General features: G+C 37.1%; 6 protein-coding genes across 13 annotated transcripts; 1 reads left to right on the top strand and 5 right to left on the bottom strand.

Moving 5' to 3' along the window:
* Window positions 1–4,118: 4,118 nt before the first annotated feature.
* DACT2 (dishevelled binding antagonist of beta catenin 2) lies at window positions 4,119–15,605 on the bottom strand. Its single transcript, XM_053460935.1, has 4 exons — window positions 15,348–15,605; window positions 10,450–10,582; window positions 7,736–8,032; window positions 4,119–6,171 (listed from the first exon to the last, which is right to left on the bottom strand). Exons 1-4 carry the CDS (start codon window positions 15,582–15,584, stop codon window positions 4,403–4,405), a joined length of 2,436 nt encoding a protein of 811 aa, XP_053316910.1. The 5' UTR covers window positions 15,585–15,605; the 3' UTR covers window positions 4,119–4,402.
* A 53,255-nt stretch (window positions 15,606–68,860) lies between these two features.
* SMOC2 (SPARC related modular calcium binding 2) lies at window positions 68,861–156,184 on the top strand. Of its 3 annotated transcripts, none has more exons than XM_053459557.1 (13): window positions 68,861–69,525; window positions 97,337–97,508; window positions 101,778–101,884; window positions 104,013–104,112; window positions 107,663–107,710; window positions 112,287–112,337; window positions 115,231–115,305; window positions 120,933–121,119; window positions 126,626–126,708; window positions 136,897–136,999; window positions 140,190–140,437; window positions 148,004–148,044; window positions 155,049–156,184. In XM_053459557.1, exons 1-13 carry the CDS (start codon window positions 69,439–69,441, stop codon window positions 155,067–155,069), a joined length of 1,323 nt encoding a protein of 440 aa, XP_053315532.1. In that variant the 5' UTR covers window positions 68,861–69,438; the 3' UTR covers window positions 155,070–156,184. The 3 variants fall into 3 exon arrangements, with proteins under 3 accessions (XP_053315532.1, XP_053315531.1, XP_053315533.1); XM_053459556.1 differs by having other exon boundaries at window positions 155,046–156,184; XM_053459558.1 differs by lacking the exons at window positions 148,004–148,044; window positions 155,049–156,184 and having other exon boundaries at window positions 140,190–140,445.
* Window positions 156,185–188,591: 32,407 nt separating this feature from the next.
* LOC128483779 (protein unc-93 homolog A-like) lies at window positions 188,592–209,657 on the bottom strand. 6 transcript variants are annotated; one of them, XR_008351102.1, is made up of 11 exons: window positions 209,400–209,657; window positions 201,544–201,708; window positions 199,753–199,934; window positions 198,211–198,440; window positions 196,828–196,962; window positions 196,003–196,217; window positions 194,848–194,983; window positions 193,732–193,863; window positions 191,161–191,273; window positions 190,802–190,915; window positions 189,526–189,660 (listed from the first exon to the last, which is right to left on the bottom strand). XR_008351102.1 is itself a non-coding variant. In XM_053460071.1 (10 exons), the coding sequence occupies exons 2-9, from the start codon at window positions 201,628–201,630 to the stop codon at window positions 191,236–191,238; spliced, it is 1,155 nt and encodes a 384-aa protein (XP_053316046.1). In that variant the 5' UTR covers window positions 201,631–201,708; window positions 209,400–209,657; the 3' UTR covers window positions 190,445–190,915; window positions 191,225–191,235. The 6 variants fall into 6 exon arrangements, 4 of the variants coding, with proteins under 4 accessions (XP_053316044.1, XP_053316045.1, XP_053316046.1 ...); XR_008351101.1 differs by lacking the exon at window positions 189,526–189,660 and having other exon boundaries at window positions 190,445–190,915; XM_053460071.1 differs by lacking the exon at window positions 189,526–189,660 and having other exon boundaries at window positions 190,445–190,915; window positions 191,225–191,273.
* Window positions 209,658–210,656: 999 nt separating this feature from the next.
* LOC128483655 (protein unc-93 homolog A-like) lies at window positions 210,657–220,308 on the bottom strand. The gene is made up of 8 exons (XM_053459914.1): window positions 220,188–220,308; window positions 218,797–218,978; window positions 218,156–218,382; window positions 217,153–217,290; window positions 216,408–216,622; window positions 214,571–214,706; window positions 212,146–212,277; window positions 210,657–210,959 (listed from the first exon to the last, which is right to left on the bottom strand). The coding sequence occupies exons 1-8, from the start codon at window positions 220,275–220,277 to the stop codon at window positions 210,724–210,726; spliced, it is 1,356 nt and encodes a 451-aa protein (XP_053315889.1). The 5' UTR covers window positions 220,278–220,308; the 3' UTR covers window positions 210,657–210,723.
* A 12,776-nt stretch (window positions 220,309–233,084) lies between these two features.
* LOC128483959 (protein unc-93 homolog A-like) lies at window positions 233,085–241,509 on the bottom strand. Its single transcript, XM_053460280.1, has 8 exons — window positions 241,420–241,509; window positions 239,614–239,795; window positions 239,079–239,305; window positions 238,333–238,479; window positions 237,764–237,975; window positions 236,987–237,122; window positions 236,394–236,525; window positions 233,085–233,444 (listed from the first exon to the last, which is right to left on the bottom strand). Exons 1-8 carry the CDS (start codon window positions 241,507–241,509, stop codon window positions 233,191–233,193), a joined length of 1,380 nt encoding a protein of 459 aa, XP_053316255.1. The 3' UTR covers window positions 233,085–233,190.
* A 6,709-nt stretch (window positions 241,510–248,218) lies between these two features.
* On the bottom strand, window positions 248,219–287,918 carry IPCEF1 (interaction protein for cytohesin exchange factors 1). Its single transcript, XM_053460237.1, has 11 exons — window positions 287,829–287,918; window positions 280,316–280,366; window positions 266,825–266,861; window positions 265,667–265,836; window positions 255,319–255,392; window positions 254,050–254,121; window positions 252,568–252,629; window positions 251,498–251,586; window positions 250,887–251,163; window positions 249,212–249,390; window positions 248,219–248,419 (listed from the first exon to the last, which is right to left on the bottom strand). Exons 2-11 carry the CDS (start codon window positions 280,337–280,339, stop codon window positions 248,219–248,221), a joined length of 1,185 nt encoding a protein of 394 aa, XP_053316212.1. The 5' UTR covers window positions 280,340–280,366; window positions 287,829–287,918.
* Window positions 287,919–288,358: the final 440 nt, after the last annotated feature.

Genomic DNA, 288,358 nt, shown 5'->3' with positions numbered 1-288,358 from the left:
TGGTGATCACTTTAGAATAACATTTAATGCCAAAAACTTAATTCAACAAACTGGTAAATAAAATAAATGAATACACAAATTATAACATATTTATATCCACATATTTTTGATTCAATGGAAGTATTTAATGTAAAAAATGCTGAACACAATTTTCTGTGGACTAAACAAAATTAAAAAAATGATCTGGTTTCTACAATACTATCAACGCTTTCAGCTACTGGGAGGTGAATATGGCCCAATAACGAGATCGAACCATGCACCCCTGACCCTCTGCTCAGAAGGAAGAAAAACAATTTGGGTAGTTTCCAGTATTTATACACCCAAATTACCGTATAGGAATGGTCACACAACAAAACACAGACAAGAAAACTTCCTGGACCTTATCTCCTTCTGAAGTGAACTGTCCTCCATTTTAAACTCCCAAGCAGGCATTTACATAATGCTCAAATACCTGACTTGAGCCTTATGCAAACAAAGACAATAACACTTCTCCAAAATCCAGGACTGGTCTGGAAATCTTCGTAGACTCCCCACTGGCACCATGAACGAATTTGTTGCATACTATACACAACTTTATAATTTTACCCCAAAGAGGACATCGACTGTCCTAAACAGCAGGAACACTAGGATTTCAGAATACCTTGCCAAGTATTTACATCATAAATTGACCCCAGAAAAAGTGTGGAGGCTCCAATTACACTCATGGAACGTTCAGAAGCAGAAAAACTCTACAAGCTAGACGGTTCCTAGGGCCAGGAGGCCTCACGCTTCACTATTACAAAATATTCTTCCATATTTTCAGTCCCATATTTGCACTTTCTATAAACACCATCTTGGAGGGTAAACCATACATCCTCCTACGTTGATGGACAATATTTTGCTTATACCAAAAATAGGCAAGAATTGCCAAGGTCCTAACGACCAAAATATGTCCCTTTCTCACCCATCTGATCCATCGTGACCTAACAGGCTTTATCCCTGGCAGAGAGGCTAGAGATAATTTGATCTGTGCACTGAACCCGATTCACCATGCACAAAAACCAACAACGGAACCATCCTTCTGTCGAAAGATGCTGAAAAAAGCTTCAGGCTGGATTGGTCCTTCATGTCCCATTTGGTATTTGGCCCCAACATCATGACATGGGTGAACGCCCTCTACTCCTGCCCATCTGCCAGGCTGAAGATTATCAGACACCCTTCAAGATCACCAACAGAACCAGACAGGGGTCCTCTCCCAATTACTCTTTGTTCTCTCTGGAACCCTTTATGGAGACTGTAAATCCAAATGTAGACATCACCAGTATAAAAATCCGCAATTGCCACCATAAGGGGCTTGGCTATGCCTCTTCACTATAACCAACCCAAGATTATCTTTACCTTTCACACTACCTGAATTCCAAACCTACGGCTGTCTCTCAAATGTAAAAAAATAATTATGCCAGGTCAGAAATTGTCAACATAAATCTACCTACAACTTCAAATGATGTAAAGATAAATGAAAATACCTAGGCATGTGGCTCACTGATGTCCTTGTTTATACAAATATAACTTTTTCCCGCTTTTAACTAAGTTGCAATCAGATATACCTCTCTTGGTTTGGAAGAATCAATGCGTTAAAAATGAATGCCTTACCAAGACTCCTCTATCTATTCCAAACAATCCCTTTAAAAATTGTAATTTATATGGGCACAGTGGAAACCCAGAATTAAATTTGATACTCTGACTCTACTCAAGATGAGGGGAGGAGAGTTCCCTGCCCCCAAACATACTTCCAGGCTTGCCACCTGCTAAGAATTTTAGAAGGGACTATTCACGCACCCCATAAACTTTCGGTATAGCTAGAATCTCTTCTTACCAAGACACACTCAGGAAACCTATTCTGGTTACAACTCTGCCACACAGCTCCCTTGGTGAGTGATCAACCAGTGACCCTGCTGGTTCTGCACTCCACCAAAAACACCATCTTACTTCTTTCCCGTCCCCTCTCATGTCGATCAGGTGTTACCCCTGGGACAAGGAGAGGAATTTCTCCTCTGCTCAACTCCAGAGGGAGGTTCCCAGATGTCAAAATTTGTTGAATGGGTAATTGAAACGGCTGGGAGCACTCATAAATCAGACACAATCTTCTTATTTGGATTTCTTCCAATACCACCAACTTTGTGACTTAATTCGCTCAATACCACAAAAGCATGCTCTTGGTAGGACCTTTATTTTAAAAACTTTATGTATGCACCGAGTCTCCCTCTTATACAAATTATTACTTCAAAGGTCCCCAGACGTGTTGCCCCCAATTTACAAGCACATAGCAGCAGTCCAGACTTATGAACAAGAGCTCCCTCTTATTAGTTACCTACTCACGAGTTGAATAAATTTAAATCTTGAAGGAGCTAACAATAATGTCAGATGTCCAAAACATACATCAGAAAACCTGGTTTGGTTGGCAAAACTTCCTGAATGATCTGCAAACGTGACAACTAACGGGAAATCGAATTTGTAAAGTCTGTGTGGGGGGTGGTCCTCAGGAGATCTGAAATCAATAAACTTTGATATTATATAAAACAACCTCTCTGGTAGCATGAAGCACATACACCAACTACTTTGGTTGACCTGATGGATGCATTTTTGCTCAGGGGTTGTGGCTCGTCAACTTTGCTCTTGTTCTAGAGGAGCAGTGTTGGTAATGTGCAAATATACTGTGTGTGGTATATGTGCACACTGTATATGTGACAATAATGACTTTGACTAAGCAAGTGAGAACAGTCCCAGGAGCCAATGTATATGTTTATTCTACAAATGGGTCTAATCTAACCTCCTATAAATAACCTCCTGTGTAACCAACTCACCCTAACCATAAAGAAAGTATAACAGCCTCCAAGATCTCTACAGTGGAACAGCCTTTATTGGTTTCAAACAAAATAACCACCAAACCCCATGCTGGTTCCCAATTAAAGGGTGTTTCACTGTGAAGATCTACATCCTGTTGATGGTTGGATCCATGCATTGGTGTCCTGTAAGTGCTTTCTATTAGCACTGCCCTTGTGTGAGAGCGTATCTGCGAGTGCTGTGCCTTGTTATATGAGTCTCCATCTCCAGCTGTGTGTGTATGACTGTGAATATTGTTGTGTGACTGAGGGATATGAGTTGTGTCAGTGTTTGTTTGTGAGTTGTGTAAATGGTGTTAGATTACCTGTCAGGCTGAAATTGTATTTTTATGTAGTTATGCCTCAAATAAATGAACATGGCTGTGAATTATTTTATAGAGTACCAAGTGCATTTACATATGTGTGGCCCTTTAAGCACAGAAAGGTAGCTAACCAGTACCACATGTACCACAGACAAAACAAATCCATACCTGGGAACTTACTAAATGAGCCTACCCTGAGACTCTAGAAATCTTAACCATTTACTAGCCCATCATGAAGATTATATATATATAGTGACTAATGAAATGTGTTAACCAAATGGCTTTAATACCGGTCCTCGTAGAGACCCTGACTTTACATAAACACACTGATAATTGAGTCATCCTCATTTAAACTGGAATAACATTCACAACATACTGGTAGCCAATTGGGAGTCTTATATACAATATAGTGTAGATTTAGAAAAGGTAATTTGGTATTATTTTAATAAATTAATTTGAATACCTTTGGATTGCTATGATCTACATAAACAAGCTTCTATTAAAAAAGTAGCACAGCATAGAGATTATTGCATTGTCAGTCCTAACAACATATTTGTTTTCTTCTTACTGTCTAAAAAGACAGCTACTTGAATTTTCAATAAGAAGTAACATGAAAACAGCGGCAGGGGGGCAAACATTGATAAAACACTGGTTTGGGGCCTTTATTGCTGCATTATATAGGAAATGGCATGGTAACTCGCTTTGTTGGTATATTTGACTGTTAAGACTATTAACCTCTTCTGCTTTTACATAGTGACATTTACTGGGTTTATATTTGTAAAGACATTCTAGGTTTCCTGCAGCTGACCTTTTACTATGTGTGTATGTGTGTACATACTGGACAGAGCTTTAACTTGTAATTAATACGAAAAAAAATTGTTTTTTTATATTGAATAATAATTTGAATAACATGTAATACTACATTGACATAATCTGGACAATATTAAATAACTTTTATTTACATTTAATTAAAACAGTGCAGAGTTTGCTGCATAATGAAGTCATAATAAGAAAAGAAATATATAATTACATAAGACAATATCTGAATGAAATAGCAAAAGGAAATTAGGTACAGTGCCATTTGAAAGTTGTTAGCAAATGAAAGGGCTCTTTGGAAAGCGCAAGGGTCGTTCATAGTTCAATTGAAAACGTCATTTCAGGAAGCAGCAATTCTATTGTTTTGTTAAAGAGAGACTCAGTATGACGTCTTGCCCTTCCTTATACCATGGTTATAACCTTTAAGGATGCCGGCTGGAATCTCCTAATCTTTTTTTTTAGTGCTTTGGACGCTTTGATGCGACAAACTTTTGGCTCTGCTTTCATTGGCCTGTTCATGGACTCAGCTACTGGAAGTCTGGTGGTAGCCTCAGTCCAAACGATCTCACTTTCGTCAGTATAATCACAGTCCAAAGTAAGGCTGCTGGAGCTTGTGATACCCTCTGAGTCACTGTCACTGGATTCACTGTCTCCAAACCGGTTAGTAGTGTAGTCGCTGACTTCCTCTTCACTTGTCTCAATTATGGTGGAATGAAAAAGAGAGGCACACTCTGCTGAATATTCAGAATAATCTGACTCACTTTTTGCATAGGTATCTACTTGTCGGTGGTGCCTTGATGTGTTCCTTAGACTTATAGTCCTTATAACACCTGCTTTTTTCACTGGTTGTCTGTTTTGCACTAAGCCTGGTCTCGGGCAACCAGGGTAACCAGGCAACTGACTCTTCACAGAAATCTCTACTGAAGACTGCCACTTACGTTGCTTTTTATTTACAGATCGTTCAGCTGTAACAGTATCGAGGGAATGCAAGGCATTAGATGAACGTCTATAAACATGAGACCTGGGTGGAACCTGCGGCATTCGGAGCTGAACAGGATACAAACTAGTTTCTGAACAAGACCTTCCAGAAGCCTCCCCTATAAAAGTAGGCCTTCTCATAAGCATTTTTCCTCCACTTATATTAGGTCTATTCATTTGGATCCACTCATCTGGCACCCTAGATGGTTCACTTAATCTTTGTTTGTCCATAGCAAACACAGGTCGCCCAGATCTTAAAGGCTTTTCACTGTTTCTTCTCTTTATTAATTTGTTTTTGGAGGTAGACATTCTTAGTTTAACTTGGTGGCTCTCTGCAGAGACAAAACTGGCTTGGACAAATTCATGCTGAGTGGGAATACCCTTAGAGCTTTTATCCCTGGGGTTGAGAAGTTTTTTGTTTTTTTGGACCGGGACAACTTTTCTTGGCAAGTGTGTGTTATTCTTGTTTGATTCTTCTGATGTGAAACTTGAATATGATGGTAGTTCTAAAGACTCTGCTGAGGTATCCTCTATTGCGCTCAAGCAACATTTAGTTGTGGCTTTACTCTCTGTAACTGGAATCTTGATTATCTGTTTTTCTTGAAGACCATGAATAGCATGTCGCTTTGCTGCTTCACTAGACTGTACATCCTTTTGTAGATTTACTTCCTTAGCAACTTCCAATGTACAACACTGTTTTTCCACTGGACTATAACTGCTATTAATTTTCACTCCACCGGTGCTAGACCTTAGAACAAGTCTCTGTAGTTTTATGGTTGGTTGAGTCTTTTCTGAGGCTTTTTCATTATACCCAATTGGCTTGTTTGCTTTGCATTTATTTAATTGAAGCAGTTTGTTGATATAACCTCCAAGTCTGAGTTCAGCATCAAACTCATTTCTTTCCAGTAACACACCCTTAACAGCATGGTCAGTATTTTTATTTTCCATAGGAGGACAGTCCCCTTCTTTTGTATCATCCGATAATGCAAAAAGTGGACTCTGCAATGCTACAGCATGTAGAGGGCTTGGGTAGGTATATATATCGCTGCCTTTTTTAGAAACCAAATCATGCTGGTATCTTGGATCCACACTGTGGGACTGCAGGTCATTGCCATGGCAAAATGTTGAGACACGCTGAAGTTTTGCCGCAGATAGAAATCCATGGTCTGATGGAATCATCCTTTCAAGGTCCCCTACAACAATACAATATACATATTACAATCTGTCATTGCAAATTAATAAAACTGTACAATGCAAAATAAACAGTATACATGGAAGATGCATTCTGAAGAGAACCTGCTTACTAGTATATACAAGCTTATTGAATGGAGCTGGCTAATGGAGGTATGTTCCATGAATTAAATAAAAAGTTGATTGTTTAAATGAACTCCTGGGGACTAGGTTTAAGAAGTGGTCTTATCACTTTCTTTATCACCAGATGGTATCACTATCTTTTTTTGAACAGAGCATACCATTGATTGCTCCTGTGATTTCTAAAACTTGAGATCAATTTAGTTTCATTCATAAATGTCCACTTAACTGCAACACAAAAGCAGACTACTGCAATACAAACTGAGTAAAGCGTCTTAAAAGTTTGTCATTTTGTGTCACAAAATTTTTAGAGGAAAGAATAAAACGACAGATCTGCTAAAGTTTATTTGCTTAACATACTACAGAGTGCAATTAACGTTTTGTCTAACTGTAATAGCACCTTCAAAGTACCAGCTAGTCAAACAAATATGGCTTTACATAAAAGAGCATTCTCTCTGCTTCCTAAGTATGTTCTACATGTAAAAGGAATCTCTTTAGTTTCATCCTAATCACACAACACTTAAGTCCTGTTGACTTGCTTCTAACCCTGGGGATTTTGCTAGGATTTAGCAGGTGGCAACCCTCTATGAATTGGGGACACTAACCTTCTATGCCCTGGGAAAAACACAACCCCCACCAGAAAAGGGGCTGTAAAAAGCCACATAAAGCCCATAGACTCAAAGCCTGCACACTTGTTCATGACATCTTCTTTAAAAAAAAAAGAAGAAGAAGAAGAAGAAAACACTCTTGAAACACTTAAACCTGCTGTTTCACCCACTGCCCCCAAATATAATTGCACTTTAAAAAAAAAAAACTGGTGGTAAAGTCATCATGCATCAACAAGTGGACACCATATGCAATATATGCATGTCTTTTCTAAATGTGAAATGGGTTTATGTTGCCTAATTGTAACAGTTTTGGAAACCACAACACTACATTTGTATAAAAAAATTGTATTTCATATTCTAAGAAACATATCTAGTATACAAAGTTATAAAACCTTTGGCATGTTATTGTATGGAAGACCTAGCTATAGATACAACAGCCCAACGAAATTGAAAACTAACTAGTATGTTACATTTATATATGTATTTATTGTTCACTTGTTTACTATCTTTAAACATTTATATGCACACACACATATATATATATATGTTTATCACAAACTATTTTTTGCACATGTTAAATGTGATTTAATATTTTCCAGTAGTTTCAATTTAAGAAATTCCCAAGGCAATTCTTTTATTGTGTTCAGAAGATATTCTGGCATTAAACCTGAAGAACGCATTCTTAAATGTGGTAACAAAGTATAAAAAATTATAATTATATCATATTAATGTTGCTACATAAATGTTGCCAGACACGCACGCTGTAAATTAATATTATTGCCTTTGCTGGCACATTATATGTAGTTTTCATTAGCAAAAAACTACGCCATATTCTCACCTGTTGAGACTGGTCTTGGTCGTTGTCTTGTTGGATTCCCTGTGAGGTCAGAGGTTTGCTTCTGAGCGCCATCCTTGATGTAAACACCCCTCTGCTGGAGATTTGTAAAGGCTGAGGACACATGCACAGTGGTCTCATCTGCCGATTTCGGTCGGTAGTGAAAGACACTCAGACGGTTCCTGAGCTCCTGTGAGCAGGGCTTCAAACTGCTGTGAGATGAAGACATGCATTCGCTATACACCGATGTACAAGAGTTGGACAAAGAGCAAGACCCGCCATCGCTCAGATCATAAAAACCTGTAAATAAAGAAACAAAAGTATAAATACATGTTGAATAGTACAGGTTTAGTGCTGCTGAAGAAACCAAATACTTAATTCTTTTGCATCAATAGCGTTTCATTTTACCTTGAGATACAACACAACGGGCGATATTTATTAAGAACAATTCAGGACAATCAGCAAGATTTCCCTGTTAATCCCTTTTTTACAAAGTGGTAAAATGTGTCTATGGGCTCACAAGCTAACCGATGAGGTTAAGACCATGGTTCTACATGGTTCCAGTATATTTCCTTGTCATGGCTGGGTTTTAGAACTATTTATGGCAATGAAATCTGTTAGTAAAACAGTTGTTGGTGTAAGATATAGGGTGGGGTTTGGCAACCCGGCTTCCTAAAGAAACATTATAAAGACTTCAAGTAAGGTAAGAGGGAGAATTACAATAAAGCAACAGACAAAGCAAACAGCTTTACCATAAACAATTCTGACTTCTATGTAAAGCGAACCAGATTAATTTATATTCTCTGCTTTCTTTAAAAATACATTAATATACACTTATTGGTTGTGAATGGAAAACTTCCACTTAATGCTAATGTTAACATGAATCCATTGATTTTTCCATTTCTAGATTACGTTGCTAAATTCTACTTATAACATATACATCTTGTCTTTGATGGCTAATAACGCATTAATACCAACTACGGGCACTGCTTTTGTGCTGAGTTTTGCAAACAAAACCACGTACTTTAAAAGCAGTTTAATCTGACATTTACGTGGAGAAGAAAGTAGTGTTTGTTGTGATTTGGTAAATGTCATACAGGAACAACGCCCCACACTGTTTTTGCATCTCACAAAAGGATGAAGCATAACCTAATAAAATATTAATTACCATTATTATGTACATAAGCCCCCAAGCCCTTAACCCTTCAACATTTTTCGTTAACAAATAGGTCTGAAGCCAATTGTGCATTAAGGCAAACAGAAAATCGTCAAGTTTCTCAGACCTTACAAATATATTTATGAAATATACAGCATCAAAGCGGAAAATCTGTAAATTCTACCACAAGTTTACCAATGACCAAAAAGTAAGCAAATAATTGTATAGTAGGTAACTGTTGACATTTTGAGCAGTCACATATTTAAGGCATTTAGAGACTAGTTATTCATATTATATCTGTTCATGCATTTAGATCATTAATTCCATATTGGACATTTTAGAAATTCTTGTGGATTGAAAAACTCACATTTTTGTTTTGATATTGCCAAGTAACATTTTTCACATCTGCAAAACCCCCACAAATGATGTCAATTAATAAAATAGGTAAGAGGGTGGATTGATGAGACAGTCATGAAGCGGAGTAAAAACACTGATACTACATTTCACTTTTATTGCTTTGTGTATTTTTATTTAACCCCTTAATGACAAAGCCCATACATGTACGGGCTCAAAATGCATTGTTTTCAATGGGTTTAGGGACCGCCCATTGTCCTTAAGGGGTTAAGGAGTCACATGAAGTGTGGCACATTAAGAATGATCTGACCTTTTTAAATGTGCTAGCTTGTCCCTTCTCATGGAAAACTTGCTGGAGTTGGCCAATCACAATGCAGGCTTATTAAGGGGACAGAATACTTTTTTGGGTGTCTGTAAGTCATCTACAGCTCCTTTCATATATTAAAGGAGAATTGTGTACATCTCAGCTTTTAGATTATCTATAGTAATTTACTAAAAAATACTTATGGCTTGTGCTTTTTGTCTGTCATTGTAATTGTTTTGTTAATGTTAAGTTTAACTCCACTAAGCTGAGTTTAATAGCAGGCTTTGGCACAACTACCATATTGAATAATGTCCTCTAAAGGCCTTCTGCTCACCCCACCCTTACAAAGGCATCCTGAAAATTATCAAGTAGTAGGAAAGAAAGGTATAAAGCTGGTCCGTTGTATAAATATATGACACGGTTCTAATAGATAAACTGTAACCTGTAAGAACTGTTACATATATAATCTGTAAACACTGTTACGTATGTTTAGTATATAGAATTATAACATGTAGGGTTTGGGGAAGTCACAAGTATGCTTTAAGGCATTAATCAATAAAAAAACAAGATATGTCACATGGCATGTGTGGATATATGTAGTATGTTTTAGCCAGAGCTGCTGCATTTTTACTGAAACCGGACGAGGTTGTGTTTTGAGACACTTTTACTGGGATTTTTTATTTAAATTACGCCAGACTGAAATGTGTCGGCCTGCCACAGCACAATATTATTCCATCACTACTACATAATTTTGCCCAAAAACAAAACTAAATGTTATCCTTAAAACAATGCTATAACTGCAGATGAGGTTGGATTGGGAGGCCCACTGATAGACGGTCACACCATCCGCATTTATTTGCAGGTTCAATAATTATATATATATAGATTGACAAAGTACATTACCTGAACTTGGCCTGCTATCGCTCTCCAAATGCTCATTGGATGATTTGCACACATCCAGCTTTAATTCACTGATTTGCTGATCAAGCTGATCCAAGTGACTTTTCAAACCAGCATCTTGTGTTCGCAAACGAGACTAAAGAACAAGAGTAAGCAATATAATTAGTCGCATTTAAGAAAAAAAAATCTAGACAATAATGATAGAAAGACACATTGAGTGATCAAATGGAAAAAGACATGTGATTACATATAATATGGAAACACACAGACTCAAATAGACTTGATGACCCTGCCATGTACACCTTATAATCTAACTAAAATACTGAGGGGATTATTTATATATATATATATATATATTTCATACAGCATTGAGATAGAGGAGCACTTTCTGCTAGCATGGTTCTCATTTGACTTTTTGTTCACTCTTTTTTTTTAATTTTAGACTATACTCATCATGATTTCTGTTAATGTCAAACAGTGCTTGTTGTACTAATAAACAATTTCACTAGTATCTACACAATGGATCACGGTATCTGATGCTATCAAATGCACGGCTGGAAAACAGGACTTACAATCCACAAACATATGCACTCCCCTTTGTGTACACAGTTGTTCAAATACAGTTGCAACTATTCTGTTATGACTTCCCGACCACTTGTGTTTGTGTACTGAGCCTTCATCATGTAAAATCCACATAGCAGGTAAAATTCCAGTTGCTGCTACAGATATCCAAGGATGTGTATACAGAATTCCATGTCTTGCCAAAATTAATTGTGATTACGAATGTATGGGTGCAGTCACAAAATATTTTTATAGTTGCTAAAAAAATGATTACCCATTTACTTGATGATTTACATATGAAATCTATAAAACTATGACGGCACACATGAATTCTTGAGCGATCTGTACAATTGTAACCAGCCATGTAGTATCAGCTAATTTTTATTTGTAGGCAGTTAAGTCTGGAAAATTACATATAGTATTCCAATTCCCTTTGTTCACTGTTTAAGAAGAAGAAAAATCCAATCTTCCGCACGTCACCTATTTTGATACATCTTTACATTTTCCAGTGACCGAACCACTCCCTTAAATAATGTATTTATAATGCATGATGCGCAGAGCACGAAGGTGTTGGATATCTTTTGTCCTCTGATATAAGAAGGCGCAGTACTGTGTGTGGGTAAGCTGGTGAAATAAGACCCTGCCTTTGTTCTGGAGCAACTCTATTGATCATATGAATCAGTCCCTTATATTGCTTCTGATTGACATGCTGTGAAAGCAAATAGACAAACTGCCTCGTTATCAATAACTGGCTCACGTGTTGCCTGAATTTCCCAATTATACGGCACAATTATTAACCTCAGCCTCCAACTGTTTGGCTGGTCTGCGTCAAAAGACACAAATGGTATATTAGGGTTAACATTAGGGTGGCCACATCTGCCATCTTTTACGGGACACATAGAATTTTCACATATTGCTAACCAGCACATGTAAAGTTCACTTCCGTAGTGTTTACTTTACACCTACCAAAGGGCAGGATATAAACGGTGCTGGTCAGCAATATGTGAAAATGATGTCATCAAATTCCATTGAGATCCCAGAGGAATAGATTACACATTTAACTACAGACACTAGCCTATTTAGTCACATAAGAAAAAAATATGTCATCTTTAAATAACACCAAAATATAAAAGTAGCTTAAAAATGTAACGTATGGCTCTTACTGAAAACAACATAGTTGCATATTTTACTACATGCGTATGTACAGTGCTTATGAAAAGCTGAAGGCACTGGACCTTAAGAATGGAAATAACATTCTGGTTTTTATAAAGGTCAGTTTTGAGTATAGAGCAGACTGGTTTTCATGCTGATTTTTACTCTTTTAGAACTCTTTGTCTTGAACCAGCCATTATAATTATGCCCCAATGAGAGCAGCAGGGGTCACATGCTGCAATATTATTTAGAAAGCATATAACAGAGTGCAGGTAACTACTTAGCATCTGGTAAAATAACACCCAATACCAATTCATCATACGGTGCTGATTATAAGAAAAAGAACACATTTTACTTGTTTATTGTAGCTGAAAAATATTTTATAGCCATATGTTTACTAAATGTAGAGAATTACTTAATAAAACATATAAAACAGTAAACATAGATGCACTCTTCTCCTTGCAAATGGCTTCACAACTAAACCATGCTATGACCCAACAGTTCCACAAGTACACGGTACACTAGTCTGATGGGGGAAGGGCTTGGGTGTTCTCTAGAGTATTTCATGAAGAATCATACTGTGGGGCAAGAAATGCTGGAGAGACCACAGCTTCACTGCTTAACTGGCATTGGTATGGGTAATCATTAAACGAATCTGTTTAGTATTTAAATTCCCATGAAAGATCTAAATATGTCTAGTGGGGACAAATGGCCAAGCTTGGAATTCCTTTTAATAGTTAAAATTAGAAAACATCAGTGATCAACTTAATATAATTTTTCTTCAATTAAAAGCAACAGAGACTATTAGAAACATCAGCTTTCATAGACACCAAGCATGGAAGATTGGATTTGAATTAACAGGAACTCACTGGTGTGTGTGGTGTGTGTGCTGTGTGTGCTGTGTGTGTGTGTGGGTATGTGTGTGTGTGTGATCAGCAGAGCTGAAGAAGACATTTGAACTCAGTCTCCCAGTCTTATCGCAGTGGACTGTTATTAATACAAAGGTAGCATTTTAAAATGTAAATGGCAATGGCTACTAAGGCTACTCAGTTTATCCTTTTGATCAAATAATTCCATCCAAGCTTTGTGTAATTAATACTCTAATTGCTGAAGGGGTTACCAACAAGCCTTAGCAAATCTGATCTCTAAGGTTCTTTAGTTAATCATCATCCTGATTTTACCCCCCTATGAATCAAGAATTCTGGTCTCCATGACCCTGCGACTCTTAGTCCACCTATGAAAACATGTCCGTTAATAGAAATCAACCCTATATGTGAATGCACAACTTTAATCACTATTCTAGATGACATACTCTGCAAACAGAAGGTCCATCTCAGCAAAGCTTGCAGCAATGTGGGACTGTTCATAGCCATAATAACACATGGTATGATGTATCTATCTATTTATCATCTTAGATGGATACTGCATATACAATTCTAAAGAATAGATGCTATATGCCTTAAAGAAGCATAGTTTAGATGCAGTTTTTCTACATGACATCATTAAAATAGTTGCCTAGGAATGTGAGCAAATACTGAACAAATAAATCAAAATGTATTACAATTTAAAAGTAAAATAGTAATAACAATAATAACAATAACAATAGTAATTATTATTACTTTAACGTTTCACACTTTGATAATTAAATCATTTAAATGAATTTTATAATGATGGGACCTTCTCCAAAAATATTCCCTATTAAAATAAATGCCATGGTGGCACAGAGGTTTTAAGCATATTTTGTCTGGCCCTACTAAGGTTATCAATCAGAATGATTAAAAGCGAAATCAGTGCTTTCGCCTCTATGTTTTTATCTTACAATGTTTCTCATTTTGTTGCATCTTTGTCACACATACACTTTTGTTTTAAAATAGCACTTAACAACAACAATAAAAAGACAACAGTCCTTTTAGTCTTTCAAAAATGTCTGTTTTTTTTTATATTCTGTTCTCGGGGACTGAAATCTTGCTGGACGTTTAGGATATCTCTACTTCGCATATAATCAAACAATGCATGCTGTGCGTTACAAAGCATAGTGTTACTGCTGGTCTCCAAGGCATACCGATCTAGTAGCCTATATGTGCTATATAGGACATAGGACTAGAAAAGGGGATTTTTAATTATTTATTCATTTACATAGCTCCTTCATATTCCTTTAGGACGGGTAAACAGCACATCATAACAAGTAGTGCGTAACATCACAATTTGGATTTTCAGAATATACAATTAATAATGCACAATAATAGGTAATTGAGCTCACAATATGGATATATATATATATATATATATATATATATATATATGTGTGTGTGTGTGAAATCTGCTAAAACCAGATTTAAGAAAGACTCAACAGAAAATAGCCAATTGTACAGCTCTACCCTATATAAATCAATAAATAATAATAATAATAATAACAATAGTCAGAACAGTGTGCTTTACTGTTTTGGGTTACTAATAGGCACTTTTTTTTAAATGCAGTAAATCTCAGTGGCTCCCAAAATCTGAGCTGATAGTGTCAAATTTGAAACCATGGTGTTACTCATCCTCTTGGCTTTGCAAAGCCTTGGGAGACAGACTTGTGAGGAGCAGGGAGGGGGGCTTTCTTGGAATTTCCAAATATTTGCAAACCCTTGAAGTACTCAGAGTTCCCCCAAAACGATACCCTAGAGGTCATCTGCCTGCTATGGAGGGCATGTCAATGAAACTGCAATCTTTCACAGCAGGCACCCAAAATGCTCCAATTCTGTAATCCTGGAATATACCTTCCACTTCCAAAACATATAATTGCTGCCTAATACCAGTAGTAAGACCCACGGAGCGCTTCATTTCGCAGCAATAAAGCTCCTTTCGTGTTACACATATTACACCTTATTGTTTATTGAGTTCTAGAGCGCTGCCTTATTCCGCAGCGCTGTACAATGTGGAAACAGCACATCACATAACGAATTGAATTTATGGAGGGTACGGCTCCAGCCTTCAATAACGCGCACTATATAAATGTTAAGTAAACAATATGCGTGCGAGGGGATCGGTAGCACAGCATTATCTAATGCTTAACCTTTTCTGCGCCAAAGGCTCGTTGTATGCCCCTTAATAAGTGTACAAAACACACACCGTTAATTCAACAAGACTATAATCCGTCGGAACTGCACATTCGTGACAAGAAATGAAAATAATAATAGTCTTACCAATTGGTCCTTGAGAACCGTGAGGGTGGCTTCCAGTCTCTGTTCCTCGAAGTGATATGCGCCCGACTGCGCCGGATTAGCGCCGGGCTGCTCCGTTCCTTGATCGGTTTTCATCGCCAACGCTGCGGCCACCAGTCTCTTCTGCTTCTCCCGTAAGAGATGAAGCTCATGGAGTCCGGCCAGGGCAGCCTGCAGCCTCTCCCCAAACCTGCAGCGGTCCCAACCAGCCTGGCCCATCGCAGCAGATGACCTACTCCCGGTGAGCATCATGGTGTCTACTAGCAACTTCTGGTCATCTCAGCCGAGAAAATCAAATGCCGGAATACTGCCACGTTTCTATATGACGATCGGTGTGTAAGTGAATGACGCTCTACTCTTAAGCGCAATATATGTGCGCGAATGAATGAATGAAAGAAACCCGGTGCTCCAGAAGGCACTGTTTATGATTGACCTTGCACGGCGGCGCTATGATGTCGGGTCTGCAGGCAGACGGTGTCCGGGAGATGCCTCCTCTGATTCCGGGGGAAATAACAAGATAATGACTGAGGCTCGTCTGGTCACTTTTGTCATCCGCAGTGTGACACCTACCTGTAGGAATCCCTCCTCCCCTTCCATGTGCCCTCCCACCGCTGGCCTTTTCTTCTGCTGAGTCCACCCTCTTCTCTTAACCACACAATAGAAATACCTCTCCTTTTCTTTGACTTTGTCTTTTTGTATTTAATTTGTCTTGTTTGTCAACAACGATAAATACTGAACTGGAGGTCACAGATTATGTTGTATATACAAGATGCATTCCCTAGACCTAGAATACACATGTTTAATTTTTGGTACTTTTGTACACAGCTAAATATTTATATCTATCTATCTATCTATCTATATATATATATATATATCTATATATATATATATATATATATATATATATATATATATATATATATAGATATATATATATATATAATGTAATAATAGCCTTTTTTATATTTGCCTTAAGTTAGTGTATCACTGCCTAGGCATACTGGGACTAGTTTAAAAAGATACCAAAAAAAACATGCGACATCATTAGTTCTTAATAAATTTACTAAGTTAATATACATTTTTGCAAATATTTATTTATTTAAAATAAATGGTATTATTGACCATGGCCAGGCTGGAGATGAAAAGCCGGGCCATGGCAGCAATTTTTTTGGTTAGATATGCTTTTCTGTAATTTTATGCGAACCCCAAAAGACCATTTTAGAGGGTTCAAGCCTATCCCACCATTTTTGGTGGCGTCGTGTATAGCCTTGCATCCCAAAAGCTAACAAAAATGTTCTGGTGTTGACCATCTTCCTTTTATTTGTAAATTTGTTAATCCAGGAACAAGATTTTCACATATTTTGGTTGCAGGCACTAAGGGGCAGTCATTAATACACTACTATACGCAATAAAAGACTTTGTTGATTTGCAGGGAAGGGAAAATTGTACTCACAATGTCTAAGCATGCAGGAGTAATTGAAATCATGACCAAGGTAGCAGTGGCACATTTACCTTTGCCGCTGCCCTTGGCCTAACCGTCCTGCCTCCCCCTCCACCGTCCTTTCTAGTGGGAGCAGTGTGGAAAGAAAATATGGAGGACTGTTAATAGGTTGGTTTTAACTGGTCCATTGACTGGTGGGGTTACAGGGTAGGACTGGCTAGGAAATAAGAGATCTCTTAATTGCTCTGATTTGAAGATAACCAAGTCTCCATTTCATTCTATTTATTTGTTGTTTCATAGAGCCTCAAAAGTAATAAGGACTATCTCTTTCCAGTTCTGCCTGCAGACATTATTCTCAACTTGCATCTTTTATGGGGTTTCTGCGCAGTCCCATTTGCTGAATGTGTGTGGGACAAAACTAGCTAGTGAACATCTGGTGTTTTGTCTGTCAAACATGTTTTGGGCTGCTTTATTACTTGGTAACATGGCTGGACTTTCTCCAAGGCTGAATTCCACATACCCCCCCCCCAACCAACCTTTACCACAGTTTCCATGTTGTCTACTATAAAACAAATACCCCTCATTTCTTAAGTGTGTAATGTTTTAAAAGAAGCAGACATCAGCGGCGCCTTGCGCGTGCCATGTGAATCGAGGCTAGTTTGATTATATGCGTTGTCACTTATCTTTTCCCATCTGTAGAGGAACACTCACTTATTTACTACTCCAAATTAGACTAGAACCCTCCCATGTTGTATTAGCCTACTCCACCTACCCATTACCTCCTGCTTGGTCTGAGCAATGTTAAGAAATTCTTTTTTTACTGGGCCAAACCCCTTATTATTTCAACCTCACCCTATGCTTGTATTTTTAGTGTAATGTCTCATTAATAATTTCGAGTGCAATGTATCAATCTTAAACATAAATTACATTAAAAAAATTGTAATATTAATAGCTATATTCTTATCAAAAGTGCTAATTTTCCAGGAGAAATTCCTACTCCCATCTCAGTACCCCCACCATCTGTAACATGTTATAAATACACTATATAGACAAAAGTATTGGGACACACCTCTTAACTATTGAATTCAGGAGGTTCAATCAGACCCATTGCTGCAGATGTATAAAATAAAGCACCCAGCCATGCAGTCTGCATTTACAAATATTTGTGAAAAAAATGGGTCTTTCTGAAGAGCTCAATGAATTCAAGTGTTACTGTGATAGGAGGCCACCTTTGATATTCCACAGTGAACTGTAAGTGATATTATTGGAAAGTGGAAGCATTTGGGAACAGAGCAGGATCACTGATGTGCATGGTGTGTAAATGTCGCCATTAATATTAATGTGGCATTAATATCAGCACAAAAAATGTGCGTCGGGAGCTTCATGAAATGGGTTTCCATGGCCGAGCAGCTGCATGCAAGCCTCACATCACCCAAGTACAATACCAAGCGTCGGATCCAGTGGTGTGAAGCACTCCACTGGAGCAGTGGATTCTGGAGCAGTGGAAATGTGTCTTGTGGAGTGACAAAGCACGCTTCACTGTTTGTCAGTCTGTTGGACTTCTAGCCTTTATATATCTAAAAATCTGTCTATATGAGACTGTAAGCTCATGAGCAGGGCACTCATAGGCCTATACCATTCTTGCCAGGAATTGTGTATGAAAGTACCATAAGGCTTGATGGCAAGTTCATAGACAGGGCCCTTAACTCCTGTTGTATCTGTATGTGTGTACATGTAAATTTGTTATGTATGTGTCAACCACCCCATTTAAATTTTACAGCTTCATAATATGTTGACACTTAATAAATAAAAACAATACAAAAGTGAAATAAGCACTTAAATTAAGTTTGAGCAAGATACTCATAGTAGAGTGACATGGTTTTAAAGAGGGAAGACATATATATATATATATATATATATATATATATATATATATATATACCGGTATATTTATATATGGAAAACACTATGAATTATTTTTTTGTCTATGTACACATTAATTCTAGTGGAATATAAGTATTTTTTTTATTTATTATTACTATAATTTTTATTTTTTTTCCCCTTCCTTACTTATTTAATTTTTTTATACAGTGTTGTTTGTTGTCGATATCAACACAATTATTAGTATATGCGCCACATGTGTATTGTTTCTTAATAAATAATCAAAATAATGAGAAACACCATGCTTTCTTGCTAATCCTCTCCTGTTTTCATGCATCAGCATCATAGTTTGTCTAGCAAGCTAGTATGTCTATGACATAGATGGGTTGCTGTTGAGTTCCTTGCTGAGCTAAGCTAATTTCTTTTAAAAAAAATGCATTTGGAACATGTGCTCCTAAGGCCCATGTGCAAATATCCAGTTACAAAGCGGGTTTTGGGACCATGTACATCCTGAATTTAGTGGCATGGTCTGTCAGTCACAAAATGCGAAGCTATTTGTTTTAGCTATGAAGTAACATGGCCAAAACGAACTGCACCAAGAGAGCCACTGAACAGCCTGGCAGCTCTTGTGACAAGCTATGCGAGTGTCATGGAAATCTAGTCTGTTGTGGAACTGTAGTTCTTATTTTGAGAAGTACGTGGGATGAGACACAGTGAGGAGTGTGTCTGAGTTGATGAAGGGCATAAGAACCATTCTTGGGCGACCAAGGTGTTGGTGGGATGTTGCTTGGGGCATCACATCACAGCATGGGTTTTGAGTGAGGGACAGGGGGCTAATTGCCATGGGAGATGGTGGAACAGTGTCTCCACAGGCTGCTCAGAAGTGACAGAGAAGCATAGGAAACACAATGGAAATATTGTTTATCATGTCCCTACAAAGTTCTTCAGAGAGATAAGGCTGATGCAGATTTTGGAAAAGCAAAAGGCTAAATCAATAAAAAGGGCATGTTGTGGAAATAAACAATTGAGACAAAAGTAAAGCGCTCACATGCATAATACACTGTAAAAATGTAACTATATTTGCTGTCATATCTGCATCTTAATGTGAGACGGGATTCAGTGTATTGGAAGGTGCCGAATGAGCCGTGTCAGTGTTTAAGAGGACAAGCACATAGTCTGAAGTGTACACAGCTGTGTATTTGTGTGGTCCTAAGAGTGAGATGAGTGGATGTCCTGAAACATTTGGTTGTCTTGCATGCTTGTCTGCTTTCCTGTTGACTTTATGTTTGTTTACATTTATTTTACTGGATTTCTCACTATTGTACTGGTGTGCCTATGGTCCTACAGTTTTCTTAATTTAATAATGATGTTTTTTACTTGCGAGCATACCTAAGTATTGCACTGTTTTCTTAGGAAGCCCATATATTTCAAGTCAAATATTTAAATATGTATTATATATTTCATATCTTGTTATGGTGCTATACATTTAGATTAAAAAGTTATGTTTTTATGCAAATACATCGCAAAGAAAAGAGTTGTTTATTTTCCAAATATTTCATAATGTATTTCTCCTGCGAAAGTCTGATTTCTAGTCGGCCCTTCTTAACTATCACTACTGATGTCTGCCACTAATGACTTTTGAAATTGTTTATTAGTAGACATGTGCAAGGCAACTGATTTCTTTTTGGGCAAATAGAAATTTAGCGTTTATGAGCTCGATAATACAGAAAATACAAACATTGGCTCAGGGGCCCCTCAACACAACTAGTGAAGTATCCATGCATTAAATAAATATCTATAAAACCATCCTTGGATGTATATATATAAATATGCTTTTTTTTTTAAAAAAAAAATATATATATATATATATATATATATCTGATCACATGATCTGTTAAGTATACTGTTTAATGTGATATTTGTGACAAATTAGTTCTGTTTTTCTTCATGTTATCATCCTGTAAAGTGCTTTGCCTTTGTTGTTAATGTTCTTTCATCTTTTTTTTTTATCCAAGCATGCATTCATCTTCTATCCAGAAGGGTTATTAGTTTCTATCTTAATCCTAGACAGACACGGGATTATCTCTTTATATTAATAGATTACTCTCCGCCACGGGTCCTTTGTTAATAGCAAGTAATCTTCTTTTTGAAACATACACAGCAAATAGTTTGTGGTAACCGATTTGTTAGCCCAAGTAAACTGTCAAACGAATGCAGCAAAACTCAAAATTTATTTGATTGAGAAATGGATGGTTTTGGACAAGGAGGTAGGTACATAATGATCTATACCCCTGTAAAACTTTCACTCGGCTCAGCAAGATTCCAGAAATACAAAAGAATGGGCCCTTTCGAAGCATTTGCTTCCAGACATCTTGTATTGCACATTTTAAGACCTAAGTCTAGAGTTTGCCACTTCTTTTGATGCATAATGCAGATTTAAAGCATTAATAATAAACATTATGTACAATGAATGACACATTGTGTGAAATTTATATCAGTAAAAAACAATAAATTGTTCTTTGTAGTTTTTTTTGTATGTTTTGTGCATCAACCTCCGTAACCTCCTGATTTTGCTTTATAAATATCCACTTCATTTAGTTAGTGATTCCGGGTAATAAATCATTGCGTGTTTCAAAGCTTCCTCCCATTCATTTGAATGAGAACCGAATGCTTGAGGAGTTAATTCTTAGTTAACGATAAAGAAACCCTAAAGAGAATCAGTTTACTGATTTTGTTGTGAATGGGAAGCGAGAGACCTTAAACTGATCAAGAAATAAATACACACCGAAACCTTCCTTTACTTAGCTCAGATCAATATTTTTTTGCTGAGCAGAAAAAAATGCAACACAGTTGAATAAAAGGCTAGGATAATAAAGATATTTGAATTGTCAGCCTTATAATAGCAAACCATATATAAACTTGAGTCCACCCTGAAGCTAAATTAGGCGGGTCAACAGAGTAAGAATATGTTCACGGTACCTGAAAGTTTGTTATGATAAAAAAAAAGGTACAAAATTACCCTGGGGCTTTAGGAAAGGAAAAACGGGAAACAGAAAAGACAAGGTCTTGCTTTGATTTGGAGTTGTTTGGAGAAGATACTATCACAATCAGGCATGATGGAGGTTTAGAGATATCCATCTAGCTTTCTAATTAACTCAGCTCTTGAGTTTACTTTAAAAGTGCCATAGTTTTCAGCTCTACTGACCATACAGACACAAACAGGAGAGCTGGGATTCTCACACAACTAAGATGTAATCTGTCGGTGACCCAAAGTGCTCTTGTTCATTATAAACACCTAATAAGCCTAATTCCCTCTTTTTTGTCATTAAATGGCTTTTCCCCAATACCATGCAAATTAACGTGCTTAAAAATTACTAAAATTAGATTAGGTATCTTATATTAAAAAAACTATGGTTATATGCAGATACAACACAATTATTTTCCATATTTGTAAGATGTGCACATGGTTGAGCTGTAGGCAAAGCGTCCACACATGGTTTCTGGACGTTATCCATGCATATAGGGACATTTTCTCAAATACTCTTTTAAGAAGCCTGCTTGTGCAAATGAATGTTAACATCTCAGGATGAAGGCAGGAATGCTCGGTACTAGGTCTACAAACAGAAATCTACTGTACACAATGGTGTACAAACCTGCCGATGAGTAAAGGGGTAGACACCCCTAAGGGTTACTTAAAGCCAAGTGGAATATATTAGCTTAGGTGTCTTAATGTCTGCAGCAGTAGGGTGCACCTTAAATCTGTTTCCGGTACTCCCCGGTCCAACTCACCACAGACCCTCTTCTAGATTGCTCCGAGTTCAGTTTAAACCAAGGTAACCCCTTTGCCACATAGTTTACAAAAATCACGAGATCCTATCAATCCATTGTGATCAACTATGCTAAATACAAGATTCCGGCCAGGCAATGGTCTTTCCAAACGGGTCCTGGTATAATGTACATTTTAGAGAATTCCCAAATCAAGAGTTCTTTTACACAGCAATCACCCGGTAATTATCATATGCTGGGTTAATTTGTTCCATCTGGGTGTTTGCTCTAGTCCAAATTCTCCAAGCAGCACAGAAAGTGTCTAAAAAAATGTACATTCTTTTTGCTGATCTAATCCTCGCACAGCTCCACCTATTTCCTATCCTGCATTACCCATGACCCTTCCATTATTTGCAAAGAACATTCCTGTTTAAACACATCCCCTGTGACAAATCTAGATAATGTCTTCACAAACAGAAGGACAGCTCCTATTCCATGTGCACTTATCTTCCAGAATGTCAGATTTCTACTTTAAGTAAAGGCTTACACAATTAGCTAACATAGTATAAATATTAGCAGAATAATAAGGAATTTGATAAAATGAATGCTTTTCCAGATTTAAGATAGGGGAACTGCACTTTTTTTTTTAGATAGAGTTGTAAATCGATGCACAAAGCGATTTACATACTGTAGCTATCACCTTTTTAGGGTCACTTTCACAAACTACTGTACCATTATTTAATCCATAATACTGACAATATAAAACTTTAATATATACTGTGTATGAAACTCCTCCATCTTAAAGATATTGAAACACACCCAGCAGTAAGTCCAACACCATACCGAATAGCATGTGATCGCTTTGTTGTTTTAATCAATTAACCGGTTATTATTGCAGTTTAACTGTAGTTATAAGAGAATAGTACACATCGTGTATCATATTGTAGCCCTTGAAACGAGCACCACTTGGCGGAGTGGGCCCCCTGACAGAGCCAGGAGGTGGGCCTATTAGGGGATTTCGATTTCATTTAATTAGTCAATTATGGTAGGGGCAGGGTTGTATAAATAGGGGGTAGTCATTTTGTTAATGCACATTTAATCAGTTTTTCAGACCTGTTGTAAACCAGCCGTTCATATGTGAAGGTTGAGGGGGGTTCCCGGTTTTATCACAACAGCGGGGTTGGATAGGCAAGTTGGGGAGAAGAATGGGGTTTTGATAGACGTTACCTAAAGGTTAGTTGGTTTTGAGCTGCCCTCTTGATTGTAGGGATAACAGGGTAGACCTCTATTAAGGAGTTTGCAAGACAATGTTTGGCACTTTATTATTATATGGTTTGGATAATGTTAAGTTATTGTTGGTTGTCATTGTCATGTGTTTAATGGTGGGTGGTGCTGGGGAATTCATGTTAAATTTCTGTATGGCAGTGACAAAGGTTCTGCATTTTCCATCACAATTTGGTGTCTGTCTTATTGTGGGATTGATTGGAGGTTTTTTGGTAAGGCATTGATAGGCCCATGGATCGACTATGCGCCTGTCATATGCTTCCTCCTTGGTTAGAGGTGTTTTAAAAAATGTTTCTACATTAAGCAAAGGTATGAAACATTGGTTAACATTTTAAAGTAACACATTTGGCTTAGACCTTTAATCAGTGTCTATGGCCCTCTAAGTCAAACATCTTATTGTTGGCCATGCATCCAGATGTTTTCACCTCTGCTATAAAAAATAAATTCCGGCAGGAGATCATTATGTATCCAGTGTTTATGGTCATCTGAGAATAAACAACTTCATATTTAATAAAATATTTTTCTGGGAGCAATGCCCCAAATGATGCCTCATAGCTCTACATCGTGCATTTATCCTGCTGTTCCTCCCCTTAGCTGATGTCTTTGTGTCTTGATCCTGACTAACCTATCATCTACATACTGCACAGGAAGCTGTTACAAAGCTGTGCTTGTATTCATGGAGTTTAGAAAGGAGACAATAGGCTTCTGATATAAACATAGTGCCTGAGGCTAACAGCTGAAGGCATTGTGGTTATTGTTCTATCTATATGTAAGACACTTTTCTTACTGGTCAAACAAGAGGGTTCTTTGATTAGATAGTAGCATTTACAGCCATCTCACAAATAACAGAATAAAAGGCTCAAGTGGGATAACCATTGTCACGTCTGTGCATCCATGGTGTGAATATATTCCTCAATAAATCAGTCCTGCGCTTGTTAGCATCATATGTCTAGCTGTATTGAATTCTGCCCTCGTATTATTATCATATTATTTTACATCATAATAAAGCAACTGTCAAGAAGAGCTATATTTTTTTGCATAATGAGGAGGTATGCAGATTAGAAAACAGATTGAGATTTACCATGCATTTCAGCTTCTTGATTATGAGAACAAGGTGAGGGGGGTTCTGTTCACGAGGATTTTTGTTTTATAGTATCATGTTGTTGCTCCTGGCTAAACACTACAGGAGAAATCAGTGGCATTAAAAACTGCCAATCCCTTATGATTCACGGTCTAACTATAACTGCTCATGAAATGAATGTGACCTACCAATACAATAAAACAATGCACCGCCTTTATAGCCTGCCATGATATAGGCCAGTGGTTGCTTTAAAGCTGCGACACCAGCTGCTCTGGTATGCAAACTCTACAGTCGACTCAAATGATTAAAATTAGATGTTTTTAGAAAAAAATCTAAATGTTTGTCTCAAACACTAGACATATGTACAGATATGTACAGATAGACTAAAGAGTGAGGCTGGGAAAGGTCCAGCAGTGGTAAGTGAGAGGAGAGGGTTTAACCTGTAAATTTATAAACTTCTTGAAGAAGCGAGCCTTGATGTATAATCTGATGAAATGAAGACAAAGGGAAGGTATGATAAACTGGGTTATGGCATTCTAAAGGATAAGGACATCCTTTTAGAAGTCTTGTTTTCAAGCATGAGAGGTAGAGATTAGACTAATGGGGACTAAGGATGATCATCAGATGAGCTCAGGGACCAAGATGGTGTGTATTTAGAGATAAGTGAAGAGATGGATGTAGGGAAAGCACTGTGAACAGCTTTAATAGGCCAGAAGAGTCATGATTCTAGATTGAATCTTGGACATGTATAAGTAGCCAGTAAAGAGAATGATAGGTGTGAAAGGTGGAAGTAGAGTGATGGTGAGACAGATAAGCGTGGCTTTCAGAATGTATTGTAGGAGGGCAAGATGGGTACGAGGGAGACCAGCTAAGACTGAGTTGCTGTAGTCAAGATGGGAGATTTAGTTGTAGATTGTGAGAAACTGAGTTTTACAAATTGGCCAGATATCTAGTTAGAAACAGAGCAAGGCAATTAGTGACATCATTCAAGAGAGATGGAGAGATCAGTGGAGGAAAGGTAGATTTAAGTACCATTAGTATAGAGATGATAGTATAAGCCAAAGGACAAAATAGGTTTGCCAAGAAAAAGAGTGAAACTTGCGAACAAATAGGGTCCTAGAACTGAGCCTAGGGGAAGAGTTACTAGAAAAGTAACAGTAACATTACTGGCACTCTAAATGTGCCCACAAATTTTTTAAGGTGACAGCGGGAAACAAGGCCTTTCTCACCAGTTATATGCAATTCTTTTGTGGATGTTCATGTATTAAATTCTGAAATGTTTTATTTATACCACGTGATTTATGTACAAAAGTACAAACAAATACAGACAAATGGTCTCCTTTTTGGTTAAACATTGGATTTGGGTGCCGGTCATTTTTTTGGTCTTTGTTTATTAAATATTGCTAAATTGCGGGCCATTGCTTGTGCCCAATAAAGTGCGATTGAACGTAAGGTACCCCTAATTTTTCACCCACTTCTAATACATAACTACCAATTCTTTACATGAGAGGTAATGGGAGTAGGAGAGAAGGGTTCACTTCTTATTTATGGAATCAAGATGTTTTTAAATGGCACAAATATATTTTTTTTATTGTTCTATGTAAGTGATATCATTGCGTTAGCAAATGATATTAACATCTAGTAAACTTTGACTTATATTATCTTATATTGACTTATTTATCGTAAGCCAAAAACAATTTCTTCATACAACATACATCATTGATGTAATATATATGTCAATATTTTCTTGTGGAGGTTTGTAAAATGTGGCTTAAGCTATACTTAAAACTACATTGATGTATGCCTTCCAAATCTATTTTAACACAGTGCAGACTTAGCAGAAAAGCTATTAGAGACATAATAAATCACTAGATAAATGACTTATCGTCTGGGACAAAAGGTTCAGTGTGATAAGGTATTGACAAGTTACAAGTGGTAATGCAGCATCTTCAAGCTGTTTTTTAGATACCTTTTGTCTTTTTGACCTATTTAATATGTAACTACTTTTAGTGATGCAATGCCAAATGGTTATATCTCTTGAACTCACCTAGAAGTTTTAACAAGATTCTTATTTGAATATATTCTTCTGGAGAAAAGGAAAGATACGAGACACGTAATGTAATTTAGAAAGCTCATTTATAATAAAAAGTAGCTCGGTAAGCAGGAGCGTTCAATTGTTTTCTTGGTGGTGATGGCATTATGTTTCCTAATGTGGCAATATTCCACCTGTGTGGAGACAAATCTGCAGGCCTCTCTTGTGTACGTATTGCTAAAGAAAGAGTGAATATAATTCACTATTTACAAGTGTCATCTTTGTTTGTTTCTTCAGTGACATGCACGTATGTGTATAGTGTGGGAAGCGATGGGTCTGTGACGAATATGGGGTTGGCACGCCTGGGAAATCCAGAACCTGGAAGGGCCAGTTTATTAAAGCCCATCAACCTTCATTTTGATTTTCCATGTGTCTTAACCATTTCTGTTTTACTTGGTGGCTTTAGTACAGTATATGCATTCCATATTCCCCCGGGTCATCCAGGTTTTGTACTTTCTGTCGCATACATTGGTCCGGATGAAAATCGGGGGGGGGGGGCATTTTGCCAACATTCACTCTCATTCCCTCTAACTCACTCTCTCTTCACAGCCGACCACTTCCTCTTCTGCCGACGACTTCCGAAGAGAAGAGAGAAGAGTATGCGGAAGTGGAACTGGTCGGCAGAGAACATGGGGAAACAGATAGTGTGAGACAGAATGAGAGAATTAGTGAGAGTGTGAGTGAAAGGGCCCCTCAAATTTCAGACAAAAATTCAGAGCTTTTTTGTCCTCTTCATAGGGGGTCTGGTGTCCTTTTTGTTGCTACATTGCACCGAATTTGCCAACATTTGGTAAATTTGCAATTCGTATGAATTTGAATGTACAAGTCTATTGGTCATTATTATTCTAGCAGCAACCCTGGAATCTGAATATGTATGCCCTTTATGCTTTTTAGGATGTGTGCTGGCCTAGTACGTATTTGAAATGACTGCAGATGACATGCAGTAGTATTTTATATCAAATAAGCTTCAAATCTTTGTTCTTTTACTCTAAATAACAAAACACGGCGAATACAATTATAAAATAGCAGGAGCACAGAACTATTTTTTTCACTTATCTACCTGATTATCTTTAGTGGTAAAATGTCCGCATAGCTGTGTAGGACTTGGAAACTTTTAGTTTCTAATTAGTGTCCAGTAGTGGAGTCAGGGGAGTGGTATTTATTGCTGATAGTGAATGCGAGTTTGGTAAATTACCTGTGATATTAGGTTGACTGTGTTGGTTGTTTGAGTAAGTGCTTTATTGCTGGCTGATTTCTGTATTTTCTGCTAATTGGGTACAAGGATCAATGTCCAAAATGTAGTTGTCAAGGTAACACTTGAAAAAAAAAAAATTAGTGTTGAAAAAAGAAAGAAAAATGGAATATGTGTAAACTCTCCAGCTTTGCATAGAACTTGAAATAGCAAGACAGATGATGCTTATACGAAATAAATATTTCCATTGGGAGAAACTTTTACAAATGTCAACAGTGTGGCGACAAATCAAAATCAAGTAGACAGACATAAAGTCTTGTGTCTTAATAGCCTTAATTAGAGCCCAATGCATTTTAGGGATTGAAAGCAGCATAAACCAGCTCCATCCATAAATCAGCTCCATCCAAAAAAGTTATTTTTCTTATATTTCTTATATTGTTTACTTTATTGTTTACATCTGGCATGATACACACACACATATATTTATCTATCTATCTATCTATCTATCTATCTATATATATATATATATATATATATATATATATATATATATAATTAAAATGAACAGAAACAAAGGCATGATAGCAAGGTTCTAGCTAATGGCATAGTCAAAACGATAGCACGAAAACATGGCCCGCGGATGTGGCAACAATATATATTGACTAGTCCTGGGCCATGCTTACAAGCACCAAATTAAAGCTATAAAACAAACAATGTAAGATATCAGTGCGTTAAAAGCAGTCAGGTATAAGAGGTAAGATTATATTGTTGTTAAGAATATAGCGTAAGAAAGCCAGATTAACTCAGCATGCAGTACAGGACTTCATTCTGGGAAGAATCTGAAGAAGCCAAATATGAGCTTTGTTAACTTTTTTTTAATGTGCCCGCCACAAAATTAGCGGTTTATTTCAACATATAATTAGAATTCTTTATGTATGTCTCTGTTGTATATGTGATGCTGTGTTTAGAATATGATGGTAATACTTTTGTACTGTTTCATAATAAATTATAAACTCACACAACGAAGGTCCTCTTCTCCTGTACCAGTATCGCTTAACATGTGTTAATGTTATTGTCAGTTTTGTATATTGTCCATTTTAATGTTATTATTAATTTCCACTCTACCATATTGTAAAAATAAAATGTAATATATTTACGTTTCCTCTCCAACAGGCATTTATACATGAAATATACCACAATTAAGTGCCTTTTCATTCTCAGATGTACCTCTTGTCGTGAACTGAACATTTAGGGAATTCAAACACTGGTGTTAAATACAGATTTATAAATCTACTTGCACCTGTGACACCTACAGATCACCCTATAAAGAGTATGAATAAGACAATATAATATTTTAGACAGTAACAGGTACAGTATATTAATATCAGGTGTGTGAAATTCATTGCTAAAATTGAAAAGATCAATTTTCTCTATTCTTCTATAAATGTATAGCCCGAATAGAGAAAATGGATCTTTTCAATTTTAGCAACGAATTTCACACACCTGCTATCAATAACACACAAATTCAAAGAGAGGGGGGAAAAGTTCATCATTAAGTTAAAATAGAAGAAAAAAACTTATATTGTAATCTTAACCTTTACATTTTAGTATTATTGTTTAACTCTTATTTGAATGGTATGCATTCTATTGTATAATTATCATATAAATTCAGCAAAGGCACCATGCCTTTCCCAACCACCAACAAGGTAGCTAACGCGGTTCTTCCTCTGTACCATTATCCAAACATCAACAAAATGGATGAAAAGAAAAGGAAATGGATTGTACCACCTTTGTTGCTACTGTATGTTGTTTTGCACTACAAGCCACTGAAACTAGACTAGGAAACATAATATAATTAGCATACGAACAGGGATGGTGCAAGCTGATTGTATTATGACTGCAACTGCTGGATGGAGACCGCCACCTGTCTAGTATCAGTCAGCATGAGAAAAATAATACAACGTTCAAAGTGCAACATGCTTTGTGACATTGCTGTATCAGCACAATGTGTTTTGTGTTTCTTAAGAAATGCCAAATAGGCACATCACTGACCGCCTTCCCTATACTATGAAATTAAGCGCATACATTAAACAATAAAAACATTAATGTATATGTATGTGAGGGTTTGTACTGTGTTTGGGCAGGGAGTATACTCTATAGTGTTCATGCTTATGAACATTTGCAATTCTTAAGACCCCGGAGACATGGGTGTCAATGTGTTCTACCAATGGAACGTTACTTCACAAGGACATACTGTAGCTGTATCAGTACACTTGCTGGGATACTCAAAACTTGTGACATAAGCCTGTTAGGACTGCCCTGGCAAATTTGGGGCAGGTGACAAGCATGGCTTTTTACATGGTGGTGTTTGCTGGTACAAATTGTAATTCTAAGGAAATTTGCCAATATCGTCAATTCGTATGAATGTCCAAAAACAAGGAGGGACCCCCAAGGAACCAGGCTCCCCAGTGCAATTCTGCAAAAGGACGGGCCTCCAGGCACACTCTCTTCCCCAATCGGGAAATATCCCCTACGATTAAGGCCAATTCGGATGAAATGCGTCAGGTATGTGCTTGATACTAACATGGGTCACATTGTCTTCCATGATGTCTTTTCTTTTTTTTTTCTTTTTTTTACCAAAGTCTTAAATAAAAAAAGAAAAAAATATTTCATCATTTAGTTTCAGCTGTGGAGTGATTTGTTCAGTTTTGGATTGCAGGATTGATTTCGGCAACCGCTTAGTAAAAGCAGCGTTATTCTATTTGAATTAGCAGGGGCAGGATCCCTGCCTTTCCAGAGATCCTTCTAATTTAGAGTGAATGCAGATTTCAATTCAAATAAGTGTATCCATTGCTATGTTGCCTCCTACTCATCATAAGATCTTGATGAAATCTTCCCCACAAGATTGGAGGTTATAATAGTTGCAAAAGGGGGTCAACTCCATATTGAAGCCCATGGTTTTGGAATGGGGTGTCTAACAAGGTCATACAGGTGTGATGGTCACATACTTTTGGCCATATAGTGTGTGTAATCAGACACGATTTTGAAGTGTGTGTATCACATCCCAAATTTATGAAGAATGAATTCCTCTGTATTAATTAAACTAATAGACTTTTTAAATAAAAGTTATATTCATACATATACTTTAAACTTATAGCTTAAGTTGAATCTGGTGGCAAACAATATACTGTATATTGAATTATGTTCTCCTTAAGTATTATTGTACAAAATTCAATTTACTCTTTCACTGGCTGGAATAAACCCAGACTACTTTGCAATATAGACTTAATATTTGAGAACGAAAACTCTTAAGTTGGAGTTGAAATTTAGCAAGAGTAAAGTCAATTGAGTGTCAATTGGAATTAATGCCACAGGTACAAAGGTTCATGAGAACATTTGGAAAAAAGTTTACCAATTGTAAAGTATAGATATGCCATCAACCAAAACGTTACGCTTCTTGACCTTTCTTGTCACCTTAGGTTACCACAAACTGTTTTTCCAATCATCTTGATTCCGGAACATTATTCTTGAAAAGGTACATGACGGTTTAGAAATGTGACACCATGTTATCAAGGTTTCTAGTTTCCAGCTGGAATCCCTGGTGAGTATATTCATTGGAAGAACGTGCCAGCTAGAAGGGAAATGCAGCAACTGTTTAGAGGCTTACATAGCGCGTAAAATGTGGATTTGCATAAGAATTGTTACATATTCATGTAAAGTATCCCATTTCTGCAATTAAAACCTTTTAGTGCACATAATGATAACTACAAAAATGTTAAAAAATCCCTTTTTTACTAATATTAACTAATGTAATATAAGATATACAAGGATTGGTTATTTTTCTTCTTTACTTTGTTTGTAAATTCAGACATATTTTTCTCTCTTTAAAATCAGGTGGTGGATATTCATTAGAGGAGCTGTGGATTAGAACCAGACTTCTTGACCAAGAGTCTAAGCTGGCCCTACTGTGGGGAGTATGCATACAATTAATGTTGACATAAAGATGTATTATATCTAGTGAATAGTAGTGGCATCTGTAGGAACTGTATAGATAAGTTATCCTTAACTTCAGTTTTTCACTTGTTGCTGCTCAAGGGATGCATAAGCAAATTTTGTATATAGCAGTGGTTGTATGTGTTGTGGTTGTATGTGTTGTGGTTGTATGTGTTGTGGTTGTATGTGTTGAACTGTAGATCTAAACTGAATCTTTCTACTACAATACAAAACTATGCTGTGACTACTTGTAAAAATAGTCCAGGACATGAAAAAGAGAAATGCCAAAGACACATTATGGGGCATCCCATTATATGGTGTTAACAGCGTAATTTTTTGTGATTTTGATATTGTTTGCTGTATTTTTCCTCTGCTTTTATTAAATCTTTTCCAGTAATATAAGTGTTTTAACATCAGTTTGATACCAAAAATCACACACAAAAACATATCTATGATTTCAAGGGAATGTAAGCCCAACCCTAACAATTGTTCAAATATATTAATACAAAAGATTGGTAATGTAAATATTGAACCCTTTAAGGGACAAAGAGAAAGCCAACATTGGAATAATTTATTTTCTTCTGTGTACACAAATTAAGTGCCAGTGGTGGACTATGCACAGAAAAAAACTACACATAACCTCATTCCTATCCGATAAGTGGCTAACATAATGATAAGTCAAAGGGCAACTGGAAAAATGTCATTCGCCCAATGGTTTTATTAAAGCTTAGAGAGGTTACTGCAAAGCTTTTATTTAATATTTAGGCATTCAAGATTGGAAGGGCCACAGCATAAAAAAGGACAGTTTTCCCATTAAGGGCAGCAATGCACTACTTATAGAGGTGGTGAGAAGCGAGGAGGATAAAAGAAAAGGTTGGGGACAGAGAAAGAGAGGGTGAAAGGCGATAGAAAGGGGAAGAAATAAATGGAGAGACAAGAAACAGAGGGAGAAAAGAGCAAAGAAAGCGGGACAGACAGGGCCGGCCCTACCATGGAGCAGAGTGGGGCAATTGCTCCAGGAGGCACTTTTGAAGGGGCGGCACTTTGCCGCCCCAAGCCCTTTTTTTTTTTTTTTTTAAAGAGGAAGAGAGAGAGGGCACCGAGTGGTTTTCGCTTACCAAGTTGTCAGTACCCACTCGGCGCCCCTCTCTCTCCTCTGCGAGCCCTCTAGCTCGGTCTTGGTGCCGGCTTGTAATGCTGACGTCATTTCCAAGCAGGGAGATTCGCCGCAGGACTGCTGAACGGTAAGTACAAAGGGGGGGGGATAAAGTAGATAATAGGGAGGGAGGATGAGGAAGGGTAGATAATGGGGGGGCGGCGGCATTTTAAACTTCGCCCCAGTTGGCATAATGCCTTGGGCCGGCCCTGGGGACAGAGAGGAGAGACAGGGAGAAGAAAGGGAGAAAAGAGAGGAAAGTGAGAAGCAATTGAGAGGGAGATGAGAAGGGAAGAGAAGAAAGTGAGGTAGAAAGAGAAAGAATAGAAACAAAAACTAGAGAAGAAAGAGCATATATACACACCTGACCATTATACCATCAGGGACTTTTATGACATTGCATTCTAAATACATAGACATTAATAGGTAGTTGGTTCGCACTTTGCAGCTATGACACTCTTTCCACTCTTCTGGGAAGGCTTTCCACAAGATTTTCGAGAGATCCTATGGGAATCTTAATCTCTGTTCCAGTTCATCCCAATGGTGTTCGATGGGGTTGAGGTCAGGACACTGTGTGGACCAGTAAAGCTCCTTCACACTACACTCACCCAACCATGTCTTTATAGACTTTGCTTTGTTCACTGGGGTACAGTCATGCCGAAATAGAAAAGGGCCTTGCTCATATATATGTACTGTATATATATATATATATATATATATATATATATCCATCCCTCTTCTTTTTATTCTAATTGATCTTGCTTTTGTTGACAGCTAATTTGTTTTTACAGTCAAGATTACTAGACAAGTACCTCCCTATTAGACTGCCCTGTGGATAACACAATTAGAGTGTTTCACTCAGCGGCGTCATGAAAGTCTTTGGATAGAAAACACACTTCATAGATAAATAGAACTTTATTAGCATTGCAATAAAGAATACGCTAACTGTGGTGTTTGTCCCAAGAGAAGTTGGTTTCTTTAGTTGAAACGTTTGCACTTTATTGGGCAAACACAGAAAACAATTAAAAGTCATGTAAGTTTTCAGGACCTCAGAGGTCTCATTTCAACTTTTCTATTGTACAATAAAGTGTTTCTACTTCAACTAAATTTTGAGCAGAGAAAGTCACTCAGCAGACACTTGACATGACTGTTCAAAGGCGGCCCACAGTCCTGAAAACAAAGACTTGTACATTCTATTGTAATTCTTCTTTAATTTGATACTAGTAACTAAGAAAACTCATGTAAGTTCCATCAATTTTGATTATGGAGTTGTTCTGCACAGTCAGTGTGAAGAGCAGTAACCAAACCTGGGGACAGTCAGAGACCCTGAGTCTTGGGATATTTACATCAAATTCAGAGGGGCCCAGTACAAACACATGTTATCTAAAGCCCCACGTGCTTCCTGGCCACCATTATCTCTTTAGCCATTCATTATCACCCTTTGATTTTTAATTCCATATTAAAGTATGTTTATCCTGTTCCCCTTGTTTATCATACAACACATGTCAATTTCCTCGCCACATTCTTTATTCAATTTATGAGGGCACATTGATGGGTGTTCATCAGATAGAGTGCATCCAGCTCCTACTACATTCATCCTAGAGCACACAGTAGGTTTCTCACCTTTGGCAGAATTCATTGCAAGCCCTGCATTTGTGGCCTTATCCACCAAGATCTAACCAAAGGAACCTTAATAGAGAATCCTCAGAACAATGAACTTTCTGGTCCATGCAGTCTGGAAATTTCATTATAATCATTAAACATTATTCACATTATATTTGCAAAAAATATATACATACTTCAAGATGGTAACCATCTTTCCCATTGGCTCTTTTTAGTCTCATAGCTATTAGTAGACTGTATCCTGTCTTTCAAGTCTATGGCTACATATTTCATGTAGTACCCGCCTTCCTCTTACAAACATGAAAGCAGCTGCCCTTCCTGTTCCTCTACTTTGTTTTACTTCCTGGAGCACTGTGTCTCTTTATCATATGTATTGTTCCTTTCTTCCTAATTCTAATGTTTCTTGTTACAGAATTTCTACTTGGTGCTCTTTACTCCAGGCTTGTGATTAACTTCTCAAGTTTCTATAGAAGCCATTTTCCCAGGAGAAGACTGGCAACATTCAGCCTAGCCTGCAAGGCAGACTAGGTATCCAGTAAGTGAGGCCAGAAAAATTGTAATTGCGGACTAGCCAGTCTTGTCCAACATGTATTTATCAAAATACTACTGTACATAGAATGGATCTTGGCAAGGTGTCTAGCCATGTTGTAAATGCTGTCTAGACCTTGTTACACCAGACATCATGGTGGCTACTGAAATCTTAAAATTAACTGATTTACTGATTAACTCTAGATTGTAAACTCATAATGTAAAAAATATATGTAATCAATTGATCCATTTAACCAAAGTGTTGAACATTTGCTACTATATATATATCTACAAATCAAAAAAAACGTTATGCTCATTACATCAATAGACAAATTTCAAATATAAAAGACAAATGCTAATGTAAACAGTAAATGCTTGTGGATATTCCAATACCAAACAGAATTTTAGGATGGTTTTACTACAGTAAATGTCAGCTTTGTGTACATTAAGAACCATATTCAGGATGGAGGGGTTAAGGTAGCTCTTTATATAATCCATAGGATAGTAAACAATATAAAACTTTAAAAAAGTCCATAGATTTTATATGATAAAATGGTTTTACATGTACATTTTATCTAGATTTTGTCATTCCTCTCTGATAGATCAATGAAAAAATCTACTTCAGGTATGGCATAGAACATGGGTGTCCAAGTTTTTTCTGCAGAGGTCCAGTTCATCAGAAATGTATGTGTGCACGGGCCACATACCCAGACGCACACTTTCTCTAACATACCCAAAGACATGTTCACACACTAAAATCTACACATAAACACACACACATAAACATACCCAGACACACACTAACATAAGCAGCGACATACACTTTCACTAACATAAAAAGACACTAACATACCCAAAGACACACTAAAATACACACTTACAAACACACTCTTTTACTAACATACCCAGACCCACACACATACACTAACATACCCAGACAAAGATGCGTATTTATACACTAAAATACCCACACACACACTAACATCCAAAGACGCATATTTACACACTAAAATACCCACATAAACACAAACTTACCCCCACACACATACTAACATATCCTGACACACACTAACATACTCAAAGATACATGTTCACACACTAAAATCTACACATAAACACACACACATAAACATACCCAGACACACACTAACATAAGCAGCGACACACACTTTCACTAACATACCAAGACACTAACATACCCAAAGACACACTAAAATACAGAGAAATACACACTTACAAACACACTCTTTTCCTAACATACCCAGACCCACACACATACACTAACATACCCAGACAAAGATGCGTATTTATACACTAAAATACCCCCACACACACTAACATCCAAAGAGGCATATTTACACACTAAAATACCCACATAAACACAAACTTACCCTCACACACATACTAACATATCCAGACACACTAACATACTCAAAGACACATGTTCACACACTGACATACCTGCACATACTAACATACCCAGACACACACACATACATACATAGACACATATACGCAATTTACTTTGCAAAGCCTTAACCTGCCTTTGATACAGCTCGACTGGCAAGCTGCTTCGCTACTCCCGCAGGGTCATGCAATGCAATGTTGCATGACCCAGCTCAACTCTGCCTCCTCCTGGTAATTATGTTCATAACATTGGCAGCTATGTAAACAACAACATGTTAATGTCAGTTGTCAGTCTTTCCCTGTGCGCTATATCTGAGGCCTAACTTATGAAACCATGTACGGCATGGGATGGTCACACACATAGTTTCATGTTGTTGAAAATAATATAGGGAGATAGAGGCCTGCTTAAAAAGTAGCCCAGATAAGCAACTATTACTTTTTTCTTTAACCCCTTAAGGACCAGGCTGTTTTTTTATTTTTTACCCTTTGTGACCAAGGCTGTTTTAACAGTTTTAGAAGTAATTTTCTCCTATGCCATTTAGTATCCACACAAGTTATATATTGTTTTTTTCAGGACAAGAAGGGCTTTCTTCAAATACCACATTTGAGAAGTGTGCTTATTTTCCTCATTTTGGTCAGTCTGTGCCTATGCCCTATTTGCGACATCTTTAAACCCAGCCACTCCAATTAACCCATTTTTTAGCAATGTTTTTATGGGGTTTTTTTGCTTTTTTCTTTAAGTTATTAGGCTAAGTTCAAGTAGCATTTTGCTATTTCAAAACCGATTATTTCCAAATCTGGTCATTCTGCCCCCATGTGCTATTTCGGGTATCTTTGAAGCCGGCCAATGCAATTTACCCCATCAAACCAAATATTTTTGAGAACTAGACGCCTCTTGGGTATTTTAAATGCTAAATTTTGGGCACTTGCTCATAATAATAAAGTTTATATTTTTATTAATTTTATTATTTTTTGACTTTTTAAAAAAAAATTGTTGGAACTGGATGGTTCCCCTGATGGCACATCACTGTATAATTATTTGTAAATGGTACTACATTTTTATTTTAGCTATTTTTATTTTTTTCCATTTTTTAGATTATTTTTTAAATATTTAACTTATCACATTGTGATTAGGAAGCCAGGCTCTATTGACTTGCATGGTTGAATGCAGTACCTGTTGAAGAGACCCTCTTGGAAGACCCTCTTCGGAGTGTCCACGGATGGGTGTTTGATGTCGCTGAATGCCTCACTAAAGCTCTTTTAAAACGAGCAGTGTATGGCGGACATTGATGCCCCGGGGGCACTATTGCCAAACCTAGTGTTGCTGAATGCCTCAACATTGTTTCCCCTTCCACTCTGTCACTAAAATGAACTGTCACAGACCTTGTGTTTAAGTATATGGTGTTACAGTGAGTGTGTGTATGTATGTATATTGTACGGTGTTAGAGTGAGTGAGTGTTGTTAGCATGTGTGTGTAGGTGTTACTGTATAATGTTATCATGAGTGTGTGTATGTTAGTGTATGGTATTGGCATGATCGTGTGTGTTAGTGTATTGCGATGGCGTTTGTGTATGAGTGACAGCGTACTAACTAACCATACGGTTAGTGGTGCAAGTGATAGAAGGGAAAGAGATGTGTGTATATATGTGTAATTGTATGATAAAGTAAGTGGGTGCTAGAGTGAGCTTGCATGTTAGTATATGCATGACTTTTAGTTGGGGGCTAAAGAAAACTGCATCCAGATGCCATTAACCAAAAGCTCCACCCTGGTTGTAACACTACTGAAAATACACAGTTGCTATGAGCAAATTACATATATGTGTCAGTATATACAACAAGTTGAAGTAGGGTTTATTTATAATGTTCCTACAACATACCTCAAAATGGTAAAATCTAAAAAAGTTTTAGCCATCTAAAAAATATCCCTAACTGTTAATAACATTAGGCTATTTAAATATTTAATAATTATATATAGTACAGGACAATGAAAACTGTGCACATCAATATTACTCAACATATTGTTCTGAGTCTGTACTGCTTCATGTAACAAGAGAAAGCTTGCAGATGAGAGGACGGCATAAAACCTCTTAAAATTGCTTAATCATTTAAGTCCTTGGGCTACAGTATAGCTAAAGTAAATATAAAATGCCCATTGCTTTGTTAGAATCGATCACTATCATTTCCAACACAATACCTAATGCAAATATAACTGTATAATTTATGAGATTGACTATATTCTTGGTTCTAGCAGAACTAATCAGATCAATTCTTTCCTGTTGTTACGTTATGTCTGCTGGAGTTTGTTTGAAATGTCTCATGAGTTAAACTCTTTTCTGAATGCCATCAGGGTGATTTAGATACATAGGTCACGTGTATGGCCCCATCAGTAACTCTGCTTTCAGTTGGATGACAACTCTATCTACAAGGGCATCATTCTTTCAACTCTTAATTAGTTAAACGTATAACTTTAAGAAACTTTTCAGCTAGGTGAGTACTGTAATTATTCTGTCAATTTATGCATTTTAGCAAGTGTGATTATACACAGTTATGAAAATTAATACAAACACATTGGAGATCCAACAGCATATCTAACTGGGAATAACATCTTAAGGACAAAGGCTTTTTTTACATGAGAACTAAAGTGTTTTTGCTGTCTTTGTTCAACCCTAACTATTTTCTTTCTTATTTTAGTGTACCCACTCAAGTTGTTTTCAGGCATATATGAGAAGGTGCACATTATTTTTTCTATTGTTTCATATCGTAGGACTGTAGTCTTAAAGTGAAACACACGATTCCTTATCATACTGCCTGTGGAAAACAATAAAATGATTCAGTCTTTATTACCTAGCAAGACACTGACTAATTAAAGTCTGTGGACGAACTGACTTAATTAGCATTACCATAAAGAACTTGTTCAGCGTGGTGTTTGCTGGAAAAATGACCCAAAATATCACATGGCTGAGAATAGTGGTAGCCTTCAGGCCTGCAGATAAAGGCTACATTTCATTATATTTATTTATTGCTTTGTTTTCCCTCTTCTCCTTCCCATCTACTAGATTACTGATAAGGATGTAGTCCTGCTTTCCTGATAACACTATGTGTGATTTGGGATGGTCTCCAGAGACCCTGTAGAGTCTGTTTCACTAAAAGAATCTTCTTGTGGTGTCACCACACCCAAGCCAAAAGTTCCAGGATTCTAGCAAGTACAAGCTAAGTTATGCTGTCTGACAGCTCATACCGAGCAATGCTATCGCCTGCTGAAGGGAGGTGTCATAGAACTGTCTGATATAAGTGCATCGGCAGGGAGAGTTCCCTTCCAATGCAGAGCAGAGAAGGCCATAATGGGGTTCATTTTAGGTAACATACATAAGGGATAGTTGTTGAGGATGTAGTATTATGTCCATTGTTGTGAAGAGGATAAAAAACTAAAACAAATGTGTTGTGTAAATACTTAACATCTCTCCATCCCTAGTGAAGTCTAGTCACTAAACAATGATCCAACTCGCATATTCACTATTGCCAACTTGTATAAATTAACACTTGCACTGTAGGACAATTAATTGTACTTTAACCCTACCCCCATCATAATGGGAAGGGAATGGGTGGTTCATGATAAGCTCAATGCATTCCACAGTTTAATTTATATATACATATTTTAACAGGGGCGTAACTAAAAACCATAGGGCACTGGTGCGAAAATTCCCCTGGGCCCCCAACTTATGTTTGCCTTCTCTGGCACACATTTTACACAAATTAGATATACTTACTCATACTCACTAACACACATGCACACATTCATTCTAACACACACTCCATCTCACCCACTTCCATGCTCAGACACACATTTCACATCCATGCTCACACACACACGCACACAATTACACATCCAGGCTCACACACACAATTAAACATCCATGCTCACACACACAATTACATATGCATGCTCACACATACAATTACATATGCATACTCAAGCACACATATAATGACATATGCATGCTCGCACACAAGTACATATGCATGCTCACACACACAAGTGCATATGCATGCTCACACACATACACACAAGTACACATCCATGCTCACATATATACATATATACAAACCCATATACATACATCCCAGCTACCTCCTGGCCCCGCTTACCTCTCACCACTCCTGCAGCTTTCTGTCGGGCTGCCTCAGCAGCCTTGGGTTCGCCGCGGGGTCATGTGACATAACATGACCCCGATACGCTCCTGTCTCCCCCTGCCAAATCGAAAAAGTTAAACTATTTTGAACCGGCAGGAGGAGACAGGAACAAAGGGGTCGCAACCCCTGTATTTACGCCACTGTCTTTTAAGCCCCACTTCACAGAGAACTTCCTCCCCACAGATAGCACTGATCATTCCTGCTCCTGAGAGGGGTCTATGGAGAAACAGGTTTTGTCTTTACTTAAGGTTTTGTCTTTACTTAATCATTAACCATTACCAACCTTTGCCTAGTTATCTTACTATAAACTTTTTACCTGTTAATTACTAACACCGTGGATGAAATGCAGGAGCATTGATTTAAGGAGAAAGATGTGTGAGGCTCAGATGTAAGATGTAGGTATGGATGATTTTTTTATGATCATCCAAATGAGCATAAAAGCAACAATTCCATAATAAAGTCTCTTTAGACCTCCCCTTTACAAAGGCCATACTACTATATAGAAGAAAACAAAAAGGATATACCCCATGTGATCATTACATTTTCCTGGCATTCTCTGTAGCCCAAGGTAGCTAAACACATATGCGCATAATGCCAGTGACCTTGGCTTTGCATGTAGGTCCCATCACAGGATGCATGGCTAACATGACTCAATGTGCAGCATTGTGTGCTTGGGAGTCATACAGCCTTATTGCTGGAAGCAAAGGCCTATATAACACAATTTACTAATTGATAGACAATGCTGATATCTAATAACAGGTTTAGGCTGTGTTAAAGGAAACGCAATGAACATTAATATTCTCTGGTACTTTGTCTTTATGTGTCTGCAGTATCAAAAGACCATATATAAGAGGGAACTGTATATCACATGTTGAAATGTGCATACATATATTGATTTACAGTTATAACTAAAATTCCCAAATCAATATTGCATTAGTGCCTTTTGAAATGACTCTTCATTGTAATGGGTAAGTGCTGCTTGCTCTTCGTAGCTGAATCAATTTTCATTTCCTAACAAGGGCTTAGAATTTGAGTCATTAACTCTTCCTCCATGTCATATGGATAAATTGCTCACAGATACCTCCACCTTCTTTATTCCAGAAGCATAGAGCTGCATGTTTCAGCATCTAGTAGAGTAGGCACGATAACCTGATGCAGGTTGGTTGGGTCTTTCATCTTAAAATTCCATAAAAGGGCAAGTTAAAGGTGCCGTTCCATCGACTGTGCTGAATTAAATATTTTTGTAACTAAACGCAACCCTAAAAGCTTCATTGATTGCACTAATAATCAAAGCTTTTCCAGAAAATTATCTTTAATCATTTAAAGTATATAATTCGTATTTTTTTTGGTTAGAACATTTAATTGTCATGTGACACAAAGACGTAGAAACTGAGAGTGTCATTGTGTGTCCCTTTGTGAAAACACTCCAATAGATTACCGGGGAATAAGTAAATCCTGGGGGTGCCGAAAGGAAAGAGAAATGCTCAGAAAAAGCAGTTTACAAATGTATGCAATAAATGTTCTTGTAAACATTACATTTTTTTTACATTTGACGTTGGGGGGCAAATACTCTAGGTTCACACCTCATGCTCATACCCATTACTTGAGAATTTTCCTATGTACCATCTACGTACGCAAAGCAACCAGACCCAGTTTTAATAAAAACTCTTTTCAAAGCATGGTGCATCTAAAAAAATTCCACTAGCGATTGCTTGTAAGCAGGGTCCTTTTTATGTAATGTAGCATTTAGTCTTTAGTCTGTCAATTGTAGTTTGGTCTTCATACATTTAAATGTACTATATGTACTAAAGGAAGCACTGGGCAAATAAATAGTGCTATATAAATAAAGCATAATAATAATAGTATTAATGATTTTCCACATATACACGTTATTCTCACTGCTTGATAAAACTAGGTCTAGGTCTCATTCTCCTTTAGCCTCCAGCCGCTTAATCTAATTGCATACCACACTTCTCTGTTTCTTTCATCCTTAATATTCAACCTTTCATTTTCTTCTGTAAAAATGTTTTTCCATTTAGTGAATGCCATTGTACCAAATGCATATATCTTACCAGAATCTGGACCTATTGTCCAGGATCAACACATATTCCTATTTGCAATATGGGTAAATAGGTATCGGCATCATTATATTTATGATTGATCAAGATAATTTGTTTATATTTCCACCTATCCACAGGTAAGCTTATTTTTCTTACTTCTAACTCTAGTCGAAATACAAATTATTATTTTGTTTATTTTTGTTCCATGTTATTCACATTTGTGTTTGAGCACATGCTCACATGTTGTTCTCTCTGCATTTGTATTGCCATCTCCTGGTGGTATCTGGAATGGACTGAATTTACAATTGGACATTATGAATAACAAAACTACGTTAAAAACACCAATCAACCGAAATTGGGGCGCATGTACATATGGGAAAAAGATAAACAATAATTGAGTATTATGAATGTCACTCACAAACAACCGTAGTAAGTCAGACCCATCAAAGAATTTCAATAAGAATCCTTTTAATCGCTTCTTTAAAATCTATAAAACAAATGGAATCCGAATAGTGCAGTATCTTAATATAAATAATGGTATATAATTAGATTGCACTTACAGAGAACTGTGGCATAATGCAAATGTTATGCAAGTGCAATTGATAGTAAAAAAAAGTCCAGAGATAATATGGATAAGAATACAATTTCTCAATGCGTTTCGCCAATGCTGTTCTGGCCTCTTCAGGAGAATCGGTCAATAGTCCGTGCTGATCTGTGTGTGCTCTTATGGCATCCGATCGATTTATATATATTTATTTACGCTTATTACACGGACTATTGACCGATTCTCCTGAAGAAGAATCATTATTCAATGATACTTGAATCTACAATTATACAAAGATGCCAAATTAAAATGCAGTACATGAGGACAAGGGACATGGTAAAATATTGTCATGTGGTTGTAAAAATGCATTCATGCATGGTCTGTAGTAAAGCTTATCTGGGCCTCTAGGACAATCATGTTTATTATTTGTCTGATTACTCTGGTATACTTGACACTTGTGCATCTTTAACGGTCTTACTTACCGGCTGTCCTGAGTCTACAATTCTAATTCCTGGTGCATGACTCTCCATGTTTTATGTTTCCCGTAATATTCTTAATCTCTGATCCACAATTTCATTTATCAAAAACTCATTGGTAATCATTATTTCAATTGATTTCTAGATTTGACTTGTGGTTGTAACAAAAGAACACAATTACACACTTAGGTTGCAACCAAATAATTACATCCAGGTAGAAGGTCAAATGGTACTAGAACCTTTAGAGCAAAATACATTAATAAGAACCTGCTTACCTGGGTTAGCAAGTTGACCTTACCTTCCCTGTTGTAGGACTTTTGGTAATTTGATTTATTATTATATTTATTATTTATTATTATAAATTATTATTTATTGTTTTATATAGCGCCATCAAATTCCGTAGCGCTGTACAATGGGTAGACAGGACATAACAAGTAGTATGTAACATAACAAATTGACTTACAGAGACAACAGGTGAGGAGGGCCCTGCTCAAACAAGCTTACAATCTAGAGAGAGTTAGGATGTATTACACAAGAGGTGAAAGTGTTACTGTTAGGGATGGATCAGCAAAACTAGTATAAGAATTGCAGTAGAGGGACTAGGAAAGGTGAGGTAAGGAATATGGGAGGAAGGGTGTAAACATGTAAGATTGTAGGCATCCTTAAGGAAGTGGATCTTGAGGGATTTTTGAAGGACCATAGGCAGGGGAAAGATGGAAAGGCTGGGGAAGGGCATTTCAAAGGATAGGGACAGCCCCTGAAAAATCTTGCAAGCGTGCATGAAAGCTAGAGATCAGAAGATAGGACAGAAGGAGATGATTGGATGAGCGGAGAAACCAGTTAGGACTGTATTTAGAAATGAGTGAGCAGATGTAAGTATGGGAACTGCTATGAAGGGCTTTGAAAGTAAGAGAAGTGTTAAATGAGAGAATGGGAAAAGAAGATAAGTCTGGCAGCAATGTTCATGGTGGACTGTAGAGGGCGAGACGAGTAAAAAGGAGACAAGCTAAGTCAGAATTACAATAGTCAAGGCAGGAGATGATGGCATGGGCAAGAGTTTTGGTGGCATCTTGTGTTAGGAAGGGACAGAAGATGGAGACAGAAGTTTTTTGAGACATTGAATGTGGGGGTGACTGAATTCTCATGGAACAAATCTTAAAAAACAATTGTTAATTGCTCAAATGCATGTATACATATAGAGTGTGTGTATTCATTTAAGTTGTGCTAATAGTCTACATACCATTTAAATAATTTAGGATTGGTTGATTTAATTGCTTGGAATGTAGCTGTTTTAGCAATCAATAAATACAAAAGACATTTTGATTAGGCTACAACATGGAAATAGTTAAGAGTGTGAGCTAAGTGTAACTAAAGAACATGAAAATGAATAACGTTCTAATACATTTTCTAGGTATTATTTTGATCAGTTTTCAGCTATTGGAAAAAAGCCATTGATATTTGTTGAAATCTACTTGTTGGGAAAATCTAAAAAAAAAAAAATCCCACAGCCAAAAATAAATGTGCAGATGAATCAACAAGGTACTGACAGATCAGCATGTCAGAAAACAGGACACTGACATGCACAGAAACTGGATGGTGTGGAATCTCACACCTATGAATTTGTTGTGCAAAACAGAATGAAATGGAACTCCCAGAAGTACAAAGACTTCAACAAAGCAATAAACATACCTCCCAAAAATTCAAATGCGATAGGAGACAATTTTCTGAAACAAAAGGTACCATGTCACATGTTTTGGGCTTTCACTCTGTATTATATCGACTTCCAAGCTTATACACTGATATTTGGCTCATGGTGAGATATATGAAGCCCTAGCTGGGTTTCAGGAAAAGACGTTCTTCAACTGAATCCCTTGTGCTATTGTCCCAATAAAACAGTGCTGTCAACCTCAGACGACCCTTCTGAAAATCAGCACCAACCAAACTGTGGTAGTCTTTTAGAAGGAATGCACGGTGCTTAATTCTTAGTTGACATAACCTACTTTTATCTAGGGACATGGTCATCAAATAGGTATTTTCCATACAAAAGAGGGACATTTGTGATGTTATTTTAATATACAATATATATAATAAAATATATTGTATGTGTAATATAAACATTCTGCAGAATCCCTCCATGCATTTGCAAGGGGGGACAATGCAAAAATGCTTATCTATCCATTAAAGTTGAGTGTGTCCTCAATCATTATACTTATAGATTTGGATTATATTGGAGAGGGCCCAAGTGTGGAGTTACATAGCTAGATAAAAGACCTCGAACTACCAACAGTAATCAAATAATCTCTCCAGTGATGTTTAGGCATTTTGGGGCTCCACAGAGGGAACGTCATGGTAGGTGTGGAGGCCTGACTGGAACATACAAGCAAAAAAAATATCTGGTCAACTGATGTTGGGCAATAGCTACTGCCAATACTGGTTTAGGCTGATAATAAATTATATGTTTAATATTAATATTAAATATATTATTAATATTAATATTAAATATATTATTAATTATATATTATAAAAACAGGCATACGCAGAGTTGTATCAACAGTATAACCATGTTACCGTTAGACAGCCAGCAATTGAAAACTAAAGTAGTATTTATTCCTTGAACAAACCCAATAACTAGAACCAAATTTAGTTACATAGTTAGTAAGGTTGAAAAAAGGGCATTGTTCATCAAGTTCAACATATCCATCATATCCTTAATTGCATTAATACAAATGTAGCCCATTTCAGCCCATGCCCTATTTTCTCCAGAATGGGCAAAAATATTTGTGATTGAATAGACAGAATAATTTCTGGTTCAACAGATTACAACGCCAATAAGATTTCTTGCCAAAAAACAATCCTGGGAGAGTGACCACGACCATTTGTCAGACTTTTACAGTTGGCTGCCTATGCTTAAGTTATTGTTAGCTTATATAATAAGCATAATCATCTCTTTTTGTCTGTGCAAAATCATATATTGTTTGCGGATATCAAACAGCAAATGTTTCTCTTGGTTTCTGCTAGTCAGCTAAGATAGCGGAGGACTGGACACCGCAGGTCTGACATCACACCACTTTCATAGAGCAGAGCAGGATATGATGCTGTATCCCGGTGCTTGGTACTGTGGAGGCACATGAGGATTACACTTCTGTCTGTGTCACTCTAGATCTAGAAATATCAGTAAATGGAAGTGGATTATTTTTATTATTGTTATTAAAATTATTAGTTTACTTAAGTGTAAAAGTACTTGGTAACATGTTTTGCTTGTGTCCATTATATTCCTGAAATAAGGCATACCGTTGAAGCAATGATCACTAGATGTCACTGTTGTCTGTATACAGTACCTAGTTTTATGTGAGAATGCTTTTGAAACAGTTTCCACATATGTTTGAAATGAATTAATCCTGTGATCATTGGGACCCTATGCAAGTGATTGGGCTGCATATACAATAGCACCACTTTCTTTATTGGTACAATTAGTTTTTACATTGACTTCCATTTGATCAAATGCGTTCATATTTCTAGTTTCATCAGGATGCTGATAATGCTCTGCAAAATAAATTATATACTGGTTTCACTTTTACAATAGATGATGAAGTTATCAATAGCTTATCCTTGCAAAAACAAATGGTAATAGTAATAAAAAAAATATCCTCATAGAATTTATTTGCATTTACCGTATATTGTATTGTTTTATTTTATATTTTTGAAGTAAATTTATATATAAATATCTTATATATACTTACATATAAAAGTATATTTATGTTTACATATACAAGGCAATTTTAAATCTAATATCAAAAGGATCATATTTCCCAGGCAGCATATGAATGTTTTTAATTACTTTTATGGGAGCATTCCACATATCACAGTTCATTTTATTTTTAGTTTTCCATTGAAAAAATCATATAAACATATGTAAATAGTAAGTTAAACTTATGGCAGTGTACGGTATTACTGGACATCCCATCCTTTAAAGAAATGGTGTCACCGTCTATTAACTAAAGCTTGCAGTAGCACTCACTCGCATTTCACAGAAACTCGCCAGTAGGAGATTCAATTGAATGCAAGTTTCACAAATTCAGTTCCAATTTGTGAGCTATCATCATACATGCAAATTTGTATTTGAGGCGCAAAGAAATTGTCTTACACATGTCTTACACAAGTGGTATAATCATATAGATCGTAGAGATCCTTCTCCTGAAAACAGGTTGGTCTGCTTCTTCTGCTGGCACTGTAAGTCTATATGGAACAGGCAGTGGTGCGTCAGATTGGCACGTGTTTCGCTGACATCCTGGAGTTACGACATCCTGACTGTGATGTGGACCTATATTTAACCTTGACAAAAATAGATTTTTGTTTAAACCAATTTATAGAAAAAAGTAACTAGCATTTCATTAATTATTATTGACAAACCCATTGTTATAATAACATTATCCTAGATGGAAATGATGTTGAATTTAAATTCCCACATTATAAAAAAAATATTGCACACATTAAAGACATTCATTGAAGTACTGAAAGCTAATATATATATATATTATATATTATATATTACAAATATTGCAAAATGAATTATATAAAACATGTGTGCAAGAGCTACGAACAGCTGAACCAAAATGAAACGTTTTCATGTATATACCATATTAGGTGTGTAGATACCCTTAGGGGTGTATACATATTGAATGAAAAGCTGTTTCATAAAGTGGAGTTTTATGAATTCTGGGCACCTATTTACAACTAATCAAAGATTCCTTGTAAAATAAAAATAGCAACCAGATTCAGAGTATAAAATGATTTTCTTTAATAAATGCAAGTCAAAATAGTATGTCCTTGATTTATTTACTAGGCCAAACTAAAGGTGGAAGATTTTAAGTTAATCCACAAAGTATAATTAGCTCGGACACTTCACTTCAAAGAACAGAAAAAGAAAAGTTGTATGTGTTCTTGAGTAGTGATCGAGTAAATATTACTTATAGAGGTGCACCAGAGACCTGGACAAACAAACACATATAGGAACCAAGATTTTTTGCTGCCTGATGTTGGGACACACACCGCTGTTTAAGTGGGAAATGTGCGGGAAGCGGGGCATGTCACAACTACGCTCCAGCGACCCGGAGTTTAATGGTGACGACCCAGAGAAGCTGTACTTCTCCTGGAGTTCCCAGGTATGAGCATAACTGTAAGTTACAAAAGGGTTTTGAAGTCTCTAGAGCACTACCACTATTTTGTATTACTGTCTAAATCTTGTGTTACTTTAATATGTCAGACTGGTTCTGGCAAGGTGGGAATAAGTTATTAGTAGAAAAAAATAAATCTCTTTTTTGTTTACCCACTCACATTGCACTTTTTTGTTCAGCGTGTACATGTGTACAGAAACAAAAAAATAGGAATTACAGCTCACAAGTGTTATATCAATGAAAGGTAACATAAGTTTGCAATGAGAATTGTGATGCCAAGCCCACTGAGTGATTGGATACGAGAGTTGATCACTTGGGAAATAGATTACAAACAGATATTTTTATTCGGCCTACAGACGCCAATTTAGACTTTTCTGCCACAAAGACAGCAGGATTTGATTTTCCTAAGCCAGATGGAAGCTTTAGGAGAATGGTAAGCGATGAGGGAAGGGTTGCTAACTAGATGTCTTGAGAAATACATTTAAGCACAGATTTAAAAGAATAGCGCTAAAAGATTGGAGCCATTCACTTCTAAAATGGTTAAACATAAAAACTAGGCAGAAAAAAATTATTTTGATTCCACAGGAAAAATTATCCAAGGGGAACCTTCTTTTGGGTTATTTATTTATCATTAGGAACAATTTGGGGGATATTGGCAATTTCTACTCATTCCTCCAAAATTATGAACTATAGACGTCAAATCATGTAGCAAGACTGAAGCGAGAGCTTGTATTAAAACTATTTTTATATTTTAAACTACTTTTAAATTGGTATCACTGGTCCTATTGAAAATGTAGATGCTGTTTCACATGTATAAACTTTAGAAGGCACTTTGGTGAGTAAGTAAATCCTGTTGCCCTTTAATGTGGCTATTAACAATTATTGTTTTGTTTATGTTAGACATACAAATAATATACCTAATTGTTTTAGCATATCTATTGTGATGTTCAAGAGAGATTCATATGTTTTAAATGTTTTGTTGATGTCCTATTTGTGAACTTAAGATTTGATGTAAGCCAATATCTAGACACAAATGCAACAGCATATTTTTTGGATTATTTTATACATTTTAAGATTTCAGACTATTTCTTTCACCTGCAAAGTGTCATATAATGTCTCTTCAGTGCCTAAGCATTTAGAATCACAGAATCTTTTGGTTAACTTTAGACCAGATAGGGTGGGAATCATGCCCAGCAAATCTTTTCCAGAAGCGGCTAAGCACAAAGGCTAGGCCGGTGTTCTTCAAACTATACGTGCCTTACTCCAGTGCAAAATCACAATTACTTTCAATACTCTTTGCATGCTTACAAGCATGGGCATAAGAACCCCTAAAAATCTGGGGGGATAGCATTTTTCCCCATCAGATACCCCCTTCTTTCTCCCCATCAGATATCTCTTTCCTCACTATCCCCTACCCCACTTTCTCCCCATCTCTTTTTTTGCAAACAAGTACAATAATATTTAACCTGAAACACTGGTAAAAATAATGTTTGGTTAATACATTAAATATAGGAAAACAAAACCAGCTAATCTTTGTAACAGAAACATTTTTTTAAATATTGAAAAATTGGACTCCAGGAAAGCATTTCCTTGGGCCCCGCTCCACGCTCCTTAGCATGCAATCACTCCTTCTCCTCCCACACCCAAAAAATATTTGCCACACTGACTGCAGATTAGGGGTTGACTGCGAGTGTCTTTGAGAGATTTCTCCCCCATATTCATCCCCAGAGTCCCTTTGTCTCCTCATTCACTAAGCCACACCTCCCTTCCTTCCTTTCTGTAGTTCAGGTATAGATCAAATAAACAACACATGTTAACATCACTTGTATCTATAGATCAACTGAATAAGACATACAAGCCCTATATTTGCAGGTATACATAATGAATGGAAACATAGCATAGCAGGTATAGATCAACAGAATAACACACAAACCCAGCTTTGCATGTATAGATGAATTGAAATTCACATGTGAACTCAGGATTGAATGTATAGATCAAATATACAGAATCAGACATACAAATCCTGTATTTGCATACATAACAATGTATGGAAACATAGCATAGCAGGTATAGATCAACAGAATAACACACAAACCAAGCGTTGTAGGTATAGATCAACTGGAAGTCTCATGTAAACTCAGCCCTGAGGGTGTAGATCAAATAAACATCACATGGAAACAGCACTGCAAGTATAAATCAACTGAATAAGACAATCAGACCCTGTATTTGCAAGTGTACATGAATAATGTATGGAAACATAGCATATCAGATCAACAGAATAACACACAAACCCAGCTTTGCAGGTATAAATCAACTGGAAATCACATGTAAACTCAGCATTAAAGGTATAGATAAAACCCCCTAAATTACAGGCATAGGTCACAGGTTGCATACCCCAAAGTCCAGCCCTGGCATCCTAATTCCCCACATAGATCCTGACCAGCACTCAGATTACACAAACAGATTACAGTCCAGAGTGAGCCAACTTTGTCCGCAAACAGCCCAGCGTGAGCAAACTTTGTCCCTAAGCAGTCCAGCGTAAGCCATCTTTGTCCCCAAACACCCCGCTCTGTGCCATCCTTGTCACATAAACACCCTGTCTGTGCCATCTTGGTCCCCAAGGCTCAAACACACTGCTTGTGCCATCTTTGCCTAAATCACATCCATAATACACATTTCCATTAATTATTATTATTTGTTATTTTATATAGTGCCATCAAATTCCGTAGTGCTGTACAATGGGTATTATGCATTCTCACAAATCATTCAAGCAATTCATCCACACATTAATTCATTCTCTTACTTATACACTCAATTCATCCACATATTAATTCATCCATTCTCTCTCATTCACACTCTTTATTTCTATATTCTTACTTCCCACCCTTTCTTACCATCTATCCCCTCTTTCTCGCTATCTACCCCCTCTCTCCCCTTCTCACTATCTACTCCATCTCACTCCTCCTCACTATCCACCTTATCTACTCCCCCCCCTTTGTAGTTCACTTACCTTGTTGAAGTCCTGTGGTGGCAGTGGTGGGAGCGCGAGGTGTCTGTCTCGGTGCCGGCGCCTCACGCTCCCACCACCGCAGTCAAGGCAGGGCTGAGGCGGGTGGCGGCTGGAGCGGAGGAGACAGTGGCGCCGAGTGGTTGCTGAATACTCTTTCATGAGCGAACGCTCGGCACCCCTTTCTCTCCTCAGCCTGGGTGCCGTACAGCGTTTAGATGGGGGGGGCAGGCTGCAGGATTTCTTGGATTATAATCGGCCCCCCTCTCATGATTTCCTGGGGGGGTTTCGCCCCCCCCATTTCCTACACCCATGCTTACAAGGGAGGACAGGTGACTCTTGTCCCACAGGCCCAGTAATGTAGTAAAAGAAAAGGGCAGGTACAGAAAAATATAAAAAGAATGATCACAGAGTTGCCTTATTTTTTTCCTAATTGGGTAAATGTTTAATTATTTAATTTTGCATACCCAGATCTAAGATATAAACAACAAAATTAAATCCACATGCAAAAAATGCCTTTGATACATTAAGCCATAGAATCATGTCCTTTTATAGTGATGCAAATTGTCTGTTCAATTTTACACAGTTGAAGTTTATAAATACTATTTAATTTGAGCTAGTTAGTTTTAAAGCAAAAACATTTGTGAAACACATTTGTGAAACACTAATAAATATTTGAATGATCATGGGTTTAAGTCAATCACAATCAACAACCAGACAACTACAATATACATACATTTAATATAAGAAGCACTGATTAAGGTATGAGTCTTTACAGGTAGAATAGATGGGCTGAATGGTTCTTATGTGCTGTCAAATTCTGTTTATCTATACGTCCATGAAAAAAAGAATACAAATAATAAAGATTTTATGACATAGTTCCCTTTATGCAAAAAGATGAATGAATCTGTTTTAGTATACACTAAGTGGTAATGTGCATGATCTAGCTCAGTAGAGACAGGTATGACAGGTGAACAAAAAAAAAAGTCCCCAAAAATACAGCAAGGGAAGCACACCCTAAAAAGCATACACATTCAGATTTCTGGGTGCTGCTGAAATGACCAATATGTAAACACAACCTAAGAAGAGATAAGTAAACACTATTTAAAAGCACCTATCTGAGGCATAAATATTCAGGATTCCATCATACTATATGGCCATGCTGTTTATTGCTTAGTCAGCCACTACGTCAATTTTGTTGAGTCCTATCTAATTTTACATGGCTATATTGTGTACCAAGGAGATGAATTGGTGGGACTGCACTGGGAGATGCAATTGAAATAGCTTTGAAAGTAGACAGAGAAGAGCTGTTGAAATATCAAAATAAAAATTAGGAGACTTTAATTTACCAACAGTGTTGGATTTTAATAATAAAGACAAAGTACTAAAGGAAATCATAACCAATAATTGGCATATTTTAAAACAAGTTTTAAAATAAATTTTGCCTAATAAACCAAAGATTGTTTTTTTATAGGTGAACCTAATTTAAAAAGACATCTAACTAAAAAATTACACTAATGACTTTAATATACTTACTGGAATGTACATGTGGCCTACAGTATATAGGTAGAACAACTAGGAAATTAAAGAAAAGGGTAAATGAACACTGCAATAACATTAAAAATAAACCAGAGAAACATAGTGTGCCAATTTTTTTAGCACATGCTAGCAACCCCAAAGAAATGTTTTTTATTGACATAGTGAAGTGTAGAAAACACTGGAGAGGGGCAGATACAATAAAAGAACTGGGTAAATTAGAAATGGAATGGATCCATAAAATCAAAACACAATGCTGATTTTGAGCTCCATAATTTTCTTTAATTAAAACTAGTAATTTCCACCTTAATTAATTAAAATGCTGATGGTGCATTATAGTTTATAATGTTTTATCGGAATTGTATGATGATAAACATGCACAATATTATTATTTTCTTTTTTATTGATTGATTTTTTTCTTGATTCATATATTATGTTTGGGGATTCTTTAATGGAGTCAATGATACATGAACGCTAAGGTGAGGTCAACCAAATTGGGATAACAAGTTAATATCCAGGCTGGAAAACTGAGGCTAGAGCACACAGAGGAGGATCCTGTTACACATATAACTGCAGGGGGAAGATTATGCGATATTATGACATCAGTGAGATTGAAACCAGGAAGTGAGTGGTAAAATGACCATTGTTTGAACCAAGTAAGAACATGAACAGAGCACACCAGATGAAGCCTGCAAGAGGGGAAACACGTTGCAGGAGAACATTAAGAATATTCTATCCTAAATTGTAGAACTGTATGCTCTATAGAGAGACGGCTTAATCCCTTAACGACCAGGGATGTGCCAGGCATGTCACACAAAAAAGGTCAGTTATTGACTAATGACATGCCTAGAAAATAAAAAATGCTGTAATGCCTTGATTTCGAGGGAAATTCAGCAACACAGAGATCTGCAGCAGAGGCCCTCCCCAGGGCATCAACATCCATCATGCACTGTATGGCGGTGGACGCCCGTTTATCGCCTCCTAAGCTTCAATAGTGACACTGAAATGCCTTGATAGCAAAGGCTTGTGGTAGAATCTCATACATGGAAAAGGTTGAAATACCAGCATTTGGGGTGTCTAGTTTTAAAAAATATATGGTTTGATTGGGGTAAATTGCAGTGGTTGACTTCAAAGATGTCAGAAATAGCACATGGGGTAGAATTACCAGATTTGAAAAAAATGGTTTTGAAATAGCAAAATCACAGCAGAATCCTGAACACAAAAGCACTTTTAGCTAGGAAAAAACTTAAGATGCCTATTGGCAGACCAGAAATTTTATTTGATCTACGATGCAGTTTGGACTTGCCATTTGAGAAAAGGATGTTTGGGGATATTTTCAAAATGTGTGGACATGAGCAATGAAACTTTTCCTGGTGTACCGTAGCGGATATTCCATTGGAATTAAGTCCAACCAGATCTTTAAAAAGAGCAGCCACTAAATGGATAGAAAAAATATGCTCGCTATTTGCCTAGTCTAACCCAAAATGAAATTATAAATGTGTTTATTCTGGAAAGCTCTATCTGAAAGTGAAGATTCAATTTGTTTTTTAATAGCGATATCACACCAGCTGTTTGCAGATAGAGAATTTGTAGAAATTGCACAATTATTCTAGAATTGATGACTGAATAGCTGGAACTTTTAATAAAAACAGAAGGTAAATCTGTTTTCTCTTCCTTCATTTCTCACCATAGCAGCAAAGTATAAACATAGAAGCAAAGTGAACCAATCAAAATACAGGTAATAAACAATATAGCTGACAGTAGCTCCCTCCATCATCTTCTTTCTGCAGCTTGCGAACACAAACAGGAAATGAATAGGAAAGTTGCCGACGAAACAATAAATGTTCCGGCAGAACATGAATCCGGACCAGGAAACCCTTCTGGCGAAGAAGAGAGTTTATAACAGCAATGATATAAAATACACTTGTAAATACAAATAATACAAATTTTATGATGCAAAAGTACTATCACAAAATATGAATGAAAGAAAGCACCCCATGAAATAAAGAGCCTAAAAAGGAAGGGAGGGAAATATTTGCTGCCTAATCTCTTGATGTATCGAACTGCTGAGAAGTTGTCCATCCTCAACAAGAGGCAGTAATTTAAATGATTTTTGGCTAGACTGCGAATGGCAAAAGAACCTGCGATGACTTCCAGGCGATTGATGTTAAGAGTACGTCCTTCCAAGGACCAAACACCACTTGTGGCCTCTATGGGAGAAACTTCTCTCCATAATATCATGCTTGCATCTGATTCCAGGATGTAATCCGGATGTGAACCAAAAATGGCTCGGCCGTTCCACGCCTGCATGTGAATAAGCCACCATTGAAGCTCCTGACAAAACATTGGCAGTGAGATGAACAGGCTGCTTTCAGCCGTTGGAGAGCCTTGTATTAAAGAGGACCTGGAAAAATCATCTGAATGGAGGATGATAGAATACCTACGATAGAAAATTTCTGTGAGAATTCAGCCATTAGATAAAGCTGTAAAACAGCAAACCAGGGACAACCAAGATGGCCTAACACCAACGGGCGGAACCCGCAAGATGGCCACTGCAACGAAAGAAGTCACACACATGGTGCAACGCAGCAGTATAAACGGAAAACCTGAACCAATAGGAAATTAACATAAACTGACTAAACCAACTAAAAAAACATAGAAAATAAAATAAATGAAAGCATATATATATATATATATATATATATATATATATATATATATATATATATATATATATATATATATATAAAGGAAAAAACTAATATATAATATAAAAATATATATACATTTGAATAAACTAAAATAGGCATATAATCAGAAAATGTAAAATTAGATTAAGCAATGGCAATAAGCAAAATAGTAATAGTGAAATAATCAATAATTGAATTAATTAATTATAAAAATAAAATATAATAATAAGGAATGATAATAACCTGACTTGAATTGTTTGGTGAGCAGCAAAGAAAGAGGAAGATGGAGGGAGCTCTACTGTATATAGAAACAGACCACACTTATTACCCATAGCCAAAAAAAGAACTAGGAACTATAGGTTAGCAGTGAGTGAAAATGTGGCTGTTGGTTTCGTCTTCACTACATACTACTTTATTTTTTAATGATAATAGGTAATCAACAATTCAGAGTGATACATTAGATGATACAGTTATTTATGCCCCTTTAAACTGATACGGCTTCTGTTGTGGTCGTGGCCTGTTTTAGGCAAAATTATGCTAATATTTAATAATGAACCACAATTTCGACAAAACACATTTAACAATACAACAATAAATGTATTTGATTCAAGAATACAGTTAAATTATGTAAAGATGAATTCCAAGAGACGTTATGATATATAATAATAATATACTTTTTTAATGCCTGAAAATACCTGGCGGTAATAACAATATATCGAAAAGGTTACCATAACAAAATTACAGAATACAGATTATATTCTACATGTGTCCTAAGAGAGGATACCAAATGGCTCCTAGCTTCTTGTCACTTAACTAGCCCAAGATGGAAGAGCAGCTTTCTATTTCATACTTTTCCTCTGGCAAACTTCCACAGGTCCCTTAGCTTCTGCCTTAGCTTCTGCCATGCTGCTTCCTTCCCCTCCTTCCAGCCTGTTCTGCTCCTCCCCACTCTTCCTGGAGTTCCTGGTATAGCCCACATGGCTTTTCATGTAGGCAGCCATTATCCATGGTCTTAGATAAACAACAGATGTACACATCAACACTCACTCTCTAGTGCTGCCTGGTGGTGAAGGTAATGCACTTCTTAAGCAATAGAAATAATTGATAGTGTATGCCACAGTTAGGGGAGTGGTTTACCCAAAGGGAGATACAGATATTGTGAATCACTAATAATGGATGACGTAATCCATGTCCACCACAGCTTCCATCAGTTTTAACCCTGACTTTCTTGACATCTCCCTGCTGCTACACAGGAGAGCAGACTGTCTCTCCCCTGTCAGCAGAAGCAATTGTCCCCCCCCTGGGTTTTTCCTTGCCCCTGTTTCCTGTTGCCCCCCCCACCGAATTTGAAACCACCCATCCAGGCCGACTGGCCCACCGGTGGGCTGGTCAGTCCAAGGCAGTAGCGTACCACCCCGGGTGCCGCTCATCAGGGGGGTGCCGGCGTGGACGGACAGTAATGTCCGCCGCTAGAGGAGCAGGCTCGGTTGGGGAGATCAAGGATATCGCTCTAACCGGCTTAAAGACAATCAAGGGAGCGGGAGGTCTGTTAATGCAGACCTCCAATCCTGTTCCCTTGAGATGCCTTTGCTGTCATATCCTGGCACACAACACTGAAGCCACGCCCACCGCCTTCCGCACTCACTGCACAGGAAGGACAGGGCACAGAAGAAGAAGAGGTAGAATGAAGAGGAGGAGGAAAAGTGACAGTGACAGGTAGGAAAACATTCAGTAAGAGTGGATTAGTAAGTGTGTGAGAGAGATCGGTGTTATGCTGTAGTTTATGCTGAATGTTTGTGAAGGAGTGTGTGTGTGTGTGTGATAGCATAGATGTGTAAGTGAGGGGGAGAGCATGGCAATTAACCCATTGCTAGGAGATTTTCTGTTAAAACAATTCAATTTATTTTTTATCATAATCATTTTTTATTTACAGGTGAAGGAGACAGCCGTGGGTACCAGGTTTGCACTGAGTTATAAAAATGTATATATGTACGATTGGCAAAATAAGAATATTTGGAATAACAACCCTTTCAGCACAAATGTGGTACTATCAGGGGCATACCTAGAGTATTTGGCACCTGGGGTGGATCCTGTATGTGGCACCCCACACACACACACACACACACACACTTTAAAACTGCATAGCTTCTATCGTTATATACTGGCACAGACACTGAAGGTGGTACATCATTACTGTTATCATTATATATTGAGACAGATATTGATGGTGGTACAGCATAACACCTATCACTATATACTGAGGCATTAATAACAATATTAATATATATATATGATTGTTAACAGCAACAACACTCCTATCATGCTCAGGCATACCCAGGTTCTAGCATGTACTGGTTGCCTGGGCATGATAGGAGTGTGATTGCTGTCAGCAATCACATATGTATATATATATATATATATATATATATATATTAATATTGTTATTATTATTGTTCACATGTGAACTCAGCACTGGAGGCATAGAATCAGACATTCAAATCCCGTATTTGCAAGTATACAATAATATTGTATGGAAACATAGCATTGCAGGTATAGATCAACTGAAAATCACATAAAAACTCAACAATAAAGGTAGAGATAAAACTACAGGCATAGATGATAGGTTGCACAACCCAAAGCCAGCCCTGGTGTCCACACTGCCCACATAGAACCTGACCAGCACCCAGATTACACACATAGGACCTGCCATCTTTGTCCCCAAACAGCCTAGCATGAGTCAACTCTGTCCCCAAACAGCCCGGCTCACTCCCTTCTGCCCTATCTACCTCCTTCTCACTCTCTTCTGCCCTATCTATCCCCTTCTCACTCCCTTCTGCCCTATCTATCCCCTTCTCACTCCCTTCTGCCCTATCTACCCCCTTCTCACTCCCTTCTGCCCTGTCTACCCCTTCTCACTCCCTTCTGCCCTATCTACCCCTTCTCACTCCCTTCTCCCTATCTACCCCTATCCCCCGTCTCACTCCCTTCTCCCTATCTACCCCCTCGTAACTATCTACCCTCTCCCCCCTTTGAAGTCCACTTACCTTTCAGGAGTCCTGCAGTGGGAGTGTGAGGCCTCTGTCTCTCTGCTCTGCCACTGTGCATGCTGCTTCACTGCTGAGCGCTGGAGTATGACATAATATTCTGGCACTCAGCATGAAATGCTGGCACCGCGACCGAGCTAGAGGCCTTGCGGAGAAGAGTGAGGGGCACCTCCAAACATGGAAAAGGGGAATCTCACATATGGCAAAAATGGTGATATAGCTCCAGGACTTAAGGTATCAAAACCCCTTGGGACAGAAGGGGTAACCACTTACAAATTGTGTTTATCTATGTACTTATATTTAGTAAAGCCATTGTTTGTCCTTTTATCTCTTTTTTCCTGAGTTTCTCCATCCTCAGAGCAGCACTGGGTATATAAAGGATTCTGTCAAACCAATATTATTTTTCATTATTTAAAATATCAGATGTATATTGACCTTAATACACAAAATATGAACCAAATTATTAAAAGCTCCACTGACCCCCACCACTGTTTCTTATTCAGATTTAAAGAATAAGTCTTTCGGCTCTCAAGGCATCTCTGTATAAAAAAAAGAAAAGAAAGGAAAATTACCAGAATTTGTGAAATGTCTGTTTTGTCACTTTATTGGCAAGAGGCTTGACAAATATGTCTTTATGCATAAACTGAATTTGAATTAGAAACAGCAAGGAAAAAGAAGTTCACTAACACATTGGTAAGGTATTTTTAGCCTAATAAAAAGTAGATGAAAGGAAAAGGATGCGTTTTGAAAAATGTCTATTTAAATGTCAGACATGGTAGTCATCATTTGAACTTACAATCAAGAAAAATCTATCCATACCAAAAGGATACAATATGTCAGTTAGTCACTCAGTCTAAGAAAATAAGAAAACTAAAGTCATCGTAAAGGGCAAGTTGACCAGAAAATTATAAGGGCACCAGGTGGGAAAAGAGCTGTAAACAGAAATTGAGAACTTATGAGTCATATTGCAAGGCCACTGGGTTAATTGGAAAAAAGTGACCCCTTAAATTCACTCTTATTAGAGGTCAGATTTGGCTTTTCTAATTAAATCCTTCTGTGCAATCTGCTTGTTTGTTCATAGAAGAATTTGCAGCTAATTTTATATTTTTAACTATGTAAATTTAAATATGTAAATGCATATATCTATCTATCTATCTATATATATATATATATATACGATTAATACCAACTGGTGAAGATTAGTAGATGTTTTTTAAAAGTAAGCCTGTACATATGAAAATCATATAAATTTCAAATAAGGATCTAGCCAACATTAATTATATGCAAATATTTGCATGTGCTGTAAATAAAAAAAAAACTACAATTGTCAATACGCGCTTGTCTGAAAATTAAAATCAGACATGCAAAGTTTTAAAAGTTCTGGAAGCGTTCTAGGTGGATGCCACTAGGGACACAACTGTAGGTCATGATTTCATTCCTAACTTATTTCATAACAGCATAGACACACATAAAAAAATCTGTATTTTTAAAACTATGTGTTTTGGGATCCACATATGACTGTCCCTTTTGGCACTGTGCTTACTTTTGCCAGCCCTGCCTTTTCATACACCCCAGTATTTTGTGAAGTATGCACTCCACCGCACTGAGTTTGGGAAAGAAGTACAATATTCTATCATTAAATAGGAATATATATCTGACAATGCAAGGGCTAGACCCAGATAGTATTAAATGGGTTGGGAGGAGAATTGAGCAGGGAGCAGTGCATGGTTAAACACAGCTCCCCGGTCCCAGAGAAAGAGGATAGTGACACGGTATGATAATAGAAATTCCCACTTGGCTAATACTACTATAAATAAATACAGTTGAGACTTATGCCCACCAGGGTAAAGTAGTATGGAAGTTTGAAATGTGTGTCTTTTTCCTAGCAACTGAGACTACAGTCAAATTAGCAGGACCTACGTTAGAAGTCTCAACTGTAAAAGCCTTGACAAATAATATCTCTATAGGCAACATACCCAATTTCTACACTTTTTCTGAATGTGTTTGTTTATTTTCCTGTAGCGTTCAAAAAGCTAAAGGTGTAATTTTGACAAAAAATAAATATATTTTTTTGATGCAACTATACAAGCATTTTTACCAAAAGAAGACAAATGATGCAAGAAGTTGACTGCTGTAGACTATTCTTAGTTTTGCTAGATTGTGATTTTTCTCTGCAAATATTATGACATATTAAACCATCCAGAAATGATTGCAAAACTATGTGCATGTCCTACACATGGAAATGTTTATTACTTTCATCTATGTTGCCAAAATGGCTGGAGTCAATTACTCTATATATTTTCTGCTTGGCATTTACCATTATATTTATTCAAGTGTCAACACTTTCTTTTCTGCTTGCATCAGAAACCAATAGGTTATACAACATGTATTATGTATCGAGAAATACGATGACCTGACTATAAAATATGTTGAACATTGTCAGTCAAAAAGTTTATATTTTACTAAGAAGCCCGGATACTTTAGTAAGCAGAGATGGGACTGCTGGCCTGTAAACACGGTTTAAGTTGTTTGCGATGTTGGGTATACATTGTATCAATGTTGAGGTATTTTGGGGCACATGGGTGGGACTTTTCTTGCCAAACTTTGCCTGCTGCAGCTCTCCTCCAGCTCCTTGTGGTCCCCTCTTGTTGGGAGCCATGTCCTGGTATAGGCTGATGACACATGTGTACGGAGGCCAAAAACGATTCAGTCAATTCGCCTGCCTATTCGGATTGGATGGAAATTGGGGCCATTTTTAGTTCAGGAACAAAATGTGTTGCCTGGTGCCCACATTAACTTTCACTCACTTTCTCATACTCTCACTCTCTCACACTCTGATTCTTGTTCACTCTCTCATATTCTCTACATTTTCCCTACTGTCTCTGCCAACAACTTCAGCTTCTGCCGACCACTTCCACTTGTGTCAACCACTTCCACGTCCCCAACTTTTTGTTCTGCATCTTCTATAGCCTCTCTTTCATCCTCTCTCTTTTACCTTTATCTTCTGTCTTTGTTCTCATCTCTGCAGACCTAGCGCAAGCATCCGCCGAAGTTGAGGCCCTTCTGTGACATGCTCTTGTACGATCAAACAGTTATGAAAGTGATAGTAAAGCATTTGTTTGGAATCAAAGTACTGTTTTTCTTTTATGATATTAAGTTCAAACTGAGAGTCTTCATTCATGAACCTAAAAAGCATTATCATGTAATACTAGAAGATACTGTATCAGAGCAGGTAACAACATTTTTCAAATACAACTGTAATCTTCCCACTGACAAGTATGAACCCTTATGTACCGAGAATAAATATATTCCCTCCATGGCAGAATTGTGTGTAATTATTGAGGTATAATAACTTAAAACTAGTAAGGCTAATCAGGAATGCACATTCAATTACATTGGTTTTTTGTATCAGCACTACATTTGTTACCAATTCATATTTGTCATAGCTGGCATACTCATAGTGATATAAATGAATATGTTTTATATGTACCCCCCCCCCCGAATTCTTTCTCCATCCTCTAGTTCATACAGTACCTGAAGAAGAGGGCCTACTTCTTTAGCTTTTAGCTAAAATCAAGTGTAATAATTGTGATAAAGTTGGTGCTCTGGCTTTTGAAAGTTCTTTCATAATTATGTATTATGAGGTCTGTATGTCTGTGGAACAAACTAAAAAGACGACAGACACAAATCGTTCACAAAACATGGTAAAACCAAAAACATAACACTTCACAAACCAAACTTTTTTCCAGTAATTTACGCCATTTCCATGAACATTATTTAATGGTGTCCAATGACTGTACAAACTTTTACTTTTTTGTAGCTTGAATCATAAGGAAAACAAGTTGATAAACATTCTGCCCCGTTCCTTTGTTACACATTGTACACCCACTATTTCAACCACACAACTTTGTTTTTTCTTGATTTAAAAGTCTGAAGGCCAAATGTGAGCAGTGTATTCAAAGTACACACTTTCTGTGTCTCCAAAAGTAAACTGTAATGAAACTTGTCAATAGTATAAAACAATAGCTCGCCCCAAATTTAACATAATAGAAAGTAAAAGTACAACCAAAACAATGCGTCTCTGTACTAAAGCATTTTCTTCTTAAGATTTGGCTTATATTTTAAGTAGGTACGGCATTCTTCCACTAATCATGTCTGTTCCTAAAATAAAGAGCGTCTTCTATAGAGAAAGATTTGCGTGCATAAAGGTCCTCACTGTATTATCCTAATAAGGACATTTACATCAGTTCCATGGCATCGCCATCAATGTCTTCTGCCAGATGAAAAGAAAGAAGATACCACTTAATTACACGAAAGCCTGCCAAGGAAAACTATTTCCTTACCAATTTTCCAAATAATAAAATAGTCATTCATTTTCTATACAGCATATACAACACCAGATCCCTTGTCAGTTTAGCTTATGTGATTAGCATTGTAGTGTAGATTATCTAGACAAAGTACTTTTTTTTCACATTTTCTGTCAGTTTCGTACGTACATACTATGTTCCTGATATTTACTGATTTAAAAGTAAACATTTTAAGAATTCATACCTTTAAATCCCTGAACTCATATTTTAAACAATATATTCATAGAAGGCACCCTGTGCCAAGATCACTGTGCCAGCTAATAAACCTAAAAGGTTATTAAGAATCATTCATCAGAGAAGAATAACATACCTGCTTATTTTTATACTGCATTCTTTCTCCAAAATTCGTCTTATTTAATTCAATCACTTTCTATTCAGATCTGTTTTTTAAACTTAAAGATTTTTATATATATACATATTTAATATTAAGGACAAGGCAATTATGGACTCTCACCTATAGAGGGTGCTCTTCACCTTCTTTTGAGTTAAGACACACCGTTTGAATAGTAGCTTTTTCATGGGATATGACCACATGAAAATAATGTACCTTGCAGTAATTGGTTCTCCAGTTTCTTTTTTTTCCCCAATTAAACACAATTATTCACGAGGTAGTTAAAAAAACAGTCTCTGCCTGAAAGCCAAACATGTGTCATATTTGAAGGACACCAGGGAATTAATTAAGGAAATTGCTTAATGAATGACAATTTGATAGAGTTTACTAATATGCCAGATCACATCACTGGACCCACAAAGGATTTTGCATTCATTTTGAATGTCGTAGAACTACAGATGTGCCTTGAAAATAGCATCACATCATTTTCTATTGTGTTAATGTTTGTATGAATCATTCCTATTGTTAACTAACTGCCCTGTGAAGTGTCCTATAAACAGAAAATTCTTAATTTTAAATTAAAAAAATATGATTGTGAAGGAATCCTCTACACGTTATTACATTGTAACATTTATTATCGCTCCAATTTGGTAAATATTTTACAAAGTTTTTTTGTGGTAAAAAAAAAATGTTTGTGGTAAAAATACATTTCATCTGTATCTCTGTGGATGGCATGCTGAAAAAACAAAACTGTTTAGGTACTCGGCATCCATTTACCAATCCCATGAAAATGTCAAAACAGACAATATTGTCCAAGTAGTAAGGTGCTTGAAGGGAAAACAAACTGCAATAACCTTGTGACTCCTCACAGGAATGAAACCTCTACCACTTTTTGTCTCATATATATATACACATATACACATTTTTTGATACTGATGTTACACATACATACTATACACAATAGAGAATGGAATAGTTATACATTCTACACATTGCAGGGTAAAACTAGTCAGCAACAGGTGGCATACCCGGGCCTAGGCCAACTGGGCCTAAGACAGCAGGTCTATGGGTGTGGCAGTTCCTCTGCCGCATAAGAGGGAGACAGTTGCATTATTGCACGATTAGGATGCCTGTCCGGCCAATGCTCAATGGGCCAGTTAAAAGTTAGATCTCTTGTGATATTATGCTAATCAATATGTTCACTTCTATAAAGATCATGTGTTTGTGATCTTATCATATGTCAAATCTTTATGTGTACGATGTCCGATATTACAATCTGAATCACGTAGTTTGCAACAGAAGCCTTGAACTAGTCATGTTCATTTGAAAAACGTTTTCTGTTGATTGGACCTTTACATTGGTTGAAAAACACCACATTCAAAACTGTACACCAGAATATTTTTTGATACATAACCCCCAGTGACTGCATATTGTCTTTTTAACACCTTGTATATATATATATATATATATATATATATATATATATATATATATACACACACATTTGTCACCCAATGCATTGTATTAATAATTTATTATTTTTCAACCAGTAGTACATATGTTGCTAGTTGGTAGATACTGACAGAATAGATCCTCTGTAAATGCAGACAATTACTTTTGTTTTCAGGTATCTTTAATTGACATGTAATTAATCAATTAACTTCTCAGTGTATAACAATAAAACGTGTTCGCTTAATTACATACTAAATAAGGAAACCCTGTAGTTTTCAGAGGAGCAGAAACTTGTGCGACTGGTTGTACAGCCTAATATATTCCACGTAAATCCTTCACTGTCACTGGTTTGGCCCATTGATTGGTGCAGAAAAAGAACTTTCCAAAATAATTTGTCAATGCTATAAGTAATTATGAGTTTGAATAAAACCAGAGAGCTCTACAGGCAAATGGGAACAAGCATCCAAATATTTTGAGTCTTCCGCAAACCTATTTTTAAATCTCACGTGATCCACATCTTCAAAAAGATGTGTTATTTCAAACAATTGACTTACAGATCCCTAGATCCATAGACCTAGACAGAAAGGGAATTTCTTGATGTTACTGAGAACTTGTTATCTAGTAAAGTGAAATACTTTTGGATGGTTTAGAAGAATGATGTCTTAAGGTCTTACCAAGCCTTTTACCATGTGACTACAATTCGAAGATAATGATTTATATGTTGGTTCGTTCCTGATTGTGTTAAGGAACATTGTGTCAATTACATCACTGATGCCCCATGATCTCTGAGGCTGAAGACGGTGATGTCCATCAACTGCTACTATAGCAAAAGCTATTGGTCATCTACATGATGTGACCCTGATGAAAATCAGCACTGTGGGTATGGGTATGAGCCTGTAATCTTGTAGGGGGATTAAAGGATTAACCATAATGTTGATGAAAAGAAAAAGCATCTATATCCATAAAGGAAGGATTTGAGGGAAGTAGAGTTAAAAGGTTGATTGATGACATTTCCTTGCTTATGGTATGGGACTTAGATTTAGAATGACATATTAGGAAAAGACAAGCATTATATCAGGTATCAATTACTATCATCCAAGCAAACCTCTAAAATCATGTCCTGCTATCACTAATAACCCATCTTTATTATTATTAATAACATGAAGAAAAAAATATAGAAAAATAGGTATTGACTTACCTTTGCACTTATTATTTATCAACTTTTTTTGACTATGAATTGTTTAGTAGAGCTTTTTTAAACCACTAATAATTTTGTTGTCATCTTCAATTTCACAAATATCTAATCTCATCCTTTAAGCCATGTGTTATCCAAGTTTAGGGCTTAGCTTTCTGAAGGTACGTGTCTATGATAAGACCGGTGGAATTCATTTAAAGATAATTTTGCCTATGCCTGTCTATGTTATGACCATGGTATGATCCATGTTTCTTGAAGCTAAAAAAACTAGATTCAACAAAGCAATATGTGGCACATACAAGATTTTTGGGGGCAAAGATGGCATGAACAAGGAGCTTCAGGGGAAAAGATAGCACTTACAACTTTTTGGGAACAAAGGGGGCACTGTGGGACATGGTGCTTGTGAAGTCAGGGGCCCCTGGGGCAATATTACAGAGAAATAAAGGATGGGAATAGATGATGATAAGGATGATTCTAACACCACGCACATTTAAATGTACAGGCATTCACACACGCACACTCTAACACCATATACATATACGTGCATACATATACGTAAATATCTATAACTATATACTTACATACACACACACAGCCACTCTAACAATATACATTTATACATTTACACATTTATACATACACACATTCACTCTCTCTGATAATCCATGCAATTCACACACACCCCTCCCTCAGCTTACCTCTCACATTTTCAGCTCAATTTTTTTAAGAGAGCTAATTTCATACTCAAGATGTTTTTTGCATTATACGCACTATACTGGTGCTATTTCAGTTAGCCCCTGCCCATTACATGATGCCAGAACCCTACATATGCAGTGTGCCCAAACATGGCGCCATGATATATGTGGCTGGAATTCAATTATTTCCAGGGCTTTTTTTAATTCCCAGTCCGGCGCTGAACATGTGTTGCCTATAATTTACAGCCAGTTCTATTGTTTACCAGTGTTTATAACCTGTAGTAAGACAAGCCCTATGCAATATGATTATTAAGGGGGAAAATTAAGTACAAATAACAGCCATGTAAAATGACTTTATCAGGTCAACTTTTGTCATGTTATGGTGTAATTCTTGTATATCCTCCTTAGCAAGCTAACAAGGACTTAGTGAGGCTTATTAGAAATTAACTGGAGTTTACCAGATGCCCAGTGAGATACTGTAAAAATAAATAAACTGTGTATGTGGAAATTATTTTTATTAGTTGCTACTAATGTCCTCCTCCTTCACCTGTCACCAACTGTAAAATTAGGATCCTCAAACCTGTTCGTCACAATGGCACTGGTTTTCCAAAACCATGGAAGCAGCAATACTTAACTGTAAGGGAAATAAAATGACTGAATAAATACTGTGTGAATACTGAACAACAGGCACACCCTTTATTAGAGCACAAAATGCCTTTGTATTCATACACTGCCTGCAGGAGTGTGTATATCAGCTGCAGAAGTTTAATATATTAGCTGTGATACTGTGCAAAAAAGTTTAATTCTGCTTTTTGTAAAGTACAACTCTTCGATTATTTTGCCAAACAGGAATATAATGACCAACAAACATATATTAAGCTACAGAAATGCAAGTAAAAATTCACAACCAAAAGCTCTGTCTTGATATACACATTTTCTGCCAATAATATAATATCTCTTTGCAAGGCACTGGATTATGAAAGAAATATCATTGTACTCTATGCACTTCTTCAAACTTTCACACTTATACTCTTTCATTTGAATCATATCCACTCTATAGCCTTGTTTTAGGAAAAGGCAATCAAAATATTTCGCAAGGAAAAATTTCTATTTTTCCTGAAAATTTTAGACAATCTGGACAATTGTAATTCTTTTTCTTAGAATTAAGTGTGTCAGGGGGTTAATCAATCAACACAGATCAGCAGGTCTGGGAGGGGAAACTTTGGAGGCTGGACTCAAAAATCCAGGAGTTAAGGGAGAGAAGTTTTTTTTTTCTCATCATCTGGTCAGCTAAGTGACTTACAGCTACACCTTCCTTGTGAAGGGAAGGCATATTTAGCCTAATGCCTGCAGCCACAAAGGCTTGAAGCAGCTTTTCTCTTAATTCTCTCTGGGAAGAAGCAATCATCAGATGACAGATCTCTTAAAGGAAGGGGAAAAAAAAATCAACAACGTTAGTAAGAGATAGCCAGCATCAGATAAGAGAGCAGCCAGGGTAGAGGGGAGGGAGACAGAAACACTGAGATCTGAGTCCCAATTCCAACACTGCAGAGCACTACATCTGTCAGATCAGCAAGTGTGAAAGACTTGCAAAGAAAAAAAGGGGGGCAACCTGAATATATTAGGGAAGTAAACTGACACTGCTTTATTTCATGAAACTGAACAGACTCTTCTAAAAAAGTGACAGCAGGAAGAGGTTTGTTGGGAGACTAGCAATAGCCCCCACACGAATCCAGCATATGATTGAGGAAGAAGGATCTGAGCACACAACCAGCTAAAAGAGCAAAGGGGGCTAGGAGAAGTGGGAATAGGCGACCAGACACTGCATAGGGGGACTCACATATATAGCGCCTGCTTGGATTTTCAGGATGCTGTATAGCGCAAATCTACATCTTCTTCTGCCAATCCTCTTTTTGGGGCCAGCCATCCATGCACAGAAGTTTTCAGCTCTAACGGTAAGATGGAATTTTCCTTTTGTAACTTTGATTGATCTCTTTTTTTTTTGTTTTGTTTTCATTTAACTTTTTTTTTTATTTTGTTTCTACTTTACATTGTATCCAATGCTAAACTAGGGAGATACAAGGGGGTCAGTAGCCTTCAGCAGCAATCTGCCCTCCCCCCACATCTTTTGTGAAGCTGAACCATTCTGCGCTGCTCAGATTTCAGCAAAGATCTTCCAAGTCACACTAAATTTATAAGAACACTTGTTATGTGGGTTAAGTACAGGTCTAAACATACCTGTTAGACCAGACTCTTTTTTTTTTTGCCGTTCTAACTTGTAAAATCGAGACAATTCCAGTGAATTCAAAAATATATATATATGAAAAAAGTGGTTTTCATTTTTTGAGATTTTTTGAAAGAAGAAAGAAAATTATTTTGAGTTCATGAGAGTTTTTTAACTGTTACATTGTTTCCATCAATATTGTTGTGACAGCATTTCTGCACTGATACAATGTAGGTATTTTGTTGCATTTTAGTAATGGATAGGGTAACCCTCCTGGCTAGTTCCAGAAAAAAATGCACACATTAATTGTCAAAAATGAAACAAGACATGGAGAGTAGGGGGACAACTTCTATAACTCAAATGTTGGAGTAGGGAAAATAATTTTACATGCTGTCTTGTTGGTATTTGCCTCAGATGAGGCAAATTGAATTAGACCCTGAATTTTATATTTCCATTGTTTTTGTTTTTGGCAACTGATGTTTCATTTTGTTGGAAAAGACAAACTAGCTGAAAATCTGCATCACACACAAGAGTTGCTTTGGCAGTTTTTTTATTAGGTTGGGGAATGAATGGATCATTGGTTAATTCCACTGTTTTGTATATAGATAAGATTTTTAAAAAAATCATAATTTCTCCACACCATCACTCCTTGATTCTGGGATTCTGCCCTGTTATTTGCTTTTGGCATTTCTTTACTTTTTTATGTATTTAAAGCCTTAAACTAGGAGTAGAACTAAGCAACAGCAGCCCTCCAGATGTTTTTGGAATGTAACTCCCTTCACCCTCAGGCAATTAGAGACTAGTGGAGGGTGATTCAGAGGGTGGCTAAAGGTGATATCTAGGAACCAGCTATAGCCCAATACTGTCTTAAGATGTGCAATCAACTGATAGGCTGTGACAGTTAACCCATTCATCCTGAAGAATGCTCTCTGTATGTTGGACAGTCTTATATTTACCACAAAATTGTCAAATATTGCTCAGTTTCTGAAAATAGAATCGCATTTCTGTTTTCCAAGTGGTTGTACAGCAAGAGTGGTGAACTTTATGTTGGACAGTGGTTTATGCTGAAGAAGCAGCTACCCCCCCCCATGACCTAGGCTACCCTTTTAACGGTCATGTAAAGCACAAGAAAAAGGTTTTATTATGTTAATATGACAAAATATGGAAAATAATTTACTCACTGAACAGATTATTTTTTTCTTAATAATAATTACCACATTAATTCAGTAACTTGTATTAGTGGGTCCTTTATTCATAGCCAAGTACTTTATTGTTATTGATTTTTTTTACCAATATAGTAAAACAAATTATTAATTGTTTCAATGTCCAGAAGAAAAAATATATTTTGTTAGCTCTTTACTGCATATTTTTGCCATTCAACTCATTGTAGTTGGATGTAATAAGTATGGATGCCAATTTTACTGGTAGACCGGAGCTAGAATAATCTTTCGCAATCAATAAAATAGCCATTGTTTTTTAACCTTACATGGTGGTAACCCATTGCCTTTATATTATTATTCTAGGGCAAACAGGCTATGTGGCGCAATCAGCTATAAAACGGCATTGGCTGCTTTTGCTACTTCTTCATGTCTGAACTTTTATACAAAGTCCTTCTTAATGTATGAGCTATTGTGTTGATTTGTTGCAATGTTCTATTAGTTTTTAACAACTAATTACGACTTCTAGTTCTGTGTATATCATTTCAGGAAGGAAATATATCTTAAATGATGTACACAGTGTGCATTCCAAATCATTAGCTGCATATCCTTAACTGAAGACTGAAGCAATCCATGATGTATTTTGGATGCACTGTATGTTGGCAGACAGATAAAGCCTGGGAATTTATATAAACCTTAGATAAAATCGATGCATTTGCCAGAAATATGTCTAACACAACATGTAGGTTAAATGATGTTTTCCCTGCTTAACATTTTTTTTAAACTCTCTTTCACTCCTGCTTAGAATTTTGCAATTTGCCAATTTTATTGATGTCTCCAGAAGACGTATATAAGATATTTGTTCATAACTACTTTATAAATCACAATAGACTTTGTGATCAAAACTTAATTATATCAGAATTGGAACATTGAATGTAGCTTCTCTCTAAAAACAAATGGTGGAAATTAGCACTGTTTCCCTTATTGGCCCTTTGGGTTATCTTTAAGTAAGACCTTCAGCCCCTGGATTCCTGGTTTTATCCATACATTGCACTAGCTCGTGCACACATAAAAAAGGTTTACTTACCTTCATTTTTCTTACCATCCAAGCAGGCACATTGAATTCTGTCATGTGGTGACCATTTTGCCTATGAGGTGATGGAAAACAGATAGAAGGTCAACCTTTTGCAAATGATAACCTTTAACCTATACATTTGCTAGGAAATGAATTCAAAACAACATATGACTGAATTACCTATTGGTTTATAAAGATCCATTATGAGTATACAGCGCTTGAGAAAGTAATTAGTGATGCTATTACTTTGCGAATCATAACAAAAGGTAAGACACGACCCATTAAAACAGTTTAGGGTGAATAATTAGATAAAACTTTAATCTCTGACAGGATAATGGCACCTGGGGACTGTCTTGGGTGCTGTTTGCTTAATGTTGCGGTGAAAAAAAGCTTTTACTTTGAACTTCTTGTTTTATTGTGCACATTAGCACAAGAGATTTTACCAGTTGTTTGGGAAGGGATATTTATACCAATTCAAAACAAGTCATTTTGATCTTTAATCTGATATACAGATAAAGTGTGTTTTTAATATTATTATTTAAATCCGTGAAAGCCAAAGAATTTACTCAGTGTACCAATCCAGAATGTACTGTATTTAGGAAAGTGTACTTAATAAGCAACAATTATCAATTTCAGCTCCAACTACAGGTTATTTTGTCTTTCCAAGTGTTATTTATGGGCTTGATTATATACCTTTACTTATCTTGCCAACAGGACTTGTAGATAGCATTTCAATTGCCAAGTGATAGGCTTTTGTAGGTAGTGGGAATCATGGACTGTTTGGGACAATACTCTGATCTCCCCTGACCAGCCCAAGTTGCCTCCTCGAGACACCGTGGAGATAAGCACAAGGTGGTATTTTTACACTTGAAATGTTGAGGGACATGAAACTGAGCCTCTAGTTCAAGCCAAATTAAGAGGCCCTTTCATATAGTGGCCGAAAACCTGGTAGAAAAGCTGAGTGACCATTTTTCATTAATGCCTGATGTACAATCACCCACTGGGCCTGGAGTACTGAAAGAATCCAAAAATCTTCAAATCAGATCAGCCTGGCAGAGTTGTGGGCAACTTGTCCCCCTTTCAAAGATGTGAGCGATAAAGTAGCACAAATGCATAAGGGGAATTCTGGAGAATTCATTCCATGCATTTTCAGGAAATCAAAAAAGTCAATTTAAAGGGGGCACACATATATTATATGCATTAGTGTATATTTTGGCTGGAGTGTACCTTTAAAGGAACCATGATAAGACACTGCCAGAGAACATACATGTTACTGAATGACAGGTAATGGTAAAGCAAACCGTTTGCTGCACTGAACCTTGAAAAAATGGCATTGCTGCCTCTTTAAGAGAACTCATTATGTGAACTCAAATTCTTATCTGTTCAGCTGTTGCTCTGAAATGACGATTAGCATAAAAGGATAGCACAGTTATGGATGATATTGTATCTTTGCTTATGGTTTTCACAATAAAACTGTATGCCATTTACAATCTGCAGCTCTGTCCACCTCAGTTTGCATTTACAATGGTGCCGTTAACATAGAAAGATATAATTTGCCATCAGATAAGAACCATTTGGTCCATGTAGCATGCCTCTTTTTCTTGATGTAGACACTCAGACCTTGTATCTATCTACCATCTTCTCTTTAAATCTTCCTCACATTACAGCTAAACCTCTGACCCTCTAGTCTTAGATTATGACCTCTGGTTGTAACCTTTTCCTCCTTAGAAATAAACTTCCCTCCTGTATGTTGTTAAGTCCCTTTAAGTATTCAAATATGTACCAATTAATTCCACACCTGGCACTTAAAGACCCAGCGTTTTCCTTCACCTTATGATTTAATAAAAAACAGTATGCTGGAGTACGTTTGACAGAGGAGGGCTGGTGGTGTGGGCCGTGGGGCAAGTTACCCAATTTAAAGATCTTATAAGTATTTTGTATCTTCTTTACTTGCAATTTCACATATCGCCACCAGGGTATGTAAAAGAAAAAAAAGATTTTAGGTAACATTTACATCATGAATGGGTTTGCTTTTACAAAGTTTCCAGGCAGTCCTTTTTGGTAAAAAAAAATGGGGTTTGAACTGAAGTATAATTTGGGGCGTTTGGTTGAATTAGTATTTAACATTGTGGTTACAGTCTGTGAATAAAAGCAATATAATTAACACACACAGATATATGAAATTGCTGTGTTCAGAAAACCAGCATCTAGAGTGTTGGAAAAATGAATTACAATCAATAAAAAATATTCTAAAAGAGTTTTGTTAGTGCGTTGTATCTAAATTGCACACTGCTCACGCTCACAAATAGTTAATGTGGTAATGCTGAATTTAAAATAAAGGAGGAGCTAATAAAACTTGGTCCTCTGCCATTGCGCTGGGATGGGGATAATATTAAACCACATAATTGTTATTCTAGGCACATTGCCTATAAAAGATTTTAAAAAATGAAGCAAATATAGTTTAATTCGGAGTTTCAATAGTTGTAATTTTTTTTAATCTTTTTTAAAGTCTCTCATTTTGTGTTTAGTATTATTTCACATATATTAAAACCTTTGACTAATGTTATCCATAAAATAAAGTATTTTCTTTCTTCCCTTTGTTAGCTGTAAGGGACCCTTTTCAGTCTTTTGCTAAATGCTTCACAGTTTTAATATGCACGGCAGTAATATTTCTAAGTGCTTATATTATTGTAACAAAGAAAAAAAAACCCAGCGAAGGGATAGTGAATTTTGAAATCCAGCGGTCATATTTATTTCACTAGTCAACAACTAAACTTTATAGCTAATAACACCCTTAGTTTGGATTTAGTCTTGCAGTATATGCTAAACTATAATTGGTACAATGTGTGCGTATAAAAGCTTCGCAATATAATTTTAAAGGGGAACCATCACAGATTAACCCCTTAAGGACAATGGGTGGTCTTAAAACCCATTGAAAACAATGCATTTTGAGCCCGTACGGGCTTTGTCATTAAGGGGTTAAAAAAAAAAAATTCTGATGTAACATAGTTCAGATGTTGAGTTTTGTGGGATCCATCAATCATCCGTCCGCAGTATCTAACTATCATATTGTGGTAAATTTTGGAACTGCATTGTTACATTACACACATTTGATCTATCTTCTTGATAGATGCATTATACTGTAGGACTGCCTTTAAATTACCTTTATATGGTAGATTGCAAGACAGCTTAATGATACTATATTCCTTTTAGCACAATTCTGTCATTTGTGTAGAATAAATATCATCTCTTCTACTCAATAAATCTGTGCGTTTTTTTGTTTTTTTTTTTTTAACTTCAACTGTTAAAGAAGAAGCTTTTTTTGTTCATACCTGACATTCTTCTAAAGGGGTGCGGTGCTTCTGTTTTGCTTCTTCGGCAGCACATTTCTCGTGTCGGAAACATACTGCTAATTACAAAATCTCTTGCTTAGTGGAAACAATCAGTTCACCACAAATATCTCCCATTTGCTTTCTGGCCACATAAAAGTGAGCTGGAAAGTGAAATCAGCATGGCATACGCAAGCAGTAATCTGTTCTTTTTTTTCTAAGCGTCTTTAGGTTGTAAAGATTTGGAAAACGACATTTTAAAAGTAAATGTCGTCTACTGAGCGTAAAAGAAACAAAGTTAAATAGATACACAAAGAATTTTGTGTATGCAGATTAATAATCACATTTGTCGATGAACATTATTATTATTGTTATTACAATATTGTTGTTAAAACATAGTTAAATGGTGTCTATATAGATTTTAGTTTCAACACCAAATTGATTAAAAGTAAATGTGTACACTTTTAGCATTGTGTTATGATTAAAAATTAATTTAGAATGTCCTACATTGTGGTTCAAGTAATAATTGTATGTCTCTGTTTCACAGTTGTCTGGGTAGTAGTCTAGACCAAGGCAGGGTGGCAAACATGCCTAAAAATAAAAGTAAAAATAAAAATACTCAGCCTTTGCCCAAATGTTCCATGTAAAAGTTACTGTATAGTATATATATTCATTTTAATTCAGTTAATTTTGTATATTTTTATTGTATTTCTTTATTTTTGTAAGCTTTTAAGGATGTTTGTCTTTAAATGTCATAATAAAATCAATGTGTTTTGTAGTCACACACTCCTTATGTGAATTTGGGGCTTATCATTTATGTGGATAGTAGAATATGTGGGTCTGGATAGTGAGGACAGAATACTGCATCAGTTCTTCAAGACATTATTTAGTTCAATGAGTCAAAACCCTCCCCAGGCTGTTGCCAGTAAAATACAGTATCCAGGTATATGCGGCAATGGTAAAATGAATATCTATTTGTCAATGTAGTAATATGCAGTCCTAAAGTTAAGCAATATCACAAAGAAGAGCAAAATAAATTTGACCCAAACTGGAATAGAGCAGATTTGAAGAAAACCCTGATGTTTACATTATTGTAAATGTAAATTATTGTAATGTTTACATTGTTGTAACTTGATGGGAGATCACTGTGACCAACTCATACCCAACAAACGCAATGGATGCCTAGAAAAGAGGGTGGAGTAAAATCAGTGGAGTAAAGGGATTTGGCGGACTACTGATGTCACGCCTGGATACACAGCGCTTTAGCACAGTGGATTACCACTAAATGCAGCTATTTTTAACTCTGTTTAATTTGGTTGAGATTAAACTATATAGATATATGATGATCTTTCACTAACTGAATATTTCCTGTAAGTGAGCATTGTTCCAGTACCTGAGTTTTAGTGTACAATTACTCATCGATGTAACAGAACTCTTTAAGATTTCACCAGTTCCCTATCAAAATCTGAAATTACTATTCCATTAGCCCACCTCTGGTTTTCTAGTTTTTCTTGCCACCCGGACCCGATCAACTAATCCCCATCCAAGCAATCCTCTCCTGTTGTTTTGCTTCCCCCTCAACCACCAACTTGATTGTAGGCTTGCAAGAGCAGGGCCTTCTTCTCCTTCTGTACCAGTTGTTATTGTGTGTGAATTTAAATTATCCCACTGATTGTAACAGCGCTACCGAATCTGCTGGCGCTTTATAAATAAATATAATGTAATGTTTAACTGCTGAATTGGGAGCTTGTATTGTCGGTGAGTATACCAGGGTAATATAATATTTCTACAACTCACAGTCTTTCTATAGCAGTTCTATAGCCAATAGCTAATTAACCTTTTAATGCTTACATCTTATAGCATAGTTGTTGCATCTCCCTCCCTATTGCCTGGGCAGAATATTATAACTGCTGGTATCTTAGAACCCCATCCTCTTCCAATGTCAACTACGGAAAAAACATAGTTTTTAATTTTATTGCTAAAAATTCAGCTTGTCATAAACGTTTGGAAATTTCCAGAAGTACATTTTACTTATTATTCTCATTCACCCAAGACCTGTCCAGCTATGCATCCTTTCTTTGGAATGTCTTCTATAATTCAAGAAACACTTGTCGGGTTGTAAAGTCTTTAAGAACTCCATAAAAATAAACTTCTAACAGGAAACTTTCCAAAATCAACTCTAATATTCCTAGCCTCAAGAATTAGTACTAAACAGTAGCATTCTTTTATGAGCAACAACCTATTTTTACCTTAATAGTGAGCTGACTAATTATATATATATATATATATATATATATATATATATATATATATATCAGAAGTAACATGGTAGAGGAGATGTGTTAGCGAGAAGTACAATAAAAAATATAGCTAATACTGTTTTTTATGTAAATAGAGCACAAAAAAAGCAATACTTGGCACATCTGCTGTAACAATGACAGTTATCCACATTTTAATCAACAGGCAGGATCTCATCTTAAACCAAGGAATTTCCTTGAGGTCATTGGTGCTAATGGATTGTACTGCACCTACTATGTGTTGGCATCTTCTGTAGCTATTAAGTTTGAACAGCAAATAGCCTGGAGGTTTACAAGAAAAGACTACACCTAATTTCCTAAATGCATCTAGTAGTTAATTGCCAGATTGCCTAGCTAAGGTAATCTTTCTTTAGTTTGTCAGTTCTCGCATGCTAGTCTCACGTAATAAATAATCCTCTTTTTCACTATAGTATATGGTGAAAATGTGAAAACCACATTTCTAATTGAAAAGATGTATTTTAATTTGCTATTTACTTTTTAGCTTTTATTCCAAATGCTGCGTGAGTATCTTACTAAATCAATACAAAAAGGGAGAGCTGCCTTGACTTTTTGTTATTTGAGTAATTTGGAAGTACAACAAATTAATAATTAAAATAAATTTCATTTATTGAGACAAATTCACACACGCGGCAAATGAAAAATGTTAAAGAGCTATCGTCTTCTGCCTTACTTCTTGATTTTATTTTTCTAATAGACATACAGTACCGGGGAACTTCCTCAGTCAAGGGCGGATGCAGAGCCTGACCTCGGGAGGGGAACTCACACTAACACACACCCAGACACTTGCACTAATGCACACCACCACTAGAAACTCAGCACTAACGCACACATTGAGAAACCCGGCACTGACAAACACACCCAGATACTCAAAGTAACACAACCAGTTACACACATACTAATATACCCAAAGACACTTGTTCACACACTAACATACCCAGACACACTCACATACCAACATCACCAAAGACATATTTTCACATACTAAAATACCCCCTACACACATACTCACAAACATACCCAGACACACACATACTCACAAATATACCCAGACAAAGACACATGTTCACTCACAAACATAACCACACACACACATACTAACATACTCAGACCAAGATGTACACACACACTAACATACCTAGACACTCCCACTAACATACTATGACAAAGACACATGGTCACACACTAACATACCTAGACACTCCCACTAACATACTATGACAAAGACACATGGTCACACACTAACATTGTAAATTATACACTACGTGACCTCTCATGAGATCACAACACACATTTCTTAAAATCTAGCAATGATTTATTTGCTGGACAACAATTAATGACAAATTGAGGAGCAGAAATGTTATTGTGAACCAAACACTATTTGCAGGTGGCTCATTGAGGAAGCACTAGCACAGTCAGAGTACATGTAACAATAACAGAAAGCAATGATCAAGGAAAGCTGGAGCTCTGGTATCAAGGGTGACTCCAATTACTGAGCAGTCTCCCTGCGAATGCCAAGAGTTAATATAAGCCTGCATCATTCCTCAGTTGGAACTGGTTTCAGATGAGGTGAGAGGAATAGCCACATAAGTAACAGGCTGCCACGAAAAGCCCTAGAGTTCAAACCAACAGACAAGCGTACTAGTGGCTACAGCTGGAAGAACACTACCTCCCAGTCACGAGGTCACAAGCGATGAAAATGGTTAACTTTATATCTGGCTTTTGCAATCCAATCTATCCCACCTCCAGTGTTATTCTACATATCCAAAATACTAGTGTTATAAGAGCCAGGAACATTCATTTGAATAACTATCTTTAATATTTCATTCTAAGATGCATTTTTGGCCATATGTTGAAGCATTTGGCTCACTTTTGTCCTGTTTCCTTTTTGGTTATTTATCATAACTCTTATTCTATCTCAGAACGTTATCCTTGGATACATTTAGTTTTGTCTTTAGCTTATCTCACAATATATATGCGCAATATATCAATAGTGTATTATGATCAGGTGATAACAGAAGGGAACATGTAAGGAAATTACACCTTGACAGCTATTTCACATCACACTTTAAGCATTTTGTTTTACAGTCATGTATACATTTAAAACCTTATCTTGATGATGGATGTGTCTTGGTTTTTGACAAGTTAGATGTATTTAACCTAGTTGTCTCAGATTAGAAATTGATAGGTTTGAATTAGATATCTAGCTACACATGTAGAAGGTGTTGCTTTGCACCTGACCATGTGAAACGATTAATGGTAGCTTATAAAAAGCTGCATTGCATGAGTCAACAAAGATGTCACAATTATAAGAAAAAGAACAAATGCCTGATATTAATATTTACTCCAAAAATTTCATCTGATTATGACTAAAGCTGAAATCTTGGGTAGTCCCATTGATCTTGACAAATTCAGTTAAACACTCCTGTTCTGACTGTTTCCTCTTGATAGGGCAGTGGTTCCATACAAATGTAAAAGGCTGTAATTCTAACTGTAATAAAAATTTAGTTTTCTATATTGTTATTATGGGGCATTATATTCCAATGTATATTGCAGTCTACACTTAAAATACTTCCAAAGAGTAGTTGCAAAAATGATTGAATCTGAAATCACCTTGCAAGCATATCCAGGAGAAACAGAGTACAGTAGAGACAAAAATCAATTGGTATAATTTGTTCTATATCACATTTCCCTTCAATATGGTGTTCAGATTTGGTAAAAATACTAGATGTTCAGACAATAATGGCTTTATGATTTGGGGGGCATCCGGCAAAAGGGATCAGTTTATTACATCAAATCCGATACATTTGCCCACTGGGCCTGTCCCCCAAGGGTGAAATAGGTTACAGGGGCACTTTCCATGCAATGAGGAAAGAAAGAAGGGAAACCCTCTAAGCTCTCCATTCTCTTGAAACATATGTGACATCTCAGATTTTATCAACATCTCAGACATCATTCAAAAATTATTTACCTAAATCACATTTAAGGCATAAGGATTTTTATATCCCCAATCCTTAAACTACTAGCTATCTTGAATTTATTGGAATATGAAAAATGTGGAATAAAGGGCTTTGATGATAAATCTCGGTTCTTGCTAGATGACCAGATACATTTGTCTCTTGAACACCTAAGCACCCCATAGTGGGGGGTAATGAAGGAGAGAACATCATAATCTAGGGACCCATAATATGTTTAATATGTGACCGTTATTTACATATCTGACATTTTTTACAGCGTTAGATTTTTACATGTCCATGACATCTCAAAAGATACCTTATTTTCTTATTTAACATCTGTACGATCAACAATAGCGTATTATAACCTTACATGTTTTATGGATCTTGACATTAAATTGGTTGCATTGTGCTGTTTGAATGTACATTGATAATTATATCTAGAAATCCATAGTTAAACGTGTGATGGACAAGTTAAACAAACGTCTCCGCCAACTTAACAACTATGACTTGTTTGATTGGACAAGTTAAACAAATGTATCCTCAAGTGCAACAGCCACAAATAGTGGTGGCCCGTAACCATTTTTTGTTAATGATAAATTTAGTCATATAAACCACAGCCATCTGTGTTTCAAAAACTGGTGCATAGTTAAAAATGCAAATGCTTTAACCATATGAAAGAGGAAACAGGGAAACAAAGAATGCATTGTCACTAAAATGTGACAGCTATTAAAATGGTGTCAACCATAAACTATGGTTTATTCTCTAGGGCAAAAGGGGTAACTAGAGAACTATAGAAAACAAGAGACTGGAGTGCTGGCCGAAAAACCTTGCTTTGTTGACAAATCCTTGCAATTGGGGTTAGAATTCACTTTCACAGATACTTGATGACATGCAGGATGTATTCCTTGGAAAATACCCTTGAGCATATTCATTTAAAAGCCAAAGCAGGTGTGCTTTTTAGCGAGTTCCTGACAGTATTTCACATGTTTTTATAAATGATTTATATTTTTTATCAGCCTAAAATGTCTAACTTAAGGTAAAACAATTTGCAAAACAAATTTACTACATACCTACATACTAACAACCCCCAAGTCCCTCATTCTTTTACTTTCTTACTTTTATGTAGTGAAAGCTGTGAAGCCATTTTGGTTTAAGGTCCATTGTGTTTAAAATGGACTTGGATAACTGGACCCCTTTTTTTTAATTGAAACACAACACTTACTATAATATCTGAAAGAACTGGGAGTATGGCTTCATTCAGTTAGACTTAAGTGGACAAGGAATTGGAAGGAATTGGGTGGAACCTGGATGGGGTTTAGGCAAAACCAAAAGATGCTTCCCTTTCCAGAGATTGAAGAAACTGATCCAGAGTCCCATGGAAGCGGTGCTACACCCGGTGACTCAGGTCAAACCTGGCTAGTTCCCAGGCATATACATCAATGTGCACCAGCTGAAGTATTAGCATTAATTTCAAGCACTACTTTTTCTCCATGCTGCGCATCTCTGCTCCTTCTCTTGTTTTTCCATCTTCTGTTTTTTCCACTTCTCTGTGGACATGGCCTCCTTGTGGACTTTCTTCAAATAGACGGAGCCTCCAGGCACACTCTCTCCCCAATTGATGGAACGGGGAGAGGATGTTGCCATGCAAAAGAAAAGACAGCAACAGGGGCACGGAAGCAATTGGTGGAGAAGGTAGGGAGACATTCAGAGAGAGCATGAGAGAGAGAATGAGGTGTGAGAGAATGTGAGTGACATTGTAAAAGTTCATGAGAGAATGAATGAAGATGAGTGACAAATTTTGTTTCCAAATTTAAAAAGACCTCGAAGTTTAGTCCAAACTGAAAGGGCAGGTAACAAAGCATACTGCAAATCCATATTGATTGATTTGTGGGTCATGTTAACTCAATTTAATGTCATATTTCCAACTAAGCGCCAATACTGGTAGGTTTCCAGTGCAAGGCAGTCTCATGGTAACCAAAGGCGCTGTCCCAGTTCACAGGAACACTGCCTAAAACTCTTCCTCTCACTTCCTTCCTGAGTCAGGGAGAGAGTAAATTTGTTTGTTTGAGTGGTGGGTGAGACGGCGGTAAGGTTTATGGATTAAAAATATGTAAATATCTCCCAAGTTTTCAATCATTTTAAAATCACATAGCACGAATAAACTTTTTATATGAAGTTTGTCCAGCCTTGGACAGTAATGGGTTAACACGTGAAGGTAAAACTCAAAATGTACTGTTATTTAGTAGTAGAGCCTTGTTTTGCTATTAAAAAGGGCAGCTAAACACCCCACTGGGTTTACAACATTAATCAACTCTTTTTAACTATATGCACTATGTATTTCCATATATTACATATGTATGATTATTGATTACTAAAGTAAAATAAAACATGAATTGTGATGTTCAAATCTTATCTCTGTATTGTTTCTATAAAATGCATTTGGGAACTAAATAGATGTGTTTTTATACATAATTATATCATAACTACATAGTCTTAGTCAACTAAAGAAAACTTCATGTCTTGAAGAAAAGAATCCGACAAATTCATCTCGCATGATGTGATCATATCCAGGGGCTGTATTTATAAATCTATTCATAGTTCAATAGTCAGCACCGTGAGACATGCAAACCTTTTGTATTACACATTCCTCTCTCATTAGATTTAATATATGACGATATCACTATCCTTAGACCATAAAAGCTTGGAATTTTATAAGGAATGGGTGTTACAAAAAAGGTTGGTTTCATATTTATAGCCGTAAGCTAGCATATGGAATTGCTCCAGTAGGAAGCATTAGGTCTTCAAACAATGAATGCAAATATTAATACTGTAGCATTTGCTACTGGGTATTTATTTAAAAAGTCACTTTTATAGTTATTTTAAATTTCTTTGCCTGCTTTCAATGTACTTATACCTTCTGGTTTCCCTTTAAATGTATTATTGTGAAGTAAACAATTAAGCAGTAACTTATACATAAAATATCTCCCTTTTTCTTAAAAAAAAATATAACCCCTTAGTAATATGTACCGTATATATATATATATATATATATATTTTTAAAGATGCAATGTGTATTTTTAATTCGGTGAACAAATTCCAGAATTACTTACTTAATAAGAAGCACCAATACAGATAGAATATATATATTTGCTCGATTATAAGATGACCCCCCAAATCTGAATATTAATTTAGGGAAAAAAAAGAGAAAGCCTGAATATAAGAAATATAGGAAAAAAGTTTTACCAGTAACTGTTAATTCATGAAAACTATTTTTTTTAATAAAAGCTATGATTGAGAAAAATATTTTGGTTTTATTTCCTTCTATTTTCCAACCTGCCCCCCCAGTTATGCACATCTGCCCCAGAAATGCCTTATACCCCCTATATGCCACTGTGCCCCATGATATGCCTTTTGACCCCCTATGTGCCACTCTGCCTCCAGAAATGCCTTATACCCCTATATGTCACTCTGGCATTAAGGGGGTTAAAAGGCATATTATGGGGCAGAATGGCATATATGGAGGTTTAAGGCATTTCAGGAGGCAGAGTGGCATATAGAGAGTTAAAAAGGCATTTCTGGAGGCAGAGTGGCATTAAGGTGGTTAAAAGGCATTTCATAGAACACTCTGCCTCCAGAAATGCCTTATGCCCCCCATTTAACACTCCCCCGCCCCCCTCAGGTATGAGTATAATCCTGCTAAAATGTTGTTAAAAGATTTCTATAAAAATCTGCACAGGAGAGAATGCAGTTTTTTTTAAGGCTCTGATTGTCAATATTTTATGTGCAACAGCGTGACAGAAACACTCTTATACCAATCATTCAGCCTGGATGCGAAACAAATTCAGTGATTCATTCCGAAGAATGGCCTGCATATAGAAATCTAAATGCCATTGGTTACAGCCATTTTACAGTAAACTATCGAGAAAATTATGTGGATCCAGTGACAGGAGTAAACGCGCCAGCAACTGAATGGATGGATGCCAAAAGACGCATTTTGAAGAAAATGAGAGTGAGCTGTTTCAATCACACCTAAATCACATTTGCTGGAAAGTGCTAAGAAAGGATGCAGAAGATCATTTCTGGAGGACATACGGCATGCTTAACTATAATGGATTGAAAAGAAAATACATTTTATTCGTATGTTATAAAATTAAATATAAATTATAAAATTTTATCTAAAACAATATTGTTCATTGTTTTTTAATGATAACGTTAAGTCAGAAACGTTCAGATAAACTGCACGCTAAGGTAGAAAAGTTGAGGTGGACTGCACGCTAAAGTGGAAAAGGTTAGGTAGACTAGGGTGACCAGACGTCCTTGGTTTCCGCGGACAGTTCCTGGATTGAGGGCACCGTCCCCAGACAAATTATGTCCCCGGACATGTCCCCAGATGCAGGGTTGGACTGGCCCACCAGGAAACCGGGGCCCATAGAGGAAAGGGGACATCAAAGGAGGGGGAGGAGGAATTGCCTTGGGACATCATTAAAAATTAAATAATACAAAAGGGGGAGTGGCTGGGTTTTAGCATTACAAAATCAATGTAAACTGGGGTGGGTGGCTGGGGTAATACACATGGCAGTGAAGGGCATCAATAGATAAGAGGGTGGTTGGGCACCACATAAATCAATACTAAAGGGGAGGCTGGCTGGGGGCAATACACAAGGTTATGGGGGGGCATCACATTAACCAATACAAAAGGGGTGGGATCATCAATACACAAGAGAGGGGGGATGGTTAGTAGACATCACATAAATCAATACTAAGAGAGGTCTAGATGGGGGGACATCACATTAATCAATTGATCATTAATCAATTGATCATTAATCAATACACAAGGGTGTAAATGCACAAAGGGGAGGGCGTTACACAAGGTTGTGTGGGAAACACATTTATCAATACAAAAGGGAGGCCTGGCTGGGGCATTAATACACAAGAACAAAAATATAAAAGGGGGGTTCATGACAAAGCAGTTTAGAAAATAAAAATGTTTATGTTGTGTTTGGGTGTCAGTGTGACAGAGCCTGTCCTGGTGTGTTTGTGTGTCTGGCTGTCGATGTGGCAGAGCCTGTCCTGGTGTGTGTGCCTGGGTGTCCGTGTGGCAGAGCCTGTTCTGGTGTGTGTTTTTGGGTGTCGGTGTGGGAGAGCCTGTCCTGGTGTGTGTGTTTTTGGGTGCTGGTATGGCAGATCCTGTCCTGGTGTGTGCCTAGGTGTCGGTGTGGCAGAGCCTGTCCTGGTGTGTGTGCCTGGGTGTCGGTGTGGCAGAGCCTGTCCTGGTGTGTGCCTGTGTGTCGGCATGGCAGAGCCTGTCTTGTGTGTATGCCTGGGTGTTGGTGTGGCAGAGCCTTTACTGATGTGTGTGCCTGGGTCTCAGTTTGAGGTAGACTGCACGGTAAAGTAGCGCTGTATATTTAATATTTACTGAGAAGCGCCGTGTTGTCCATCTATTAAAACTCACCATTATGAGTGTATACATATTCCTGTCTAATACTTGTGCATTTTCAAAGGGGAAGTCAAACATTACATTCAAATACATCATATGACTCTTACCATGCATATATGGGCATAACACATGCAAAGCCAAGAGGTAGCTTTCAAGTTATTGTGGAACAGGATCAGCATCCAAAAGAAAATAAATTTGCCTTGTGGTTTGCTGAGACATCATGGGGCCCATAATTCCTCAACAACTCGGCAACTATCTCTCAACTATCTCTGGCAGGTAACAGCAAAGGCAAACAAATGGTGGGCTGGGCCTAATTGAAGCTGGGTTCATATATGAAGGAAGTGGGGACTGTGTTTCCGTCATAACAGTTACAATGACCAAACCCACACTCATGCCAAACCACCAGCCCTCTACCCACAAATTGGACACGAGGCAATTGGTATAAATAGGCCACAGCATGTTTATTAATACCAGAAAACAACCTAACCCAGCCATAAAATTAAAAAACTATACCTGAACAATACTATTACTTCTTCAAAACCATCAATGCCAACCACTAGCCGGCTCTCTTAGCTCAGTGGGCACGTCCAATATCTTAGTCTCTATCTTATGCACCTTATCACCAGGGTTCCTCATCTTTCCAAAAGCCAACCCAGACTGGCAAAAGGACCTACGCTCCCTGCCTGCTGTGACAGAAGAAAAACAAGTTAGACATACACATACACCACAGAATTAAAACTAAGGGGAGGGAGGACAGGTAGCTGCTACTGAGTGGCTCAGGAAAGGAAACAGCTGCCTAGGGAAGGGGCCCTATCCTTAAAAAACCTAGCTCCTAAAGAACCTCCTCCTGTAGCTACATACCACTCCCACAAGCCCCACACTTATACATGGCCCTACCAGGGGGCTAGACATATGGCTGGCTTGCCTATGTTAAATGGAGCAGTGTGAACCAGAAACCAGCTATAGTCATGAGGTCCCCTTCCAGCTTATGGCCCTTATGTATTATGTGGAAGTCTGCTGAGGGCGAAGTCAGCTAATATTTCTCACTGACTACATGACCCCCATGATATCAGGAGTTAAAGATTAATAATAGTAATTAATGGCTCTGATTAAAAAGACTTAAAATATAACATATAAAGACAACTCTTTTGTAGGAAATGATAACTTCCCTTGAGTTAAAACTGTGGTAAATAATACAATTACTTTGTACTCACTTTTTAATACTACTATTTCAGGCATTAAGTCTACATGTGTTTTTAATTCATATTTTGTGCAGCTGTCTCTATAAAACCTAGAGCAAGGTTTTACTCTTTTGGCTTCCTAAATATTGCAACCAGATCTTCCCACAAACTTTTGCTCTGGTGGTCTGCAGCTAGGTTTACGTGATGATGTAGTGGAACAATAGAGGATTAGTATATCCTTTCCAAATAATTTTGGAAAAACACTCTCTTCTCACATATCACATGAAGCAATGTAAAAAGAACATAATTGATGTGACAGATGTCACAATGCCAGATTTATGCAAATAAAAAACACAAACACATAAAAAACCCAGAAAACAGGAACACTGGCTCTAGTGCACATTAACAGGTGGCAGGGTAGCAGTGGCAACATTATGTCCTTGGGGTAAGACCAGTGATGAGGCTCGGTAATAAAGTGGGACAAAAGCAATGGGTAATCCACTCACTACACACTATCCAGACATGATAGGAACCACTTCCTCCCTTGCCTCTCTCAGTAGGCATAGTACAGATTTATTTTCCAATTCGTGTTAGACATAATTAACGTTTGTATGCATTTGCATGCAATAAAATACACTTTGGTAGCAGACAATTGCCAACAATATAAGCTAATAATGTAAATCACTTATAAGTTACTGATTTTAATTATCGGATTAATAAAATTATGTTTCAATGCGTCAAAGAGATTGTCGACAAAAATGTATTATGATCATAAAGTATGAAAAGAGGGCACCCCATCACCAAATTGATTTTTCTTAATGGCCATACTAAGTCTAAAGGATGGAAAACAACCAATTGCTGGGGTTCTATAGACTTTGTGATAAATAATATGGCTAATTCCTTTATATGCTCAGAAATGATGGATTTATGTGCAATTATTGTGTTGTAGTATGTAATTAATGTGTTGATATCAATAATATTGAATGTGATGAACAATTCCAAGAAGTGTAAAAAGAAAAAAAAATAATTGGCATATTTGTATGCTTCACTGTGAGAAGCCTAAAGTGGGTCATTAAGGAACGAGGGGGGATGTGGGATGAACAGTGTTTTAGAGCACTCATCCTAGAAACATTTTTCCATTTCTGAGAAACCCTTACAACACACTTGATCCAAATGAAGAAATGAAGAATTTTTTTTATAAAGAAGGATCATGTTTGAGGACAAATCCAATGTAATATTTGTTGCACCAAAGCGAAATTGATTTTTTTAAAAAATATCTAAATGGTGTGGAGCTTCATCCAATTTGAATATGGCTGAACATTTTGGAGTAGTTCTGAAAGATGCAGCTGAGACTCTTATGCTTCAAGAAAGAGATACTTCACTTGGATATTGCCAAGTATTAACATGGAATTTGGCACTAACTTGTTTGAGAATTTGTTAAGGTCCTATCCCAGCAGATTAAGGGCTATGAGGCATCCCGGGAGAGGACATACTAATTACTGACATCAGGGTCGGCCTTAGGGGTGTGCGACCTGTGCGGCCGCACAGGGCGCCATGGCAACAGGGGCGCCTGCCCGGGACATAAATTAAAACATCTGGGGGGTTTTTGTTTGTTTTTTTTTAAAACTTTATTTAACATCCTCCATGAAATAAAGTTAAAACAAAAAAAAAAAAACTGTGTTTTAATTTAAGTCCCGGGCCGGGTGCCGAGCAGTCGCTCGTGAAGTTTTCAGCAACCGCTCGGCGCCCCTCATTCTCCGTGACTCCGTCGTGGTGCCGATGTTCAGCTGTGAAGCGCGCACCGCGGCAGAGTAGGAAGACAGACGCCTCCCGCTCCCACCGCAGGGCTCCGGCAACAAGGTAAGTAAGGATAGGGAGAGGGGGTAGATAGGGTAGATAGTGGGAAGGGGCAGAGGAGGGAAGGCAGTGAGAAGGGGCAGAGGAGGTAGATAGTGAGAAGGGGCAGAGGGGGGAGATTTTTTTCCTTTCTTTTTTTTTGGGATGGGGGCGCCAGAGGAGTAGTCCGCACAGGGTGCCAGAACACTTAAGGCCGGCTCTGACTGACATATAAGCTTGCCCTAAGTAAAGTTTTGGACTGCCTACATCCATTGCATTGTCCACTGGCCTGTGGCAAATGGTTATTTTCCACCTAGAATTTAGTAAGATAATGTTTGGATAGAACACTTACTAGCATCAAAACTGTTTACTCTTGTATGTTATGTCTTTACTGTAAGTTGATGGAGTTTTCCAAGTAAAAAGATGCAGTTATTGATAATGAACATCACTTTTGTATTACTACTTTCTTGTAATCCGTTAAATGAAAAAGGCAATGTTGAGCACTCTCATGTCCGATTGCAATGTACAGTACAGTATGTATACTCGGCAACATTTTCAAGAAAAATAAAACTGGGTACAAGAGGGTCTTGGAGCAAAACTCTAAGCAGCTGTAAATTACACATAGAAATGTCTAATTATACAAGAGTGTGCCAGCACAAACACTTCAGTAAATTTAATGAATAACGCTCATTGTGTCAAGAACGATCTTACAAAATATACAACTCGGTTACATATTGCATTCTATCAGTTGTCAGTCATACAACTGAACTATGCCATTTGCTTGCATAAGGGCACGTATTACATTTAACTAACTGACTGAGCGTATTATGTTGATCCAGATGTTATATGTGACAATCTGCTAAGTGATTTACAATTTGAAAGTGCATTGATAACTGAATTTTAATTATAATAAGCTCTTTTTTGGAGAGGCTAATATGATATGCAGTTCATAAGAGAGGTATTTCTTATACAGTGTAAACCATATATGTCACTAGAATTGTAAATATTCATTTATTCACATAATGTTTTCTTTATCTACAGACATTTCTTTCACCCAAGCATTTCATTGGAAGCTTGTGAAAATAATCAGCAGACCCCAGGGCACATGATGCTTTGAAAAAATATGTAAAAATTGCCAGCATTTTTTATAACAGACTAGTCTTTCGGACTTGATGGCATATCTCGAATTGGCAGGTTTAAGGTTTATATTTCTATAGGATGTAAATACATTTGTCAAAGTAATCACTGGCATGACTGTTCGTGTCCTTAATGATTGCTTATTGTATATCTGTATGTTTCACTTGCTTACAACATTTGAAACAATACAAAATAAGTATTTTCTCACATTTAATTTCAAGGCTCAGATCTGTTTTATCATAGAAAACAATTGACTCCAACTAGAAAATCCTTAAGTAGGGCATCATACTTTTACAAGGTATAAAGTGTCTTGTGACACCAGCATTTTAATGTGTTCTGGATAATAACAAAATATGTTTTAATCACATACATGCTGTCCCACCTCCAAACATGGTTGACCCAGTCTCTTCACAAAGCCATTCACCCAGGATAGGGAGAGCCTATTCCTTAAACTTCCCAAGTATGGTAATTACCCCTATATGTTCTACCCAGAGGAGCAGTGAATACATATTCAAGATAATCTTTATTCCAGTTATCATTTTTAAGTTCACAATATGTTACAGATATGTTTTATATAGTACAAAAGGTATAAGGTTTGCTTAAAATCAGGTAATCATACATCAGAAATATGGGTGCGCCCCATATTTCTGATGTACTGATTTCTGAACATTTTGAGGAGTGTTGGTTGGGAGCTGCAGTGCTTGTTGGGGAGTATCTATATTATTACATATTTTCACTTTCCACATGATTGGTGATTGTTTATATTAATCAGGTAATCATAGTGAGAACATGAAAATGGGTTCTGAAGACTTATGCCATTCATTTTTAAATGACAGCTTATGGGATATATGAATCGCTCTAGTGGCATAACACAAACCCTGGGCTGGAGAGCAATTGCCATACTTGGAAACGCCCCAGAGTAGACTACCTGGAACTCTCCCTCTTCTGGGTGAGTGACCTATGAAAGGATGGGACTAGTCAAGTGTGGGGAAACACTAGCCATGTATAGAGGTTATCCCTAGATAATCTAAAGTGGGCAGGGAGTAAGAGACAAAGTAGACCGGATGGGCATGAACGATTGTCACTTGCTTGTCTAGAGAAAGAGAAAAGAATTGTTTGCTGGTATGACAGTGAGGCTTGTTGTGGCCTTTAACAAAATACTTATTGACATTATTGACTATTATTTTAAGTTTGGGACTAGAACAACTAACCAACTTTTAACTTGCATGCCATACTTTTTTTTTACTTCTTCTTTGAAGGCCTCCATTCAGATCCACTTGTTTGTTCAATCATCATCTTGAGTGTTTATAAGATGTAACGCTCTAAATGATTTTTCATAGAAAAACAAAAGATTAGATTTAAAAGCAACAGACAGCACACAAAGGGATTTAATTTTCAGCATGTTTATAAGTACAACATCACGGAAACACAAAATTACAAAATGTGTTTACCTCAATGTGGTTTGGATTAGGATAAAAAAGATGGTAATAGAAGCAAACACTTAAGGAGAATGATTTGTGGCAATAAACAGTTGGTGTTACAAAACAAGTTTATTTAGTCTATGTGGTAGGTCGTTAACCTTACAACTAGTTGTCAGATTGAGTATACTCTTTTTTTTATATACTGCTTGGAGTACTTGTGAAGGGCTCGGTGGTACCTCAGAACCTTTAAAATGTAATATATAAATTAATTCGAATATTGCTACCTCCCACCGACTCTGCTGAATTTAACTAAATGTAGCATTAAAACCACAAATCCCAGGACAACTAAATGCCCCAACACATCCCAAATTATTCTTAAGTAACATAAAACTTTGCCTTACTCCCAGTTTTCGGGGAATGCTTAACACCTTTTCATTTACCATAACATTCTATGCCATCATGCGTAACATCCATCATGACAGCATGAGCATGGAATGTTATGATCTCAAGAAAGCAGGGCGCTTGGGTGAACACCACACCTACAGTGAAGCAGTCCTACGCAAACCAATAACACTGACCGATCTTACATGATATTTATAATTAGCCAATGGCAAGCACTGTGAATGTTGTGATTCTCCAATCACACAAAACGAAACTTTTGTGTATGTGATATAGAGAGAAAGTTTTTTTTACTTAGAATTTAGAGGTGGACTGGGAGGTGGGTTAGATTTAGGGATAGAAAAACATAAAAAACCCATGTCATCCATCATATTTGAGCTCCTACAATAATTCAATCTGTTCTAATAGTATACAGTATATTATTATTATTATTTATTGTTTTATATAGCGTCATCAAATACTGTATACATATAACATATGTATTTTTTTTAATTTTTTGGGCGGGTGCATTGTTTTAGGTTAGTCGATTAAAGTTAAATGAGGGATATTATTATTAGCTACACTAATTGTATGCAATATATTGTAGAATATTTATATATATATATATATATATATATATATATATATAATGATGTTTTTCAGGCCTAAATGGGCTAGTGTTTCACATAATATTATTTTTTTTATATGGTGTCCACAGATTATGCAGCGCTGTACAGTGAGTAAAACAAACTATAAATATATACGCTGGAGATTCTTGGGTGACAAAATATGTTGCTGGTTCTAATCATAGGACGAGAAACACAGATACAGATGAACTAAATCTGTGTCCTGCAACTGTTTTGCTATATTTGTCTAAGAATATAGTTTACAAACTTTGTCTATGAAGTGAAGTTGTTTGTTTATTTGGGTCACAAAAACATTGGATTTCACACTTTTTTTTACCGTGTGTAGGACAGCTGAATAAACATTTTATGTTTAATCTTAAGCATTTGTCACCCAAACACTGGGAATTAGCGGCTGTGTTCAAACAAAAAAAAGAGCATTATTAGTGAATGGCTTAAATTTTGAAATTTGATATTTTCTCTTAGAATATGTTTGAAATATTGGAGCTGGAGACATATTTTTCAAATAAAAATCAATTGTATGTATACAGACCACTACTAGCGGTGAAGAAAACACCTATATTTTGACACCGATTGACAAAACAAAGACCTGCGTTGGCACAATACTTCTTTATGCCAGCTGAGTGCAAAAAATCTTACTTTGACACTTGATACACAGCAGGCGCCATGTCAAATTTACTTTGGATACTGAAAGATGTATACTTTTAAAGTTTGGTTTATTAATTTTTTTCGTACTTCTCTAAACAACACATATACCGTTTATTTTTTAAACCAGAGTATTCACCTTAATTTTTTGAGTTTATTCAAAATGTACTTTTACATAGCTAATCAAGAAAGAAGCATGCACAGAAGACATATATATATATATATATCCATCATATATGTTTTATGTATATATATATATATATATATATATATATGATAAATGTTATATATATATATATATATAACATTTATCATATATATATATATATATATATATATATATATACATAAAATATATATGATGCTAGCTTCAGAGTAGCGTGACTATAGTCGTGTGTAATAAATAAATTGCCTCGGGATATATGATGAGAATTCCATCTACGGTTTTACCACCTACTGTTCCTAGCTCATAAATCAAAAACATTTTAAAATGAAAAGTTGCTTTTTTACATTGGACTTAAAAGCTTACCAAACCCCAGTGGCTCATTTAGTGTCAAATAATAAAATTTGTGTTCTTCAAGGTGCAGTTTCGTTTATTGTACTCTCTAGTATGCTAAGTCAATTACTTGGCAGATCTGGCATTTTATTGTTTCTTCACATAAAAACAACACAGAACCTTTTTACGTGACAATACCATCAAAGCATTTTTGTGTCTCTTGAGACTTAAATGTTCCTGGCACAAACTTGAATAATGTAGTTTGGTATAATCATTCAAACTTACAGAATATATTGACAGGCTGCAGTTTGCCATAATGTGTCCTGCATCATGTAAAATGAATTTGACAATACGTGAACCACTGTGAAGCATAAAATTTTACTGCTAAATCACCTAACAGACTAATTGTTAACAATAGAACCAAAGTCAATGGTACACAGTGTAACATATATATATATATATATATATATATATATATATTACATCCCCTCGCTTTTCCCTGGAATCTTAGTCAGGAGGATTAACAGTAAGGGATAAGTAAGACCATGAGGGACGTCTTTATAAAAGCGGAGGATGATCCGTGATCTCTTTCATGATCCAGGGGCACCTGAATAAACAGTAATATGTACGAGGAAAGACAACTTCCCATGTGGGCTGCTGCAATTCAACAATGCCTCATCTAATCCACACACATTCAGACAATGTGAAAATGACTACAGGATTAAAACATTGGCTCATCAAATTTCCAGATGTATTTGTTAAAGACACTTGAGGCTTATAACCATACGAGAAACACCATTCCTTCTCTACTCTACAGGCATATGTTGTGCAAGATCCCACACAGAGCACATATCTCACCTACACCCAGATTCAAAATGGGTCATACAACATCGGACAATTGTCTCTGACAATGCACTAACATACAATCTTGTTGGAGACAAATCCAAGCCTATGCATCCTCTGCTCTTAATACATCTCAGCTCAAATCATGCAATATTTTAGCTTTTACACAATACTATATGAGCAAAACTAAAATGCTCTGCACTAAAAAGAATCCTCCACCATTGGATTGAACCAGCACCACCACAATATTCACGCAGAACTAAACTACCTCTTTTGCAAATCATCATAGACAGCAGGAACAAAAACAAAATAAATACACCTGAGCAGCTTTATCACTATGTATAGCGTTACAAACCACTTCATGGTATATGCATCAACTGCTGAAGCAGCATGATCGATGCCAAATAATTATGAACGAGATGGACACAGGACAGACACATACACACAACCTTAAATTACTAATGGATTGGACTGGCCCACAATACCCATTCCCATAAACTCTCACATCACACTCGACAATATTACAGTGACTGGAGGACAGAACGGTTACTAATTAAAATTGTATTGTGCAGGATGTTCTTCTATGTGACAAAGGCAGATCCATTTATTGTTACAGCTTTGCGTAGTTGATTGTTGTATCTGTGGAATTCTAATTAAATAGCATTTAATAAAAAAAAAGAAAGAAAAAAAAAGAAGAGTTACGGGAGAATGATCATATAGTTACTTGTAATTCACGTATCCTAATAACATTATTCCTGGTAATTCCACAAACTCATCACAGCATGTATGTACCTATTATACGCACATAGTTTTTGAATTTATTAACATCTTCAGTTTTTCCATTCATAAATCATCTGTATGTGCACATACACGTATGCAATATATTTAGTCTACATATTATACATCGTCTACATAATGTAATAGGCAGGCAGCGTTACAGGTGAGGTGTTAAGCTCTTGTGCTTCATGGAAATGAATCATATAGCGGATTAAATATTGCCAAACTAAGGATTAATGACACACTGTGGTGAGATATTATCCACTTAATGATTCATTTCCTTAATGAGTACCTACATGTGTCTAAAATCTTCACAGTCTTCAAAATGTATTTCAAATACAATTTTACAATAATCTTTTTAAAAGCCACCGGATATGGGTTTTAAAAACCTATGCATCTATGCAAACAATTCCCTTTTTTCTCAAATATTTCACCAAACATAGAACTGTTTGTTGGAAACCACCTTATTGATGAGATGCCTTTGCTGCTACTGTTTCTCTTTGCTTTAGCCCCACTTATTCTGACAGTTTGTGGATTTTTTCAGTATTATTTGAATTTTGTGTACACTGGATCCTATATGTCACATTTTTTTAGGTTCCCATGCTCTTCCACACCAATATCTACAATTAAGTTCTTGAGCTTTTTGAATTTCACTTTGTAATGTTATACCAGATATACATAGTTACATAGTACATAAGGTAGAAAAAAGACCTAAGTCCATCAAGTTCAACCCATCTACATAACCTTCCTACTCTTGATCCAAAAGAAGGCAAAACCCCCTAAGTAAGCTACTTTGAATTCTGCCATCAGGGGGAAAAAATCCTTCTTGACTCCAAAAGGCAATCAGACTTATCCTTGGATCTAAAATATTAATTCTATTTATAGCCTTGTAAAAAATGCCCAGACCCCTTTTGAAGGCATCTAATGTATTTGATAACACCAGCTCCCTTGGCAGTGAATGCCATACCTTTATTGTCCTCACTGTAAAGGATGCCTTCCTTTGTCATCTATGAAATCTCTGCTCTTCCAGTCTCAGAGGGTGACCTCTTGTTCTTTGTACATTTCTGTTAATGAACAGGTCACTGAAGAGCTCTTTATATTGGCCCTGCATATATTTATATAATGTTATCATATCCCTTCTTAGACGCCATTTTTCCAGTGTATATAATTGTAACTTTTTTAATGTCTCTTCATAACTAGTATCTTCCAATCCCCTTATTAATTTTGTAGCCCTCCTTTGCACTTTTTCTAGTTCCATAATGTCCTTTTTAAGGACCGGTGCCCAGAATTGTACCACGTATTCAAGGTGAGGTCTTACCATTGACCTGTAAAGAGGCAAGATGATATCCTCCTCCCGTGAATCAATACCTTTTTATGCATGCCAAAACCTTATTGGCTCTTGCAGCTGCTTGCTGGCATTGTGCACTGTTGTCAAGTCTGTTTCTACCATTATTCCTAAATCCTTCTCATTTATAGTTTTCCCCAAGGATATTCCATTCATATTATAGGTTGCATTTTTATTATTTTAGCATAATTCTTGCCCAGTCCCCAACGCTGTCTAAATCCTCCTGCAACCTCCACTGGTTTCTATTTTAAGAAGTGATTTGATGTTTAGGACAACTGGAATCTACTGGAATCTAGTAGAAGACTGTACCTCGCAAAGAAAATAAAGGCAAACAAATGTTCCTTTAAAGATTATTTTGTTAGGTGAATGCAGGAAAAGCAGCACACCAATACACAGCAGATTGGAATCTTGTATTAAAAAAGTTGGGGCAAAAAATGATTTGATTTTCGAATGTTTTGGAGATGGAAAGTAAGAATGATGTTTCAGCAGTCATCACTCATCATGCTACGTTACAATTAACTTTGATACTAATATAGTTCTCTTTCTTTTTATTGTATCTATTTCAGTTTCTGAGAGTGGATCAGGATAAAGATAGGGAGTGTAGTCTGGACTGTGCAGGCGCTCCATCTAAACCTCTTTGTGCCTCGGATGGAAGAACATTCCTTTCTCGGTGTGAATTTCAACGTGCAAAGTGCAAGGATTCTCAGCTGGAAATTGCATATAGAGGAAATTGTAAAGGTAATTCATTTATTTACTCATTTATTTTAAATGGGCAGGTTGATTTTTTTTTGGCTATTTTTAGAAGCAAAATTGGTCACCTTATTATAGCTTCTACAGCAAAAGATTCTCACTTCACTCCAAACTGATAATTTCATTGTTAATTATATCTTCTCCAAGATCTGAAGTTAAACCAAATTCTCACTGTAGACCTTGTTATTAACGTTGTATGCCCACTCACATCTCTACATAATCTGCTAGTGGTTTATAATTGAAATAAAGCAAAATAATGTAGTAACAATAATATGTTAATATATGTATGTTATATATGTAATATATATATGTTAATATGTTATGCACAATCTCTTGGATGATTACGGGGAGAAAATGCAGCACATCTTTTAAATAAGTGCTCTAAACATTTTAAAAATAATGCTTAGGTTTTTTTTTAATAATAAATAATAAAAAAAAAGTTGAATGGCTCTTTAAGTACAAATGGTTTCTTAAACTCATCAAAAAAATGTTTGAATGTGTTATAAAATCTCACTTGAACTATGAATTGTCATCCAGCTTTATCATATATTAGGCTAAAAAAATGAATGTGTAGTATTGTGTAGTTTATTTAGTGTAATGGAAAGACAATTGCTTTGCCTCCTAGGTATGATAGACGAACCCTTTCTCTGATCTTTTTTAAGACAGAAAGGTTAACAGACATCTACTTTAACACTAACCAGATGATTTTAGATAAAGTGGAGGATGAGGAAAAACATAGGAAGGCAATGGCAGAAGGCTAGTGGCAGACAGACGGTAAATTATCTATCATGATGGTATAGCTGTGGATGGGCTAGGAGAGGTGGACTTTTAGACATTTATATCTAGCATATTTAAAATAATATAGTTATAAAAAAAAGATGCACTGACTCTTTAGAAATTGCACCAATCTATTTTATATACAATCATTTTAAGGAAACATATTATTAAACAATAATTACTGAACTGAAAAGTACTGAATTAATTAATATAAAATTACATGGTTTAATTTCCATAATATTACATATTTCCATCCAGTAATTGTCTAGGAGCCAACAATTGATTGCTATCCTAAACACAGGGAACAAAATGCTAGATCGAAGGTGTCAATGAAGACAGATACAAATAGTTGTCCTGGAGCAAACGTTTCTAAATGGGGTTATTGTCCAGAAAACTAATAGAATGCTCCTTCTGACAGATATAAATTTAGCTATTTTCCCTCAAATTTCTCTTTCTGTATATAGCAGTTTGTATAAATACAGAAATATATATATATACTCAGAATGTCTGTGTAGTGGGGAGCCTGATGACTCATGGATTGCAGCAGAGGGGCTGACGCCTCCCTCCTAAACTTACTCCCAAGCCAGTATACGCCATTGAACACAACCCTTTTTCCTCTGTATTCATTTTATGTTTTCATCTTTGTGTCCACATTTTACTTTTCAAAATATACACAATTGTACTTCTTCTCACCAATACTTGTATCATTAAAAATGCAATCCTGGGATATTAATGTTTTTCTACGTTTAAACTCTATATAATATATAATATAGAAAATGATATATAATGAGAACAATACTGCTCCAGGGATAGGTAATCTTAGGTATCTGGGTAGAGAAGATGGAATTCCCTTACGAAAAATTACTGCAGATTTTTGGACATGAAAAAACTGAAATACTGCACTTTTACTGCACATTTACTGCAGTTTTACTGCATTTGTACTTCACTGTACAGCAGTTTTACTGCAGTTATTTTTGTAAGGAAGTACAAATGCAATAAAGCTGCAGTACATTGAAGTGCAACTGTAGGTTTGCATTATGAGGTAAAAGTACAGTAAATGTGCAGTAATACTGCACTAAAAGTGCATGTCCAAAAAACTGCAGTATTACTTCAGAAAAAACTGCAGTAATTTTTCGTAAGGGTTTTATTTCAGGACAATTTTCTTAATTTTGGATTCTATACAACTAAGACAGATACTGCTCAGACCATAAGTCACCTAATTACATAGAACTATAGTCCAGAGGAATGCTAAACACTTGACGTTTATTTGTTTTTCTAGAAAGCTTGATTAAAGCCTTCTGAAATTTCCACTGATTGATTTTAATGTATTAATTGGGAGGTATACCAGCTGCCCGAGTGCAGTTAGTTCGTGCAATATATTATTTAAGCTCAAGAAGAGTAATTACTTTTACATTAATTTGTTTATTTGAATGTTTATTTAATTTCCTTTTATTTCTATAAAGCAAACTGATTCTGTAGTTCTGTATAATGAGACAAAAAAATGACATATTTAAAAAAGATATATTTTTTGTGACCTACGTACTTAAAATGAATCTCTAATTTTTGTCACATTTACAATATCACTAATTTAAAATGTATGATATTTGAATAGTTAAACTGGCTGGTACAAAAATCAGAACAAATGCAAGATACCTTGTGATATATATATATATATATATATATATATGTGTGTGTGTGTAGTTGTATTTTGGCAATAGGCATTCATTTGATTTTAACCTTTTCATAATGCCTTTTAAGATTTCTAATTGCGTTTTAGGTCTTAGACCGTGACCTGCGGCCATATGTTTTTACTTTAGTTTGCATGTTTGAAACAAATCACTTCTACATGCGGTGCCCTTTTGCCCTTCTGATAAATGCCAGTGAATATTTGCCTTTAGGCTCTAATGAATGTTAACTGATCAACAACCAATATGATCCAATATGATAAAAAGTGATGTGTAGATCAAATTTAAAAAAAGCTTAATTTAAAGGTACTGCACCTGAGAGCGTGAATCTTCACTTTTTTGAATGCTGGTACTTACTTACTACTTTAGGCTATGCTGGGTGAGAAGACTGCACATGTACACCAAAATGAATAGATGTAGTAGGATACATGTACCAAACACTCGGTTTAGTGAGGCTACCAATGTTGTTTCTCTTCAAAAAACATTTCGGTAAAACTACATCAGACTTTCATAAAATCCATAAATAATGGTCCAGATCATTGTAGAGATATAATTTGGGTGGTTTTAGCACTTGGGTAGTTTAGAAATGCTGGGACAACTACCAAGGACGCAAACCGTAAAGCCATCTTTGCCTCCTTTTTCGTCAACGTCATGAGCAGTCTTTAGTAGAAATCAGAATAGGTGGTGCTACGCATAAGAGTTATTTTGAGACCTAATATGGTTGCCATGGTGATAATTACACTTTTCTAACTTTGTACCAGAGTTACCATAAGTCTTATATATGGTATTTGAATCCCACAAAACTTCTTGACAGTTACAGATGAAGTTATTTCAGCTAGAACTTACACAGTTGCAATGAGCTTAACCATTGCAGGCATGACCATAGTCATTCATTGTTAGCAATTGTATGCAATGTTTAAATATGACATTCTTTTTCAGCTAATGTAGACACAACAATAGTGATATCTTCATTCTCAGGTTCACGTAGCAAAGAGACAGACAACTATGCCAGAAATTTCACATGAAAGACATTCTATTTAGTGCTTTAGAGATTACGTCCATCCATAGATGCACTAGAGTTCAAGATGGAAATGTTAAAGGTTCTTCAGCGTCAGATCTCCTCTAGTTACCTTGGTCTACAAAGTGTGTGGTGTTAGCATTACCAGCAGCTGTCTTTTCTTAGAATTAGTTGTAATTTTGAAACAATTGTAGTTAATTAAATTGTGTATTTTCTTCATGAACATCCTTTTACTGGAACTTTTCCAACATATAATACAATTCTTAAAGTATGACCAACTGTGGAGTGAAACATTCACGTAGGGAACTTAGGACAGCAGAATACACACATTTACCTTACAATTATTTAAACATTGCCAGCAGATTGCGTAGCAGTGTTACAGCAGAGTCAGCGGAGTATTTTAAAATCACAAACAACAGTGAATAAGATTTTTCATACATTTTTTGTTGGTATAAGAAAGTCACAAAATGACAAAAAATTTTAATTATGGGTTTTATATATGTTGCAAGTCATTAAAGTGTTCTCAACACCACAGCAACCAATGGAATGATCCACTAAACAGGAAAAGTGTTGTCCATTGCATGTCCTAATTATCTGGCACTGTCCTACTGTCCCAGTGCATTAATCACCAAGAGCAGTTTGGGTATTTTGATCACCGGCTGCATCTTCATATACTCACAGCAATGTAAGAAGTTATTTTGAAATATAAAATTGATTATTTGAAAGTAATTGCATGATTGCTTAATCCATGTACATTTTCACATTATCTATATCTAGATGTTTCCAGATGTGTAGCCGAAAGGAAATACACTCAAGAACAAGCCCGCAAAGAATTTCAGCAAGTGTTTATTCCCGAGTGCAATGACGATGGCACATACAACCAGGTTAGCAATCTTGTTTTATTTTGGTTTTAAAAAAAACTATTGGCCTACAGCTGGATATCATCGGGGTTAATATAAACACATTATAAGATTTATCACGTGGTACTTTCAAATCCTTAATACATCTTGAATTTAACGCGCACCTAGGCATGCCCACTTTTAGTAGCTTCTAATAATCAGAAGATTGTCTGAAAAGATACATATTGGAGAGAGTTTAAGCATCTACATAGAACAGTTATCCAAATCCCATAAGCAATAGGAAGGAACACTTTAAAAAAAAATAAATAAGAAAGGTTCCTGCTTAAAGAGGCAGTTGGAGACCCTATTTGAAAAAACCTTTTGGGGGGGCAATTGAAGTGCGGTTGGGTTGCTTTATTTTGTTGCTATCTAGGTAGGGGGAAAAATTATATTTTTTTAAAAGTTCTATATAGCCGAGCAGACCTACACTTTGCTGGCAGAATCAGAATAATTAGAATAAGTCTGACCCTCAGACATTGAACCGATATATAAGACCTCCAGTGTACAGGGTACACTTTCTTATTTCAGGTTTATGAGGGGAAGGAATCACTTTTAGATCCTCCATACTGCCTTGATTCTACATGGACCACTGGTAAAGTTGTCTGGGGCCTCATGATACCCCTTTATCATGCATATGTGGACAACTATTACACAAGTGTCGCATTATTTGAGAACTTGTATTTTTTTTATACCATGGCTTATGGCACTGTACAGAAAAACCATAACGGTCTCCCACAGCAGCTGTTACAGACAAGGCGAAGGCATGGTTCTGTGATGGCTTTTCATCATCTAGACTTACTGGCACTAAAAAAACCAACAAAAATTAACATTACGGCTTCCTTTGCCAGGGATGGATGACCAACTGGTTTGCGTGATAAGTGTCTAAATGCTCCTAGTGACGTACTCTGGGTTGTCTTCTAAAGTATAGTAAAGTAGTATTTGTGTAGGTGCATGAAAAATTAAAAAGGATAATCATCATTATGGAAACAAAGTGTAAAAATGCAGACAAAGTGTCAGGTTTTTGGGCACAAAACACCAACAGTAAAGAAGGGGTTAAAATATTTTACTGACTCTGTTGTAACAGTGCTACTGAACTTGATGGCGCTATGTAAATAAATGTAATGATCTTACCTAATGATCTGCCTGACAGAACCCTTACTGTCCTCTTTGCTCTAAGGATAGTCAAACTGATTCTTTCCACTAATAGGCATGTATGTACAGAAATTGAGGACAGAGATAAATATTTGCACAAGAGCCTGTCTAATTCTAGCTATGATTATGGTTGGTAGCACATTTGAGAAGGAGAAGAACATGTGTATGAAGAAGCACAGCTGCTCCTAATTAGGAGTGCAAGACGCCACACCATTATTAAAACACATGTGTACAGGGGAGGGCTGGCTCCCTCTGACCCATGGGGTAGATAAAGCCAAGTGGCTGCATCGGCTCCTTGTTGATTAACTTACTTACACAATGGCACACATATTCCCACACACACTCCCACACATTCCTACTAACACATATACACACTCACGCTAACACAAACACACACTAACACACATACTTACAAATACTCACTCTAACACACAGTTACGCACTCATGCTAATACATGCTCCATCTCACACACACTTACACAAACACATTCATCCTAACATGCTTACACATTCATGCTAACACACACTTACTCATTTAACGCAACACACACATACACATTCATGCTAACACACACTTAGACATACACACTGATCCTAACACACACACTTACATACACGTACATACCCACACCTGCACTTTTACTCCTTGTACAGCATTCTTTCAGGCACAGTGTGTGTGATTAGCCTTGTGTTGGACCGGCCCTTTATAAATTTTGGACCAGCCCGGAGGGCTCCCATGGGTCTGCCCATTCCTGCTTGTGTATAACATGAATTGGGAGTCAAAGTTGAACATCAAAGTATCATAATTGACCAATTATCAGCATTCGCTATATGAAATATTTTTTGTGTTACATATAAAATTATTTTTAGCATACTGAAAATTTTGTTTTTAAAGTATAACAACTCTGGAGGCATCAATACTAAAACGTATTTTCTTGTGATTTTATTATGATGTCTGTAGGTCCAATGTCATAGCTACACAGGTTACTGCTGGTGTGTGTCTCCCAATGGACGTCCAATAAGTGGGACAGCCGTAGCTCACAAAACTCCTCGCTGCCCAGGTGAGATGTTATAATTTTTAGATTTATCACCAAAGATATTTATATATACACTCAAAGATTGCAGACTTTTAAAATTGTCTTAGTTAGCATATTGTTAAACAAATTACAAGATCGTTGCTGCTGGAAGTAAAGACTGTACTGGAATGGTTCTAAAATCAGGACAGGAAGCAGGCTCAGACTGACCATCTGTCAAATGAGGATACATGTAGCTGCACTCTGCTAGATTGGAAGAGTGTAGTTTGTGGTTGAATGTGTCTAGCCAATGGCCTGGGCCACTTTCCTTCTGTAGTCTGATCCTGGCAGAGGAAAATTGGGTCACAAGTGATTCTCAGCATAACTGTGACACTGTTCAAGCAAAGCTTAAACTTTGCATGGTTTATAGATGTTAAATGTTATCTTGCATTATTTATGCAGTTTAAAACATATATAGAAAAATGAAAAGAAACACTGTGATTTATACAGTGCAATTATTTTTCACAGATAAAGTAGTAAGTTTTGGCAATTTCGGTAAAAGGTTTCATTTATTTCAGAATCTCAATTTGTAACCCATTAGTTAATATTTTTTATTTATTTACACCAATACATACTGGTAACACGTTAATTGTTCGTTCTTATCTTGTTTCATGTCTTATTTGTTCTTACACTGTTCCAATCTATATTACGGTATTTCCTCCATTATTAGATGACCCCCCCCAAAAAAATGTCAATATTAATTTAGGAAAAAAAGAAAAAGCCTTAATATAACACTACCTTATAGGAAAAAAAGTTTTAATAGCAAATATTAATTCACATGTAAACTATTTTTTCATATTTAATAAAAACTATTATGTCCTTTTATTTGTTAACCTGCCTCCCGAGTTATGCACATCTGACCCCAGTTATGCACATCTGCCCACCTGGTATGCCACTCTGTCACCCAGATATGCCTTAAACCCCCCCATATTCCACTTTGTCCCCCAGATATGCCTTTTACCCCCTATATGCCACTCTGCCCCTTCTGATATGCCACTCTGCCCCCCCAGACTTACCAATGCATCCCCAGACTTGCCCCCGTGCTCCAGACCCCCTGGTACCTAGTGGGGGCAGCCGGTGGATGTCGGCATGATGTGCGTAGACAACCTCTGCTGCTGCCCGACACTTCCGCCGGGGCTTCTATGACGGAGCACCAGAAAGTCATGTCACGCTGGTGCTCTGTCACAGAGGCCCCGGCGGAAGTGCCAGGCAACCGAGGAGGTTGTCTGCGGGCATTGCGAACACGTTCACTGAGTGCCAGAGAGGAGTATCCAGGTCCCCTGCAGCGCTGCGGGGGATCTGGATCTTAGTCTTATAGTCAGACCTCTACTTGAGGTCAGATTTTAAAACGACCCTGAATGTAAAACGAGGGGAATTTTTCAGAGCATATTCAAGCAAATATGGTACATTAATTGTGATATTACAAATGCGTAATACCAACTAACCCTAAAAGTCACTGTAGTGAATATTAACTGTCACATGACAGAGTTTCCAGGCTATTACCATAATAACCACAAGATTTAACTAACTGCCTAAATTTAGGCTGACTATACACACATAATCTCTTGCATTGAGGTTGGAAAAAGGAGATATGCTTGCTTTTTCCACATTCTGGTTACTGCTTGACAGAGATCCACAAATTGCTTTCTGTTCTTAAATGCTGACTGTCACTAAGGTAGATTTACGCAGTGAAAGTATTCTAGTAAGTTTAAAATTTAAATTACATTTCCAGTTAATAGATTATATTTACAGCCATAGCAGAACCAAAACTTAATTTTCAATATACATAAGCAAGTATTGATTTCTCACACATGAAGTTGCATGTTTTGAGACAAAGCCATTTAGATAACATAGATACACACGTAGTATATGTATGGCACCTCACTGGGTGCTAATTTATTTTAGCATTAACTGGGTTTGGATCAGGGTTTTGTGCGTAGCAAAAATAGCTTCCACTATTTAGATATCCTCTTTCATTTTTGTCCACTGGCATGCCCACTGTAGGCAGTTACTATTAAACGTTCTTATGGCATATTTTTGGTCAAAAGAATATATTTTTATTTTAAAAATTTGGCCTCATTTTTTTATAGACTCTTACAGTAAAACATGGTTCATCTTGCTATAAAAATAAACATTATAATACAATATATACATTTATATTAACAAAACAGTTTACTAAGACACAGAAAATCCAAAACCATTTACTCTTTCCTAATTAAACCGTATGCCAATACTAATGAAGCAGTGAGACAAACCTAAGTCAGATGACTTGGTAATCTTAGATTTTCTTATAGGCGGTTATTTACCTAACGCTCAACAAAACACTATAATAATATAAACAAAATAAATTTAATCATGCAAAAAAAGCATTCAAGTGGAATTTAATTAGTGGTTTGTTTATTCGTTTTAGGAAAAAAATTACATATAAAGAGGTCCAAAGTTTAATTTTACTGCACAAAGAAGGCTTTTAATGTTGGGTAGAATGTTATAGACTATAGACTTTACTTGCTTGATCTTATGTCATGAAAAGGTGACAGCCAAAAAAATATTCCATTTATAGGGTGCAGTGGTAAACAAAACTCATATAACAGATGCCAAAGTACAAAATTAGACAAAAAATGAAATGATATATGATAGCATCATGTTTGCCCCACTTAAGAGTGCGATGAGACATTGTGATGTAATTGTCAAACAAAATGTCAAGATTTTTTATTTTTGGGTTTTGTTTGTTATGGTTAATTTTCTACAAAAAAAACAAATGTAACAAATATAACCACGTTTTAGTTAAATAAAGTGACAAACATATGACCATTTGTCTGGAAGCAGAAATGTAAAATAATCTTTAATAATGTTTTTTGAGAGTCGTGTCAGGCATGTCAGCTTTTAAGATTCATGCTTGTACTATAGCAAGTATATATGTGCTATCTTATTTGACCAACTCGCGTTGGTGTAGAAAATAAGTACCTTTTCCTGGCATTGCATACTGAATTATATTACTTGGTGCTTTATGCAGAACAACTTGTTCACATGACTATGTCATAAGACTATAAAACCTTAAATCTGTGGAAAAACCACTTTAGCAATTTGGAAAGCAAAGACTATAGACACTGATGTGTAATTACCTTATTCCCTAGCCTGTCTGTAAATCTCATTAAAAATGACTTTTGTTATTATGTCTACCTTCTGTCTATTTCCATTCATTTCAATCAGCAGTATTTCTGGAAAAGCAATTGTGTTATGTGGCTTCTATCTCATCGTAATGAGGTTTACCATCAGTGATGTTTACAAATTGAGCTAATTGATTTTTTGCATAGTTTTCAATATGCAGTAGGGGTTACATCAATATATATTTGTGATTAAGGTATCATTATAAAACATAGAAAAGCAAGATTCCTAATCCATTAAACTGAGGTAGGAACAATTTATAACAAAATATATTTGCCCCTATAATATATATGAATATAACGTTACAAAAGATATAGATTTTTTCAGATGTGCCTGACCGTATAGTAACTATTATTATCACTTTCATCTCTAGGATCAATGACAGACAAAGTTCCACAAAGAGAAGGTACTGGGAAAACAGGTAATTCCTTGAGCTCCCAAGTTTATTTTTATTTTATCTGTTTCATTTTATATAAATCTTAACTATATCATTACCACTCGTCTTCCTAGTTAAACCCCCTTTGTGGGTACATCCCCTCATTTCTATTTTTTAGTATTTGTACTAATAAACAAAGTTAATTTTTAAACAGTGGAAAAAAAATAATTATGAAATATATATTAAATAAAATTGGCAGCAATTGAAAATAAATTGTAATCATAAATATATAAATACAGCAACTCAATCTAAAAAAAATAAAATAAAAGTAAATATATTTACTATGACATAACTGCCATCACTATATACTAAGTCAGAAATTGACAGTGGTACAGAATAACTGCCATCACTATATACTGAGCCAGACACTGACAGTGTTACAGCATAACTTCTATCACGTTTATACTGAGCCAGGCATTGACAGTGGTACAGCATAACTGTTCTCACTATATATTGAGCCAGACATTGACAGTGGTACAGCATAACTTCCATCACTATATACTGAGCCAAACATTGGCGGTGGTACAGAATAACTGCCATCACTATATACTGAGTCAGACATTGACAGTGTTACAGCATAACGTCTATCACTTTTATACTGAGCCAGACATTGACAGTGGTACAGCATAACTTCTATCACTATATACTGAGCCAGACATTGACGGTAGTACAGCATAACTGCCATCACTATATACTGAGCCAGACCTTGACGGTAGTACAGCATAACTGCCATCACTATATACTGAGCCAGACATTGACGGTGGTACAGAATAACTACTATCACTGTATAATGCTTCATGCTTTCTAACACTCTCACAGTGTTACCTTTCATGTGTCTCTGTCTCCTCTCTTGCAACTCCACTTTATCTTCCTCCACCTTTTCTTCTTCTGTCAGTCTGTTTTCCCCCCTCCTCCTCTTCTTCTTCTTACTTTTCTATCTTCTTTAAGAAAAGGCAGTTGGCGTGGCTTCAGTGCTGAGCGCCGGGATATGACATCAAATCCCTGAGCACAGCATATGAAGCCAGGGCTCATCACAAGAAACCATTATACAGAGGCCTCCCACTCCCTTGATTTTGGACCCAGGGGCATAACTAGAAACCACAGGGCTCCAGTGAAAATTGCCATTTGACCCTCAACCTCAGCAAAGCTTATACATAGGCATTCATACTCACATACACTTATACACAGACATACATGCCCACATACAATTATAACTAGGCATTCATGCTCACATGCACTTACAGGGCCTTTCAACGGGGAGACAGGAACAGGTCATTGCAGGGGTCGCCCAGGGCCCCTAGAGAGACAAGCCCAGTCACAGTAACGACCCCGGCAATTACGTCACGGTTTGGGCTGGTTAGGAAGAAATCCAACATGTGACAAATTTGACTGAAATTCATACATAAATATATATTGTCAAATATTTTAAGTTTTTTAAAATATATCATTTATACTAAATGTTAGACGATCAACAGAAAGTCTTGAAAAAAATATTTATCAGGGTAAAAACATAAAAAGAAATGGAGGTTAAAAAAAAATATAATCAGCAAGGAAGGGGTTACATTTTGTAATATTTATGCATATCTTCAGAAAAGAAAGGAGTAAAGAAGGAACAAAAAAGCAAAATAGCAAACTAATCCCACCTTGCAGGGAAACAAATTTACCAATTTGTTGTATGCTACAATATGATCATTCATAGCTGAATCTTTTTACTGTTGTTTGTTTTTAAGGATTGTTTCCAAGGAAATTCATATATTTATGTTAGCTTTGTTTACATTTCCAAGCAGGCATTCAAGAGTAATTGCAGGTGATTACAAGAAGCTTAAGTAAAGTTATTGTCAAATCACAGCAAGTGAGTGTCTTAATATGACTCACTGGGAGCTTTTAATGGAAAATGAAGCAAGAATTTGCCCAGTTCAAATAAACAAGTAAATGATGACATTTAAAGATTTAATAAACATATATTTCAAACAACCACCACTTGATCAGCTTTGTAATGTAATACAGAATTGGTACTATTTTTATCGCCATTACCATGCACAATATAGGAAATGTATTATTATATTTATTTTTCACTTTGTGCATATTTTTATATAGTTGAGTCATTTTCAGTCCTTGGGATAACACATATGACATATATGCAAAAGTGCATAGTCCAGAAATCATAAATCGTGCTTTTTCCCAGAGCAGTGATGTCATACCCCTCTAATATTTCAGGTGCCTGAAGCAGGACACCTTTGTTGGGCTGTGGTTAGAGGAAGGGCAAGCAACATAGTTAGTGGAGGGGCAAGGGGCATAGTTAGAGGAGAGCCTGGGGTATGGCTAGACAGGGGACTGGAAGCATGGTTAGAAGAGGTGCAGGACTAATAACTTAACTTTCATTTAAGACAACATGCGATCTGTTGAAGCAGAAGGCTGTGATATGACATGATGTCCCGACTCCCCACCTCTGTGCTGCAAAACAAAAGAGCTCAAATGATTCTAGTAGTAAAAGCCCATATTATAAACATTGCTTAGTATAACAAGAATTGCTATTAACTAATATCTAACTTGCAACAATAACACCTGCTAATCTTTTTCTTAAAATCATGACGGCAGCTAACATATAATGAGCAAAAAACAGCAAGGTAGTGAGAGTGTGAGAAACAGATAATAGGACATCATGTACATAGATAATTGAGCTTTCACTATGATGCTTTGTTCTTTGAAACCTGTGATAAAAACACTGCACTAATTAAAGTGCACCTGTGGATAATAGTTGCTTTTAAAACCAGATGCCCCAGCACATTCTGTTTCTTCTTGTCTACTTTATTTTTTACATGCCATAATATATGCATTATGCCACTTGGGATATTTGTTGTGTAGAGTGTTCAGACAAATAGTTGAGTAGTACACTTTTCAAAATTTGGCTAGTTTTGCGTATCTTTGTTTATCAGCTAAAATAACTTGAATGGGAAAGCCAACATTTTACATGGAACAAGAATAATGTAAGATTTTTGGATAATGTTTCAGCCATTAGAAGATAATTGAAATGCAATGTGTACTATTTTTTTTCTTAAAGGTAACAATATATGTTTTGCCCCTTATGGGACTTTATTCTGCCACAGTTTATCCATTAATACCTCTTCTTTGCACCTACACTTGCATCATGAGGGGGTCCTTAGTTTCCTAGGTGAACTATGTTTTCATTTCTCTGCTTTCTTCACGCACTCAGTCTAGGACCTGCCATTAGTACTGTCCGCCAGCTCAGTGTCCTAGGGAACAGAGGGTCAGCACTCTTGCTATTCTTGGTGGGTAGAGCCAATACCAAGAAAATACTATACACCGATATCACAGAGCTACATTCTGCCCATACTTCTCCAGATTTTACAGGGAGACTCTTGAAATCACAGCTAATTACCAGCCCTCTGTGTTAATGTGTTCGGTCTTGGGACAAAGGAGTCTTGACCCTGTCCACAACCACCCTTTTCCAAAAATGAATGCTTCACAAGCTATAAACTATAAATAAGTGATAAACTTGTGGTAGCTACCATAGAGAGTAAGCTTTCAGCTGTGTGATATATGCAGTATAATGCAATTAAAACCATTCATTTTTATTCAAGACCTATGGATTTCCTAATTCTATAAACAGAAGCCTTAATCAGGGCTTGCCTTTCCCTGGCTTGAGGCCAACACAGCAATATCCATTTTTTGTACAAAATGTTAAATTTAGACACTAAGCATTATCTTAATTAATGAGCCAACAAGTCTATAAACAACACTAAGTCATGTCATTGCTTGTGTGGTTTGTCAAACATTGACTTCTACTATGCTGACTCGCTTCATAAATGTCTTGTTTGTCTTCTACCCCCTGGTTTATAGTCTTCATTGAGCAACATCAATTACGTTCAAAATAATTTGAGAGAAATGTTGTTACTGTAATAGACAGACCCATTTATCACCATTTGCTGAAGTCATGGAAGCAGGGAACACATCATTTCTGGTAGCTATAGATTACTAAACAGATGTGCAATTATAATTACAGTAAGAATTAGGAAACTGTCAGTAATCATTTACCACATTAAAATATTCTGGACAACATCAAAAAAGACAAAGGAGTGATGGATCCTTTAAACAACATAATTGAGCAGACTTTTAATGAAGATTTTAAATATTTTCTCTCCAATGAAGTGTAACTGAGGGAATCCCCCAATTTTACAGATCAGTCATATTATTTTTCATTATTTAGTATAAACATGCATTAACCAATCAAGTAGTTTAGAAATAAGTTGCAGAACTGCTTTCATAAACATCATCCCTTTACACCTGAATTCCTAGATTAATTGTGAGTGGTGGCTCCTGTATTATCTTTGCCACTAGTATTAAAGTGCGGTCCTCAGAGCTACTGCCCATTTTCAGAATATTTGTAGTGCATTATTTAAATGCATATCTTTTCTCGAAGGCAGGTTGTACAAATAGATGTGAGGGTGCTAATTTATATTTGTAAAACTTGATGTTCTTAAAGAAATAAGAAATTGTATCATTGTATCATTGTATTATGATAATCCATTCTAAAATTTAGATGATGTATCTGCACCAGCATTAGAAACACAGCATCAAGGTGATGAAGAGGGTAAGGATATTTTTTTTCTCCTTCTTGTCTTTCATTTTATACTTTGTGCTTTATTATATTTATTTGATTTTGAAGCAGCAAAGTATGCTGTTTGTTCATATATTTACCAGAAAGGGAACACATTGTATAATTTCATAGTAGAGACAGTGCTAAATACTGTAGATTAAACTTGGCCTGCTTATCATTTATTAATATGTTTTTTACATCAGACTTTTTGTTACTTCAAGCTATAGATTTATTAGTGGAGGAGTGGTATGCTTATTTCCCCATCTCTATAATAAAACATACTTTCATAACTATATGAGTATCGCAGTGTGTCATTGCATTGTTTTTAAATGGAAGTAAAATGCACTGTCAATATAACCAGCGTAGTGCTCTTTAGGCTAAGAAACTTTTGGTTGGAAGTACATATTGTGCATTGTTGCAAATGTCAAGTAATCTAAGTGATACAAAAATTGTGGCCGGCGACACTGTTGTTTACAGTAGCATGGTTACCACATCGATTTGCCACCCACAGACAATTTCCATTACGTTTAAGTTTTGGTTTAAGTAAGGTTGTAATATACTTTTCCCAACCCGTATTTGGTGATGGTCAAATTATTATTATTTATTGTTTTATTTAGCGCCATGAATGAGAGGTCAAAGTCAAGGGCACCAGGGCAGTCAGCGTGAGGGGACAGGAGATGATTGCACCATTGACATTAAGAGAAACTGTTGAGGAAATGTTAGCATGGGAATGGGTGCATAAGTTTTAGGAATTGTGCAGACATCCAGTTAGAGATAGAGGCAAGGCAGTCAGTTACATGATCTAAGATAGGATAGGTAGATCTGGTTGTCATCGGCATACAAGTGGTATTAAAAGCCAAAGTTTAAGAATAGTTTGCCAACTGAGATGGTGAAAAGTGAGAACCGAAGGGGTCCTAGAACTGAGCCTTGAGGTACACCAACTGAGAAGGGAAGGGGGAGTGTTATTGGAGAGATGGTGCAGGAATGTAGGTTGATGCAGAAAGGTAGGGGTTGAACCAGGAGCCCAAGATTGTGAAGAGTTTTAAGGAAAAGAGGGTGGTCCACAGTGTCAAAGGCAGCAGAAAGTTCCAGTAGGCATAAAGCATAAAGTAGTGGCCCTTGGATTTAGCAGTGAGTAAGTCATTAGTAACTTTAGTAAGGATGGTCTCAGTAGAATGTTAGAGTCAAGACTCATAGTTAGTTCATTGTATATGATTCATTTAAGAAGCTTAGAGGCTAGAGGAAGTAGAGTGATGCATATAACAATAATGGGAAGATGGCAACATTCAGCCAAGGGGGCAAGTCCAGACAAGTGGGATGTTTATACACAGACTACACCGAGGGTTGCCATATTGACAACCCTGCTCATCTAATTTTCATAGGCTGCTGAGGATCACTTATAGGGCCACCCTATTGTATCTCATAAAGTATGATTCTAACAGCAAATTCTCATTTATAAAATGTCAGTACCATGTTTTAGTTTGTTTATATAATGGCGGTCAATGAACTGGACATTAGCAGAGCTAATGCCTGCTATCTTTTATAAAGCATATCATTGAATGTACCGTATTTGCTCGATTATAAGACGAGGTTTTTTTCAGAGCAAATGCTCTGAAAAATACCCCTCGTCTTATAATCGGGGTCGTCTTCTAATCAGACCTCAAATAGAGGTCTGATTAGGAGACTAAGATCCAGATCCCCCGCACCGCTGCAGGGGACCTGGATCCTCCTATCGTCGCCCCCCCCCGCACGCACGCACGCACTTACCGGTGCTTCCGGAGGTGAAGTTGGCAGCGGGGGTTTGTATGCGTCCGTCGCAAATACCTTCCCCGACTGTCAGAGATCAGAGTTCCAGAGTTCCTGATCGCTGACAGCCGGGGAAGGTATTTGCGACGGACGCATACAAACCCCCGCTGCCAACTCCACCTCCTCCCGGCTGCCGCGGAATGAGACGTCAACCCGCTGCCCCGGCAATACAGCAGGAAATTGGAAGCACCGGTAAGTAAGTAAGTGTGTGTGTGTGTGTGTGTAGGGCATTTCTGGAATGCCTTACACCCCTATATGCCACTCTGGCACTTAGGGGGTTAAAAGGCATATTATGGGGCAGAGTGGCATATAGGGAGGTATAAGGCATTTCAGGAGGCAGAGTGGCGTTAAGGGGGCATTTAATAGAGCACTCTGCCTCCTGAAATGCCTTATACCTCCCTATATGCCACTCTGCCCCATAATATGCCTTTTAACCCCCTAAATGCCAGAGTGGCATATAGGGGTATAAGGCATTTCTGGAGGCAGAGTGCTCTATATAATGCCTTTTAACTCCCTTAATGCCACTCTGCCTCCTGGAATGCCTTATACCTCCCTATATGCCACTCTGCCCCATAATATGCATTTTAACCCCCTAAATGCCAGAATGGGATATAGGGGTATAAGGCATTTCTGGAGGCAGAGTGGCACATAGGGGGTCAAAAGGCATACCATGGGGCACAGTGGCATATAGAGGGTTAAAAGGCATATCATGGGCCACAGTGCCATATTGGTGTGGCAAGCCTGGGGGCAGATGTGCGTAACTGGGGGCAGGTTGGAAAATACAAGGAAATAAAAACAAAAAAAATATTTTTCTCAATCATAGCTTTTATTAAAAAAAATAGTTTACATGAATTAACATTTACTGGTAAAACTTTTTTCCTTTAGGGTCGTCTTATATTCAGGCTTTTTCTTTTTTTCCTAAGTTAATATTCAGATTTTGGGGGGTCGTCTTATAATCAGGGTCGTCTTATAATCGAGCAAATACGGTAATACAATATTTTAGGATACAAATTGACCTCCAGAATAAAGTTCATTTTTAGATGATCATTGTAGAAAAACTTTTATTGGTTATTTATTATAGATTTTGCCTCTCGGTATCCTACATTGTGGACGGAACAAGTGAAAAGTAGACAAAACAGAACCCACAGAAACTCAGGTAAGATAACTCAGATAACATGTTATTACATTATAAATAGTAATGATTTTTAGTATTTCTGGTATGAATTGGTTTATTCTGTATTCATGTATCTTGTTTTTTGACAACCATGTACAATTAATTTCCCCAAATCTCTCAAACATGACCCAAGGTTTATGCAGTATTAATTAACTCACATCTTATCATTTTGTTGAGTATGAAACAAGTTCATAAACCTTTTGAGGCATTTTTATATCATTAAAAAGGTAGCCATTTGTAAGGATTTTGGCCCTTCAGCATTGGGATAATGCTAATATGCTATCTATATTTTCTCTTGAGCGAGAACACTGAACTCTCATTTTTGTCTTCTATTAGTACTGTCCGCCAGCTCAGTATCCTAGGGAACAGAGGGTCAGCACTATTTATCATGGAAAGATAGAGCTCTTGCTATTCTTGGTGGGTAGAGCCAATGCCAAGAAAATACTATACACCGATATCACAGAGCTACATTCTGCCCATACTTCTCCAGATTTTACGGGGAGACTCTTGAAATCACAGCTAATTACCAGCTCTCTGTGTTAACGTGCAGTGGCCAGATATTTTATAGTGGTAAACTCCCTATATGCAACAGCAGTGTAGCCTAAGGTAGGGCCTGGTGGGGGGCAGTTGACGCAGGGCCAGGTCCAGTGCACCAAACCCCTTAAATACTCAATTGTTTGCACAACTCTTGTCATGAACATTGGTCTTGGGTTACAGTTTATTTATCCCTGCTTATATAGGCAGGACAATCCTATGCTTTATTTAAAGGTGTATATATCTTAATGAATGTGGTATAATGCAGCAAACCTCACACATAGCTTACTACGTTCACACTCACCAGGTTAGTAGTATAATTAAATAACACACTTGATTTTATAATTGATTCATGATTGTTATGAATTACATAAAACAAGATAATTAACTAGATAAATTGGTCTCCTGCTGAATAGTCTCAGCAATATCTCTTGGGAATTCACCGTTCATTAAATAAATTAGCTACTTGCATTGATCATGGTGAAAAAAAGAATATAATGGAGGAAACCTTTAATAGAAGAGGTCAGAAAGGCAACTGCTGATACTAGCCCAGTGTTCACAATTAGTAGGAAGTGTCTCTTCTGGTCCTGAAAATAATTTTTCTCTCAAAGGAAAGCTGATTAAGCTAATTGCACATTAGTGTGACAGTGTAATTAACTTCAGACTGGCAGAGATTAACAGGCTACTGATTCCTCTGGACCAGCACACAAAAACATAAATGTGGTTGGATGTAATGTGGGTTATTCTGGTTTGAGAAATGTTATCACCATAGCAACCAATGGATTGTTATTGCCATACCCATTGCACCTAGGTCCTGCACTCTCTACCCGTTTTAAGTCTATCTGAGGTCTCTGCCTGATGAGAATTAATGGACTCATTGCAAGAGAGAGACTACATAGACTACTTTAAAAGGCACTGTGTGCCTTTACATCATAGAGAACAGAGATATGTCTTATGAATAGATATGAATATCCTGGCCTTCCGCAGCTGTAAAGGCAGTAGGTCAAGATAAATACATCACTACTCCCAAGGCTTTTATATCCTCCACGCCTTTACTCCCATATTAGCCTCCTTTGGATCACCTAGTGTCTATTTGTCCTGCAGTACCTTCTCTGCAACCACATGTTGAAAACAAAAATAGGATTCCTGGTGGCACAGAGCTCTCACTACTAGTGATTTAGGCAACGAAACTAGACTTCTGTGTCTCTGAGTGTCTGCTTAAGAGAGCTTTCTAAGTCACAGATCCCGGCTTGCATGACATTCGCAGAGAGAGAAAAAAACTTTAAGTCTGCCCCTGACGCATTCATTGGGTGCAGCACCCTATGACATTACGGAAGAACAACAAAGAGGAGAAGGCTGTACTAAGTACATTTGAACTCACTGGAAAAATGGTTAATTAAATCATGTATTTGGCAACCAAGAGTAAGATTCACTGTTATTTGCCAATTTTGAGCATTGTTAATGAGTCAAATGAGCATAAAGTTATGTGGCCAAAAATCCTTTAAGGTTATTAGGAACATATCACGGTACGTTAAGCTGCATAATATTTATTTGTTATGTGTAAATTAAACAGAACAAACCAGCTGCCCTTTTAAGAAATATCTAACACACACATATTTTGTACATATTGTATCAGTGATACATTAGAATATAAAAACCTACATCGATAATAAAAAAGGCAAGTGACCACATTCATACATAAGTATGATTCCAAGCACCTCAAAGCTGAAATAAATATTACACTACCCTCCCAGTGTCCCCCCAGAAGAGGGAATATAGGTGACCCTGTGACACTATATGCAACATGTCTGATATGAAAAATACCGCACCTGACAGTAAGACATACTTACACTCTGTGCTGGTTGGGATTACTTTTAAGGAAAACAAGGATAATAGTTGAAACACATTATAATCTCTCCTCCAACCCAATTAGAGACCCCAGTAGCTCCTCGCCGTGAATCAGTGTGCATCTTTAAGCAACCTAAGCTGATGCAAGACTGAGCCAAATACTGAGTGGTGAGCCAAAAATCGGGTGATCTGATAAAAAGAATTTAAGAAAATTAGAAGGTGGCTATTATTGATCTGACATTGTGCCAGTCAAATGGCTAGTAAATGTACAAACAATATAGATTTTGCACCAGTGTACTAAAGTATATTAAAAACATTCTCTAAACAGAATCACTTTACATTTAGCACTGTGCAGCAGACTAGTACATTTTATACTTTAAAATCTTCCCGCTGCATTTTGTTTTGATCTGGTATACAGATATAAGTATTGGCTACAATATGTTGGTTTTTTTTTTTAGGAAAAACAAAACCGCTTTCTGTTATTACTTAAAAGGACAGGTGCTAATAGGTTACTATACCGAGTAGCTGCCGTGTAAACTGCAATAAACTAGCCTTATTAGGTGACTGGATGCCAGTAATTCTATTTCCTGTGATACTGGTTGTCTGGAAAAGTGAAATATTTAGAATCTGTTTTATTTGAGCAGTTCTGCCAAAAGAAACCCTTTGATATATATTGTTTTCGTCTTGTTACAGAAGCTATCAAAACTATGATATTGTAGTCTGGATGGAAGAAGGTGGGGCATAATTGTAAAGTTTGTGGGGGTGTAAATTTAAACCTATTTATGGGAAATAGGTAGAGAAGCACCATACACAAGACAGTCCCTTAACCATAATAAATAAGGAATGTGGAGAACCAAAATAATAAGAAAAAACAAATTGCACCCAAGCAATGTTTACAGGTTAAAAAAAGCAATGTATGTGTATAAATAGACATAGCAAAATATAAAGTTTTCAGGAAGCTGTCTATGAACTAAATGTATGTGTTCTAGCTCCTGTTATCTTAGCCTTTATATTATTCTCTTACAAAAACAAAAAGAAAATATTTCAACCTATTAAAAGTGGTTCATGCGTGAAAACTATGAACCAAATTGTACTGAATTAAAAAGTTGGTAATTTTGAAAAATGAATCATGTGTAATTCATGAACAATGAATTTAATAAGAAGCAATTTTTAAACCTAATTCTTGTGGCACCAGTTTATTCAACATATTTAAAATGTAGCTCTAAATAGAGTTTAAGGCGAAGTGATTTACATAAATAAAAAATACCCATAAAAAAAACTAGTATTAACGTAACACAATTTCACTGATTGCGTGCCAAATACTGTTCTTGCCATATCTGCAGAGCACACAGCATCAAAATGTATAACAGTAATTTGGTGAGAATTAATTCATGGAATATGGTATATATATATATATATATATATATATATATATATATATACTTTGTAATATTCTAGAGAATAAAGTGATGCCTTATTGCTTTTGGGAAAACAGCAATCAATTTCTTGTTTGTTTTCCTGCATTAATTACTTTTTTGTAATGTATTCATCACAACATTCAACATTCTGGAAAAAGCGTGAAAATACAAATAGTGCATAAAAATGCAAAAGATTAACAGCATTTACTGATATATAAATATTCCAAAAATAAAACATAATAAATAATATATATTTCTTAAGCTTAATATATTTTTAAAATATTTCTTAAACTGTATAGCAGAATTTTAAACCTTACAATGAAATCTCTCAATTATTGAGTTCCGAATGTAAATCTTCTGAGTTTAAAATTAATCAGAGCACCCCATCTGCAGAAGATGATGTAGCATAAGGAACATAAGGAGATTTTTACTACAAGACTGAAATAAACTTCACCACTACATGTAAGGACAAAGTCGACAAAGATTTCTTTTTTGATATATGTTCATTGGAAGCAAACCATGTGCCACATTTTTGGACTTCCACCAACTGAATTTTTGAAGAGTGGAAAAAAATTGACGAAGGAGCATTTTTTCTGTATTATATAGTTAGTCTAAATTCTCACACAATTCAGAATAACTTTTATTTACAAAAAAGCAGGGCCATCTTTAACATGGAGTAAAGGGACAGTTGCCCCGGACCCAGTCATTCCTGGGGGCCCATAGCAGCTGTCCCTTGAGCCTGCAACAACCACAGTGGACCACGACCACTTCCTCCACAGGAAGCAAGCAACCTCTCTTGTACCGCCCGGAGGGAACAGGAATGCAGCAGGGTCACATTATACATGTATCACATTACGTTATGTGACCCTGCTGTGTTCCTGCTTTTCCTGAGCAGTAAAAGAGAATTTGCTTGCACTGTGTGCCAGTGCCACAGAGAAATCTGCAGGTGGGATGTTGAGGTCAAAGATGGCACAGGGAGGCTGTTTGGGGTCACTGACAAGCTATTTGGCAACAAAGATTGCACAGACATGTTCTTAGGTGGAAAAAAAAGATAAAAGGTCCTTTGTGGGCAGGTCCTGTGAATGCAATCTGGTGGCTGGGAGAAGTCCTATCCGTGCAATCTGGGTTTCAGGGCTGGCTTTTGGGTATATGATCTGTGATCTATGTCTGCAGTTTAGGGTTTTCATGCATTATTAATTTGATCTGTACCTTCATTGCTGAGTTTACATGTGATTTTCAGTTGCTCAATACCCGCAAGGCTGTGTTTGTGTGTTATTCAGTTGCTCTATGCATGCAATGCTGAGTTTTCCTGTGTTATTTATTTAATCTACGTGGAGGAGGGAAAAAAAGTGTGGCAAAAGGGAGGTAACAAAGGGACTCTGGGAGTAATGCCATGGGAGACCCACACAGGGTACCTGAACACCTAAGGCCGGCCTTGACAACGACACATGTCCATTCTGGTCATTCGCCAGATCCACACCATTATTTGCTATGCGATTGTCCTGGTGTGAGGACATCTCATGCTGAGTATCGCTAGGGTGAGAAGGAGGGAAGATCGAACTGACTCTGACAGTCTCCTCCTAATCTGCAGAGTTAGTTAATTTAATATATGGAGAAAAACGTTAGTATTCTTCAGTGAAGATTGTGTCAATTTGCTGTGCCACTTTAGCTATGTCAGCTAAAAGAGTGGTTATCTAGCTGTGGTCTGTAGACACTCAGTAGTCCTCAGGTTCCTCAGCTCCCAATTATTTTAAAAATATGATTCCAAATTAGTTCTTATTGCATGGTTGCATGTTTCTGTCTTTACAGCATCATCTTGTGATCAGGAACATCAGACAGCATTAGAAGAAGCCAGACAGCCAAAGAATGATAATGTGTTCATTCCAGAGTGTGCCAGTGGTGGACTGTACAAACCTGTACAATGCCACCCATCCACAGGATATTGCTGGTGTGTTCTTGTGGATACAGGGAGACCAATACCGGGCACATCTACCAGGTAAGACATCTCAAACTAGTTATTGGGAGATTTGGTCAAAAGTATATTTACAATGTAAGAGACATTTGTGTATCTGAAAACTTTCACAAACCTTTAGGTAGGCTGTTGGAGATTGTTGTGACCGTGCAATTCTTACACAAATACTTCAAGTTATTTTTTCATTATAGCTATTATTGTTGGAACTATTTTCTAATAATGGAGAAAGACATACTTAAATATGTGGAAAATTAGCCCTGGTTTCACATTGTGTTATGGAAGATTCTCTACTAGTGAAGGTTTTGATGTATTGGAGGATAGAAGAAGTGGTAAATCAAAAATATCTAGAAAAGCAGCAACCAGCATTGTAGGTACTACTAAGTGATCTTCCATCACCACCAGAATTTTTTTTATTATTATTATCATGTTAACCTGCCACAGAATTTAGACATTTGGTTATATGCTTTGCATGAAGAGTATTTTTTATGAAGGGGCAAATATACAAATGTTACAGTTTTCCACCCTCCATGTGTTCTTCCTTAAATGTGTGGTAAAAGAAGGAGCCGTCTTTAATTTGTTTGTTACATTTGATTGCAAAGATTGGAGGCACTGTCAACCCCAGAAACCTCATTGCAATAGTCCCAGTTAAAACATTCCGAGACAGTGAGTCAGGAGATAGATTTTTTTCACAGTTTGAATTGTATGGTAAAAGTCGGATGTAATCAAAAGCCAAATCCCTCCTTAGGAATGTGTGATCTGTTCATGGTAAAATGTTAAAAAAAAAGTTAGTTAAGAATTTAGTCAATATAAAGGGAAAATAAGAATAACGGTAAAGTATACATTTTATATGTAGGGTATACCACCAAAGGTGTTTATAATTTTTATATAATTGTGAAATTTAGTCATTTAGATGATATACTGTACACTACAGCAGTTTTCTCAATCCTGACCTAGTGATATACCACATTTCTATGCCAAACTACCTCAGGGTCCACTTTTCACTTTTTTTAGAGACTATACGTTGGATAATTGTGTTCTGTCAAACATCATTAACTTAACAACTTTTAAAGTACCCCCTGAGCCAAACAGAAGGACCCACATGGCTACACATGCCACAGCACATGGCATATATTTAGCAAATCTTCCTAGGTGATACAAATTGTTTTAATAGATTACTAAAAATAAAAAGGAAAGTTTCTAAATATCATCAATCAACCAGTTTAGTTTCACATAATAGACCTGGAACACCTGGTTAAAGTGAATAGTCACTTATTCCCAGAGGCTGTGACTTCTTGTTCACATAATTGGTGTCTCATAGGTACGTTCTCAAAATAATCAAAAGATGTGACAATTATGTAGCTGTAGGGGAATGAATAGAATCTGCTAGTTGTTTTCCAGGCACAAACTGAGTACATTGTGAAAGGTCTCAAACCTCTTCATAGTGTTAAGGGGCAGTGGGTTAACACCAAGTATTTTGGATAGCTTAGTTCTCACAAGAGGGATCATCATAAGATCACCTGCATACCCAGTGTTACATTTCATTAGATATGTTTGTTGTGTGTAACTTAATCCTTATCCCTTCAAAGAAAGAGAAACAGGTGGCAGCCAGCATCCCTTTCCATGTGACTTTAGTCTCTCTTTAGACGGAAACAGGCAGCTGGTGTTAAACTAAAACCATTCCAGGTCATGAGACTGAGAGAAATGTTATTTACATGTAAATTAAGGAAATGATCATAAAGAAACGTACTTTCGGTGAATCAGTTACATGGATTTCCAACACACCTCACCACACGCTTTCCTTAGAAAGTTACATTCTACCCATGGAATAATACAATCAATTTATGTTGCTATGGTAATTCGAGAACTTAATTAGATACCTTAGCAGTGGACCACGCTGTTGCTAAGGGCAAACCTCTAAGAACTTAAATAAAGAATACATATTTCTGTCACACGTCACATGCTGCACTGATTAGTCGAGTCTCCTGATAACGAGGCCTATAGTTGCCTGAAACCAGCAACAATAGCATTAACAAATGTAAATACCTATACCACCTTGGTTTTATTTGTGTTCTGGAAATATTATTATATACCATAATTTCTGCAATCTTTACAACACACTTTTTTTCTGACATTATATATCGTATATATATATAAAAAAGAAATTGTATATAGCTGTGAACAAAACATATGACATTTACAACAGCATGATACATTGCCTGAATTTACCACTAGTGAATATTGATTGCAAACATATGTTCTAGTAATAAGCTTCCCTATAAGACACCTTACTTCACGGTGGGATTGTGAAAGGTTCATAAAATGTATCATTAATCTTTGAAAAGTTTGTGCCTGCATTTCTGTTAAATTCACTGCTACACTTCAATCTTATATAGCATATTAATCTCGTTACTACTCGCCAGGTATGCATTTTATTATATTATAACACACAGCAGGCCCTTTCATAGAACAATATGTTGGCAGAACAAATTAGACCACACTAAAATAATAGAGACTGTTAGCTTCTTTCTTATTTTGCTTTATAAGCGTACGTTTGTGTTTATATTTATTCTGTCTAATAAAAGCTATGTTGATCTGGCAACAAATATATATTATGGTTTTGACACTTTTCCATTTTTCTCATGGTATCCAGTTCCTGGCCACTGCCAGATGACTTATGAATGGTCTAGTTAGCCAGCACTGATATTTAACAAAGATTCCTCACAAAACTGTTTTTTTTAACATGCACTCTTAGTTTCTAGGAAGGTTATTTGTTGTTGTTCAATTTCATCAGGGATAATTTATTAGTGTAGCACAACAAGGAAGCAGAGAGGAAATGTATGTCATAGGCAGCATATGAAACCATAATGGAGCCAAATTGTGATGGCTAGACATCTGGGTCACAGCATCTCTAAAATGGCAGCTCTTGTGACACTGAAGCTTTTTCTGATAACATTGCTTACATTCTGATGATCATTGGTCAAATTAAAATCAGAGCATGGCCCAGAATGACCTGTGGATTTAGCAGTACTAGCGCATTATTGACATATATTGACATATATTTTTAATTTGTTGGGAAACATCAACTGAATGCATACCTAAAAAAACTTGTATTACAGTAAATGTGTTATGTGTATACAAAAATGGAAGCATTATATTCCTTGTCCTCTGCTAACTTAATTTAATATAATCAATAAAATGTATTGAATGCCTTTTAAAACAAGAAGCTTAAGCTTTAAAGGATTAAACACACAATGAGACTCCATGCTTTTGTCTTTTGTGAGTGCAGAGAGCACCTTTCAGGACAATGAGGATAGAAGCGGCCTCTATCATAGCGTTTAGGTGGTTAGTATTCCGATACCTGATGGATGACCTTTTTATTCAGCCAAGAAAACAGTGAAAGAGAACTCTCTAAGTGGTGTGCACTAATGTAGTTACTGGCAATTTGCCTGATACCTGATTAATCTGATACCTTCTTTCTTAGTCAATTGTTAATTTCCTTCACTTATACCTCATTTCTCAAATGTACTCCAATGCCTGCTGATATATAGCTTCAGGCTATATACACAATCAATAAACCAATGATTTGCATTATGTCTTTTAGAAACAGACATACATTATTTTTTAAATCATTTGCAAAAGCAGTTATAAACAGGAATCTGCAATCCAGTTTTCGACTGTTTAGAATTCAAATTAATTACACAATTTTAAGTAGTCTCTTTTGGCTGAGCACAGCCTTAGGCCTGACTCAGGGAAGCTCCACCACTTACGTTCCTGGGCGCCATCCTCTTTGTTGAGCATGGGGCATGATGCCATATCCTGTGAACTGGGCTTTAAAGATGCACAGCGCTCAGAAAGTGTGTTATGTAGGCAGTGCCAGCTATGAGCTAGTTTTAAGGGAGATCTCTGACCTTCTCAAACAGCCCACGTGTAAGTGGCGTGCCTGGGAGCCTGGTCACCCAATAGTAGATGTGCCTCAGTTATGCTTCAGAAGTCTGGCATTGCATGCATTTCACACCTTTTACTATTTTAATGCAGAATCACTGGTTAAGACTAATTTTAATGAAATGTCTTCAGTAATCACTTTTCCTAGTCGGTTCTCTTGAGGCACCTCCTGTGACCAATGAGGTAGTTCAGGACAAAAAAGCAGGTGGGCAGATTAGATTAGTCTTCCAATCTCTCAGTATTATGGGTGTGCGCTGTTTCATATAATACAATTTCTCAATGGCAGTCTTTAGGTGTCCTAAACACTGCGGTTTGTTAATGATTTGATCCTAGCCCACAGATGACTCAATTGATTTGTCAGTCTTTCTAGCTCTGCTATTAAAAATGAAAGAGCCACCTGTGTGAACTTCAAAAGGTCCTGAATAAATACACTTTTGCAAGTACTCAAGGACGTTAAGAAACTCTACTATATTATACTCTTAAGACATATGGGTGTATAAAGTAAACAGCACCAAGCTTCCATATACAGCTGAACTGTTTGGAGAACTGCAGGAGGTTCTCAACTAGCCAAAGTTTAGAGTGTGGTTAGGAAAAATATAGACTGCTCACAGCAAAAACCTAAAACTCTCAGCTATCACCTAGCATAAGCTACAATTGTTTAACCATTAGTGTTCTTTCAAATCACTAAACGGACAAAACAAAAAAGTCAATATTTTATATGTTGTAGATGACATTAAATATATATACAGTATACCAGTAATTTGTGTTTGGTAATTAATTTAAGCACTTTTCACTTGTGTATCCCATTAAAATACAGGACATCCTTAAGGGGGTTTAGATATCACTCATCAGTGACTATAACCATAACGGTATACCAATTTCCATGTGCTGTACTATAGGTTTGGCACTGGAAAATATTATTTATTTTACATTCTCAAACTAAAAGTCTTGAGACTTCAAGGGACATCCATACAAAGTATGTATATTAGGTTTTGCTTTATTTTAGGTTGCTCTGAAAAAGGAGTACTTACCAAAAAAAAAATTAAAAAGATTGTTAGTTCAAAAATTTATACTATTGTGGTTGATGCTCTTCTCAAATAGCAATGTTTTAAAATAGCATTTACTGAGGTTTTCTCACAGCATGTTTATTAAGTTATTAGTTAATAAACATGCTGTGAGAAAACCTCAGTTGATGCTATTTTAAAACACAAAACCTAAAGCAGCGGAATGCAAGCTGGCACAATGTTCCCTGATGGACAATAATGAAAGCCAGAAGTGTTAATTGTATAAGTATTATAGGCAATGCCTTGGAATGCATGTCTGAAAAGTAAGCCTAATGTAGATACCAGTGACTGAAGCAATGATCAGCACTTGGAAATAGATCAAATTATCATCGACTAAGAGAATGTCTTACGTTACATAAGATCAATAAATGAAATGTATATTTTAAGAGCTCTGAAATAGGCTTATTATGGTATTGTAGTTTTTTTGTCGATAACACATCAGTCTTTTATGTAACGTTTGATAACTAACTTGATAATTTATAGTATTGTACAAATCAAATAATGTCATTATTCTAAATTTCCAGATATGAACAACCAAAGTGTAACAATAGTGCACGAGCTCACCCTTCCAAAACAAAGGATTTGTTTAGAGGAAGACAATTACAAGGTAAGTCTCTGGCTCAGACTTTATTACATCATTTCACGTTCTAGCATTCCCATAATATTAACCTTGAAGTTGACTACTAAGTCTTCACTTCTCAGAGCTGCCCCACAAAGCGCTCCTTCTACAGCTTCTTTTAGTTTTCTACCTTAAAGAAGATGTCTAGCAATGCGTAGGGATTGGGTTAACTCCCAAGAGATTTTAAGAGGGGCAGAATCGGCAAGATCGGGGCAGGAATGTGTGGAAACTAGACAGGGATTAGCCAGGCCAGAAAGTTCCCTGGTAAAGCTTGCCCATTGGTTATGTGAATATATATTTTGTGCTAGTGAAATATAACTTTCAGCTCAGAGCATACACAACATTGGAGGTGTCCAAGTTGGAACATCTGAATTGTAGGGTACAGCTAGAAGGGGAAGTGGATGAGGCCTTAGGCACTAGTGAGCACAGCCATAGGCATGGCTACCTGCCCACCGTAGCTCAACCACCACCTTGCCTAGCTCAGCTTCCGAGCATTGTGCGAAGGCCACGTGGGAGCTACAATGGAGGCCTGTAGTGCTAATAAATTGTAGAAAAGATCAATTATCAAATTGAGAAATATTTGCTTTCTATGCTAAACAGCATAATATAGCCCATAAAAAAATACTTGCCATACTTTACAAAGAAGACACAAACCCAGAGCCCTGGGAAAGCAGAACTCCTCCCTGAGACTCTGGTTAAACCAAGGAACTTTCCACCAATAACAATATAGAGTATATTAATAAAACATGAACAAACTTTGTATTACTGGTACAGAAGCAGAAGATGTCCCGCTTGTGTGAGCACCTAGATATGCATGTATTTGCTCCAAATTTAAAATGTATCCTTGTGTTAATAGGCTTTTATCCTCCTAAAATAATCACCAGGATATGATGTGTGTTATTTTGCACAAGAGCTTGCTCTCTAACCCCTCCCAGTTAATAAAGCTTCCATAGAAACATGTTCTGCAAAAGGTTTTTGCTTAGCAGTGTTTCACAGACTTTTTCTTCATGGGGGTCAACATTCACCTTTATTAAGAAAGCTACTATTTGATGTAAATGAGTAACCCTATTGAGCTTAGTAAACTCCATTATATAGTGTTAGGATTTTTTTACTTTAACAAATATTTTAGGTATTAAACCAGGTGAATTTGTCAATGAGGGTTGATTTTAACAGCTCTACTTTAAATAGTAGGTAGTTGTCTAAACCTACCATGCCATATACTACAATAGCACATCACCCAATGTCTTATCAACTGTTATACCTAAATAGAGGAAACAATATACAGTGTTGATTCATGTTGTGTGGCTTCAAAAAAATCTTTAAACAGTTAAAGTTCACATAAGAAAGTGTGAATTACAATTCAAAATAAATTATTTATTGGAGTTTTTTTTCTAATTAAAGTTGTAATATTCTCCTTGACCAGCAAAGAGCTTACTATTGAGTTTAGATGGTAATGAAGTTGGTTATAATACTCATTATTTCTAACACCTTCGTAAAGGAGACAACTTGGCTGACATGTTAGCTGAGCAGGAGTCAGTCTTTCTTTCTGATGAACAGAACTGTTTGCCAGACACTTTGGGGGCTTACAAAGTTTTAAAGGGCAGTGTCCCAGCTGATTCATATTTGCTTCCAGTTCTGCAACTCATAGACTTTGGGACCCATGCCAGCACCTAATATATTTTAGTTTAGGAAAAATAAAAGCCCTGATGGAATTTAGTTTAGTTATTTTAAATATTCAGCCTACAATAATAAATTATGAGGGATTTATTGCTAAGCTGTATATGAATTATTTGTTCTATCCAAGAGAATACCAACTAATAGCTCACTAAAATGTATTTGCATAGATACGTTAATCAGCCTTGTATTATGTGAAATACTGTTTTAACAACCCTTGTGGGGCACAGTACAAATCTTTTGATATTATTACTGCAAAATATTACATTTGTGCAAAATAAAATAAAAATCAGTAGTACTATATTTTGAAAGACTGGCAAATAAAGTGTAATCCAGCATATAAAGATAAAAGGACACAAAAACCTGATAGAGAAGAAAACAGTTTAAACGTTCTGAAAGAGAATTCAGGTAGTGGAGTGGAGTATCTCTAAAGCAACTCAAAAAAGCACAGTTTTATATCAGTATAGCCATCATATGTTTATCATTAATCCAACGCTAAGATAAAGGTTAGCACCTTCAACACCAATAGTTAAATAATGCATTTTGCAAACCCAGTCAGTTTTACCGCTGCTGGCATGAGTATTTCGATTTATTTCCTTAAGTCGATTTTTTTTGTGCTGAGAAAGAAGATGAATGAACTTTGTAATGCTTTTCGGATGCCGTCTCTAGCTAACAGCTTACCAAACATTAACATTTTGAGTGTCATTCAAAGTAGTTCATTTATATTATTATTATTTATTGTTTTACATAGCACCATTATATTCCATAGTGCTGTATGTCACAACACTATTATCACTAGCTGGCATCATATTACTTTACCTTCTTATTTGTACTCTGGTACAGAAAACGAGACAGCAAAGTAAAATTGCATGATTTCCAAAATACTTGTGACAGAAAGAAGAGAGATATCTGCTACATTAATCAGCTTGAATATATTTTATTTTCAAGAGCTTGAAAATAATACATTTATCCTGCAACCCTAATCTGTAAAGTGTTGCTAATAAACAAACACATTTTCAATATAATTGCGAAGTTATAGTACATTGGTGTACAAACTATATTTAGAAAGACAAAAAAGTATTTGTCTTTATAAGTATCCCTATTAAAATTCCTCTGTATCACACAACTTAGAACTACCAAGTACCAAATATTTGTATAAAAATATCCTAAGGAATGTTACTGCTTTATAAAAATGTTTACTCTCTATGATGCTACACTTAATAATAATACATAAAGAAAATTGCAAAGAATTATTCTTGAAGCCCTCTCTTGAGTTGTCATATCATGCATATATGTAGACCTATAGAAAAGCTGTTTGTATATACTGTATAAATCATCAGGCAAGTTAAAAAGAAAGAAAGAAAGAAAGAAAGAAAGAAAGAAAGAAAGAAAGAAAGAAAGAAAGAAAGAAAGAAAGAAAAAGAAAATGTTTGTGAACGTGATACGTTTAGAGAGATGTGCCTCAGTTACATCATGTCTGTATTCCCAGGGCAGCCTGCCTAGAGCCTTCTTCTTGTGGAGGTCAGGGCTGGCCATACAGAAGGGAGGACTAACCCTAGACAACCTTTAGTAGACGGACTGGGCAGGGAGCAGGTAGAAGTAGGCAGTGAGTGGGCAGAATATGGATGGGAAATGGGCACACATTTTTGATTTTCTTTTTTTTTGCATCATTGTACAGTGCTGCAGATTATGATGTAAAACAATAAATAATATTAGTATTTTTAGCATGTGATGGATAGCTTGTTAACATTCATGAATAGCTTGCAATAAAAAGAAAAAAAAAAGTAAAGTTTTCACCTGTTAACAGATATCATATATCATTAGAGCAAAACTACAATTATTTGCCCAGCCTCTCACCTAAAACCCAAAGTATGAACGGATAAGCATTTTGTTAATCTGTTTATTAAGCATATCCAATAATACTTGGATATCTGTATTCCTTAGAGTAATATTGGACTATATTCATAAAATATCCATATGTTAACCAAGATTCGGTGGCATTAAGCCTTGAACTACATTTTTGTGAGAAATTAAAACCACTCTTGCATGGTAGCAAAAGAACTTTAGGCCAGGATTTTTTTTTTAATGAAAACCAATACTCTCAGCAGGAAAACTAACCGCTCAGTGGTGAATTTAAGCTTATTTCATTGCTTTTGGATTTTAAATGTTCTATTTATAAATATATTGTATGCCCTGCATAGTGAACACTGCAAATGAATCCGTTGCATTAGATTTCACCCCCTAATGTCATGCCCATTTGGACGAACAACTAACAATAATTTTGGCTATTAAAAAAAGTGTTGTGGCTCATTTTAATAACATGGTTGTTTGCCAGATAATTATATTTTAAACCCCCTCTATACAGATCTAAGCTTTTAAACTAAATAATTGAATACATTTCAGCAATAAAAGACATGGGTTTATTACATTAGCAATGTGTATTTTAATGTAATCATGTAAAACTGCCTTGGAGTACGTTTTTGTTTTGATTATCACATGGAGATTACAGTATAACTGGATAACAATTCCTAAAGTCGAGATTTTCCCAGCGATTCACATCCCTTAATATTATATAATCGATCATTTAATATAATAGATCCTATTGTGTGATGTATATATAGTGTTCCTTTAATTGTTGCTATTGCAGAATCTTGTGTTCCGGACCCTTAAGATATTGCCTAGCTACAATTTGAAATAGCTAGCACATGCCACAAATTAAATCATACTCAAAGATATTTCCATAGATATCATTATACTATGCTGTGACAGCAACATACAAACTCAAACTATTTACAGAGTTTTAAGATGTTTTTAACCACAAAGCTACTTAGTAATGAAATGACTTCTTTAAGTAGTTGACAGAATTATAGTAATAAAATACTTCCTTAATTAAAGGTAAATTTAAGTTTACACAAGGGATATGTCTAATTTCCTAATGCCATTGTATTTCTGCATGACATGATATAACAAAATAATTTTGGGCTATTAAAATTACTCTAGATATTAATTTGCCTATACAACTTAAATATGCTCTGTTTTGTAAGTGTTTGTATGCATTTCAGCCATGTGTTTAACAATTACTCCCATTATTATTATTATTATTATTATTATTATTATTATTATTATTAAATGCACTACTATACTATTTTATGGATGTCATATACTGATGTTAATTGTTTCCTATATAAAGATGGATTCCTACTATAGGCTCATTACCATCTAGGGGAGAAGAAACATGAATTGGTCTAATTTAATGTCTTTGACATACTAGATTATCATTATTATTTTTTTTTTCTTTTTTAACACTTATTCAACATACAGCCAAAAAAACCCAGATGCATATGACCATACCTGGAAACTCTCGGGGTTTAGCATCTCCAGGTCAATGTCCTCCAGGGCAGAGGAGCAGCCCACATGCCACCCAGTCCTCCAAGCCATTCCCAAACCTCCACCTTTATGCACATTTAGCCCTGCCCCCTTGCAAAGCCTACACTCCGAAGTTTAAGAAGATAAGAAGTTAAGCATCAAGGTCCTGGACTTAGCTTTTTCTATTCCTGATCCTAAAAAAAGTGCCACCTTAGGCAAGTGTCATTTCTACTGTTTTAGATTCAGGCCCTAGATGAATTTTTGGCTATAGAACATGCTAGGCAGTGGTGCATTGGACAAAAAACATCACAACCTGTAGTATAAGTCATATATTTTATGATACTTTGTAGAATGTGTAAGGCCTGGTTTATACCATAAACATACTTTACACAAACAGTACTCTACAGTTCTGGCAGCCAAACACATTGTTTAAATTCTACTCAACATGTTTTTGTCTAGTGTTTTCCCCCCTTGTATCCGATTATAAATTGCAGGTACAAGGAAACCCATGAAATATTGTACGACAACTATTTTTATTCTCAACATGTAACTCCAATGGAAGGGATACGCAAATGTTTTAAATACCACATTCAAATGATGAAAAAAGCTGCGAACATAAGGTGAAGTTAGCTTGGCAGCTAAATCAATTGTTTAAAGAAAGATTAATCCTTGGCTCTGTGCCTAGGCATGCATGGTACAAAAATATATACACATACATAGGTCTTATTCTAGCTTGGACAAATATTTCTTCCACGGTCCTGAAATGTAGATTGTTTATAGAGCAAGACTGGATATTCATTTAAGTTCACCTTCCACATTAATTTATTTGACAGGAGGCTAGTTGGCTGTTGCCCACATGGAGATGCATGTTTTTTTTGCTCCATAATTTTTTTTGGAGATGCATGTTTTTTTTGCTCCAAATGTAATCCATAAATTTACTATGGTGCAGTTGGTATATAAAAAGTAAATGTAAATTATAGGATAACCATGCTTCTAATGAACTAAAATGCAAAACTAATTTGGTGCAACTTTTGAGCTCTCCAGTGATAAACATACCTGGGAACTTCCTTGAGTAAGCTACCTGGAGCTCTTCCTCTTCTGAGGCAATGGCTTCATCAAGGGGCAGAAATAAATGCTTGTAGTGGGGAAAACTAGAAAAGTGAGTGGGGGTGGACAAGACCAAACCCATACAGTAAGATGGACATAATGTTAAATTTACCAGACAGTGTGTACACCCTTGCAGTATTGCAGATGACAAACGAAGAACAATTTTGTGTGGGGTGGTGTGGTCAGAGGTCAGAGAATTAGAAGCAGGGCCTTACCAAAACACTTTATGTCACTTTCTGACTAGTTATTAGCTATGTAGGTAAATAGCTTAATATCAATGTTTATATACACATTATTGATGTCCCTCTAGAAAAAAGAGGGGCATCGTAAGTGGAATGAAGGACATCTAGGTCCCAAAGAGAAACTGTTGCTCCTCAACAGGGAAACATGGGAGAAGGTTTATGGCCACAAACCTGAACCACATCCATTATAAAGTGAGACCATTGTCTTTTAAATCTTACTCATGGTAATCATGGTTATTTATACAGCCAGAAACAAATGATAAATACACAGGTAACTAGAGGCAGGGTGAAAGAGGAAAATATGAGGTGGAGGAAGATAATGGGATATAGGTAAATATGGTTAGGATGAAAAGTTTCAGGACAATGAAACCCCCCAAAATCAGAAAATTTTAATTATTGTTAAAATGACTAGGAAACTTAGCAAAGATGTACAGTATATTGAATAAGTGTTACTAATTATCAAAGCTTTCTAAATACATTTTAAAGCATACTACATTGACAGCATCTTTCTAGCTTTCTAGAGTTTCTAGAGTAAAGCTTTGTTTCCATATAGTGGTCAAGGCTTGTAGAGGTTTGTGTTTACTTTTTCCCAGCCTGTCTGTTATTGGTCTAGGATTTCAGCAACTTCTTTCTGTTTTTAAAATGTAGAACATATTTGCGGGTAAAACTATCCTTTAGGTAAACACTTAATTTTGTGTTAAATCTCTCAAAATGCAATGCAACCCTGTGCGGTTTCAACTTCAGCCCTTTAACAACACATTTATTTATGCTGTCAAAACCACACAATCTTCACAGCTGTATGAAATGAAATTTAACAAATCGTGCAAAGGGAGAACTACGAGCCTTTCATAAATTTTCAGGCATCATTAGTTTAGTATTCACAGACAAAATGAATCAGTGCGCTGACATTTAGCAAGTCTGAATCTGCAGTCCCTCATCATTGTGAAAATAATCTGATTCACTTTTGAGCTATTCTGTTGTTAAAGGTTAGTTAGTAACATAAGATGGGAATAATTTGAATATATTTTGAATATAATGGTCATGGCTGTGATTGGTTACTTTTTCCCTCTGGCCAATCAGCATTTACAAGGGGAAGGGACAAGAATTAGATATACTACTGCTGCTGCTTCTCTTTCACCGTCTATCCCTTAGGGAATCAATTCTTATTTTTCCTAAAATAGGGGATCAGTCTTGTGGCTGGATGTGTCATCCTACAAGTGCCTGGCCCTTTGCCTCAATGTCCTTCCTTGCTCCTTCTTTTTAATATGGGTGGGATTCAGTCTATCTCACAGTGCCTACCCTGTGCCCTGCTCTGCCTCTGCTGCTGCAAAAATGTGTTGCTTAAAAACAAATCTGGCAAAAACTAAACAAACATTTTTGTCTGAATCGTTTTTGCTTGCTGTGCATAGTCACCGCATCAACTACACAATATTTGGGTCATTGGGACTCTGGATTAGTGTCATTAGTGTCAGGGCAGGAGAACTATCTTGGTAATGTCCCCTGCCTTTTTCATGTTCTGCCTACTCTCTGACTACTTTTTAAGCTCTTTAGTGTTTAACTGCCGTGTCCACATCTCCTTCCTGTCATCTAAAAGGAGCAGGAAAGGGTAAGCTCAGGGTACCCAGCCATGGGAGGTTCCAAGATATCTCAATCAGTGTCTCAATCAGAGCTAATTACAACAAATAATAATAAACAACATCAATGATAATTATAAAACATGTTAACAATTGACTTTATCAAGTCTATATCATGTTTGTATGAAATTTTAGATATTTGTTTCGACTAAATATCTAAATGTCTTAGTGACCAAAGATCAGTCAAAATTACAGCTTCCATGTGTTCCCAACTAGGTTTATTTGTTAGACCAAAGTAGTATATATACAGTACTAATTGATGACACATGATAGAACTTGGGTGATATAGGCTCGTCTTCTTGTTCTTTAAAGATGGAGGAGAACGGATGGAGGATGGGTGGGGTGGAGGATATAGGTAGACATAGAGGTAGAGGTCCTAACCATGAGTCTTTATACCCTTTCAGTTAACATGGAGTGATTACCTTATATGGCAGTCTTAACAATGATATATCTATAGTTCTCATATATATTCATATGAGAAGCCTAGAAACTCATTTATTACTCATGCCTAATGTGAATATGTATTTAGAACAAAGAAAACACCTTTCTTACATGACAGCTTAACATCACATATTTGCTTTAGACATAAAACGTATTATTTCGTATGAATGGTGTATTTACTCTGGGTATACTTTTGTTTTCTAATAATACAAGTAGGGTAAAACTATTTTAATATGATAAGCTCTCGAGCCTATGGTGTATTATTTCATATTTTATATATAATGCAGTTTGGTTTTGGGTGCTGTCATCCTGTCATATAGCTTAACATGTAGGAATATCTCTGCATGAAATCAATGCATCCAAGTTCAGGAGACCACACAAGAGATCTACAAATATACGTTGTCAATTATGTCTTGGCGTACAACATAGGCATTCCATTGAAATATCTGGAATGTGGAAGAAAAGCTAAAATACTCTTGACTAAGCAAGACCAAACAAGATCTTTGTAAGATTTAAAATGTAGTTTTTTTGTAAATACCCCTTAATAGACCCAAAAACTTTTGATTTTCTGTAACAACTCAAGATAAAATAGATTTCAATTTTATTGTATATTCTGGTAAAGTAAACTATTTTCCAGAGATCTGTGCCTATCTGCATATGACACTATGGAATGTGTTTGTATACAAAAAGAACAGGTTCATTTTTGCCTGAAGTGCCCTTGAACTGGATTCTAAAACATTTGAGAAGTTTTTTTTAGAAACAAAAATGTATTTGTAGATAATGTAACTTAGCAAAAGAATGTACTATTTCTTTTATGAAACTTGCTCACCTAAAGCGTCTGTGTACACATTTGGCTTTGTTCTCCTGGACCAGTCACATTTGCTAAACTTTTGACATTAGCAGAGGGAAGGTGGTGGAAAGTAAAGCAACAATTCCATACAATTTTATTGTATTAGATGAAACGGTATATTTTTGTTAAACTTTTTTCTATTTATAAATAACTTTAACTATCAAAAAAAATTAAATTTTTATAGTAATCTAATAAAGTTAATAGACCAAAAACATTGGTCTGGATTCAATGTCAAATATGTATCGCAAGTAATTCAATAAAAACATCCAATATATAGTGATAAAAATAATTAGATAAACCTAGATTTATTGACAAAATGTATTATTTATTATATTGATACAAAAATATAAATTATAAAACATTAACATATGAAAAGGGGTGTGAAAAGGAAAGTACATGCTCTTTGAACACCATGTCATGATTTATTCAACAAAAATAAAGCAAAAATGGAGAAGCCATATGTGAAAATTCAATAGCTGGTAGAACCACCTTGATGTAATCTTTTCTGTATGACTTTATCAGTCCCTCACATCATTGTGGAGGAATTTTGGGCCACTCATCTCTACAACGTTGCTTCAGTTCATTGAGGTTTGTTTATGCACAGCTTTCTTAAGGTCCCACCACAGCATTGCAATCGGGTTGAGGTCTGCACTTTGATTGAGCCATTGCAACACCTTGATTTTCTTCTTTTTCAGACATGCTTAATTCACAGTTAGAAATTTCCCTGTTTTCCATGAAAAACAGCTATGCTACCACAACATTATATATATATATATATATATATATATATATATATATATATATATATATATAGTACATATATTATAACTAAACATACAATTATTTGATTTATCTAAAATAGGGTGCCCTGGAGCAAAAAAGCATGAATTTCTCACAAGTGTGCTGGATGCCTTGACTACAGATATGGTGCATGCAGTATCTGATATGTCTTCTTCTTCAAGCAGGTAAGCAATTCCATTAAAAAAGACATTTCCTCCCTTTTGGTTTAAATTGTGCATTCAAGACATACAATTTGCAGAAAATAACTATGTATCCATCTGTAATTATATATAATGAAGGGCGATAACAAAACCGTATGCTGTAGTAGTAGCATACCAAAATTAGCACTGGCAATACGTCTTGTTATTCTAAACTGTGTCTTCCTTAAAAAGGGACTCTGTCGAATGTTACCCATTTGGGAGAATAATCCCTTATTTGAAGTGTTGATCCTTAAACTAAATATTTTAACAATGCCTTACCATGTCTCACAGTATAATTGTAAGCCTGTCACACCACAGTGAAATGCAATAGATAAACACGACTAAGGCATTTTACTTAGAAAGTATCTTAGAAGTTAGCCTGACAGAATGGAAAGAAGCCATTCTCAGAGCCAGAAGTTCTTTTTTCTTCTTAGAAAAACACAGATTTATTCTATCAAGTCGCACAAGTGATGCTTATTTGTCAAGGTAGGATACATCTGCAAGCCAGCTGGATTAGTATGTTAAAATGGCAGCCAGCTTTGAGGTGAGGAAGAGCTCTTCTAAACATAAAGATGTCAAGCTGGAAACATGAGGGCAATTTAATAGCTCTGTTAAAGCGTTCTGTAAAATTTGAAAAAAGTTTCCCAACAATATTTTTATCATTTAGCTTCATTTAGCTTTTTTAGTAACCTACAGCCTGCAGTGGTATATGATACAGCAGTTGTATGTTAATCCGCCCTACAATCCTGTTAGATAACCCTACAGACTGTAGCTAGCTTGTTTTTCTACTTAAACCAATATGCTCATTAAAAGAGTATACTCATTGCAGGTATTGTGTGTGTCTCTTAAATGGATATTATTATTTTTTGAATAATATAAAAAATACTAATTATATTAATTTAACAAAAATACATTTTTCTAAATTCCTATTAAAAATTAAGATGATGTCACCAGGAAAAGATGTCTTACACCTGTATGTTTTCTAAATCTAAAATGGATGCTAACTATTTAATATTTAGAATATTTTCATATTGATAACTAAACTGTTTAATATAAAGTAGATAATGGGTTGTGTAATTATTTTTGTGAGTATACTAACAGAACTAAATCTGATCAACATATTCAATTAGTATTATCAACCATTGTCCCTTGACAGTAGACCAAAAATCTTCAAAGATTTTTCCATGTTTCTCCCTATAGTGAGCACAAATTGTTACAACTAAAATACTTCTCGTTTCTCAAGATATAATTAGCAAACATTAATCAGGAAGTTATAGGTATACCCAGCGGTGTATTCTGACCTAGGTTGACTAGGCCTTGGTCGACAGTCCCTCTGCTACATAACCAGAGGCAGGTCATCCTATTGGGTGGTCAGGCTCCCTGGCAAGCCACTTTTTTTTTAAAGCCATTGGGGAAGATCAGAGATCTCCCTTGTAACCGGCTCATATACACTATGGAAAACAGATCCTAACCAACTCAGCCTCTAGGGTGAACGTACTTGGTGGCACGTGTGCGAAAATGCAGCGCTGGGAAACTGTTCTATGTCAAGCAATCAAGATACATCACTGGGTATACCTAAATAATTAAAATCTCGGAGTACTTTTAGATTTACCATATGGTACCTATGTTGATCACAAATTGTTCCAGTATATATAGTGATAGTTTCCTCTTCTTCAACCTTGATTTTCCTATGACAACTGGCTACCATTGTGTATATTTTTTACTGTAACAAAAACACTGAAAAATAACCTAGCAGTTGGAAGGATTAAAAAGGACATTGTTTTAGATATTATTGATGCATCTAATCATCACATGACAGATGAAGCAACTAACACCAATTGCAGCAGATACTGACCATCCAGTGTTATAATTAGCCATGTACACATTTCCTATATTTTCCCATATTCATTCTGACTTGAGTAAGCAAGAATCTGTAACATGTGCTATAATAATAATGTAATAATGTGGCCATTTGATGGAAATTTAACATGGCCAGACATGCCCTTCCTCAAAGTCATTAGCACCTAATTAAATTGGAAGCTGGAAACCAAGAAAACTATTGCTTACATACAGTGATTCCTGCTATAACTTCTCTCCTACTAACAATCATCCACAAGTCATTCTTCATCCTCTTCCTTCTCCCTGTATAACATGCAGACAAGATATGCAAAGCAAAGGTCATCCCTGCCAGACAGAGGACAGCTCCCATTTTTTCTCACAACCACTCGTATACAATTTATTTTAAACATTGTCTCACAATTTATACAACAGACAATGGATGAAGAACACTTTATATGAGTCTTTTTCAAACTTTTTTTCTGTAACCAAGTGCAGAAATATCACATAAACTCATCACCCAATTGGTGCACTTACACTATAGGTGACAATGAGTAGCTTTTGGCATAAGGAAACAGGCACAGCAAAGGGTCCCAGTAATATAGCAGTACCATAAACACATTTAAAGGAGCATGATCAAATGAATCTGATTTGTACTTGTGTTTAATTATTTTAGTAGTTGTGACACAAATTATAGCATTAAATGCAATTCTGCAGGGGAGTTACCATCACTGTAGTAATTCCATATGACCACCAAGTATAAGATTGACACTTTGTGAATCAATGTCTGCAGACCATTACTATAGCAAAAGAGCACATTCTCTTAGTTCAGCTCTTTCACACATGATGTGCCCCGGGAAGTGAGAACCCTAGTGACGCAGTGACAGATTGTCACCGCAACTTGAAACGAACCAAGGAAACTTGTGTACACCATGACAAGTAAGACTTAGTTGGCCTAGCAGACTTTGTGTGACCTTCTCATCCATAGTCAAACTTGTACATCTTAACTGCCAGAGAAACATTTATAGATGCTAGCTGAAGAAAGCTCGGTACCGTGACTCTGTATTTGGTGTTTCTTTAAGCTTGTCATTCTAGGTTAATGACAAGTTGTTTTTACGGATCCAAAAGCCATGTTAATCAGGAAATCCATAAAAATGATGAATCTTTTATCAGCATCAGTAAGACATACAAAATGTATGGGACTTTTGTGAACTTGTCATAATTACAAATTATCTTTTTGAAGAATACTATTATTATTATGTACATTTTAAGATTGTTTATGTTATGTACACTTTTTCATCATCAATGGCATGTACTAAACTAAACGTTTTATTCTCAGAGTTTCAGAACCAGATCCAAACCACACTTTAGAAGAAAGAGTTGTCCACTGGTATTTTAAACAGCTTGATAAAAACTCAAATGGCGACATTGGCAAAAAAGAAATTAAGCCCTTCAAGAGACTGCTACGGAAGAAATCAAAACCAAAGAAGTGTGTGAAGAAGTTTGTAGAGTATTGTGATATAAACAATGATAAGTCTTTGTCAGTTCATGAGCTGATGGGATGTCTCGGAGTAACACAAGAGGATGGTAAGTAAAGTAAAATAAGTAACACATTCCACGAAAACTATTATAAATGTATCATTTGTCTTCATTTAATTGTGGAAATCCATACAAATTAGGCAAAATTTCTTAAAAATAAATTTTGTGTGACAAGTGTAATATATCTACTCTCTCTCTCTCTCTCTCTCTCTCTCTCTATATATATATATATATATATATATTATTTTTTTCTATTACTTCATCACCAAACATTACATGTAGCTATAAAAAAAAACCTGCATTTAAAGTTCGCCGTCATGCCAGCTTAATCTCCTTTGTAACACTTCATTAAAGCCATGTTTATATGAATATTTTCTAAATCTGAGTTCTGCAGCTTCCTCTGTCCTGAAGTATCTGGTGATGTAGATTTTCATAGTATCCTCAAATGGTTCTTCATTTGAAAGAAAGTAATAAAACATTGGTTCTACTTTTGGGGACTATTGCTGACATTCTAGGATTTGTTCCCTAATCTTGGAGTTTGGTATTCAATCAAGGATAAGTATAGTACACAAAATATTCTGCAACACAATAAGGAACCAGAGATGTCTAGTGCTTTCAAAATTAGATCATGGCTAGTTCTCTTTAAATAGTTTTTGTAGTGCATCTATAAAACCCCGGAATTATACTCAATCATTTGTTGTACTTGACTTGTTATGCTCTTCTTGTAGCTAAATCATTTTTTTTGAAAGCAGATACTTTCATCCTGTACATGTGGTTGTACCATAAGGGTAGATGTAGATCATAGAAATCAATTTAACCCATAGTAACTCTTAATAAGGTATTTAATTTTACATTTATATAAATACATTTGTAAGATGACAAACCTTTAAGAATTTCCTAAATGTAAAACCTTATGGTTATTGTTATAGTAAAGTTTATGTAAATATGATATTATAATATTTGAAAAGTAGTGGAGCTTAACAAATTTTCCCTCCATTTCTTTCTAAACCCTCTTGGTCTTTTTGAATTATCATAGGATAGATGTAACTGCACAGCTTTAATATTAATTAAGTAAAATGTTTGTCCTGATCAATTTAAAATGTATTCACTACCAATAATGCAGCTGCTGTGTTTATGCAATTCATATGGGATCTACAGCAAACATCTTTAGATAGATAGAAAATATTTATTTTTTTAATACATTTGTCCCTATATTTCACAGTATTTTTATTTATAAGCATTACATGTTATTGTAATCCTCCTCTGCCTTTATCATCATTTTGAATGGACTACTTTAATAGACAAGGTACTAAACCCTTGAGGAGACAAAAATGTGGATTATAGCTAGCAACTGTGGTATTGCATATTGAAACTGGGAGATACCATTTATCTTCTACGTTTAAGACCATACTAAGTTACTTCTTGTTAATGTCAGCAAAAAAGTCACCTTCTTTGCTATGAAAAGTCTTGGCTTGGCTCTGCATACAAATCATAGAGAGTATATTCCTAATTGAAATGTCCATCTCTACGACATATCCAAAAGGTCTTGTCAACACACTCCATGCGCAATACATTTAAAATGTAGACTAGAAAAGAACATAGCGTTCTCCATCGTTGCCCATTAAAATAGTTACAAGGGTTTTTTTTTTCTTTAAAAGTATTATTTTTATCTTCCTAAAACAAAGCAAACTTATCACACACTCATTAAATTTGTTTATTATGGAAGCTTTGAGTTCAGGAGCCTGGAGTTCCAGCAGGATTTAAAAATGAATTTTTACAAGTTTCTAGAGTGCAATTATTTAGTTATCAGGAATTATTAGTCATGTCATTACCCCCTCTTTGCAGTGTTCATAATTCATTACTTGAAGATGGTTTTGGCAGCAAAAGGATATTAAATATTTCTACCAGTTCCAAAAAATATTGATAATGAGATGTTGTATACATAGTTTCTGGCTAAAATCTATGAGGTGATTATTTAAAAACACTAAATTAGTCTGCAGGTTAAAAAAATAAAAAAAAGAAAGCACTGATTTTTTGCTTTCATATTCTTAATAATCTTCTTTTTAAGCACCATGGCTTGTTAGAATATCTGTGAACTTGTTATTCAACTGAATAAATAGGGAAAACACATTGTATGTTTTTTATTTAATTTTGTGACGTTAACATAAATATGTAAAAATAGCCATTGCAGAAGACAAAATATCTTTTGAGATTTAATATTCCATAGTTACCCACTGTCCCACTTTTCCCAGGAGTGTCCCCAAATTGGGCTTGTCCCGTACTTTTGGTGTCCTGCAACATGTCCCGGGTATCAGCAGTTCCAGATGTTGGGTCCAGGGCCAGTTGAGGATATCACAAATCTCCCTCTAACCAGGCCAATATTAAGGGAGCATGAGGTCCATTCCTTCAGACCTCTGCATCAGCACTCCCTAACACTGTGTGCCGGCAATTGACACTGAGCACCAGTATATGATGTCACATCCTGGTGCTCAGCACTGAAGTCACATGCACCACAAGGGAGCACTGAAACAGAGGTTTAAAGTACACATCCACCATAGGACTTAACTAAGAAATTGGGAGGGAGATAGGTAACACATGGGAGAAAGGGGGTAGATCCCAGTTCCCCGAGGTAAGTGCCTTACAGAAAATGTGGAGGAACAATAAAGTGAAAGGAGAGAGATGATGAGAAAAGACAAGAAGAAAGGGGATTCTAAAAAGGGAAGGGAGGAATTAGAGATATGGGGATAGGTAAAGAATAGGGGAGATAAGGAGAAAGAAGAGAGATAATGAAATAAGCAGGGGTATGCTATGCATGTTAGGACAAATGTCTGAAAGGGCAAGTAGGCATGTGGCTGCAAGCGCAAGTGTGTTTGTGTGTAAGTGAAAGCGTGAATGTGTATGTATATGTGTATGGGCAGGCATTTGTAAGCTTTGTACAATGTTAAACTATGTTGGGTGTCAGTGTATGGTGCATGTTAGTGTATTTGGATGTGCAAGTGTGGATGCCTGGGTGTCTGTTAGTGTCAATGTCTGTATGTGCCTTAGTTGTATAGGTGTACATGCTAGTAATTGGATATAGGTGTGTTTGGTATTGTGAGTCTTTATTGTGATGTGCTGTGATTTCATGCTATGGAAATGCCCTGATTAATTTCCAGGTTATTCTAGGTATTGTTGGTGGGTATTTGGTGTTATAATCTGCCCCATAATAATTTATGCTAATTAAGTGGGTTGGGCAGAGTAGGTAGAGCATTGGAGCAGTGGATGTGATAAATTTTAAGTAAATTATTGATTGCTGTGCTGCAAAATGATATCCTGCCATGTGGAATCCAGCTACACAATATGACTTCCATGGTTTTGGGGGCATTCACTTTGTGTATTGTTTAGGATAATAGCTAAACCCAGACAGTCATTTTATCCTAATGCTTTTTTATTCTTAAAAGGGATTAGAAATTTAACACAAGCTGCACATAGATGTGTTTCTACTAGTAACTGGGCAAATGAAAACATTCACCAGACAAAGCTAGATATTGACTTGGAAAACTTCCAACTATTCAGGGTTTTTGTGTCTAACATTTAAGGATAAGCTTCAGAATTGGAAAAAAAAAAAAAAAAAAGGTCATAAACCAAGATCATAAGTTTCTCGAAATTGAATGCTGAATCATTATTTCATGTATACAGTTCTGTGACAATCCCTCTGTAAGAAATGTATTTTATATAATATCCCAAACAGCTATGCATATATTTCTTCACATATACCTAAACAGCATTATTGTGCAAGTTCAAATCAACATCTGATCCCTGCTCAGCTATTAACTTTCTAAGGTAAAAAGTGGGGGATTATAACAAATAATTACAAAATCGTGATGTCCTAATCTTAAAGGATAAGAATGTCTACCTTGAAAAAATGTTCAGTATTCAGAATATGTGAAATTATCTGTTTCACAGAGCTGAAAGCATTAGCTTTGAACTGGTATTGCTCTCAGCTGCACAATCCCCTGAGACGATTTCTTTGTGTAACTGTTGGGAAAAAAATGAATAAACAGGTTCAGAAAAAGTACAAAGGAGGATAGTTACAGATTAATAGTTGTTAATAGTGACCCTGAGATATGCCAGCATATCTCTGAAATCAGAGTAACTAATGAAATATACATGAAGTTTGCTAATTAAGTTTTCTTTCTCTGATAAACACTTTGAAGGCAACTTCGTGGTAGACTTGTGCATTCGGATTTACATGGACGGTAATTTTAATGAAATTTGCCATGAATTACCTATGAATGTCTGAAAATGAGGAAGAAACCCCAACAAAAGCAAAAAATTAAGGACAAAGCTCCAAATTTATATTTTAATGTTGCTGTTTTCTCCATCTCACTCACGCTCTCTCTTTCACACACACTCTCTCAGTGTCTCTCTACCTTCTCCGACAACCACTTTAGTATCTCCACTTCTTGTTCTTCTCTGTTTCTTATTCTTCTCTATCTTCTTTCCGCACTCTGTTGGTCCCGGCAGTCCCCTGCATTATCCTGGCCTCTTTGGAGTGGTTCTGTTACAGGATGGAGCCTCCACTCACACCCTCTACCCCGATTAGAAGAAAGCAGGGCCGGACTGGGACTGAAAAGCAGCCCTGGAAAAATTTGGAGACCAGCCCCATATAGTTTATCTCACGGTGAAGCTCTTTAACCACACGCACCCCTTATACACACCCGAGTCACACTATTCGCCATTCTTTTTATCTCATTATTTGTATTAAAATGCCAGAAAGCAAAAGTGTTAAAAGGCCCTAATAAATTAAATACATTACACATAATGGGATCAAAACATTTACTACTGCGAACATTTTAGATGAAAAAGTGGAACAAAACACTGATCACATTATTCTTCACGATATTCTGGTAAGAAACTTTTGTTTCTTTATTAATTCATGTAGACTATTTTTTTCATATTTAATATAAGCTATGATTGAGACATGGTTTTTTTTTTTTTTCCTTTTATTTGCCAACCTACCCCCGAGTTATGCACATCTGCCCCCAAGGCTTGCCACTCTGCCCCCCTGATATGCCTTCTAACCCCCTATATGCCACTCTGCCTCCAGAAATGCCTTATACCCCCTATATGCCACTCTGTCCCATGATATGCCTTTTAACCCCCTGTATGCCACTCTGCCTCCCCGATATGCTTTATATCCTCCTATATGCCACTCTGCCCCGTGATATGCCTTTTAACCCCCCTTTTGCCACTATACCTCCGGATATGCCTTTTGACCTCCTCTATGTCACTCTGCATCCAGAAATGCCTTATACCCCTATATGCCACTCTGTCTCATGATATGCCTTCTAACCTCCTATATGCCACTCTGCCATATAGGGGTTAAAAGGCATATCATGGGACAGAGTGGCATATAGGGGGTATAAGGCATTTCTGGAGGCAGAGTGGCATAAAGAGGGTTAAAAGGCACTCTGCCTCCAGAAAAGCCTTATGCCCTCCTATATGCCACTCTGCCTCCCCGATATGCTTTATACCCTGCTATATGCCACTCTGCCCCGTGATATGCCTTTTAACCCCCCTTTTGCCACTATACCTCCAGATATGCCTTTTGACCTCCTCTATGTCACTCTGCATCCAGAAATGCCTTATACCCCTATATGCCACTCTGTCTCATGATATGCCTTCTAACCTCCTATATGCCACTCTGCCATATAGGGGGTTAAAAGGCATATCATGGGACAGAGTGGCATATAGGGGGTATAAGGCATTTCTGGAGGCAGAGTGGCATAAAGGGGGTTAAAAGGCATATCATGGGGCACTCTGCCTCCAGAAAATCCTTATGCCCCCCTATATGCCACTCTGTCCCATGATATGCCTTTTAACCCCCATATGCCACTCTGCCTCCCTGATATGCCTCAACCCTCCTATATGCCCCTCTGCCCCGTGATATGCCTTTAACCCCCTTTTTGCCACTATACCTCCAGATATGCCTTTTGACCTCCTATATGTCACTCTGCATCCAGAAATGCCTTATACCCCTTTATGCCACTCTGTCCCATGATATGCCTTTTAACCCCCTATTTGGCAGAGTTGCATATAGGGGGTTAGAAGGCATATCATGGGACAGAGTGGCATATATGGGTATAAGGCATTTCTGGAGGCAGAGTGGCATAAAGGGGGTTAAAAGGCATATCATGGGGCACTCTGACTCCAAAAAAGCCTTATGTTCCCCCTATATGCCACTCTGTCCCATCATATGCCTTTTAATCCCCTATATGTCACTCTGCCTCCAGAAATGCCTTATACCCATATATGCCACTCTGGCATATAGGGGGTTAAAAGGCATGTCATGGGACACAGTGGCATATAGGGGGGTAAAAGGCATTTCTGGAGGCAGAGTGGCATATAGGGGGACACACTTACATACACACACATGCCGATTTCATTCAAAAAAATATTATACATTTTGTACAAAAAATACATTACTTTACTCACCTTCTACTTCTCTTGACCTCCGTCCTCTGATAGCCGCACGCTGTTGTCTTCTTTCTCCTGACAGGATGTCACTGACCTGACATCCGGTGCTGCAGCAGTCTAACGCTGCTCCCATCATTATGCAGCCATCAGACTGCTGGGAATGTAGTCTAAACGGCCGGTGCGTGCTGATGCCCCCGGCCGGAGCTACTTTAACACTTTTTTTTTATTTATATGGTAAGCAGGATCGGCTCGCCATATAAAGTAAAAAAAAAAGTATTAAAGCAGAGCCGGCCGGCGGCATCAGCACGCATTGGCCGTTCAGATTACATTCCCAGCAATCTGATGGCTGCATAGTGATGGGAGCAGCGTGAGGGGTGAAAGGTCAGTGCGAGGGGGCGGAGCTTTCACCCCTCACGCTGCTCCCATCACTAAGCGGCCATCGCACACGGCTGCTGGGTGCCGATGCGGCCAGCTGGCGATACTGTAATACATTTTTAAAATTTAATATGGCAAGCCGGACCAGCTTGCCATATTAAATTAAGAAAAAAGTATTATAGTAGCGCCGGCCGGCCGCATCAGCACCCAGCGGCCGCTCAGGTCCCAGCCCGCCCCTGGTCCCAGCCCACGGACCTGCCGGCCCACCGGGAAATTTCCCGGTATCCCGGTGGGCCAGTCCGGCCCTGGAAGAAAGGACAATGCAGATGGATCCACAGAGAAAGAAAATTGCAGAAACACTTCAGTCCATGTGCACAAGTCTACTTATTAGCTCGCATGGGACTTTCCAACCATCATATGTAACTTAAAAATGTAGAAAGTGATCCCATTGATTTCAGTAGGAGACCTTTTATGACAATGACCTGACAGCAAAATGGGACCACATGGGCACCATTTGAGCTATGCATTGCTTGCTTGTGAGGATGTATGGAGCTATAAGAGTGTCCCTTTAGGGTATTAGTAAAAGTCTAATGTTACAATATGATTCTTGAACCTAGTTTGATAAATTAATACAGGTCAATTAGAGTTAATGTGGTATCCTGGAAACCAAATTGCTACAAAACCATAAACAATGTAATGATAAAATCATGTGTCTTCTTCGCTATTACAGGAACCCTTAACGTGCCTTTTGTAATGTGTTTAATTCTTATTTCACAACAGGTCCCAAAAATAATGGAGAGAGTACTTCTAGCAATAAGCAGGTGAGTAATACATTTCCTTGTAAGTAAGTGTCTTCTTCTTTTTAAACAAGTTGCAGTTTATGGCATTATATATACAAAAAAGTAGGCTAATGATATTCTCATTTACTGTAACCACAGAATATGATTTGAATGAAATAATTGTAATTATATTTAACATCTAAAATAAAGCACCAAGCATTTTAGAGGAAGAGCAAGTCAGATAATATGGGCATTTATTTTGGAAGCAAAAACAATAAAAATGTGTGGGGGGGTATCAAAAGACAGAAAATGACAGCTATTGATGCACAAGTGCACCAATGAATGATAGAACAGTTTCAAAAGTTTTTTTTAGTCATAATTTCTGGAAGTTATGACATCACTGTCTTAGTCGGCGAAACATAAATGAAATGTTGGCAGTTCCTCAATGTCTCCAAACATTTCTTTGATAGCTGTTGGCATAGGCACTCTGCAAACACAATTGCTGTACCCTTTCCCTGGATTTATAATACTTCTATTACCTTACTTCTGTTCAAAGGAAACCTTAAAGACCCTTTGATAAAACCTGTGCGGGTCATATTCCACCAAATGCATCAAAATTGTATTCATCATTGTGCATTAGGCTTTCACATGATAAATCTCGTCATTCAGGTGAAAGCATTTTCTTGGCTTCTCCCTATTCTTTATATTAGGTGTTTTCTCTTTGTTTTAAATCCATAACAGAGGCGCCACTCTCTTGTGAATGGAATGGCTGTGTAAAAGTTGGGCAGGTTAGGAAGAATAAACCTGTTCTAGTAACAGCTGAAATGCCTTAACTTAACAACCTCTTTTTGGGTAAATTAATTCTGATATTTAACAGACGCACATCTATTATCCTCAAGGGGCCCTGCTTCTTCTCTGTGCACATATATACGTAGTGTATAGGTGATATAATAAGTGATATTAACTAAAGAGAAATCTTGTGTGTGATCGGCCCACTAGAATGGACTAATGTACCAAAACTCTGGAAGCATTTCAGACGTAAAAAGGAGAAGGATATGTGTTAATGCATTTTTTGGTCTGTGAGGAGTGCTTTTAGTAATAAAATATTTTTTTTTATTTTATAGCTACAGATTATAGCATTATTTTCCACTGGAAAATAATTAGGAGAATCTCAAGAGTCTGATAAAACATTGAAGATGGCCAAAACCTTTCTAATTAACCAGTGAAACCGTTTTAGGGCCTCTTTTAAATGTTTACTTACTAGCTGCATTTACTGTAATAAAACAAATATTCAGTGTAAGGTTTACAGTTACCAAACGGCCTTGACAGTGCTCAGTTCTGATTTTTGCTAGGTGCGGCGGTACTTTTTATTGGGCCAACACATAAAAGATGTAAAGAGGTCTCTTCTTCAGAAGAAATCTCTTCTATCTGAGGAAGAAACCCCTGACGTTCTAAAAGCTTAACTGCTCCAAAATATAACACCGACTTGAAAACGTTAAAAAAAATCTGTACTTTTGATAAATAAACGCAATTATGCTAAAAGCTGAGAGAATTCCATCATGATTTCTTAAAGCCTGCATACAAATCACTGTAGAGATAAATCTCATTAACTTAAGAATATGCTGTAGGGTCTGTACAATTTGTATTATCACCATAGCAACGGTTAAGGTGCCAGAGCTTTTTTTTTTAATATATATAACACTGTGTAGTTGCCCACTTCTTTCTTCTTTAAAATACAGCTTTAAAATACATTATATGGAAATCGGAGCACAACACAAGTTTCTTTGCATTCTGTAATGTGTTTTTTCTAACACTTCTTAACTCTTTAAGTATACTCAGAACTGGTTTTATTGACAACATCTGTTCCTGAGTGGAAATATGCAGCGAATGCAGCTCTGTGTATTCATCCAATTAGCAACATATGTTAATGCAGTTTTCATTAAGAAAGTGTTTGACAGGTGTTTAAACCATGTTTTAAAAATGCCGTGGCTATTATCCTTTCCTTATCTTGTTTTAAGAAGTCAAGCAATTTGGACCAAAAATAAATGTATTACATTTATTAAGGATCTATTAAATAATGTGTTAAATAAAAGTTGTCTCATGCACATGATAGACACAATGTCTAAAATCATGTTAGCAGCATCATGGTAAGTGTAAATGGAACTACCTTTCTTTATCGCTGATAAACCTCAATGGATAAATAGACCTCCATTGCTGATGTGATACAGTTATTTTCATTGGGTTGCTGTAAACAACAAGTTTATATATAGCAGTGGTTCTCAACCCGTGTATCCTCAGGACCAACATTTGTCTTTGGTCATTAAGTCGCGACCCAAAAATAACCTCAGTAAAGATGAGGGAGTGGAAAGGCTGTCCGCGGGCTGCAGCAGGAGGAGGGGAGGAGCAATCAGAGAAAAACTTTATTCAGCTCTCACTAGGAGCAGACAGCGACAGCAAAGCAATCAAGCAACTTGCTTTGCCATCGGGAGTAATACTCGCAGATTGCCGCTAGAATGTGTAAGGCAGCCCCAGGAAAGTTAAATTTTCCTCCAGTCCGGCCCTGACCCTCCGCGACCCACTGAAGACAGGGTCGCGACCCACTTATGGGTCATGACCCATGAGTTGAGAACCACTGATATATAAGATGCACCACATTATATGGAGTGGTTTTGTGCTTTGTGATTTGCAGATCTACCTTTAGGCTTGCCTGTTGCAATCAAAAAATTGTTGGCGTATACAATATACATTGCCGTAATTATGGCCAATAGTCCCCCATGTTTGTACTTGCACCTTTTAATACATACTGTATTATTGGTTATCTCTGTTGTTCTTTACCACATTGTACCTGTAACTCAGGGGCTATCCACCAAGTTGATATTGTGTCATTTCATTCAAGTTGAATGAGTCTACATAAAGGAAAGGAAGAAGACAAGCGTCAAATCGTTTAGTAAATGAACTCTAAAGTTTTATCTTTAATCATGGAAGAATAACGCACTAATTTGGATGACTTTTGCATTCAAGTAGTTCCCAGACATACATTTACATTTCAGTTTTCAGGTTCACAACTAATGTGCCTGGCGGTTGCCTACTTTCTTTAATTAAACATCTGGGTTTTGGATGTTTAAAAAACACTGCCAATGAAGTACTAACACACAAGTTGTCTAAAATCATAACCAGGGTGCAAAATGACATATTATAGTTAGGAGTAAAAGAAACATTGTTCAGATGAATGTCTGTAAGGACACCAACAATTATAACTCAGAAAGAGCAGATAGAATAAACATTTAGATATTTGCTCAGTGACTTGAGAATTTTTTATGGCTCTTCCAGTACTGTCTTTTTGTTTTAAAAAAAAAAAAGGTAAATTGATGGTCTCTGGAAAGTATGTTTAATGTTAGCACCAAAAAAAAATATTGAATACTTATCACACAGGCTACTTGTTTTGTTGTTGTAATTCCGGCATCTCATGAGTTAACTGCGGACAAACCAAAGAAAGCAGATTTCATCTAAAAAAAATGTTTGTGTTACCTTTGCAGTCAAAAAAATGTGACACTGCTTAAGTATATATTAAAACTCCTGACATAGGCGTAGATCTCAATGTCTCATGTGTTCTGTGTTCATCATACTAACAGTGTGTGAAGAGTTTGCCAACAGTTACCTGTTGTTACAATGGTTCTTTTTGTGTGTGTAATAGAGCAGCATTCCCTTGCCAAAGATGGCATAGATAAATATAGCTATAGATAGATCTTTATTTTTCTTTTCACTTGCAACGGAAGCTTATGTCTGAGCTTTTGTCTTAAGCTTATACTTTATAGTCATGCCTTAACACAATACAGATGCAATCTGTTCTCTATGCATATTGATAGTGTTGTAACTTGTTTCCTAGCCTTACGAGATGACAAAAGATGGCATAATTTAAATTTATAATGTAAATGTGGAACCTTGAATGCCAAAATAATTTAATGAAATAAACTGTACATTTTGATAAGACATCAATCACCAAAGAGTTAAAAATGAAGAACAGTAACTAGTGGCTGATGGCAGATCCCAAGTGTCACAATAATGATACAACTCTGTTTTCAAAATAATTCATACTCTGTGACTATGGTAAATACATGGAGAATTGGGCTAAATTGCTAAAATCACAGCTTACTTCAATACTATAGCTTTGCCATAATACTACTTTACACAAACACATACGAAAATACATACAACTGATCTACTCTATGATGATTCATCAAGTTGGCATTTTTCAGTAAATATTTAAAATATGGAAACTCTCAACAGAGGCTTTGAGCTAGAGGGCCATCAATTCATTAGGTTTAAAGGATAATTGTCTTGTCATACTTTACTTTGTATTTTTTTCCTTTGGTTCTTTTGCGGGAAGCATTTTGGGCTTTTATGTTGTTTATGAAGTATGTGCCGTAAAACATAATTGTGAAAAAATGATCACGTGATATTTAAGTAATATTTTGATATTGAGCACATATCAATTGAAAGTAATAGAAAAAGTGATGTTTAGTGGAATTAAAATGTCAACCCATAGGTATTTGAAGCATTTGTCTAGTTTCTTTGTTTTTTTGTGTAGGTGACACTGATACTTGAAAAAAAAAAGTTAATCTTACGGTCTATGTCAAAGTTAAATACCTAAGTATGAAAACAATTATGTAGTAATACTTAAATAGTTCAAAGAGCTTTCGTTTTCTCTACAAGACATCAATTATTGCCACATGTGTTGTCCATATTTGACAGATCTTAATTTGGGAAGGTGTTTTGTGGAACATTGTAATTCAAATTAAGTGCAATTTAGGCATTGCAGAAATGTGTTAAAACATGTTATTTTGTGTCCTGTTATGTTAAAAAAAACATGCTATATAACAGGTTTAAATATATATCTTTTTTCAAAATTTGCCCTTAAAAGTTCCTTACATTGTTTGGCTATAAGATCAATAAATTAGACTGAGTCTAGGGACAGGTGCACAGATGGTTGCTAATTCAAACCATACACACCATTAATTTTTTGTTACTCAATCTGCTTTGTAGATATATTAGGTTTTTTTTGTATTTTCTCAAATAAATGTCTATTGAGTTTCCATTTACCTGTAATTCAAAGAGTTCTGTAACATATATATATATATATATATATATATAATAAACACTAAAAGATAACGCCTGCAGGTACAAACTGTTTTACTTTAGGGTACCGAGCAAGTGAGAGTTTGAAGAATTTTCACATTGACTGCCTTTTTAGCTGTAGCACTAGAAAAACTGACATACAATTGCCCCGCACTAAGTACAGGTTGGGACATATATATTGCAACATAAAGTCCCTGACCCTGACCCTGACTTTTGTTTATGCTCGTTGCAAAACTCAAACGTACTGGAAATTGCCTTTGCTTCAAAATAAAAGGATGTCTGGTCATGTGAGGTTCTCCAGTTGCTAGTGTTTGTACTGTCCAAGGATGTTAATAAAATAAAAAAATGACTTTATATGGACACTGAGTAGCTTTGGAAGTCATAGCAGGCATTTTCAGTTGAATTTGTACAAAATGAGGTTGCCAAATCAATGTGGTATCCATATTTTTGTAAATAACAGTGGCCAAAGGATCTGTATCATTTAGATTACCTGACATTTGCAACAATGCATGGTATTTACTTACTACGAAACATTTCTAAACATTAAAAGGCTAATCGCGGGATAATGCCAGTAAAATTGGCTCAAGGACGTAAGGGCAAAATGCCAGTACAATTGCCTCTAGAGCAAGACACTGGTTATCAATCAATGATAGTCAACATTGTATTTTACTTTAAAGGTAAATGAACATTTGACCATTAATTTAGCTTTAAAAAGCCATTAAAAGCCATTACTGAGGACTTCCGTTTGAAGACAATGCGATGACACACTGCGTTACTCACTTAGTTACACAAGTCTGTCTTATTATATACGGTATATATACAGTATAGATATGGAATAGAATAGATAGGCTAGTTTCAGATTTGTTGACAAATGTGATTAAATTGCATACCAATGCCCACTATGTTTGTTAGATTTTGGTATCCAGGCATCCAGGTGCCTCATACCTTCCCGCGCTCGAAGAACAATAATTTTTTATAAAAGTATTAATATAAAATAAACGTTTTATAGCAGCAGGCTAGATCACTGTGAACAACAGCAGTCTTTGAGAACCGTCATTCATGCTCCCTCACGTTGGAAGTCATGAAAATTAAATATACAGCTCCCTTTGCTAGGCATCGGTGACCAACTGGTTGCATGAATGTGTCCAAGCGCTCCTAGTGGAATGCCTTGGCCTGTTTTCTCCAAAGAAATACCGTATATACTTTGAGGAATTTTAGCTGATGAGCTGTCCCAAACAGTGCCAAATCCGACACTGGCCTCAAATTCTGTGCCCCCTAACTCCCAATTTTTTTTAAAAAAAATCTATGGATGTTGGGGTTTTCAAATTCAATACACTTACATTAATATATGTCATGCTATTCTGGTCAGCTGAACTGGTTTGGGATCCATTTTCAGAGTAAAATAGAAATAAAAAAAATTTTCAAATATTTTCATAATTTTAATGTATTATTGATACTAAATGTTAGACTATACATCTAAAAATCAAAAGAAAAGAATATATAATCTGTGTGGGTTTACTTGTTACGAGGCATCTTTCAATAAAAAAAATATTATGATGTCAACATTATTTTTAAATATAATTTCATTATTCCACCTGCTTCTAATAGAATGGAAATTGATTTGTTTAAAATAGCTAGTGAAAATACCCTACCTACAACTGTGGCCATTTCAGTGGTGATATTTTATTCTAAAACTACAAAACTGCACTGCCCATTGAGTTAAGACATGAGCAAAGATTCTAACCTGTATACAAGTAAGCATTTCATTTATAACCATGCAGTAAATTAATATTATTTTTTAAATTATTATAATATATATATTTAAATCTATAATTTGTGCTTTTTAGATGTTTCCTTAACATGTTGAATATCATATGTAACAGATAAATGTTTTTTGTTTTCTGCAGCAGAACTCAAAGAAACAAGGATAATTTCCGCGCGGAGTGACCAAGATACATTTTTCAGAAGCCGATGCCCGATTTGCTGTGTAGGCAGTGATAACAAATGATAGTATTTGCACTTTGTACTTTAAATGTAAATTCACTTTAGAATTGTGATATTTAAACAGACTTTTGAATCTGTGAAGCATAATGAAACTCATGTTAAAATTATCGCATACAATGTATGTGCCTTGTTCCTTGCTTTCTGTAACTTTTAAAGATGTAAAAGTTTGCATTTGAGCTTTTTTTTTAATTTTTTTTAATACATATTTTCTTACCAAAATGTAAATCTTTTATATGTGTGCTTTAATAACATATTTTCATGTAATACAATTTCCAATATTGCATACCATGTTCTTAGTTATTTTAGTGCCATTGTGGTATAAATCTCTGCTAATATCTGCTTTACTCACTCATTCAAATAATTAACAAAATATGCGTTTACACAGGATATTGTTTTGGCATCTGCATGGTAGTACAATGAAGCCTCTGGGCACAATCTTTTCGTACATTGGAAGGTTGTAATAAAGTTTTTTTTGTTCTATATTTTACATTTAATCGCCAGAAACAAAACGGCCCAGAGAAAGTTTGCGTGTTGTCTCCTTTTATTTTTACCTTGCTGAGATTTTATCCTCCCTTTCATTCCTCCTTAGTGTGCCCTAGGGTCAATTTGTAGCAAAAGCTATCACCTGAACAAATTATGAACATTTGCCTTGAGGAAGAGCAAGGACTTTGCAACCCTTGCCTTAAACATGCTCCTTGCCATCTGGGAGACGTTTGAACAGGCATTTATACCTTATTCCTTCATTCCTTTTGAGGTGCCTTAAGGGACAAGTATTTGCAGATGTGAACTTTATAGCTGGAGTGCATAAAAAAAGGTTTTCAAGACTCTGGACATCAATAAATTATATTCAGCTGCTGCAATGATCAATAACCCAAGGCACAGTTGATAGACAATGAAACACACCAGATTTTTCTTTTTTCATTAGCGTTTAGAGAAAAGGCTAAGTTAGATTTACTTACGGCATTTAACAGCTAATAAATAGTACTGGTGGCTCTCTCTTTACATATATATATATATATATATATATATATATATATATATATATATATATATATATATATATAGTATGTATACACACAATTTGAGCAACATTATAAATTAATACATTTTAACAGAATGTACATCAACAACTTTGAAAATATAACCCAATTTCATATTTGCAGCAACAGGTTTTCTATAAACACAGCACAATAATGTTTTATATAGCTATACCATGTGTATTTTTTCTGTATTTACTGTATATATCTTTTGTAGATGTCAATGTAAGTTTTATAGATTTTTGTGATTAGTGTGTTAAGGTCAGTTTTTAAGTATGATAAATCAGTATTCTAAACTGAAATGAATGTAACATAATTTGTTTATGCTACTGTTGTATGGAGGACATCTATAGCTCTTTTTTCATTTGTATTTTTTAATGTCATGTTCTTTAATGGCTTTTATATAAAGTAGATTTTTTTCAATCCTTTGCTGTGGAGTTCAATTTGACTTTATGGGAGATGTGTGTTTGTCTGAGTAAAAAGAATGATTTAGTGAATCATGAACAAAATGTGTTTTTACTTCACATTTTTGGTTCCAGCTTCTGATTGCGGTGCAAGATTCCTTGTCATGGGCAGTTCTCAACCTTACATGAACACAAACTACCAATGCATATATGTATGTATTGCAATGAGGAAAATTTTGTAAAATGTATATTTGTGTACAAAATTGTAACAAAACACTCAAGAGGTAGGCCCAATTAATGCAACTCCCATTAATAATTCTTTGGTATAAAACTCACATTTTATCAGCCTATAAATTTAATGAGAGTCAATGTGATTTGTCAAAAGTGATACACGTTCATAACATATGCACCCTGATCTACATGGGATAGAAACATCTAATTGTTTAGTCAGTTCAATAATGGACTCACTGACTTCACTCAATTTATTTTATTTAATGTATTTTATCTTATTGATTTAATTATGCACCATGCCCTTATAATATTATAATATTATAGCAACAATAATTTATGGATTCTGCATAATGCAAACTCAAATTGATAGATAGAGACATCCTAGGCCTTGCTCAAAAACTTACAGTACCTTCTTTCAGAAACAAAATATGATGGGATTGGTTTGATAAATAACCCAACAAGGTCTGAAAGTGTTAATCAGGGAGCTTGACACAACCAACAGCACTGAAATTTGTTCAGCCTGATTAACATACCCCTGAAGGAACGACCACTTGTTGAGCTGCCTGGTACAAGGTTGCCTGAGATGGGGGACAGCCCCCTTCATTTAGTGACTGTACAAGAAACATGGTCACCCTACTTGGAGTGTTGACTAGAAAGACATGTTCACATTGGTTTGCGTATTAACTAAAGTGGCAACACATGCACTTTGGATGTTATTGGTTAAGAGGGGAAGATCTTTTGTTTTACTTTTAGTTACTCTCAGTGTAAAAGAATGGGTGAAAAACTGAGAAACAGATAGGTGATGAGCTACAAGAAAAGGCAAAGAATATCTTAAAATAATAAGGGTCGAGGCAGGCAAAATCAGGCTTTGTGAACATTTATCTAAATTCCCTCTATACACGATGGATTTCCTCAAGCCTTCTTTTTTTCTAAGCCTGCTCCATCTATTGTGTAAGCCTCAGAGATTTACTCGGCAGGTCCCTTATCCAACCACTGTCAGGCCAAAGTTTTAATTCCACTATTGATTCATATTGAGAAAGAGCTGTATTGTTTTTTGTTTTTTTTTAGAGATCAATCAAATTAATGTATGCATGAAACTAAGAAAATACCGATTGCCCCATTGTCATATTACAAATCAGTACCAACCATAACGATCATAACAATCTAACACTCCTGCATTTACCTGTTTTCAAGTATTGGGAAGAACTTCATGGCCGCTCCCTCTAGAGAGAACAGGCTTCTAGGGAGCTTTGTATGGCATGGCCAACCGTACGTAACGCACAACAATGAACATTGTGAATGTTACTAAATGTTTTATTTTCAGATTTGTGAAATATAGTGCTACGTTTTCACTAGCAGGGGTTTTTTTTACAGCCACAATTTGTTTTGCTTCACATTTACAAGAAATATACAATTGCAATGGACAGTTAACTTAAATTTTAATTAAAATCACACATACTAACAATAAAAAATCTAATATTGTGTTTCAGCAAACACTGGTAGAAACCAAAGCTGGTAATGTCATTAACGTGGTTTTGCAAGAGGTATTCCAAAGAACAGTGAAAGTGTTAGTTGTAGGTCTGTTTATACACAGGTGTCCTACTCATTTATTGAGCCTTTCTAACTGCTAGACCTGCCCAGAGGCAAATGTATCCTTAAAACATGAACCGTCTTGGCTGTACTTAAATGCACACCTGTGCTATTGTGTGGATACGGGTGCAAAATTCCAAATCTACAATACGTCTACAGAATTTCTACAGCCATCTGCCATCCATGTCCCTCTCTTTTGCACAAAATACCACCCTGTCTACCTCTCTTGTTTTTGCTTCCATTGCATTATTATTTTAATTGAGTTTAGTTTTTATGTTTCACACCTGACACAGATACCTTATTATGTGTTAATTTGTCGAGCAAGGGTGCAGCTGTATACTAACATTTACAGACAGTGTCACATATCAACTTATCATGAATCCTAGTACGTTTAAAACAAACAATCTAAAGTAAAGTGACACATTGCAAACATGAGTCTCTATGAATGTCAATGCACATTCCGTCCTTACTATTAATGTAGGGATCTTACCTGTCCGTATTATGAATAATCTTATGGCATGTCATCATATTGGCATTATATAAAATGTAAAAATATATATATATATATATATCACTTTATTAATGTTTTAATTAAGATCCTCCTCTGCTTTGAAGTAATACTAATGTTCTTTTTTTGAGATGATTCTAGGAACTACTGCGTATTTGACCTTTATGAAACATGGAATCCAGTGGCACCATTAGAAAATACATGTAATAAGATGAAAAAGAAAGGGAAAGAAATAGCTTACATGATTCACATTTTTTTCAATGTCACTTTCTTCTTTGTTGCACAAATAATTCAACCATTAAAAACATGTAGGTGTGAAAAATTATTTAATCGGTCAAGAGAACAAAGAAAATAATTCTCACTTTAAGCTTAGTAGCAAAAAATAGCAAAATGTAGTGCCAAGCTTCACAATTATTCAAATTATATTAGGACGTAACATGGACCCTCACATTGCATGGGACTCCTGCCTAGTGGGGATCCCAGAGGTGGGCTGGCATGGGTGCAGGAGGGGGTATTTGAAAATTCGTCAAAAAGGGCTGGTCTAAACTCACGGAGGCGAGAACGCGGCAAAGTTACAAAATGCAATGTCTGTGTGAGCAGTTAGAGTTAAGGCTCCTGGCAAGGTAAAAGGATGTGTTGGTATGTATGGGTAAGTGTATTATGAGTGGTGTGTGTGCATGTATATGAAAGTAAATGGTGTAAGAGTGGTTGTTAGTGTGTGTGTGCAGTATGTGTATGCATGTATGTGTAAAGTGTTAGTGGGTATGTGTATATGTGTGCATGGTTATGGTGTTATAGTGCCTGTATGTATGTGTTAATGTAGAGCTGCCCCTTAACATCATCATACCCCCAACACAATCATTATCCCCCAACCACCATAATCATGCCCCCCATCATCATTTCCATCCCCTACCATTATCCCCTCCATCTTCATGCTTTCTATCATAACATTTCATAATCTCTATACCTAACCTTTACTTCCTCATCATCTTACGTTAGTATGCTCCCTTCATATTCATACAATATTCAACAAAAATAATTCATACAATTTAATTAGAAACCACAGGGCGAAAACCGCCCCCACCCGACTTTACAAGCACCATCACTCACAGTGCCACCCTTGTCCCCAGTGCCATCTTTGCCCTACACAGTTTGCTTGTGACATCTTTGCTGCAAAACAGCTTGTCTCTGCCATATTTTCACCTAACAGCCTACCAGTGCCATCTTTACAACCAAGCAGCCTGTCTATACCATCCTTGCACAGCTTCTCTGTGCCCTCAAACAACCTGCATGTGCTATCTTTTCCCCCCAAACAGCTTGCTGGTGCCCCATGACACAATTTATATGCTGAAATTGTCATTTGTGCTTAGATACTGTATGTATCCTCTATTTGTTTTTCCCATTGCTAGGCAATGTGTTTTTGGTCTGGAATGTACATATCACTACTTAATTCAATTGTTTCCCATAGTTACTATATAAATGCTAAAATTAATGCCATTTTTTTTTTTTTTACTCTAAAACTGCCAGGTGTTTCAAGTATTTTGCAGCATATTCACAGACGCAATAAGGCTCCCAGCATCCGTGGGAGCTAGCGTGTATGTGTATAAGTCTAAAGTTTTAGAGTGAGCAAGTTTGCATGTTAGTATAGGTGTGTCTTTTATGTGAGGGAGGCACCAAAGAAATACTGCACCTTGGCTCCTAGGCTCACCCCTGAGCATAATACTGTATATGAACTTCCCATGGTTGTTCCCCCAGACCTCTCCTTTTCTGCTCCATATGGGAGGTGGTAGGGTCAGGTCGTCCCAAATGTCTTAATAGGCCAAGGAGTGGGCAGACTCAGGACATGGAGTTGGCTCCTACACAAAGATCAAAGGCTGCCACAGAGGTCCTGTCATTTCTCCAAGAGGCCTTGGTTATATCACTCTAATCTGTGATTATAGATTTAGTTTATTTTATGTTTACAAAATATAAATTTAATCACTTGGATTACATATATGGCCCATTACATTTTTCTGTAGGTTCTCCAAAACCCTACTTGTGCCTTTGATTCCTTGAACCTATAGGCTAAACCTGGACAGTTCACAGATATGCGGTGTTACACCTACCTGTCCGGCCGGGGTCCCACGGCGTCCCTCGCGCACGTCCCTCTCGACACCTTTAAAGAATGTGTTATACTACTGTGTGTCATAAAATTATACTTCGTTATTTGCCTTTCTTTAGCACCTTGCTGTTACTTGATAATGTTTTCCCAATATTATATTTTTACACTAGTTTAATGTTCTTTTCTTGCTATGCAGAGTATAAAATTCTTCTTTCCAACTGAATGCATCTTCCTCTCGTGTTATTTATATTGGCACCATCACTAAGATTTAATATTGTAAAATAAAACAACATTGTTTAATATGGAAAAAAAAGATTCCACCTGGCTATCCAGAAGTCAGTGCTGTGGAATGTAATGGGTTAGAAGCCATTGCATAAATGCTTAAACGTCCTCCAATATTTCTGCTCAGGTTAAATGAAAAAGCCAGAGTTTTCATATTTTCAGGATAATACATCTACAAGTAAACGATGCTCACTTTTAGAAAATGTTACTAAAATGGTTATCAGACATATAATTAAATTGGCTTACATTAATGCACAAGAAATCAAACTTTATTTTAAGCATACACCATTGTCTCAACGAAAATCAAATGCATCCAAGGTAGTGACAAACAGTTGTTAATATTTTATCTCACTCATCTTGCACTTTTTATATTCCCAAAACATGCAAATTATCCAAACTGCTTGATAACAAATCCTTTTATATTCAGTTGTATGTGTAGTAACACTGTAGACCTCCAAGAACAACCAGCCTGGACACATGGTTATTGTACACTTCCAGTGTTTTCTCTCCAATTACATGCAAATGGGGGGTGTTTCGTGTGATGTCAGCGGGAACACCCACTGACATCAGTGAGGACGCCCCTGCCGTCATTGGGAATGCCCCCGCTGTCAGCAGGACCACCCATCGACGTCAGCTGGACCGCCCACCAACATCAGCGGTACCACCCACTGATGTCAGTGGGCAGTCCTGGCTGCATCCCGCAAGGGAAGGTTCCAGGTAGCCGGCGCTCAGAAGTTCCCAGGTTTGCTAATTGCTATAACTGGTTAACGCGCACCTCCGCACTTTTATACTACTCTTTTGACCTTTTTCTAGTAGTCAGACTGCACTTTTTCAAGCTCCATGATGTCCTTTTTTAGAACAGGTGCCCAAGACATGTACTGCATATTCAAGGTGGGGTCTTACCATTGACTTATACAGAGGCAAAATTATATTTATTTTAAACATGCCATGTTTTATATAGAAGCACCATTATATTTTTATTCTCTTTGGTTAATGTGTATTAGGAAAAAATAGTTAATGGGCATGTAGCTCTTGACTGTTTTGGGGCCCTATTACTACTAGGCCATTAGTATGCCTTACAGGCAGTCCACCCTACTGTTATCCCTATGGAAAATGCAAGACATATTTTTTAGAGCATGTTTTATATGAAAATGAAATAAAAAATTATATCCAAACTTTGAGAATTGTTATTTACAATGATCTCATCACTGCCAAACCTGCCATGTGCTTTCCAGTATTCTCTTGTTTAACCTTAGGCCTATGCCAAACATCAAATCATACAACATCTGTCTCACATCTCACTGCTAACCATTACCTGACCAGTGAACATATAATGAAAAAGCCAACGTTCTCCTCATTATTTGCTTTGTGATGTGAAAATAATGTTTTTCAGTGTCCATGTGAGTAAAACCACCATACCTGATGCAAAATACCATAAAAATAGGTATAAGAAATAATCAGTTAAGTTGTGACTGACCAGCAGAAAATAGTAGAAAGGTGGTAATTCTAGGTTATATTATGTACAAGGAGGAGATCGTGAGTCAGTTGAGGACATTAAGGTGTACCAGAAGTCTCCACATGATCCAGCTGAGGAAGAAAATGGTGTCCATTTTACAAGAAGGGCTCTCTAATGGCTATATTGACATGCCTACATTTGATTTTTAGTATGAAAAACACCCTATACACCTGGCATTATACACTATACCTAAGATGTATACGAATGCAGTGAGACCTTCAGGATGGCCAGCTGTGTCAGCTAGGGGCACTCTTTTGGAACCTATTGCCAAACAGCTAGACTTTCATCCAGCACAGCACTGAAGCGCATGGATTCGTGACACACTAGATGTTTTAACACGGGTCAAAGAGGTGATTTTATCATACACTGATATTTGGCTGGTTACCATGAATGTCACTAGCCTATACACTATCATTCCTCACCAGGCATGTATACAAGCTGTATGTACTATAATTATGGAAATGAAATAGTACAGTGGCTCCCCCACTGAATTTTTATTACAAATGTTACAACATCAATTTTCTTTTTAAAGTGTGAACATAGTTAGTTTTTTATTTTTATCATCATTATGTGCATGTACATGAACCTATTCTGCAGAAATTTGGTCAACACATTGTTCTTTTCTGTAGGTTTGTCGATGATGTGTATCTGATTTGAACCGCAAGCAACATAATACATGTTGAACATGGTAACGGAGCTAAAGCAACTTGACTCATACGGTTCACCATGAATATAGATCGATACAGTTTTTAGACAATTAATTATTTGGTTTTCAACTGAAGAGTACTTTTTATTGCACCCTACGACTATGAAGAAATCATCCCGTACTCACAATTTATGAGGGTCAGTCGTTGCAACCCAGATAACTCATTATGTCAGAAGCAACTTAAAGAAATGTATGTACAATTTCATGCATAGGGGCTATAATGATTATTTTTTCTGAATAATCTGTATTTATTGGTTTACTTTGTAGCTACTTGTCCTTTGGTTAGTTTGCCTTTGTTCCCCCCTTTAATCTGACTTAATTTTGAAAAGGGTTTCTAACATACCCTAACTATGATGGCAGTACTCAAAGAGCACAAACTGATTGTAAAGAGAAGTAGTTTCTGATACAATTGGAGTGAAATAAGCATACATTTTAAAAATGATGTCACCAAACAAAACACTTCCGGCAATGCTGTAACTCCAGTAATTTTCACTTTTCCTCTACCACATTGTAATAGGTGCCAGTTACTCAAAATGTTACAGTAAAAAGTATGGGGGATGCAGCTATCATGATCAGACACCGTCCACAGTAAATTTAGTGTAAGAATATGAAAATGTAAATATCACATTTCTAAAATGTTTATCAATCCACTTCTGTTTGTCATGCTGATCACCATAATAATATATAATTCCTTATGTTGTTTTCTTTTTTAATTTGCGTATCACAGCAGGTGATCCAAATGCACACGCACCCGGCCATTAGCGTTATGTAAGATAAAACGTTATTCATCAGACCAGGCCACCTTCTTCCATTGGTCCGTGGTCCAGTTCTTATGCTCACATGCCCATTGTAGGTGCTTTTGGCAGTGGACAGAGTTCAGCATGGGCACTCTAACTGGCCTGCGGATACACAACCCTATACACAAACTCTGATGCAATGTGTGTTCTGACCCCATTCTATCAGAACAAGCATTAACTTTTTCATCAATTTGAGCAATTGTCTGTTGGATTTGACCACACGGGCCAGCCTTCGCCCGCACGTACATCAATGAGCTTTGGCTGCCCATGACCCTGTTGCCGGTTCATTGCTTTTCCTTCCTTGCACCACTTTTGATAGGTACTGACCACTGCAGATCGGAAACACCCCAAAAGAGTTGTAGCTTTGGAGATGCACTGACCCAGTCATCTAGCCCTCACATTTTGGATCTTGTCAAAGTTTTTTCTTGCTTCTAACATATCAACTTTGAGGATGAAATGTTCTCTTGTTGCCTAATATTTCCCACCTACTGACAGGCGCAATGAGAAAAAGATTATCAGTATTATCCACTTCACCTGTCAGTGGTCATAACGTTATGGCTGATCTAGTTGACCTGTGAGCCTCTCTACTGAAACAACCATACTGATTTATTCCTTAGGGCGGAATTACACAGATGTTATATATTTCTGAAAAGACTAAATTATCTTTTACGCTGACACTACAACTGGAATCTATACCATATATCCAATACTTTATATAGAATTTTAAAATTACATTTCTGTACACTGCATTCTCAGCACCAACTGTTGAAATTGCGATTTCGTAAAGAAGCAATGAGTGGGCAACTCTAAACAAAATAAACTTTTATATGGTTTATAAATCAAAATTATAACAATAGGAGGATAAAAAGGAAACTACAAAGGAGGAATCCCTTTAAAGGAATGAGTGTATAAGCATGTGTATATAAACCTGTCAGGTCAAATGAATGGAAAAATAAGCAGTCTGAAATAAAAATATAATGGTCATTTGATTTTAGTTGAAGTGTTATATAACTAAAAAAATGGCCTATAACCACAGGATAACCTTTGTACTGTTTTTTGGTCAAAGTTATGAAAAGAAAAAAAACAAGAACATTTCAGACACAAGAGAGGTAATGACATCAGTAATTTAAGCCAGATATAAAGAAGATAAGCATGGAACCAGTTGAGGCATTCATCCCCGGGGGCCCTAATCTATATACTTGCCTGTATTGCAGTGCAAAAACACAGTAGTTGGGGGGATGCAGATGGTGGCCCACTTGGTACATTGTTTGTCTCCTTCAGCAGGGGTATTTACAGTCAGACTTCATATCTGGTGTATGATCAGTGATGGCAGAGGGAGCTTCTTTATGTCATATGACAGGATCAGCCACTAAGAATGTGCTGTAGTGAGTAAAAGTGGAAGCCACGTGGCTCTCTACTTGTAAGGAAAATACAGTGCTCAATGGTTAATTAGGATATGTGCCTTGTCCATGTTTTCCAGAACTCATATAATTTATACATATTTCTGACTGGCTTAGGTAAAGTGCTACCCTGCAGTATGTAAGATGTAATGAATTTCCACCCATGTGTTTATACATGCCGCATACTGCAAGGCAGCACTTCATGGTCATTCCCAGGTCCTCATTTCCGTGGCTTCTGGCAGTGAATTGTAAGATGGTTGTGCAGGAGCGTGTATATATATTCCCATAGACCATCAGCCCCTAGTGTATGGAGTATGTACTGCAGCTTCCATTGACTTGATTGGGCCTCTTTCAAATCTACAGGCCCATTGCATCCCATTCCATTAGCCAAACACTTGGCCAACCAAATTCATCCTTTTCCTTCTAGTTTAATACAGCATATTACAATGATTTCATCCACATACTGATAACGTCAGCTCAGCATGACATAACATGAAAAAGCTTTTTAGATAATAACCCTATTACAATGATTACAGTGAACTCTTTCTTTGACGGATACTGTTAAAAAAGGGAATTCAAATATGCAGCAATTTATCATTCATGTCAGCCTAGTCTTACATTCTTAAGCTGAACTACTATTATAATGTTATGAATAGGGTCAGATCACCAGTGACATAATCAGCTTTATGACCGATGCTTATAAAAAGACTTATGGGGTGGTTCGGATATGAAAAATCAAAGGGCAACTGACAGAAAATGTGATAATGGGCCAGAGGCGTTCATGAAAGTGACAAAGATAATTTATTTGCACAATACAATATGCCTCTATGTGTGCAGCTTAACTTATTCACTGCCAGAGGCAGTGTACAACAAAGCTTGGTTAGCCATTTGATGGACTTTTAAAATTTGTGTCGGCCTATATAAACAGTGGCGTAATACAAAATCCTGGACCCCTCGGCAAGATGTGTTAAGGGGTCCCTCCCCATGTATTTATCCTGTTTTGGATCTAAATGGCTATGTTTTGAAACTCTACATCTGAAATTAGTTTTCACTTATGTGCACTTATTTTATCAAGCAAAAAAATGCAATTTTGCTTCAAACATGAGCCAGTGGCACACAGGGGTGAAACTAGGCAACAGTACGCGAATAGTGCACTGCCAGGGCCCAACTTCACCAAGCAACATATGCTCATAATATTTAGCCTGACTTAATCAATCCATAATTTCAGGACCCTAAAACATGTCATCCAGCACTTTGAAAAATACCCAGTCAATACAGAAAAATATATCATCATTTATACAGAAGCTTTGTTATGGTTTGGCTAAGGAAGCTGAACCCCAGAATCATGAGATCAATGATTAGCAGTGTGTGCATATTGTTGATATTGGTTTTCTTGGAGGTCCCCTGTATCATTGTTTTATAATTCTAAAACAATAATGTTGTCCCACCATTAGAATGCCCACAAAATTTTTGTTTTGTTTTTGCATCGGTTGTTTTTTTTTGCACGACAAGTTTCGTTTCCCAACTGTTCACTTTTTGAATCGAAAACAAAATTTTTTTATTTAACCACAAAGGTTATGATGGTTTGATGCTTATGAATCTTCATACTTTTTTTATCAAATGTATGTCTATGAAACAAACAAAACAGAAAAGTAAGCATTTCAAACTGTTTTTTTATCTTAAAAGAGTGCAGTGCGCCATCTGCTGGCCTATTACAGCATAAAATTGTGGCGTCACTAAAGAGCAGTGTCGCAGTACAAATGGAAATAGTAAAATACACATATTGCCATATCATTATCTGCAACAACTAGGTGCTTCTAACCAATTTGAAAATGTATTATCTCTGTTAGCTCGGTCACTAACCAATAACCATCCATTGCTACTAGCACTTCAGCTTAGGCCACTACTTCTGCTATCACTAGCCAACACAGGCATTATAAAGAAAATTCAAGGTCAAGCTAAACTGTGGGTTCCTCACCCTCTATAGGTTGGCATTAATATAAATATATTTAAGTAGATTAAATATAAGAACATTCAGTTTCACTATGACCTTGCCCACCACCAGTATTCACTTTGATGCACAGGTTTGTAATAGAGTACTATACTCTGTAGATGAGCAGGAATTACTCGTGTCTGCTAATTAATCAGTAAGCACCCCTTTCTATCACTTTTTTATTGTATGTAAATATTATAGAGTATCAGAAAAAAAAGTGTATTTCAGATTCCAGAAATACAGAAACACAGAATATTATGCCAGATAAGAACCATTCAGCCCATCTAGTCTGCCCGTTATTCCTGATATAGCACTCAGTCCTTAATCAGTCCTTGATCCTGTCTTAGATCCAGGATAGATGGGTAGATAGTAAGACAGCCCAGAAAGCAGTCTGTGTTTGTGTGGACTGGCCAGCAGCCGTGGAACACATTCTTTACTCTTTGACTGTCTGCCAGGCCATCACTAAGTTTCTTCATTTTTTCCCCCCACCTTCAATCATTTTCCATACTTTCAGAATTCTTGTTCTTAGGTTGAATTTCTGAAATATCTCAAAACAACCACTTGTCCTCCCTTTTCAATCATATTTCATATTAATGCCTTAGTAGGTAACAATCTGTGTGGCCTGGCCAGCAGCCCATTGGCCTCTTTTAGCTAAACTCTCATCCAACTAGTGTCTTCAATCTTTTCCTCCTTTTCATAATGTGTATTATAGCATAGAGTTTTTCCGGTGTTCTTTTTTCTTGTGCTACTGGCCTACAAGGTGATAGTCAGCAGCCAGCTAACCTCTTTAGCTGACTATCACTCCCAGGCACCAGCAAGTATCGTTTGATGAGTACAATAAACCCTTCGTAAGGAAAGAGTTAAAACAGTGAAAGTGAACAAAGATATGAAATGCCAGTTTTCATGCACCAGGAAAAATCTAATGTCTTTAACATATTACCTATAATATTTACAAAATGTGTGTCTGAGAAGCTTGGGTAGCTTGTGGACAACCACAAGTTTATTCTTAATGTAAATGTTTTTAATTTGTAGCAATTCATTCATGTAATATTGATGAAAAGTAAAACAAAAATGCCTTTATATGCAAAGTAAAGTCTTAGAGGTGCCCAAAATGTCCATTTTTTCAGATCATTAATAAAACCTTTACTTTTAAACCAATTCCTTTTAATCTTTCTACACCTATCAGTCAGTTCCTCTAAAACTTAGGGGATTAAGAGGCCAACTGTAAAAAGGAATGCAACATAGGATGCATTGCTGACAACTTGATTTTGCCATCTGTGTTTCTGGCCAGGTGCACAGGTTTCCCATGAAACATATCATTGTCTTGTTGCTTTTTTTTATTTTTTTTATTTTTTTTCAAATATAACTTTATGAGGGAAAAATACTAGACCTGCAAACCTTTTTAATTCTTCAATGAATTTCAATGAACTAAAATACAAATTATAATAATGGCTATACGACCAAAGAGATAGCCAAGTGACATTTAGCCATTAACCCATTTATGTTGTCTTCTTACAGTATAATTTGGAAAATGCTTGATTTAAAGTCTACTTTATATTTTCTAGATGTACTTATTATAACAATTTAGACTTGCTCCACTGCTCAAGAAAAGAACTGTACTATTTATTTTTAACCATTTTTATATTTTTAAAGAGCTGTCTAGGCCTTTATTTTCTATATGCACAGGAAGCATGGCATATATTCAGGGCAAAGCGTAACATATCTTTTAAATATGAGCCAATATATAAGGGAGGACTAATGGGTACCTGGCTAGGGAACAATCCTAGCCAAATAGCCTAGAAATGTAGTGGTCCAGAAACATTTGGCAGAAAAAGAAACCCACAAAGGGTTATCAAAAAGAGTCAGGACAAACACTTTTTATCGCTAGCTGTTGCTGATTTTGAGTATTGGTAGGCTTTTCTAACATTAAAGTTTTTGTTAAATAGGCATGTGCAAATGGGCCAGATTTGTCAGTTCATTTTGGGCTTATTCGTTTCCTGGCTGCTCGCTTCGGACAAAAATCAGGGGGTCATTTTAAATTTGGCGGTGAGGACGTCACGGGAAGCTTTGTCATTTTAGGGCAAAATGGCTTCTTGTGATGTCCTCTACCCCGACCTTCCAATCAGGAGGTTTTCCCGGTTAGGTTATGTCTGTGGTGAGTCGGATGAACAAAGAAGACAGAAGAGAGAAAAGAGAAGAGAGAAGAACAAGAAGATGAAGAACAAAAAGATACAAGATATAGTTGCAGAGCTACGAGATACGGAAGCAGACATGGTCCACAGAGAAGGTAAGGAGACATTCAGAGAGTGTGAGGGAGTGGAAGTGAAAGAGCAAGGGAACTTTGGACAGAATTATGTTAAATTTGCAATTCATACAAATATGATTACGAGTCTATTAGTAAGTTTCAATTAATTCCAAAGATGTTCAATACAGGTATGTCTTTTACCACCACATACCACGAATCTGCAAGAGTTCTAGGCAAGCAAAAAAACAAACTTATTTCAAGAGGCCATTCAATTACAGCCAGGGAGCTTTGGATGGAATTATGTTAAATTTGCAATTCGTACAAATCTGATTGCGAATCTATTAGTAAGTTTCAATTCATTCCAAAAATGTTCAATGCAGTTAAGGTCAGGGTTCTGTGTAGGCCACTCCAGTTCCTCCACACCAACCTTATCAAGCCATATGTTTATTGACCTTGCTTTCTGCACAGGGACACAGTAATGCTGGAACATGAAAGAACATTCCTCAAACTGTTGCCAAACCAATACAATTGTTTAAAATGTCTTTGTATGCTGTAGCATTAACATTACCCTTCCCTGGAACTGAGGCGTCTGAGCTGTTGACCCATTCTACTGCCAATGTTTGTGTGCTTGATTTTATATATCTGTTAGCAATGGGTATGACTGAAACACCTGAACACCACTCATTTGTTTCAACTGCATCTGTCTAAAATTCTATTTTTATATAATATATTGGTAGTTTTTATTTAAATTACATATAACATATGAGCTCAATTTAGAATAATTCATACTTCAATGCATGCTTCACCGAACATTAGGAGGGAACATGCAAATTGATCACTGTTTATATAGTGATCAATGCCTCGACTTTTAGATATACCGTAATTGATTTGGTGGTTAACTTCAGACATGTATACCAGTGAAGATGTCAAATACATAATACAATCATTGAGAATTTATTAGGGAGATATACATAATAAATGTTATTAAATGAACTTGAAGTGAATCCCAGTTGGCAGCATGGAATGCGTTATGGAAAAACATAAATATATACAGGAATTAATATTTCAATTCGCATAAATCTTAAATCGGTCAATGAGTACATATCTATTTTGCTTTGTACCACTGTCAAACTGTTGGCACACATTACAGAAGGTAGTGATGGTAATAGCCAGGCATATGAAAAAAAAAACACTTTTTTTCACACTTTTAAATGAAGAATACTACTACTGTGAAGGCTCTAGTGGACACAGAAGAGAAAGAAAACCATTTTAAAGTACTGGAACTAATACAGTTCCATCATAATGAAGGCATTATGACCGTCTATGGCAAGTAACTGACTGTTTCTTATTAAAGACAAGTTCAGGTCTATGTAGCTAACATTTAAAAGCTCCAAATAAATGAATACATAACAGAGCTTTGGTTGTCATTTGCTTACTTACTTTTACTGACATCCTGAACATGATCAGGTGTAGCAAACTGGAAAAAAAAAATCACGTAATGACAAGAATAGCTCAAATTAGAATGGTTTCTAGAACAAACTTTTCTCCTCTCAAAAGCGTTATTTAAATTAAGTAATATTCCTTCTTCAAATCAATTACATACACTGTAGCTGTCTACATTTCCAATTGTAAAAAAACAAGCCGTGTGAGAATAATCATTTCTATGGCAGACTATATTTTGACAGCATTAATCATGTTTTCATGTTACAGTAGTCTTTATACACCTGCCCCATAGAAATGCATTTAAAATCGAAAGTCACAAAGCACAACTGTATTTACAAACTATTTTGACTTGGCCGTAAGGAATGATTTAAGTGTTGTTTCCAAAAGTTTTCCAGAATTATGCTTTTTAACGCACACAGGCCAATCATTATGTTATGTATTTATACATGTGTGCTACTTACACAGATTTAAAAGGAAAATATTTATACTGTGGTCTCTGGATGTGGCACAACTCTAAGTAGGTAGGTAATGACAGAGTATGCATTTTTATTTATTAGACTTGTTTCTAAATGACTTGCTTTTAGAGTTTTTTTTTTTTAATTTAGTTTACGAATAGCTGAGTGCTGGGAGAGTGTGGAAAATATATGGGCGCCAAAAACGATGGAAATGAGAAAGAAAACAGTGGCTTATAAATAAAGTAGACATTTACAAATTGGTAAACATATCACGTAGTTTAATAACAGTGTGGTTGAGAGCTTGTTGGCCTGCAAAATAGTGTTTTCTTCCAACAAAATGGTAACCATACGTTGTAATGCAATCAATGACATGATGGCATGATAAATGATACCTGCATTCATCTGAACAAAAATCCCTTTATAGCATAATATATTTTGATTATGGTTTTGCAAAGATCTAGCATTTATTTTTGCCTTTTTTAAATTTAGTTTTTAAAATAAATTTATATTTTTGGTTATCTTTTTTTTTTTTTTTTTAAAATGAATTTAACTGGCATGTCCTCACCTGCGACTGCAAATCTATCAGTAGCTTTGAAAGTGTTAGCATGTGAGTACAATTAACTTTAACTGGTCAGGTGAGTTAAGGAAAGGAAAGGAAAGGAACAATCTTCCGAGTAAAAACAAATGAGCCTGTTCAGGAGCTAGAATACTAGCAATATTATGTTCTTACTTTGTCTTTTGGTTAATTGCAATGTATATTTCTAGTCCTGCTGAAAGTAATAATAGAAAGTAAAAAAATTGTATATAGATAAAACATCATTGATCTTTTTCAGTTCTGCTTTGACATCAATAAAGTTTCATTAGCATAGGTTTTATGTAACACCCAAGTCCTTTTTTGTATACGTGTTAAAACCCTTCTCCAAGAAATGCCAGTGTACTTTGACAATACATATATACATATATACATGTGTGCCCAGTTATATGGCTCCCCCTTCTGTCTTTGGATCCATCTGTCGGTTAAACAGATTCTCTCAAGGACCATATTTGTCACACAAGTCCACCTTGTTAAAGCAGGCAGGAATCTGGATAGGCTTGCTGTTGACAAAGTTACCTTATTTGGCTGGGTTCAGTATTGGTCCAGCTTGGGCACCAACTAATATTTAATACCAACACATGTCTCTGTACTGCTAGAGTAGAAGTCTGTACTGAGGTTTGCATGCTTTTTGTTAGTTTTGTTCTTTTGAGGGTACCCCCAAGATCAACATCCTACAGGCCATGGACAGCCTTAATCAGGCATTGGTGCTGGCTTGTCTACCTTTGGAATTTAGTCGGAATTTACTTTCCTCAACTTGCCTTTTTGTGTTCCTCAATTAGTAGAATAACTGTATGTACTTTCATTTCATAAACACAACTAGTGCATAGAAATATTAAATTTGATGGCAGCACATTCAGCCCATCTAGTCTTAGATTCAGGATAGTCATATACCTATTCCATGTATGTTTATATCCCCTTACTATATTAACATCTACCATTTCTGCTGGGAGGCTATTCTACATATTTACTACTCTCTCTGTAAAGTAAAACTTTAATATATTACATCTAATACTCTGACCCTCTAATCTAGAAGCAGATTTTCTGTGGTTCTTACATTTCTCATCTTTGAATACACATTCCTTTTGTTAAATCCCTTTAAGTTTTTCAATGTTTCTATCACATCCCCTCTCTCTCTTTTCTCTCCTCCACGCTATACATATTGAGATCGTTAGAAATCCTTGAAATGGGTAAAATGAAGAAAAGGGCAAATCCAGATCAGGTTCCAGTGTTTTATTATTTTTTATTGAACATTAGTGCAGAAGAAACAATTTCAAACTGGAAAGCCAATATGAGGATCCATTCCAATTTGTAGCTGTTGCCCACACTCCCAGACCTGCAGCCCTTGCGCAATATGCAGCACTGCCTAAAGAAGCACCTTCTATCACTTTACATTTATTCCCATGTGTAATAAAGATGAAATCAAAAGGCTTAAATACAGGACAGTGTTATATTCAAGTTACAAACACCAGTGCAAGCACTTGGTGCCAATAGAAACATGAGCAATATATGTTTCAGTGAAGATGCTAACAGAATAATAGGGGCAAAATTCCAGGCTGAACAGATGCCCCCTCTTGCTCTACCCTCTGCATATACAAATCATAGTATAATAATAATATAATTATAATAATAATGCATCGTATAAAAAGGAAACATTAATATTGTGCAACATATGAAAAGAATAATCCAACCAACAAGAACAATCCATACCTGTACTGACATACAATTGTACAAAATGGAAGCTTGCGCTCATGTGAAGGCATCATTTATTATCATATAACATTACAGTAAATCATATTTTAATTCAAGTAGAGTTATGCACGTGTAGACACAGTATATAGACTTGATGAAATACAACATACAATAATGTTCTAATTTTCCCTTAAACTAAGAACCATAAACATTGTGGGTCAATGACTTTATTCCATTAAATATCACATTGCTGAATATTTAGAATTGACTTTTTATTTTCTTTCCCTTTTTTATTAGGAAGACAGAGCTTTTTCCAACTTTCATAACACACTACAGACACTGAAGACCCCAAGGAATCATAAAAATATGTTCCCATAATTTATTTCTGTTTTTCTTAAATCATATTTAAAAACAGTGTAAAAGAACTGTCAGCAAATATTTCTTTCCAAAACATCTGTACGAAAATCTAGTTAGTATGAATAATGAAGTGCAACACTAAACACTGATTTTACCGTAAACCCTTTGCATATATCAAAATGTCATGGTGAGCATGAATTTGTGATTACTAAAATGACTTTTCCACCTCATCCACAAGGTGCTTTTTGCATATATTCTGCTAAACTGTTATATGATGTAGGTGTGAGCTGTCTTTTAAGTAGATGTTTATTTTCTCATGCTGAGGAACACATGGTGCCTCGGTTAGCATTTAGGGCAATGACAATGTTCTATGATGGGAATAAGATGCACCAAAAATTAAAATAAAAAAGGTCCTGATTAAGTCATCAGATTTGTAGGCCAGATAAAAAAGGGCATTTTTTTTCTCTCGTAAGATTAGTAGTTCTTTTTTCACTTGTATTGATGAATTACTTTTCTTTTTAACCTCTTTGGCATAGGAAAGTTTGCATTTACTAAATTGTTTAAACAACATGAAAGCTATTGTACATACACTCCTGTATGCTGCAACATTGTTAAAGGTAAGATTATAAGGAATAGAGAATGGATAACTCACGCTTTTTAGACATCAGCAGATTGAACACAAGGCTGCTTCCCCTTCTCTAACAAAGATATTTTTGGCCAGCACTCCTCGATTAAATGTGGATGAAAGTCTGCAGTAAATTACTTGGGATGTCGGTGATATTGGTCTGGAGTACTGACTATCCCATTGTTGGTGTTGTGTCTTTGTTAGGGGTATCAGCTAGGTTATTTTATTATAACTCTGGGGCAGAGTGGCATATAGGGTGGTATAAGGCATTTCTGGGGGCAGAGTGGCAAGCCTGGGGGCAGATATGCATAACTGGGGGGGCAAGTTGGCAAATAAAATTTCTCAATCATAGCTTTTATTAAATATGAAAAAATAGTTTACATGAATTAATAAAGAATAAAAGTTTCTTACAAGAATATCGTGAAGAATAATGTGATCACTGTTTTGTTCCATTGAATAAAATGGAACTTTTTCATTTAAAAATGTTTGCAGTAGCAAATGTTTTGATTCCAAAATCAAAGGGCAGTGTACATGTATATGTGTGTGTGTGTGTGTAAGGGCAGTGTACATGTATATGTGTGTGTGTGTGTGTAAGGGCAGTGTACATGTATATGTGTGTGTATAAGAGCAGTGTACATGTATGTGTTTGTGTGTGTAAGGGCAGTGTCTGTGTATATGTATGTGTGTGTGTAAGGGCAGTGTCCGTGTATATGTATGTGTAAGGGCAGTGTACGTGTCTATTTTTCTTTAAGGGCAGTGTACGTGTATATGTGTGTGTGTAAGGGCAGTGTACGTGTATATGTGGACACCAGGATGCTGCGTGAGGCTTCTCTATGTTTATTGTTATGGTATTTTCATATTTGCATTATTTCAGTAAAGTTTTAAAGTTCAAATAAACATAATTTATATAACAATTGCCATTGCATTTGGTGTTTTATGGGAGTTATGATTTTACGAGTAAAATTACTAAAAAACACATTACTAAGAGGGGGTTGACACCATGTGTCATCGCACCGGGTGACACCAACCCTAGTGACGCCACTGTACATACAATTTAATCATATTGGTGGATTATCGGTGGGATATGGGAGAATACTGTATAAACATCATGGCCTGATGAGAAAGATTATATCAAAAGGGCTAGGGAAAAACTATTACCTGGTTGTGAGGATCAAAAGAAAATTGAAATGTGGAGAACATGGGAAAGAATGATGGTATGGGAAAACAAAATATCTCAAAGTAATTGATTCGCTCTCCAAACAGTGATCTTGATTTGAATAACCTGAACACAGTGTAACTAGATATCCAGACCAGAATGTGCCGAATGGTTCTTATCTTCTGTTGAATTCTATTTTCCTACAGTATGTTTCTATGTTTAAAATCACATCATCATTCTTTCAGTGACCTGTGGTTATATTAATAGAATATAATGGATTGCAAGCTTGCGTGGGCCTCTGTATTAGTATGTCTTAGCAAGCGTTTATCTTATTGTCAAATTGTATATTGTCAATTTTAATAATTTTAATAATTACCATGGTGCCCCTATGGTAATAGCACTACAGAATCTGCTGGCAATCGATAAATTAATTTAATGTAATGTTATATTAAAACACATAACCATCTCCTCTTTTTTCTTTGTAAAATATCTTATTTTTCTTCCAAAATCTACATTTTCTTTCTTATACAATATTAATGTTTTACAATTGTGCCCATTACAAAAATATTTATATATCTAGATTAAAAAAAATCACTTGTCATTAGCAATATCATAGCATTTTACCACCACTTTTATTTAGTTTGAAGCTTATTTATTCTTCTGTGGTAGGCTTCACTTAATGTGAGTTATAAAGTACTAACCGGTATTTCTGTAATAACGCCTATTCAATCAGAAATTAAGTCCTTAATATTCCAGTAATCCATGCATTAGGTAGACATAACAATAGTATTAACATTGGTATTCTCAATGTATCATATTTGAATTTCAAGGTGTTTATCTTTTTTAAAAAAAAAATGGGCAAAAAAGAATTACGCCAATAAATGCTTGGTTTTCCGAGAATAAATCAAATGCAACTCAGGTCAGTGATCTACCAATACCATTCTTCATACAAGCGTTTTATTTATTATTCTTCCTAGTATTAATTCTCAATATGACTCTAAGCTGCCTCCTGCCTTTCACATATGAAAATTAGATTTGCAGCCTTTCTGAAGAAAAGTACATTAAAAATAAGCTATGTTTAATATATTTAATGTTTTAGTAAATATCAAGTCTATAGTTTAGCAAACACCTGGACAACTACACTCACTGGCCACTTTATTAGGTAGACCTTGCTAGTACTGGGTTGGACCCCCTTTTGCCTTGAGAACTACCTTCATTCTTCGTGGCATACTTTCTACAAGGTGCTGGAAACATTCCTCAGAGATTTTGGTCCATATGGTCATGATGGTATCACGCAGTTGCTGATTTCTCGGCCGCACATCCATGATGCAAAAAGTCCTGAGGAGGCCATTGGAGTACAGTGAACTCATTGACATGTTCAAGAAACCAGTTTGAGATTATGTGAGCTTTGTGACATGGTGCATTCCTGTTGGAAGTAGCCATCAGAATATGGGTACACTGTGGTCATAAAGGGATGGACATGGTCAGCAACAATACTCAGGTAGGCTGTCGCATTTAAACAATGCTCAATTGGTACTAGGGGGCCCAAAGTGTGCCAAGAAAATATTCCCCACACCATTCACCACCACCAGCCTGAAGCGTTAATAAAAGGCAGGGTGAATCCATGCATTCATGTTGTTTAAGCCAAAGTCTGACCCTGCCATCTGAATTTCGCAGCTGGAATTGAGACTCCTCAGTCCAGGCAACGTTCTTCCGATCTTCCATTGATCAATTTTGGTGAGCCTGTGCAAATTGTAGCCTCAGTTTCCCGTTCTTAGCTGACAGGAGTGATACCCAGTGTGGTCTTCTGCTGTTGTAGTCCATCTGCTTCAAGGTCTGACATGCTGTGCGTTCAGAGATGGTATTCTGCATACCTTGGTTGTAGCAAGTGGTTATATGAGTTACTGTTGCCTTTCTATCATCTCGAACCAGTCTGCCCCTTCTCCTCTGACCTCTGACATCAACAAGGTATTTTTGTCCACACAACTGCCGCGCACTGGATATTTTCTCTTTCACTTAAATCCCCCTTCTTCCCCATTCTGATGCTCTGTTTGAACTTCAGCAATTTGTCTACATGCCTGTATGCATTGAGTTGCTGCCATGTGATTTGCTGATTAGCTATTTGTGTTAACAAGCAATTGAACAGGTGTATCTAATAAAGTGGCCAGTGTATATTATGTGGTGTGTCAATAAAACTAGATATATCATAAAAATACAGATAGGTAGATACAATAGTTGGTTATCTACATAAAAAAGTCTTGTTTGCATAATGCAGTGCAGCTTATAATAATGTGTACATAATGGTGTTTTTATATGTATTGTGACAAACCCTGTAGCATGAGGGCCATACATGTCACATTTAGGGGTCCTAAGCACAGTCCTCTAGGGCAATCAGAGTCAGGAACACCAGCTTGTAGCAAAACAGTGCTTTATTTTAACTCAAACCCCAAAACCAAATCATAAAAAGAAACACCTAGCTCCCAATTGGAGCCCTCTCTAACTGTACAATGCTGGCCCAGACTGACCAGCCTAATCACCCACTACCTCAACCTCCCAGCCAGACCCAGCTACGCCAGGCTCTGGAAAACCTCCCCCAGACAACACACAAAATGTCCAGGCAGGTATTGCCTCACTTGGCTCAGGGCTGGTCTTCTTCAGGGCCTCTCCTTGCCCTGGGAACTTCTTCTTCCCCCCAACAGTCTCTCTGAGTATCAAGCTCCAGGGTTTTTTAAATGCCCAGCACCTGTGCCTGATGCCGACCCCATAGAAATCCCGGACCGGCAGACCTCTAGCCTCCTGGAAAAGCCGCCATGGATTTTCCACAGAATGGGGGAACGGAGCATTGGTCCACCCTGCTCTCCAATTGCTCCACCCCAGGGACCCATATGTATAATCTGCATAGCATCTGTACCCAGATGCCATAGCAATCAACTCCCTGGGGTTCACAGTCACACAGTATACATCATATTTAACATCACCCTGCTGCGTCAATATTTAGTATGTTAAACAGCAAAAAAACATGTCATCTTTTAACCATAGCCATCTAAGGGTTAAAGTCTGTGAATCTTTCACAATTCAACAGATTTAATCTAATGATTGTTTGGCAAGTACTTCATAGATTTTGAGCCTTTCCATCATGTCTGGCCTCTTTTTGGAGTCAGGACTTCTTCTCCCTAAGTGTATTAGTTCTTCTTAAAGGGACACATCAGACTCCACAAGTCGTGTTTTTTTCTTGACCTTTGCAATGGTTCCATCTCGTCACATTCTTTCTGAAAAGGAATCAAGTTGTATTAAGAACTGTGAGCAGGACTTTTATTAAACACTGCAACATAATGTATATATTATCATAATAACATAAAATAAATGACATAAAACATTAACCACAAAAAGAGGGGAGAGGGTCAGCCCCCCCCCCCCAAATTAACAAACTTTATACGCCGGTAGTCCGCCAAAGCCCCGACTGGAAATCATCAAGCACAATGGGTTGGGACTACTTATAATCCACAAGGTTATATCCTTTGCTTGCCAAAGAAGGGACTTTCCTTTCATCAACAGATTTAAAAACTGGTGTAAATTTAAACTTTAGGGGGCACATGTTTCCAAACAGGCTTAGACCTACATGAATATAAAATGTCATATCAATGAATAATCAAAGAATAAGGTCCCTCCCATGATCTAGGCATCTTTGGTGGTTAATAGCTGTGCGTGTGCAGGAACAAAGATGGTGCCCCAACTCATACTCCTGCTTAAATAACCTAACACCTTATCCCCACCCTGTACTTTTTCAAGCCACTGATATCATAAGCCTTAGCCACACTCATGAAGCCAGCTCTTCCCCTGACCCATGCCAGGTCATGATACCCTTACTCCTATGCATCTCCAGGGCCCCTCTTTAGCTTTTATTGACGTTGTGAAATTCAATGTCTGCTATACTTTGTATAAATGTATTTTGTTCTTACCTGGTAGCTGAGTTCCAAGTTTTCAAATGTTCATGGCTGGTAGATTTATTTGGGTTAGGGCTTGTGGGGTTTGGGTGCATTAGACGAATCCACCACACACACATATGCTATTCTTTAAATATCACAGTGGTCTCAGAACTACTTGCAAAGTACAAGAAAAAAGGCAGACTAGATGGGGTGAATGATTCCAATCTACTGTCAAATTCTATGTTTAGATTGACAGCCTCCTCCTACCTTTCCTTTTATTTAAAAAATATATATTATGAAATATATCTGTTTTATTTCATCTACAATCATATACAGTATGCCTTTGCACTGAATTAAGGAGGTCTTCACACTTTACTTAATCCTATATGTTTAGTATTCTTAATAAACCTATGTCATGGGAACAGCCATCCTAACTTCTTATCCTAAGGTTTGTGTGATTATTTCTTTTAACCATTTCTGCACTTCAGTTGAGTAATCACTCCCTTCTGATTCCTGGATCTTAAGAGACCTCTGTGGACTAAATGCTTATATAACTTATATAAATATTTTTTGTTGGACTAATAAAAGTTATGAACTTTAACTAAAGATGTCTATTCAGTATGTCTATGTGTAAAGCCTTCCTCCAGGGGAACCTGGCGATTGTTGGTCGTTCACAATGAAACCACAATTTGTACTGCAAGCTCTCCTTTTTTAGTGAATAAACAAATTCATTTTCTGATGGAAGTTGATTCTGGTAGCCTATGGAGGAATGGGGTAGAAAAGACAGAAAACTGAAGCACAGGGAACCATTTGCAATTCTAGCTTTCCTACTATTTCACTGAGAAAAAAAAGGTCCATCTAAAATCAATATATCTAAAACAGACACTAATTTGTAAAAATAAATAAATGCACTTAATTATTGCAAAACCTTACTTTTTGGCCTTCTTTATTTTGTTTATATTACATATAATATAAACCTTAGGCGTATATTAATCACTATAATCTAAGAATTTGGGTCACAACATAAAAATGTAAAACATCTTCCATAATTTGTTATTTGCATCAACTATTACGCCCATTTCACAGCTGAATTTTGTTGTAAATGAATCATCTGAAATTTTTTTTCCATGTAATTCATTCTTTTTTATGCATTCCAAACTAAAAAATATTGTTTTCACAGTCCACCTTTGTGACATTAGTATTAATTATTTATGTTAATTTTTAAGTTACATTTTTGGATCGCATCGCTCATTTAACATCTGGGATGCATAAAAAAGGAAGCAAAGGTGAGGCAATTTAAACGTACCAAAGATAATTTATACTGACAGGTTTCATATTTGCCATGAAACTATGTTTCTTTTTATACAATATCTAATAACAATGGTTTCTCACAAGTTGATCAAACAAGAAAATAATAGTTTAACAGATGGCAGGAAAAGACTCAAATACTAGACAAGATCATGCATTTGATCATATCTTATAATGTACGAACCTTTCTAATGTGTCATTGAGATTTATGTCAGAGAGATCCATGGATCCCATCCCCAGGGCCGGCTCACCAGAACTGCGCCCACTAAACTGGATGTGATTTTGGGTGTGATCCAAGAGTGGCAGCAAGGGGAGACGCTGTCGCCATGGCTCCACCCTTTCGAGGAAAGGCCAGGTTCACTTAGAAGCAGAAGAAGCCAGAAGCCAGAGGCAAGAATAAGTGCAGAAAGATTTGCGGAGCAAGAGATGTGCGCAAACACTTTCTCCACGGATCTATCCCGAAAGAAAGAACATGCAGGCGGCAAATTGCTATTCTTGTCAAAGTGCCCCTTAGTCTCATGAACCCATGGGGCCCACTTAAAGGATTGGCTTTGCCCGTACCTGTATACTAGTATGGGGCTCCTAGCCAATTAGTATGGACACAGCTTTGTAGATTTAGGGGGGTTAGAAAGTTGTTAAATAAATGTTCGAAGATTTAACTGTATGTTGTAGATAAGGAAATAGGTGATCTGGACCTCTTCACTAAATATGTTGTTATTGGATAGACTGCTGAGGTGAGACATGTTTTATAACGTGCAGTTCCAGTGCATTGCAACCAAATGGATCTTTCAATCAACAAGAACATTCTGTTGGTTGCTATAAGACCACTTTTAAATTTGAGCACCAGAATTGGTCTTTAACCAATGTGAATTTGCAGTAGAGTAGTTAGCTACATGTCTCTACCAGCTTTGCCTGCACTGACCAGATCTTCAAGTTCCATTGAACTGTACAATGCTGTTGGTGTAATTAATTCTTTAACAGTATTTTCCTGTTTAAATGATAGTTGGAGATGTATTTATTTTTTAAAAAATCTGAATAAAATATTTATCACTGGAAAATAACTATCACACATATTTTATGACTTGTTCATGCTATTTGTAAGCGGAATAAGCATTTTACCATAAATTCAAAACCAGAACAATGACATTGATAAATTATTACAGACATTCTATAATTTTGACACCTGTTTTGCAAAGTTTTCCGGATGAATTCCCTAATAGAGTCCATGCTTTAATAAGAGGAAACAAAGTATATACATGGTTGTGATTAACTATCTCCAATGTGAACATCTGCACTGTTGGCCAGGATTAAAAAAACACATATGGTTTATTAGTTTGTATTTTTCAAACTTTTATTTTTTTTTTGTTTTGTTAGTGGCAGCTCTGAACTATGTTGTTTTATTTGGCTTAGGTGGCAGATATTCATGGAATTTAAATGAACATTATCTATGATTTGGCTTGAAAATATTTGGAAAGTTGAATAGAATTTGATACCATGAGTATTTTGTGTTAAGTATTCAAATGAATATAATGGAAAAATTCACTTTATAGTATGACATCTCATGGCAGAATCCACATATATTTTGCAAATCACCCAGCTGTTCAATAGGATTTTATTAAATGCATTGTTTTATTTCCCTCTAGGTTCAGTCGTCCATGCCTTTGCACTGTATCACCTATTTTACTATTGTAAAATTTTGAACTATTTAATATACCATAGATATACAGCACATTCTCTGTCTTTGTTTAGACAATAGAAAACTGCACAGCTCAGATTTGGAATTGTAAAGTTAGTTGTGTGCCGAGAACTACAGTGGTCATAAGTGATATAGACTTTTTTCAGGTAAAATTTGACATATTAAAGATAATGTCCCATGGGTTTCTTTTTTTTCCTCCTTAAGCCTAAGATACAGTGCTACAGTGATACAGTGTTATAATATAATATATAGTTATAAAGGGCAGGCTGGCCCAGGGGGGTATATGCCCCTGAAACGGACAAAAGCGTGTCAAAGTGCAGCTCTGATATGGACAGCGGGAATACAGTGAGTAAAGCAATGTTATCTGTTATCTGATCCCGTGGTAGGTTGACAAGACCCTGGTTTTTAGCTCATTTTCTTGTAAAAAAAACTTGCTTTATGTGTAAATACGGAGGCTGTAATTGCCAGTCATGTGATATGCTGGGTTACTTTTGCTGCTCAGACAGCACACTGAGCTGAATTTTTAAGGCAATGCTATTTTTTTCCCTTTTTTACCACACGCAATATGGTAAGGAGTAGATTACCAAGTTAGGACACATAGAAATGACTACATATTATGCAAAAACTATAATTGGTTTAAAAAAAGAAAACAACACAACAGCAAAAACATGTTTTCAGTTACATGTTGTCATCCCTGTTTTAATAAAACAAAATCCCTATTTTCCTTCTTTTCTTCTCTGCAGGTGTGGGTCATGGATCCTTAAGTGGAGCAGCACCTGGAAAGTATCCTTGTGGCAGGGCAGCAGCAAGGATTGGCGTGTCCGTCCGTTCAACTAGGCCCCCTTTACGTCCACAGTACAAGCATGGAGCACTAGGAGGTCTGCAGAGAGGAGAAGTTTCAACTGGCAGGATGGTGCCCCCCCTTTTAGCACACAAGGAAGCAGGAGGCTGGGGTGGTGTAGGTGGATCTGCAGCAGGGTTGTGCTTCCTCAGCTTGTTAAAGAACAAGGAGTCCATCCTGAGAGTGCTCTGCAGGAGAAGGGGCACAGGGATCTTCTAGGCTGACTTCTAGGTCTGGTACCGCTAGGGAGTGTGGCTAATTGTGAAAGTTTCCGAAAGTTTCCGGGCAGAGGTGGTAGTTGACTGTCAGTCTTCAGGGGTAGCTCTAGTGGTAGTAGGCAGGATAGCTCCCCTTCCCCTGCAGAGGTATAGGACTGGCTCTTGGGTGTCTGGCTGGCTGAGTTGGCGTGTAGTTCAGTTAGGGATAGGAGCCGGTCTAAAGTCTATATTGAAGTAATGATCAGACGTCCCAATAATTTTGTCCATATAGTTAAGTTTTGGTGTAATTTTTCATGACACAATTGTTTATGTTTATAAATTACATGGCAATAATCTTGTAAATAACCCATGAAGTGTTTGTATGTTTTATTTGGGGGTATTGGGCATGACGTAGCCGAGTAGAGGCTACACACAGGGGCGGACTGGGCCGGGGGGCAATTAACCCCCAGGCCGCCCTGAATGTAAGTTAAGCGGCCGCCCACTGAGGTGGACGATTCTGCTGTGCCAGGGCCGTCTGTAATGCGGGGCAAGAGCCCGCAGCACCAGCGGTGGGCCAGCCAGTACATGGGCCGGCACACCAAGATGCCACTGCAGCTGATGTGGCTGCGAGTTTTAAAGCGTCCATAAGACACGCCGGCCTGCGTGCCTGCACCATGCCGCTCAGTGCCTCAGTGGCAGAAGCTCTTCGTCCTGCCACTTTGAAGATGCTACGTGCTGCTCAAGGGGGCGGGCTCACACGGAACAGCTCCTCGTGACAGCTAGAAAACGTTGGAGGAGAGCAGCCTGCAGGGAAGGAAGGCAGCAAAAAAGGAAGTATTAAAAACATTGTTTTGGTGATAGGTATAAGGAGATCCATATTCAAAGAGGGGGCTGCCTTGGGACAACAATTAAATACAAAAAGGGGGTGGCTGGGGGTATAAGTACATAACGGTGATTGAGGCATCACATAAATCAATACACAAGGGTACATTAACCATTACAAAAGGGGGCATCAATACACAAGGGAGGGGGGGCTGCCTGGGGACATCACATAAATCAATACACAAGGGTTTTGGGTGCATACATTCACAAAGAGGGCTGGCTTGGGGCATAAATTCACAACATGGGGCAATATACAAGGATGTGGCAGAGCCTGTCTTGGTGTGTGTGTGTTTGGCTGTCGGTGTGGCAGAGCCTGTCCTGGTGTGTGTGTTTGAGTGTCAGTGTGGCAGAGCCTGCCCTGGTGTGTGTTTGGGTGTCAGTGTGGCAGAGTGTCTTGGTGTGTGTTTGGGTGTCGGTGTTGCGGAGCCTGTCCTGTTGTGTGTTTGGCTGTCGGTGTGGCAGAGCCTGTCCTGGTGTGTGTGTTCGGGTGTTGGCGTGGCAAAACCTGTCCTGGTGTGTGTGTGTGTTTGGGTGTCGGTGTGGCAGAGCCTGTACTGGTGTGTGTGTTTGTTGTGTCAGTGTTACAGAGCCTACCCTGGTATGGGCAGAGCCTGTGCTGGTATGTGTTTGGGTGTCTGTGTGGCAGAGCCTGTCCTGGTATGTGTTTGGGTGTCAGTGTGGCAGAGCCTGTCTTGATGTATGTTTGGGTGCCAGTGTTGCAGAGCCTGTCCTGGGGGGGTTGGGTATCGGTGTGGCAGAGCCTGTCCTGGTGTGTGTGTTTGGGTGTCAGTGTGGCAGAGCCTGTCCTGGTATGTGTTTGGGTGTCGGTGTGGCAGAGCCTGTCTTGGTGTATGTTTGGGTGCCAGTGTTGCAGAGCCTGTCCTGGTGTGTGTGTTTGGTGTGTCGGTGTTGCAGAGCCTGTCCTGGTGTATGTGTTTGGCTGTCGGTGTGGCAGAGCCTGTCCTGTGTGTGTTTGGGTGTTGGTGTGGCAGAGCCTGTCCTGGTGTGCGTGTGTGTGTATGGGTGTCGGTGTGGCAGAGCCTGTCCTGGTGTGTATTTGGTCATCTGTTTCCTGGCACTTTCTGTAAGAATAAATTGAACAAATTTATTTTTTACTTATCCAGAGATAAAACGCCCTCCTGAATTTGTTGTCACTTCTGAGGACAACACTTTCAAGGCCCAGAAATCAGTGAGAGGAAAAGTAAAGGTTTTGTGTTATTTACTCTATTTCAATCTGCATATTTTATTAAAAAGGATTAGTGGCATTAAATTGTGGCTTCAGGCATGTATGATGACTTTTTTAAAGTGTACTGATTACTCCCAATCCCATCACATAACATCAATAAGCATTACAAAATCAGGAAAAGATGGGCATGGATGGTGGGCTGATTCGGTGGCGCAACGGGCCACTTGACTAGACTTGCCCCCCAGGCTACACCTGTCATTGATGGGTATAACAAAAGATGAGGGTTGCTTTATTAGAGTAATTTGCATATAGATTTACATTTAATAACATTTTATTTATTTTATTAAGATTTTCAAAAATGCCTGGTTGAGATTGTTATAAAAGTGCAACTACTTTTTTCCATGTATAACTTCCCAGAAATTATTTCAGTAGAATTTCCCATGAAGTGAACTTCATGGAACATACAGATCAAAGGGCACACTGTAACCCATACTTAACATTTATATCATATACTGCTAATTCAAGGACTTGTGGGCCTGGACTGTGTTAATATTTAAGAAAGGTATGTTGTGAACTGCATGGATTAAGTTAGTTTTATATGTATATACATGTTTTATAGTTTAGAAAAATATTTTAAAGAATTTTTACTAGTGTGCAACGTTTAGTGTACTATAGCTTTTTTGGTAGTTAGAGAAAGTGGCATTCTACTATAAATGTATAACTGTCAAGAGAATCATGGAGAGTAGATTTTAAATGTATTTCAAGTTGTTATAGGATCAGCTGCCCTGTAATCATTATGTTGACTCTGTAATTTCAGAGTACTAAATATGCACTGAGCTGAGTGCATAATAAAACATAATAACACTTCACAAAAGTATGCTGGTGACCCATTAGAAAATATTATTTATAATGTTAATGAACATGTCTATATGAATAAGCATACTGTACGCAGAAATACATAGGGAGAGACTTTTCATATTTCTACTGCACTTTTGAAATAACTTTGAAGAAGCCAAAGTTATTTTAACAGTGGCCGTAGAATGTCAAAGGAAAATATTTTGTACATTAGAAATTATACGCTGTGTAACTGCTTCTAGACAGTGATTGCACCACTGATAGTTCCTCACTGTTCTTGCAGTGCGCAGCTCAATGTTGACCGGAATTAAGAGGATCTTGACTAACTTGCGTTAGCAAATTTTGATTTCAAATTAGTGAAAGGAGCAATGAGGAAAAACTGCTCCTTGCCCATTGACGCACACGTCCAGCAGGTCAGATATCAGTCAACAGTTACAAAAACAGTGATGGTTATGGTTGCATTTTGCCAACTGTAAAGTTTGGTGGAGGAGGGATAATGGTATGGGGCTGTTTTTCAGGGGTTAGACTAGGCCTCTTACTTCCAGGGAAGGCAAGTCATAATGGTTCAGCATAACAAGACATTTTGGACAATGATATGCTACCAACTTTGTGGGAACAGTTTGAGGAAGGCCCTTTTCTGTACCAGCATGACTGTGCCCCAGTGCACAAAGCAAGGTCCATAAAGACATTGACTGACCTACACAGAGCCCTGACCTCAACTCCATCAAACATCTTTGGGATGAACTGAAACGGAGAATGCGAGCCAGGCCTTCTCCTCCAACATCAGTGCCTGACCTCACAAATGCTATACTAGATGAATGGGCAAAAAGTCATACAGAAACACTCCAAAATCTTGTCAAAATCCTTCACAAAAGAAGCTGTTATAGCTGCAAAGGGGGAACAAGTACATATTAATGTCTATATATTTAGAATGCAATATCATAAAAGTCTCTATTGATGTAATGGTAATACTTTTGTCCATATAATGTATATTTGCTTGAATATCCACTTTAATTTAATCTAGAAATTATGGAATCCCAGAGATTTGTGGTTCCCTGGTTCGATAACTTTTGCTAAAGCTGCAAAAATGGTTTTATTAGTGTCTGGATTAAGGGTTTTGTGTAAGAATCTCGCCTTTACATAAACGGACAATCTGTTAGGTGACCAAGGCAATGACAGAATGAAATTTTGTACAAGCAGTGTCAGCTAATGACACTCTCTGAAGCAAAATGCCTACATGGGCTGGTAGAATTGTTGAGAAGGAAGTAAATTGGTAGTGATCACCATGCCGTGGCAACAGTGGCAAGTCCCGCCTTAGCTTAAATACTAACAAAAGTACATGGTAGAGTATGCATGTGTGTGTAAGGAATACATGTGCAAGACATGTGTACATTAATGTATGTGTGGGAAGTGAGTCAAATACAAAAGTAGATTAATAAAACAAGTACATTTATTGTCAATATTGTATATTTGTACAATATCTCTATTTGAGTGCATTCAGATTTACAAAACGAAGATAAAGATGGTCTAATAACAATTTTCTTATCCAATAAAATTTACATGTGTATATGATACCAAAAATGCTAAAAAGAAGAGAGTAAAAAAGGAAAAATAACAATCAAACCATTGTCCCCTTAGAACACAATTTAACTGTTTCATCTGTTATTATTTAATAACTTTTTATCCACTTCTTTGTCATACAGTTTATAGCAGAAAGCCTAGATTTAGACTTTTAATTTTGGGCCCCTAATTTCATATTTTTTTTTTTTTCTCTTAATGGACTTTCGAGAAAAGCAAATAAAATAAAATCACGCATACAGTCTGTGTAATGCTGTTTTTGCCAGTCAACTATGAATTTGGAATGTTTATTTATATTTTTATATATGTAGGTGCAGAAACTTGCATTGTGATGCATCTGTAACACTCATGGGTGCCATTATAAGCAATAAGTCAGAGTATCTTGATTGAATCATGGCATTCTCTGTATCATTTTTGTGTATCTCAAGGGCACATTCAAATATGGTGGGGCTACAATGTTTTAAAAGCTGCTAAGTAATTTAATTCCCTTCATTTTTTTAAAAATACATTGTTGGACTCTATCTTGCAAAATGCAATTTCATAAAAAAATATTAAACATTATAATATTTAAGTATTTCCAAAACTACTTAAAGCTGTTGTAATGTTTAGAATCCAGGCCTTTATTTTCGTTAATCTAGATAAAGATTACAAAAAGGTCTTTACACATGTGTCTGCTTGTATAGAGAACCATTATTATCACTTTGCATGTCAGTTTGGGGAGTTTTTTTAAGTTCGATTAATTCAACACATTCATAAAGCACCATGGAAACGATCAGCACGGCAAGTAAAATATAGAGTTTCACAGACACACATAAGAATGTACTGTAGCCGTAGGCAATGACAAATCCCAAAGACTCCCAAAGGCGATAGTTGGCGAAAGCAGCTTCTTTGTGGTCATCAAATAAAACTCCATAGAGGGCTGTAATAAAAAAAGTTGTTTTTAATATTAGATGTTTGCAGAGACAATTTGTTTATAGTCAGATTAAAGCTATTACTCTTCAGTCTTGTGGCTTTACTATGTGTTAATTTAGGTTTTCTTAGGCAAACATATTAAAAATACCATAGAAAATTAAGTATGTGTGTGTGGGGGCTGTATTAGCTTCTTCACATTAACGGAAATAATTCACACACGTTTAATATCAGGGACCCTTCTTGAGTCACAGTAGTTTTAAGTGGTTGAGATCATTTACCCTTTTCTATGGGATTTACCTTCAATGTGTTTAGACATATCTGAACATGCAGGTTTTTATTCATCATTATCAAATTTCATTTCACATAAACCTACGGAAACTTCCTACAATTCAATCCACCATTTTGATCCAGAATGACAATTCATAATTTTCCAACAAGAGCTCACTTTACCACCACCATTTACCATATGAGTGTTGGATGTCTCAACAGATTTCCCTCTGGGAGAACAGGACATTGTCAAGGCTTTTTGTATCCTATCATTTAACTGTAATTCCTAGGAAAAGTTTTCAGTTTATCCATGGAAAACTATACATTGTTTTTTTCTGCAGAAGTCAAGCCTTTCATTCATAGCTGATTTGTGGTGAAATGTGCATAGTGGGACAAGATATGAAGTCTGACGTACAATTCCAAAAATTACATATTTTCATACTAGTTTATCTTATAAAAAATGTACTTAAAATTGGTAATAACACATCTTATTTTATGATTTTTAATAAAAATGGTACAAGTGATAAATTCCATGGTCAAATTGGTGTGAAATAACAAAAGTATATGTTTCCTGAACTTTAATATCAAGGGCAATAATACAATCACAAGTTTATCGTTTGTCTCATTAACCCAGTGATTCAAAACACTTTGTTGTGCAAGAAAAAAAAAAAGAAAAAAAACTTCAGATTATGTATCTCTTAAATATTATTTTAATGAAATAATTTTATTTTTTTAAATGAATCGGTAAAGTCTCCTGAATAACACAATACCAAATGTGCATACTATTACATAGTTGCATGGTTACAGCGAGCCCCTAAATCATGAGTGCGCAATCGTTTTTGAGCCAAGAAAGTCTAATGGTTGAAACAAAATTTGTGCACCTCTATATTTTTCAATGTGACAGCAACCACAAATCTTTCAAGAACAGAGGTTTTTTTGATCAACTTTTTTATGTTCCAGACATATGTGAGGATGGATGCTGCATGCTGGACTACCTGGGAAAAGACACAAAAACATTAATCTCCCATATCTCCTAAGCACATAGATACCACATAATGGCCATGAGAGATCCCCAAATCATGAGTGCACAAAGTGGTTTCAAGCTGAAATAAAGGGGTGAACTAAAAATGCATACCTCTTGATTTTGTAGGCATAACTACTGCTAAGTACCAAATAACCCCGTAAATTATATATTCCCTAAATGTACACACCGTGGAGATTTTAAAGACATCCAAATTACCTTTGTAGATTCCCCAGTGCAACCTCAAATCTAACAGGAACACAGAATTGTAGGTTTTCTGTACCTTTTTACACGTCAGGCACATTTTGGGGTGGATTTTGTACACTGGCTACCTGGAACACAAAGGAAAATGCAAAAAAAATAAACTGTGACTTCTGAGCACATAGGTACCACATACATGTGGTATGTCAATATCACACAGTCACAAGAGACCACCAAATCATCGGAGTGCAAAGTGGTTTCAACTTTTTACAGCAGAACCAGGAATGCACACCACGTGATTTTGGGGCAGACTACCCTTAATCCCCCATAAAACATATATTCCCTGAAAGCACATAACCTGAGGGGGTGAGACCCCACTTACCTTTCTTAGTGGATCACTGCAACCACAAATCTAACAGGAACACATGATTTTGAGCGTTTTTTCCCCCATCACTTTCTGTGCACAAATCAGGATGAGTGCTGCATACTCAAGTCCCTCATTTTTTCTTGCACACATGAGTTCCTTGTCAGGGGGACATTTTTATGTGTTAGAACCAACTAGCATACAAATAACTAACAAAACAGCTGTGTTTATATATATAGCAGTTGGGAGATAGTATAAGGGGTAGAGTTGGGGCACTGTTAGTGGATAGTGAAAAGTCTGGTTATATGTTATGGCTGGGTTAATGTTACTGATAGGGATGATGATCGGATTAGGATCACTGGCAATTGATCGGTGAGATTGATCAATGACCTAAAGGGGCACTAATCAATGATTAGATAACAATTTAGTAGGTTAAGGAAATTGTAATTTAAAATAAATAAATAAAAATGTGTAATTGCCATGCAGGTCACGTGTAACTGACAAGGTTAGGCCACTAACATTGATCAGTGAGATCTATCAATAATCAGTGGCCTAAATTTTATGGAGTGATTGTGCAGCACACATAGACATGAGCACTGCCCTGCAATACAAGGGAAGTGCTTCCCTTCATGTAGGGCAGTGTTTTAACAGGTTAGATTGTGTCACTGAAGCTGCCTTTAGCAGTAGTGATGCAATCTGACACAGGAAGGGTTACTGCTTCACAATCACTCTATTTTGTGACTGTGCATCATAAAAATACTTTTGCGCTGCCCTGCACTACAAGGAAGCACACAGGGCACAGTTTAAATTGATTTAATCTGTTTTGTGGTAGTTGAGAAGATGAAGTGCAACCATGTATGAGTTATGTTGTTGGCCCCACTTTGCCAACCAGGTATCACATACAAGGTTGCCACTTAAAGGGTTAAAAGCACGAGTGGTGGGTACCACGCAAGTCAAACTTAACTTATCCAGACTAAAGGTGATAAAGCCCAAAACTGTAAACAAGAGCACAGTGTTTGAGTTGGATTGGGTTCAAGAAGCATTACTAAACTATCTTTAAGCCAGTTATACAAACTACTGCTGTTACTCCCCATGGCTTTCGCAAATGTTTGCTTCCTACATGAGCTCAGTAGGCCCACATCACTGGGATTCAACCAACAGATTTCATTTCAATGATCACTTTTTTTCTATCAAAGAATCGTCGCCTGGAGATGCAAGAATAGAAAATATAAGATGCACACTTTTTTCAAAGCTCCTCAGTGACAGACTGGAGCAGGCATAAACCATTGGTAACTATCCATCATCATCATGGATGCTAGCTTCAGAACCAAAGATCTGCCACTTGGCTTCCATTGATCAAGGAATACTTGGGCAAGTCTTCATTTTTATAATTTGTTTAAACAATTTGACTCATTGCAATATGTTTAAAGTAACAAAGGTGCACCAGTTCATTCCTTCAGAAGTGGAAGAAGCTGCTGGGATTTATTCCAGGCTTGATTGCAAGCTACATTTTTCTTTGTTTTTGATCCATGGTTTAGGTTAACTGATCAAAGTGTTTTGTTTATTCAGTCCCAAGGCTTCTCCTTAATCTTGTAAGTATTCAGACACCTGTATCCAATTATACTGATCAACCAAATATTTAAAGTGATACCATTCCTCTCTCAATCCTGTGTCATGATCCTGTTTCTTTTTATTAATTTCTTCACTTTTCTATGCTCTCTCTGTTTTGATAATTTTATAATTTCTGGAATCTAAAAACCTTCTGGTGAACTAGCACCACATTCCCAGTGTCCGTTGTCAGCCACACTTACGAATTCAACCCCTTACTTATATTGTTTTTTAATTGATTGGTTTTTTTAACCATGGAGGTTAGATATAAGATGTGATGCTTGTAGAAACCTTGAAAAGTGGTCTTAACACACTCATAGAAGAGTGGAGTTAATTAGACCAAATAGCCCCTGTGCTGCATTACCAGGGTATCACCCTTTTCAGACTATTCAAAAAGCTGCTGCTCAATGTGCTGGTTACAAGGAGTGTATCTGATCTTCCAGTTATCACAATTATTTGTCTTCAAATAATATATTCCTTGCTACATTTGGCTTCAAGGGGTCAAGCCTATTGTCAAGTCTATTGTTCAGTATGTGGGTATGAAAACAAATATTGGCTCTGATTTGGGTGCCTTAATTTGATTATGAGTACCAAGTTAAATATACCATAATGCTTACCATTAGTTTGTGTCTGCCAGACAGCATCTGCCATGCCCCACAATGCAGGTAATACAAAGAATACAGCAAGTTGATCTGGGTGAGGTCTCCACAAAAGCATTGTTATAATGCATGCCACATTTGTAACAGCAGCTACAGACATAATGAGACAAACTACAGTTAGTACAAATTCAATATATATTTTCAAATAAGAAAACACTTGTACAAAAGCAGAGTTAGGGGATAACATTATAGGGGCAAATCACTCTATTGAATTGATCTGGTTCCCTGATGTACTGCTGCTCACTGGGTCGAGGAGATAAGAGATCTGCCTTGCTAGAAGCTGTGTCGTATCTCTTCCCATGAGCCTTGTGTCTTTGAGGGGTGCTGGGATATGATGTCATTGATAGGTACTCAGCACAGAGAAAGTATGGGCATACTTGGGAACTCTCTGGGTTTCGTCTGGGTCCTGACACTCCCCACCCATTTTTCCCTGCGGGACCACCACCAATGTCAGCAGAACCACCCACCGACGTCAGTGGGACTGGGTAGCCAGAGCCCAAAAGTTCCCAGGTATGAGCATGAAAAAGATTAAATCAGGTGGGACACCAGGTGCTGCCCTATGTAAGGCCTAGGGCCCCATTTAAATATAAGCTGCCCTGAGTCAGACAGAGCCCCACTTAAATCTAACAATCATAATTATGAGTAGAGTTGTCAATTTGTGTGAATATACAGTCTAGAAGAGATGAAATGAGAGGTAACGGAAGTGTAAGATGGCTTCTGGTTCAAACAAAATTGGAACTAATCGACTTAAGATGATGGTCAGGTGGTAAGATAACATTTAGCGTTAGTAATATAGTTGTTAAGTTTAGTGAATTTAGATTGTTAATATTAGATGGGCCTCTGGAAGCTTATAAATTACCTTTTGCTTCAAGGAAGATATTTCTACAGAACAGTTGCAGTAGCAATAAAGAAGGATGGCTATAGATCACTTTTAGAAGGAAGGGGTGATTGGTGAGTGATATGGAGCAGAAGCATGAATGGGAAAGCAGTATTATTGTGTTGTAAATGTTATTGTGTTTTAAATACTATGGTGAAGTGACAGAGATCCAGCGAGCATGACATATATATCCTTACCAAAATAAAAAAGAAATACTCTTCCCGTGTATTGAGAAAGTTTTCCAAACAGCAGCGAACAAACGGCATCGGTGGCAGCAAAACAAATCATCACATAGCCGACAAAATGTATCCCTAGGGTGCAGGTAACATAGGACTGGGAAATAGAAGAAATATTATAAAATAAAAAGATCTAGTAGGAAAAACACTGCTCAGTCAAGTATGGAGAATAACACATATTACAAACACATGTAAAATTGTTTGGCAAATTCTTTTATATAATAACAAAAGAAACAGAGGGAGAATAATTATAATAATAATGTAGAGTAATAGAAACATAATAAATGGGTGTAAATCACATAACTTCCAGATGTTAAAAAGCATGGCTCTATATAAATCAATCAATAATGGCCTGCTTCAAGGATAGATGAGTGCGGTGAAAAATACAATAGTTAATATAAAAATTTGTAAAAATGTCAAAAAAAACATTGGGAAACTAGGTAACATGTCTCCCTTAATTGCTTTAGATCTGTCATGCAGCCTTTCTTTTCTAGCCAAAATTAAAGGAAAAGCACTGGAGCATGACTTCGGATTTGGAGACAGCTTGATAGTAGGCCTCACCTTACTTCTGGCTTTGCGTATTGTATATTTAGATGCAGAAACATTTCATCTTTAATCTTAATATGCATTTTATACCTGCACCAAGGCAGAATTATACCTGTTTATTTTATAGAAACTAATCTACACACCTGGGAAATTTATAAAAAAGACCCTTTAACATCCTATCACAAACAAATAATTGTAATGACTAATTAATAGTAGCAACCAAATGGTCCATAGGAATACAATTTTTGGATTTGGAAATTAAATTAGAGTAGAATAATGAAAGGTGAGTCTCAGACTATGAAAACTTGTTCTCAGGTATGACCATCTCAATAATGAAACTGCTTGCCATATCTTGAAGAACCAAGAAGTATATGTCATACATGTGGCTGATGCATGTTATCGTTCTATGGTAGTAGCATTAAAAGGATTTTTTTACTAGCCACAAGCAATTTGCAAAAAAAATAAAATAAGGTCATTTTTAATTGTAGTTTTTGCTCCACTTAAAGTTATATATCATAATACAAGTACGTGCAATATTGAAATTGATTGATTGTTTATAATCGTTAAAACCTTTGTGTAGTCTCCAGCAAGAAATCCCTGTTCAAATCCACTGAACATGGTTAGCGGGATGAGAAGACACTGACGCTTGTCCCGGAGATGCCTTATAGTTGCCAAGATTTTTTTCCAAAAAGGCTCTTCCTCAGAGCCATCCTTCTCATTTTCCCTTTTTAAATCAATGTTATCCAGGAAAATAGAGATAAGCGCTACAGCTAGTAGTCCACTGCCTGCCAATGGGAAGACAGAGATTGGTTAGCAATAACTTGCTCAGATCTCACATTTACTGAAGGATAAGGAATTATGTACAGAAGAAGCATGTGCCTAGTTTACTTGATCTTAACTAGGTTTTTGTCAATCGTGTAAAAGGTTCATTCATTTTAATCAGAAGTATTTGGAGAATCAGACAGTAAGATAAAGTTCAATCTTATGATCATTAGGTATGTGATTCTTGTTTTGGTTTTATCCTTATTTCTACAAGATAGGGTAGTACAGATGTATGAAGTCATTCCATATAAGTAGTAGTAGTTACACCCTTATACAGTAACAGTGTTCCTTTATTTCTCACTGTATGCCATTAACTATCATTATACAAGTAATGAAATAATTTAGAGAATTACATTAATGCGTCTTTCTTTCAAAAGCTAATCTGGGTAAGCAATAGAGACTTAACTTCAGAACCATGCTAGTTTAAATGTTTGTCCTGATTACGCATTGTACAGTGTTGCAGAATATGATGTCACTACATAACACAATAAATAATAATATCTAATTGTAACAACCAATGAAAGGCTCCAATAAGTAGGTACATTTAATGGGAATTTAGTAGTAATGTCTTACCTGTGTATACTCCCAAAAGGGTATATATTAAGCTCTTTGCTGGCTGTGTTGTGGTGGTGGTTTCATTAGTGATATTTAAATATGGACAATCATTTGCCCCACAGTGATCATAGCTTGAAGTACTTGCATTGTATCCTATTTATAGAAGTAACAATAATTAATTTAACAATACAGAAATTCACATTCACTATGAGGAAGTATGTATTAGATGATGAAATTATTAACATTTATTTCATTTCATAGACCAACACTTCTAGTGTGTTTAGGGTGGAATATAGGGAACGATTGAGTGATGGCAGCTTAGGTGGGCTTAGGTGGAATAAAAAAGGGAAATTTGGAAATGATACCCTTGTTGGAAAAGCAGATTTCTAGTATAATTCCACAATTGTCTACCCCGGAACTTCCCAGCGTGGACTACACATAGAACTTCCTCTTCTGGAGGGGCAGGGCTAGACAGATATAGAGGAGTGGATGGAGAAGTGGGTGGAGAGTAGGCAGGAAGTGGCCAGTGCCAATGGCTAGGAGTTTATCCATGCTGTAACTGTTCTCTGGAATTCCCTACCTCATTTTGTCATACCCTCCTACTATTCTATAATCACTCAATAAAAACCAAACCCACCTGTTCAGAAAAGTATATACAATCTATCCTCCTAAAACTCACAACCTGCATTCTGAGAAAAACTGTTCTCATAACCTTTAAGACCTCCACGCCACTGACTTATCCTCACCTAAGTAGACCTTTAATCTCCTAATAGATTGTAAACTTGCAGTGCCATCTTCTCCTTCTTCTTCTGTATTAATGTTTTAAGGTGTGCCCAGAGATAAAAGAAACTCACCCAGAGAGTCCCCAGGTATGGATATGAAGTAGAACCAAGTGAAAATACACTATATGGACAAAAGTATTGGGACACTTAACCATAACACCGGGACTTTTATGACATTGCCTTCTAAATACACAGATATTAAAATGTAGCCCCCCCCCCTTGCAGCTTTTGGGGAAGGCTTTCCACAAGATTTTGGAGTGTTTTTGTGGGAACTTTTGCCCATTCATCCAGTCGAGCATTTGTGAGGTCAGGCACTGATGTTGGACGAGAAAACCTGTCTCTCAATCTCCGTTCCAGTTCATCCCAAAGGTGTTTGATGGGGTTGAGGTCATGTATTTAGGGATATGTCCCCCATTTCACAAAGCAAGGTCTATAAAGCCATGGTTGGGTGAGTTTGGTCCATATAGTGTAGCTATATATATATACATTAACATTCAATTATTACTGTATTCTCAAAGAGTTACAAACTACTCATAAGATGATCTTGTCTAGATTATAACAAAGGGGAAAACATCTGTACTGATATTTTAATTTGCAGAATCCTTGATGTATCTCTTACCTGAAGTTGGTGTCTGTCCAAATATTAAGGAAGATATCAGATTCCCCCATACACCGGATGATTGAAATATAAGAAAGAAAAGCCCAAAATATTGATTGACAATATCTTTTCCAACCTTGCCTGCCTTCTCTGCATATCGATTTCCACTAACTGTAAGATATGTGCATTTTGCAGCCCACAAAGGGGCTCCACCAAATCCCAGAATCATAGATGTTGGAATGAGTGTGTACCTGAAAAATGAAAAGTCAGCTTCAAAATACATGGATTTAATTAAACTGGGTTCATTCCTTCCCTCTAAAAACATAATTCAGTCATAACAATAATCATGTTTTACTAAACTTTCATATGATATCCTCTGAGTGAGTGGCTATTTTCAGTGACCATTCTATCCATCAATTTTGATTTAATTGCAAAAATGTGACAGTACCTTTGGGTAAAAATTGGAAAATGATGCTTATAAATGCTAACTTTTTGAAGTATGGTCACTGCTGTTTTTCCCCCTAAACAGGTTCATTTTGCTAAAATACATGATACAGGGGTAGTAGCCCCACTTTGCCAGTATAGGATAGAAGGGAGAAGTAGACCATGCAAGAAGGCAGAAGAAAGAATACAGAAGACCAAGAAGAGGCAAGACAAGAAGCGATGTGTAAAAAAAGAAGATGGGAATACATAAGTGGTTGGTGGAGAAGGCAGGGAGACCCTGAGAGTGAGCCTAAAAGAGTGAGACAGCGTGAGAGAGTGTTAGTGAGAGAGTGGGAAAAAACAAACAAAATGCAATTGAAAATTTGAAAGCTCATTTTCAGACGTTCGTACAAATGAACTAAAATTGGCAAATTTTGTTAAAGTTAAAATTTGTATGAATTTGAATGAAGTCTATTTTTTCCTAGATTTGTATTTATGTGTAAATAGAAGTTATATCACCTTCCCTTGTCACAAGTCTTACATTTATCATATATACAGTGCCATTTGTGTTGCTTGCAGACTTTCTGCATTTTTCTTGAAATCCACAAATCCGTTTGCAATCATTTGCAACGCAGTAACATAGTGACACCATGTGGTTACAAATTATAGGTCTACCGATAGCATATTAAAATCTATGTTGAGTGATGTTGCAACTAATTCAAAACACACGACAAACCTAAAAACATAATCCGCAGTTGACTAATGTCTGCCATATTTAGCTGTAAATTTGTATGACTAACTTTTGATGGATAAATGTATAAGGAGTATGCAGTAGTTATATATAGGAGATCTTGGCCATGAAATGCTATGAACATTATGCACTAAAGAGGGGCACTTTAGTACATATGTAAAATATAATATAATATATGTAAAATAAGTTGCCCCTTTATATATTTACCAGCGTAGCTATTGGATATAGTTACTATATCATTATTATTAGTAGTAGTAGTAGTAGTAGTATGTAATTATGAAGATAACATTTGTTAGCACGTGTTTTGTGTGTGTATTTAATAAGATACCAAAACTGCTTTTGGTAGGTAATAAAAACACTTCCTTAATATAAATGATAAGAAGTATTACCAGCTTGCATAGAAGTTTCCAATGGAATAAGTTATATAGCAGCACATTGAAGCAACAATCGTCCATTTGCATCCAATTTTCTTGATCACAATTGAAGGGATGAACACTGACGATATAATGAGAGCTCCGTAAATTATACTCAGTGAAGCAACACCCAAGCCTTCATCAGCATTGAGGCTACTCTGTGAAAAGAATGATAATCACAATTGATTTATGATAAATATAGGAGATGTTCCTGCTATATATATATATATATATATATATATATGAATAAATATCATTTAGGATTAGTGTACTAGAACTGCTACTCATAGTATTAAGTATCAGTGATGACACTAATCAGAAACAAAATAAAGGAAGGTGGGGCTGGAATAATTCTCGGTCTTTGGCTTAGTTTGGATTTAGGTAAAAGTAGGGCGTCATTCTCTGCTCTCTGGATTTTGTTTTTGTTTTATAATCGCTTATAGTATCTATAGAATCATCTGGTATGCTTTTAACCATCTGGTTTTTGCTGATTCAAAATATACATACTATATTAATCTCTAATGCTTGTTAATACAAGATGTGGCAAACGTAGCTTTATTCCTTATAATATACAGTACTTGCCCAATGTACTTAACTACCCCGCCACCTGATATTGCCTTGGAGAGCCATTTAACACACTGTCAGGGATTGGACGGGTATCCTTTAAATTATTACCATCCTGAACTGTTTTGGTAAGAATATGTACAGAATTGCTTAAACAGCATCACCTCACCATATTCAGTGTAATTTACACTAATTTATAGGTTGGAGCTTGTCTCTCATACATGAGTTAAGTCCTCCCAAAAACCTACACCTGTTAACCTAAACAATAATAAGATGTCCCTCAGAAAATTGGGGCCGTAGAAAGAAGAGTGGTAGAAAATTCCAAACTAAAGTAGAAAAGTTATTAGCGTACTAGGTTTGAGTGTATATGTGTGTGCACGAGTGGGGGGCTGTGTTAAATAACAATGAAACCTCTATAACAAATTTACGTTAATCATTTTAACTTTCTGTAAGTTTGAGCACTACTGAGGAGCAAGGCAATCTATGCTCCAAAAGAGATCTATCTGTTCTTCTACCAATAATTGGTAGAAGTCTCCCCCATTAATTGGAAAAAAAATGAGCACCAGGTTCTGCAAACCTAGAATTTAGAAAAAAGGGATATCTAGACATGTATGGTGTGATAATACTCCACCAATATTTACGGTAAGAAGAACATATAGAAAAAAAACAAGCACTGAGTATATATATACTTCAGTGTATGAGTACTGGGAGATAGAGCTACAGCTTTGGCAGAGAGATCCAGGTAACATGGAACTGCAAACCAGGAGCAAACATAATTTCTATGTGATTGGGGAATACACAGTTGGTTAAAAGAGGTAGTCGGTTATTAAGGGAGAAACAGTGGCCACTCTCAGAGGTAGAATAGCTCTAGGATGGGAAGACTAAACTGCTCCAGAGTTTTTAAGACCGACTGTAAGATGGCCAGACTACTACATACAGATATGTAATCTGGTAATCTTCCTTGTGTTATTTGTATAAAGTGTAAATCGTTATCTTTTGTTTTTAAACTGCATGCATTATACTTAGCTTGGCTAAATTAAATACTCTTTTTAAAAATAAATTACTACATTGTATATATATATTATATATATATATATATATATATATATATATATATATATCATCAATACATCGATTAAAACGTTTTGGTATAAATACATTTTTATTTGCATGTTAAAGTTGTTAAAAGGTATGTGCACTTACCTGCAAACTCTGAAGCCCTCCAAAAGCTGTGAACAAAAGCAAGAATCCAAATGACACAACGATAATGTTTTTTAGATAATGGTCCATTTTTGGAGGAGTGTTGAAGTTGCTCTGTGTTAAATCCTAAATGTTTTCATAAAAACGTCTCTAGGATCTTCATACTCTCTGTAATAAGAAAAAGGTGTTTTGTTAGCCAGGTGTAGATTACACTGGACTTTAATAAACTTGGAAAGATCAGGGATATTCAAAACTGTCAATCATTCACTTGCTGCACAGCAATAATGGACAAAAGTTCAATGATTAGGAATTTTATCAGCTTATACTATATTTGTATGACTTCAATTAAAATACATAACTAAACTTGAGTGTCTGGCTTTTACATTAACCCAGCCTAAACAGGTGTGAAGCCTAAACATGCATTGATTTTGAAAGTCAGCAAATAAATAAGTCAGCCATGGGGCTCCAGGGTATTTTGAGGCCTGTGGTTGCGCTGTAAGGTGATTGCTGGGTAACATGATGGTGCACAGGTCCAGTGTGACAGCACAACACAAGAGCTGGCTTAATTGCATCAGAGCTCCTCTGTCCCCCGCTATTGGACTAAATGTAAGAATTTCTATGGTAAGTACCAGGCTGGCACTACCACATACAAGTGGTTGCTACCTACACCATTTCACTGAAGCAGGTAGCCCTACACTAAAGAAAAATGTGGAAGAATGATTCAAAGTGCTTAAGTAAGAGGATGAGAGTATGACAATGCTTCCTCCTTTTCCATGTGTTTGATCCCAATAGATTTATTAGTTCTTATGTTTTTCAGGGCCTATGCCTCCATTGGCATTTAGACTTCCTAGATATTTAGTTATTTTAGTATATAACGTTTCAATGTCATCATTGACCTTGTATTTACAATTTGAATTAATGATTGTTATTATTCATTTAATATTATTTTATTATATTTAAATAATCAGATTAATTGGAGTTAGTGGGTCATTTTGTTATTTTTTTTACATTAGTAAGTTGCGTTAGTATTAGGGTTACTTAATAGGGAATGCTAGGGGTAGGGTTACTTTAGCTAGTAAGTAAGCTGTGCAGGTAAGTTTAGTTAGTGGAGAATTTTAACTTTAATTAATTTAATTTCCATTTGTTAATATGAATAGCGTACATTAGGTAATAACTAAGTTTGGTTTACTTGGTTGTAGTTAGTAACAATTGTTCGTTTCAGTAAAACTGTAAACAAATTAGTTTTTTTCCCCACTTTTTCATACTAAATGATAGTCTATATAAATCAAAACTGTTTCAAAAAAAGTCCTGCTTTTTAGGACAAAAAAAAAACAATCCATTGATTGCAAGGGAACCCAAAATGAGAAACATGGGGAAAATCACAGCTGAACAAATGCATAGTCGTAAATGGCAACCCTAAACCTAAGAGATATGGTAAAATGGCAAAGTGATCTGGAATACCTATGCCCCATAAGATGTATTTTACAGCATGTGTACTCATCCTCCTTGGCATGGGGGTTAAGTCCATCCTATCCACCCTATCGGTGTCAGGATTTTCTCTGTGTACTAAGTAGCACACAATTATTTCCAGGTCTTTAATTTAAGCGCTATATTTTAATCTATACGATTTCAAATAATTTTTGTTTGTAATTTCCTTTCAACATAAATGTGTTTTGTGCAGTCATCAGTATACTTTTATTGGCACTAATTTAGTAAGATAGTGAATTGTTTTACTCATGTATTGCTGATACAATTTTTGGCAATGCTGTGCAAAACTAAATGTGAAACGATGTGTCAGAAAGTGTAGTTATTTGCACCTTGTCCTCTTTTCTAGCACCCTCCTTATATTACCTCCAAACATGAATATGATTGGGTTCCAGTGAACTTAATGTACATAGTCTTAAATTAGCTTTCATTTACCCCTGTTAAAATCAAGTTTTGTTAAACAAATCCGATTAACCCGGACACATTTCAATCCCAACATTTACACAAATATTCATAAACAAAATCTATTTTACCCTTCAGGTACTGTCTGTCACGGTCAGGACTACTTGCCAAGCCGTGACTGTGTGGAGGGCGTGGGCATGAAGGGGTTAATAGCACCAGGCCTCTGGATTTACTAACTTCATCCATTAAAAAGGCATAAATTATACCAAATTAACCCCCAAATCCTGCCTGTATCCCCCCAGGTAGTCTGCCACCACTCACGATTTCGATACTGGATTCGTGAGAAATCCTAATTAGAACCTTTATCTCTATATATATATATATATCAACCCACCCCGGGCAAACAACATACATATATATCCTGTAAAACTTAATAACAATACGGTAACGTGTTATCCTCTCTTAGGGTTTGTGGATATCGATACTAGAGCCCAAAGACAGACTTGGATTATGAATATTTTAATAACAAAAAGACAAAGATTACACAGTGCCACAATTACAAAAAACAAGACATACAAAAGAAAAATAATGGGACTTAAACACAGGACCCTCACTCACGAGTTTCTCCAATAAGCAGGCCTGTGGGAACTCATTAAGTCCAGATGGTTTCTTATGATGTTGTTCCGATCAGAGTATATCATGGAGTTCTGCTTTGAGGTCGCTGCATTGTCCCTAAATCAGGCTCTTTTGCAAGAAAACACCCCTCTGACCACATGATTGGTTCCCATCTTTGATGTGCCAATAAGTTATGGTGGGGTAAAGGTGATGGAAACCCCCCCACTTAAGATAGGAATGGAATTCCTATAACTCAGGATCCTTATCAGTTAGGCCATGAATCACCACAGGGGTCCTTTGGGAAGATGACACCTCTTGCCAGAACAGATACAGAGGGCATTCACAAAGAAACACATTAAATCAACATCAGATTAACTCATTGAATGCTTAAACAAAGAAACGAACCACCTCTGCTGGGTTACCATTCCATGCATCCACTACATTATATGAGTTAATCATGACACTGTCCATGCAGTGGGGATCATGTGCTGGTTAGGCAGATCAGATGATCAGCCTTGACCAATGCCATTCTGCACTGACCTCCTGGGTTTTTGCCTCCAGTTCATTGTCCAATTGTGGTTTGGAGCTTCAAAATTGGGGGTTTGCTTCCAAAAATTAAAATGACCAACCATTGTACATTTCAGATCAAATAATAAAATAGCTTAGGAAAATAGTCCTGATTAACATGAAAAGATCTTGAAAATATATTTCAGCACAGTAAATTCAATCTGAAAACTCCAAACATTAAAACATATTATCTGGTGGCAGATGAGTACCGTTGGACGCATCTAGTCTGGCCATTTTACTCCTTCACTGTATTAGTCTTTACCATGTCAGATTCCTTACAATTTTGTTTCTGACACTTCCCTATAATAAAGGGGAGGCTGAGAATTAAAACTAGCCCTGAAAATTTTTGGGCACACTACATATGTTGCATTCTAGACCCAATATTTTTTGTTTAGAATAGTGACAACCGCAGAATTTTAAAATATATTAAGAATGCTGTCACAAATGCACACTTCCTCTTCAAGGAAAATGTGGTTCTTATACCAGACAAAAGCAGGAACTTAATAAATGAATGATTTACTATGAAATAAAAAATATTCACAGTACATACAAAACCAGACATTAACAATTTAGTGTCCTTTGTCCCCAAACGATTTTGAGTATCACCTTTGCCCCAAAACAGCTTGTCTGTATGACCTTAGCCCCCAAACAGCATCTCTGTGCCAGTTTAGCCCCCAAACAGCATGTCTGCGCTAGCTTAGCCCCAAACAGCTTTTCTGTGCCATCATTACCCCCAAACTGTTTGTCAGTTCCATATTTGCCGTCATAGCCTCAAATATGTCTGTCATCTTTGCTCCAAGCAGCTTGTTAGTGCCTGCAAACCACCTGCATGTGCCATCTTTGCCCCAAACAGCTTGTCAGTGCCCCTAAACAGCTTGCCTGTGCCCCCAAATTGTCTATTCTATCTTTGCCACCAAATATTGTGTCAGTGCCCCAAAACAGCCTGCCTGTTCCATCTTTGCTTAACAGCTTGCCTGTGCCATCCTTGCCCCCAAACAGCCTGCCTGTGCCACCTTGGCACCCAAAATCCATGCCCATACATGCAAACGCCTACACATTTACACATTCATGCTCACATACACTCATGTCTATATACATTCATACATACACCCTCCATTACCCTCCCACTGAGTAGCTCACCCACTCCCTTACCTCATCCGCAGCTTTCTTTCTGGAGCGCCCACACTGTGTGAGCAGCCTCGCTTTTTTCCGTGGGGTAACCGTGTGCACCTGATATGATATCATATAGCGCTGTCTGGTAGACGTGACTCCAGGGTAAAAGCGAGGCTGCTTGCTTTTATATGTGTGCCCACGACCGCAGCCATCAGCTGCTCCTGCAGCTTCACTGGCCCCAGTGGAGACGGCCTTCCGGGAAATCTTCCCTGCCTCATCATAACATTTCTCTATTTAAAAAAAAAAAAAACGCCCCTCTTTTTTAAACCCCTTTAAATACCCCTTTGTATTTAAACAACAGTTCCAGGTATAGATAGAATATAATCAAATAAATATAAACACTTACAAGACTGGACATGTTCAAATGCTAGACCAGGAAGTTTGACTGATTCCAGGGAAAATTGCAGTGTCAGTTAAGGTTAAGCAATTCCGAAACTTGGCTAGGAGTTTTTTAAGTACTTGAATATTTGTTGCTTCCACCCACAGATTTCAAAAGAGCCAGTCAGCTGAAAGTCAGTGTCTAAACATATATGCAGAAAACAAATTCTTTACAGTCTGTGTATGCTGTAAGGAATGCAGGGAGGGCTTTGAGAGGGACGCATTCTCACTTTTGAGAAACATGTGGCAAAAAAATGAGCGCATGATCCACCATGCACAATTCATCTCAAAATGCTGCTCTCACCTTAACAATATGTAACTCATAATTAAAATCTGACTTGTCAACAACACATACTTTATTAGCTTATATTGACAAACTAAATTCCTATTTCATACATTTCTTGCTAAATTCGTTGTTTAAAAAGGTTGAGTGTTTTGGGGAGTGAACAGATCTGGGTAGGTGTAGCTGCAGTGTGTCTTGCAGGCAAAGTGTATAATGCGAGAGAGATGGCTTCTGTTTCTACCCTACAATCGCACATCCTAGGCCCAGCCAATAGTTCTTTGTCCATCATAAGTTCTTTTAAATGTAGTTTGAAAATCGTTCACTGCTACTTTGTATTTGATTGAAAGCATGAAATATACCGTATACATATAGGTAATTGTATGAATATTTTTTTTATGAATCTTTTGTATTCTAAAAGTGTGCCATCTCTATGCATATGCAGCACATCTGTAATGGATATCAGTGATGCTCTTTATTAGGATTACAATAAAAATAACAATCAACATTTTGGATAATAACATACTGTGTATGTAAAAAAAAAACAAGATTGCTTCACCCACGAAACTTTCCAATAATGTGTGTACTGTTTAAATTTTTAAAAAAGGTTTTCGTAGACATTTAGTATAGCTGTGGTTATTACACATAAACTGATAAGCTTGTGGTTGAAATGTGCTATTTTAAAATTTGTAAAATGGAAGTCTGATGGACCAATCAGAGTTTGACAGATGCCAGGAGAACACTACCTACCAGAATGCATAATGTCTACCGTAATGTTGGGTAAAGGAGGCATAATGGTTTGGGGCTGTTCTTCAGGGATTGTGCTAGGCCTCTTTGTTCCAGTAATGTTAATGCTACAGCATACAAAGACATTCCAGCTGTGTGGCACCAGTTTGGCTATTTCCTGTTCCAGCATGACTGTGTCCCTGTGTACAAAGCAAGGTCTTGTCCAACATCAGTGTCTGACCTCACAAGTATTCCTTAAGTTTAATAGGCACACATTCCCACAGACGCACTCCAAAATCATGTGGAATGCATTCCCAGAAGATTTGAGGCTGTTTAAACTGCAAAGGGAGGGGTGTTCATTAGACTTGGGCACCAGGGAGGTCTTCGTGTTCGTCTTCAGGAAAAAATGTTTTGAATATTTGCCCGTTCCTGTCTTCTCTTCTGGCGAATATTCGTGGACATTCTTCATGTTTGTTTTTTTCGGTTTTGTATAAGGGGTTAATACGGGGTTAACGTGGTATGGACTACGCAGCAGCTCTGGCGCCAGGAGTTTAAATGTCAATATGAGCAACTCTATTGGTCGCCAGCAGGGGGCTCGTCTGCCATCAACCAATGGAGCAGGGAGACCAGTGGTCTCTGCCGGACAAGTTGCTGCATTAGGATTTTAAAAGTCTGTACGAGCGACTCTATTGGTGCCGTAACTTGACCGGCAGAGGCCACTGGTCTCCCGGCTCTATCAGTTAAATGTTCGTACAAGCGACTTTATTGGTCATTCGTACAGACTTTTAACTGTTGCAGCAGGGAGACCAGTGGTCAGGTTGCACCTTAGGGAGTTAAGGGGCCATGCAAGTCAGCGGAAATCCATAGGTTCGCTGTCAGGAGTTAAAAAGGCCGTGCGAGTGAGCCTATTGGTCACCTGCAATTGGTTGATGCCAGAGGAGGTCCCTGCAGGCGACCAATAGGCTCACTTGCACTGCCCTTTAACCCCTGGCAGCGAACCTACGGATTTCCGCTTCCGTCAACTCCTGCGATGCCGCGAAGATAAGGTAGGCTAGATGGGGAAGGGACCAGGGAGAATAGTAGACAAAGATGATCACGAAGATTCTTAGTGTTGTGTGTCTTAGTCTTGGCCTATGTTTTACCGCCACTATCTTCTCTTCTTCATGTCTTCGGAACGAACACGAAAACGCACTCTTCGTTTTCGCGTTCGCCTGAAGACGAATGCACAAGTCTAGTGTTTGCTACAGTTTAATGCCCATGGTTTTAGAATGGGATGTCCAATTAACTCACATAGCTGTGATGTCAGGTTTCCACATACTTGTCATATAGTGTATTCGTCCAAACACATCTCCTGCATGGAAAATAGCTCAGGGCAAGCAAAGGTCCAAATGTATAGGGTGTAACCTATTTATATTTCCTAACTGATGGACTAGCTTGACTTTGGACCAAAAATAGAAAAAACAGTTGAATTGAAAATCTTTAGAGTTTCTGTATCTCCAATGACAGCAACACACTCTATTATGCAAATGAAACATGTAAAATTGTATGTTGAAAACAATACTATATATTGTTCCACTTCTACCATATAGTTCCTAAAGTACATGTCCAAATGTTGACAAAGTTCAGGGTACTATAGCATTTTATGATTCTTTAGATTCACTGGTTTGCAATAAATTAAGCAAGAGCCTAGAACATAAAACAAAGTGTTGCTATCATTCAGGGTAACAGGGCAGCTGAGGTAATTATTAGGAATACAGCTTATGAAGGTAATATCTGCAACTAGAGATTGATGTACGGTATCTATAATTAGATATACATAGTATTAGCTGCATAAGCAATATACTTTGTTTATAGAATACTTCATAGCCTTTAGTTTTTTTTTTTCTTAAGGAACCTTATAGATAAGGGCCTAAAAGGCATTAAGGAAGGGTAATGTAAAATGTCCACACCATATGTATTCTGGGATTAACAACCAAATGATAGTATTAGTATGCTCATTTTAAAAACTGTTTTCCTTCTGTATGCTATGAATTTGTATGTGTTGAGGATACAGAATGACAGCACAACACACAGCAATTTGATCAAGCAAAACTTTAATACAGAACTCTTACTACAGCAGATAGAAAATAGCTATGTATGTCAACCTATGTGTATGTATGTATATATGTGTGTGTGTAAAACGGGTTAAGCGATCAATGCTGTAGTCTCAAATGTCAATACAGTAATACATCACCAAGCCAAGTAGTTATCACTCCTCTAGCTGATTAACTCGCAACTCAGCAGGGACTGGGAAATCCCTCAGAACAGTCCCTTTTTTCGGATGCAAGGATCCCTGGATCTGTCCTGGGCTGTCCGTGCTCGTCTCGCAAACACTGCAGGTGAGGCTTCAAAGTTTGTGGTCGCAGCCGTGGGTTTTTAAAGCCGTTGTGGGGACTTTCCCGAATCTTCCAGGGGCGAGTGTCTTTACGTCATGGTGGTATCTCTAGGTGGCTTCTGTTCTGTGACGCAGGCTGGCACCTCTATCTTATGGTGCTGGCCGGGCACTTTAAACAGAGGTCCTCTACCATGTTGTTTTTATGTGTTTGGGCGTTTCTTATCTATTCAGCACAGTGATCTGTATGTGTTGATGCCTAAGTCACAAGTTATATAACTATCCTTAACTAATTAACCCAGTCGTGACCGGGCCCCGGAGGCATATAATTTAAATTCTTTACATATACACAAACACTATTACACATCCATGCTCATATAGAAAACAAACAAACACTGAATATATATACTTCAGTGTATGAGTACTGGGAGTCATTTAAGGATTGCTAAAGGCAATTCATACAAGTAATAAATATATAGAAAATGTGTGTGTGTATATATATATATATATATATATATATATATATATATATATATATATATATATATATAGCCAGTAAAAGGATGCACTGCACAAAATATGACCAGTGTGATATATCTGCCTGACGTATAAAGGTGTAGTTTTAAATGCCAAAAACAGTGCTTTAAATCATATTAATATATAGTGTCCATGTGCTGGTAATCTCACAATGAGAAATATCTAGAATCATAACACACTAAGCATGTATACGAAAACTAAAAAACTGGCTCTAAACACACCTACAAATCCTCCATGGAGCAGGGTGCAAAGTGGCTGCGATGCGAATTAAATGCTCCCATATGCTCCAATACAATACCAGTTTCGGCACTTCCCTGCGCCATTCTCAAGGTACATGTTCTTCTTACCGTAAATACTGGTGGAGTATTACAATGCATGTCTAGATATCCTTGCTTTCCAAATCCATAATCATCCACACACACACAAGTACACTTCCATGCTCACACATACACACACACACAAGTACACATCCATGCTCATCCCCCACACAGAAGTACACGTCCATGCTCCCACACACAAGTACACATGCATATATATATATTTATATAAAATTATTTGGATATAACTTGTAACAAATTCATCTTTTTTGGCATTCTCTGTATCCTGAGATTTAATACTCGTGATATTGAGAAACAAAATAGGCAAGGCATTATTCCTTTGTAGATCTTCTTGAGTAAATTGTGGATGATTTTTTGTATTCTGTATATTCAACTACCAAATAAAGAGTCATTCCAAGTATCATTACGGACAGTACTATGTAAAGCTTGACATTAACACACAAAAAATTACTATAAGCAAAAGTGATGACATATCCAAGAGACTCCCATAAGCGGTAATTGGCGAAGGCTGCTTCTTTATGGTCAGCAAATAACACACCGTAAAAAGCTGTAAAAGAAAAAAAAGAAAAAACAATTGATTATATCTGATTGTCCTATTATGAATGGCTTACTCTTGTATTTTGTTTGCTATATTACATTTATATCAAATATTATAAAACAGGAAACTGTATTTCTAAATGTGACAATTTTAAAATACATCACTTTGCCATTGTGGTTTTAGTTGTTGTAGTAAAGTCCTCAGTGACGGTGGAATCCTATTGTACATAACCATAATCTAACAATATTTTGTATCATACCTTCAATATAATAGTTGCCCTTTTAAACTATTATGCAACAGAAAAGTCTTATTGTTGAACGTTGATTCTTGCATAATCAATAACAAACACCTACAATAATACCTTTGACTAATCCAACAACAATAAAACAAAAGAAGTAAGAATGACCCCAAGTACAAGGTAATATAATAGTTATATTCAGTGTATAGTCCAAGTTTTATTTATGCTTGGACTATACACTGAATATAAATTCTACCAGTACTTCAGTCTTATATGCTTATCCATCTGTTTAACATTTTATTCACTCCAGTGACTAAAATCACCATCTCTTTTTTTAGCCACTTAAGGACTTATGGCAGTATATCCCATCTCAGCAATCTGGACCTTAACAAGAATATTCCATTAAATGTGGTTATAAGACTAGATAACCATTGGAACTTAAAGAGTTAACCCACTCTTATTTGAAAACCATCACTCAAAATCACTCACGGAATATGATGTCATACCCCGTCGCTCTGCATTAGTAGGAGGGAGCAGACATCATGCTCCCTCTATATGGGGCTGGTTATAGGGAGATTTATGATCACAAAGTGAAAGAGTGCCCCTTCTTTCCCCCGATCCAGACACCCATGCAGAGAAGTAGGGAGACATTGAGTTAAAGCGTGAGAGTACACAGTCACACTCACAGGAGGTATATCGAAGGTCTGTGTGACCTGGCATGAAAAAATGTTGGTCCAGAGCCGCAGTATGGCCATTTGTTATAGACAAACAGAGGGACAGAAAGGCACAGGTCACCACTAAGAAGCACAACACTCTAGTCCACCTTGTGCCTCCTATTTAAATTTTTTACTGCTCAACCAATCCAGTACTTTTGCAATGTGCGGTCAAGCACATGTGATGAAATAATGTAGCTGCATATCTTAAATTACTATTGCTTTTCAGAAATAGGGAGCTTACCATTAAGCAGCGTTTGACAAATAGCATCTGACATACTCCACAGTGCAGGGAATATGAAAAATACAGCAAGTTGGTTTGGGTGAGGATTCCAGAGCAAAAGTGCTATTATACAGGATGCACTTGTAGCTGCAGCTGTTGTTAGAAAAGCAAAATCATTTATTAGTGAATAACTGGTATTTTCTTAAGAGGTTTTAACTCAAGGGATCTGCTTTTTTACAAAAGATTTCACACTATGGACAAAAGTATTGGCACACCTGACCATTACCCCAACAGTGAATGTTATGATATTGAATTGCAAATACATAAACATTAATATGTAGTTTGTCCTCACTTTTCAGCTTCAACTCTTCTGGGAAGGTTATCCACAAGATATTTGGAGTGTTTCTTTGGTAATTTTTGCCCATTCATGCAGTAGATCATTTGTGAGGACAGGCATTGATGTTGAATGAGAAGATCAAGCTCGCAATCTATGTTCTAATTCATCCCAAAGGTGTTTGATGGGTTTCAGGTCAGGGCTCTGTGCGGGCCAGTCAAGTTCTTCCACACCAAACTAATCCAACCATGTCTTTATGGACCTTGCTTTGTGCACTCGTTCCTGTCCAAAATGTCTTGGTATGCTAAAGCATTAAAATTTCCCTTCACTGGACTAAAGGGGATTAGCCCAACCCCTGAGAAACAGCCCCCTGCCCTTATCCCTCCTTCACCAAACTTTGGCACATTGCAGTCAGACAGGTAATGTTTTCCTGACATCCGCTAAACCCAGACCCATCCACCAGACTGCCAAACAGAAAAGCATGATTTTTAACTCCACAAAACAAGTTTCCGTTGCTCCAGAATTCCAGTGGCGAAGTTTCTTCCACCACTAGATCTGACTCTTGGCATTGTACTTGGTGATGTGAGGCTTGCTGCCGCCACACAATTTCTGTTCTGCTATTAATGCGAGTGGAAGTTTGGAACGCATCTGCTATCGCATCAGCAGAGCGTCGGTGACTTTTACACGCCATGCATACTTGGTGACCCCACTCTGTGATTTTGCGTGGTCTTCCGCTTCATGGCTGACTTGCTGCCTCCACTTTCCAATAATACCACTTACAGTTGACCAGGGAATATCCAGCAGGGATGAAATTTCACAAACGGACTAATTGCAAAGGTGGCAGCCTATTACAGTATCACACTTGAATTCACCAAGCTCTTCAGAATGACCCATTTTTTCACAAATGTTTGTAAATCAAGACTGTATAACTAGGTGCCTGATTTTATACATTTATGACGATGGGTCTGATTGAAACGCCTGAATTTGTGTCCAAATATTTTTCTCCATATATTCTAAGAGCTGAAAAGAAGTTTTTTTGGAAATGTAATCATAAAAAAACTATTCTATCTGAAGGTCTTACTTATATAAACAAGGTGACGTATGTTTCTCTCAAATCTCTTTTTTTCGATTTTCCACACTTACAACACTTGCACCAACTAATCATCATTTTTCCCTCCCTTCACCTAGTATTATTTCTCCCTCACAGACTTCTTTCTCCGAGCTTGAGACTTCCTTTTCTTTCTCTGTAGACCCCTTTTCCTTTTCTTAGTATCTCTTCTTCCATCTCTCCTATCTGTCAATTTTTTGCCTGCCACTCTTAAATTCCAAGCTTTATCAACACAAGAGGAAAACTGAAGCCTGTCAATACAATGGGGAACATTCTCAGCCAGTAAAGGGCACCATATGATCATTCCACTGTGGTCTTTAGTTGCTGTGGCATAAAGCGCAGGGAGATGATCTCATATTCTCTATTATTTGACTGCACAGATGGAGCTCGGATATGGAGGTTTGTGCTGATGGCTACACATTAATTTTCCTACTTACTATTAAACAAGACTGTAGGATGATATCACCCATGTTTTCCAGGACACATATCATTTCAGCATATTGCACATCTAAAGTGCTGCCACTTCTGATGCCACATCAGAAGTGCACACTTCTGAAAAGGAACTAATTACTATAATTAGTTATACCGGTATATCTCTCACACAGCAGAAGAGTTCCAAACATGCCTATTCTGGTCACACTGGTACCACCTGGCCTCTCCCCCCCAAATGTGCAGTGTGAACTTACACACACTGTAATGACTATCCCCCAGGACCCTAGAGCGATTGAATATGAAGTATGTGGATAGGAATCTACTCACTAAGAACTAACAAGGTCTCTTCTTTTTGGAATGTAAATAAAGGTAATGATTACGATAATGTGTTGTATAAAAAGTGCATGTGCCTTAGCATCATCAGGACAAATGTTAAACATGTTGCTCTTTTTAAGATTGTGATGCATACATTAGAATACACTATTGCATAAGAATAACTACATGTAACTAATGATTGTCTGATACCAAAATAAAAAGGATTATAAAAGTACTCATAAACCCACAATTCTTACCTAGCATAAAAAGAGTTATTCGTCCAGTGTATTGTGAGAGTTTTCCAAAGAGCAAAGAACATATTGAGTTTGTAGCTCCAAAGCAAATCATCACATATCCAACAAAATGTATCCCTAAAGTGCACGTAACATACGCCTGCAAAAAGATAAAATACTTAATACCAATTTTAATGAAAATCATTGTTTGATTTACAAAAAGAGTCTAACTTACCTCCTTTAAGACAATTATTTTTACAGGCAAGGAAGGTTATGCTATATGTGTGTATAGATAGATAGATAGATACACACAACATTATGACCACTGACAGGTGAAGTGAATAACACTGATAATCTTGTTATCATGGCACCTGTCTGTGGGCTGTATTAGGCAGCAAGTGAACATGTCTGCAGTGGTCGGTACCTATCAAAAGTGGTCCAAGGAAGGAAAAGCATTGAATCGGCGAAAGGGTCATGGGCGGCCAAGGCTCATTGATGCAAGTGGGGGGCCCATGTGGTCAAATCCAATGCTGGTCTTGATAGAAAAGTGTCAGAACACACAGTGCATCACAGTTGCGTATGAGGCTGCGTAGCCATAGACCAGTCAGGATGCCCATGCTGACCACTGTACACTGCTGAAACATGCTCACAATGGGCATGTGAGAATAAGAACTGGACCACAGAACAATGGAAGGTGGTCTGATCTGATGAACCACGTTTGCTTTTGCATCACGTGGATGGCTGGGTGCATGTGCATCGCTTACCTGGAGAACACATGGCACCAGGATGCATCCATGTTACGGCTGATCGGTGTAAAAAATTTATATATATATTACACATGTGTAAATGGGTCAGAAACTATTTGAATGAATTCTTCAGTTCATTTTGGCCCATTCACTCCCACTCACTCGCTCTCTTCTTCATCATCATCTTCTATCTTTTATTCTGTTCTCCATTCTATCTTCTATCTTTGTCCATATCTCAACAGACATAACCCGGTGGGACAGACAAAATGGTTTCAGTTACGGTGACGCCCTTGGACGTCGCTGAAACTGCTGTCATTTTGCCCTAACTCGAACTCAGGGCAATATGGCGGTGCGTCCAGTGACATCCTCTCCCTGTTCCTCCAATCGGGAAAGAGGACGTTACCTAAAGCAGTTATTTTGCTCAAACTTGAGCTCTGGGCAATACAGCAGCATTTTCGGTTAATTTTGGCGGGAGTTACGTCAATGGAGATATGGCCAAGGTTAGAAGATTGAAGATAGGTGAGTAAAGTGGTTGGCAGAAGTGGTCAGCAGAGGAGGTAGGGAAACATTTTTGCAGCTTTGTACAAATCGACAAATTTACACATCTCAAAGCCCAACCTGTATTATTTGTCATGTTGTCAAGAACAAATCTTCTGGTGCTTAAAAGAGCTTTGGTTTTAAAGCCACCAGTACAAATTACCTTCAAAACTAAATGTACTGACATATGAGCATATGATACCAGCATCTACAAAGTATATTGATATGCACACATTAGTTATGTTTCTCAAAGGGAACCTGTGGATGTATTACAATGCTATCATGACATCACAAGAAGATTTCTCTTGGGAAAAATCAAAGCATCGCTGCTGAAGAGTCTCTACAACCTAAAGCCCCGATAACATTACCTGAGAGTGTTTAAATATAAAATCAAACTTTTCCTCAATTGGTGAAGGATAATGTAGGCTGTCAGGAGCCAAAAAGGGTAAATTAACTAATATGTTAAGTTGTCAGTCAAGAGTTAACTTGACTGGCATCACTGGACATTTTATTTTGCGTTGTAAAACTCGCATAGGAACTTTTACACCTACTAATATAAAAGTAATATTTGTTTATACCTTTGTGTATTCACTGGAAATAAATCCTTGCTGGAAGCCACTGAATGTTGTTAATGGTATAAGCATGCACTGTCGTACATCCTTGAGCTGACGTATTGTAGCCAGCAACGATTTCCAAATAGATATTTCTACTTCTTCTTCATTTTTCTCCTCCTCACTTAAATCAATCTGATCCAGCAATACTGCAACAAGAATCACTGCTAGCACCCCACAACCTGTAAAAAGGAAATGGTCAAATTTGAGTTTGTAGAATAGATATACAGTAGTACAACACTTTTTTTTATAGTGTTCAAAGTACACTAATAATTACCTTATTTGCTCGATTACAAAACGACCCTGATTATAAGATGAACCACCTAAATTTGGATATTAATTTAGAAAAAAAAAGCCTGAACATAAGACTACCCTATAAGAAAAAAGTTTTATTAGTAAATATTAATTCACATTATTCAAACACTTTTTTCATATTTAATGAAAACTATGATAGAGAATTTTTTGTTTTTGTTTCCTTTTATTTGCCAACCTGACCCCCAGTTACCCATATCTGCCCCACGGCTTGCCACTCTGCCCCCTCAGATATGCCTTAGACACCCCTATTTACCACTCTGCCCCCCACATATGCCTTATTCCCCCCAATTTGCCAATCTGCACCCCTGACATGCCTTATACCCCCTATGAAACATATCAAGTTAAATGCACAAGAACACAATAATATTGCTTTTTTATATAAAAAAAATATTCCTACCTGTATAAATACCCATTAGAGTGTAGCGTAGGTTGTCAGATACACTTTGGGTTGGGCCAGTAGAATTATCTAAACTTTTAGAAGATACCGGGCAACTCTTTGCACCACAAAGAAATAAGCTCCTATTTACATCTGTTTCTATGGGAAAAAAAAACACAAAAAACATACTAATTTCAACAAGAAAGTCACCTGGTTTTTAATATTGGTTGTCAAGTGACTTAACTAATGTAAATTTACACATACTAATAAAGAAACTATGTACGATAGACTTGTGCATTCGGATTCATACAAAACAAGGAGGGACCCTAAACGAAAATGAGCGAGATACCTGAATATTTGTTATCCATTCGTTCATTCGTTTGTCCAATTTGGTGCCATCACAACCAGTTTTGGCTCTCTTTCAGCTAAATTTGGGAAATGTGATCTCATACCATATGGCTGGATGTGTCTTTCTGCCAGTACTTGCTCTTTTGCCTGACTGCTGCTGCTATTGCTGCCGCTTCATCACTTTCCTTCCTCTGAAGGAGCATTTTTAATAATTGGTCTCATTTTTGTGGAAGTTTAATCCCATAAGCATTCTTCTGGATCCAATGGAATGCAAATTCTAGCATGGATCTGTTTCTAAGCCCTAAGATTCTGCTGGTTGAAATTGGGACTCTTTGAAGACTTTTTTGGTATGTTTTTTAATGTTTTTTTAAACTAGACACCCCATGGGTGTTAAAGCTGATGTAAAAGTGCTTTTAGGGAGACACTCCTCGCATACTTTCCAAATCTTTAAAGTCCAACTGAAGCTAACCTTGCCCTTATGTATGTAGAAATAGGGCAAGTTGGCCCAAAGCATCAGTCGGCATGAAAGAGACATATTTGAAAATAAACATGTCAAACATGCTACTTCCTCTACATTAGTATTTGGGAGCAAATAGTTATTTTAAAAATAAACCACAGATTTTGTTTTAAAAAATAGACCAGCAGATACAACCCTAATTGGCCTTTTCCAACTTACCTTTAACTGGATTTTCCAAAACTAGAGATGAGATGAGATTTCCCCAAACTCCAGATGATTGATATATCAGGAAGAATATACCAAAATAATGATTAACAACATCTATTTTTTCCTTCCCTGTCTTCACTGCATACTTGATACCACTTGCGGTGAGATAGGTACATTTTGCAGCCCAAAGTGGTCCACCTCCTATTCCTAGAATTGCAGAGGTTATAATCAAACTATACCTATGAAAAAAGAATTACAGGGGTTACAAATTAAGCTATACCTACAAGAGAATTTACCTTAGCGTATTCACTTCCTGTAATATGCCTTCTCTTTGCTCCAGTGGGCAAAGCCTGCCATGACAATGGCTGCAACGTCCCCATGTACTACACTACTTCTGACAGTGAGCATCCAATAGCAAGCTACAGACACCGCTGGTGTCTTTAATATCAACAAAATGACAGTGAAATTAGTGAGGGGATAATCCAAATTTTGATTCAAAGGTTGGTTGCAGGAACTACAAGAAGCCATGTTTTATTAGGTATATCGCCTATATTTCTAACTAAACAGGGTGCAAAATCTGATAACACTCATATAGAACTCAGGTGGAGGAATGGGGAGAAGTGAGAATTAATAAAAAAAAAAGAATATATTACCAGTTGGGTTTAAAATTCCCTATGGAATATGTAACATAGCAGCACATTGATGCCACAATTGTCCACTTGCATCCGATTTTCTTAATAATAATTGGTGGGAGAAATAATGAAGACCCAATAAGACATCCATAGACAACGCTTAATGAAGCTACACCCAGTCCTTTCTCAGGATTCAGGCTACTCTGTAAACACAACAACAACAAAAATAGAGAACTTTACTTGGGTTTTATATATATATATATATATATATATATATATATATATATATAATTTTGTAAACACATAGCTAACAACTTTAAAAAGAGGTCTATCTTCTCTAATATTTGTCTTGAACCTTGCAGTCTGCTCCCAATATAATCTGTTTTATTTGTAACTTAATACAGAACATTGACTTTCAACCCTGCAATTAGATATTGCAACACATATAGGTATTGTTCAAAATGTAATAAACAATGATTGTATGTTAATATGAAAAACAACTTTATAAAGAATGTAGAGTTGTCAGAAGGGTGTGACTCCCTGTAGGGATGAGGGAGTTGTTACTTAGACTGATTAAGGTCATTTAAAGTTAATAATAAATCATATGTATATAACTGAAATATGTGCTATTAATAATAATCAAACTAAAATGTCTAATGCAATAAACAGCTGTCATTAAATTGGATAAACTGGCATTATTCAAAGACATTGTGCTGACTAGCACATTCTAATGTGTTCAGAAGAGTAGTCAAATGGCTTTAGTCACTAAGGATTAAGTTTGACCCAAAATTCATCTGTCTCTACACTTTTTCATCTATTCACTTTAATGTCCTGTGACATGTACATTTTTTTCCATTCATTTTGACATCTGGTCAATCTGCACCCATGTCCTATTTGCTACATTTTTGAACCCGGCCAATTCAATCTACTCCATCATACCGAATGTTTTTTTAAACTAGACACCCCATGGGTGTTAAAGCTGATGTAAAAGTGCTTTTAGGGAGACACTCCTCGCATACTTTCCAAATCTTTAAAGTCCAACTGAAGCTAACCTTGCCCTTGTGTATGTAGAAATAGGGTAAATTAATAATTATACTAAAAGCTGTATGCAAAAGCTAAGCATGCAGTGGTTTTTGGAATGCAATACTCATATATGGTCAATAAGATTAATAATAAAATAGTAATATAGAGAAAATTTGGGATGCTAACTTTCAAATTCCAAATTATAAGACAATGTTATTTTGTATGTCAGACAATACAATACAATCTATGAATTCATAGCTGAACAATCATATTTAAGAATAATGTAGGTTTATACTGTAAGTGACTGAATAACAAACAATACAATGCACAGCCATACCACATCTGAATTGGTTAAAGCCTAAAAGCCTAAAATATTCATATTACAATACCTGCAAATTCTGAAGTCCACCATATGCTGTAAAGAGTAGGAGAAATCCAAAGGAAACTATTAATATATTCTTAATCTGTTTTATTTCCATGATTCAAGGTTATTCTGTTGTCAGATCCTTCTTTTGCTGGATGATGCATGAAAAAAACACAATATAGTTCCAGAGTATAAACTTTTGTAATCAGTGGAAGATGATTACTAGCCTAGTACAAAGATTACTTTTATTACTCAATTTAAAGCCACATAAAGCAGTAACAAATACATCTCCCTTCATTTCATAATAGCTCATAATCTCATATTTTATACACCACTGAAACCAGTTACCATAAACCATAAACTGAATAAGGTACGGACCCACTATATTGAAGTTATATTTGTAAATAACCTTCCAAATTGGTAGAAGAGATCTGGTGTAAATGGGAAACGCATAGTAGGCTGAGCATTGGGTGCTAAAGGCTGTTACTATTTGCAGCTGTTAGAATGTTAGCACAATAGAGAGTAGTATCAGCCTACTATGTACTGTACGTCCCAGTTACAGCAGATCTCTATTTTGTAACTTCTTCATTGCCAACTTGAGCATTTTGTACATTATTCTACAAATCTTTTTGTTAAAACTCTTAGAGGTTTCTATTAAAAGTTAAGTTTTAACAATTCATACATATTCACTTACATTCAGGAAGAATGTGGTTCCTATTTACTTTGGTGGCTGTGTTTTATCTTCCAACTGTTTTGCCTTAGGAAACCACACTTGAATTGAAGTATTTCACAAGTATTTAGAATCATGTAACTTAGACAAAGGGCTATGCTTCTTAAACTTAAAAGAGGCGTGCAATGTCACATTTTGTCCTAGTTATTGTGTTGTGTTAAATAAAAACATCATTTACTGCATATAAGTGCTGAATCACCCACCCCGCTGTAAAAGTAGCATATGCCCCTGAGTTGTTTAGAAGAGATAGTAAAGAGAAAAAACAGTTTCCCTCTAAATTACATACTCAATTGTGCCGGCACCGGGAGTTCTATACGCGTATTGCGTAGATGTCCCCCTCCGGCCCCGCAAGACACCCGGGAGTCTGCTCTGGTAAGGCGGGGGGGGGCAGAGTGGCAGCATATCTCGAGGAGGGGAGGACAGAGTAGCAGCGTATCTCGAGGGGGGGAGGACAGAGTGGCAGCATATCTATTACAAAACGTTTTATTTAAAAAAGCACCAAACTTTTAGGGTGCGGCCTATATTCGGGTGCGGCCTATATCCGAGCCAATACCATTACTAAGCCAGTAAACTAAAAAGAAGACCCACTGAGTTGCATGCCGTATATATATATATATATATATATATATATATATATATATATATATATATATATACACACATGTGCAAATGGGCCAAAAACAATTCGAAAAAATTATTTCGTTCCTTTCTGTCCCATTCATTATCTGGCAATGGATTACGTTCCCTGTCCGTTCTGGGCAGACAAAAGGTGGATTCTTAATTTGGGTTCACACATTCACTCTTGTTCACTCTCTAACGCTCTCTAAATGTTTTCCTACCTTCTATGTCGACCACTTCCACTTCTGTTTCCACTTCCAGTTCTTCTTGTTCTTCATCTTCTCTCTTATATCTTCTATTTAACTTGCACCCACAAGATTTTCCCCAGAATCCAGGTTGCAGCCACATGATTTGTACAGATCACATCCACAGGTCTTACCACACACACACACAGACTACACTCACAGCGGTCTCCACTAAGAATCTCAGCTCTCCTTTTGATTCTCCCTTTCTCACTATCTCTTCAATTTCTCTTTTAGCCCAGCTCTCTCTTTGCTCTTAGCTATCATTTTCTTTCCCTTTAGCTCTCCATTTTCTCCCTATCTCTACATTTTTTCATACTCACACCCCTTTTTCTGTATCTCTTTAATCTCCCTTCTCATTATCTCTCCTTTATCTTTATCTCTTCCCTTTCTTTTTTATCTTTCTTTGTTTTGTTTATCACCTCACTTTTCTCTTTATCTTTCACCCCTTTTCTCTCTCCCCCCTTTCTCTTTATCAGTCCTCCTCTCACTCTCCTTACCTCACCTTTTTCCTATCTCTCCCATTAATGTATAACACAACACTGAAGAAATGACACTCTGCTACAATGTAAAATAGTGAGTGTACAGCCTGTGTAACAGTGTAAATTTGCTGTCAGATCAAAATAACTCAACACACAGCCATTAATGTCTAAACCTTGGCAACAAAAGTGAGTACACCCCCAAGTGGAAATGTCCAAATTGGGCCCGAAGTGTCAATATTTTGACAGGTTGCCACTGGAGTCCTCTTCCACTCCTCCATGACAACATCACGGAGCTGGTGGATGTTAGAGACCTTGCACTACCCCACCTTCCGTTTGAGGATGCCCCACAGATGCTCAATAGGGTTTAGGTCTGGAAACATGCTTGGCCAGACCCTCAGCTTCGTTTTAGCAAAGCAGTGGTTGTCTTGTAGGTGTGTTTTGGGTCGTTATCATGTAAGAAAGCTGCCCTGGGGCCCAGTGTCCGAAGGGAGGGGATCATGCTCTGCTTCAGTATGTCACAGTACATGTTGGCATTCATGGTTCCCTCAATGAACTTTAGCTCCCCAGTGCCGGCAGCACTCATGCAGGCCCAGACCATGACACTCCCACCACCATGCTTGACTGTAGGCAAGACACACTTGTCTTTGTACTCCTTACCTGGTTGCCGCCACACACGCTTGACACCATCTAAACCAAATAAGTTTATCTTGGTCTCATCGGACCACAGGACATGGTTCCAGTAATCCATGTCCTTAGTCTGGTCATCTTCAGCAAACTGTCTGCAGGCTTTCTGGTGCATCATCTTTAGAAGAGGCTTCCTTCTGGGACGACAGCCATGCAGACCAATCTGATGCAGTGTGAGCACTGACAGGCTGACCCCCAACCCCTTCAACCTCTGCAGCAATGCTGAGCATGTGCATTCAACTTCTTTGGTCGACCATGGCAAGGCCTGTTCTGAGTGGAAGCTGCTGTGTGGAACTGCTGTATGGTCTTGCCCATCGTGCTGCACCTCAGTTTCAGGGTCTTGGCAATCTTCTTATCGCCTAGGACTTCTTTATATAGAGCAACAATTCTTTTTTTCAGATCCTCAGAGAGTTCTTTGCCATGAGGTGCCATGTTGAACTTCCAGTGACCAGTATGAAAGAGTGTGAGAGCGATAACACCAAATTTAACACACCTGCTCCCCATTCCCACCTGAGACCTTGTAACACTAACGAGTCACATGACACCAGGGAAGGGAAATGGCTAATGGGCCCAATTTGGACATTTCCATTTAGGGGTGTACTCACTTTTGTTGCCAAGGTTTAGACATTAATGGCTGTGTGTTGAGTTATTTTGATGGGAAAACCAAATTTACACCGTTATACAGGCTGTACACTCACTGCTTTACATTGTAGCAAAGTCATTTCTTCAGTGTTGTCATATGAAAAGATATAATAAAATATTTACAAAAATGTGAGGGGTGTACTCACACTACACAGCTCAAATGTCAATTTTTTCACAGCTCGCATATTGTGTTTGTGCCGGAGACCAACTGCACATAACTGAGTGTTCAAAGAGTATAATCTGAATGGGTTGATCGAGTAAGTCATGCAGAGTCCTTGAGTTTTATACTGGTGTGATAATACAGTATATCAGCCTTTTTTACCAGTACTTCAAATGCTTTATCATACCACTAATAAAAGAAAGTGAAATAGAACATAAAGAATTATTCACTTACTTACCAGTCACAAATGCCTACAGCTGTGCAACATTTTCAGAAAATCTTGTGAAGCGTATGCAGGCTTAAACACCACAGGGATACTATGATATGCAAATCCGTGAAGCTATTTCCTGTTTTTTTAAGGATTTCTCATGACAGACAGTGTGCTTTGCAGCATGATTTCATATACTCAATGAATGGCTTTATGTTTAGACTGAAGGTTAATGTCTGAGACTATATTCTCAGGAACATTATGTTAATATTTCATTGCTGCAATTCTTCTGATAAAGAGCAACATAAAGTTGCAAATTTTAAGTTAATCAAAAGCATTTTGTTTTAGTAAATTTGTGTATAAATGTATTGTATACATTGTATACATTGCAGGTGCTAACATTTAAGGATGTAACTTTGTCTCTTGAGAAGCTTTCAGTGAGGTCTATTTACTAAACTGAGGAAGCTTGCAAGTGGCTAAAAAGTTCACAGAAGCAAACTCCCACAAGTTGAACAAAAGTCCCACTCACAAATTTCCTAAAGCCAACTTGCATTAACACTTGTAAAAAAAAAAAATCACATGTAGACATGCAGGAGAGTCAAATTTACAAATGCAGGCTCATAAATTAAAAATTAGTTTCAACTCCCAAAATTCACGTCCCAAAATATCAATTACCCAACATTGGAGGAGTGTGACATGAATAGTAGGATAAACACACCAAGTTGAAGGCAACTGAAGTAAAAAGGGTCACAGATTTGATGATCTTGGAGAATGGTCCAAGAAAGTTGAGTCAGTTCCAAGGTTTTCTTAATACAGCCATGGCTGGCTAAGGGATGATTGTACTTGACTTTCTGTTTGCAGAAAGTTGGTATGGACAGCAGGAGAAACAAAGAGAAGAGCATCCTTGTATAGCAATATTTGTCCATTTTAGTTAGGAAGGGATAGTGGGCAATCTGTTGTTTGGGTTTTATTAGTAAGGATTGTGTGGCCAGGAAAGGTCCAGGCTGTAGAATAGTGTTATTGGTGGCATCAGTATCATGTATCTGCAACAGAGCTTCACCATTTCCACTGTGTGATCCGTGTCGGTAGGCGATAAGTAATTAAACCTAGTTAATAAAAGAGTACATCAGAGAAGAATGACATGAGATGAAGTGTCCCCTTTTCTTTGGTACAGAATGGCCTCACAGCAGTCTCAGAAACGTTGACTTGACAACTTAACAACAAAATATGGACACAGACTGACCAGATGTCCAAATGCCAAAAAATGCACACCTCACAAATGTGGCCTTTTAGTCCCCGAACAACCCAACAAACACATGCATGTGGGGTATCACTGTGCTCAGGAGATGTTTCTGAACACATATTGGAAGCGGTAATTTCACACCTGAAGTACAATGTGTGTGAAAAAAATAAATAAATAAAAGTCACTACCATAAAGTTTGACAAAGGCTGATGGTAGAATTAGTGTGTGTAAAGGGTTAAAATACCAGCGTTTCAAATACCCTGGGGTGTCTAGTTTTCAAAAATATATGGTTTGATGGGGTAAATTGCAATGGCCGGCTCCAAAGATGTCCCAAATACCACATGAGGCAGAATGAGCAGATTTCAGGGAAAAATGGTTTTGAAATAGCAAAACGCTACTTGTATTTATTGCCCCATAATAAAAAACACATGAGGCAGAATGACCAGATTTCGGGGGAAAATGGTTTTGAAATAGCAAAACACTACTTGTATTTATTGCCCCATAAGTAAAAGTTTTTTCAAATAAAAGTGAGAAACAAAAAATCACCATATTATATCATTTTTTAAATTGTAAATTAGTTTATATGATAAAAATAATGGTATCAAAAGAAAGCCCTGCTTTATATATAATGTGTGGGTGCAGAAAGAAAGAAGAAAATTACAGCTAAACAGCAAGACTTAAAGAAGTTAAAAGAGCCTTTGTCCCAAAGTGTACTACGTCTAAGAAACAGTCTTGTCATTAAGGGGTTAACCCAGACTCAATTGTAGGCATCCTGTAAATCTAACTTAGAGGAGATGTGTCCTTCTCTGAGTCTGTTAATTCAGGAACTAAATGCTGGGGATACTTGTTTTTTATAGTGCTACAGATATACAATCCTATCCAATCTGATTAGGTCCCCCAATGTTCATTGGGGACCTTATTAGATTGGATAGCAGAGGGGTGTGTTTCCATTACACATACACCTCTACTAGTTTGATTACAGGCTATTGGAGACCTAGTTATTATGAAACCAGGCTCTCCTCCTCCACAGATGCAAACGGCCCCTTGCTCTGGACATGGAAAGGAGGGCATCGGGGGGGGGGCATAATTTTGACCTACTCCCCTACACAAGATTACTTAAGGCTTTGGCTTCAGTCTACCATGCGGTTACAGTTACGGCTTACACCTCAAACATAGAGCTGCTTAGCGGGAGGTAGACAGAGGAGACCCATGACCATGCCAGATAAGGGCCAGTAGGGCGGACAGGCGGCTAGCCAGCTTAACATTATCCTGTACGATGCCTTGATAAACCTGGCGTAATGGTCAGATGTCCCAATACTTTTGTCCATAGTGTGCATATGTTACACATCATCTTAGTAATAATATTTCTTCCTGTGATGGATCTGAGCAAAAAATAATCTGAGCAATATATACTATATATACTATAAGTTTTTTACACTCTACTGACACACAAAATAATGTACATTCTCATCAAATACAATTAAAATACCTTCCTTATGCCTAAAGCATGTGAAATATTTGTATAATAAAGAAAAAAATCTTACATTCTTACAGCAATGTGTTTAAAGTTTTCAAGGCTCCAGCAGACAGCTTTAGAAACTTACCGGTATCGTCAGTACAGTTTGTTTTTAATCTGCAGATGATTATGTACTTTTAAGTAGTAGACACACCTACAATTATTCAAATGTGAATAAATATGATCTATGTAAAGCTGACTGAGTAAATATTATTCAAACAGGAATAGTTTCTTTTGCAAAGCTTTCCTCAATCAGTGGTTTGCTGTAGAGTTAAAGCAACATTTGCCTCCATTGTTTGACAAATGTGTGGGCATTTGTTCAAATATAGAAGCCTTGTCAGTCTCCTTGTGCAACACATAGTGTTTCATAGTGTACAGGACTACTAATTAACTCCATGACTGCATAGACCAACCCCTAGCCTGCCAATTGTATGTACAGGGCACTACAGGTTCACTGATATGCATAATCACAAGTAGGAAAAAAAAAGAAAAGGCAATCAATATATGACCAAAAGTAGGTAGACACCTGATCATCACACCTATATGAGCTTGTTGGACATCCCATTGCAAAAGGACCATGAGGTTACACAGGCCTCTGCTGAAGTGCTTTCTCGCACTGTGTACCAGCGACTGATGCCAAGTACCAGGATATGATGTCATATATCAGTGCTCTGCACTGAAGCTGTGAGCTGACGGGCCAGAGTTCCATAGCCGCAGCTAGGTAAACCCTGGTCCTAAAGATTGAGTACATAATAAAACCAGGTTTCCCAAATGAGCTCCCTGTCAGGGTTTTCACCCTTTCCCTGGTCCTCTTGCTTCTCAAACTCATCCTCACCCCAGCTGAAGTAATTTGGACCTAATTACTTCCCTGGTTTCCTGCTGATTAGCCAGACCCTCCCTGGTAGAGTCTGGCTATTTAAACAGCAACACTTCAGTGCCTCATTGCCCTTGTGTTGGTTTCAGACTCTCCAAGTGCAGTCTCCAGTGTTCCTGCAGTTTCCTGTGTATGACTCCTGGCTTGGCTGATTTCCTCTCCAGTTCCTGAATCCTGCTTTCATCCCTGACTCTGTTTGACCTCTGGTATCTTGACCTCGGCTTGCTTGACTTCCTGATTTGGCTCTTGACTCCTGGCTTGGGTCTTTGACTATGTCTTATGGACATTATTTTCTCAGCACTTATTATAATTCTTTTGTATATTCAATAAAGGTGATTGCACTGCATTTCTGTCTCATCTGGTTTGCGGTTCCTGGCACTCCCACCTCCGAGTGTTGCCCACCACGAGCACAGTATAACCACAAAAGAGCAACATGATGGGACAGCGGGTGTTAGTAGCGACAGAGTTCCAATTATCGGCGGGTATCGCCACAGTTCCTAGCCGCTGTACAGTTCCATAAATTTGCAGCTAGGTCTCAGTCAGGCGCATTGAGCGTTTCCGTGTATGTGGAGCCCCCATAGCCGGCTTAATCATAGAAGACTGGTTAGGGCAGACCAGATGGGGTTTCCCATTCACCCTAATGAGCACAGGGTGACTTAGACATAAGAAGGGACTGGACAGGCATGTAAGGAGTCTCCCCAAGAATCCATCAGTGCCCCCCTCTCAGGCATACCCCCATGAGTCCTCAGACCATGGCAGTGTACAATATTAGACTGTGTAGGGTTTCAATGTGCTGTGTTACAATGTGCTTGTGTGTGGGGGTTGTCAGCATAAAGTGTTGAACAGTGTGTATGTGAGTGTAGAGTGATGGTGTCAATGTATAGTGTTGAGTGTAGACTATGTTGAGTGTCATTGTACGGTGTTAGAGTAAACGAGTGTGTGGAGGTATCACTACACAGTGTGTTAGAACGTGTGTTATAGTATGGTGTGTGTTTGCATATTATGAGTGACTGAGCATTATTGAATGTGTCTGGGTGTGATGCACCATGTGTAGCTGGCTCAGCTGCAATAATTGCTCTGCTCCCTAAACTGTATAGCTTCTTCACTACTTGATCGTCACTGCTAGGCTTTAAAAATATTGCCATCTGTGCAAAAGAGTGGGGGCAAGAGAATATGCTTGCCTGGGGTGCCACTTGGTCTAGGACTCACCCTGTTGGGGGAATTTGTGCCTTTTCAGCCACAAAAGCCACCAAGCCCAGACTTGACTTCCAGAACCCAAATTATTATTTGTCACTTCAGAGAACGTTTCTACTGCTCGAAAGCCCAGTGGTAGCGTGCTTTCCACCACTGTAGCTGACGTTTGACTTTGCACATCGTGGTTTTGCACATTGTCACCAAACTCATTTCATGAAGCTCCCGTATCACAGTGCTTGTGTTGATGTTGCTTCCAGAGGCAGTTTGGAACTCTGTAGCAAGTAATGCTACAGAAGATAAGTTATATTTAGCACACAACAGACCCACTCTGTGAGTGTGGTGGTCTATAGCTTTGTGAGTGAGCTGTTGTTACTCCTAGACACTTACACTTCAAAATAGTAGCACTTAAAGTGGAATGTGGTAGCTCTAGTAGGGTAGATATTGACTGGAAGAACTGAAAACCCGCCTGTTCAGGGAAGCGTACAACATTCCTTCCCAGTACTCCCAACCATCATCGTATTTAAGACATCTGAACAATCAACAGCTTCAACACATCATCGGAACCAAATCAACTCATCACCATCCAAGCAGTCCTCTCCTATTGTCTCACTTCCCCCTCAACCACCGGCTACATTGTAAGCTTGCAAGAGCAGGGGCCTCTTCTCCTTTGCACCAGTTTGTTATTGTAGGTGTTATTGTATGTGTTTATAAATTGTTCTTCTGGCTGTAACAGCGCTGCGGAATCTGCCAGCACTTTATAAATAAATGTAATGTAAATAAATATATTGTAACTGCCGCCATTTTGGTGGAAGTTCACACAGAAGTTCACGCAGGAGATAATAAGGGCATGGGCAAGAGCCTTAGTGGCATCCTGTATTAGGAAGGGATGCATGCGGGCAATGTTTTTAAGATAGAGATGGCAGTTTTTAGAGACGGACTGAATGTGGGGGTTGAACGAGAGGTCAGAGTCAAGGGTGACACCAAGACAGCGATCATGAGGAGACGAGGAGATGGCAACATTAACATTAAGGAAAACTGATGAGGGAATCTTAGCATTGTAGGGAGGGAAGATGAGAAGTTTTGATTTGGAGAGATTGAGTTTCAGGAAACATGCAGACATCCAGGTAGAGACAGACGCAAGGCAGTTAGTGACATGATCTAAGACAGAGGGAGAGAGATCAGGAGAGGATAGATAGATCTGGGTCTCATCAGCATACAGGTGGTATTGAAAGACAATAGTTTGCCTTGTGAGGAAGTGTAAAGAGAACTGAGCCTTGGGGGACCCCGACTGAGAAGGGGGGGAGGCGTTAATGGAGACGGAGACACTGAAGGTATGATCAGAGAGGTAGGAAGTGAACCAGGAGAGATCAGTGTCACGGAGACCAAGAGCATGAAGTTTGAAAGAGGTCCACAGTGTCGAAAGCAGCAGAAAGGTGCAGTAGGATTATCATGGAGTTGTGACCCTTGGATTTAGCAGTGAGTACGTCATTAGTAACTTTAGTAAGGGTGGTCTCGGTGTCGAGGGCGAAAACCAGATTGAAGAGGGTCAAGTAGGGAGCTGGAATCAAGAAACATAGTTAATATGTGTCATATAGTTTGATAGAATCCCCAATATTTATGCCGTACATAGGTGCTTTATGAATAGTATGCTCTGGGTATGCACTGAATTCTTGCTTTGCTTTATGTATTTATTGGTCTTTAATATTCTAGCAGCAACCCGGGAATCTGAATGTGTATGCTTTTTAGGTTGTGCTCTTCCCTTTTTGTATATGGTGTTCCTGGTTATATTTGTAGGTTTGGAGCAAACCTTATGGTTGAGCAGCCCCACCTGTGACACAGATGCCTCACTAATGGTTGCCAGAGAAGGCTTCAAATTGCATGAGAGTCTCATTGGGTAAAAATTGCAATGCAGTCCCACTGATTCAGCTCCTTGGTAAGCGATTTAGTCATGTAAAATTAGATAGGACTCTCCAAGCTTGGGGTACTTGGACATAGTGGCAGGCTAAGCAATATATGGCCATATAGTGTGACGGGACCCCCAATACTTATGCCTTAGATAGGTGTTTTTTGAATAGTATTCGCTGGGTATGCACTGAATTATTGCTTTGTTTTGTGTTATTACATGCCAGTCAGTTAATGTGATTGACTTACTGTAGTAGCTAATATGTGTATTTTATGTATCTCCTCTTCTTGCAGGGATTGTCTTTTTGTAAATATGAGTGCCCTTACATGTATAATAGTTTGGTGTAGGGGAGTGTGGTATGCAATAATTGACCTCAAGTATTAATATGGGGACATTTAGTAAAATCAAATTTCCTCTTAACAATCATTTTTAGATTAAATATATTTTATATTTAGTGTATTTATTAATTATTATTAATTTATTAATTATATAATTATTTATTATGGATATGCACATATATGCATGGATGTCCCCCATATTTACGCTAAGCTTGCTACAATGATGTATTTTATCGTATGGAACATAGATATGCTTTATGAGATAACTGGATGCAGATTATTGAGTGATTGTTTGGACTTGGGGTATATAAGGCACAACAGACCGGTAGCATGTATGCACCATGAAGAAGCCCTTTTGGGCAAAACATGCTGTGCATGTGTGCTGCCTAGGATCAGCAAGTGGAGGCAAAGTCTTTTTTGTATTCTAAAATCGGCAGGCCTGTGATTCTCTATTTCCAAAGCTGCTTAGTGAGTCCTGAGAGGAGTACTTATAACACCATCTTGTAAGCATTTGGATTTTAATATATTTTTATCTGTGATATTAAAAACACTGTTTTGATATTACATTGCCTGTCTACCTTGAGGTTCATCTGTATTCCAACTAGTACATCGTGGTTTAACTATCGGGCTCCCTTTAATCCTCCCCGTGCAAACTAATCTGAACAGAGTGTGAGATTCTGGCATGTTTACTAGAAATTTTAAATTATACAAATCACCCTATATAATGTTTTATCTCTATTCTTTTTGTGTACACTACTGACCAGGGCCGGCCCTACAATGGAGCCGAGTGGGGCAATTGCCCCAGGCGGCACTTTTGAAGGGGCGGCACTTTGCCTCCCCAAGCGCTTATTTTTTAAGCGGAGGAGAGAGAGGGGCGCCGAGTAGTTTTCACTTACCCGCTCGGCGCCCCTCTCTCTCTCCTCTGCGGCGAGTCTCCGTGCTCTGCCACGGTGCCGGCTTGTAATGCTGAGCGCCGGAAGCGACGTCAATTTACGGGGCTCAGCATTATAAGCCGGCACCGTGGCAGAGCAGGGAGACTCGCCGCAGGACTGTTTAAAGGTAAGTCCCCGGGGGGGGTTAGGGTAGATAATGGCGTCGGCGAAGTCGGCGTCGCTGGTGGGGGGCGGCATTTTAAACTTCGCCCCAGGCGGCATTAAGTCTTGGGCCGGCCCTGCTACTGACTAATATTTGAAGATTACAGAGGACCTTTCTTACAGCAACATAAGTATATATATTTTTATTGTGTATTCACTTTTTGGTGGTGTGTTATACCGTAATAATTTCTTATTCTCCCTATATTGTTTTCTTTTTACTTTTGTATTTACAGTGAATGGGGGTAGTCTCTGTTTAGGATTGTAGCATTCACATTTTAAAGCACATTTTGTCTTTTTTTCTGGCTCTGATTTCTATATTCATATTAGATTTGTGTTGTACTATGGTCTTGGATACAAAGAAAGTATATACAGTAATAGTTGTAAAGATTGTAAGCTTGCGAGCAGGTCTCTCTCCACCTAAAGTATCGGTTTGTCTTAGTCTGTCAATTCTAGTCTTGTCATTCTCCTTGAATATACTGTATGTATTGTAAGAAGTGTTGCGTAAATTGTTGGCGCTATACAAAATAAATTATATATATAAGTAAAAAAATATGCAACTCCTAATCTCTTTAAGCTAGAGAAAGTAGGAATAAATATGTTGCAATCAATAGTGAATCAATCCCGTCAAAGGAGCAGTTTACTGTCCCTGAAGAAAGAAAAGAAGAACCCATACTAAAGTACTCTGTAAAATGTAAGTCTTTAAAGTAACTCAAAAAATGTAGTCATGATTTTTTTTTAAAACTAGCATATGCTCTAAAGATTTTCTACTGTCTTGAAAAGGTTGAACTTAATGGACTATATAACGAAGGGTAAAACTGATGATAGAACCCTCTGTCAGTGTGGATCTAGGCAAGGTTCCAAGATAAGCAGAGCAAGGGGAAGCCAGCAGGAACAGACAGACCAATGAACAATTTTTTTACGCATATTTGGAGGTTTCTTGTTCATTTTCATTTGTTTAGTAAAGATTTGTATGAATACACACATTAGGCAAAATTTGTTCAAATGAAGGTTTGTGAGAATCTAAAAAAGTCTAATAAACATACATTAAGAACAACATAATGCCAGTTTGTATCATGTTTAAATAATATATGTTCAATGCATCATGCATTTATGTCTATATTCTTTGTGTCTATAGGATCATGTAATCTAAATTGTGATTTCTTGGATTCAGTATATTCAACAATGCCATATAGTACCATCCCCACTACCAGAATACACAATAATATCGATAGTTTTATATTGATGCTTAGAAACGAGCTGTATCCAAACGATAAAAAGTATCCCAAGGATTTCCATAGAAGGTAGTTAGCAAAAGCTGCCTCTCTGTTGTCATCAAAGAGTGTTCCGTAGAGAGCTGTACAAAAGTGAATAAATAAATTAATTAAACATTTAACTTTGTTGCAAAACACAGTTATGGTAGCTCATATTCTAGAAACATATAGAAGTGAATAAAACTTTATTTTTAAATGCTTACATCAGTTAATCTCAGTTTTTTGCCAGTTGTGAAAATACAAAAAGGCACTAAGCCCTCATTTCCATGTTTTAAGTTAGCAAACCACAGCAAGTTACTTTTATAGTACCAATGTATTTAAATAGTAAGAGTAAATAAAACGTTAACAGTAATCTGCATCCAAGGTCCATAATTATATATTTTGTATGTTCATTTTTTATGAAATAAGGAAGTTTCATGCTTGATTGACAGCCCATTAGCACTACATCAGTGTCCTTGAAGCAGCCCACCCAGAGGAGGCACCAAACTTACTATAACTGATTTCATTTCTCATTGTTCTGTATATGTATTAATTGTCTCTTGTCTGGTAACACATGGTATACCCTGCTAGTTTTATTAATAACGAAGAGGAACGTATATTTTTTTACAGATTGTTCCGGCATCTGTTTTCACACAGTGTCAATCAGATGCGAAATACCTACTCAGTCCTCCCCCTGCCCGTACCCTCCATCTGACTCTGCACCCTCTCATACACTGAACTCTTCATCCTCTTCAAGCATGCTACCATAACTTCTATCTTGAAAAAACCCTCCCTGGATTTGACTAATCTCCCTACTTCTTGCTTTCAAGCTTCTTGAATTGTCTAAACTCAACTAATTAAGTTTCTTGACTCCAAATCTTGACCCTCAATCTGCATTCCATTCTCAACATTCTACCGCCCTTAGTAAAGTTACTAATGACCTACTCATTCCTAAATCCCAGGGCCATTACACTACGCTAATCCTACTGGACCTTTCTGCTGCCTCTGACACTATGGACCATCCTTTTCTTCTTCAAAATCCTCATGGTCTTGGTCTCCATGACACTGCTTTCTCCTGGTTCACACCCTACCTTTCTGATCAAACCTTAAGCATCCCCCACTGCAGTAACACCCCCCACCTTAGTGTCACCCTTCATAGCAGTTCCCCTACTTACATCTCCTAACTCATCTCTAAATATATGGAAATTATGGAAATACACTCCTGCTCGCTCTCTTCCCTTATCCAATGATCTCCATTTGTCTTCTCTGATTTCTAGTTCTCATGAATGTTTGCAAGATTTCTCAAGGTCTCCACCTATCCTCTGGAGTGTCTTCCCCGAGACTATCCAGCTTTTCCCTTGTCTTTGGTCCTTCAAGAAATCTCCCAAAACGCACTACTTTAAGGAAACCTATGAACTTGAACGTGTATGAACTTGTGTCATACACCCTTAATCTCTAGATTGTAAGCCTGTTTGAGAAGGACCCTCCTTACCTGTTGTTTCTATAAATGTAATTGTTATGTTATAAACTACTTATCATGTCCTACTTATCATATCACAAGCTTCCATGTACCCACAGGACGGTTTGGGAGACACATGGCTCTAGACATGCTTTAGCACTGAGGTTGGCAGCCTGTTGATAGAATTGTGGAGAAGCTGGGTTGTTTTAGTAAGGTTACTAATACAAGAAATTGAACAAAAGAAGAGTAGAGGGTCTACGTCTGTATCAACATATCAGAAAATAAGTAGCAAGAACAAAGAGAAGTTATTATGTACTTGTGTATGTTGCAAGAGAGATTATGCAGCTTCAAGTATGGTTACATGTTGACTGTCAGAATGTTTATTGCTGTGTGTTTTAATGATGGAACTTGTAAGAGTGGTGGATTTAATTTTCTTTACTCCAAGAATGCCAATTATAATGCATATAATATGTTTGCCTACATAGGTGGTACTTGCCTTTAAATATTTACTGAGTTTGAAATCAACCAGTATCCCCAAATCGTTCTCAAGTGATGACTTCCCTCAGTCTTACCCAATTTAGCTGTAAACTAGCATGTGTTGTTACTAAGCAAATGCATAACTTAACATTTATCAGTGTTGAATCTTATCTACAAGTTTTCTGAACAGTCTCCCAATTCAACGGATTAAAATTAACCATGTCTAGGTTTTTAATACACAAGTTAAGCAAATAACCTACAAATAACCTGTGGTATCTATTCTGGGTCTAACATATTAAACACCTAGAATAAAGGTACACCAGGTAGAAATTCAGTCTGATAATTGGGTGAAGTGGGGTGACAATTGCCAATAAAATCTTGAAATAGTAAGTATTATATTGTCATTCACTGGTTCTGAGACTTTTCTTCACACACTCTTTTAGGTCTTTCTATAGCACCTTCTTACACCATATTGTCTGTACTTCAACAACTTTCAGTTTCTTTTGCAACCTCAGAAACTATCTCTTCTCCACATCCTCATGGACTTTTTCATCTTCTTCATCTTTTTCATCATGTATTAAAGCTGCAGTAATGCATTTACCATGCAATATTATGCTACATACTTACATGTGGCTCACTACCCTACACTACCTAATTAAATATGTTGTCTCCATCTTTGTCCCTTACAAGCTGTAATTGATAGTAGAAGGCGCCATGTAAATCAACCTACATGGTTATTCGAAAGATTTGTATCACTTTTCAGCAGGCCATACCAAGATTTAATCAATGCCTTCATATTTTTTTCAAATTTATGGTGTAGCATTTTCATTTTTAACTTGTTGATCACAATAAAACTTTCCACCAATTTAAATTGTTTGTGCATTCAAACACATGCACACATCTAAATTGTGTTGTGTTTTGAGAAGTTAAAAACAAGCTATCCAATGTACCCAGTACTTTGGCCCTGTGCCATCTGACTATAAGAAGCCATTATAGGAATTATCTTATGCTTTTCTAATTATACAAATATGCTATAAATTGATAATATACACGTTAAAGCTTAAAAATTACGTTTTTGATCTGAGAGCTCATTTGTTTTATTACCAGCGATACTAACCATTTACTAGTGTTTGCCACACAGCATCTCCAATGCCCCATAATCCAGAAAATACAAAGAACACGACTAGTTGGTCAGACAGAGGCTTCCACAAAAATAATGCTGTTATGCTGATAATGTTAATAACTGCAGCTAGAAGAAAGCACACAAATATAATTATGTATTATTATGGATAATAATATGATAACTATAAAATTGGTCAATTCATTTATGTTCTGCAAAGAAAAGGAGAAAAATATTTTTTCTTGATATCTGACAAGTTTATTGCCTCCTATTTGCATTTCACTGCACTTCTCATGATGACTAAGAAAGTTATAGAAGTTTGTATGTATGCAGCAAATTGTGATGGGGGTTGTCTGGCTAATACAACTGTGTTTAATCATACAGATTTTTAAAACTATGGTTTATCTTTTATATTTGTGGTATATATATATATATATATATATATGGTATATATATATATATATATATATATATATATATATATATATATAATCAGCTATCAAAAAGAGTAGTAGTGGGACTAGTTCTATAAGTCTATAAGTCAAAAGCATTTTGATTATGTACAGAAAAAAACTGTCTAAGAAGCTTACCTAAAAAAAAGAAAATAATCCGACTGGCGTATTGACAAAGCTTCCCAAAGAAGTAAGAACAAATTGAAGTTGTTGCGCCAAATATAATAATCACATAACCAACAAACTGTATTCCTAAAGAACAGGTAACATATGACTAAAAGGTGAAAGAAAAAATATTGTTAGTCTATTATCAAAATCAGTTTAATTTGCTGCAATTTTTGGGGGGGCTATAAAGCATTAACTGCCCTTTTACAACTTTATAACTAAATGGGAAAGAATCAGGGTGGGCCCTTTGTTTTTTTAAACATTTAATTTTTTTTTGTATTTGTATACATATATAATACAGATCTCATTTCCTGGCACAAAATGATAGATAAATTAGAGGAGGGCGGGAAATCAGCCTAAAAAGCAGTGTAAAAGTGTTTATTGAGGTACTTAGCACCATCATGTTCTACAAAGCTGTACAATGATTGTGCTGTAAACGTGTGCATGTATATTTTTTAATCTAATAAAAAAAAAACAATGCAATGACTACCTACGTCTTTGTATGACATTGTGGACTGCGTCATTGTATGGTATATGTAAATCCCTGACATCCTTTTAGAATTTTTATATTATGTTTTACAACAATTCTAATCTATAATCTACCAAAAATTCTGTAAATTATGCCATATATTAAGGTAACCAAGAACGTCACTCAGAATAATATACACGAAGGAATAAAATACAGCTAATATTGTTTGTACATAGCGAGGAAAACTAAAAGGGATGCTGTAGAACTCACATTACACTCACCTGTGTATAATCACTCAAAATAAACCCTTGTTCAATTCCTGAGTACATAGTCAAAGGAATTAAAAGCCATTGACGTTTATCCTGGAGATGTTTTAATGTTACCAGGAAATGGGTAAAAATGTTTCGAGGGGGCTCACTTTTGTCCATTTTATGTTGAAGATCAATTGGATCCAGAAAACAAGCAACCAACAAAACTGCTAGAGTACCACATCCTTTCAAAGAAAGCATGGAGATATAGTTACTGGACAAAGGTTAGTGGACAGTATTTTTAATTATAAAATACGGATCAGATTCATCGAAACACTTAGAAGATTGCATAATATTACTTTAAAACCTAAGGTTTTATAAGAATAGATATACTAAAAGGTATACAAAACCAGAAGAATATAATTTTAGAAAAGTGATTTAACCACGTTAAAGCTTTGCAACTCTGGTAACAAGAACGTAACATTATTATGGATCTGCTTTTTTGTGAAAAAATACAGATAATTGTAAAGGGGTTAGTGTTTTTCTCTGTTATGCCTGCATATTCAACTGAAAACGTAAAGTAAGTAAAGCATTTTCTTTACCTGTATATATACCTAAAATTACGTACATTAAGAAATGCTGTGATTTTGTTGCCATTGGTTCCGAACTGCTCGTGTTCCCAGTCTTAATTAGGATGGCAAGAAAATCACTTGATCCACAGTTTGTGTTGTTCAAATACTTCAATGGCTCTAAAAAATAGAAATATGGTTTATTTATAGGGGCTGGCCATAAAAACATAGCTAATATAGGAGAAAACCTAGTGGATGCTACTACTACCATGGGTGGTAGCACTGGTGTTACAGCTTTTCCATTACAGAGTAGTGTATTGTAGCCTAGGTCGTTTTAGCCTAGGATAGCATAATGGGAGCAGATTGTCACAATGGGCAAACCATGACTTGGCCATCCCTCTTGTACCTGGCCAAGTTACTATGGAGATCTGCTCCATGGTTTTACTAACATCATAGTCTTATATGGTGGCCTTGGATTAGACCTGAGACAGCATTCAGCATAAAATACACCAGTGTTGTTACCATTTACTTATTTTATATTAGAGCAGGTCTATGAACCAATCCCTAGAAGATCCACTTAAGGCAGTGGATAAATCAGAATTTAAGGCATACAATTAAAGCTTGCATTATTAGTCTAAGTCATTAAAGTATGTGTGACTTTCTTTAAGAAAGTACACTAAAGTTTGAAATTACAAAACTAAAGAAATTAATTGCAATAATTTGTCTTAACTGTGAAAGCCCTTCAGTTAAAGGGTATTCCATAAAGAAACAGCACTTACCGTTTTCAGCAAAATTCAGTATTAACGAAGATATAAGATTTCCCCAAATTCTTGATGACTGAAATATGAGGAAAAATATTCCAAAATACTGGTTTATAACATGCATCTTTACTTTTCCCATTTTCTCTGCATACTGTTTTGCACTAAGAGTGAGGTAGGTGCATTTTGCTGTCCAGAATGGACTGCCACCTAAGCCGACCATGACAGACGTTGGAATCAGAGTGTACCTGGGAAATAATTATTTATATTTAGGACATGTTGCAATAATTAGAACAAGATGATTATTTTGCAAGGGTGTTATTATAATTCATATATTTCCATTTCCTGTCAGTTCTAATTTTGTCCCCAGATCAGAAAGTGCTAGCCCTCCCCTAACTTCCTGACCTCATTCTTTAGGTACATTTTTTCAAACTGTATCCTTTTATCTTCACTGACTAGAGCTCAATGACCAATGGGACACTGCCTTCTATAAAAGTGTCTCAACAACATTTGATCAGAGTTACTATTCTATAAATACTGAACAATGTTACATTACCATTTTGGATAGAAGTTTGCCAATGTACAGATGATGTAAAAACACATAGCGATTACAATTGTCAATTTACATCCAAGCTTCTGTATAGCAAATGGAGTAATGAAAACAGAAGAAAAGATCTGGCTTCCATATATAACACTTAGAGAAATGGCTCCCATGCCTTCATATGGATTTAGACTACTCTGTGAAAATAAAATCAACATTAAACATCATTAACATTACAATTAACTCAACCCTCAGCTAAATAAGTTATTTTTAATCCTTAACTGGAATGAAAGAATTTAAATAAAATTGGAGTTTTTCAATTGCGGACACAGCAAACAAATATGAGTCAAGAAGGCTGTGAAAATATGTCTTTATTGTTGAACTTTTTGATATTTTCTTCAAACAATATACAAACATACTCTGCTCTCATGGATATTAAACAAAATATTTCCAAAAATAAATATATGAGCCACATTTATTGGCATCCCTATGAATTCATATGAGAAAAATATAGTTGAAGTATATCCCCAGTGGTATATTACATTTTTTAGTATGCCTGGGTGACTAGGAACAGGAAATTGTTCAACTGTGACTTTCTGTTTTCACAGGGATATAAATATTAGGTAACACATAGGGCAAATTCCCTTAGTTATGCATCACAATGTGTAATAGGAATATAGCAGTGATGTTTGGGGAAAGGTTGTTGAACTTCGCAAAATGGGATTTCCATTTCCACCATCAGGGGAATAATTAAGAAGATCCAGTCAACTGGAAATGTTATGAATCAATCTGGAAGAGGATGTGTATCTATATTGCCTCAACGCACTGTGAAGAGGATGCTTAGAGTGGCCAAAAAATCTCCAAGGATAACAGCTGGAGGATTGCAGAAGTTTGGGGTCAGAAAGTCTCCAAAACTACAATCTGATGTCATTGACATCATCACAAGAAAAAAGCTTCTACTTTCATAACAAAACAAATTCAACCATCCTTTAGTTTGCCAGACGCTACTAAAACTTTAAATTGGATTGGATTCTATGGGCAGATGAAACCAAAATAGAGATTTTTGGCAAAAACAAACAAACAACTGAGGTGGGTTTAGAGCACAAAAAGAGGAAGCTATATGGAAAAATACCTCATTCCCACGGTTAACTATAGTAGTGGCTCTTTAATGTTTTGGGGCTGTTTTTCTGCAAGAGGACCTGGACATTTTGTTAGGATACATGGCACCATGGACTTATGGACATATATTGATTTCATACCTCAAAATCCACAACCAAATGGTTTAATAACAACAAATCAAGGTCCTACCATGGCCATTCCAGTCCCCTGACTTGAACCCATAGAAAACATGTGGGGTGAACTGAAGAGGAGAGTCCACCAGTGTTGATATCAAAATTTAAAGGATTTGGAGAGATTCTGTATGAAGGAATGGTCTCAAATCCAAGTATTCGTCAACCTCATTAGGCATTATAGGAATAGACCCAGAGCAGTTATGTTGGCAAAGGGAGGTTGGAACTATTGACTAAAAGGGTGCTAATAATTGTGCCACACAAATACTTTAGTGCACACATAAAAATACATTTTTAAACCTGTGTTGTGTTTGCAATTGCTATATTTGTATTTTTGTGTATTTCTTTGAAGAAATTTTCAAAGGGACAATTTTTCACAGAATTCTTTGCTCATATTTACCAAAGGTGCCAATATTAATGGAGGACACTGTATATAGTATGTCTTCACCACTTTAAATGCCTGGGTACAGCCAAAAATAAACAGTTATTGTATTAATGTATAGTATGTATAGTAGTTCAATTAGTAACTTACCTGCAAAGTTTGGAGGCCACCAAAAGCAATGAATATAAGTAAAAATCCAAAAGCAATTACAAATATATTCTTCAGGTGACTTATTTCCATGTTTCTATAAAAATCACAAAGGTAGAACTCTTGTGTAGGATTACCTCTCTGATGTTATACCATAGAAAAAAAATCAGAAACTGTATAGAGCAGATTTGCATTGTGATCAAAATGTAATATAAAGAGCACAAAAAATATTTTATTTAAACATGACATTATTTATACTATTAATACTAGTGAACAAGTACCCTCTTATCAGTTAAAATGACAGCCAATGTTTAATATTAATACCCAGGCCCCATCACAATTCTAAATTCTATATCAACTTTTCTAAATGTGATCTTTGCTATAAATTGAATTAAAAGGTGCTGTTCTGCTCAGACAACACATTATTTTTAGCACACATATACATTTTTCCATTTCAAAGTAATTAGTATACTAAGTTATTAAACTTTATCAGATCCGCCACTTTATTCTTTCTTTTGAAGAAAAGAGGAGATCCTTATCTCTTAAATTTCTTTAATATAATATTGAGGGTCCCCTTTAAATGTATGGACTCAATTGCAATACAAAACAAAGAAATAGGCTTACCTAAGGTTAGTTGTTCTTATCGGTAAATTATTTCCTTGTTTCAGAAGAAGAAAAAACATCCAACATGAGATGTTTCCTAACAGATTTTAACTGTGTGAAATAAAGTTCATCATTGTCCACATAGCCTCTGGAAATATTCTGTCTACTAATGCCTTGTTTCCTTCCCAGGATATATAGAGTTATGACACATAGGGATAAAAGTGTTAAAGGGTTGTTTCTTATTGTAAATATAGAACATACTGTACAGCCATAGAGTGCAATAGATATATCAGAAAATTACGTAACCCAAGTTAGTTTTAAATTTCATTTAATGCAGAAATGTGAAGACTGAAATCTAAACACATCCCCACACAGAATAAAATAAGGAAAATACTAAGTGTAAATAGAATTGACAGTATTATTTGATTGTAATTTGTTTTTAAATCATCATTATTATTCTGTTTTTCTTGCATAAAAGAATTGTCCTGTCTACGCTTCTGTTCTGATACATGTAAATTGTGTTGTAATTAATTAACTAGGTCTTTTATTCTTTAGGTACCTGGGTGAACATCAGTTTGACTACTTCAGGTGCTAATTAGCCCATCTAGGGACTGTCACCATGCACTGTGGGATTTTTTAGGTTGATTTTTTAGGTTGAAAGTGAACAGAAGAGCTTGCAGGAGGGTTAAGGTTCTAAAACCTTGACTTCCCTATAGAGATACAAGGTCCAAAGCCTTTGAGTCTTTGTTGCAGAAAGAGTTTAGCTAACGTTGCGTTATCATTATAAATAGACTGTGTAAGTATCACAGGGCAATGTAAATAATATGTTGTGGCTAAAGGTAAATCAAACAATAAATACATAATACATATGGCATTAATAAAATTTGTGAGCAAGATTGCATGGGTCCTGGTTTGTCCATGGGACAGAGAAGCATCTCTGCATGTCTCTTTCTGCACAAATCTGCATTATTCTACCTTTTCTGAGGAGTTGCACCAGGAGCCAAGATGTACTGCAAGAGAACCAGTGAGACAGGAACATAGCAGGATCACATAACACAAGATTATCACCCAGTGTTTAAATGTGAGGCTGCTCACAGCTGGAGGAAAGCTATGGCTGAGGTAAGGGGGAGTGAGTAGGCATTAATGTGTATGTCTGAGGATGGCTATGTATGTGTGAGCATGGATGCGTATGTGTAAGTGTGTGAGAGGCAGTAGGTGTGTGTGTAATTTTGTGCAAATGTGAGTGTGTGTAAAAAAGACATTGGGAGAAGCAGACAAAAAACTGAAGAAAAAGAAAAGAACAAGAAGAGGCAGGAGAAGAAGACAGAGACCTGGAATCAGTCAGAGGAGAAGGTAGAAATACATGAGAGTGTTTATTAAATGCAAATTTACAGAATGTTGTCAAATTTAGCAATTCATACAAAGCCACAAAATCAAGGCCAGACTCCCTACAAAGCAGGAAAAAAACTAAGCAAGAAGCTTTTTTTGGCCCATACTTTCATGCATGGGTAGTATCAATGTACTCAGGAGATGTTGCTGAACACATATTGGGGTGTTGTTTGGCAGTGACATATACCGGGAGCAGTAAATTTATACCTGAAATAAAATGTGTGTAAAAAAATAAATAAAAGTACTACCATAAAGTTTGACAAAGGCTGGTGGTAGAATTGGTGCATGGAAAGAGTTAAAATACTAGCCTTTAAAATACCCTGGGGTGTCTAGTTTTCAAACATATATGGTTTGATGGGGTAAATTGAAGTGGCCGGCTTCAAATATGTCCCAAATAGGATATGGAGGCAGTATGACTATATTTGAAAAAAAATAATTTTTAAGTAGCAATATGCTACTTGTACTTACTACCCAGGCATGTCCAAAGTCAGGCCCGGACTGATAAGGCCCCACAGATAAGTTGCCCAAATATAGATCTTATGCCCCCCCCAGCGAGTCCCCGAGCGCCGCTTAGGTCTCCTGGGATCTCTCGCCGCGGGACTTGACGTCATCAGCCGGCGCAGGGAGAAGGAAAGCCCAAATCTCGCGAGATCTCGGATGTCGTGAGATTTGGGCTTTCCTTCTCCCTGCGCCTCCACACACAGCCCCAAGGGCGACCATTAAGGGCTATTGAAGAAGAATAAAAAATCTGCCAACCAAACACCTTGACAAGGAGCAGTAACTGCACAGACAACACACTGACAGGCAGACAGGACTGTGCACTCAGGATACATGTATAAAGCAGACAAGGGAGCATATAGGAATCTGTGGTAGCAAGCTGTCATACCCTTCATTAACCCCTGACTGTCTGTGACTGTGCTATAATTCCATTATCTGATTACCTAGTCTATGTGCTGCAATCCAGATCTCAGTTTCACCCTTCACATTAGTGCAGGCAAGTTTTTTTTTCAATTGAGATACATTGTAAAATCTCAGTTAATGTCAGTTGGTCTAAATCAGTTATAAATATATTTGAACACATGTATACTTGGTGTTATGTTCCTGTTCACATTTTTTTAGCTTAAAAGTTAACAGACAACCTTTATTACTTTGTGTAATGTACTTTACAATGTTCCTGACATATTTCAGCCTCCTGGTTTTTTTATATTAAAGGCAGAGTGATTTAACACCTGTTTAGATTTGTCATCCAAGTCACAAAATGAAAAGTATGCCGTTTTCAATAAACTGCATAAAATAGTTAATTTGCATTTAATTTTAATGGTTCAAAGAATGTCAGGCAAAATAGTCGGCCCTCGCACATGTTCACTTCATCAAATCTGGCACTCTTCAAAAAAAGTTTGGACATGCCTGCCTTATAACGTGCAAAAAAAAAACCATAAAAACATTGGGTTTTATAAACTCGGGACAAATATTACAATCTATTTAGCAGTTTTTTTCATTCGTTTCTGCAGATGAATAAAAGAATTTTCAAATAAAAGTGAGAAAAAGTCATTTTTTAAAAAAATAAATCACCATTTTATATTTTTTATAGTAAAATAGATGATATGATAAAAATAATGGAATCTAAAGAAAGCCCTGCTTGTCCTGAAAAACAATATATAATGTGTGTGGGTGCACTAAATGAGAAAACAGCAACACTGCAAAAATGTTAAAACAGTCCCAAAGTGTACTAAAAGTAAAAGACAGTCTTGTCATTAAGGGGTTAATCATGATATAATATAATAGATGTGGGCTTAATTTTGGTGGGTATGGTTTTGCTGGGGGGAGGGTAGCATTTTGTCCTCAGACCCAGGTAGCACAATGTCTTGGGCCTGCCCTGTGGGCAAGATATTAACAAGGTCGGTTAAAGAATGGGATTTTGTGGATGAGGTGGAATATAAGAAATGTAGAGTTATTGAATAGGTGTACCTGCTCCGTTCTCGTTACAAAAAAAAGTTATTTAGTGTATAGTTTAGAGGGACATTTAGTCCAATGATACATGGAGATTTAGGTTAATTGAGGTGAGGTAATAGTACACTGTGTGCAGTTTCCTAAATCCCTGCTACAAAGCATAGAACAACCCAGTTCTCATATGACAGAAATAAATCCGTGTAAATGCATGCACTGCATACGGAAACCCTGCATAAAATGTATTACTCATATTATTTTAATAACGTGGCAGAAGCAAGTATTTGATCTTATAAGTTCGTTTGCACACATAAATCGGACTACCTGGGCCCCCCCCAGGAGGCTAGTTGGAAGATCTTAGTGTGATATCTGCTTAAAGTACGCTGTGAGTGTTTTAATATGCAATATTAAAAGAAAATAAGAACTTATCTTAGGGAGAAGCTAAAGCTACAGATCTGCAGCTCGCCTCTTCCTCTATGATCTGACGATTCTAGCCACTAATTGGCTACTTGAAGCAGATGTGTCTCATCAAACCATCCCCTAACATCGTTTGCCGAGCTAGCACTGGGGAAAATTGACAATAAGTATAAGTATATTTGCCAGGAAATGTGCTCAGCGAGCAATGGCAAATGCATATGGGAGGATTCTTCAGAATCCCACCATGAATTTGCAAAAAGGGAAGTCATGAAAATATAAAAGTACATTTTAGTTATCAAATGCATAAAAGTTTGGGTAGAAGGCACTTTTCTCCTGGGATTTCCCACTATACAACATGGCAAGCAAACTAAGAGACTGCTTATTTAATACATACACAATGCTATGTTAATGATATTGAACCTTGGGGCAATTATGCCAAGTTTTAAGTTGCCAATAATATGTAACCCTAATAGTATCATCTGCAAAATGCATACTTAAGCCATGTCTTTAGTTACCCTTTCAAAGATACATTAACACAAAATGTAAATTCAACACTGAGTTCTTAAGGAATTGTTTAATATTCACTATAAATAATAATTTAAAATGCAATGTACATCAATATACAAAGTATATACATTAATACATAAAATAACAGCAGTTTGGTAAAACAAGTCTATTTTTTTTAATTGACAAATTTATTTGTTTAAATCTACTTTCCTTTAAAGGGTACTTAGAAAAATATAATTAATACTACATTCACCTGTAACATTAATATCACTTTAACTCAATATCGTTATTAAGTTTATTAATTTTGCACTCAGCCTGGAACACATTTTTGAATTAATATATGAAAAATATTTGGATTCATAATTCATGGTTTGTTTCCTAGGATTGCATCTTATTCTTAAGTGTTTACTATGTTTTTTAGTACAGTGTATTTTTGACATTATTTGCAATATTGCATTTAATACATTAATAAAATACGGTTCAAACTACATTTCTCTGTGTGCTTTAGAAATAAAATGAACATTTACTATATGTAGTAACATTTAGATTGATAGGTGTAATTATTATTAATAATTAGTAGACTTGCGCATTCAGTATTTGTGATTTGTCTGAATTGCAAATTGACAGCATTTTGGTAAATTCGGCGATTCGTGCAAAGCCCCAAAAACGAGGCCAGACCCCCTACGAATTGGACAAAAACAAAGCAAAAAGCTCAGAATGTTTGCCCGAAATTCATGGGCCCTTTCACTCACACTCATTTTCTCATACTCATTTTAGTTCACACTCTCTAAATGTTTCTCTTCTTCCGCTTCTGCTAACCACTTCCCCTTCTGCATTTTCTGCTCTCTGCATCTTCTCTCTCTTATCTTTGTCTGTATCTCTGCAGACATAACCCGACGGAAACTTCCACCAAAAAATATTGCCCTCAGTTCGAGTTAGGGCAAAATGACAACACTTTCAGTGATTTCCTCTTCCCCCCAATTGGACGACCGAGAAGAGAAGGTCACCGCAAGCACCACTATTTCTGTGGATGTTCTGCCCAGTAATGTCCAGGGACATGGGGACAAATATAGCAGAGAGAAGATGCAGAGAGCAGAAGTGGTCAGCAGAGGAGGAAGTGGTCAGTGGAGAAGGTAGGGAAACATTTAGAGTGAATGTGAGAATGAACAAGAATGAGAGTGTGAAAGCGTGAGAGTGATTGTGAGCACCGGGCCAACATATTGAATTCCCAAAATAAAAATCCCTATGGCCGAACGGGTAGGGGACGAAATTCGTTGACCAAAAACAAATGTGCCAGAAACATACAGAAAAATGTGTCTGAATCGCTTTTGGCCCATTTGCACATGTCTAATAATTAGTATTAGCACATGACACTTAATGAACAGACACTGCATGTTACATAATTTTTATATACAAAATAGGAAGAAAATATACATTCTCTTCGGTATACAAGAAGCCTAAAAATATGGTATAAGTAATTGGCAAGTGACAACCGTACACAATATAAGTTACTAGACAACAAACTTCTTATATAATTAGAACACCATAAACATTATTTGCATATACCACTCCTGTAGCATAAAAAAAAAAATCACACTGTATATGTCATGGATCAATTAAAAACTAAACAGCATATACTGCATATACAGTATGTATAGTGACCAGACCACACACCATTTTTTTGGCCAAGGTGATTGTTTACCACACAGTCTTCAATGTGCATACAGTTTGTGGGCCCTGTATTCATGTATGTATTTTATCATGAAACACCCAATTTTGAAATGGCTTATGGTTGAAATTCTGAGTTTAGTGAAGAGATAGCCCACACTTAACTGATAAATGTAAATCCATATGTGTGAAAACCATACCTTGGACCATTTCTGTCAATGTTGAACATATTTGTAAAGGTAAGACTCAAAGCATTAGAAACAATATTTTCTTATGATTCATGTTGCACACCAAATGCTATTGATATATTTGGATCTTCTCTGGTAACATCAGTATAGTCTTTATCACAAGCTGGTGAATAAATACCCAGGAACATCAATGTATTGGTATCCTTCCATTCTCTATACTTTACCGCCGTTAATTCACCACCTTCCAGGAGCTGGTTGATTAAAGCCAAATCGTGTTCTTTGCACTTGTTAAGAAACAAAAAAAATGTCAGCCTCATTCTGAGGTAGCAAAAGGGACACTATAACATTATTTTAATTCTAATTTTAAGAGGGAGTATTCAAAGCAATTCCAGTGTGTAATTTAATCTTTATTGCCCAATAGGAGGAATATTTCCCAAGTATATGATGCATACTTGATACTTATCACACCTATAATAAAACAGGTACATTATAATCAAGAGAGATCAGTGGACTTACTTCCCTACTCTTTCCTGGTGATTTTTTGGAGCAAGAGATCAGGGGCTCTGCTAGATCACTTTACACTGCTCTGATATGTTGAGCTGAGCCTCACAAAACTGACATTAGAAGATGAATAGAATGTAATGGCACAGTGCAAGTCACAGTATATTTTTATTATTGGGTTATCCTTTGGGTAGAGTAAATGTGTAAAAGAAGATAGGTTAAAGGCTGGAAATGTGGCACACAAAGGCTGAGACTTAAGGGTACTTGGCATGAGTAAAAAATGATATATGGAGTAGTGACAGAGGATAGGAGAAAAAAGCTATAAAAAACAGTAGTAAAAGATCTGATTTGGTCATGGGAGGTGTGCGGAGTAATCAAGAGCAAGGACAACAGTGGAAGTGAGAACATGGAAATGAGATGGCGGAAAGAGAGAAATTGAAAAAGACAAAAGTTCAAAGTGATACACATTATAATTACTCATGCGAGCTCATAAATATAGTGATGTACCAGTGGTTGACCTGTTCACAATGGATGACTTTATTTGGAAACAATAGTTGGCAAATGTGGATACCTACTTTTAGTGTGCTATTCAATGTCCTGATCTTATGAAGTTTCTCATTGATTGACGGGTTTTTACAACGTTTTATAAATGACTTTCTTAGTTCTTTCTTAGATGATGGCCGTCGGTCTCCAATGGGGGACAGGCTTGCTTGCTCTAAAGATTTATAAAGTCTTTCCATTTCATCATCATTATCTGAAAATTACAGTACATATTTAAAGCATAGAATTAAAATTGGATATTTTCATGTTTTAAATCTGAAAATAAATTGATCTTAAGCAACATTTGAGAATAAAAATAACAATAAAAATATCACAGGACATGACTAATTCTTGACGACAACTACTTGCATGTTTACCCATTATGACCTTCAGGAACATGATGGTCATTTGTAATTATGGTGTGTTTGTAAAGAAAGTGACTACTTCAGACATGCAGATGAACACATCTAGGAGTCTTATTCATAATATCAGATCAAGCACAAAATTGCAACAACATATAATATACACAGTACATATATATATATATTATACACACCGATCAGCCATAACATTATGACCACCTGCCTAATATTGTGTAGGTCCCCTTTGTTGCCTCCAAAATAACCCTGACCTTTCAACTCATGGACTACACTAGACCTCTGAAGGTGTGCTGTGGTATCTGGCACCAAGACATCAGCAGCAGATCCTTTAAGTCCTGTAAGTTGCGAGGTGGGGTCTCCATGGATGCATCATGGTGCCATGTGTTCTCTAGGTAAGCAACGCACACTCAACAGACCACCCATATAATGTAAAAGAAAATGTGATTCATCAGACCAGGCCAACATCTTCCATTGCTTAATGTTGCAGTTCTTATGCTTACTTGTCCATGCACCCTTACTATGCAGCCCCATATGCAACAAACTGCGATGCACTGTGTGTTCTGACATCTTTCTATCAGCAATTTTAGCTACAGTAGCTCGTCTGTTGGATTTGGCCAACCTTTGTCCCCCACATGCATCAATGAGCCTTGGCCACCCATGACCCTGTCAGCGGTTCACTGCTTTTCCTTTCTTGGAACACCCCACAAGAACTGCATTTTGCAGATGCTGTGACCCAGTCATCTAGCCATTACTATAATCGCCCTTGTCAAAGTCGCTCAGATCCCTACGCTTGCCCATTGTTCCTTCTTCTAACATCAACTTTGATATCTTACCGCCTAATTATTAGATTATTAGTGTTATTCACTTCACCTGTCAGTGGTCACAATGTTATGGCTCACAAGCATAACATAACCCTTGTTTGCCAATTAGTACTAAATGTCAAGATCACAGAACCAATTCTTGTTATGGAGGAGCCAGTACACCACAATATAAGAATAATCCAGCTCTAGGTACATGTACAACTCAGCATTACTACCATACATGTCAAAGGAAATGATATGCCATAACGGAATATGCATGACGCTGTCACATAGACAAACAGCAAGGCCAACCATGATTGGTGTCATTGGTATAAATGAAAAGAATTTCTATGTAGGGTAATTTTTTTATTTCTTATATAGGATTGTTATTTGACATGCTGGTATAATACTGGCTAGATGGTGAACTTTATTCATTATTGTTATGTGGAGCTTATAGTTTCTGGTTTAAAGTTACTATTAAAAAAAGTAATAATACGTTTTGAATAAAACACATTTCATTTAACTCTTACCTTTAAATGTTCTTTGCACTGATCCACTTACACTGTAGTTCTCTGAAGTGTCATCTTTACTGTTTATACAACTCAAAGTTCCATCAATGGAATTCACTTCTTTTTTCTCTTGCAGTAAAATTACTCTTTCTATTTCTGGTCCCGATAAATTTGCTACGGTATGAAGATCACATTGTTTTTCATGTTCCGTTGTTGACGACACAGATTTAATAACATGGGAACTTTTATTCATGGCTAAGCTTAGATCTGATGACATGTAGGAAGAGTCTTGAAGAGTCTGTAAAAATTAAAAATTAACATTGAGGTTGTAAAAATGCTTCCCATACAAAATCACATATACATTATATTAGTATAGATCTTAAATGCTGCCTTTACTGGATTCCTTTTTGCTTTAAAGTGATTTCTTCAATAACCCTCAGTTAGTTTATTGTACAGAACTGACCAGCTGAACCTATTCATTTTATAACAGCTGCTCAAAAATGCCCCCCACTCATGTAAGAAATAATGATTCTCAAATCGAATGCTGCAGCCTCTTTTTATGCTAGCAAGAAATGCTTTAAATACACCCAGCTATTAGGGAATGCAGACAGATTAATTGATATTAAACATACTGAGTCAGTGGGTTTGTGTTGTGCAGTACATGAGGAGGATGAGATCTCTGTTGCGTCTTGGTCATCTTGTTCACTTTCGCTCCAGCAATCTGTAATACGAACACAAAAGCCCATTGTGTTATCAGACTGACATTCAGCAAGATCCCACATGTGTAGTGTCATCGCTTGTTGGTGGTATATATTATTTCACCTCAACTCCACAAAGTTTTTTAATTGCCTTATTTCTATAAAATCTTTTTGTAATAAAAAAGTTAATAAATGTATATGTCTTGAATGTTTTATTTGCAAGAAGGTCATATTTTTAAAGCAAAACTTGTGTAATTGGAGCAAAATCAACAGAAACATCCTTATGTTTCTATGGTACAAATATACAATTTGCAGAAGAGCATCCCAGTTTTGCCTTTATAGATATGGCTCAATAAACCTCAAAATATGGGACATGTATACAGTGATTCAGGAAGATAGATCATTTTTACATTGTTAGACTAATCAGTGATTATAACAACCACCAGGTATTTTCCCTTCATTGCAAACTGTCTTTACAAACCTATATAGTATATTGTTTGTTTGTTTTTTCCATTTAATCTGATCATATATCTTGTATTATCTTGTCCTCTATATGTAATAGTGTACCAAGTGTACCTTGGATCAACAAGTACTAAATAAATATTAATCCCTACACTATCATACATAGTCATCTATGTTTTGCTTCTTCTATTTATTCTTCTATTTTTATATATACTTAATGTCAACTTCAAGGCAATGAGTGCAATAATTCTAACACAATGCCACCATACAGTTAACAAGTATAACAGAGAAAATTATATAAGACCCACACACTACAATATTGCTGTGATTTAATATACTGTACGGGTCACGAGGATCTTATCTGTATATAAGTTTCCTATACTAAGTATAATAGTTCCTCTGGGACCAGTATGACATGTTTGCTCTATAACAGATACAAGATGAAAAAGTATTAGTACCATTACATATTTCAAAATTAATTATGTGTTAATAAAGCTGCCTAACTAATTTCTTTATGTGAAAGCTCATGCTAGAAACCTTACCTTCTTCTTTTTTCTGTTCCACTGGCTGAGCAATTACAGCTAGTCCCAATTTATTTAACCACCTACAGAGATATAAAAGAAATATATATGGAAAAGGATAATACTAATGTCCTTCATCAAGTAGATAAACAGCATGGTTTATTATAGAATATATATATAGATATATATATATATATATATATATATATATACACACACACATATATATATATATATCTATATATAAAACAAAAAAATATAAGCTTGAAATTATTGCTAGATTATTTTAAGACGCCAATTCATGCGTCTTTTACCGTATTTTATTTTTCTCTCCCTTAATGTTGTATTTATGGTTAATGTATTTATGGTAAACTTGATAACAAGTAATGCATCATATAACAATTTGGATTTACAGAAACATTTGGTGATCAAGTGAGCATAGTGATACTGGCTAGGATCTCATAACTAGGAACACGGAGATATTGAATTAATTTCTCTTGAAAACACGGAAACTGTAAAATTATTTGGACCATCTAGGCTGTCCACTTTTCAACCAGCCTCAAGATCTCAGACCTTACTTCGTGTTTAGACTAGACTCATGTTCTGGTCAACCTTGCAGATACCCAATCAATCACTTTCTTGTGATCTTTTTGTATAGCCTGTGGGTTTGCGAGCACAGCTTGATAAGGTAATTAATACAAAAATAAGCAGCACAAACAAAATTAACATTTCAAATAAATACAGTAAGGTTTGATATAGTGTGCTTAGACAATATCAATTTAAAGAGCAACATTTTGAACACATTTGACAAAAAACTTGGGAAATTAAACACTGTATATTGATATTTGTACTTCCAGGAGAGAGGGCCTAAACCAAGATTGGTTTATGATTCATTATGAACTTTGTAATTAGATTCAGTGATTTATCTGTTTTTGTTGACCTGGGCTCCAGTAATCTTATGTAGCTGCCATTTATCACAAGGATCCAACTTTTATGTTAATCCTCTCAACCACTGTCTCTTCCTATTCATGTACTGTGTATTTAATGCTCCTTGCTCCATAGTCTGACATTCCATCTGAAGAACAAGCCTCATAGTACGCAAAACATATGTAACTTTTTACATATGTTTGCCAAATAAACACACTAATACACATACACACACCCTCACACAAAGTCATACAAACAGAAAAACATATTTACACAAACAGACAAACACAGTCACAGACACATATCTAGTGCTGGCTGGATATGAAGGAGGGCCTCGGCCTATCAGGATGGGCTTTTGAACCTTCAGCCATTGAAGAGAGTTGAGAAGACCTCCTTCACTTAAAATTCTCTTTGAGGCTGCCCTGGACTTAAAGTCCCATTAGGGGACTGTCCCGGGCAAGATGGGATATGTGGAAACCCTAATTTTGAACTGACAGCTTTCAATTGAGTGTGTAGCCAATGCAAATCCTGTCTGCCCACAAAACATAAACAGAAGGATGGGTTACTGAAACTTACTTATTCATTTCTTCTCTGTTCTCAGCAGCAAAATAAAAGGTCTTGATTTGTGGGTGGGTGATTTTTATTGCACTAAAATTGAACACAACACATATAAATAGTGAGGACATATTCCACTAACCACTGAAGCATCTTACTTATTATTTATAAAGATCAAATATAATAAAAAGCAGTGAATCAAAACTACCTCACAAACCACTGTTTGGCATAGAACCAAGTCCCATACATTTACAAGTTACTTTCTCAGTGCCCAGCTCTTGTAACGTGGATGCTACATACCACCAAGAAGCAAAGACCAATAGACAGGTCAAATATAATTAAGTTAATTTCATAAAATAATAAACCTATTGGTTAATAGCATGCCTTGAGACTTTCAAGTCCTCTCACATTCAGGAATCAGTGCTTTGTTGATGAGTTAAGGATACCCACAAAGATAGAGCAAGACCTAGCATATGCAAATTGTGTCAAAGGGAGCAGACAGTGGGCATAGCCAAAAAATACCGTCTCCACCTAGGAATGGTACACTTAAAGGCCAAGTAAACAGCTGTGATTCCTAAGGCAGCCATGCTAAACTCACAGTGCCTCCACTTATGGTTTTAGAAGGGCTGTCTAATCCTAAAGAGATAAAAATCTTCGATTGATCTCAAAACATCATGTACAACAGATAATCATGTACAGCATTTTTAGATTATTTAATTTTTGTGTGAAATGCCCCAAAATGGTTTGTGAAGCGGCCTAGGCATGGCAGAAAGCAGGTCCAGTAGGCAGCAGGGTGACTGCTGCAAAACTGGGGGCACATTAGCTTCTTGGTCGATGAAGCCATGCAGTGTGCTTCTGCTCAATGCAATATACATATATATATAACCTCTATAATAAGACATACTTGGTTAACTAACTGAGTAATGTAGTATGTCACTGCATCAGAGCACTGCATGAAAGCTCAGCCTATGGTTAACAATGCACAGAGCGTGACAGAGTATGAACAAATAGAATCCAAGAGGAAAAAGCCAACATAGAGAGTTCAAGAGAAAAAACTAAAAGCGGCATGTAGGATTTGCTTGGTTGCGGTTGGATAGTCTCCCTATCTCTATGGGAGAGTGAAAGGAAGGGGGAATAAATGATATTTCTATTGTCTGCAGTGCCGCATGCTATATTATCTAGCCTAGTAAAAGGCATAGTGCATTATTGGGACAGGAAGGCTAAAGATATCATAATCCTGGTGTTCAGTGTATAACGCCCATGGTAACCACTATTGTTTTATTAACTTACTTCTTTTTTTTGCATTCACTTGCTGGGTTCACAATAAAGTCCGGAAGATTGATAAATCCTTCTGCTTTTTCGGCCTGTCACAGAAATATTTATGTTGATTAATCACATACAAAAAAATAAAAAATCAGCAACAGTCCAGAGAGACATTTTAAAATATTTTATTGAAGATAATATGTTATGTATGCATTAAACTTTAAAATGGCACATATGCACATAGTGGAAAAACTTTTGAAAAATACAATATGCAAAGCTAATCTACCTTCTGATCTGCGTACAAGACTATAACTTGATTTTGGTTACTTACGAACTAGAACATTTAATTAGAAATGTTCTTTGATTAGAACATTTAATAAAAAGGCTGAAGGAGTCGTAATTGGTCGTGTCTTAGCATGTCATGTGACTAGTTCTAGTATAAGAGTTTTCACCCTGAGGTGAAGATGGCTGCAAAACGTATAAATTGCACCAAAGAGGAACATTAACATTAACTCTGAAACACAGCCCCAGACCATGATCCCCATACCTGGGAACTTCTGGGCTCCGGCTACCCAGAGCCTTCCCTTGCGGGACGCGGTCGTGTTGGTGGGAGTCCCCACTGACGTCAGTGGGAGGTCCCAATGACATCAGGGGCATTCTCGCTGACGTCGGGGGAGTTCCTGCCGATGGCAGCAGGAAACACCCCCATTTAAAGGGAAAATAGGCAGGGAGCGTTTCAAGACCCCGCTCCCGCGACCCGGAGAATTCGGGTCTTGACCCATAGAAGCGATGCTTCACCTGGCAATCTCCGGGCAAACCCAGAGAGTTCCCAGGTCTGATTATCCCTCCTCCATTAAACTTTCAATAGGCATGTTCATGGTACCTGACAAACCCAGATTCATCCATCAGACTTTCAGACAGTGAAGTGGAATTTATCACCCCAGATAACACATTTCCAATGCTCCCTGAGTCCACTGGTGGTGTGCTTTAGTCTACTCCACATGCACAGTGAGTAATGCTACAGGGGACAGGTGTTTTTTTTACATGCTACGCACTTCAGCTGTGCTCTGTGAGTGTGCATTGCCTACCGCTTCGTGGCTGAGCTGTTGGTCCCCCTAGAAGCTTCAACTGCATAATAATAATGTTTAAATTTCAGAAGATTTAGTAGGTCAAAAATTTTACAAGAGAGAGAGAAAGCATTAGTAAGTATGTGATAGTAATGGGAGTAATGCTGCACCATTGTCAATGTCATGTTCAGTGTATAGTGGTGAAAGTTATGCTGTACCACCATCATTGGTACAGCATAACTCCTATAGCTTTATACTGAGCCAGAGATTGATAGTGATATAACATAACACTTATGACAATATACTAAGCAAGCCATTGACAGTGGTACAGCATAAAGCCTATCACTGTCTACTGAGCCTATCACATCAATATATGGGCCAGTATATATTGAGTTATATATATAGGAGTTATACTGTACCACAGTCATCGTCTGCCTGAGTATAAAGTGATAGGGGTTATCCTGAACCACAATGTCTGGCTGAATGTATAATGATACCACTTAATTGTACCACTGTCAATGCCTGGCTTAGTATATAGTGATAGGTGTTATGCTGTACCAGCATAACCACTGTACCACTGTTAATGTGGTCAGTATTTAATGATAGCAGTTAATGATAGCAGTTATGCTGTATAACTGTAAATGTCTGGCTCAGTATATGATAGCAGTTATGCTGTACAACCATCAATGTCTGGCTCAGTATATAGTTATAGGAATTATTCTTTACCATATCTGTTCAGTAAATGTTATTTTACTTATTTAATTTATTTTTAAGCTACTGTTTTATTTTTTCAGGTTTCTAGTTTTTCCAGTTGGCATTCAGTTTACGGATTTTTTGCAATAAATATCCCTGCCAACATTAATGTTTTGCGGGGATCTTTTCATTTTAAAGTAGGGGTGGTGGGCGCCACATACAGGATCCACCCCGGGTGCCAAATACTCTAGGTACACCCCTGACTTGTCGCAAAGGTTTGCAACACATTAAACTCACTGAGCTGTTCACTACAACTCATTCTACTGTTAAAGTTTGTCTAAGAAGATGGCATGCCTATGTACTTGATGTTATATACTTGTTAGCAATGGGCGTTGCTGTAACAACAAAACCCCAAAATTAGGAGACAAGTCCACATAGTTTTGGTCATATAGATTTATGTGTATTTGTGTGTGCGTGTGTGTATACTCAACTAAAAGTAATTAATAAATAGGTAGCACTAGGTTAAAAGTTAAAGCACAACTGTTCTACTTAAACTTTTGATAAGGGACAGAATTTAACAAAATAATTGTGGTTTAATTATTATTAAAATAACCAGAGGCATTAGATAAGAGATAAGCAAATATCAATTTAAAATAAAGCATATTATTATGCATTATTACTCTTGTGCTCTTGTTGCTGCCAATAGAAAAATAAATTCCAATTTTGTATGTTAGCTGTAACACACACTGACAGAAACTGTTGAAAAGTGCATATATTTTCCCATAAACAGACAAATTCAAGCACATATTGTAAATATATATGTGGATTTCTTTTTGCCCCTTTTACATTTCTTCAACTTTTGCTTTCTGGCCATACTTAAATGTTACAGATCATCCACCTAATTTTAATATGAGACAGACAATATGAGTAAACACAAAATGCAGCTTTTAAAAGATCATATTTCATCAAAACCTATATCACTCATGTCAAAAGGTTCTATTTAATTGTTTAGATTCAACAGGGCTGACAGTAATAATGCCTGTGTGTCTGCCAAATTATGAATTAAATCTGGTTGATTTTTTACATAGGGCAAGGTAGGGTAAGATAGATTTTTTCCTTCTATACATATGACACATATGCAAAAAAAAGAAATCTGGAAGGAGTGAATACGTGAATACAGCTGCGTGATATATTTAAATGGACAAAAGTATTGAGACACCTGACCATTAGACCAACAGGGACTTTTATTACATTGCATTCTATATACATAGACATTAATATGTAGTTGGTCCTCTATTTGCAGCTATAATTGCTTTCACTTCTGGGCTTTCCACAAGATTATGTAGTGTTTTATGTGTTTATGACCATGAAACTGGGGGTTAAGAGGAAATGAGGGGGGCGATACAGAGGCCACTGGATTTGTAAAGGGTATACAAGTTACAGGGGGTTAGTGACTCATCCTCTTTTGATCATTTGATTATTGAACATGCCCATCCACCCTGGTAATTGGTGGGTTAATATGTTTTATTTTGTCACAGCTAGTGTTCTGGTGGTGAATGAGTGGATAAATAGAAGTGGAGGGGAAGTGGGTCAGGTTATTATCTTTTATTTATATAGCAACAATTTATGTAGCGCTTCTTACAATACATATATTCAAGGGGTATGACAAGACTAGAAATGACAGACTAAGACATATCGATACATTAGGTGGATAGAGCCCTACTTGCAAGTTTACAATCTGAAGGTAAAAGGGGGGTCACTTTAACAGCTAAGCAGCAGGTGGCGATAGTTGGTAGGTTTGGTACGTGTGGAGCCCTCTGAGCAGGGGATACGCAGCCAGGGGGTTGTATGGACTGGTGTTAGCTACATGTGACAGGATTCTCCCATCAGGTGTTATTGTTTACTCTTAGCCAGGGTTATAATGTTATGGTGTTATTATATTTATCCACTCATATCAAAGATTTATGTCTTCTCTAATTCATGTTAATAAAACTGTGGCCTTCTCAATCCAGTAAAGGTTGTGCAGTGTCGTTTTTTCATTCTTACTAGACAAAGTGGCGATAGATCAGTTTTGAGTCCCAGAGGCCAGGCAGTAGTCCTGTTTCTTGGCACAGCAAAGTAGTACATTCATAACAAGTGAACTGGTAGCATTACACTAAACTAGGTAGACATCAATCCTTAGCTAGATCATTGTATTCTAGAATTTTGCTTTACACACATTACCAGATGTGCTGTACTGAATTAACTCTCCCATGTCTTCCTCTCTTGTCACTCTTAAAACTCCCATCAGAGGTGGTCTACAACCCAAAGGTCCACCAGATTTTTTAAATGAAATCCACAGAACATTTTAATGCATTATTTATATGATATTAGCAAGCTATAGCCAAAATTGATCACTATAAATAACTTTATGTTTTGCTTTCAATTCAAAGGCATTGAAAGCAAAACATAATTTAGCTGTAGCATTTGGAAAGTTTTAGATGAGAATTACAAGGAGATGCTGACTAACAACTAACTATTCTATAATGTAAAAAAAATCTGACTTTCCAACAGCTTTGATTGAAAAGCAAAAATCTTCACTTAAAATACCACTGATCTTTGAAAATTACTTATAGGCATACCTGGGAACTTCTGGGCTCAGGCCGCCCGGAGCCTTCCCTTGCAAGACGCGGCCAGGACTGTCCACTGTCATCAGTGGGAGTTCCCGCTGCCATCACTGGGAAACATCCCACATTTAAAGGGAAAAGGGGCGAGGAACAGGGCATGTCAATACCCCGCTCAATTCTGGGTGGTGGCTATATTTATGAAATTGCAAGTAAGGCTAACATGTTCAAATTAGGACAATGCAGGGGAGCAACTGCGTGCCCATCCCCTTGCCAGCTGATGAAAAATAATTTAGTTTTTCAATGCTTACTGAAAGTAATGTTTTTTGACTAATGTCAAATTCAAGGTATAATTCCATATAATGGAAAGAGAGATTAAAAAAAATGTTTTTAATGCATTTGCCTACGATGTACAAAATCAATACCATGATAACAAAAATGATATGTATTTATTCCAATTTGAATGTTACCATAGATACCTCCTTGCAATGGTTTATGCATTATGTTCCTAGACACACTCAGAGGAATGTACAATTGTACAAGAATATGTGAGTTACACAAAGAATATACCATATTTGCTTGATTATAAGACGACCCTGATTATAAGTCGACCACACAAAATTTTAATATTAATTTAGAAAAAAAGAAAAAACCTGAATATAAGACTACCCTATAGGAAAACAGTTTTACCAGTAAATTCTAATGTAAACTATTTTTTCATATTTAATAAAAACTATGATTGAGAAAAATGATTTTTTTGTTTTTATTTTCTTGTATTTGCCAACTTGCCCCCAGATATGCCTTATACCCCCTTATATGCCACTCTGCCCCTGATATGCCTTATATCCCGTATATGCCACTCTGCCCCCCCAGAAATGCCTTATACCCCCTATATGCCACTCTGCCCCAGATATATTTTATACCTCCCTATACGACAGTCTGCCTCGCTGATATGCCTTATACCCCCTATATGCCACTCCCCCCCCAACTTACTGATGCATCCCTAGTCTTGTCCCCCGTGCTTCAGACTCCCTAGTGTCTAGTGGAGGCAGCCGGTGGATGTCTGCGTGACGTGCGTAGAAAACCTCCACTGCCCATTAGTTCGATGATTAGAAGCCCCGGTGGAAGTGCCGGCAGCAGCGGAGGTTGTCTGCCAGCAGTGCGCAGACGTTCACTGGCTGCCAGAGAGATTCATTTACAAACAGGACTGTTTATGTACACATTATTGTGGCTTTTACGACTGTAGAACACTGTGATGATACTGTACTCAGCAAACACTCTGAGCTCCTGGGAATTGTTTTTTTTAGGTTAAGTAAGAAAAGCAGGAGACTTACTGTCCTAAAGAGGGATGCTTTCAAGAGTTGTGTGTATGGTTCTGGAGATGCTGGCACCAAAATATGAATAACAATCAGTGATGAATGAGTAGTGATAACTGGAGAAAAACCAAAAATATTTAAAATGTGAATACTCCTAGAGAACAGATTTAGAAAAGATATGTGAAAGAAGATTCATGTACAAAGTTTAAATTGTACAGAACCCCGACCTCAACCTCATCAAACATCTTTGGGATGAACTGGAATGGAGATTGTGAGCCAGGCTTCACAAATGTTCTACTGGATTTTTATGGAAATTTCCACAGAACCACTTCAAAATCTTGTGAAAAATCCTTCCCAGAAGAGTGGAAGCTGTTATAGCTGAAAAGGGGGGATACGGCTACATATTAATGTCTATGTATTTAGAATGTCATAAATGTCCCTGTTGGTGTAATGGGCAGGCGTCCCAATACTTTTGTCCATATAATGTATATAGTAACAGACACATATTAATGGCAATGTAAGGTTAAAACGGTTAAAACAGAAATCCAAAAATAGCAGTGAGAGTTTGTATCCAATGAAAACCCCACTATTTTGTTGTTTAGGTGTCTATCAAGGCAAGTATGCGTAGGAAGCTCTTATTAAGATCTTTAAGTATAATCAACTGTGCATGCAGAATCTTTAGTGGCTGCTGGAAGAGGTGTCACAGCAACATAAAGCTCGTCTCTTAGCTACAAAGCTCCAAGGGTATATACACTATATGCCTAACAATTATATCAGCACAAAACAGAAACTGAATAACCCTGTGACATAATGGTGTCATATGGGGGTTTTATGACATTTCAATGGTATGGGGTACTTTTGATAGCAGTCCAAGGTTAAAACGTAATAATACAAATACTGTAGTCAGATAACTTGGATACAGTGCTCCATATGATATTACTATAATGGTGATGCACATGTGTACCCTTAAATGAGAACACCTTTGGTTACTTACCTGTATTACTATTAAAGTTGTATATCTTGGTGAGCCTTTATCAAGAGTGGAGGAGAGCCAACTGAAGCTAAGACAGCTCAGTCTCCTCCACTCTTTTACAATATTTGTCCTCGTGAGCCTCTCTATAGAGCTTCCCTTATGTGCCTGGGAGTCCTGATTAGGTCGTGCAAGGTTCACAGAGATAATGCTGTGCAACCAGCCTTCTCACACACCTCGACACAGTGAGATATTCACAGCACTCTATACAGGTAGGGGCACCCGTTAGATACCAAAATAGATGCACTTTCTTTGCATAAGCCTCTGACTTCAACAGCTAGTCTGTGCCACCATTGCCCCCACACAACTGGCCTGTGCCTTCTTTGCCCCTTGCCCCACCCTTCCAACACACTTCATCTCACCCCACTTACACATCCATGCTCATGCACACAGAATTACACATCCATGCTCACACAAACACAGAATTACACATCCATGTTCACATTCATACTCACACACACAGAATTACATCCATGCTCACAGACACACACACAGAATTACACATCAATACTCACACACACGTACACATCCATGCACACACACATAAGTACACATTCATGCTCACACACACAAGTATACATCCATGCTCAAACACACACACAAGTACACATCTATGCTCTCACATACATACATACATATATATATATATATATATATATATATATATACACACAAACACATACACATATATCCCACCTCCCGCCCCCGCTTACCTATCACCATTCCTGCAGCTTTCTCTCTGGCTGCTTGTGCACAGTGTGCGAGCAGCCTCAGTTTCCCTGATACACTCCTGTCTCCCTGTGCTGTATCAAAATAGTTTAGAAAGGGCCTTTTCTAAACTATTTTGAACCGGTACGAGGGGACAGAGAGAAGGGGTCTCAGGGGTCGCACCGGGCTCCCTGGAGCCACAGGCCCTGCCGCAGTTGCAACCTCTGTAGTTACGCCATTGCTCAGTGTTTCATTTATTGTTGGTGTGGCAGTTGTGCTTAGGACCTACCTTAGTGGCTGCAAGTTTGAGATATGATGTTGTGCTCCTGCTTTTCACTTGAGAAGGACATATAGTGCTGGTACAGCAAACTATGGGATCTATGTATCAGAGATCTGCCTTGCAGCTGATCCATTAAGTAGCACCCCAGGAAACTTGCCACTCAACTGACTTGCTGCCCTAAGCCAGTATGAGCTCCTGAGTAAAGCTCTGTATTCCTCATCGTTTATGCTGTAAATTGGGTCTCTTTGTTAACAAAGTATAATTAAAAATGACCAACATAAAAAAAAATTATCAACATTTTAATCCAAATTGGATAGCATGAATATTTATATCAACAGCACAAAAACCTCATTCCTGACTAAGTTATCCAATCAAGATGAACATTTATTGTAGATAGTTTTAGTAAACAGATGGGCAAAGAACAGACTTATAATTGTGTTCACTTTTGTAACAAAATGCCACTAATCTTTTCATAAGATTTACCGTTCTCTACAACAATAATTTCAGCATAAAGCTAAGACTCTGTGAACATCCCACTCAGTGTTTAAGATTAGATACACAACCAAATTTCTGAATTTATCTTATTTAGCCTTAATAACTGATCACAATGTGATGACTGGAATTAAACAGTGACTCACAACATGGAGTTTGGTAATCTTCGAAGCCAAGGACACTTTCTGAATTAATATAAATAGCCTCAAAATGTGATATGCAACAATTATTTTGTATAATAATCAAGCCACTGTAAAGATTACCTAAACAGTTTGAGATATGTAAAGTGCAAACGCTAACAGTGGTAGTATGACGCAGGATGGTGTGTTTTTTTAAATCCCATATTTTTGTAAAATTTCTTCAAAATATAACATGGTGGCACTTGTAGAGTAACAAAAATATACCTTGCGTTACATGCAAACTATATCAATGAAAAGTTGTCAGAGAGATAGGTTGGATTTACTATTGCTTACTATTATAGCATTCAAAGACAGCTTCTAAGTTCCCTGCAGTGAATAAATGGTGGCGAAATTTCACACCTCCCTATGACCCCTCCACCTCTGTGGTCAGGGTGTCCAGTACAATAAAAACTGTTGTGTGCCTTTAAGAAAAGGAGCCCCAGGACTTGACGTCCTTTTAATGGAGGCTGTGCTGAGCGGGCACAGCATCTAGAGCCAAAATAGGCCGGTTGGGGAGATTAAAGTTCTCCCTTGTGACTTGCCCAGCGCCCGAGAGGGTGATCTGCATTGTGCCAGAATAAGAGCTCTGAGTAAAGGAGGTCTCATCCAATCAGGAGAAAATTCTCACCTCTACTGATTGGCTGAAAGTTTTGAAGCCTCTCCTGATTGGCTTGGCCCCTCCTTTAAACAAAGCTCAGTGTAAGCTGCAGCAATATATATGTTGTAAGTAGATATAAATAACATGATTTCCAAGACTTCCTAATAATTTACATAATATAAAATTGTATGTGTATGTGACATTGTGTACGAATGTGAATCAGTGTGTATGCGAGTTAATATACGGCTGTGTGTGCAATCTCATCCACTCCATACTGTGTCCCAGAATAACGGAAATAAAACGTGGTCACCCAACCTGGACCTAGTTGACCTAGGCTAGGATACATCATTGCTCTGGACTATGCTTTACAAAAACAGATGAACATTTCAGCCCCTTCCAGGAATTTCTATACGCCTCTCTAATTGGCCTTGCTCTTGTTACTTCTTTTGAAAGTCATTGCATAGATATGTATTTATTACCGTATTTATCGGCGTATAACACGCACTGGTGTATGACACGCACCCCCATTTTTGAACAAAAAAACTGAACAAAAAAAACTTCATCAGAATCACTGCTATCTGGGAAACCACACACACACACACACACACACACAGTAAGACACACTCAGACACACACACTCAGACACACACACCCTAACCCCCTTCTCAGGATCTCCCCTCTCTCTCCCTAACCCCACACTTACCTTCAACTCCTGTGTTGGAAGCGTGAGGCGTTTGTCTCGGGTGCCGGCGCTTCACTGCTGAGCGCCGGCACCCGAGACAAACGCCTCACGCTTCCAACACAGGAGTTGAAGCGTTGAGGCTGAGGCAGGCGGCTGCTGCTGCTGCTGCTGCTGCTGAGGCAGGCGGCGGCTGAGGCAGGCGGCAGGCGGCGGCGGCGGCTGAGGCAGGCGGCGGCGGCTGAGGCAGGCGGCAGGCGGCTGAGGCAGGCGGCGGCGGCGGCTGAGGCAGGCAGGCGGCGGCTGCGGCCAGCAGAGGAGTCCTGGATTTCTGTCAGTCAGGGGGGCCCGAGAGTTGCCGAGCGGTCGTCTTCAGCAACCGCTCGGCACCCCTTGGGCCCCCCCTGACTGGCAGAACTCCAGGGCCCGGTCGCAGTTGCGACCCCGGTAGTTCCGCCACTGGCTCTAGGATTTATCGGCGTATAACACGCAGGTAGGTTTTCAGCTACATATTTTAGTTATAAAAGTGCGTGTTATACGCCGATAAATACGGTATATACATAGATATATATTTAAGTTTAATAACATGTTGAACTTTTCTAATCAGACAATTAATATAATGTCTTGAGGCCATTTTCAGACAATGTATGTAATATTTCATACTTGGCTGGCAACATATTTATGTTATTTTGCATAATCACGTGATACTGATGAAAAATAACTTGCTCACCATTTGATTTGTGTACCAATAAAGGCAGGAACCCTTCAGCACAGCCCAAATTTTTTTCCACTTATTGACCAGAAAGGATTTTTCTTTTTTCTTATACATCCACCCTTGGCAGTCAGCATTTCCAAGATCCTTACATGAAATCCTTCTTCGGCTCATACTGAAAATGCTTCCTACATATTTAAATAAATATAAAGGTAATTTAAGTGATAATATCCATAAGTGTCCCTTCTAAATAATCCTCCCTTAAGTAGGCAAGTAGCCATTTCAAAGGTAACATGCAGATAGTATCTGGTTAATCTTGATAAACAAAGTGGTAAAATGTAATCACTAATATTAATATTATAATTAATATGTTAAACCTTTTTTAAAGAAATTGTAGCTACTAGTAGATTAACTTTTTTTGTCAACAGGATATCTTATATTTTAGGCAGTAATAATAAACACCGCACTGTGACAAAGTCAAACATAAATTGTAATATGTAATATCAAATTAAATATCCTTATTTTGTTCCCTGGGAAAGGTCTACAATATATATATATATATATATATATATATATATATATATATATATATATATATAACATTTTAAAAACATATGCCATAGTATGCCCTCAGTGTGGTAAATTTGCTTCACACAGATCTTTGGTTATGTATTATATATTTAAACGATAAAAAGAAGAAGAATGGCACCTATTGTTATAATCTTAGAAAATTAAGCCATTATCGAACACAGATCAGATTTTGTAGAATCATGATGTTTTTCAAAATTACTAAATGCTTTTGCAATAATAAAAGCAGATATATAATAAATGTTTGCATTGATGGTCAAAGTATTCAATAACTACTTTTCCTGTTTACAGCTGAGCAGTGAGGAAATTCCATACTCCTTGACAAAAACAAAGCAAAGCGATCAGCGTAATAATAACTAGCAAGCTGTTTGCAACTCCAATTTACATTGCAAATTCAAAGAGTTTGGAAGTTAACAGAAACTATAATTCAGTTTTTCCCGCAAATGTACTCAAACTGTAACGTACTGAAACATTACACGTTCTTTAATTTCCATGAAACAATTCATACATAATAGCCCCAAGGGGCAGGTTTTAGTATTATTTAACAGAAAATAAAAATACATAGAAATCTGTGGAGAGTTACATTACCTCTGGATTTCGTGTTCAGCTTCGGACGCAAGGAAACCTACAGTCAGGAAATGAAAAGAGGAAAGCAAAAGAGAGGAAATTTCTTATTGTGAACATACACCAAGAATGGAAGAGGCTGGAGTTAAATAGGAGGGTCTACTTGAAAGCCTGATTATACCACAAGCACTGCATGGAAAAAGGGAAGCGTTCTGCTCTAAAATAAAACCGCTTTACTTGCAGTTAATGTGTGAAGATAGGCATTATTAAATCCCACATTGTGAATAATGCACAAGTGCCCAGAAATGTACAGCAGAGTTTGAGAAAGAACGCTTGAATGAACAAGTATACAAACCATTGTTAATTCACCCGGTCAAAACCACAACAGAATGACAACACATTAGAATGAATCTTCCAGTGAAAGGAAGAAATAAAAAACTTATTTTTTCTGCACACACCGTCATACGGATATAGCAAATGCATGCTCCGAGGACAGAATTATAAAAACAGATTTAGGATATGTAAAGTTATTTTTTGTTTTGATTTAGTATCGCCACACAGATATGGCAACAATATTTATGTATGATATGTATCACTCTGCATTGCTTTTTTCTGCACTTTTTAATTTAAAGATTACTTTTTGGAATAGGTGCTACTTTCTAGAAAACGTTAAGTACACCTCTAAGTCCAACTAAACCATCTTAGTCCTATATGGTGTTCCAAAATTCTATCCATATAGGCAAGCCTTCCATATACCAGATTAATTCCACCCACTGTTGAATTGTTGGGTTTATTTGCATTATATACTGTAACTTACAGGAACAAAACAAGTGTACAATCAATGTCCACAGTGGCGGTGTGCTGTCTTGGGTATGCATGTGCCCTTCTTGTTTATAGAACCTGAATCTGGGTATGCTAAATAGGCAGCTGCCATGGAAAGCGACTGGTGAAATTGTAGGTTAAACGTTTTCCTGTACAAGCTATCTAGGACTCCGAAATCCTAGAAAGGGGCATGGTTAACTTAAATTTCTGCTGAAATCTTTGTCTTATCTTGGGAGTAGCAGATTCTGTGTTCGGGAAACAGAAACAGCACTATAAGTTCATAGGCTGGTTTGAGAACCCATGGAGAAAATAGCAGTTACAGGAATAAAGAAATGAAGAAGGCACATGGAGATGTTTCCATGAAAAACCCAGGCCAACAATTTATGTTATTGCTTCTTATTTCATGTTACTGCATTTTATTTATCAACAGGTAATGCATGTATTAATTGGACCTTTATGTTGTATCAGTAATCTAAAGCATAACCATATATATGTATATTGTGTACACTCCTCACACATATCACCCCCAAAAACTAATATTGTGAGGAAGTTAAGATTTCTAACACCAGGACAGGCAATATGATTTTAGGATTATCTACTTTTATTTTTCAGTGAAGTAAATGCCTTAATACACAGTAATATTTAGATGATGCTCCTAAAATGCCTAAAATGATGTGACGTGTGTAATGTATATATCTATATATAAACATAATTCAACTTAGTTTAAGATAGTTTATGTAATTGCTTGTTATTTTATGTTACTGTGTTTTATGTCAACAAGTATGCATGCATTCATTGGTCCTTTATGTTGTAAGAGATAACTACAGCTTAACCATATATATTTTTTGTAGACCTCTCTGCAGTATATGTAATGTGTATACCTACAAAATGTAGTCTATATCCTAACAATATATTGTAAATCTATATAATATCTCATTTTTTATTTTTGACTATTTTTTACATAATCCATTTTGGATTGTCCATACAGTTGACCTCTGAAATGTGTTTGTGTAGTCAGCAGACTTTCTAGGCAGTGATTATCAAAAGAACCTTTGTGCTAGACTCACACTGGTGCCAGTTATCTAAAAAATATATTTCCCCAAGTCATTTACTAGTTATCATTACTGTTTTAGCTTTAATTACCTAAAGTGATAAGGTGGAGACGGCCATCATATGGGAAAACTCTACAGATTTTCCAGGATGTTGCCACCCCTTCCCGTCAAATATAGAAAAACATATGACTGAACTATCATATCAGGAGTAATGTCATTATATCATAAGAGAATTTATGGGAAACTAAAAGTATTTTTTCTCTAATTTAACTGGCTGCTGTCTTAAATCTGTCATGTGACATTAATCAATATTCCCTAGTAACAAATGCATTGGCTTGGCTTAACATAGGGACATTATGAATACAGTGCCATTCAAAGAGTGGTTTGGGACATGGAATAATGTAATTTTTGTATAATTACTGTATAAATATTTAAATATTTGCATTTTCTAAGTGACTGCAGTAGGAAACAAACATAAATTACCAGTAAGTATCTACTAAGAGATTCAGATATTACATTAGAATCACTGACACTTTTATTATATATACACTTAACTGATTGAAATGTTTTCTTAGGCATTGTATACTAAAGACCACATATGAAACAGCAGGCAACATTTATGGCTGCCAACAAAATACTGTTTGTTTTTTTAAAGTGCCACTTTAATCCCCATCCCAGAGGTATGAAGGGGTATAGTTGGGGACAATCATCAAGCCCCTCTTGGTTTACACGGAGGCCTTGGGAGCCCAGTTTATTTTTTTTCAAAAGTAATTCAGGTTTTTATTTTCGTTATATTTGCTCACGGGAAGGGGGTGATTACCGGCAAGTCACCTTACGTGACTCTGCGGTAATATCATCTGTAGAGATAGACTGCAGGAAATAAAACGGTGTGGGGTGTGATATGTGAGGTGTAATATGTAAAGTGTGTGTGTGTGTATGTACAGCTGTGTAAAAGAAAGTACATCCTCTTTGAATTCTATGGTTTTAACATATCAGGACATAATAACAATCATCTGTTCCATAGCAGGTCTAAACAATAGGTAAGTACAACCTCAGATGAACAACAACACATGACATATTAAACATGGACATGATTTATTCAACAAAAATAAAGCCAAAATGGAGAAGCCATGCTAAGTAGCAGACAGGTGCTGCTAATCAAATCCCCTTCATTAATTGATCATCAACAGGGTATTAGTGGCTCCTGGACCCCAAATTTGTCTTAATTTTACAAGCTTTAGGCCCGGACATAATAAATGAAAACTTGCATGAAACTATCAAAATGTAACCCCTTAAGGACAACGTGTTGTCCTTAAACCCATTAAGGATAGTGTATTGTGAGCCTGTACATGTACGGGCTTTGTCGTAAAGGGGTTAAAGTCACTTGTAAACAACTTGTTTTTTTGTGAGTAGACCCAAATGTTCAAAATTTGCAAAAACTGGGGGAAAATATCAGTGCGTTAGCATGTAAAAAACAAAACAGAGACTTATTCAAAGATGTTAAATGCTTCATAGAACAGCATAGTTCTCTTTGTTTGAATAGTTAAACTGCTCTTTCAGCATCCAGTCTCAGCTAATTTGCTGCAGGTTGGCCAGCTGCGCCTTTTTTTTTTTTTTTTTTTTCATTCTGATTTGAAATAAAACTATATTTTAATTTTATTTGCAAAGGAAAGCTTAATCTAGTGGCTCTTTAAAATAGAAATGTATGGGGGGCGTGGCCTGGCAACGGAGCTGCATGGACGTGTGAGAGACGAGCTCCGCCAGCACACGAGCGATACCGCGGCTACAACCATTATTTCTCCTAGACAGTGTCTTCTCCGAGTAGCGTTTCGTTCCCTGAAGCGGAGGAGATGTCTACGAAACATGTAAAGAAGACCCCGAGCAAGTTACAGCACTACTTTCCCAAGCGTACACGGACGGGCGGTGAAGAACAAGATGGCGACGAGTCTTCTTTCCCGCCATCGCAGCCTGATCACGCAGATGGTGAAGTGGATATAGACCCAGAGGCTCCCGTGACCCCAGGAATCTTGAGACACATGCTGGATACTATGCAATCCTCTATGACTGATGCCATTAAAGGTATGCTTTCAGATTTAAAACAAGACCTGGCGCATTTGGGGGCACGTACAGACCACATGGAGCATAAATTCTCTGACTTTTCATCCACCTTTAATGAATTAGTTGACAGGCACAACGCATTGGAAGATAATTATGCTGCATTGCTTACTAAAATGGCTGATTTAGAAGATCGCTCTCGGCGTAACAATTTACGGATTAGAGGCATTCCTGAGGAGGTGACAGTTGAGGCCCTGCATGCGTACCTTCGCTCTTTTTTCCTCGTGCTCTTACCAGATATCCCGGAATCGGACCTACGGCTTGATCGGGCTCATAGAGTGCCGAAACCGAAATCCCTGCCATCCACGGTTCCCAGAGATGTGATTTTACGCCTCCATTACTTTTCGGCTAAAGAGGCTATTATGCAACGGGCCCGTCAACATCCCTCCTTTCCTGCACCATACACTCACCTACACATTTTTGCGGACCTTTCCTCTGCCACACTGGCGAAACGCCGTACTTTTATCCCGATTACATTAGCCCTGAGGAAAAACCACATTTCATATAGATGGGGCTTTCCCACAAAGCTCCTCATTACCAGAAACGGATCTCTTCATGTTGCCTGCACACCTATGGAGGGGCTTGATCTTCTACAACAGTGGCACCTAGTCCACGAAGACATCACATCCATAGACCAACTGGACTCTATGCCTGTTCCTCGACGTTCACCCACAGATGAAGACATAGTGAGACCCAGCAGAAAGCGGACAACGAAGCAACACCATTCCCGATCACATGCGAAGGCTGCTTCGGTGTCCACTTCACCCTCAAGGCTTTCTCCTGTGTCTACATGACTCTCAGATAAGCCCTCTGTTTTTGCTTTGCTCTGGTATCCTTTGACTTTTTTTTGTTGATATTTGAAGCCCCTTCCTTGGTTTTGTTGTACAACCACAGTTTCACTGATTTGGGGCTATTGATATGTTTATTGGTTACCCACTGCGTGAGGGGTTTTTTTATTTTACCCTCTGGACCCCGCATTTGACCACTCTTACACTCATACACACATACACACATGCACACGACGTATTCCTCCCTTTTTGCCACTCATTCATTTCTGCACCACATGGTCTCACGACTTATGGGCTAACATGTCTCAGTGGGTTTTTTTTTTTTTTTTTTTTTTTTTTCCATGTCTACATATTGCCCTACTCGCCCATTGAGAGCTTCGAGTTTTCATCTTTGTCTCCCTACAAACATATGGCTGAGGCGTTCGTGCATCGCACACACACATGTGATCTCTTATGTTTAATATGCTCTCTGCAGGGTATTGAGATTTCGTTCCGTATACATTTGGTGAATCTATATGGGATGCTACAGTGTCGCTGTGCCGGCACTTGGTTCACTGTTTTTATTTTTTTTTTTTTTTTTTTTTTTTTTTCTTTTCTCTGTGTTGCCTCTCCATGTTGCGCTACATGCCTCGACTGGGCCTTACTATTTGTTTCACAAATGGTTTACCTTTGCGTTGATCCTGCACTACATACACACATGTTCACAATTATGGTTATTTTCTCATATTTAATGTGATCACACTTGCATGTATCTCTATGGCCTCGTCTGGGCCTTACTACGTGCTTCGTCTGGGCCTTACTATTTATTCCACAAATGGTTTACCTTTGAGTCGTTCCTGCACTACATACACACATGTTCACAATTATGTTTATTTTCCCATATTTAATGTGTCTATACTTACATGTATCTTTCTGGGGTACTGTGACTTGGAATTATTATTTTTTTTTTTTTTTTTTTTTTTTTTATTTATTTATTTCTCCTTCTCTCTTATTTGCTGTTTATGGGATCTATTGTATGGCCCTGCCCACTACATATGGGCTCTATTGTGTGCCCTGCATATGTTCTATATTCGTGACGTTGGTGCACTATGTATTCCAATGTTCCTGACAAACTCCCCAACTACTTTGATATCAGATTGTATTACATGGTTCTGTATTGTTCATATGCACACTCTTCCACAGGGCTAAGTTTTGTGCCCACCCATCTCCTTATTGTATCCATAAATGCGGTTACCTACCTTGGTTTTTTTTTTTTTTTTCTCTCTCTTTTCTGACTATGGTTACTAGGGGATCTCTGCTTGATTCACCTGTTCTATCCTCCCTGTGCCCGGGGATTTCTCAGTCGCCTGTGTGCCAGCAAGTCATAGCTACTGCTGGTTTTTTGTTTTTTTTTGGCCTCGAACATGTACCACACATACACACACGTCCATTCCCTGCTGGGTTGTTTTTTTTTTTTTTTTTTTCTTTTTTTCTTTCTATCCCCTCTGGCAGGGGGGGGTCTCACACGATATACTTTAAGGTTTTGTGTTTCTATGCATGCTTTTACACCTGGTTGTACTTGCTGCCTGTTCATTTCCGTGGGAATCTTATGATTCTGTATAAATGCAATGTTTTGGTTCTCATGACTTTTATTGTTCGGGGTTTCTTTATGACTATTTCCCTTATACTGTCTTCCGGATGTCCGGAGAAATGTTTAGTTTTCTTAACATTGTCTCGCCTGTGTGCCAGCTAGTCCTAGCCACTGCTGGTTTTTTGCCCCCACATACGGTTCACTGTATTTCTTGAGCACATCGTTCTGTATAACCATTGAGGTTGTGCGCAAATTGTGTGTTTCTTGAAGTGCTTTTGCTTTTCTTATCAATTCCTTTGTTTCCTTCCCTTCTTGCCTCCCCCTCTTCCTCCCCCACCCCTTTTTTTTTTTTTTTTATTTATTAATTTGTTTTTTTTTTTTTTTTTTTTTTTTTTTTCTTTCTTTCTTTCTTTCTTTCTTTCTTTCCTTCTCTTCTCTCTTTCTTTCTCTCTTTCTATTTTTTCTTCTCTTTGCCACTTAGGTCAGTCGGTCGTTATCCAGTTGCCACTGCTATTGTACCAAGATGCAAATTACCTTCCTTTCTATTAATGCTCGGGGATTAAATACCCCACATAAGCGTCGGATGCTGTTTCAGGAGCTCAAAACGCGTAAGGCTACGGTGGTGTTGATTCAGGAGACCCACCTCGCTAAATCCCAAGCACGATTACTGGCGTCCAAATATTATCCCCTAGAATATCATGCGCGCGCTGCCAACAAGACTATGGGTGTAGCTATACTTATTAGTAGACAAGTTCACTTTCAGTTGTTGTCTCAGACCCGTGACCCGAAGGGTCGCTACCTTATTGTTCGGGGTTGCATTGACGGTACCACTTATACTATCCTTAATCTTTATGCCCCTAATTCCGGTCAGACCGCTTTTTGTGATCATGTATTCACTAAACTACACAGGCTGAGGCAGGGTAGAGTGATTGCTGGAGGAGATTTTAATCTCGTTTCGACTCCCTCCTTGGACTCTTCCGCCAAATTGTCTACTAGATATTTGAGGACACTGACGGACCAGGGTAAAAAATTCCAAGATTTGCTTCACCAACACTCCCTTTTTGACACTTGGCGGGTGGTACACCCTTTAGGTAGGGACTTTTCTTTTTACTCGAATGTTCATTCAAGTTATTCCAGAATTGATATGCTCTTGGTAGATGGTGAGGTCCTGCAGTTGATTCAAAGCGCAGAGATAGGACATATATCGTGGTCTGACCACGCTCCTGTGTGGATTTCCCTGGTAAATGGTCCCTCCTTGTCACCATCAGCCCGATGGCGCCTAAATGAAAGTCTCTTGCAACAGACGGAGGTATGCGTGGATGTTGCGGATGCGCTCGCCGAGTATTTTCGGACCAATGCCACTCCGGAGATTTCGCCCTCCACCCTCTGGCTTGCCCATAAGGCAGTCATACGGGGTCATCTTATTAAAATTGCGTCTGCTCAAAAGAAGCAGAGATTACGTATGATCTCAGAACTTACTGACCGTCTGGTGTCCTTGGAGCTTACCAATAAAGCATCTTGGTCCAAAGACACTCAGGATGAGATAAGGGAGATCAAAGCTGAATTACATAAACTTCAACTACATTACACGGAATTCGCGTTACGTCGGCTTCACCTGCAGTATTATGCAAAGGGGAATCGAGCTGATTCCTTGTTGGCTCGCAAGCTCCGACTCCAGACGTCTGCCTGTACTACCCATTATTTGCAGACTTCTCAGGGTGGGAGGGTGTATAATCCAAAAGACATCGCTGATATGTTTGCGAAATACTATGACTCCTTATATAACCTCCGTCTACAGACGGACTTACCGCAACCGCGTTCGGTGGAGATTGCTGATTTCCTCTCCTCTCTTTCAATCCCTCGGCTTTCTGTAGATAAGTGGGAGGCTTTGGTGGCGCCGCCCTTACCTGATGAAGTAGAGCGTACCATTGCCCGCTTGAAGTCTCATAAAGCCCCAGGTCCAGACGGCTTCTCCAATCTTTATTATCAAAAATTTAAATCTATTTTGGCTCCTCGCTTAAGTGATCTCTTTTCCTGTTTCTTGGAGTCTACACCCCTTCCTGGTGAAATGTCTGAAGCCTATGTAGTCACCATCCCTAAACCCGGGAAGTCCCCTTCGGCTTGTGAAAATTATAGACCTATATCCCTGTTAAACACGGATCTTAAGCTTTATTCCAAATTGCTTGCTAACCGTTTGAATACCTTGCTTCCTACCTTGATCCGCAATGATCAGGTAGGTTTTATCTTAGGTCGTCAACCGTCTGATAATACGAGGCGCATTATTAATATTACCCATCTTGCGAAATCTACTAATACACCTTGTGTGCTGCTTTCTTTGGATGCGGAGAAAGCTTTCGACCGCATTCATTGGGGGTATCTGCTCTCTACGTTGAGGGCTTTTGGCTTACCAGAGAAATTCGTTACCGCAGTTTCTGTCCTCTACGACCAGCCCCGTGCGCGAGTCTATACCTCTGGCTTTCTTTCGGAGCCCTTCGCTATTAGCAATGGCACCCGCCAGGGATGCCCGCTCTCGCCGCTTTTGTTTGCTCTAGCCATGGAACCGCTGGCGATTGCCATCAGAGATCACCCCGATATTGCGGGCTTTCCCATACGCTCCGTTGCATCTAAAATTTGTACGCTGATGATGTCCTCCTGACACTCACTAATCCAACGATTTCTCTTCCAAATTTACATGCGTTATTGTCTACTTTTGGTAATCTCTCGTACTACAAAATTAATTGGCATAAAACGCAGGCTCTTAATATAGGATACGAGACTTCGGTGATTGACGCCGTGTCCGGGACTTTTCATTATTCTTGGCGTACGGACTTTATTACATATTTGGGGGTCCGCATTACTAAGTCGGCTGGTTCCTTATTTAAATCCAACTTTCTACCGCTTTGGAACAAAATCTGTGACGATTTAAACAGATGGTCAAAACTGGAGATTTCCTGGCTTGGCCGTATTGTCTCTTTCAAAATGAATTCCCTCCCCAAACTGCTTTATCTCTATCGGACTTTGCCCATAGCTTTGCCTTCTGGATTTTTTCGTACGATGCAAACCAGACTGTCTAAATTTTTTTGGCTCCACAAACGGCCCCGGCTTCCGTATCATATTTTACAGCGCTCTAAATTACTTGGGGGTTTGGGGATTCCTAATCTCAGGCTCTATTATCTTGCCTCCAACCTGGCTCAAACCCTTCTTCTCTTTTCAGATCCATCTAGGGTGGCCTGGGTGGACCATGAATCCTTGTTTACTCCCCCATTTTTGCTACGGGATCTTCTGTGGCTTCCTAAGAATTCTAGACCTCCACTGCCGGATGCCTTACCCACGACCTCGCTCTCGTTGGCAGTGTGGGACAAACATAAATCCATGTTGCGGTTTCCTGATCACCTTCTCGGGCACGCTCCATTGTCTTCGTTGAAACCCGTTATCCCTCATGTCCACTTGGATAATTGGATACGTTGTGGTGTCACTTCGGTATCCCACTTGTTCTCCGGGGGTCGTCTACGTTCTTTCCAGGACCTGCAGAGTACTTTTTCCCTGCCCAGTCGTGATTTCTTTAAGTATCTCCAGGTTCGGCACGTCCTTTCGCAGCATATGAGGGACCTCCCTGCCTCCTGTCCTGACTCCCCGATCGTTCGGCTTTGCCTGAAAGCCCCTTGTGTTCCGGGGGCCATCTCGGTTTGTTATACTGATCTGTTGGGTCACGGGTCTGATGACAAACTTCCATTTATGCTACAATGGGAGAGGGAACTTGGCAGGGAATATGATGTTCAAACTTGGTATCATGCCCTCTCCTCGTTTCAGGGGGTCTCAAAAAATGCTACTCACTTCGAAACCAATAGGAAGGTTCTCTTTCGGTGGTATTATGTTCCTTCCAGGCTAGCTAAAATGTTCCCCTCCTCCTCCCCATTGTGCTGGAGACAGTGCGGGGAAGTGGGCTCCATGCTCCATGTATGGTGGGGCTGTCCTGTGCTCAAATCCTACTGGACGGCTGTTTTTCATCTCATAGTGGAATTGTTGCATATTCCAATAGCGGCCGAGGTGGAGATTGCGTTGTTGGATATGTTTCCCCCGTCATTAGCCTCCCCATTGCGAAAACTACTGGGTCATGTTTTGATCGCAGCCAAGGTTTGCATTGCGCGCAAGTGGAAGGACCCAATCCCTCCCACGATTCAGGACGTCTTGTATGCGCTTACTACTACCCGTACTTATGAACAGATGGCGCATTCCGCCTCTAACACTCCACACATTTTCCATGACACTTGGGCGACCTGGGATGAGTATTATACTGCTACATTCTGCCCTATGCCTAGTGGTTATATCCTGAAAGATTTGCGGACCGTTTGGTATCGGAAGGCGACTCTGGCATCTTGATTACCTTTGGGCTTTTTCTCTTTCTTTTACTGCTTTCTTCTTCTCGCTCTTTCCTCATTCCCCCCCCCTTCCTTTTTTTTTTTTTTTTTTTTTTTTTTTTCTCTCTTTCTTTTCTCTCTCCTTCCTCCCCCATCCCCTCCCCATCCCTCCCCATCCCTCCCCATCCCTCCCTATCCCTCCCCCGTCCCTTCCCCTTCCCTGTTCCTAAAAATGTAAAATCTGAGATCTGTGTGACATATTGTATACATATTATACCCTTATGATATTTCTACATTGTTTTTCCGCATTGTATGGCGGTATACTTGTAGTACTGTCCAATTGTAGTGCGCATTTTTTTCTGTTGTTTTTCTTTATGTAGTTACTCCTATGCATTACATGGAGGATTCTTGTGTTATTTTTATGTCTGATCTCAATAAAAATTCAGTTTCAAAAAAAAAAAAAAAATAGAAATGTATTTCTCGTTTAAGCTAAAAACTTTACCTGTGACCAAATCCAGTAGAGTTCATCCAGCATTTGGAAACTTTTACATCTAAAAATGGATTTTGTGCACGGATCATGTGCAAATATTATCTTGGGGTGGATCAATTGAAGAACATGGTGGGCCAGTGCGCCAGCTTGGCTTGATCCTGTGTCTGGGTTTTTAATGAAATGTACAACTAGTGTAGGGCATGGATATCTAAACCCCTGAAGCCTCACAAGTTCCCCTGTGCTCCCATTGCAAGGATATGCCCTGAAAGAAGATACTTTAGCCAAGTGTGGCATTACCTGCCTGGACCTTTGTTTGCATTGTCTGGAGGTGGTATTTCAGAGCCTAGCTTAGGTGGATATGGCAGTGATCAATTAGTGTATAGTAGACTTGTGCATGGTAAGCAAAATCAATTCGGACAAACTTTACTAGTTTTTTTAATTGATCCTTAAGAGTTAGGAAAGTGATATGTTGGCAGCAGTAGCAGGGTACTTGAAGTAGGTAGAAGCTGGCACATATCCAGCCCCACTGTACAGGACACTGAATCCCCCCCCCCCCAAAAAAAATCTGTATCCTTCAGAATAAGGAAGGAAATTGAGCTGCAGCAGCAGAGGCAGACAGATTGAATCCCCCATATTATAAACAAGAATTGATCCACCAGGGTGAGAAAGGGCATTGTTGCACAAAGCAAGCACTGTCACACAGACTTAATACCCCCGTATTAGAAACATGAATTGATCCACTAGAGTAAGGAAGGGCATTGAGGCACAAGGCAGGGCACAGAACAGGAAAGGCCAACCACTGGCAGACTGGCATCCAGCACCAAGACAGATCCCCCTCTAAAAAAAATAATCTCCAAAAGTAAGGAAAAACATTGAAGCACAGGGCAGGGCACAGGCAGACAAACACACTGAGCCACAAGACTGATTCCCCTTCCCCATATTAGAAACAATAAGAATTGATTCCCCAGTGTATAGAAGGACACTGAGGCACAGGGGCAAGGAACAAGGCAGAATAGGCCAGGCAGCGTCAGACAGACACATCCAGCCACAAGACCGACTACCCCCATAGTAGATATATATATATATATACTTATATATTGAATGCTTGTCCTTTCCCCTTGTAAATTGTCCAGTGTGAAAAAAGTAAGGAAGAACTCCCACAGGTTGTTGGACCCAATCACAGCCATAGCCATCAATGAGACCACTTCTCGTTTTATTTGGCAACATCTACCTATCAGTCATTGATATGTACCCTGGTTGTAATGTGACATTATTGATTTCTAGCCAAGATGTTTTGTCACTGTATATATATATATATATATATATATATATATATATATCTACAAAGGAGATTATTTCATGCAGGAATAACCAGAATTTTCTTTGCCAAAGCAATTTTTACATGCATAAACAGTCATGTTCATACACACAGCATTACTCAGAAACCCATTTGCTGATTCAAACCATGGGTCCTTAAAGATCTAAGTGTGTATGAAAACAAATCTTTTCAACCAGCATATTGTACAAAGAAAGATAAAAGCCTACACTCTGACTTTTTAAGTGGAACATTACAAAACCTGTGCATAACAAGGGAAGAAATGTTGTCAGCAGTTTTTTTATTAATAATAGTTTTTTTTTTTTACCATTACATGTTTTGAGTGTCATGTTATCTTGTACACATCAAGCTGCTTGTATAGAGAGTTACTAAAGGCCAAGAGGAGGAGGATGGAAAATGCCAACGGGCATTATGTGAAGCAAAAAGTAGGAGGTTGGCGATGACTCAGAATTATTAACGATATAAGTGTAGGCACCAGAGTTCAAAAAAAAAATTAACCCTTTGGTCAGAGGTGATTTTGTAGATAAACAGTACCTGGTCACTTGAATTGACCACCAAGAAGATTTTCTGTTCCCCACTAGCTGTGTGATGTGACAAAAAAAATTAATACACAGCCAAATTCAAATTTATTGAATTCAAGTGAATTTTTGTCCCAATGTACAAAATAAAAAACATATATATGAAGAAAAACTCGAAGTGATGAAGAGCTATTAAACTCAAAAAAACATTTGGTATAACATCTTGTGTATGTATATTACCCGGTCAAAATACAATTTCTCTTAAGAAACAACTCTATGCAATTGTTCTGGATTAGAAGTTCTAAAAAAACTTAGTGTAACTATATATAGATAAGAACCCTTTTGATTTAATTAACCCGCTTAATAGCTGCCATGAAATCACTCTTTCTTAACAAAGCTATAAATTGTAGGTTGTGCAAAAACCTTGACTCTTAACTTGAATGCAGAGGAGGTGGCTTTTTTTTACCTCTTTATTGGCCTCGGAATCCATAGTGCTCTTTCAAAGATATTGGTCAATCTATCAACAACAAAAAATAAAATAAAAAATAAAGCATATCCCTAATTTCACAATTATACTCTCACAAATGACCAACTGCAGCATATAAATTAAAGCCTTAAGAGGCACATTTTACTGTCTCTTAAAGCCCCCTAAAGAAAAATGTACAGTATATTGAAGTACTCCGTGAGTGCTTTAATATGCACTTTTCATAAACAAACAAATAAATAAATTAATCACTTACCAGATCTGCAGCTGCCTTGTTTCAGCTGTGGTTTAACGATTCTTGCCACTGATTGGCTGCTTGAGAGGCGGGAAAAAGTCAGAAGGCATTTTCCATGCGTGAGCATAGGGGTCAAGACAGACCCCCACTTGCAGCCTTCACTGAACACATCTCCTGCACAGAAAATAGTGCTTAGGGGAGGGTGGAAATGCATATGGAGGATTCTGCAAAATCCTTCCATGCATTTGTAAAAAAGGACATAACGAAGATGTCATCATCATATGCGTTAAATTGCATGAGATGTCTTGAGTATCCCTTTAATGTGGAATTTATGAACGTCCTCTTGTACATAAGTATATATCAAATAAAGGATCAAAAAACATCTATCGAGTATGAGGTTGCTCCAAAATAGTAGAAAGGATGCTACTATCAAACATTATACCCAAACAGGCACAAATTAAAAGGCAGTAATATATAAGTAGCAAGATATATGTAGATCAGTACATCAAAGTTAAATTTTACTTACACAGCACCAGCAGATTCCATAACGCTCAAGTTCACATTGTCAGGCTACGCCGATTTAACCCAAAACAACTTAACAGCATTTACCTAAGCTAAGATGAAAAGCCCCTCATCTATTAAAAAAAATGTTGAATTACGCACTGTTAAGCTACTGTCAAGTTAAATATTAACCATTTAATGGTTGCACGAAGCAAGTGAACGGTTGGTCGAGCTTAATGAGTTGGGCAACCCTATTATGTTTACCGGTCAGCTCACTTACTTCTGACCAGTCAGCTTGTCACCTAGAGCCAAGTTGAATACAGTGGCAAGAAAAAGTAGCGAACCCTTTGGAATTACCAGCATTTATGTATACAATTGTCTTAAAATATGATGTGCAATCTGCGTTGCAATAATGGTCAGTTAGATCACCTTTGACAAAGGCTGGTATGCAGAAACGTTGGGGATCTCATGAGCGTTATCCGCTCCTCTGCCACCAGTTATTTCGTTGGTGTGCCATCTTTCATGCTCTCGTATTTTTCTCTTTTGTGTTATTAGCTTAAGCATATTGTATGTCTGTACTTATGACTTAGATGTAGTTCATTTCATGAACAATTAATGCAGAAAACCAGGTGATAATAAGGAGTTTTTTAATTTAGTTTTTCTTCCCATGGTATCTGTGAATAGAAAATGTCCTATTCTATGAAAGTTGTCAACTCAGCTTGAGCCAAATTAACTTCAACTGTGGTTGGGTTTGTAGCCAAGTTCATTTTAGTTGGCCTGCGCAACTTTTACTGCCAACTTGACTCAACTAAAATGTTTGTGAATGGACCCCTATAACAGCATTGAAGTAGACAAAATGTGCTATAGTAGTATAATCCGTATTTATTAATGTATCACCCAGAATCATGATAAAAACATAGAATCTTCAAAAGCTGTAATTATATATTATTGGATAATGTGCTTTTATCAATCTGTGAATCTTTTCTTGCATGAACACTTTTTTACTTTTGCAAAACATGTGCCTATAGCACAGTTACAGGCTTTGCTATGCAGCACCACTTTTGCTCGTATTTGGCAATTTGAGCCATATGTATATAGAGGTCAAGATAACTACAGATCCATTAGGCTATATACGATAATGGCTGTACTTTTGCCAGTTATAACTCGGAATGTCTACTACTAGCAATAGTGGATTTGTGTCTGCTTTTTATAAAATCGATTTTGTCAAATCTTTATAGGGACACATGTGCAAAATGATGTGGCCATTGTTAAAAACTCTCACCAATTCCTGGAAGTAGTTAGCGTAATACAATGGTTCTAATAAGGCAGGTAGGAAAGCTATGTGAAGTAAAATGGTTGCGACTTGCCTCTCTTTCCATTTTATCTACACCACCATTTTTTTTGCAAATACCATTTGTGTCTAATTTACACAAATGTATATATACCAAGGACTGGTCCACTCCTAGTCCATATGCCAAAAGACCCTTGATATGTGAATTGGTGCCCTGCATCAATTTTTAAACACTTATTTTGTTAAAGAGATTTTTACCAACCATGACTTTACCACAGGAACATATACATGTTTATTCAGTTCTTGAAGGTGACTAGGCATGATTTGCGGCAAGCTTTACCCAATTAAACATTACATAACCTTATCCCTTATTTCAAAAAAACACCTTGAACTAGGTAAACAGGAATGGATGATGTTGGTCCTGTATGATTGGTCCTGTATGACATGTGCTCAGGTGTGGATTAGCAACAGGTGAAATGAACAATAGTTTAAAGAGATTCTTAGCCAGCCAAAAGTACCTATTTTAATGGGCAAATAGACAATAATCTTACACACAATCTTCACCTGCTTATCTGGTGTTTTACATTTTTGATTCTGTAACAGTAATAGGGGAGTCTCTACTTATAAGCGATCCATTTATAAAATACAACATTTTAAGTAAACCTGATATAACAAGATAACAGTTTCCAAAAAATAGCCAAAGCAAATAGAGTAAAGAATTTATAAAATTATACATAGCAGTGTGAAACAGAAAGTATTAAAAACAAGATCGAAAAATTAGGTAAATACAACCTCAGAGTGAACAACACATGACATAATGCATAAGTGTCATAATTTATTCAACAAAAATAAAGCCAAAATGGAGAAGCCATGTCTGAAAAACTAAGTACACCTAAGAACACTTGTTCAGTCTTTTTCTAATTGTATTGTAATGAGTGTTAACATTTAACATGCTATAAAGATGTGACCCCCATTTGGTTTTACTTCAAGAAAAGCTTGGCTGACCCTGTATAATGTGTAGGTTAATCACGCCCCCTCACCTATTACTCATATGCTAGCCCAGCTCAGACCTTCTACATAGAGAAGCTCTCCAGCCTTGGCCCTTCATGATAAATATTGAAGTGAGGGAGTGAAACCACAGCTCTCCTGCCAACTCTACCTTTAGTGTAGTAATGATTCTCTGCAAAGCACATCATGTAGATAGACTACAAAGATGACATTGTTGACTACAAGTTGTACGGGTGTAACCTCGCTGTATATTATCTGTCTTTTTTTAGCCGGACCTCCACTGGCAAGGCAACAATCCCAGATTCCTGACAGTGACTGTTCTCCAATCATAACATACAATGTGCAAAGTGGTCCTTTTGAGGCATAGGCACCAATTTCATTTGTACTTTAGTCATTACACCAGTGCAAATAACTAGTGGGAGAGACGTGTTTAATATTTTGATAAATTCTTCCACATTTCCATGCTCCTTGTGAGGCACAAAGACCACTATAAAAATTAAAACAAGTGTGAATCAATTGACTAGGCAAAAAGTGGGTGCGGTATGATTGGAAAATGTTGATAGATTGCAGGAGGTTTGGTCAAAATGGGTAGAACTTGAGGGGAAAGCAGTGCTGTCGCAGTATTTCCCCTGTTTATTTTATTTTTTTCTAATTACCTTTTTGTTTAGAAAAATATTCTAATGACATTTTATTACATGTCCTTCTACTTGTAGTAAATTAAGCTGTTTTGGTGCATCCCTTAGCATCCCATGTTATCTGTGGGAAAAACTGTATGCTTCTGAATTCTGAAAACAGTTTGTTTTGTGGCATTTAAATCTTTTCAATATTTTATCTGTGCTTCATTAGTGTGAGATTAGCGGATAATACATTTTTAAAAAATGAACACTTTTGGTAGATTTACCATCATTTGTTGCTTAGAAACCAGCCAATTATATACTGAGCCACCTAAACTGACCCATGGAACTGAATGATTCACAAAGCAATCTGCAACATTTCTTTTCTGCTTTTATGAAGAAACATCTTGCATTGTAGACTTATGTATACATAAATAAAGGGATTTAGGTATTTTTAATTAGGTAGATATGTACTGTATACTATCTACAGTACATTTTGAGTCATTTGTCCTGGGCACACATTGCTTCCTTCTGTAAATTATGAGCAGTTTAATGAATATGTGAGCTATGATTTACTGTATCAAGATATTTTGCTTCTACTCATATAGTACCTGTTACCTAACATTTTGTTCTATTTGTTTAAATATACATGGAAATAAATTCTCTTAGCAGGGCTTCCCTCATCTTTCCAAATGTGAAGATATCATAAATATACTTATATCTTCACTAGCAAGGCCAAAAAAGCTACATCATAAATGGTTGATTTTAAGTAGGTTCTCTGCTGTTTGGCTAAAATCAAGTCAGTATGTTAGAGAGGTGGGAAGCTTGGCCTTCAATAGAGACATTGAAGCCCAATGTGTATATTTTCTTTGGTGGTGCTGGTAAGTGCATTTTGGACCTTACATGCTCTTTTCAATTTTCTTCACCAACCTAGCCTATGGTGGGCAAGTGAAGACTTTAATTTTTATAACATGAGCTCAGCTTTCTTTGCACCCTGCAATTTATTTGACATGCACAAATGCATTTATTTAATATGCTTTTAATCACTGAAAATGTTGCATTGGAGATTTGGTGCCAACTTACTTTGAAGGCTTAAATGGTCTTAAAAAGATCTGGCCTTTCATCTAGCTCCTGGTAGCATATCACCACAGGGGGTTCAGACCTAGAAGAGGACAATTGGAGTCCAGGTTTCCAATGTGGCCTTGTCACCATGGAACACTAACATTCAATATTCACAGAAGCCCCGGGTAGCCTACCCTGGGAAATTCTCAGATATGGTCAGTGCTTGGGACTCAAATACTCTGCAAGTGCCTGGAGCAGTTGACTATTTTGGCTGAGAAGGGCACTAGGCACTAGGAGAAGGCACTAGGTTTCCTACTGTATGTCTCACTCTTATCATCAACTGCTCATTTGTGCCAAACCTTCTGTGCCTTGGAGAGCATGACATAAATATAATTATATTTTCTAAATGAGGTGATTCTGTCTGAGACTTTTTCAGTCTTAACTCTTTAGTAGCTCAAATAGTTACTCTCAAGAGATAAATATATAATCAAAACAATGAGATATTCTGAATTAACGTCCTTGTATTTAAACAGGATTTCAACTATGCTACACCAGTAAAAAGAAAACCACACTTGGGTTGTTATTAAGTCAGAATAGAACATTTCAATAGTCAATAGTAGACTCTGTGGGGCTTATTCCCTAAATTCAGAGTTGGAATGATAGTTGGCAGGAGAGTTGTGGTTTCAACTCCCTAACTTTACTATTTATTATGAATGTCCTCCATCAAGAAGGGCTCAGTTGGCTTTGCCTAATGCATAATTCATTGTGTGAGGAGACTCTATTCTTCTTTCATAATGGTTATTTCATGATGTATCGTAAAGTCTGGGAGTTAAAGGCACAACTCTCCTGAAAACTCTTCCTTTATTGAATACAAACTTATAAAGACGTATTGAATCCAAGATCCTGATTTTGGTGTTAAAATCGTTAGACTCGTAGCAAGACTCAAAGATCTTATGTATAAATAAAGAGCAGTGAAGTCCGGCCCCTACAAGAGTCTTGAGATTTTACTATATACCATGAAGCAATACATTAATTGACATTTATCACAGCTATCTTAGAGTGGTGAGTAAATGGTTAATGATTGTTAACTCAAGTCTTACATATGGTCGGTGATATAACTAGGAATAAGCATTTTTTAAGGAATTTACAGAGTGTTTTCTCAATACAACTAGATTATCGGATATTCTAAATTAAATGTAACAGAAAAATATCAGTTTCAGTCAAATTAGCCAAATAGGTATAAAGGCAATATAAAATAATGTGATACTTCCAAAATGCGCAGCAGCCCAAAACAAGCTCTCTAAGGCTTACACTAGACCACAATAAAAGGGAAATAGGGCACTTATGCAAAAAAGGGGGAAAAAACTAAGACAAAACAATAGCGTAGAATGTCAAACAATACGACCAATGTGTAATGTGTGTATATTGCACTCACTAACAGACTTGTGCAAACAAGCTCACCTTAAAAAGCAATTTTTTTCTCCAATTTATCAGCTATTACACTTTATAGAAGTAACCCGCATTGTATTGAAGAAATCTGCTGAAGCATTTTAAAAGAGATTGTTTACACTGGGTTTCTTGCACATACCATCTATATGCAACCATTTCTGTAAGTGTTCTGGACGTATTTCTATAATGATATTGTAAAGATACTGTGCTATTGGGGTTCTTTTTAAGATGAGCTTGTTTGCACAAGTCTGTTAGTGAGTGCAATATACACACATTACACATTGGTCGTATTGTTGAACATTCTACCCTATTGTTGTTTCTTTCTTTTTTCTCTTTTTACATAAGCGCCATATTTCCCTTTATTGCGGTAAATTAAGTTTTGAAGAGAATTGAGAAATAGTAATTAACACTGGGAGAGCATAATTAACAGAAAGACACAATCCCAGAATAGTCTAGCAGTCCACATGGCCTCCATATATGAACCCGCACTGCAATGGTAAGACCACTCTGAGAACCTTGAATAATACCATGTCTCCAGACTATGGACTAAACCAATGGCCCTTAGAGGTCATAATTACTTTACTGAGGCTAATATGACTCAAAAAAGTACAAAATATTTTTTATTGCTATGAATATAAATTACTTATTACTTAAATTACTTGTACAGCGCTATGGAATATGATGGCACCAAATGAATACAGCGTATTAGCAGAACATTGATACTGGAAAAAATCCACATTCATATCTAATATACAGCATAGTAAATTCCTTCAAATGTGACAGCTTTGATTAAGCTCCCCCTATGTCATAAACTTTAGAAAGGTCCTATTACCGGTACTTATAAAATATATAACAGGCCGAAACAAATGTGTATTTTCGTTTTCCTCACGGCATATAACACAAGTGGAAACAACCTTGTCACTGAACAAAGAGAATTCTAGAACGTGCTACCATACAAGTAACTATACTAAAAACAAAAGTACACGATTAATTTAAAATTGTTATACTATAACTATTTCCCTTTGTGTTAATAATGAGTATTCGTATGCCCTTATTCCACACTGCCAGCTAATACTGTATCTACATTATTACTTCAGCTACCCTTACATTCTGTGTTGTATAAAACATTGAAAATAATACATAATGAATGAATGATAGGAGATATGAGATTATATTACATAAGATAGTTTCTATCTTGTTTTTTACACGCATGAACCAGCTAATTTCAGATGACTTTAAGATGAAGAAATAAAAAACCTCAAACCCTTAATTTAAATTTCATGTTAAAGCTGAAATGATCATCATTGAGATAAAAGAGAGGTTTAAATTACATACCCAGACGTTCTTTGCAGCAAAGATAATTTAGCTCTACGGTCCCCTGTAAGTATCTCACATTGACAGGAAACTCTTTTTCACAAACTAGTTTCATTAAGATTGCATAAGAGGAAAACAGCATATGCCACAGTAAGTATTCACTGCACAGACGTCATTTTGGTATGGTGACTAAAATGCGGGCTTCTATACATTTTCTCAAGCTTTAGAATATAATATTCAGATTCAGACCACATAACTTCAGCCTACCTGCTACTTAGAAAAATATATTTATTGAGAACATCCCAAAGTATTATGAGATGGGACAAGTTGTTATCTATGTATGTGGGTACTTTAAAATATTATGAGATTTGCCAATAAGTTATTAAAAATTACAGAACATATATCAGAAAATGCAACAGCTTAGACCCATCACTTTCATTAAATGCCCCGTACAGGCACACATACACGTTGTAAGGCAAACACACACTCCCAAGGCTTATGCATGTTGTTGTGGCATATGACATCATATTCCGGTGCTCAGCATGAAATCC

The sequence above is a fragment of the Spea bombifrons genome, chromosome 3 (assembly GCF_027358695.1).
Source record: "Spea bombifrons isolate aSpeBom1 chromosome 3, aSpeBom1.2.pri, whole genome shotgun sequence".
Classification (NCBI taxonomy): domain Eukaryota; kingdom Metazoa; phylum Chordata; class Amphibia; order Anura; family Pelobatidae; genus Spea; species Spea bombifrons.
Note: the sequence above shows the minus strand (reverse complement) of the source record. Positions and strands in the feature narration are given on the sequence as shown.

Bases quoted from the DNA above. Each gene is read 5' to 3' on its own strand.
- IPCEF1 (XM_053460237.1), bottom strand. From the start codon at position 280,339: ATGGATTCCGAGGCCAATAAAGAG. The intron at 254,122-255,318 runs GTAAGTTAATAA...GTTCAATTTTAG, and splicing joins AGTGAATGCAAAAAAAAGAA to TGCAATAAAAATCACCCACC. The intron at 251,164-251,497 runs GTATGTTTAATA...TAATTTTTACAG, and splicing joins AACACAAACCCACTGACTCA to ACTCTTCAAGACTCTTCCTA.
- LOC128483779 (XM_053460069.1), bottom strand. From the start codon at position 201,630: ATGGACCATTATCTAAAAAACATTATCGTTGTGTCATTTGGATTCTTG. The intron at 199,935-201,543 runs GTAAGTGCACAT...TTCTTTTCACAG, and splicing joins GAGGGCTTCAGAGTTTGCAG to AGTAGCCTCAATGCTGATGA. The intron at 196,963-198,210 runs GTAAGAGATACA...TTCTATAAATAG, and splicing joins TGGACAGACACCAACTTCAG to GATACAATGCAAGTACTTCA.
- SMOC2 (XM_053459556.1), top strand. From the start codon at position 69,439: ATGCTGTATAGCGCAAATCTACATCTTCTTCTGCCAATCCTCTTTTTG. The intron at 112,338-115,230 runs GTAAGGATATTT...TATTTATTATAG, and splicing joins GCATCAAGGTGATGAAGAGG to ATTTTGCCTCTCGGTATCCT. The intron at 115,306-120,932 runs GTAAGATAACTC...CTGTCTTTACAG, and splicing joins CAGAACCCACAGAAACTCAG to CATCATCTTGTGATCAGGAA.
- LOC128483959 (XM_053460280.1), bottom strand. From the start codon at position 241,509: ATGGAAATAAGTCACCTGAAGAATATATTTGTAATTGCTTTTGGATTT. The intron at 239,796-241,419 runs GTAAGTTACTAA...TTATTTTCACAG, and splicing joins GTGGCCTCCAAACTTTGCAG to AGTAGTCTAAATCCATATGA. The intron at 239,306-239,613 runs GTAATGTAACAT...ATTATTTCCCAG, and splicing joins GCAAACTTCTATCCAAAATG to GTACACTCTGATTCCAACGT.
- LOC128483655 (XM_053459914.1), bottom strand. From the start codon at position 220,277: ATGGAAATAAAACAGATTAAGAATATATTAATAGTTTCCTTTGGATTT. The intron at 218,383-218,796 runs GTAATATATTCT...CTTTTTTCATAG, and splicing joins GGGAATTTTAAACCCAACTG to GTATAGTTTGATTATAACCT. The intron at 210,960-212,145 runs GTAAGCTCCCTA...TTTCTTTTACAG, and splicing joins TTGTCAAACGCTGCTTAATG to CTTTTTACGGTGTGTTATTT.
- DACT2 (XM_053460935.1), bottom strand. From the start codon at position 15,584: ATGGGCCAGGCTGGTTGGGACCGCTGCAGGTTTGGGGAGAGGCTGCAG. The intron at 10,583-15,347 runs GTAAGACTATTA...CTTGTTCTTTAG, and splicing joins CGGTTCTCAAGGACCAATTG to TCTCGTTTGCGAACACAAGA. The intron at 8,033-10,449 runs GTAATGTACTTT...CTTTATTTACAG, and splicing joins CGATAGCAGGCCAAGTTCAG to GTTTTTATGATCTGAGCGAT.